The 267,808-nt window shown below is 31.9% G+C and overlaps 21 protein-coding genes, 2 long non-coding RNA genes and 4 pseudogenes across 45 annotated transcripts; 16 read left to right on the top strand and 11 right to left on the bottom strand.

The window, feature by feature from the left end:
• Nucleotides 1–14,227: 14,227 nt before the first annotated feature.
• LOC130967587 (uncharacterized) lies at nt 14,228–15,404 on the bottom strand. Of its 2 annotated transcripts, none has more exons than XR_009081390.1 (2): nt 15,161–15,404; nt 14,228–14,509 (listed from the first exon to the last, which is right to left on the bottom strand). It is a non-coding gene; the product is annotated as an uncharacterized LOC130967587 (long non-coding RNA). The 2 variants fall into 2 exon arrangements; XR_009081391.1 differs by lacking the exon at nt 15,161–15,404 and adding an exon at nt 14,917–15,154.
• Nucleotides 15,405–27,850: 12,446 nt separating this feature from the next.
• On the top strand, nt 27,851–36,745 carry LOC130968431 (uncharacterized). Of its 6 annotated transcripts, none has more exons than XM_057893698.1 (19): nt 27,851–28,032; nt 28,549–28,590; nt 28,716–28,817; nt 29,809–29,856; nt 30,009–30,101; nt 30,570–30,681; nt 31,300–31,345; nt 31,448–31,519; nt 31,651–31,713; nt 31,819–31,973; nt 32,099–32,163; nt 32,898–33,048; nt 33,165–33,270; nt 34,407–34,542; nt 35,064–35,128; nt 35,241–35,405; nt 35,621–35,693; nt 35,780–35,840; nt 36,140–36,745. In XM_057893698.1, the coding sequence occupies exons 1-18, from the start codon at nt 28,029–28,031 to the stop codon at nt 35,815–35,817; spliced, it is 1,536 nt and encodes a 511-aa protein (XP_057749681.1). In that variant the 5' UTR covers nt 27,851–28,028; the 3' UTR covers nt 35,818–35,840; nt 36,140–36,745. The 6 variants fall into 6 exon arrangements, with proteins under 6 accessions (XP_057749681.1, XP_057749683.1, XP_057749680.1 ...); XM_057893697.1 differs by having other exon boundaries at nt 27,869–28,032; nt 28,713–28,817; nt 36,341–36,745; XM_057893695.1 differs by having other exon boundaries at nt 27,869–28,032; nt 28,713–28,817.
• A 913-nt stretch (nt 36,746–37,658) lies between these two features.
• LOC130967510 (uncharacterized) lies at nt 37,659–39,810 on the top strand. Its single transcript, XM_057892399.1, has 4 exons — nt 37,659–38,001; nt 38,183–38,365; nt 38,486–38,545; nt 39,367–39,810. The coding sequence occupies exons 1-4, from the start codon at nt 37,720–37,722 to the stop codon at nt 39,652–39,654; spliced, it is 813 nt and encodes a 270-aa protein (XP_057748382.1). The 5' UTR covers nt 37,659–37,719; the 3' UTR covers nt 39,655–39,810.
• Nucleotides 39,811–41,231: 1,421 nt separating this feature from the next.
• On the bottom strand, nt 41,232–43,581 carry LOC130970162 (20 kDa chaperonin, chloroplastic-like). The gene is made up of 6 exons (XM_057896156.1): nt 43,353–43,581; nt 43,073–43,247; nt 42,335–42,514; nt 42,056–42,211; nt 41,796–41,873; nt 41,232–41,543 (listed from the first exon to the last, which is right to left on the bottom strand). The coding sequence occupies exons 2-6, from the start codon at nt 43,241–43,243 to the stop codon at nt 41,370–41,372; spliced, it is 759 nt and encodes a 252-aa protein (XP_057752139.1). The 5' UTR covers nt 43,244–43,247; nt 43,353–43,581; the 3' UTR covers nt 41,232–41,369.
• A 333-nt stretch (nt 43,582–43,914) lies between these two features.
• LOC130970563 (protein PLASTID MOVEMENT IMPAIRED 1) lies at nt 43,915–46,779 on the bottom strand. Its single transcript, XM_057896680.1, has one exon. It carries the CDS (start codon nt 46,665–46,667, stop codon nt 44,157–44,159), a length of 2,511 nt encoding a protein of 836 aa, XP_057752663.1. The 5' UTR covers nt 46,668–46,779; the 3' UTR covers nt 43,915–44,156.
• An 18,717-nt stretch (nt 46,780–65,496) lies between these two features.
• Nucleotides 65,497–66,678, top strand: LOC130967210 (uncharacterized; annotated as a pseudogene).
• Nucleotides 66,679–67,329: 651 nt separating this feature from the next.
• Nucleotides 67,330–70,450, top strand: LOC130968207 (cyclin-dependent kinase D-1-like). 5 transcript variants are annotated; one of them, XR_009081555.1, is made up of 7 exons: nt 67,330–67,643; nt 68,136–68,434; nt 68,507–68,615; nt 68,826–68,951; nt 69,194–69,429; nt 69,513–70,072; nt 70,221–70,409. XR_009081555.1 is itself a non-coding variant. In XM_057893375.1 (7 exons), exons 1-7 carry the CDS (start codon nt 67,539–67,541, stop codon nt 70,238–70,240), a joined length of 1,134 nt encoding a protein of 377 aa, XP_057749358.1. In that variant the 5' UTR covers nt 67,330–67,538; the 3' UTR covers nt 70,241–70,450. The 5 variants fall into 5 exon arrangements, 3 of the variants coding, with proteins under 3 accessions (XP_057749358.1, XP_057749357.1, XP_057749359.1); XR_009081556.1 differs by having other exon boundaries at nt 69,513–69,978; nt 70,221–70,408; XM_057893375.1 differs by having other exon boundaries at nt 69,513–69,751; nt 70,221–70,450.
• A 210-nt stretch (nt 70,451–70,660) lies between these two features.
• On the bottom strand, nt 70,661–74,364 carry LOC130968206 (protein DETOXIFICATION 16-like). Of its 2 annotated transcripts, none has more exons than XM_057893372.1 (8): nt 73,929–74,364; nt 73,145–73,689; nt 72,986–73,072; nt 72,837–72,893; nt 72,521–72,759; nt 72,290–72,408; nt 72,116–72,202; nt 70,661–70,898 (listed from the first exon to the last, which is right to left on the bottom strand). In XM_057893372.1, the coding sequence occupies exons 1-8, from the start codon at nt 74,223–74,225 to the stop codon at nt 70,848–70,850; spliced, it is 1,482 nt and encodes a 493-aa protein (XP_057749355.1). In that variant the 5' UTR covers nt 74,226–74,364; the 3' UTR covers nt 70,661–70,847. The 2 variants fall into 2 exon arrangements, with proteins under 2 accessions (XP_057749355.1, XP_057749356.1); XM_057893373.1 differs by having other exon boundaries at nt 73,430–73,689.
• A 1,419-nt stretch (nt 74,365–75,783) lies between these two features.
• Nucleotides 75,784–78,374, bottom strand: LOC130967451 (protein DETOXIFICATION 16-like). The gene is made up of 7 exons (XM_057892308.1): nt 78,177–78,374; nt 76,991–77,535; nt 76,812–76,898; nt 76,673–76,729; nt 76,227–76,584; nt 76,051–76,137; nt 75,784–75,945 (listed from the first exon to the last, which is right to left on the bottom strand). Exons 1-7 carry the CDS (start codon nt 78,372–78,374, stop codon nt 75,880–75,882), a joined length of 1,398 nt encoding a protein of 465 aa, XP_057748291.1. The 3' UTR covers nt 75,784–75,879.
• Nucleotides 78,375–96,449: 18,075 nt separating this feature from the next.
• On the bottom strand, nt 96,450–110,045 carry LOC130969904 (protein DETOXIFICATION 16-like). 7 transcript variants are annotated; one of them, XM_057895818.1, is made up of 16 exons: nt 109,774–110,045; nt 109,240–109,387; nt 108,882–108,968; nt 108,692–108,792; nt 108,271–108,376; nt 107,731–107,807; nt 107,270–107,340; nt 106,844–106,911; nt 104,918–105,026; nt 98,701–99,065; nt 97,917–98,461; nt 97,736–97,822; nt 97,574–97,630; nt 97,108–97,465; nt 96,946–97,032; nt 96,450–96,842 (listed from the first exon to the last, which is right to left on the bottom strand). In XM_057895818.1, exons 10-16 carry the CDS (start codon nt 99,028–99,030, stop codon nt 96,789–96,791), a joined length of 1,518 nt encoding a protein of 505 aa, XP_057751801.1. In that variant the 5' UTR covers nt 99,031–99,065; nt 104,918–105,026; nt 106,844–106,911; nt 107,270–107,340; nt 107,731–107,807; nt 108,271–108,376; nt 108,692–108,792; nt 108,882–108,968; nt 109,240–109,387; nt 109,774–110,045; the 3' UTR covers nt 96,450–96,788. The 7 variants fall into 7 exon arrangements, with proteins under 7 accessions (XP_057751801.1, XP_057751802.1, XP_057751798.1 ...); XM_057895819.1 differs by having other exon boundaries at nt 108,889–108,968; XM_057895815.1 differs by having other exon boundaries at nt 108,692–108,968.
• A 3,688-nt stretch (nt 110,046–113,733) lies between these two features.
• On the top strand, nt 113,734–115,862 carry LOC130969337 (alpha-1,3-arabinosyltransferase XAT3-like). The gene is made up of 3 exons (XM_057895011.1): nt 113,734–114,149; nt 114,248–114,328; nt 114,445–115,862. The coding sequence occupies exons 1-3, from the start codon at nt 114,008–114,010 to the stop codon at nt 115,635–115,637; spliced, it is 1,416 nt and encodes a 471-aa protein (XP_057750994.1). The 5' UTR covers nt 113,734–114,007; the 3' UTR covers nt 115,638–115,862.
• A 3,325-nt stretch (nt 115,863–119,187) lies between these two features.
• Nucleotides 119,188–120,608, top strand: LOC130967209 (alpha-1,3-arabinosyltransferase XAT3-like; annotated as a pseudogene).
• An 8,385-nt stretch (nt 120,609–128,993) lies between these two features.
• LOC130968644 (DExH-box ATP-dependent RNA helicase DExH3) lies at nt 128,994–137,886 on the bottom strand. 2 transcript variants are annotated; one of them, XM_057894032.1, is made up of 19 exons: nt 137,443–137,886; nt 136,939–137,093; nt 136,775–136,862; nt 136,353–136,598; nt 135,723–135,818; nt 134,993–135,181; nt 134,736–134,895; nt 134,527–134,657; nt 134,141–134,314; nt 133,784–134,056; nt 133,118–133,312; nt 132,500–132,703; nt 132,265–132,334; nt 131,943–132,091; nt 131,274–131,582; nt 130,766–130,825; nt 130,470–130,622; nt 130,256–130,366; nt 128,994–130,091 (listed from the first exon to the last, which is right to left on the bottom strand). In XM_057894032.1, exons 1-19 carry the CDS (start codon nt 137,800–137,802, stop codon nt 129,615–129,617), a joined length of 3,600 nt encoding a protein of 1,199 aa, XP_057750015.1. In that variant the 5' UTR covers nt 137,803–137,886; the 3' UTR covers nt 128,994–129,614. The 2 variants fall into 2 exon arrangements, with proteins under 2 accessions (XP_057750015.1, XP_057750016.1); XM_057894033.1 differs by lacking the exons at nt 130,470–130,622; nt 130,766–130,825.
• A 4,656-nt stretch (nt 137,887–142,542) lies between these two features.
• Nucleotides 142,543–143,928, top strand: LOC130967208 (uncharacterized). Its single transcript, XM_057892024.1, has one exon. It carries the CDS (start codon nt 142,543–142,545, stop codon nt 143,926–143,928), a length of 1,386 nt encoding a protein of 461 aa, XP_057748007.1.
• A 2,861-nt stretch (nt 143,929–146,789) lies between these two features.
• Nucleotides 146,790–148,809, top strand: LOC130969218 (T-complex protein 1 subunit delta). The gene has a single exon (XM_057894859.1). It carries the CDS (start codon nt 146,926–146,928, stop codon nt 148,528–148,530), a length of 1,605 nt encoding a protein of 534 aa, XP_057750842.1. The 5' UTR covers nt 146,790–146,925; the 3' UTR covers nt 148,531–148,809.
• A 1,035-nt stretch (nt 148,810–149,844) lies between these two features.
• LOC130970392 (WAT1-related protein At3g18200-like) lies at nt 149,845–151,393 on the bottom strand. The gene is made up of 6 exons (XM_057896468.1): nt 151,206–151,393; nt 151,049–151,111; nt 150,843–150,959; nt 150,590–150,777; nt 150,288–150,352; nt 149,845–150,157 (listed from the first exon to the last, which is right to left on the bottom strand). Exons 1-6 carry the CDS (start codon nt 151,391–151,393, stop codon nt 150,032–150,034), a joined length of 747 nt encoding a protein of 248 aa, XP_057752451.1. The 3' UTR covers nt 149,845–150,031.
• Nucleotides 151,394–156,786: 5,393 nt separating this feature from the next.
• Nucleotides 156,787–159,965, top strand: LOC130968399 (peroxiredoxin-2E, chloroplastic-like). 4 transcript variants are annotated; one of them, XM_057893649.1, is made up of 5 exons: nt 156,794–157,604; nt 158,282–158,411; nt 158,941–159,065; nt 159,588–159,627; nt 159,748–159,961. In XM_057893649.1, exons 1-4 carry the CDS (start codon nt 156,959–156,961, stop codon nt 159,617–159,619), a joined length of 933 nt encoding a protein of 310 aa, XP_057749632.1. In that variant the 5' UTR covers nt 156,794–156,958; the 3' UTR covers nt 159,620–159,627; nt 159,748–159,961. The 4 variants fall into 4 exon arrangements, with proteins under 4 accessions (XP_057749630.1, XP_057749632.1, XP_057749633.1 ...); XM_057893647.1 differs by having other exon boundaries at nt 156,787–157,604; nt 159,475–159,965; XM_057893650.1 differs by lacking the exons at nt 158,282–158,411; nt 159,588–159,627; nt 159,748–159,961 and having other exon boundaries at nt 156,808–157,604.
• On the top strand, nt 159,672–167,305 carry LOC130967207 (protein DETOXIFICATION 44, chloroplastic-like; the record flags this gene model as incomplete). The annotated part of the gene is made up of 10 exons (XM_057892023.1): nt 159,672–159,890; nt 160,805–160,940; nt 161,452–161,548; nt 161,654–161,754; nt 162,416–162,579; nt 162,912–162,983; nt 163,104–163,220; nt 166,184–166,276; nt 166,406–166,527; nt 166,849–167,305. Coding segments are annotated over 10 exons (1,182 nt in total), but the record flags the coding sequence as incomplete, so codon positions are not given.
• Nucleotides 167,306–171,388: 4,083 nt separating this feature from the next.
• LOC130970667 (uncharacterized) lies at nt 171,389–173,406 on the bottom strand (annotated as a pseudogene).
• Nucleotides 173,407–180,087: 6,681 nt separating this feature from the next.
• Nucleotides 180,088–184,052, top strand: LOC130967694 (2-oxoglutarate and iron-dependent oxygenase domain-containing protein CP2-like). 2 transcript variants are annotated; one of them, XM_057892670.1, is made up of 9 exons: nt 180,088–180,526; nt 181,226–181,273; nt 181,606–181,782; nt 181,903–182,053; nt 182,200–182,274; nt 182,515–182,639; nt 182,793–182,911; nt 183,151–183,262; nt 183,576–184,052. In XM_057892670.1, the coding sequence occupies exons 1-9, from the start codon at nt 180,221–180,223 to the stop codon at nt 183,609–183,611; spliced, it is 1,149 nt and encodes a 382-aa protein (XP_057748653.1). In that variant the 5' UTR covers nt 180,088–180,220; the 3' UTR covers nt 183,612–184,052. The 2 variants fall into 2 exon arrangements, with proteins under 2 accessions (XP_057748653.1, XP_057748652.1); XM_057892669.1 differs by having other exon boundaries at nt 180,091–180,526; nt 182,188–182,274.
• A 5,724-nt stretch (nt 184,053–189,776) lies between these two features.
• On the top strand, nt 189,777–191,619 carry LOC130967954 (uncharacterized). The gene is made up of 3 exons (XM_057893014.1): nt 189,777–190,784; nt 190,867–191,052; nt 191,140–191,619. Exons 1-3 carry the CDS (start codon nt 190,362–190,364, stop codon nt 191,422–191,424), a joined length of 894 nt encoding a protein of 297 aa, XP_057748997.1. The 5' UTR covers nt 189,777–190,361; the 3' UTR covers nt 191,425–191,619.
• A 17,237-nt stretch (nt 191,620–208,856) lies between these two features.
• Nucleotides 208,857–214,110, top strand: LOC130968642 (nuclear poly(A) polymerase 1-like). Its single transcript, XM_057894029.1, has 13 exons — nt 208,857–208,964; nt 209,090–209,763; nt 209,854–209,931; nt 210,116–210,223; nt 210,515–210,577; nt 210,670–210,831; nt 211,038–211,151; nt 211,244–211,306; nt 211,389–211,718; nt 212,361–212,525; nt 212,667–213,614; nt 213,717–213,787; nt 213,880–214,110. Exons 2-13 carry the CDS (start codon nt 209,641–209,643, stop codon nt 213,923–213,925), a joined length of 2,271 nt encoding a protein of 756 aa, XP_057750012.1. The 5' UTR covers nt 208,857–208,964; nt 209,090–209,640; the 3' UTR covers nt 213,926–214,110.
• A 1,789-nt stretch (nt 214,111–215,899) lies between these two features.
• LOC130965250 (uncharacterized) lies at nt 215,900–217,512 on the top strand (annotated as a pseudogene).
• Nucleotides 217,513–219,028: 1,516 nt separating this feature from the next.
• LOC130970761 (uncharacterized) lies at nt 219,029–219,819 on the top strand. The gene is made up of 2 exons (XM_057896939.1): nt 219,029–219,190; nt 219,266–219,819. Exons 1-2 carry the CDS (start codon nt 219,029–219,031, stop codon nt 219,806–219,808), a joined length of 705 nt encoding a protein of 234 aa, XP_057752922.1. The 3' UTR covers nt 219,809–219,819.
• A 6,851-nt stretch (nt 219,820–226,670) lies between these two features.
• Nucleotides 226,671–231,618, bottom strand: LOC130967206 (uncharacterized). The gene is made up of 3 exons (XM_057892022.1): nt 231,117–231,618; nt 229,509–230,726; nt 226,671–228,343 (listed from the first exon to the last, which is right to left on the bottom strand). Exons 1-3 carry the CDS (start codon nt 231,616–231,618, stop codon nt 226,671–226,673), a joined length of 3,393 nt encoding a protein of 1,130 aa, XP_057748005.1.
• Nucleotides 231,619–240,421: 8,803 nt separating this feature from the next.
• LOC130970226 (uncharacterized) lies at nt 240,422–249,844 on the top strand. Its single transcript, XR_009082029.1, has 10 exons — nt 240,422–240,585; nt 244,922–245,457; nt 245,864–247,106; nt 247,632–247,711; nt 247,824–247,910; nt 248,073–248,161; nt 248,574–248,633; nt 248,847–248,931; nt 249,186–249,272; nt 249,682–249,844. It is a non-coding gene; the product is annotated as an uncharacterized LOC130970226 (long non-coding RNA).
• Nucleotides 241,891–244,756, bottom strand: LOC130970225 (replication protein A 70 kDa DNA-binding subunit B-like). The gene is made up of 11 exons (XM_057896238.1): nt 244,510–244,756; nt 244,119–244,389; nt 243,940–244,039; nt 243,666–243,790; nt 243,495–243,579; nt 243,258–243,393; nt 242,873–243,036; nt 242,665–242,779; nt 242,384–242,581; nt 242,199–242,285; nt 241,891–242,120 (listed from the first exon to the last, which is right to left on the bottom strand). Exons 1-11 carry the CDS (start codon nt 244,657–244,659, stop codon nt 241,935–241,937), a joined length of 1,617 nt encoding a protein of 538 aa, XP_057752221.1. The 5' UTR covers nt 244,660–244,756; the 3' UTR covers nt 241,891–241,934.
• Nucleotides 249,845–267,808: the final 17,964 nt, after the last annotated feature.

The raw sequence follows: 267,808 nt of genomic DNA, 5'->3' as shown, positions 1-267,808 counted from the left end.
AGTGTGTAAAAGCTATGTAATATGAGTATAAATTATTACTGATTAAGTACGGAACAAAAATTATAATACTTATTGGCCATGTAGCATTATTTTTAATAAAAATCTTTATAATAAGTTCTATTAATAATATTTATCTTTTCACTCTTTGAATTCACTAAAGCTGGTATCTGTAAATCTTAAATTCATAATGTCATACCTAGGATAATTTATTTAAATAAACTAGTTGAAAATCAATAATACCAGATTATATTAAAAATGGAAGCATCATAATTCTGTCCTCTCAATATTTATATTTTTTTATCCTTAAATAATGTTAATTATTTTACTATGGATAATTATTGATTTTTTTTGTAATTTTATTCTTATTCGAATTTAAATGTACTTAAAAAGAAAATAATGTGATTAAGAATAAAATTTTAAAAAATATATATTTAGGATTAGAGTAACAAGATTAAGTGTAATTTATTTAGATGCAATTAAAAAAATAATCGAATAATTATATACTATAAAAATAGATATTATTGCAAAGTCAAATTAAAATTTATTTTAAAGTTAAAAATAAAATATAATTAAATTAAATATTAGAAAATTTTAGTATATTCAAAGCAACAAATTATAATATATACTTTATTTTATATATATCATGCACTTTATTTTTTATATTCGGCATCTGCACCCTAAACCCTAAACCCCAATGCAGCCTCTTTTAAAAATATGAAAGTTTCAACATCATTACTTAATTGATCGTCAGAGTCACTATAATTTAATATTTATGTTGCTCAAAAAATGACCAAAAATACTAAAATTATTAATCCCAATAAATTCTCTTTTAATAATAATAATAATAATAATAATAATAATAATAATAATAATAATAATAATAATAATAATAATGTTTAATAGTTATTTTTATTAAAATAATATTTTGTTATAAAATTTAAACACTTTATAAATGTATTTTCTCATATAATCTATACTACAAATACATTAATAGCAAGAATTTATATAAATGTCCCATAATTTTGTTCTTTTTTTTCCTTAAATTATCGTTATTTATTAATAATTCAAGAAATTTTGTTGACCCACCATTATAATGGATTTTTAGTTTTGGGTATTATTCACTCAAAAATGATTAATAAGACTTTTTTTGTTTTACATAAGAAGCCCATATAATGTACACAGAATTTTGGTCATGACATTTTCTTTTTTGTCATATAATAATTACTAGCATTTATAATAATCAATCCCACTAAAAATCTGCATACTCCTTTCCATATATCATCTATTTATAGGACAGTCAAATCTTGGCCATTTTTAGTCATTATAACCCTTGGTCACCAGAGAACTACCTATATATATATATATATATAACAATTATTTTAATTAAAAATATATAGAATAAACTACCATTTCTACTCATGAAAATTGAAAATACTGACATATCTATCCATAAAAAAAAATAAAATTACCATTTGTACCCATAAAATATGAGTTTCGCAGAATAAAATTATCCAAATACTAAAAAATCACCTAAAATTTTCAAATTACATTTATCCTCGTCATTTTCAACTTTTTATTGAACTCAGAACAGAGTATTATCATCTAATGCCCTTGCAGCAAATCAATTGCCAAACTCAAACAGGTCATGTGGAAAATTGAACAAATTGATGAGCAATTCTCACATGAGCCAAGGTTTGAGTTCGAGGGCACAACCACCTCATTTCCTGTATCACTACTACCACTATACCTCCATCATCATCCTCTTCACATAAAGCAACAACAACGGTAGAAGCAAAGAAGACAATGACAAATCCACATAAGAAACAAATGCTATGGAATTGAGAAAGGAGAAATTTATAGTTGCAGTATGGTTTCAAAAAACGGAGGAGACATCGCAATTTCTAAGATGGCACTCCCGTAATAGTCATTGTCACCTCTCAACTTTTTTTTTGTCACTTTCGTGGCCCAACTCAGCCACACCCTTCACCGGTGTGAGTTCCCTGTTTTTATTTTCTTCTCCTTCTCATAACTCAATCAATGCAGAATCCACAAATGATAATTGCATGTTTTTGTTTTCTTTTCTTTTTCATAACTCAATCAATACAGAATCTGCAATCCATGACTGCAATTTCATAACTGTAATTTTATGATTTTGTTCTTTTCTTCATTCAATGATGTCTCTTTTATGCGTTTGTGTTTATCTTCTCGTTTTAGGTTGCATGTTAATTCTAAAGAAAACCCTTTTTCTAGAATTTCTATTTTAGATTAGTTTTGAAATATGAGATATGGTAAGAGATGATTGCCAGCGGTGCTGGATGGAGAATTCAGCTTGGAGTTGAGGATTCGAAGAAGCAGAAGAGAGAGAAGCAAAACAGAAAGAGAGAATTCGAAGAAGCAGAAGAGAGAGAAGCAAAACAGAGAGAAAGAGAAAGGAGCTGACAGAATTGACGCACTCTGGCGACTACGACGATGAGCTCAAAAAATGGGAGAGAGAGAGAGAGAGAGAGAGAGAGAGAGAGAGAGAGAGAGATTAGTGGTAGTGATGGTGGTAAGGTGATGAACAGATGAGATGAGAATGATGTAATGATTAATGGAGAAGGGAAAAAGATTATGCAAATGGAGATTTTTAATTTTGATATGGAAGGATTGATAGAGTATAGCAGCGATATATGGATTTATGGTGTTTCACCGAGCTGTGGGGGCTGTGTAGAAGTAATCGGACGGACCGATTAGGAGAACAAAAATTGGATGGACCGATTTCACAAATCGGATGGTGCACAAATCGGTGGGTCTAATTTGCGTACCCCGTCCGCGTGTCACGCATGCATATGGCTTCCTTGGTTGGCTTCGTGACACTATATCCAAAACACGATTATTTCTCCCCTCCCAGCAGATATCTCTTTCACTCTCATCTCTTTCTTCATGCTCTCAACCCCACCACTTTTCTCATTATTCACCATTGTTGGACCACAACAAACCTCCAAAAAAATTGAAAGAAAATGTCAAGAAGACCAAAAGTAAAAAAAGTAAATCAATTAGAGTTTTATATTGTTAATTATCTTGGGCATCCAAATTATGTAAGTTTTTATTTTTTAATAATTTGATTTAATAATAATAATAGTGATAATCTTAGATTTTATTAGCAATATTTATTATAATGGCACTAAGTAGAGATTAATCATGTATGTGTGTATGATTTTATTGTTAGGTGGTTAAAAATAAAAATTAAAATAGAAATTAATCATGTATGTATGTATGTATGTATGATATGGTAAGGTAAGTTCTACTGTTGATTTTGTTTTTTTTATGATTATTGGTTAAAATAAAATGAAAGAATGAATGAATGTGAATAAATGAAAGAAGGAGAGTATGAGATCCGTACATATTAGATTAGATAATGATATTATTGTTGTTGTTATTAGTATTAGTAATTGAGTTTAATAAATTACTATGATTAATAATAAAAAATTTAATAAATTATTTATGATTATTAATAATTGAATTTTAATTCAGTAGAATTTAGACGATAAATTGATAAGAACTAAGCTTAGATTGAAAAACTAGTATGCTGTTTTATGAATAATAATAATAATAATAATAATAATAATAATAATAATAATAATAATAATAATAATAACATGCTGTCTTATGAATAATAATAATAATAATAATAATAATAATAATAATAATAATAATAATAATAATAATAATAATAATAGAGGTTGAAAGAAAATAAATATTTGTTCTACGAATAAATAATTTATTAGCTGTGAAATTATTCCAGTTAGTTAGTTAAGGTTAATTAATTTTTGAAATGCATTTATGCTGGTAATTAGTTATTATAATGACATGTAAGGATAATTGTGTTTTGTTAATATAGTTATATTATACTGGTACTTATAACGAAAATGTGATATTGTAGGATTTACGGATGTTGATGTGTGATCACTTAAAACCGCCGGATCCATACAACCAAATTGTTGAGTCACACTTATGCGAGACTAGATTTTATTATGTTTCTCATATTGGAGTTATCCAATGTCAATCAACAATGGTTAATGCTCTGATTGAGAGATGGTGGCCTGAGACTCACACATTTCATTTTTCGATTGGTAAGTGTGCCGTGACCTTGGAGGATGTGGCAATAATTCTCGATCTGTTGAAAAATGGTCTTCCAATTACAGGACCGACCATGAGTAGTATTGAGGTATTGGAGGCCGAGTGCTTGCACCAGTTTGGGGTTGCACTGAGGAAGACGAACTGTAGAGGAAGCTTTATGAAATTAACGTGGTTTAGGGGTTTGAAAGATCGTATAGTGTTGAATGATGATGTTCCCATTCAGATGTATGTAAAGTGTCACATAATGTTGTTATTCGGGATAATTTTGTTTGGAGATAAGTCGGGTGCTGCGGTGCATTGAAAATTTCTGCCTTTGCTCCGTAACTTCGGTGAGATCATACAGTTTAGTTGGGGTTCAACATGCCTGGCACACTTGTATAGATCACTGTGTAGGGCAACTCGTGTCGACTACAAGGAGATGGACGGTCTGCTGACACTATTGCTTACTTGGGCTTTGACAAACCCCATTTTGATGGTTTATCTTGTATTGATTTTAGGGGATTTTATAACCTTTTACCCTCATTTATCCATTGAAATAGCATGGTTTTGTATATTCTCCTTTAATTGTGCTTAAGAGTGAAAACATGCTTTTTAGGTCTTAAAATAGCTAAATGTAATTTACCTTGATTCCATTAGATGCCTTGATATGTTTGTTAAGTGATTTCAGATTTAGGAGGCAAAGATTGGATCAAGGGAATGAAGAAAAAGCATGTAAAGTTGGAGAACTCATGAAGAAATGATGGAACCAAAAAGCTGTCAAGCCTGACCTCTTCGCACTTAATTGACCATAACTTGAGCTACAGAGGTCCAAATGATGCGGTTTCAGTTGGGTTGGAAAGCTAACATCCGGGGCTTCGAAATGATATAAATTTTGCCATATGTTGCTTCGCATTCAGGGGCGCGTATGCGCACTTTGCGCGCGTGCGCCGATTCTGTCCGTGGCCCACTTTAATGAAATCGTCCCCAGCGGTTTTAGGAGCCTTGTGGGCCCAATCCAACTCATTTCTGATGCTATTTAAGTCAAGTATTGAAGGGGAATCAATATACTTTAGATACTTTAGATACTTTAGATACTTTTGATCATTAGCTTAGTTTTAGGAGTTAGAGTTAGTTTTAGAGAGAGAAGCTCTCACTTCTCTCTAGGATTAGGAATTAGGGTTAGATTAGGATCTCATAGTTCTAGGTTTAATTCAAGTCTCCTTCTACTCCTACCTTCAAGTGGTGATTGCTACACTTTGGTTCTTCTTTCTATCCCTATCCTCTTGTTGTAATTTCTCTTATTTTGTTTCTAGGTTTTGTAATTGAGATACTCTTGTTATTTTGTTTTCTTTTAATAATGCAATTTGAGGTAATTCATGTGATTGTGATGTTGTTGATTGTTGTTTTGTTAATTCTTTGTAATTGTTAGTTGTTGATTCCTTTTATTCTTACAAATAAAAATGCTTTCTCTCATTACCCTCCAAGTGTTTGATGAAATGCTTGAGAGGATGTTAGAGTAGGATTTTATGTTCTTGGCTTGAGAAGGTAACTTAGGATTTCTTGAGTCACTAGTGTCCAATTGATTGCTAGTTGATAGCCATTAACTCTAGCCTTCATTAATCCAATTAGTGGAAAGCTAGGACTTATGGACTAGGATTGATATAACTCACTTGACTTTCCTTTGTTAATTGATTTAAGGATGACTAAGTGGGATTAATCCTTGCAACTACCATACTTGTGGCTAGTGATAATGATGAAGACCCTTGACAACCAAATCTTGCCAAGACCATTTTGTTAATAAAGTTTTCTTACCATTTACTATTCATGTTTCTCATCTAAAACCCCAAAATCAACAAGTCCGTAACCAATAACAAGAACACTACCCTGCAAGTCCTTTGAGAGACGACCCGAGATTTAAATACTTCGGTTATTAATTTTAGGGGTTTGTACTTAGTGACAACCAAATTTTTGTATGAAAGGATTTGTGTTGGTTTAGAAGCTATACTTGCAACGAGATTTCATTTGTGAAATTCTAAACCGTCAAAAATCTAATCGTCAGGCTTGGATCCGGCTACCATTTCTAGTGTCGATTCCCGGCAATTCCCGAGTATTTCCGATTGCAAACAGGTAATTTTGATTAAAGTATGCATTGAAAGAAACAATCAACTATGAAAACTAGTCTATTCAATCGTACTTACAATAAATTCAAACTTCATTGTATTCAAACTTACCAATGTTGATGATAAGCTTCTGCAAGTATGGTGCTTTGAACTTCCTCAAGAAGTTTGACTCAATATGCTGGATACAAAACATATGGAAAGCTCTAGGAGGAGATCAAGCCCCATTACTCCGATCAATAGCTGACCTAATAGAATCGTGTCTATCAGAGATAAGTCCCACACAATCACATGTCACCACATGTTGACGCAAGTTACTTAGAAAAAAGTACCATGCATCAGAAGTCTCTCCCTCCACTATGACAAATGCAATAGGCACGATGTTGTTATTACCATATTGTGAGACTGCAATCAATAAACAACCCTTATATTTTCCATACAAATGAGTCCCGTCCACCTGTACCACTGGCTTGCAGTGTCTGAAGGCCCTTATACAAGGGTAATAACTCCAGAAAACTCTATGTAGTGCACGTATATCAGGAACCAAATCATCCCCCTGGTACGTAGGCATTTTTTTCAAAGTGAACCACGGCTGATGGCTCCTTGTGACACATGGCCTCAAACCATATGGGCAACGCTTCATACGATGCTTCCTAACCTCCGAAAATTGATTCCACCGCCTTCTGCTTTGCTAACCAAACCTTGCGATAACTGATGGTGTAGTTAAACTTTGACTGAACTTCAGCAATGACTGATTTCACCTTTATAGACGGGTCAACCTCTACCAACGGCTCAATTGCTTCTGCAACTATCTTGGAATCCAGTTTCAAATGGTCTTGAAAAATAGTAGACCTGGTACAAGTGTGACTACCATTGTACCTCCTTATCTCCCAACAGTACTTCTTCTGCATTTTAGTAACTCTAATCAGTCAATCACAACCACCGCCATATTGTGTACATTTAGCATAGAATGTCGTCGGTTCCGACTCATATACCCGATAGTTTACACCTCTCCGGATGGTATAATCTTTCATTGCCTTGATTACTGCCTCCCTTGAATTGCATTCCATCCCCACCGTGAACTCACCATCTGCCACCGTGAACTCACCATCCGCCACAATAGGAAGCGTTGCATATATCATAAGTAATAAATCCTTTATTATGTACTCAATAATAAATTATTTATTACAACTCAATTAATAAACACACTTTAATGATCATATTAATCTTTTTTTTTCGCTATTCTATCTACGTAAAGAACAACTAAATATAATTCATAATAAAGAACCATTAACTAATAAAATAATCAAATGCTATGGTCACAAATGACTATCCACATATCACATATATTACTCATCTGACTTATTGATTTGCTACTTTAGAGTATCACAAATCTATCTTTCTTTACGCACCTGCATTCATATATTGGAGAAACTCCGGTGCGTGCATAGCCTCCAAATCCAACGACCGCATGAAAGAATGCTCCTGAAACGGATGCGAGTTTGCTAGTGTCTTAGCAACTTCCGCCACATCTGCGTTCATGGCGCCGTCAGCTTCAACTTCGTCTTCACTTGGACCAATGATCTCATAGTTACTTTCAAATTCATCATCGCTTTCACTATTATAATCTTCCAATTCAATGTTATGGCCCGCTTCAGATTGCTTGAACTCAATATACAATTCGATGTACGATATTCGGTGGCGATTTTCCATATATATAGAAAACATTTCATGCATACTCACTTCATTCGTCACGTATTTAGTCTGAAATTGAACGAACCCACCAAACACGGATAAAGGATACATGTACAAAATACACGATACTCTCCTAGATCTTTGAGAATCTATCTTCTCACAAATCACACCTTTCAATTCCTCAAATGACAATGTGAACGGAATAACAACATCTAATAGATTTTCACACACAAATTGAACTCCCTCATATGTTTGCGATAAAATCTACCCGTAACAACAAATCTTCAATACAACTCTATCATTCATAACACTATACGTAGTTGACTATTCTCAATCTAACTAAAATTTAGTCTGCAAGAATGAAGGAGAAGAATAAGAGAAGAGGAGGAAGAACATGAGCTGAGACCGGCGATGAAGAAATGGAGTAAATAGCGTTTTTGTGATATTTTTTCGTGTTTTGTATGCACTTTCTCAAATCGGAGATATTTTTCCTGTTTTGTATGCACTTACGCAAATCGGATGGACCGACCGCATCATATCATTTCGAATTTTTTGCGCATCACAAATCATTGGGTCCGATTGGTGCACTCCCGGATTAAAAAAAAAAATTGGCCACCAGAAATTGGTGGGACCGATTAGTACACTCTTCGATTAAAAAAATGGACAACCAGAAATAGGTGGATCCGATTTCCTGCAAACGAATCTTCATAACCCAACATAACTCACAATGCTAAATCATATAAAAAAAATCAGCCAATGTAAATTGTAACGACCCAATTCCCAATAAGTCATGATCATACCAGAAATCAAGTGTCACCAACTTGTTCACATGAAACCTTTACTATGTATTATTAAGCCTGTAATCGGGTTAGCGTACTATCGAGTTTTGGATAAACTTTTATAAGAAAACTTGCAAGGACAACTAATTAAACATACACAAGCATAAGCATACAGGTACTGTCGTACATATATATATATATATATATATATATATATATATATATATATATATATATATATATATATATATCCTAAGTTAGCATACAACCCTTCAGAAATACTACTATGTACAACCCAACACTCCGGGCCCTGGTCCATATAGAAAACCCCTTAAACTGGCACCCGAACTAGCCTAGTCCACTATGTACACCCTACTCTCTCAGTGAGTCTGACCAAAAGTGAGAGATTAACACAAAGGCTAGGCTAACACACAAAAAAAACTATCAAAAGGCACAACCGCAGCTCCCAGGACTCAGCTGTCATCATCAGAGGAGATCACAACCACATCAGAACACTCCTCAGGATCCTCGTCCTCGTAATCGGAAATCTCTATAATCTCGGGAGGGGCACTGGCACTCGTGCTACTGGTCTGACCAGCACTATCCGGTCCACTAATAGAGGCAGAGAGCGGCTCCTCAAAAGATGGCTCGGATGAAGATACTGAGATCTGCTCCACGGGGATGTCCTCCTCCGGTACAGGCTCTGGAAAATGCTCCTCCATGGGCTCAGGCCTGATCCGCAGGCTGATCGGGATGCTGGTGAGGCACCGGCCCATCATGAAACGGGTGAAATGGAGCATCCGGGTGGAGCCACTGCAGTGGGAACTCATAAGGCATGTCGTGGTTAAACTGTGGAGTGTCAATCGGGTGATGGAAAGGATGATCACGCAGAATGTACATACGAGTCCTAATCTCCGCAGCTACTACATAAAACATATGCTGTACAATATCCTTGTATATATAGGGAGGGTCCATCTCGTAAAATATAACTCCGGTCTCCATCTGAAGGGGAGGAAGAGAATGGGTAAGAACTGGGGGGTTCTTAGTAGGGTCGAGGGTGGTTAGTTTAGTCAGGATTAACACAGTTCAAGTAATTCACAACGAAATATCTAGTCACCACAATTCAGAATAACATTAAAAAATGTATAAACACGAAAAGACAATCACAAACAATTTCACAATGTCAAGTAAAATGCAAATGCGCAACAAGAATGATGCATGTCTATTCCTAACGCAGGCCATGAGCTCATGTGTCGGTTGCCTACCCGCTCCCGACATTACCCGGGCACGAGTCCCAGATATGGTTTTTCAGATGCATCAGTGTGCTTATAAGTTGTACGGCTAGGTCGCATACAGTGTGACTTTCCAAATCAATAAGCGTACATCTGAAAAACAGTTCTCAGGGTGTGGGCGTCTCCACTTTACATTTGGCACTAAGGCCCAAACAATATCACATCTGCTTTCCTGTGGCAGTAATTTTTGAATAAAAACTCAAAATAACATTTTCCTTTCAAAACTTAGTTTATAATAATAAACATAACCTCAGTCTTTTTATAAAAATATAATGACATCCTTTAAAATAAAATTTCCAAACTAATATCTTGTCCTTCAATGAGACCGAAAACCTCTTTTATTTTTATCAAAATATTAACTTAAAAATTTATTCATTCTCGAGCTGACTAAACACAACTTCATCAAAATATCAATATATCAACAAAATTCAATATGAAATGCAATCAAATTTCAATAACACTCAATCCAAACATCAATTTACTTTCAAATATCATTTAGTCGGTGAAAATTTATCAAAACCCTATCTTCGTACGTAATCGAAATACTCGAAACTCTAGAAAAACTTTCTGACCATGCTGCTGAAGGAAAAAACGTCTGGAATCCTCCGTGCCTCCTAGAACTCCAGTTGGCCAAGCTCAAGGGGTAGGGGAGCTACGTCACCGTCGATTTTTACCGGACAAAAGTAACGCCAACACGTAGAGAAGGAATATACGAACACTTTTACCGGATTAGATTTTTTTATTGGAGTTGCGGATCGCAAGTAATCGAAGTTGGAAACTCACGGATCCATGGTTTCATTCTCTTCTCTATCTCACGGTGTTTCTCTCTCTTTTTTTTTCTTTCGTTCATTCGGTGATATGAAAGAGATGAATGTGATTAAAGACTAAGGGTATTGAATGAGAATTTTGTGATACTAAAACTCATTAGGTGTCAAAGTGTTATATATATACAAGCCACGTTTCCTTTCTTTTTGTTTCTTAATTGACTTGTTCATGATTTAAAAGAAAGAATGGATTAGTGCTGAAGCATTTATTAAGAAAAAGGTTAGGTGTCATGAAAAAGGACATACCTCATTGGTTTTATATATATATATATATATATATAAGAAAGAAGTAACTAATAATAATAATAATAATAATAATAATAATAATAATAATAATAAATTAACTTAATTTTTGCCTATCAAAATAGTTTTTAATAAATAATTTAAACTAATAAAATAAGTTATATTTAAATTAAACTTTAATAATCATAAAATTTTATTTAATTATCTTTGTTAAAAAAATAGATTTCTTAAAAACAAAATCTCAATATAATATGATAACTTATGAATAACTAATTACTTAATTTTTAAAAAAATTCGAGATGTTATATAAATGATGATAAGAGTAATTTAAAAGTTTTAAATATTTTTTAATATTTGAATAATTTTAATATACAAAATCCATGTTTTATAAATATAAATAATAATTTATTTTATGGATAGATATCTCAATATTTTTAATATTTGTACATAAAAATAACAAACTACTCAAAATATAAACATATATAATTATATAATAACTAGGGCAAAAAACACATTTAAGTCAAAGGGAGCAAAATTTAACACGAATAAGCCAAAACGAAAACTGCTTCATGAATCCATCAATGCACGCTTATATGTAGTTCGAACCAGCTAAATTCGAATTCCATTTCTACATAATTCGAACCAAGTAGGTTCGAATTATACACAAACACACGCACACACTAATTCGAACCAATTAGGTTCGAATTATACACAACACACACGCACACACTAATTCGAACCAGCTTGGTTCGAATTATACACTTAATAATTTCTATGCTGGTAAAAAATAATAATTTATTAAAAAAATTTATTAAAAAAATTAATAAATTAAAAAATAAATATATATATATATATATATTATTTCATACATTAAAAAAAGCTAACAAAATATTTAATTACGAGAATTCTTTAAAATATTTGTAATCTATCAATTCGAATTCCATATAATACTATTTTGTCCATTTTTAATAGCTCATGAATATTTTTTAATAAATTTATTTAAATTATACTACAAAAAATATTTTATCATATGCAAACAATTAAAAAAATGGCTTAAAAAATATTAGGAGTACTATAAAAATTTGTAATGTTCTAATAACTTAGGTAAATACATGCATGTACTCAAATTTTAAATAAAATACTCTACATAGTCAATAATAATTTAGAAATAAAAGAAAATATTTTATTCTATACAAAATAATTAAAAAATATATTTTATTCTAATACAAAAATTTTTTAAAAAATAGCTTAACAGATGTTATGAGTACTATAAAAATTTGTAATATTCTAGTGATTTAGGTAAATACATGATAAAAATATTTTTTCTTTAAGATCTAAATTATTATTGACTATGTAGAGTATTTTTTTAATGTCCTAAGTCATTAGAATATTACAAATTTTTACTAATTTGTAATATACAGTGATTCGAATTACCATATAATTTAGGAGTACTATAAAAATTTGTAATATATGATTGACTTAAATATTTTATTTAATATTTATATTTATTTTAAACTAAATTAAATAAAATAATCTAACTCAATCTTATACCCTTTTAACTTCTAAAATCTAAAGCCATTCATTTAGAAACTTAATTTAGTGTATATTTCCTAATCTCTTACTTTCATTCAGGGGCGGAGTTTAATTTAGTGTATATCTCCTAAAAAATAAAAACACAATTAAATTGTCTAAAACAATTAATACAACAATATTCTTTTTAATAACTATAGATATTTTATTTAATATTTATATTTATTTTAAACTAAATTAAATAAAATAATCTAACTCAATCTTATACCCTTTTAACTTCTAAAATTTAAAGCCATTCATTTAAAAACTTAATTTAGTGTATGTTTCCTAATCTCTTACTTTTATTTAGGGGCGGAGCTTAATTTAGTGTATATCTCGAGGCAAATTTAGTTTAGACAAGAGAGGTTATAGTTCTCCCAAATTTTTATTAAAAAATTAGTAATACTTCTTTAAAAATAAAAAATAGTTTAATTGATTCAAATATTTTATTATAATTTAAAATACTAAAATTTAACTTTCATCTCTTACTTCTATTGTACAATAATTTTTATTTTTAAACATTCAAAACAAAATCTCTTATTTTTATTGCACAATAATTTTTATTTTTAAACATTCAAAACAAAATTTGGACTGAATGTATTCATATTTTATAACTCTCTATTCAAGTATAAAAAATTAAATACTTTTTATTCATGTAATTTAATCTTATTTTATATCTTACTGTTTATTTAATTTAATTTTTTATATAATAAAAAATATTAAAATATTTAATAAATATTAATATTATTGTATTTGTATACATTTATAAAAAATTCAATAAATATTATAAATTTTAATATTTATTCTTCTAATTTTTTTTATATATTTTACCGAATATATATTCAAATTTTTATATAAAATAATAATAAAAAATTAAATAATTAATACATTTTTTAAGAGAAAGACTAATATTAAAAAAAACATATAATTTTTACAATATTAATAATATTAACACTCATAGATAGTTCTTCTACTTTAATAAATCATAAAAAAAAATAAAATAGAACTTTTAAAAATTTAAAGAGTTACATATAATAAATTTGACCTTGAGATCTTAAAAAACAGCTTTAAATTTGACAATATTATCCAAATCAAAGAAATAAAATTAGATAAACTTATCTTAAATAGAGTCTATATCAAAAACATTTAACAATTATCTTTTATCTGCCCTACCAAAAATTTTGTTTCCAGTTTCACCACTTCTTTCATCCAAACTCACTCTCACCCTCACCCTCAAGAGTTCAGTTCCTTGGTTCAATATCGGTAGGTTAGAATGACAAAAAAAGACCAACTACAATTTATCTTAGTTCCGATTCATTAATTATTATGTTAAATAAAATAAATTAAAATTATTTTTGACTAATTTTTTTTGGATAATGCTAGGTAAACAAAAAAAAAAAGCCAAAATTTACTTTATTTAGCATTCATTAATTATCGTAACAATTAATGAATACTAAATAAGACATGTTATGACTATTTTTTGTTAATTTTCTTTGGTTACCAAAGATTTCTATTTTTTATTGGTAAACAATTTCGATGCAAATATGCAATATTAAACCTAATATCATTACATCAATATGCCGCCCTAAATCGGCAACAACAATACCAAATTTATCAAGTTATCACTTTATCGGACAACCAGATAAAAGCATACATTATAAACTCGGCATATATGAATAAAACAAATGTTGTTTAAAGGCGAACAACTAGTTAATAACTGCAACTAAAAGATAAAATGAATTTGGAGCAACACTGTACTGATAAGTGATATGTGATCCGGATCTACAAGCCAAACTAATTAATGTTGATTGAGAGATAGTGGAGATCGCATAACGCGTTATATAGAGTTGCGGCACCTAGCTCGGTTGCACCACTGCAGCCAGATGGGGTTCCTGTACCACACAAAAATGAGATGGAGGTAACATAAAAACTAAATCTAACAAATTGAAGAGTACAAGTTAATTAGAAAGAGGATGCTATGTAGAGCTCCCTTCAATCCAAATAAGGATCTGAGGAAAGGTAATGAAGCTCCTAGGATATGGAATCCGCAGAACTACCACTGCATAATGGGGTATATATGGGTAGTACTGTGGGATCCATAGCTTAGCAGCTCAATCCACCCACCAAGACCCTCTGTTGGACTTCAAGGAGCTCCACTCATCACCATCTTCCACATCCAAACCCTACTAAAACCAAACAAAACAAAGCCCTTACTTAGCTTGTTACAAATAAATAAAGAACAAACTAGCTTGCAGCAAGAGTTTCAAAAGCAAGAACAAGGGCACTTCAAAAGTTAAACCTTGACTATCATAATTAAAACTGTGATTAGAATATAAGGAGGAGCCATATATATTAGCTTATAGATCTAGTAGCACTCATGCATCTCATCTCATCCTAGCTCAAGTATATATTCGAAACCGATCCTACTGTAAATAGAAAGTAAGAACTACTCCGAGAGTCCGATCCGATCCAACTCAACTCAAGTGCTCCAAGGGGCACCTAGAAAACCCTATCTTTTTACGAGTAGTGAGGCATATACCAACCTTGTTGATATGGTTATATAGAGAAGTTGGAAAGGAACCCGTGCAAATTTCACCACCAAGACCCATGACTTTTTATGCCCTTCAAGCCCAACAAACAGCCATATGACATATATTTTCATATTTAATTTTATAAATAAATTAAATATATATATTTAAAAAAAAAAGAAATGTTCTGCTGGTTGGGTGGCGTGCGCGAATGGTGAATGGTGATGGATGACAGAAAAGGAGGTGGTGGGCCATTAGGATAGGGTGGAGCGGGGTAGGCAGGGCAAGGCTAGGTGTTAGTTGTGGTTGGCACATGTACATGTTCTTCTTCTTGGGAATTGCCTTCGGATTCCCTCTCTTATCCCTTTAACCTGCATCACGTGCCCTTCTCCTAACCCTAGCTACCATTACCAATACTTACTATCATTTATTTATTTCTCAAATTTTTTTAACCACGGAAAAAATAAAGTATAATTTTTTATCTTTAATTTTATAAATAAAATTAAAAAATTTAAAAAGATATAAAAAAATTAAATATTATATTTTACTTTTTTAATTATTAAAAATATTGAGAGAATTTATTTTTACTAATTACTACGCTATGCTTTATCATACATTTCCTAAACAAAATCTGTGAGTTAGCTGATACTCTATATTTTCAAATTTCACAAATCTTTATAAATAACAAAAAATAATTAAAATATAAATATATATTATGTTAAACTATTGAATAATTTTTAATTATTATATTTAAATTAAAATATTTTTACAGGACTTTTCACAAATTATCTTTTATTAGACAAAAGGGACGTCTTGACGGTGACCTATGAACGCAGAGCCGTGGAGCCCACACCACCGATGCTGGAGCTTGATGACTTTTTTTTTTTCATCGTAATTTTTTTTTCTCTCTCTTCTGTTTTTCTAGTTTACCTTCTTATCTCTCGTGTTGATCTCAGACGAAGGAAGGAAAGCGCTAGATTTCCGCCACGTAATTGGGGAGACACAGATATCGTAGGAGGCCCACCTGCACAGTTGAGTTGATTTGCTTACTGTTTGGGTGTAGCAAAAATCTAAAGCTAGATCTCAACCCGTACAAGAGATGATATTCTTACCCGCTATCGGAATTTGTACGTGAAAAAATTATTAAAGCACAAAGTGATAAATTAATGGGTAATTTACGTTGATAAATTGATTGGATGCTAAAATTATCTAGATGTTCTGAATTAAAAATTAGTTATATATTTATTCTAAATAAATTTGTAAAAATTGAATCAAGTAAATTTTATTTAAGTATTTATATGTAATTTGGTTTATTATATATAGAATATACATAATAAATTAAATTATTTTATTTTATTTTATTGTATACAAGACACATACATAGTATATGTATGAGTAAAACTAAAAATTTATTATAATAAAAATTATTTTAATACATACATAAAATTTTTTAATGTATTTATTAAAATACAATTTTTATTATGACAAATATTTTTATATTTTTATTTTAATAAATACATAATAAATATCTTAAAGACCACAAATTTTTATATAAAACAAAAAATAAATTTTATTTTTCTTATTTTTGATATTAAAAATATATAATTTTTTAATAAATATACAAAAATAAACTATCATTAAAATAAAGAAAATTATATGGTACAGATCTAAATCTGTACAGATTTAAAGATTTGACTATGTGGCAAAATCTAAACCACACATCCTAAAGTTACACTTTTCATTCAAAAACGTAACTTTTCACAAAGAAAAGCGTCACCTAATGGAAAAAAGTAAATTAGAAGATTTAAGAGAAGAAATAATTAAGTTATCAAAATTAATAGATCTAAAAGTAAAACCACCATTGAAATTATGAATATTGAAGAAAAATTAGAAGAAGTTACAATGCTTTTTAAACAATTAAAAATGGCTCAAGAAAATAATATTATGGAACAGGGTTTTCAAATAGAAGAAGAGTTAGTTAATTCTGAAAATATAGAAAATGAAGAACACATTCTAGATTATTCAAGTGACGAAGAACCAGCAATTCCAATACAAGTAAAAAATGAAGCTAGAACGTCTAAGGATAATCAATCTCAATTTAAATGGGAAACATGTTTTGATAATTATGCTTTTAAAAAGGGGTTTATAAATAAAGATTCAAGATATACAAAAATACCATCAAAATACGTTCCTAAAATCCAGGAAATGGAAGGAGAAAGAATGCTCGATTTAGACTGCAAAAAGAACGAAAAAGAAATTTTCGAAAACTGGTTAAATTCCTTCTTATTAGAAGCCTTTACTAATCCAAAACTTAGTGAATTGTCTAGAAGAGACATTTGGAATTACATAGGGTTTCATACTAAAGAAACTATAAGAGATTATATGACATCAATAGAAAACCAAATAATAGAAGAATTAGAAACAAAAACAACAGCTTATGATAAGATATATATAATGATGATTCTATATAAAGAATTTTTTGGAAAAAATATTATAGATCATAGACAAGAAGTCTATAATAAAGAATATCAAGAAGCAAAAAACCATTTAGCTAATATTCAGATATATGATTTATGTAATGTGGAATCTTATATATGTGAATATAGAATACATTATTACAAATTAAAAGAAGAAGATAAAAATCATTATCTTAGTATGTACATAACAAAACTTCCATATCCTGCTAATGAATTTATAATGGGAAGATTTATAAGAGAAATAAATAGAGGAACAATTGAAAATAATTTTGGTGGAGCAACCTCTGCAATAAGAGAGGAAATAAAAGAACGTTGTATGCAAGAAGAAACTCAAAAAAGATTTGCAAATATAATTAGAATTTGCTGTCAGGATAATGAAGAGATACCTCAAAAATATGATCTTAATAAAAATTTTCAAAGAAAAAGAAAATATCAATTTAGAAAAAGAAAATACTATCCAAACTGGAGAAAAAAGAGATATTTTAGAAAAGAAAATAACAATAAAAACAAAAGACAAAGAAATAGCTATTGCCCGAATAAAAAAGAAAATTGTAAATGTTGGTATTGTCAAGAAGAAGGACACTACGCAAATGAATGCCCGAAAAAGAAGGATAAAAAGGATCTTACTAAACAAATAGAAATTGCTAAGTCTTGTTTCATGGAACCATTAGAAGAATCTGATGATAACTTAGACTATATTTTTGAATATGTCTCGGAAACAGACTCAGAGACTGAGTAATAATGCTACATTTATTACTATAAAAATAACAGAAAAGTTTATAAATGCTTTCATAGATTCTGGGGCAACACAATGCTTTGCTAGTTCAAATATAAAACTTGATTGGAAAAAATTAAAGAAACCATTAAGTGTTAGAATAGCTGACAAATCAATACATAAAATTGACCAAAAAGCAGAGATGGTTGAAAATTTTATTCAAAATTATAGGTTCATTGTTCCATCTATATATATGTTAGATTCTGGAATGGATTTTATCATAGGAAATAACTTTTTAAAGCTATATCATCCATTCATTCAAGAATTAACATATATAGTTTTAAAAGCCCCACACGATTCTTCAGTAAATCAAAAATCAAAACGTATAAAAATACCAACTACTACTATAGACAAGATTCTAAAATTTAAAATATTTTCTATCTTAGAGACATGTTATTTAAATTTATACTTTCAGATAAATATTCCGAAAAATAATCTTGAAATAAAGATAGAAGAACTTTTGGATAAAATTTGTGCTGAAAATCCTTTAGATGTTAAAAATACAAATAATGAATTAATAAGCATTAAATTAAAAGATCCTACGAAAGAGATAAATGTTCCAAATAGAATTCCTTATTCCGCAAGAGATAGAGAAGAGTTCTCATTAGAATGTAGAGATCTTTTGGAAAAAAGAATTATAAGATTAAGTAAAAGTCCTCATGCGGCTCCAGCCTTTTATGTCGAAAACAATAATGAAATTAAAAGGGAAAAACGAAGAATGGTTATTAACTATAAGAAGATGAACGAAGCAACCATTGGTGATGCTCATAAACTTCCAAGAAAAGATTCTATTTTAGAAAAAATCAAATGAGCAACTTGGTTTTCATCTCTTGATGCAAAATCAGGATATTGGCAACTTCGTTTAGACGAAGAAACAAAGAAATTAACTGCTTTTACTTGCCCAACAAAAGAATCAACAAGTGTGTTGCTCTATGAATGGAATGTATTACCATTCGGACTAAAACAAGCCCCAGGTATTTATCAAAGATTTATGGAAAAAAATCTAAAAGAATTAAATGAATTTGTTTTAGTGTACATTGATGATATACTAATTTTTACAAAACAGGATAAAGAAGATCATCTTCAAAAATTATTAATAGTTTTAGAAAGATGTAAAGAAAAAGGATTAGTTCTTAGCAAAAAGAAAGCAAGAATAGCAAAACAAGAAATAGAGTTTCTTGGATTAATTCTATCTACTCAAGGTAAGCTAAAACTTCAACCAAATGTTCTAAAAAAGGTAAATTTATTTCCTAATAAAATAGAAGATAGAAAACAATTACAAAGATTTTTAGGGTGTATAAATTATATTTCCGATCAAGGATTTTTAAAGAATATAACAGAACACACTAAAAGTTTATTTCCAAAGATAAGTACTAAAAAAGAATGGAAATGGGATAAAAACGATAGTATGCAAATTCAAAGAATTAAAGAACTTTGTGGAAAACTTCCAGAACTTTATATTCCAGAAGAAAATGACTACTTAATAGTAGAAACAGATACTTCAGACATAACCTGGTCAAGAAAATGACTACTTAATAGTAGAAACAGATGCTTCAGACATAACCTGGTCAGGATGTCTAAAAGCTAAGAAAGCTATAAAAAGTTTGGAACAAGAAAAAGAATCACTAGATTCTAAATATTCCCCAAAGGAATTACTTTGCAGGTATATTTCAGGGACTTTTACTCCAACAGAACAGAGATATACCACTCATGAAAAGGAAACTCTAGCAGCAATAAAATCTCTTAAGAAATGGAAAATTGATTTACTACCCAGAGAATTTACATTAAGGACAGATTCAAGTTACCTAACAGGTTTCATACGATATAATTTAAAAGTTGATTATAATCATGGACGATTGGTAAGATGGCAATTATTTTTGTTACAATATCCAATAAAAATTGAATATATCAAGGGTGACAAAAATGTTATTGCAGATACATTAACAAGAGAATGGAGTTCGTCTACAACGCATTAGATCAAGAAATTCAGAAATACGAAAAAGAACTTGAAAAATGCAAGCATTGTCAGCAAATAAGGACACAGATCCAATCCCTAAAGAAGGCCATCGAAGCAATGAAATCAACACAACAACCAAAATCATCAGAGTTCAGCCAGCTAAGCGTGGTAGACAAATCAGGTGAAGAAAAAATTCCAGAAAATAAAACAATTGCTGAAATTATCAAAAAATCTTCCCAAGATAAAAAATATTATGTAATTTATAATGGCCCCATGAAAGGAGTATATGATGCCTGGGAAAAAGCAGCACCATTTACACATCAATCAAGGATAATTCATAAAGGAGGATTTTTAACACTGGAAGAAGCAAAGGAATCTTTCAGGGAATATGAAGCTCTTCATCCAGAGCAAACCCTAAAAAGAGCAGATAAAGCTCCAATTCAAACCCAGAGAATAGGAATAATAAGAAACATTCCTACAAGGGCTGAAATCAAGGAAAAGAAAAGGGTCTGTAGATCAAATCTCAGAGAAACCCTTAACATAGTCCTGAATTGGACTGAAGAAAAAAGGGCAATCTTGGGATATTATCCTATTGCCAAAGAGCAGCTAACAAAACTGGTTATATTTCCAGATGCTTCCCCATCTGACACCTATCAGTTTTTCCAGTATGGATTAATTGATACAATTTTAATTTTTAATGATCTGAAAATTATTAGTGAGTTTCCTGCAGGATTCATTGATGCAGTAAAGAGATTTAAAAATATGATTGACAACGTAAATCCAAGGGATATATCCCTAAAATTTACGAATAGTCAACCTATTTTTAATGAAGAAGAAGAATGCTTGGTTCCAGCACATAAAGTAATCTTCATGTCCGGCTTCCCAGGAAAATTTCAACCAATTGATCAAGTTCAAGATTTAACAATCTACAATCATGAAGGAAGACTAGCCAGCACACTAGCAAGGGTCTTCGAAAGAACTCAAAAGATAACAAGGGAATCTCACACAAAAATCAATTATAAAAGCATAAATACTTTGCTTGTGTCCAGTAAAAGGAATGAAATTGAAGAAAGAGAGATGAGACTCTTAGTGGAATTTGAATCAGCATTCTACAACTTATCTGGACTCTTAGAAAAGCTCCCCGAAGGGATAAAGAGGAATCTCTGCTATCTGATAAAAGACAGAGAAGACCACAAGTGCCAGCTATGTGTCTCAGAGTTATCTGAAGAAAGCAATAATAAAACGGAATCAACCCACATGATAAAGGAAGAAGACAATGCATCTGAAGGTCACATGATGAAAGAGGAGGACAGCACATCTGAAGCATCTCTCAACATTATTGCATAGTGACGTAAGCGCTTAGGTCATAGAGCACCAACAATGTAGCTGGTGCAAGATAATAAACAATGACGTAAGCAATGACGTCATAAGAAGGGTAAGGATGGGAATTGTCCATCAGACCCAACCATTATAAATAGGTTGCTTAGGCAATTGTAAAGGGCATCAAACCATAGAAAGCAGGAGGCTAAGAGTACTCATATGCTAGGAGAGCAAGGAGGAAGCTGCCGAGGCGATTCTATAGTTTGAAGAAGAATTCCCTTAGGAAAAACCAATTCTAAACTCCCCTCTGGAGTTAGTATCTACAATCTCCCCTCTGGAGATAAAAACATCTTATGTAAAATATACTAAATAAAGGAAGTTTTTCTCCAGAAAGGTACGCCTTTATCCTAATTTCTTAGTTATGAATTATTTAGAAAGCTTAGAATTAACAGAAGAATCTGATTATTATAGATTAACTGCTTTATTAGATAATGAAAGACAGGCTGTTCTAAAAACAGAATTAAATCTCAAATCAAATGAAAATTTCAATAAACAAAATCTTTTAAAAGAAGTTTTTAATAGAAAAAATATAATATACTATGGAAAAATTCAACTTGAAGCCCCTATAAAGATAAAATCCGCCAATGGATAACTTGAAATAGCTTTGATAAATGATGAAGAATTGAGTAAACAGATTGAGAAAATTAAGGATCAACAAAAAAGATCTAAAATTGGATGGATTCATATTAGTACTATACAAGTCTTAATCAAATCTACATATATGAAAGGAATTAATTCACCAATAAGCTTAGCAATCTGTGATAAAAGAATTACTGATGACCCAATAGATCAAATAATTGGAATTGTTCATGGAAACTTGGCAAACGTAAATGTTAAATTCAATGCCCATCTTGGATATGCTATACCTTTATCAACTGAAAACCTTGGAAGATCTATAAGTTTGGCTTATAAATTTCATAGAAAGAATCTAATGGAACAAGACGATGAACCTTTTTCAATTACATATGCAATAAATTATGCTTTAACAAATAGCCATCATAGTATAATATTTAAAAACAGAGAAAGAATTTATGTTGATGAATTATTTCAGAAAATTGTAAAAACAGAAATACCAAAATATAAAGCTATTGAAAACTAAGTTCTATTATTAAAAGAACCATCAGAAAAATTAGTTTCATCAAATTTTCAAATAAGAGAATCTAAAATTAATAGCCCTTTAAGTTTATCCAAGTTAAAGATTAAAGAAGAAAATTCTGAAATAAAAGAATTAACAAAAAAGGTCGAAAAATTAAATGAAACCCTAAACATTAAATTATGACAATAAATAAAGAAAAAATATATGTAACTTATCAAGACAAGAAACAAGAGCTCTTTGAAAGAGAAAATCGGTTGAATTATTTACAGTTTTCTGAAATAAATCAAAGAGCATTTGAAGCTCTAAAAATAATTTATGACAAGTTAAAAAGAGAAGTCGAAGAACTAGAAAAATTAATAGAATCTCTAGAAAATAGTGATGAATTCAATGATAGAATTTGCAGAAATTTTAAGATAAATAATGAAGCATACAAAGATTGAAAGACCAGAAAATAAAATAAATAGGAAAAGGGCGAAAAAATTAAAAAGTAAAATAAAGGAGTTAAATAATCTTCAGTTTGAAATTAATGACCTTATAATAAAAAAGATAGAAATAAGAATAAATATAAACAAGTTGGAGCTAAACTTAAAAAATTTATAAATGCCTGGAAAACCATATTATGACTTAAAAGAATTAAAGCTGTTGAAAGAAAAAATGGAGAATGAAGTTGAAAAATTAAAAAGATATTTAGAAACAACAGAAAGTGTAAAAGAGGTTTTTGAAGATTTGAAAAATTATATTAAAGAAAAAGACAAACAGATAAAAGATTTTATATACAATAATCCATGCAAAAAAGAATATTATAAACTAAAACAAGATTGAAAAACTATAAAAATGAAATCAGAATTAGTAATAGTAGAAATTGTCAATACTTTTTATGAAATTGTAAACTATAAAGTACCACAAACCAAATCTATACAAATTATAAACTTATTCGAAGCAAAATATGAAGAATTAATAGAAATTTTGAAAATAGAAATTTTGAAAAAGAAATTACATCTAAAAATTAGTATCAGAGCCAAGTTAACGATTAAAGGTAACACTTTCTCTTTAAGCAACACTTTTAATGACACGCTTTTTCAGCCACAAAATGATAAAAATCTGTACAGACACATCTGTACACTAGATGACCCCTTAAAATAAATATGATGTTGATGATTTATGTCTATAAAATAAATGAAGTTAAACAATTTCATGCATACCTTTTTCGTCCTTTAATTTGTTTCTCTTTTTTATTATTATTTTTTAAAAAGCAAGAAAAAAGAATATACATATTTAATTTTCTTGATGATTTTAATTTGGTTTACTTTGTTTACATTTTATTTCACTCTTCTCTTTTCTTGATTTAATCTCAGTGATGATTTCTCCATTTTTTTTAAAAGTACTCTGTCTCAATATTTAAAAGTCTACCAACATTCATTTAAAATAGGTACCATGAAATTATTGGCTTTATTTATTGTACAGATACAAATTATCAACATCAAATTTATTTTAATGGAAATTTATTTTTGTATATTTATTAAAATATTATATGTATTATTTTTGTTCGTATATTTTTTATTTTTATCATTAAAAATAAAAAATATGAATTTTAGTTTTTATTATATTTATTATGTACTTATTAAAATAAAAGTATAAAAATGTTTATTAAAATTTTTTAATATATTTTTTATTTTTAATATATTTATTATGCACAAATAATGTATGAATTAAAATAAATTTTGTATTATAATAAATTTTTTTAATTCATATCTATTTAGTATTTGTGTGTTCCGTCATAATAAATCAAATCAATTTATTAGGCATAGGTATACCTAATAAATCGAAACTTGTTGATTTCATATTCGATTTACTATGTATATGTTCTGTCTAATAAATCCAATAAATACTTAAATTGAGTTTATTTAATTTGATTTATATAAATCTATTTAAAATAAGTGTGTACTCAATTTTTATTGAAGATATTTACATAATTTTAATTTTCAATCAATTTATTAACTTATTAACTTAAATTACCCATAAGTTTAAATTGATTTTAAAATAAAGTTTGTCATTTTTTAAAGTTTAATTATTATGTTGTCTTTATAATTTTATTAAATTTTCAATCAGTTTTTATACGTTTTTTCTTTTCAATTGAGTTCTTATATTGTTTTTAGTTTTATAATTAATATATTTTTATATAAAAAATATTAAAATTAACAAAATATATTTTTTTAAAAATACGTGATTAAAGATTTAGTTAAGTTCTTTATTATTATTCAATTAACTTTAATATTTTTTATATTAAGATGGACCTAATATATAATTTAAAGTAGTATAAAAGTTAATAAAAAAGAAAAAAAATATAAAGATCTAATTAAAAATTGAATAAAATTATAAAAATTAATAAAATAACTAAATATTTGTTTAAAAAATAAATTATCATTTGTATTTAAGAATATTTTAATTTTAATGAATTACTTTTTTTTAAATTAAAAATAAAACTCAAATCTAAAATCTTTAAATGAAGAAAGAAGATTTGAACTATACCTCGTTAACAACTTTAACAAATTACTTACGAAAAAATAAAATTGAACTTATATAAATAAGTTTAATTCGATAGAACTACTCAAATAAAACTCTATTGATTCTGAATTTTTGTCCTAACCTATTTTAACCTCAGATATCCAACCACAATTTTAATCTCACCCTTCTTTCTTCTAATTTCTAACCACTTACCACCACGACCAATATCTTCTCACCTAAAGACATAGCCTAAAAAATTTTTTGTTCAATACACCGTTGAGAAGCCTTGGCCGGGCACAAAGACAACAGACAACAGTGATTTCTACAGAGAGACAATAATCTAAAGATAAAAATTAAAATATTAAAGGAGAAAGTAGCTGGTGCTAAAAAAGGAATTATTATTTTTTTTAGGTCGATAAATTGACAACTTCTAATCCTAAGTATTACACACATTCATATACACAAGATGTCTCTTTTTTTGGTTAATTTTTTTTTAGATGAGACTCAAATCCGAGACATCTTAATAAGAAAGAGGGACATATGCCATCTGAATTAAAAATTTGTTTAAAAAGTTTTAAAAGTAATTTTTTTGAACTTTTGACTTATGAAAATAGTAATATTAATGTATTGCGTAATTTTCAAAATCAAATTGCAACTTTCTAAGAAGCTATTTAGGAGTTTATAAAGAAGTAAATAAAAAAAACTTCTCTCATAATACTATTATTTTTTATCGCATTTCTATAAAACAAATATTTTTAGAATTAAAAATTTAAATACAAAATAACTTATTTATAAGCTATTTTTAATATAATAATTTATTAATTAAACTATTTTTTAAAAAAATTTAATTAAACTATTTATTCATTCGCAAGAAGGAATTATTAAAGGGGCAAGATTCACTGCTGGACCATCTAATTTGGATAGGCCCAATCATATTCACACTAAATAAGATAACAAAACAAATCAGCAAGCCCAATAGGAACTATTCAATTTCCAGGAGGCAAATAAAATGGGCTTACCAAAAATCCTTCCAAGTGGATCACAAGCAACACCAGCCATTATCTTAGGTGGCCAAAATTCACAATTGAATCCACAGGAAAATATTGAAGTGTGTGTTTGGTCTGTGTATTTATTTTCAGTGTTTTATGTTTTCTAAATTTTATAAAAAAAAGGTGAAAATACTAAAAATTCAAAAAAAAAAAAATAGACAATAAAAATACAAACTACATGCATCCTGAATAAGCTGAATTTTTCAAAAATCATCACCAAACGTAGCATTTGATTCATGTCCGTATATATGAACCAGACATACAATAATACATGTACATTATTTGTTTTGAGGTGCAAATCCAAGAGGGACACGACTTACACATAATTCGTAATTACTCACAAAGAATATGAATTTTTTTATATTTAGATAAAAAAATTTAGGACAAAAATTTACCAATTTATGTATTTAGTTGTATTTTTTTGGGTATCAAAATTCAAACACGAAAACAAAATTTACAATATTTTTTATGGCAATACCAGCCAAAATATATACAAATTTAAATTCTCATTTTGATTGGTAATACCAATAAAAATGAAAAAAAATACGAATTCATTGATGATGTCAACAAAAATAATAACTTATAGTAGTGAGAGACTTAAATCTTATCTTCTTCGTTTTATTGTTTTTTTTTTAATATTTGTTCCTCAATGTTCTTATGCATCAACATTTTTTTTGGAAAATAGACTTCTAAGTTTGATTATTTTTCTTCTTTGACAATTTTTGGAGGGATAAAATTTTTGAATTTGTCAAAAATAGAAACTCTCAAAGAGTAATAGTACAAAAATAAAAATAAAAATAAAAAGTGAGATAATCCATTGAAGAATAGGAAATATGGAAACAAACACATCACATTGAAGAAGATCATGAGAGTTGTCTAGGGTCAAACTCCATGGATATATGTATGTGTAGTTATGTTCATCTTAAATTTATGCTTCTATTTTTTTTTGGGTGACTAATTTGTGCTTCTATTTGAGGCTGATTTTTTTTTGTTATGAAAGAGGTGAAGATGTTGTGTCAGGTTATGGATGATGGAGGTGCTACATCAATGTGTGGGATAGCTTTTTGTTTAGATTTGGTGTTAAGAAATCAGATCCTCCGAATTCATTGCTTTTAAGTTTTTAGAAGCAAATCGAAAGATCCGTTTTGCATGAAGAGAGGATCTGAAATTCACACAAAGTACATAATCAAAATCTTTTTTGACGATTTGCATAAAATCGGATGGTCCGTTTTTTCTGTTAATTTGCTTTTTGAATTAAGTTCAAAAAGTCGCTGGTCCGAGTGGTGCTTGACACTACACCAATATTAAGTATCACTCTTCTCCATGTCCAAATCCAGCACTAATTTTATCTCCATAATCAAATTAAAAAGCGTTTATTTGAAAACGCCATAGCCATTTTAACATTTTTCAAAAAGAAAAAAATAATGTGAAAAGAAAGAGATTACAATAGAATTATTATAAGAAAAGAAAAGAAAGAGAGTTAGAGTAGATTCCCCCACTAAGCAAGTAACAAGTCACACAAGAGGGGAAATAGAATAGAAGAGACTTCCAGTAACACAAGCCTCCCACGCATTTTGCTTCCTTGTTCCGTGTGCTCTCCGAAACCCTCGTTCCGCTGCAGAATCTTACTCTGCTCTTTTCACTATGGGTAAGTACCAATCCCTTCCCTTCTTTCCGATTAACCGCGCACCGTTCTTCTTAATCTGTTTTAGATCTGCATGCTCTCAGCTTCCGATAGCTATTATCGTTAATTCAAACGATCGCCAACGAATCGATATGCTTTTACTTCGATTGCTTTTGCTTGCGATGTTCCAATTTGCAAGTTCCTATTCTGCCTATGTACTGCTATCATCTTAACTTGTCTGCTTCGCACAGATATCATGTTTACAGCGTTGTGTTACTTTGTTTCGCAGCTAGTTTTATAGTCTGGTTGTGGCAATAGTTGAATTAATGTAAGCTGAGTTGCATGTTATGGCGGCGATCTTTATTTGGATAGATAGTCGCTTAGGTTATAATTTATATTATTTTAATTCCATTCAAAAAAATAAAATAAAAGAGAGTTTAATTTTCGAAGGATTATTGCTTTTCCTGCATCGCATAAAAAACTCTACTCTGGGGTTTTAAGAAACTTAGGAAATTTGTGTCTGTTCTGTTTCAATCGTAGATATCGAGGAAGACATCCGTTCTTTGCAGCTTGACTCAGCAGGTAACCCAAAGGCCTGTTGATTTCTGTGTGTGTGTGTGTGTTCTTTTTTTTTTTTTTTTTGGGTCTTTTTCTACTTCTTTTTATTTTTTTGATCTTTCTATGCATTCTTGACTGTGTTATAGCAGAAGACAATAATGGGGTGGTAATTCCAGATGATGTAAAGCCAGAAGAAGTTGATAAATCTGAAAAGATTGAAGAAATTGAGAAATCTAATGAGATGGATGAAGGTTGGTAGTAACTAGTAAGGAAATGGTTGATTCGGTGTTTCCCTGTGCCTTCTTTTTTGTTTTATCTTTTTGGAGAAAATAAATCTCGTTAATGTCAAAACTCTATCATCATTGAACTTAAAGCTTCGTTGCTTTGCTGTCCTTTCTTAGTTTTCGTTTTGCATTTTTGTTTCCTTTTTTATTTTTTTGTTCTTTTTCTGTTTGGCTTTCATTTGCACACTATACTTTCAACTATCATACCGGTTAAAATTGTTTTTTTTTTTTTAATGAGATCTTTTCCTAACATGCATGTATTAATGCTCCATATAATAGCACCTTTTGGTTCCCAGTCAACACAGTTGATTGTCAACTTTATTTGTTCAGAAAATTGTTTTAGTCAGAAAGCTATCATCAACAGCTATAACAATGCCCTAAAAGACATTATAAAAAATGTGAGAACACGAGTTTCAGTTTTCGTTCCCCTTATGCGAGTCTTTTTTTTTTAGAATCTGATGTTACTACTTAGTATTTTGTAGGTTATAAATGCTCATTTGGTCTTGAGTGAATTATGATAGAAAATGCAAATGGAGTGCACAGATTGTCCACAGTTAGGTTTCGTCAACAAGACGTGTTGTGCTTATTGTTCTGTTAGAACCAGAGGAGCCTGCTTGCCCATTATTGTTGTTGAGAAGTATATGTTTGTAGAATGTAAAAACAGATTGCATCCAATTTCACTTGTCCTCCCTTTAAGTTTAATTACTTGCATGCCATCACTTGTCATTCAATAATAATGAATAATTTTGTATCTTCTTGATGTAATGTTGTACTCGTTTATTGGGACTTTGAGAAATGAACGATACATCACCTATGTTTCTTTTTGGTTGTTTTATTGTGGTTGCTGCTATGTCACCACATTAGTGTTATATTTGATAGTATAAATTAATGATGAAGAGCATTATATGAGGAATTTTACTTTGGTTGTACCTTGCCCCCTTTATTCCTTTGGTTTCAGATCCAAAGCAGGAGGTTCAGGCACAGCCTACCCAGGCTGAGCCAACAGGTAATTGGGAAATGAATTTACTTTTCAAGTATGTGATTATGTTTTATATTGATCTTTTGAAGTAAGACTGCTCATTGCCAATGAAGATATCAATATCCATCTCATTGCCAATGAATATATAAACATCCATTTTCTATGGCTTTGATTTGTAGTGAGAAATAGAGAAATTCATCCTGTACAAGATCAAGAAGATGAGCTTGACAACCGAAAAAGGCACTTGAATGTTGTATTCATTGGCCATGTTGGTAAGCTGATGAGTTCCTCACTGTTCCTTTATCAATATATAAGTTACTGGGTTTACTTTGAGCCTTCTTTGTTCAGATTTGATTGGCATTCTGTTTTTGGGTGAATTGTTGTTCATCTGCATTAGATTAAATGACTGTTCAACTGCTTGTAGTTTTTAAAGATCATTGAAGTTTAGATGTTCATCCTACTAATCGATTAATGAAGGAATTATGCTCGCTGCTTCTTTTTCACTGGCTTATAAAGTCTAGAAGAATGCCCATGGGACTTGGGTGGCCTTATTCATTATTCAGGATGAACACAGGGTTCATTGGCTTTTGTATTATTATGGGGTTCAAGATGGCCTTTTTACATCAGCATTCCATGTTTATACAGAATATTTAAATGAATTTTTTTCACTACTGTTATTATTGTTATTTTAAAATTACTGCTGTTCTAGCTGTAATTTGTTCTTGTATTTCTTCTTCCAGATGCTGGTAAGTCAACAACCGGAGGCCAGATACTTTTCCTCAGTGGTCAGGTTGATGAAAGGACTATACAGAAATATGAGAAAGAAGCTAAAGATAAAAGTCGAGAAAGCTGGTTAGCCCATTTACTTTGTTTTGTTAATTGAAGGTGACCTGTGTCCCCTTGTTGCTCTACTGCTTTAACACGACAACATAATATAGGTGCAAATAAGTATCAAACAAGTTCATAAATGGGTATGCAGTCCTGTAGTATGCGCAAAGTCATGGGAATAGAACATTCACTTAAGCTCCACCAATTATGTCCATTTGGCTTTGTAACTTAGACTTGTTGTGTAATGTGCTGTTTGAGATTTACACTGTTAGTGTGATTATTTTATTTTCCCTTTTGAATGCTTTATCTCTTTGCAACTGCAAAACTGTAAATATTATTTAAACCTCTCGCTCTGCCTCTTTATCTCTATCTTTCAATGACAAATGTGGCATGCTGATTTGTGTATTTTCTCAAGTCTGTTTTTTGTTGTACACTTGTTAGTTGTTCTGTTACATGAGATTCTTTTACTTTTCAAAATTCAGCATGTGAACCTTCCCAATTATTTTGTTTTTAGTGTTTCTAACTATCTGTCTTTAGTTGAATCATGGAACCTTAAAGCCATATAATTGTAAGGGTTTTTTGGGTGTTCATGTTGTGTCTTTAATCTATATCGAAGTTAATAATTTGGAACTTGTTTGGTAGGTATATGGCTTATATAATGGACACAAATGAGGAGGAGAGAGTGAAGGTATGGATAATTTTATAATTTATTTGTATTTTCCCCTTTCATATTTTTGGTTAGCTTAGAACTCATAATCAGGGTAAAGTTGTAAGTTTGTAATAATTGCAGGGAAAAACAGTTGAAGTTGGAAGAGCTCATTTTGAGACAGAGTCAACACGATTTACAATTTTGGATGCACCTGTGAGTATCTATATTGCTGGAAAATTATCCTCAGATCTATTTTCCATGTGCTTATATCTTTATAATTATATGATCATTTAAAAAAACTGGTTTTGTTGGAAGATATATCTTAAGTTCCATTATTATTGCAGGGTCATAAAAGCTATGTTCCTAACATGATTAGTGGTGCATCTCAAGCCGATGTTGGAGTGTTGGTTAGTTGATCTATAATGCCATGCTTTGTTTCTTGATCTTCTATCAGATGCTTCTTGACGGGTATATATTTATATGTGCCTTTCTGTGACTCTCTCAATAATCAGGTAATTTCTGCTCGAAAGGGAGAATTTGAAACTGGATATGAGAGAGGTGGACAAACTCGTGAACATGTCCAGCTTGCAAAAACATTGGGTGTGACTAAGCTGCTTGTTGTTGTAAATAAAATGGATGATCCAACTGTGAATTGGGCAAAAGAAAGGTGCTCTCTCTCTCTCTCTCTCTCTCTCTCTCTCTCTCTCTCTCTCTCTCGTGCGCGCTTTATGCCTTGATTTTCACCTTTCTATCTGATATTAATGAGATTCCTTGTTGCTGGTGTGCTTCTAGGTATGATGAGATTGAGTCAAAGATGATTCCATTTTTGAGACAATCAGGATACAATGTGAAGAAAGGTATTTGCCTTTGATTTGTCTGAGGAATATTTGCTTGTCATTCTAATTAATTAATATGTTTTTAGTTTTTGGGTTGTGGATGTATTTGTGTGGGCCAGAGTGGCCATGTGAGTGGACTATTTTGCTTCAACATAGAGAACATTATTAATTTTGAAGCATGATGGGAGTGACATTCCAGTTATCATATTTCAACCAAAAAAAGGGCAAGAGAAACACTAGCCAGCACTAGCAGTAAAGTAAGCCTAGTCCCACATAGTGGGTTGGTTTTTTATTACATAGATCAAATGAATATTATGGGTCATCTCCATGTTTATACCATTTTTTAATTTGTAATCTCTTTATAATTTCCCCTATAGTTTGTCTCCTACCACATTATCTTCATTTAATTCACTCCTAACTGGAGCCTCCAAATGTCTTATCAACACATGTTTGTCACATTTCTTGAAAATTTCTTATTCTCAATTTGAGTGGTGAATGTTATTTGTCCTGTTCAATGCTGATGAAGCTTGGGACACTAAGGAGGCTGAAATGCTGGTAGTTTCTTTGGCAAAGTGCTTTATAGGTTTGGAATCTCGGGCATGTTCTTAAGGTTGTGTGTAGTTCATAGAATGTTTTTTCATTCCTGGATCTGGATTGTATAATTGGGCATGTTCTTAAGTGCTTGAATGCATTTCATTCCTGATCAATCATGGTATTTTTGAAGTTATTTACTAACTATTATATCATCTTTCCAGATGTCATGTTTTTGCCAATATCTGGTCTGATTGGCACCAACTTGCAAACAAGAGTGGATAAAAGCATTTGCTCATGGTGGGATGGCCCTTGCTTATTTGAAGCGCTTGATGCTGTTGAAGTTCCTCTACGAGATCCCAATGGTCCTTTCAGGTAATATGTTTCTGAGAACATTTTTTATCTATTCCCCCTTCTAAATCCCTTTGTAGGTTCCTAATTTTATTTTAAATTTTCAGCTTTAGTAAAATTTTTACTTTTGAATTGTGTAGGATGCCTATACTTGATAAATTCAAAGACATGGGAACTGTCGTTATGGGGAAAGTGGAATTTGGCAGTGTCCGTGAGGGAGATTCCTTGTTGGTCATGCCAAATAAGGTGATTTAAATATATTATGCTGTGTTTGGTTGCTGTCTCAATTTAATAGATACAGACATAAATACACAAGAGTACATTGACATTTTATATTTTGTTTGGTAAGTTAGACAGAACAGAGCACACAATTTATAATTATAGTAAAATGTCAATTTTATCCTCATTATTTCAACAACACCACTATTTTTACATTTCTCAGTTTTCTTTTAGAATTATAAAAAATCACCAACATCTTCAAATCTAAAAGCAACAAAACCCAAATCCAAACTAAATTTAATATGTAAAATTAACAAAAAAAAAAAAGTTGAATTTCATCCCAAATGAAAAATAGTAGGAAGGCAAAGGAAACAAGAAATCACAGTTTACCGTCACACTCACCAATCTCAATGCATCAATTTCTATTTCACTCTAGAACCATCAATTTTTATTTTTACATAAATCCAAATCAAATTCAATCTCATCTCAAATGATAAAAATAAAAAATTCAAACAAATGTAAAGTGAATCAAGCGACGGAGACGACATTGGAGGGGAAAGGAAGGATGAGATGCAAACGACACAAGAAGAGACAATGAAGACGCAGAGAGGGGAGGAGAGGCAGAACCATAGATCTGTGGTCGTTCTGTGGCGCTAAATCAGTAGTTGTTCCCAATCGTTGCCAAGATCTTGAAAAGGAGCGAGAAGAAAAGTTGTACAAACCTTGGAGAAGACGAACAGCCAGAGATTGGAAGGCGGTGGCCGTCGAAGCTTGAAGATGAAGAAAGACTGGAGAGGACATTAGGTAGAAAATGAAAGGGGTATGGTTGGGATTATCAAAAGACCGAGTGAAAAGATTATACAAAAGTTCAGTGTCTCAAGTTTTATTTGATTCTCATCGTTTTTGAAGACACGAAATACATGTCATTTATGGGTAGAGTTGTGTGTAGCCGTGTCTTTCATAATTTTGTGTCTCACCAAACAAACACCATACGCATAGCACTGTGTCTATGTCTTGATAGGACATGTTCACTAACACAAACGCCACCTTAGGGTGTTGTGAGCTTTATCTTTCTGTCGTTTTCTTTTAATCTCTTTATTTTAATATATATATTTTAGTTTTTTGCCGAAAGCGAAATGTGATATTGGTGCAATAATTTGCAGGATCAAGTTAAAGTTGTTGCTGTATTCATTGATGAAAATCGGGTTAGGCGTGCAGGACCTGGTGAAAATTTACGGATTAGGTTATCGGGTGTTGAAGAGGAGGATATATTATCTGGGTTTGTCCTGTCTAGTGTTGGTAAGGATTCCCCCATTGCCCGACACCAAAAATTGCTGAAGTATTTTGCTGGACTTCGAAAGTTGTGCTGTTCTTATTATCTAGTGGGAGAATTTTACATGAAGAAAAGGCGGGTTTAAAAAACTATAGCTACATGAACTGTTTTAGAGCAATGTGGAAAACAAGTTTTTTGTGACTTGAATGATCCCTTATTTCATAGGTTACCGTAAGACGATCGATGTCACAATTAATGTACTATTGCTTTGCTTTTTCAGTTTGAATCATGTGAACCATAGAATACTGATTCATGAAATATTCTTTGGTTGTGCTGGGTTTTAGAAATTATGTGAATTTAGGATAATGGTTGAAGAATTGTGATAGAACAACCTTTCTCAACTGCGTGTGTGCCATTTCTAGACAATTACTGTGGGGTCCAATTTTTTTCTCCCCAATTAATGTTGTAGTGTCTTCATGTGGCTAGTTGGTTACACATTTTCTGTATGATGTTCTTATGTTGTTTTGCGTTTTTGTTCCTGTTGCAGCAAATCCAGTGCCAACTGTTACTGAGTTTGTTGCTCAGCTGCAAATCCTTGAATTGCTGGACAATGTATGTATGGTCTCTCCCTCTGCATTTGCTTGTTAAATTGTTTTAATTTTTTTTTTATTTATCCCTTCATATTAATTAGTCAGGGACATTAAAATCTATCTAAAATCTGTAGGCTATTTTTACTGCTGGGTACAAGGCTGTATTGCATATACACTCTGTTGTTGAAGAATGTGAAATTGTTGAGCTGTTACAGCAAATAGATCCAAAGACAAAGAAACCAATGAAAAAGAAAGTGCTATTTGTGAAGAATGGTGCTGTTGTTGTGTGCCGTGTTCAGGTGCATTTTGTTGTTTTAAATACTTGGAAGTAATTTCTTTTTATTTTATGTTGTCCTTCTATGTTAGGCTTCCAGAGATATGAAAGGTTATGCTTCAGCATGGTTTCATAGAATTCCTGTCTCAAATCCAAGAGGAAACCAATTGCTGATGCTTGTTTGAAATTTTTTTTCCAAATATTAATGCATTTCAGTTTTTTCGGAAAATGTTCTTGCAGGTTAGTAACACGATATGTGTTGAGAAGTTTTCTGATTTTCCGCAACTAGGGAGATTCACTCTTCGCAGTGAAGGTAAGAATTAAGTAATGGTGTTTGTTTCTTCTTGGAAGTGTGATGATACTATATGCAGAAGCCTTATGGTTTATGCTGTGCTGCAGGAAAAACTGTTGCGGTTGGGAAAGTCACTGGTGTGTGAGTTTCTACCAATTTTGTCTAGAGGTAAAGAATAGTCAATTCCGTAAATGCTTCTTGCTTTTGATGATTGCAGGCCTTGCATATATGTGACTTGATTTTCATGAACTTTTGCATTTACTTTAGCTTAACTGGAATGGATAGGACCTTTGCACACTGTTCATTCTTTACAAAAATGGTCATGTGTGTGGAAATTTGACTGGGAAACTGGTTTTCGGAACTGAAATATAAAATATTTGGCATTATGCAATCTAAGATGTGTATGATTATTGACAGAGAAAATGATTAAATTTGTGGCACTATGTTTCAATGTCAAATGTGTACAGAACTACAGATCATCTTGGAGTTCTACGGTGTGTTTATGTGCTAAAGAATGTTTTCACGAGACCAACAAATCAATTTTGCAACTGCGTCACTCACTTGCATGTGGACTGCAGAAAAGATTCAGTTGTCATTTGTTTATAGTCTGTTACTTTTCAGAAAACCTGCTGAGATACTTGTGTTCTAAGAGCGGTTTATGTGAACAGGATGGGATTCTTGCACAGATAAGTAGATTTGCAGCGTTGAGGCATTGTCGACATCATGAGTTACAAATATATTTATTTAAAATACTTACTTTTCCTTCCACCAGAGGCAGATATTTATAGACACGCTGCTACCATGTACTTGTAAGTTGTATGAGGCCTAGAAAGGCCTTGCTTGGCTGGTTCAGTATCTTTCCGGTGGTTTTGGATCAATCCACCTTAGTTCGCAGCAGCAGAATCTTATGATTCTCATATTTTGTCATAATTAAACAAATCTCCAACCCACAGTTGACCAGTATATTTATTTTTATGTTGATATGTGATTTTACTCTATGGTCAATGGTGTATTCTCTTGTGAAATTTTTATGATGAATTTTCAAGTGGGTTACCACCGTCTATAGTGGTTAATTGAGTCTTCTTGATCGCATCTGTGAAGTGATAATATTTTTTAGCTGCCAAAATTGTTCGAGGGGATTGCTCATAATTCTCATTATAAGTATGTGGCGTGGTTGAGGATATATTTTGTCCCGATAAAGTAAGACTTGTCAATTGGTCAACAAATAAATAGTTACTATAACGTTTCGATATTTTAATTTTTAAATATGGTTAATAGCCATAATAAAAGATGGCTCTGCACTTTTGCGTAAGGGCAGATCACGGATGTTGGGGCTCTACTGGTTGTCTTGTTAAAATCTGTTTTAATTTCGTCAACCGAAAAAGTGTTGATTTAACCTCCGCATTTTGGGTTGATTCAGTTAAAATGTTATATTATATCACTCTGTGTTTCTTTTATTATATTCTATCATCACTTCACCAGTATAGTATCCGTGTTTAAAAAATTTCAGTAAACTTAATTGGTGTATCTAATCCTGTTAAGCTTTCAATACGGTATCTAATCCTGTCACACATGTATATAATCAATGCTCTGAATTGGGTTTTGAGAAGCAAATATTTGGAAATTAATGAGACATAAATATTAAATGTGTTTTTAGTCAAATTGACTCAATTTGGACTACATAGTTTTGGATGAGTTTGATGTGTGAAATTACACATTAAATTTCAAACCAAGATAACCTCATTTGTAAGTACGGTTTTGACTCCCTAAATTCTTATTGCGAGTACAGTTACAAGTTGAAGAAACTGAAAAGGCAAATACAAATTACAAAGTGACACTTAGCCGAGGAAATGTGGTATTACTATTAGAGGCTGTGTTTCTTTCTTTCTTTTTTGTGTCACGAATTTCCGCGGCTAACAATTATAATTATTAATTAATAATGATAATAAATATTTGAGGACCACATAAGAAGAGAAATAGAATAATGCATCTGCTTGACTGCTTGAGCCCGAAAACAATATCAAAATATTTTTATTTTTCTATTTTAATGGCCATGATGAGCTTGCAAACAGCACCATCTCATGTGTTATGGATTAAATCCTTCCCAAGATGGTGTCCATTGATAAGATCCCATGAAGCATCAAAGCTCTCAGCACAATCTAAAAACAAGAATGCCACTCCTCACAGACTCGGAGGAACGAACTATCAGTATCACCACCCTGTTAAATTTCGCAGAGAAAGAACGAGAACCAGAGCGACCCTTGATGACACTGAAAGAGAACAACTTTCTTCAACCCCACTTCTTGTTGAGGATGACAAACCCAGCAAGGTATACTTTTTCCTCTGCCTTCTTTTCAGCTCGGTTTGATTCTTTTAGAATAGTCAAGATGATGAATTTTGAATCCTTAGGGTAGCTTTTCAGGCAATGATTCTTGCCCTGCTTCGAGTTTCCTTGGTGTTTTGATTTGAATTTTGATATGCTTTCTTTATTTATTTTCATGTCTGCTTAGGAAGTAGAGGAAAGTGTAAAAGTGCTAAAAGATGCAGCTAAGACGAGAAAGGTAGCAGCAGAGAAGATTCTGTCTGCACTTTCTGTCATTGAGAAAGCGAAAATTGATCCTTCTGGCTTTCTTGAAACCCTGGGTGGCAATGAATCCCCTGGGAGGACATGGATGCTAATTTTCACCGCTGAGGTGAACATATTTCTATCACTTTTTTGTTTGCTCGTTCTTCTTTGGCTATAATTCTGTTTCTCCCTTTGCATGCTTGTACTTGGCAATTTATACTTACCATACTTTTGTGCGGCGTTTTAGAAACAATTGAAGGGGGGTCGATATTTTCCTCTCACAGCTATTCAGAGGTTTGATGCTGCTGTAAGTCTCACTTTGTATTATCTATCTATTTTTCACCTGATGCTAGCGCCACATTTTTGTCTATGAGAACCTTTCAATATTCTTTGTTATTTTGTGTTACTTATTGATAAAGCAAGAAACATCAGAAGAATGTTATTGATAACTGATAAGTGCATCTTTGGGCATGAGGGATAAGCTGTTTCTCTGTACATTGATTGTCAGTTCATATTGCAGTTAGTTTTTCATTGCCTTTGATAATACTGGTTTGTATCCAATATCAAACATGTTGTATTTTCTGTATAAGCTTTTAGAAGAATAATTGAGTCAAGCATTGCAGTATTGCACCATCTGGAGGGGAAGGGATATATGGTCCACTTCGGGTGAAGACGATCTTTAATTGTATCCTCCATCCTAGTTGGGGAGCTACTTCAACTTAAATGATAAAGTAAGATAGATTAGTCAGTTTTTTAAGGGCAAGAGAGAACTGTTAAATAAAACTTGACTATGAATGTTGTGTCAAAGCAGTTAGTAATAGCTCATATGTAGGGAGTGAGGACACATTATATCAAGTATCCATTTCATTCACATAAGACCCTTCTGCAGTTCTGCATCTTAGTTAACAGTTTTTTCTGGAGTGTCTATTTCACTCGCATCTGTTATTGATTCGCTTTATCCCTTCTCATTCAAGCAAACTCGTATTACAATTATTACTGTTGTTACTTGTTATTCTAATTTTTTGTAGTTGTATATTTCAATCATCAACTTTTGTCTACAATATCTTCAGAGAAAGCTCAGCAGGTTTTGTGATTGTTTGTTTCTAAACTAGTATTGTGAAATGTTAGGCAAAGAGGATTGAAAATGGTGTATACCTTGGACCGATTGGACAATTAACATTCGAAGGACGGCTTTCATGGAAAAAGAGAATACTGGCTTTCATTTTTGAGAACCTTAGAATAAAAGTTGGACCCTTAGGACCTTTACAGATCAACCTAGGGAAAAAGGAAGACAGGGAACCAAGTACTAAGGATCCTTTCTTCATCTGGTTTTATATTGATGACGAAATAGCTGTTGCCCGTGGCCGAGGTGGAGGAACTGCATTTTGGTGTCGCTGTAAACGCGTGGACACTTGAATCTTCCAAGATTCTTCTCTTCCGTGTAGATAAATTTAAGGTTCAGTGAAACTTATTTATACTTATGCTGTATATATACTTGTTCACATAAAACTCATGATACATAAATTGCCACTTGTGTAAGAAAACACAGTTTTTATTGGTTGACTTGTTTAATTCGCTTGCTTTTTTTTTCCTTATTTTTTTCAGGCAACATGTATATATATACCCTGCCCTTAACAACACCTTTCTCATTGTGTTAATGCAATTATTGTAACTTCATAATTCATGCAAACATTAAAATATTATATCAATAATAAAAGCATAGATAAAATAATCTCGTGTAAGTAACTTCTCAACATTCGTATTGCCACAACCACGTATGTATACAAAAGGTTTTTGTTAAAAAGGGATGCTTTTGCACTTATGTCTGATCCAACCAAAGTAATAACAAACATGAACTGAGAAAGAAGCAGAAAAGAAAAGAAAAGAAAATGTAATATATCCCTCTATCCATGAAATATCTGACACGGCATAGACATATACACAGTGCTGTTCATATTTAAATCTGCACAAACGAATCATTATCACTTTAGAAGCTTGATATCTGGATTTCTCATGGTTTTAAGCCACATGTCAGCCACAATTCGGGAGGAAATAGTCCATAACAGGTCTTTCCCCTTTTGCAATGCTTGCTTCCCTTTCTTTGCTGCCTTTCCAAAGCCTTATGAGACCAACCATTGCATTGCAGTTAGCCTCTGTCTCTCATTGTCCCAGGAATTCCTTTTTGTTCCACTCCTCACCTTGAAGCTTCCCACATACATGCTACTTAATTTGAACTTCTCCTCCTCCTCTTCCTTCTCCGCATGTGTTGCATGAACAACTACTAACATAGGCCCTCCAACTGCTTCATAGCATCTCAGTGGATCCCTCAATTGGACAACCAGCATCAGTGTGGCCTTTTCTGCTTCCCTCTTAGAACTTGCATTATCTTTGATCCAATCCTCAAGTGAAGAAGCAGAAGCCTAACATCTTTTCATGCTAATAAGTACCACATTAATGGTTCTTATTACGTGGTGAAAGGTACTTGAAGCCTTGTCCAAAAGCAATAGTTTTATCCTCTTGCCCAGCTAGACCTGGAAATTGGGGCCGAAGAAGTGGCCAGCTGCAATGGTGACAGCCATCATCATGCAGAGTTAAGATTGAAAATCACTTTGCCTTCGATAGAAAGCAGATCACCTTAGTAAGGTGCAGTACTGGATCCAAACGAGAGCACAGGAGAGGAGGGGAAGGTGGGGGTAGAGGGCAAAGAAAATATATTGCCATAAGGAATGTTGAAATTGGTGTAATTCAAATTAAACTATTAAATTAGCATAGTGCATGATGAACCATACCTATAGTGTGCATAACGTTGATGAAGGCTAAAATTTTCAGGCCCGAAATTAAATGAACACCTTGTAATTTCTCGAATCTAGAAATTATACTGTTCTCTATTTAATCTACCATTGATTACAATGGTTTTAAAATACCCTAAAAGATTCCCTACATGCTTTTAGAACATTGAGGTGAGGTGGAAATTACAGACAACTGGAAAGCAATTGACAGTACCAGAAGTTTGTAGATTTTCTATGATAATTGCAATGAGCTATGTTTCAATTGTCATCGTAGATAAAATAATAATCCATTTTCCTCAAGAACACAAAATTTTTCAAGTTACAAAACAGAACAATTTGTTACTAGGAAAGGACAGCCATGATATCTGAGACCCTCAATGCAATGTAGTCCGAACCATCTTTTCCCTTGAAGTCGTTCCCAGCATATTTGGAGTACAAGACTGTGTTCCCAGGATTAACAGACAACGGTTTCCTGTTACCTTCCTCATCAAGAGGCCCTGGGCCCACCGCAATCACCTAACAACATTCAACACATTACAACAGATTTTGTTCAGTCAAAATTATTGTTTACTGCACTAAATAAGGGGCCAATGAAAAAAGTATCTGTTTGCTTTTTGTTTTTTGTAGTGTCATCTATATTCAAGATTTTCTTAATAGATTATACTTATTTTCAGGGTACCAAACAGGCCTCAAAGCAATCTTATTCATTAGAGTTATTGGGTAAAGTGTACTACCTTTACAAAGAAGAGAGTAATAAAAAAAACTTACTGTTCCGATCGAAGGTTTCTCCTTGGTTGCTTCGGTAAGCAACAAACCACCTGCAGTTTTGTCCTCTGCTTGTGCAACCTGCAGTCAGAAATGAACCAATAGAAAGGTTTAGATATTGTTATAACTATCAGGTGCCTTACAAGGCTACACTTTTGGATAATAAATGTCAATCCAAAGTATAAACCATAAGAATTGAAGAAATACAAATATATGATTGTCAAATGATCAAATCCTGCTCTCTAACTAAGATAGGATCAAACCTGTATTAAGACTCTATCATTCAACGGTTTAAGATCCTTGATCTCTTCGGTCTCGAGGATACCAACAATGTCATCGTCCTTCAGTATAAGATGCTTTGCCCCATTGAACTCCACCTCCGTCCCAGCATACTTCGAATACACAACTTGTGCACCAGTCTGTACAAAGAAAAGCATCAAATAAGTTAAGATTGGCAAGAATATCACACTGCCATGAAAAAGAATAGAAAAGAAAAAGATAAATAACTAAAAAGCTAATTGATTCTAAGAGATCAGCTATACCTGCACACTAATTTCTATTTTGCTCTTCCCAAATGATTTCCCCTCTCCAACAGCAACAACTTCACCACCCTGTGGCTTTGTTTGAGCAGTTGAAGGAAGTAGAATTCCTCCGTCCGTCTTCTCTTCTGCTTCCTTAATTTTAACCAGTACTCTGTCGCCAAGAGGCCTAATAGCAGTGTACTGCAAGAGAAACACTCACTCAGGGACATTACAGGAATGGATTACAAAACCCATACATTGAGTACTCCAAAATTTTGTAATAAAAATCTCCAGGCTTACATATCAATAATTATCCAACAATCATGTAGTAATTTGGTAGAATAATCCAATTTCAATTGACAACAGCGGAAAAGAAAAAAGAAATTAAGTGAAAAAAAAAACTACAAACTTTAATCCTGACCAGAATACCTAAAATAAAAAAATGCTGGTCCCTGAAGCTGTTTTGATTCAGGACTGTTTGCATTCTTCAACAGCTTTGTACTATACTTATGTATTTTAAGCAAATAAATTGTGCTCGCACTGCATATTCTAAGTCAAACCCTGAAAAACAAGTGTTTAATTCCATCTTCTAATCTTCTAAAATGCTAGTGACAATATCAAACTTCTACAATATTCCCAACATATACAGTAATTAAACAAAAACTATTGCACAATTAAAGTACTGTTTTAACCGAATTACAACAAATTTCTCTATCCTAATAATAATTATAAACAGAAACTTTGAAGTAAAAAATGAACCTTTGGAGCAACAACAGTGGCGGCTTTCACAACCAAACCCCGGAAGGACCTTTGAGTGAGGGTTCCAATTCTGACGACGGAGGGGAACTGAACTGCCGAAGGTCGAAGCCCTTCGAACGACGACACGTTCCTCGAGGAAATTGAGGATGCTGTTAGCTGAGCTGTCGCCATTGCACTGCAGAGCAAAACAGATTTGATAAGAAATTGATGAGGTTATTATTATTATTATTATTATTATTATTATTATTATTATTATTATTATTATCCAATTCACAATTACCTTCGTGGAAGAAGGAAGAGTGAGTGCGAGAGAGTGCGAAGGCAGTGAATGAAAAAATGATAAAAACCCTAAGACGATTAGGATTAGGAGAGAGAGAGGTTGGTTGGGTTTTATCTGATATAAAAGATGCTTCTAGATTGAACCAGCATATGTGCTCTATGTCCCGCTCGAGACTGGATAGCGCGTAGTAGTGTGTTTTTTTTTTTTTGGGTCCTGGGCCTACAGCCAATAAAAGGAACCCGGTTTGGAAAATCCGCCCCGTTTCCACAACACAAGCTGGATCCCTGTAACTAACGGAAGAAGATGAAACGGATCAAGAGCATGGTGACCTCCAAGGCTCCAATGCATGGTTCAGTGAAACTTATTTATACTTATTCTGTATATATACTTGTTTAATTCGCTTGCTTTTTTTTCTTTTCAATTTTTTCAGGCAACATGTTTATATACCCTGCCCTTAACAACACATTTCTCATCGTGTTAATGCAATTATTGTAACTTCATAATTCGTGCAAACATTAAAATATTATATCAATAATTAAAGCATAGATAAAATAATCTCATGTAAGTAACTTCTCAACATTCTGTATTGCGACAATCACGTATGTATACAAAAGGTTTTTGTAAAAAAGGTATGATTTTGCACTTATGTCTGATCCAACCAAAGTAATAACAAACATGAACTGAGAAAGAAGCAGAAAAGAAAAGAAAATGTAATATATCCCTCTATCAATGAAATATCTGACATGGCATTGACATATACACAGTGCTTATGCTCATACTTAAATCTGCACAAACGAATCATCATCACTTTAGAAGCTTGATATCAGGATTTCTCATGGTTTTAAGCCACATGTCAGCCACAATTCGGGAGGAAATAGTCCATAACAGGTCTTGCCCCTTTTGCAATGCTTGCTTCCCTTTCTTTGCTGCCTTTCCAAAGCCACATGAGACCAACCATTGCATTGCAGTTAGCCTCTGTCTCTCACTGTCCCATGAATTCTTTTTTGTGCCACTCCTCACCTTGAAGCCTCCCACATGCATGCTACTTAATTTGAACTTCTTCTCCTCCTCCTCTTCCTTCTTCTCTGCGGGCGTTGCATGAACAACCACTAACATAGGCCCTCCAACTGCTTCATAGCGTCTCAGCGGATCCCTCAATTGGACAACCAACATCAGTGTGGCCTTTTCTGCTTCACTCTCAGAACTTGCATTATCTTTGATCCAATCCTCAAGTGAAGAAGCAGAAGCCAAAATCTCTTTCCCACTCTCAATGTCCCCTTTCTTTGAGCTGAGTGCAGAAACTTCGAACGGAGCTTCTTCCTCAGCCATTTCTGCTTGAATTTTCAATGCTTCCACTGCCATTGATTCAATCTTCTGCATTGCAAAAGCCAGAAGCTTCTCTGCACTGACCGGATCTTCATCCACATTCCAAATGCCACTCGAAATCCGTTCTTTTCTTCCTGAACTCAAAGCATTTGCCATACTTTTCACGGAAGAAACTATGCGAGCGGCACTTGAACTGGCTCCTTCCTTGCTCCTGCCATGTATGATGGCAGAAGCAATGCCTTCAAAAGCCACCTGTTCTGCAGTTTTGCCCCTAAGTTCATCTATGGGCATCAATGACAAAATTTGAGAGCTGAGTTCATCAAGACCAATACCAGCCAGTTTTTGAAACAACTCAAAGCCAGTCACGCTTTGATGTGATTCCAACACAAAAGGCTTTGACATCTGCATTGCTAGCTTTGGGGTATCTTTCCTCTCCACAGCCATATCTAATGGATTCATGGAAGCTAAGTAGCCTCCATCTCTAGTTTGAACTACACAGCCCAAACCCTTTCCAAGGTCAGGCAGATACACCTTGGATTCAGCATCTGCAGAAGAAGATTCCTTCTGTCCTTCAAGTTGTAATGGTGGAATTTCAGGTTGATTGAATGAGTATCCTTTAAAGTCTTGATCCTCAAGCAGCTGAAGAAACTCCCTCGTCACAGTTTCTTCGTCTGCATCTAGCCTTTGCGATTGTATCTCGTCCTCTAATTTCATATACTTATCATCTTCTCCCATCATCGACTCAAGAGCTTTTATCTGCTGGGCAATTGAATCAAGCTCACTCAATCTATTGAGATGCAGATGATCATGGACTATTTCCTTGACAACTTCACCTGGAGGAGTTGTTTTGACTGGTAAAGGTTTCTCAGATTCCCCTCCATCTTCTTCCTTCTCTTGAACTTCAACACCTTTGTCAACAACCTCGAAATCAGGAAGATCGAAATCCTCCACCTTTTCAGGTTTCGGGTTTGGGTCATCAAGATTCAAATCATCCATTCCTTGAATATCTGCCGGCCTTCGTGCATCATTTTTGCTTGTCATTCTGGGACTAGGCATGCTGAAGGACGTCTTGGATTGTTTGCGAGCAAAAGATGAGAAATTTCTCAACTTGCTGGAGCTGGAGCTGGTCTTGGAATTTGAATTTGAATTTGGATTCTCGGGTTGATTATATATATCGAGTCCACCATCCTTCTGCATGATCTGGAATCCCAGTTTGAGAACAAGTTCTCCTCCCTTTGCCTTCCCAGACAAGCTGAAGCTTGTGTCCCATTGGCGAACTCGTGTTCCTTCATGGCTTTTCTCAATGGATTCTTTGATGAGCTCGCTCAGATCCACCGAGCTTCTTCCAAAATCAAGCTCTTTAGCATCAACTGCGAAAAGGTATATCAAAAAGGGGCGTGGCTCAAACTTAACCTGCTTTGCAGCTCCACCAGCTTGGGTGGCATAAACATGGCACCTGATGAAAAGAGTCTCTTCGAAATCTGCAGCTCCTTGTGTAACACGTGATGGCATGGTCTTAACAGCACCATCCTTTGTCTCTTTCTTTCTAACACACACAGAGAGCCTAAGGCCATTCATGGAAGAAGGAAGGCCTTGTGCTGCAACCACTTCAACGGAGAATAAACAGCTTAGTTTCTGCATTCCAATATGAGACAGAGCCCGGATAGGCTTCCAGCTCCAAATCCCTTTCTTGTCACCGTCACGGGATGACTCATCCAGCTTTCTGGTTTCTCCCGGTGACTGAGTAGTTGGTGGTGCCTTGGCATCCTCAAGCTTCGGCCTTGATCGCCATGGGGACAAGGACAGGCGGCGTGATCGAGGTTTTGCATTGACTTTGACATCTTCTTGGGCAGATGGAACAGAAGGAGATGAAGTTCGTGGCAGGACAAGGGAAGCTGTTCTTCGAGTTGTGTGTGATTTGTAGAGGGAGTCACTGAGGGCCTCTAGTTCTTCAAGGAAAGCATTGGCAGAAGAGGAATCAGCAGCCATCGAATGCAAGGAATGAATGCTGCTGGTTTGGAGAAAGAGGAAGATAAGAGGATGAATGTGGGATGTTGGTGGTGCTCTGTGAACCAAGAAAATGGATGTGTGGAGGATAGAAGATGAATGGTGGCATTGCTGGGTAAGACAACTCTGAAAACGGATATTGGATTAGACAAACTGGTCCCACAGAATTTAATGTTAGCCTAACCTTTCTTGTTTGATAGCCACTGAAATTTCCATTTTTGTTTTTACCAATAATTGGTCGCAAGTCAGGATGTCTGTTCTGTTAAAGCCATAATCATTGATGGTGTTTGTGTGCATCTTTTCATCAAAGCTACCCAGTAAGGCTGTGGACAGTCTTCATTTTATGTTTCTGCCAACTAAACATTCAGTGGAAAAGGAAATTATATTTTACTTTCTCACGATTCGGGACTTTTGTTTGGAGTCTTGAAGTCTTTTTTTTATTACGTTTGACAAATTTTAATAATAAAAATAAAAATATTTAAAAAATTAAAAAATATATTTTATAAAAAATTATAATTTATACCTTTTTAAAAAAGTTATTTTATTAAAAATATATTTACATAATAAATAAACAACAAATATTTTTATATTATTATATCTAAATATAATTAATAGATAAAAAAATTACTAAACTTATTTTTAAAAAATCCATCCAAACAAATCCTCAAACTATGCAACTATATCCTGAATATTAAAGTTCTGATACTTATTATTCTATTAAAAAACACTATAAAGTGAAATAGATTTATGAAAGACAAAAATATATCTAGAGTTTTACAATTTAAATAAATAAATAATTTATTTGATTTGTGTTTTTATTTTTATTTTTTTAAATTATGAAAATAAAAAATGTAAAAATAATGAAAATTGATTTTTTTTTTTTAATTTTAAAACACAAATCAAAGACACGAAATTGAGGAAAGAAAAACTAATAGTCTAATTTAAAGAGAACTAAATTCAAATTTCGAAGATTTATAAATCAGAAAATTAGATTTATGAAAGTTCACAAATCAAAAAATTAGTTTTGTATTTTAAAAAATTAAAGTTTACATATTAAAATGTCAGATTTATTTAGTTCACAGATCTAAGGTCAATTTTGTATTTTAAAAATTGTTTAAAAGTTAAAATTTACAAATCGAACCGTCTCCAACTCTCGGCTAATTTTTTTTGTTATGGAAGTAAAAGTGGTGATATATTTTAACATGGTAATTTTTGGTGTTTTTTAAAATTATGGAAGTACATAAATTCCTGGCACCGATTTCTGTACTTAAAAATTTTTAATTTTTTTTTAACACAAATTCTTGGGACCGATTTGTGTACCCTACACAAATCTCTGGCACCGATTTCTGCTTCTCTAGTTAAACGATCTCACATCTTTATCTTTATCTTTATAGTAATACAAATGGGGAGCTCATTTGCTGACGTGGCGTTCATACGTTGAGTCTGGGAGTTTATTTGCTTACGTGTCGTCACTAGAAATTTTTAGATTTATATTTTTAAATTATAAATTATTATTTGCTCGGGTTGTTATTTTCAAATTTTAAGTTTGGGTTGTTTTACTTAGGTTGTTATTTTTTAAATTTTAAATTATCTTTATAGTAATACAAATGGGGAGCTCATTTGCTGACGTGGCGTTCATACGTTGAGTCTGGGAGTTTATTTGCTTACGTGTCGTCACTAGAAATTTTTAGATTTATATTTTTAAATTATAAATTATTATTTGCTCGGGTTGTTATTTTCAAATTTTAAGTTTGGGTTGTTTTACTTAGGTTGTTATTTTTTAAATTTTAAATTATTTTATTTGTTTGAATTATTTTACTTAAGTTGTTATTTTTTAAATTTTAAATTATTTTATTTAAGTTGTTATTTTTTAAATTTTATTTAGATTTTATTTAGATTATTCTTTTTTATATTTTAACACTATTTTTTAAAAATCTGTTAATTCTTTTTAGCATAATTTTTTAAAATTTTGTTGATTTTTTTTTAAATTGCAGCTACATAAATTCTTTTAAAGAAATTTAGAGTTTTAAAAAATTTTACGTTAATTATTCTTCGGTTGTTACATACTAATATTACAATAAATAAATATTTACGTTAGTTTAGAATTTTTAAATTATTATTTATTTAAGTTGTTATTTTAAATTTTAAATTTGGGTTGTTTTACTTAGTTTGTTGTTTTTTAAATTTTAAATTAAAGTCAACCAAATTTTAAAAAATTTAGTTATGATGCAACTATAAAAGGATAAGTTATGAGAGATGTAAAACACCACAATTTAAAGTACATCAATTCCTTTTTTTACATATATCCAAAATCTCCCTACTTATTCCAATAGCTGATATTCACAAAATTGCTGACATCAATCCTACAATCGACAATTTGTGTGTACGTATACGAGTGATATGGTTATGGACACTATCAAGTTACGGAAATTCTCCATTGCCATGCTCAATTGAGATGGTTTGACTCGATGAAGACGCGAGTTTTCTACTAATATCCTTTTATCCATGACTCCAAGGTTATTTATTTATTTATTTAAATTAAAGTCTATGTACATTGGATTAGATATTAAATAAGTTTATATTTAACTTTTTCTTATGTTGTTTTCTTTTTTAAGCAGGTATCGAATAAAGCTTAGTGTCATTGATGATTCTGACTGTGCATGTTATGTAGTCTTTGACAAGGAGGCAAAACAACTTTTGGAAGAGAGCTTTATAGAGATACTTGATCCACTCCTATTGGTAAGATCTAACTAATATTTATTTCTAAAAGTATTAGTGAAGATATTTTTATTGGTACTTTTTATATTATTTGTTATTAATATATTATGTAATATCCTGTAGAAAGGAGATCTATCAGATACACCTACACTTTTACTCAACCTAATTGATAAGATTTTTCTCTTCATCGTTGAAGTTCAAATATATGATATTTCATATTTTTCACCTTCTTATAAAGTTAAGAAGATGACTAATAATGTGGATCTCATAAATAAATTCAAAGAGGCTCACCCTATTCAAATTGTGAGTATATATAAGTGTACTTCTATTAAAAATTAATTTATTTTTTGCTTTCTTGGTCATTAGTAGTATCTAATTTATAAATAATAATTAATTATAATTTTAGGATGTTGACTACACCGGTGGTTTGTTTCCAATTTCAAAGACATCCTCAATCATTGAAGGGGAGAAAGTAGAAGGTACTAAGGTATTTGTTCAAAAAATATTTTTTTTTGTTTGTTCTCTCAAAATTAGATCTTAATTTTATTCAAAAAATATTAGTGAGATAAAACCAAAGGTTAGAAAGTAGTCTTTAATTTAACGTGATTTTTTGTACAGAATTTGTTGCTTGAATTCTCCATTGAAGTTGCGGCCAATGATGAATCTGAATTGTTGGAAAGTGTTATTACACCAACTAAGTGACTATCTTCGGAGTCGAAAGATTCGAAGGTTGAAGGAGATACCTCAACTTACAAGAAGATCAAGATTGAGAAAGAAACTTGAGAATTTTGATGCACATGTTTTGGAATCTCTTTTAGAGTCTATCTAATAGAATAATGCCAAGCATATGTTTGTTTTGGTAGAAACATTATCTTTTCTTGAGTTGTTATTTTTTTTGTTCTTTTCGATTTTTATGTTTGGAATTTAGAATTTTTTTAAATATAAATTGAAGTTATTTGGTTATTACTTGTGGTTTTATTTTTAATTTGATTCTCACCGTTGATATTCTGATAATTTTTAATTTAATATTTAAAAACATAAAGTTATAAATTTCTTCTTTGAATTATTATTGATACAATTAAGTTATTAATTTTTAATGTGTACTTATTTAAAAAAATCTAATTATAATTTTTAATTAAAGTATTATGTTTATAATTTTAAATTTAAATTCAAATATACTTTTTTTGAATTTTTACGTAAGCAATTGGGTTTGAGAATATTTTTTAAAAAGTTATATAATTTATAAGTTACTATGCTAATTACAAAGGATTCTAATAAAATAAATAGAATTATCAGTCTTATTAAGATGTGAAATTATTTATACAATTTAAAAAAAATGTAATACTGTTTAAATTTTAGAAAAAGTATAATAAAGTTAAATACTGTTTATGATGAAACTAAAAAAATTATTTTTAAATTAACAAATTTCTATATTCCTAATAGAGAACGGACGTTTGATTAGAAAATTTTATTTAAAAATTTAAAATTTATACTAGCTAATTAAAAAATTCTATTTTAAAAATTTTAAATTTGAATTTCTAATACTAATTTCTAATTAAGTAAGTTTTTAACCATTTCAATTTTTAAATTTAAATTTTTTTACTTGCCACATTTATAAATTTTTATTATTATCTTTTTAGATTGTCTCTCCACAGTAGAAATACTTTCATCTTTTTTTCTCTTTTTAAGTATTTTTTTTAAATTTACGTAATTTATAAGGTTATTAATTTTTAGATTGTATTTAATTTTATTTATTTTTATCGATAAATAATAGGATTGATACTATTTATGACGAAACTAATAAAAATTATTTTTAAATTAACAAATTTCTATATTCTTAATGAATAACAAACGTTTAATTAAAAAAGTTTATTTAAAAAATTTAAATTTGCACTAGCTAATTAGAAAATTTTATTTAAAATTTGAAATTTAAAACTCTAATACTAATTCCTAATTAAGTGGCTTCTTAACCGTTTTGATTTTTAAATTTAAATTTTTTTATTTGTCACATTTATAATTTTTTTCTATTTACTTCGTTTACATTGTTATTTTTTAGATTATAACAATAGAGGTACTTTTTTTTCTCTCTTTTTACTTATAAGTTGTTCATTTTCAATCTCTTTAACTATAAGTTAAATTTATTGATCGTAGATTAAACTTATATTTATTTGAAAAAAGATACTTTTGTAAAAAAATATATATTATTTTCTGTAAAATATGTTTACGTAACTAAATAAATGAGAATAAAAAAAATTAAACCCGCCATTGAAAATAAAATCTGTGCAATTTTACATAGACATAAGAAGACACTAATTTCATATTCTATTTGGTAAGTTAGACATGAGAAAAAATTGTAAACAAATTAGTGTCTCAAGTTAAAAATTAGTGTTTCAGCATTTTAGAGAGACACAAAATACATATTTTTAATGGGTGTTTGTGTATGACTATGTCTTTCATCATTTTTTGTCTCAGTAAACAAACACCATACATGTACTACGCTATCATATGTGTACTACTTTATTTTTTTAATAATATAAAAAATTTGATAATAAAAATGTATTATGTATAATGTATATATATTTTTAATTGGTTAAAAAATTTATTTATTTGATATTTTTAGGTATATTGAAAGATGTAAGAAGTCCAAAGAGAAGTAAGATTATATTGAAGAGAAAATTGATATTAAAAAACAAAGAAAATACAAAGCAAAGCACAATTCAAGGAAGATTTCATATAAAAAAATAAATTAATTATTTCATCATTTTTGTTTTTAGGTTAGAATAATATATTTTTTTATTTGGTATCTTTATCTTTATCTTTATATCTTTATAGTAATACAAATGGGGAGCTCATTTGCTGACGTGGCGTTCATACGTTGAGTCTGGGAATTTATTTGCTTACGTGTCGTCACTAGAAATTTTTAGATTTATATTTTTAAATTATAAATTATTATTTGCTTGGGTTGTTATTTTCAAATTTTAAGTTTGGGTTGTTTTACTTAGGTTGTTATTTTTTAAATTTTAAATTATTTTATTTAAGTTGTTATTTTTTAAATTTTATTTAGATTTTATTTAGATTGTTCTTTTTTATATTTTAACACTATTTTTTAAAAATCTATTAATTCTTTTTAGCATAATTTTTTAAAATTTTGTTGATTTTTTTTTAAATTGCAGCTACATAAATTCTTTTAAAGAAATTTAGAGTTTTAAAAAATTTTACGTTAATTATTCTTCGGTTGTTACATACTAATATTACAATAAATAAATATTTACGTTAGTTTAGAATTTTTAAATTATTATTTATTTAAATTGTTATTTTAAATTTTAAATTTGGGTTGTTTTACTTAGTTTGTTATTTTTTAAATTTTAAATTAAAGTCAACCAAATTTTAAAAAATTTAGTTATGATGCAACTATAAAAGGATAAGTTATGAGAGATGTAAAACACCACAATTTAAAGTACATCAATTCCTTTTTTTACATATATCCAAAATCTCCCTACTTATTCCAATAGCTGATATTCACAAAATTGCTGACATCAATCCTACAATCGACAATTTGTGTGTACGTATACGAGTGATATGGTTATGGACACTATCAAGTTACGGAAATTCTCCATTGCCATGCTCAATTGAGATGGTTTGACTCGATGAAGACGCGAGTTTTCTACTAATATCCTTTTATCCATGACTCCAAGGTTATTTATTTATTTATTTAAATTAAAGTCTATGTACATTGGATTAGATATTAAATAAGTTTATATTTAACTTTTTCTTATGTTGTTTTCTTTTTTAAGCAGGTATCGAATAAAACTTAGTGTCATTGATGATTCTGACTGTGCATGTTATGTAGTCTTTGACAAGGAGGCAAAACAACTTTTGGAAGAGAGCTTTATAGAGATACTTGATCCACTCCTATTGGTAAGATCTAACCAATATTTATTTCTAAAAGCATTAGTGAAGATATTTTTATTGGTACTTTTTATATTATTTATTATTAATATATTATGTAATATCCTGTAGAAAGGAGATCTATCAGATACACCTACACTTTACTCAACCTAATTGATAAGATTTTTCCCTTCATCGTTGAAGTTCAAATATATGATATTTCATATTTTTCACCTTCTTATAAAGTTAAGAAGATGACTAATAATGTGGATCTCATAAATAAATTCAAAGAGGCTCACCCTATTCAAATTGTGAGTATATATAAGTGTACTTCTATTAAAAATTAATTTATTTTTTGCTTTCTTGGTCATTAGTAGTATCTAATTTATAAATAATAATTAATTATAATTTTAGGATGTTGACTACACCGGTGGTTTGTTTCCAATTTCAAAGACATCCTCAATCATTGAAGGGGAGAAAGTAGAAGGTACTAAGGTATTTGTTCAAAAAATATTTTTTTTGTTTGTTCTCTCAAAATTAGATCTTAATTTTATTCAAAAAATATTAGTGAGATAAAACCAAAGGTTAGAAAGTAGTCTTTAATTTAACGTGATTTTTTGTACAGAATTTGTTGCTTGAATTCTCCATTGAAGTTGCGGCCAATGATGAATCTGAATTGTTGGAAAGTGTTATTACACCAACTAAGTGACTATCTTCGGAGTCGAAAGATTCGAAGGTTGAAGGAGATACCTCAACTTACAAGAAGATCAAGATTGAGAAAGAAACTTGAGAATTTGGATGCACATGTTTTGGAATCTCTTTTAGAGTCTATCTAATAGAATAATGCCAAGCATATGTTTGTTTTGGTAGAAACATTATCTTTTCTTGAGTTGTTATTTTTTTTTGTTCTTTTCGATTTTTATGTTTGGAATTTAGAATTTTTTTAAATATAAATTGAAGTTATTTGGTTATTACTTGTGGTTTTATTTTTAATTTGATTCTCACCGTTGATATTCTGATAATTTTTAATTTAATATTTAAAAACATAAAGTTATAAATTTCTTCTTTGAATTATTATTGATACAATTAAGTTATTAATTTTTAATGTGTACTTATTTAAAAAAATCTAATTATAATTTTTAATTAAAGTATTATGTTTATAATTTTAAATTTAAATTCAAATATACTTTTTTTGAATTTTTACGTAAGCAATTGGGTTTGAGAATATTTTTTAAAAAGTTATATAATTTATAAGTTACTATGCTAATTACAAAGGATTCTAATAAAATAAATAGAATTATCAGTCTTATTAAGATGTGAAATTATTTATACAATTTAAAAAAAATGCAATACTGTTTAAATTTTAGAAAAAGTATAATAAAGTTAATACTGTTTATGATGAAACTAAAAAAATTATTTTTAAATTAACAAATTTCTATATTCCTAATAGAGAACAGACGTTTGATTAGAAAATTTTATTTAAAAATTTAAAATTTATACTAGCTAATTAAAAAATTCTATTTTAAAAATTTTAAATTTGAATTTCTAATACTAATTTCTAATTAAGTAAGTTTTTAACCATTTCAATTTTTAAATTTAAATTTTTTTACTTGCCACATTTATAAATTTTTATTATTATCTTTTTAGATTGTCTCTCCACAGTAGAAATACTTTCATCTTTTTTTCTCTTTTTAAGTATTTTTTTTAAATTTACGTAATTTATAAGGTTATTAATTTTTAGATTGTATTTAATTTTATTTATTTTTATCGATAAATAATAGGATTGATACTATTTATGACGAAACTAATAAAAATTATTTTTAAATTAACAAATTTCTATATTCTTAATGAATAACAAACGTTTAATTAAAAAAGTTTATTTAAAAAATTTAAATTTGCACTAGCTAATTAGAAAATTTTATTTAAAATTTGAAATTTAAAACTCTAATACTAATTCCTAATTAAGTGGCTTCTTAACCGTTTTGATTTTTAGATTTAAATTTTTTATTTGTCACATTTATAATTTTTTTCTATTTACTTCGTTTACATTGTTATTTTTTAGATTATAACAATAGAGGTACTTTTTTTTCTCTCTTTTTACTTATAAGTTGTTCATTTTCAATCTCTTTAACTATAAGTTAAATTTATTGATCGTAGATTAAACTTATATTTATTTGAAAAAAGATACTTTTGTAAAAAAATATATATTATTTTCTGTAAAATATGTTTACGTAACTAAATAAATGAGAATAAAAAAAATTAAACCCGCCATTGAAAATAAAATCTGTGCAATTTTACATAGACATAAGAAGACACTAATTTCATATTCTATTTGGTAAGTTAGACATGAGAAAAAATTGTAAACAAATTAGTGTCTCAAGTTAAAAATTAGTGTTTCAGCATTTTAGAGAGACACAAAATACATATTTTTAATGGGTGTTTGTGTATGACTATGTCTTTCATCATTTTTTGTCTCAGTAAACAAACACCATACATGTACTACGCTATCATATGTGTACTACTTTATTTTTTTAATAATATAAAAAATTTGATAATAAAAATGTATTATGTATAATGTATATATATTTTTAATTGGTTAAAAAATTTATTTATTTGATATTTTTAGGTATATATTGAAAGATGTAAGAAGTCCAAAGAGAAGTAAGATTATATTGAAGAGAAAATTGATATTAAAAAACAAAGAAAATACAAAGCAAAGCACAATTCAAGGAAGATTTCATATAAAAAAATAAATTAATTATTTCATCATTTTTGTTTTTAGGTTAGAATAATATATTTTTTTATTTGGTATCTTTATCTTTATCTTTATATCTTTATAGTAATACAAATGGGGAGCTCATTTTCTGACGTGGCGTTCATACGTTGAGTCTGGGAGTTTATTTGCTTACGTGTCGTCACTAGAAATTTTTAGATTTATATTTTTAAATTATAAATTATTATTTGCTTGGGTTGTTATTTTCAAATTTTAAGTTTGGGTTGTTTTACTTAGGTTGTTATTTTTTAAATTTTAAATTATTTTATTTAAGTTGTTATTTTTTAAATTTTATTTAGATTGTTCTTTTTTATATTTTAACACTATTTTTTAAAAATCTATTAATTCTTTTTAGCATAATTTTTTAAAATTTTGTTGATTTTTTTTTAAATTGCAGCTACATAAATTCTTTTAAAGAAATTTAGAGTTTTAAAAAATTTTACGTTAATTATTCTTCGGTTGTTACATACTAATATTACAATAAATAAATATTTACGTTAGTTTAGAATTTTTAAATTATTATTTATTTAAGTTGTTATTTTAAATTTTAAATTTGGGTTGTTTTACTTAGTTTGTTATTTTTTAAATTTTAAATTAAAGTCAACCAAATTTTAAAAAATTTAGTTATGATGCAACTATAAAAGGATAAGTTATGAGAGATGTAAAACACCACAATTTAAAGTACATCAATTCCTTTTTTTACATATATCCAAAATCTCCCTACTTATTCCAATAGCTGATATTCACAAAATTGCTGACATCAATCCTACAATCGACAATTTGTGTGTACGTATACGAGTGATATGGTTATGGACACTATCAAGTTACGGAAATTCTCCATTGCCATGCTCAATTGAGATGGTTTGACTCGATGAAGACGCGAGTTTTCTACTAATATCCTTTTATCCATGACTCCAAGGTTATTTATTTATTTATTTAAATTAAAGTCTATGTACATTGGATTAGATATTAAATAAGTTTATATTTAACTTTTTCTTATGTTATTTTCTTTTTTAAGCAGGTATCGAATAAAGCTTAGTGTCATTAATGATTCTGACTGTGCATGTTATGTAGTCTTTGACAAGGAGGCAAAACAACTTTTGGAAGAGAGCTTTATAGAGATACTTGATCCACTCCTATTGGTAAGATCTAACCAATATTTATTTCTAAAAGCATTAGTGAAGATATTTTTATTGGTACTTTTTATATTATTTATTATTAATATATTATGTAATATCCTGTAGAAAGGAGATCTATCAGATACACCTACACTTTACTCAACCTAATTGATAAGATTTTTCCCTTCATCGTTGAAGTTCAAATATGATATTTCATATTTTTCACCTTCTTATAAAGTTAAGAAGATGACTAATAATGTGGATCTCATAAATAAATTCAAAGAGGCTCACCCTATTCAAATTGTGAGTATATATAAGTGTACTTCTATTAAAAATTAATTTATTTTTGCTTTCTTGGTCATTAGTAGTATCTAATTTATAAATAATAATTAATTATAATTTTAGGATGTTGACTACACCGGTGGTTTGTTTCCAATTTCAAAGACATCCTCAATCATTGAAGGGGAGAAAGTAGAAGGTACTAAGGTATTTGTTCAAAAAATATTTTTTTTTGTTTGTTCTCTCAAAATTAGATCTTAATTTTATTCAAAAAATATTAGTGAGATAAAACCAAAGGTTAGAAAGTAGTCTTTAATTTAACGTGATTTTTTGTACAGAATTTGTTGCTTGAATTCTCCATTGAAGTTGCGGCCAATGATGAATCTGAATTGTTGGAAAGTGTTATTACACCAACTAAGTGACTATCTTCGGAGTCGAAAGATTCGAAGGTTGAAGGAGATACCTCAACTTACAAGAAGATCAAGATTGAGAAAGAAACTTGAGAATTTGGATGCACATGTTTTGGAATCTCTTTTAGAGTCTATCTAATAGAATAATGCCAAGCATATGTTTGTTTTGGTAGAAACATTATCTTTTCTTGAGTTGTTATTTTTTTTTTGTTCTTTTCGATTTTTATGTTTGGAATTTAGAATTTTTTTAAATATAAATTGAAGTTATTTGGTTATTACTTGTGGTTTTATTTTTAATTTGATTCTCACCGTTGATATTCTGATAATTTTTAATTTAATATTTAAAAACATAAAATTATAAATTTCTTCTTTGAATTATTATTGATACAATTAAGTTATTAATTTTTAATGTGTACTTATTTAAAAAAATCTAATTATAATTTTTAATTAAAGTATTATGTTTATAATTTTAAATTTAAATTCAAATATACTTTTTTTGAATTTTTACGTAAGCAATTGGGTTTGAGAATATTTTTTAAAAAGTTATATAATTTATAAGTTACTATGCTAATTACAAAGGATTCTAATAAAATAAATAGAATTATCAGTCTTATTAAGATGTGAAATTATTTATACAATTTAAAAAAAATGTAATACTGTTTAAATTTTAGAAAAAGTATAATAAAGTTAATACTGTTTATGATGAAACTAAAAAAATTATTTTTAAATTAACAAATTTCTATATTCCTAATAGAGAACGGACGTTTGATTAGAAAATTTTATTTAAAAATTTAAAATTTATACTAGCTAATTAAAAAATTCTATTTTAAAAATTTTAAATTTGAATTTCTAATACTAATTTCTAATTAAGTAAGTTTTTAACCATTTCAATTTTTAAATTTAAATTTTTTTACTTGCCACATTTATAAATTTTTATTATTATCTTTTTAGATTGTCTCTCCACAGTAGAAATACTTTCATCTTTTTTTCTCTTTTTAAGTATTTTTTTTAAATTTACGTAATTTATAAGGTTATTAATTTTTAGATTGTATTTAATTTTATTTATTTTTATCGATAAATAATAGGATTGATACTATTTATGACGAAACTAATAAAAATTATTTTTAAATTAACAAATTTCTATATTCTTAATGAATAACAAACGTTTAATTAAAAAAGTTTATTTAAAAAATTTAAATTTGCACTAGCTAATTAGAAAATTTTATTTAAAATTTGAAATTTAAAACTCTAATACTAATTCCTAATTGAGTGGCTTCTTAACCGTTTTGATTTTTAAATTTAAATTTTTTTATTTGTCACATTTATAATTTTTTTCTATTTACTTCGTTTACATTGTTATTTTTTAGATTATAACAATAGAGGTACTTTTTTTCTCTCTTTTTACTTATAAGTTGTTCATTTTCAATCTCTTTAACTATAAGTTAAATTTATTGATCGTAGATTAAACTTATATTTATTTGAAAAAAGATACTTTTATAAAAAAATATATATTATTTTCTGTAAAATATGTTTACGTAACTAAATAAATGAGAATAAAAAAATTAAACCCGCCATTGAAAATAAAATCTGTGCAATTTTACATAGACATAAGAAGACACTAATTTCATATTCTATTTGGTAAGTTAGACATGAGAAAAAATTGTAAACAAATTAGTGTCTCAAGTTAAAAATTAGTGTTTCAGCATTTTAGAGAGACACAAAATACATATTTTTAATGGGTGTTTGTGTATGACTATGTCTTTCATCATTTTTTGTCTCAGTAAACAAACACCATACATGTACTACGCTATCATATGTGTACTACTTTATTTTTTTAATAATATAAAAAATTTGATAATAAAAATGTATTATGTATAATGTATATATTTTTAATTGGTTAAAAAATTTATTTATTTGATATTTTTAGGTATATATTGAAAGATGTAAGAAGTCCAAAGAGAAGTAAGATTATATTGAAGAGAAAATTGATATTAAAAAACAAAGAAAATACAAAGCAAAGCACAATTCAAGGAAGATTTCATATAAAAAAATAAATTAATTATTTCATCATTTTTGTTTTTAGGTTAGAATAATATATTTTTTTATTTGGTATCTTTATCTTTATCTTTATATCTTTATAGTAATACAAATGGGGAGCTCATTTGCTGACGTGGCGTTCATACGTTGAGTCTGGGAGTTTATTTGCTTACGTGTCGTCACTAGAAATTTTTAGATTTATATTTTTAAATTATAAATTATTATTTGCTTGGGTTGTTATTTTCAAATTTTAAGTTTGGGTTGTTTTACTTAGGTTGTTATTTTTTAAATTTTAAATTATTTTATTTGTTTGGATTATTTTACTTAGGTTGTTATTTTTTAAATTTTAAATTATTTTATTTAAGTTGTTATTTTTTAAATTTTATTTAGATTTTATTTAGATTGTTCTTTTTTATATTTTAACACTATTTTTTAAAAATCTATTAATTCTTTTTAGCATAATTTTTTAAAATTTTGTTGATTTTTTTAAATTGCAGCTACATAAATTCTTTTAAAGAAATTTAGAGTTTTAAAAAAATTTACGTTAATTATTCTTCGGTTGTTACATACTAATATTACAATAAATAAATATTTACGTCAGTTTAGAATTTTTAAATTATTATTTATTTAAGTTGTTATTTTTAAATTTTAAATTTGGGTTGTTTTACTTAGTTTGTTATTTTTTAAATTTTAAATTAAAGTCAACCAAATTTTAAAAAATTTAGTTATGATGCAACTATAAAAGGATAAGTTATGAGAGATGTAAAACACCACAATTTAAAGTACATCAATTCCTTTTTTTACATATATCCAAAATCTCCCTACTTATTCCAATGGCTGATATTCACAAAATTGCTGACATCAATCCTACAATCGACAATTTGTGTGTACGTATACGAGTGATATGGTTATGGACACTATCAAGTTACGGAAATTCTCCATTGCCATGCTCAATTGAGATGGTTTGACTCGATGAAGACGCGAGTTTTCTACTAATATCCTTTTATCCATGACTCCAAGGTTATTTATTTATTTATTTAAATTAAAGTCTATGTACATTGGATTAGATATTAAATAAGTTTATATTTAACTTTTTCTTATGTTGTTTTCTTTTTTAAGCAGATATCGAATAAAGTTTAGTGTCATTGATGATTCTGACTGTGCATGTTATGTAGTCTTTGACAAGGAGGCAAAACAAATTTTGGAAGAGAGCTGTGTAGAGATACTTGATCCACTCCTATTGGTAAGATCTAACCAATATTTATTTCTAAAAGCATTAGTGAAGATATTTTTATTGGTACTTTTTATATTATTTATTATTAATATATTATGTAATATCCTGCAGAAAGGAGATCTATCAGATACACCTACACTTTTATTCAACCTAATTGATAAGATTTTTCCCTTCATCGTTGAAGTTCAAATATATGATATTTCATATTTTTCACCTTCTTATAAAGTTAAGAGGATGACTAATAATGTGGATCTCATAAATAAATTCAAAGAGGCTCACCCTATTCAAATTGTGAGTATATATAAGTGTACTTCTATTAAAAATTAATTTATTTTTTGCTTTCTTGGTTATTAGTAGTATCTAATTTATAAATAATAATTAATTATAATTTTAGGATGTTGACTACACCGGTGGTTTGTTTCCAATTTCAAATACATCCTCAATCATTGAAGGGGAGAAAGTAGAAGGTACTAAGGTATTTGTTCAAAAAATATTTTTTTTTTGTTCTCTCAAAATTAGATCTTAATTTTATTCAAAAAATATTAGTGAGATAAAATCAAAGGTTAGAAAGTAGTCTTTAATTTAACGTGATTTTTTGTACAGAATTTGTTGCTTGAATTCTCCATTGAAGTTGCGGCCAATGATGAATCTGAATTGTTGGAAAGTGTTATTACACCAACTAAGTGACTATCTTCGGAGTCGAAAGATTCGAAGGTTGAAGGAGATACCCCAACTTACAAGAAGATCAAGATTGAGAAAGAAACTTGAAAATTTGGATGCACATGTTTTGGAATCTCTTTTAGAGTCTATCTAATAGAATAATGCCAAGCATATGTTTGTTTTGGTAGAAACATTATCTTTTCTTGAGTTGTTATTTTTTTTTGTTCTTTTCGATTTTTATGTTTGGAATTTAGAATTTTTTTAAATATAAATTGAAGTTATTTGGTTATTACTTGTGGTTTTATTTTTAATTTGATTCTCACCGTTGATATTCTGATAATTTTTAATTTAATATTTAATTTCATAAAGTTATAAATTTCTTCTTTGAATTATTATTGATACAATTAAGTTAGTTATTAATTTTTAATGTGTACTTATTTAAAAAAATCTAATTATAATTTTTAATTAAAGTATTATGTTTATAATTTTAAATTTAAATTTAAATATACTTTTTTTGAATTTTTACGTAAGCAATTGGGTTTAAAGTTACTATGCTAATTACAAAGGATTCTAATAAAATAAATAGAATTATCAGTCTTATTAAGATGTGAAATTATTTATACAATTTAAAAAAAATGTAATACTGTTTAAATTTTAGAAAAAGTATAATAAAGTTAATACTGTTTATGATGAAACTAAAAAAATTATTTTTAAATTAACAAATTTCTATATTCCTAATGGAGAACGGACGTTTGATTAGAAAATTTTATTTAAAAATTAAAAATTTATACTAGCTAATTAGAAAATTCTATTTTAAAAATTTTAAATTTGAATTTCTAATACTAATTTCTAATTAAGTAAGTTTTTAACCATTTTAATTTTTTAATTTAAATTTTTTTACTTTCCACATTTATAAATTTTTATTATTATCTTTTTAGATTTTCTCTCCACAGTAGAAATACTTTCATCTTTTTTCTCTTTTTAAGTATTTTTTCTAAATTTACGTAATTTATAAGGTTATTAATTTTTAGATTGTATTTAATTTTATTTATTTTTATCGATAAATAATAGGATTGATACTATTTATGACGAAACTAATAAAAATTATTTTTAAATTAACAAATTTCTTTATTCTTAATGAATAACAAACGTTTAATTAAAAAAGTTTATTTAAAAATTTTAAATTTGCACTAACTAATTAGAAAATTCTATTTAAAATTTGAAATTTAAAACTCTAATACTAATTCCTAATTAAGTGGCTTCTTAACCGTTTTGATTTTTAAATTAAAATTTTTTTATTTGTCACATTTATAATTTTTTTCTATTTACTTCGTTTACATTGTTATTTTTTAGATTATAACAATAGAGGTACTTTTTTTTCTCTCTTTTTACTTATAAGTTGTTCATTTTCAATCTCTTTAACTATAAGTTAAATTTATTGATCTTAGATTAAACTTATATTTATTTGAAAAAATATACTTTTGTAAAAAAATATATATTATTTTCTGTAAAATATGTTTACGTAACTAAATAAATGAGAATAAAAAAAATTAAAGCAGCCATTGAAAATAAAATATGTACAATTTTACATAGACATAAGAAGACACTAATTTCATATTCTATTTGGTAAGTTAGACATGAGAAAAAATTGTAAACAAATTAGTGTCTCAAGTTAAAAATTAGTGTTTCAGCATTTTAGAGAGACACAAAATACATATTTTTAATGGGTGTTTGTGTATGACTATGTCTTTCATCATTTTTTGTCTCAGTAAACAAACACCATACATGTACTACGCTATCATATGTGTACTACTTTATTTTTTTAATAATATAAAAAATTTGATAATAAAAATGTATTATGTATAATGTATATATATTTTTAATTGGTTAAAAAATTTATTTATTTGATATTTTTAGGTATATATTGAAAGATGTAAGAAGTCCAAAGAGAAGTAAGATTATATTGAAGAGAAAATTGATATTAAAAAACAAAGAAAATACAAAGCAAAGCACAATTCAAGGTAAATTTCATATAAAAAAATAAATTAATTATTTCATCATTTTTGTTTTTAGGTTAGAATAATATATTTTTTTATTTGGTATTTTTAAGTATGTCAATTCTATATATTTAGTTTTTATTTGGTATACAAAATAACTAACATGTCATGAGTATTTTGACCGAATGAAAACTCATAAAATACAATATTTTCTATATATTATTTAGCTATTGACAAGTAATAAATTATTAATTTACATTGTCTTCGTAATATGTTACTAAATTTGTTTATGAAAAAATTACAGGAAATTCGAGTGATAGTTCTAATAGTGTATATTTTCAATCGGTGTTGTCGAACATTACAAATAGCATTAATACAGATTTATTTTTGGATGATTTTTTTTGAAACTTACTTATGGGAATGTACATGCACTTTATGTATTTTGATTTTCCTACTATTTATTCAATTATAAACTTTAACAGAAAATATGTTCAAAACTAATATCTCGAGTTATCTTATTAGGTAATAACCCAACACCACATTGATCAAGGTCTCCAACTACTAATCTACACTCTGTAGATGAAAAAAAAAACGATGTTCCAATATTAGTGATATTAGTAATTCGGGTATCACACATGAAGCATATGATAGTTCATGTTATCAGACAAGTCAACAACAACTTCAACAAACATCAAATAATATCTACCGATTACTATGTTAATATGTTTTTATTACTTAAAGACCAAACATTTAACTTTTTAATTGGTCTATTAAAAACAATCATTGGTATATGCTAAATAATTATTATAGATTCATTGGAGTACACAAATGGAATTAGATTGCAAAGGGATGTAAGAGTGAATAGGAAGACTATGCTACTTCAAAAGAGACATGGTAAGATAAGCATGATAGATTGTAATTATCACAAAGCTAAAATTTTACTTCTTTTATCTTTAATACTAGCTTCATAATATATATTCATAATTCAGCTGATTCAAACATTTAACATATATTCATTTTTTTTAATAATATAAAGTACTTGATGTATTATCTCTAATGATTACAGGAGCAATTACATTTAATTCAAATTTAGATACTAAAGAATTAGAAGAAGTGTGCATATCTGAAAAAAAAGATACCTAATACAAAGAGAAACATTTTTGAAGGAATTGACTACAAATCTTTCAAAAAATTTTAAAGAAGTTGAGGATATTACTGAAAATACGACTATTTTAGATGATTCTATGCAAATTTAATACCCAACCATATTCGATGTTGCTAAGAATACAAGTAATTTAAGAAGTAGCAATATCAGCACTTTATTATTTACTATTGTTATGCTTTTTATAAACAAAAAATTATCGTTTAATGTTCAAGTTTTAAAATTTAAACTAAGATATGGTTATATATTATAATTTTTGTATTTGAACATTGATTGATTGTAAAACTTAAATCTTGAGGTTGGCACGACAAAATTGTATTATATGATCTCATCTTTTTAATCCATAAATTGCATTCTTCGGTAATCTTTTATGAATATTAATTTTATACTTAACATGGTGAAAAAAAGGTATATTTTTATATAAAGTATTTGTTGCAGATATAACTAAAACAATTTATTATCTTGGTGATTATTAGATGTGATAGATATTGGTGACCTAGAATTTTTTGTCGGCATTGCGACGCCATGATGTGGTATGAGGAGAGATCAGAGAAGTCCAAAACAGGATCCAATTTTGAGTTCTCAATATGTTGTATGCGAGGGAAGGTACAACTGCCGTTTTAAAGCACTTGATCGGACGCTCAAGAATCTTATGTCAGTTACCGATCAACATAAGACACATCAACCATTTGGTGGTAAGATTGTTGTTATAGGAGGTGATTTCAGACAGATACTTCCGGTGATTTCGAAAGGAAGTAGACACGATATATTAGCATCCGCTATTAACTCATCCCATCTGTGGTCATTTTGTAAGGTTTTGAAACTGCATACGAATATGAGGCTTCTAATGTCTTCTTCGAATCAAGATGAAGGTGAAATGAAGATATTTGCTAATTGGATACTTGATGTTGGAAATGGAAATATTGGCTCTGTTGTTCGTGATGAATCAGAAGTTGAAATTCCAGATGATCTATTGATTACAACTACTGATGATCCTCTCTCTCATTTGGTAGACTTTGCATATCTAAATTTGTTGCAAAACATGTCAGATTACAGGTATTTTTAGAGTAGAGCAATTCTTGCACCCACACTTAAGAGTGTCGAGAAGGTAAACAATTTTGTCTTGACAATCTTTCCAGGGATGGAAAAGGAGTATTTGAGCTCTGACACAACATGTCAAGCTGATGAAAATGAAGATGTAAAACAAGAGTGGTTCACACCAGAGTTTCTAAATGACATCAAATGTTCGGGACCACTCAATCACAAGTTGACTTTGAAGTCAGGAGTTGCTATAATGCTAATGCGAAACATAGACCAGACTTCAGGTTTATGCAACGGGACAAGATTAATAGTTAACAAACTTGGCAGCAACGTAATTGGAGCGATGGTAGTGACTGATAGAAATATTGGAGATAAAGTGTACATTCCAAGAATGAACTTGATCCCTTCAGATTCAGGATTGCCATTTAAGTTCCAACGGAGACAATTTTCATTAACAGTATGCTTTGCAATGACCATTAACATGAGTCAGGGTCAATCATTATCACATGTATGGCTTTATTTGCCAAAATCAGTGTTCACCCATAGACAACTTTATGTTGCTTTGTCAAGAGTTAAGAGTCGTAGTGGCCTCAAGATTTTAATTCTAAAGGAAGACGGCAATCCAAAGTCATCAACAACAAATGTCGTGTTCAAAGAGGTTTTTAATAATATTTAGGTAAGAATAATATTATTTTCATTTAAATAGCATGTTATGATTTACACTTTTGTACAAATCTTTACTATAGATATAACTAATTTATCTATAACTCTTTTTTCAAATTTGAAATGAAATGTGTAACAAGGAGCACAACATCCAATGATTTTCTAATGAAGTTAGTAAGATACTAGGTTGTCGGTAAATTTTTATTAGCTTTTTGATATAAAATTTAGGATAAAATTAACATGCTATTATTACAGTTATATATGTTTTTATTTTTTTATCTCCCTCCTTATGGTTCAAGAATATTATAAACTTCGAACTCTTCTATTCATATTTTACTTTGAATAAAGATAAAATAACATATTTAACACGTTTATTATATAACGATGATGATAGTGTTATACTAAATTTAAAAAATATATGATTATAAAATATTATTTTTAATTTAACTTATCAAATTTAAATATAAGTCCGTGCATCGCACGGGTTTAACATTAGTTTAAGAAAAACACCACTACTACTCCAATATTAAAAATAAAAAATTCCCAACTCTCCATATAAAAAAAATCACCAAAATTCACACATGGTTAAAAAACACTATTATAAATGTAATATCAAAATTAAAAAGCAAAAAATTAAAGTACAAAAAAGTATAGATTCGACGATTATTATTGATGGCATTATTTGTGGGAGAACCTTGGAACATTCGCATGCTGCCGTTTTAGATTTCAGGCATTGCCCATTTTGCCGTTTTCAGTGCTTCAGCCGTTCAGCGATTCAACGATTTTCATTTCTGATAAAGCCCTAATTTGCTGTCTAGATGACCCACTTGCAAATTCTCAATTTTTGAACTGAAATTAGCATTAGCAACAAAAATGACAGACCCGGATCCCTCCAAAAAGGTCGCCGATAGGTATCTGAAGCGTGAAATCCTTGGTGAAGGTACCTACGGAGTTGTATACAAAGCCATTGATACTCACGTAATTTCCCTCTACTGTCTTCTGCTATCTGATTCAGCTTTTGGACAAGCTTATTGGGATTTTTCAGTGAAAAGAACGATTTATTGTATGTTCGGTTTTCTGGGTTGTGAAATTTGTTTTTTTTTGTTTTTTTTAGTGCAAAGAAATTCACTGAAATCAGAGGAAAATACATATTTGTATAGGTATATTTAATTTGGAAAGTAATCATGCATTTATTTGCTTTGGGTTCCTGAATTTGATTCTAGGAGGTTATTTCTCAACAATTTGATTAGGATGCTTTACCAAATCATCGTTCCTTCCTTCAATACAAATGATTATTTAGAAAGGGTCATGTACGGTGTGGATCATTGAGTTTGAGAAAGTGATCCATAAGCTTTCTAAGTAGTTTCAGCATGGGTTTTGTAAACTTTGTATGCGTTTATTCAATGATAAAACTGGCAGTATTGTCACCACATTGTGTTTCTTATCAAAATGAATCCATTGCATTGACAGACCGGACAAACCGTTGCGATTAAGAAAATTCGACTTGGCAAGCAGAAAGAAGGGGTCAACTTTACAGCACTCAGAGAAATTAAACTTCTTAAAGAGCTCAAAGATCCCAACATTATTGAGTTAATCGATGCATTCCCGCATAAAGGGAATTTACATCTTGTATTCGAATTCATGGAGACGGACCTTGAAGCCGTCATACGAGATCGAAATATTTTTCTTTCTCCAGCTGATACAAAATCCTACCTCCAAATGACGCTAAAGGGTCTTGCTTTTTGCCACAAGAAATGGGTTTTGCATAGGTATGGTATTCTGAGGTTTTGATTGGTACAGAGTAGTTATGCTGAGCTCAAACTCTGCTTATACATTTTCAGGGATATGAAGCCAAATAATTTGTTGATAGGATCTCATGGACAGCTGAAACTTGCAGATTTTGGTTTGGCACGGATATTTGGAAGTCCGGATAGAAGGTTCACACATCAGGTATGCTTACCTATGCATACTGGTATCTGGATTATTGTGCATGCATGTCAATATGACAGGAATTGATTTTCACTAATAATATCGGTTTTGATGCTAGAAACTTGCTAGAAACTAGTTTCACTTGCATCCTATATATTCGGTGCTTTGCACTTTATGTTAGTGGATCAACATTCCATACACTCAATACTTTTGTGTATTATACATGAGTAGGTGTTTGCTCGGTGGTACAGAGCACCTGAGCTATTATTTGGTGCGAAGCAATATGGTTCAGGGGTAGATGTTTGGGCTGCAGCTTGTATTTTTGCTGAACTTCTTCTCCGCCGACCCTTTTTGCAGGTGAACAAAAAAAAAACTATCATGGTAACTAGGTAATATGGTCTATTCTTTGTGGTTAATGGTTGTTTGTCCTAAAGTACATGAGGCTTAATGTTTTAGAGTTGATAATTTATTGGCTATAATTGATATATGTAGGCATAATTAATGTTGATTTAGGCTTCCATCTTATTCTCATTAGTGTGGTAATAATTAACATTCTGTTTTCTGGTTTTTCTCATTAGTTTATTTTCATAAGTTATCAGGGTTCAAGTGATATCGATCAGTTAGGCAAGATTTTTGCAGCATTTGGCACTCCGACACCTGCTCAGTGGCCTGATATGGTATATCTTCCAGATTACGTTGAATATCAATGTGTTCCTGCCCCCCCTTTGCGTACTTTGTTTCCAACAGCAAGTGACGATGCTTTAGATCTATTGTCAAAGATGTTTACATATGATCCAAAAGCTAGAATTTCAGTGCAGCAGGCACTAGAGCACAGGTATGTGCCTTCCTTCACTTTCCCTTTAAGACATCAGCAATGTTCTTTTCTCCCTAATTTATCCTTCTTTTTTTTGTATTTAGATACTTTTCTTCTGCACCTCTGCCCACAGATCCAGAGAAGCTCCCTAGGCCAGCCCCCAAGAAGGAATCTAGGGCTTCTGATTTTGATTTGCAGCAGGGTCCTACTGTGTTATCACCTCCAAGAAAGTCTAGGAGAGTGATGCCTGGGCGTGATGGGTTCGAAGGAAATTCTTTTCAAGGAGTGAAGGATGATGATGGAAATTTCGGTGATTTCAGACAGACAGTTGGTGATAATACAGGCAAGAACCAACCAGTTCCAATGTCAGTAGATTTTTCTATCTTTGCATTAAAATCTCCAGATAGACCTACAATTAACAGGTAAAAACAATATTGATCACCGAATCAATCCACAGTGGAGACAAACATTACACAATATTCATGGATGATATTCATGCTTGATGTTTCGGCTTGCTCATGTACCCCAAACCTTTCGCTAAATACAATATCGGTGGAAGAGAATATCCAGGTTACAAAAGCATATTATGACATACCACGATGAAATATTGTTCTAGTGAATTGCTATCTGCAATAATGAGACCAATGTGTTGATATGATAAATGGTAATATGCTTTTGTTAGCATGATATGTTTGTAGTATCCTATTAAATAATATTGAAACTTCGAAGGAATGAGTCAGATGTTTGATTGAATTTATTTTCTAGTTATAAATGCTTTAATTTAATTTGATTTCGTTGTTTTTGTGCTGCAGTGCTGACAGATTACATTTAAAAAGAAAATTAGATCTAGAATTTCAACAACCAGAATGAATGAATATTCAGTATTCAATAGGCGTGCCATTAGCCCAAGTATAATAAGACAAGAGGGGCAGAATAGAATGCTTTTGATGAAATGCAGCGGAGTAGACTTCATGGCTTATTTGTAGAACTTTAAAGGAAGAAGAATTGAATATTATTTGTAATTCAGTGACCCAAAAGTAACTGCTATAGCCTATACGGAGGAAGAAAGTAGAAAATAAGAATTATAATAACAACCGCATGTTTTCTCCTCTCCTTTCAATTCTCTTATTCATGCTTTCCGAGAATTAGTATACTCGAGAGTCCGTGAAAGCTCTTCACCGCCTTTAATTCAGTGCTGACATGTCAAGTATGATGCTTAAGTTTGCAATTTTGGTTCTCAATCCATATTCATCAGGTCCTATGAAGACAAGTATTTGAGAGGCAAACTTTATCATATACATTAATTATATACCTATGTCATCAATCCCTCCTACTGCATTTTCTTTTTCAAGCTATTTACTAACAAAAAATGTTCTAAGTTCGAACAAGAATTTCTTGCAAAGCTGGCTTTATTCTTGAATTGCATGATCAAATTTGTCTCAAGACAATATGCTGTCATACACACAGACACTGTCGTTAGCTTTCTTTGCCTGAAAATGAAACACCATTCCAGAAATGTTTAATCCTAAAGACCCACATCTTAAATGTTTTTTTTTTGAGTACATAGTTTTTTGGCACCGAAAGATTTAGATTTTAACAAAATGAACTCCAAAAAATAGTAACGACAAAATGACCTCTAAAACATATATTTCACCGGACAAAATGACCCGAACATTTAGTCAATAGTTAATTTGCTCAATCAACCGTTAATTATTTATAAAATTAATAAAATTACTGATAGACTTCTATTTTCTTGTGAAATTTCAAATATATCCTTACATTTTCTTTCTCCCTTCTCAACTAATTTCTCCAGCCCCTCACTCCTACCATTCCCACACTTCATCAGTATGACTAGTTCCCATTGTTTTTGTTGTCACCCCTTCCCACCCACTAGCATCTCCCCCTGTCCCTCATTGACCACCACAAACCCCTAGTACTCGTCCACTGCCGCCACCCACTTATCACCATGGCCATCAACAATTTACTCTATTGTCACCCCACCTCCACCGTCACCTTTACCTCATCCTTATCAACAATAACAACAACTCACAAAGCAACCACCATCGTAAACCGAAACCCATAGTGCATCCAGGAGTAAAAAATTTTAGGTTTGAGTTAGAAGTCTGAGATTTTTTATCTTTGCAAATAAATTTCATATTTTTTGTTATGCATCTTTTTAATTAGTGTTTTACAAAAAAATACAACTCTTCCTACAAGTAATATATTGTGACTGGGATTAGTTATGGTTCAATTGGGTGTTTCTATTGTAAAAGAGATTATGAACTTGGGAAAAGAAGCTGCTAAATATATTAGTGGAACTTGGTTCAATTTTGTGATGATTTGACGATGATGGCAGTTGGGTTGATGGCAATGGGATGAGTTGAGGCATGGAATGGAAATGGGGATGAGAAAGGGTGATAACAATAGTGTGACACGAAAATGGAAATGGAGTTGGATAAGGTGCTGACAGTGAAGAGAGAGAATATTTTATAAATTAGTAATTTTATAAATAATTAAAGGTTGACCGAGTAAATTAACTATTGACCAAATGTTTAGATCATTTTATCAAGTGAAATATACCTTCTAGGGATCATTTTGTTGTTAACACTTTTTGGGATTCATTTTGTCAAAATCAGGATTTTTCGGGTGCCAAAATGGTTATTTACACTTTTTCTCTTAATGAAAACATATCAAGGGAAACGTTCACCTCTTCCTCCCAATCAGTGGGTATTGTAATGATAAGAAGACATGACACTTGAACAATGAGTGCACATATGATCCCCAGCCAAAGCCCCTACATACAATCACATTTTGTTTTTCTTGAAATCTAAATCATTATTAAGCTGTGAATAATAGTGAAGAGTATTGTTGTTTGTTTTACCTTGCCACCCATGTGAAATACAAAAGCGAATAAGATAGCTGCTGGTATCCCAATTAAATAGTATGATCCTAGATTGATCAGAGCACCCATCTTTTGCCAACCACATCCTCTAGCCGTACCTAAACGAAGATTATTACGCCAAACAATATCATATAAAAAATGTTCATACACAGACACCTTGTTGTAGAAGCATTCTTTCTGGATGGGAAGTAAAAACTAAAAAATAAAAACCTGAAAGAACACATTGAAGTGAATCCAGGAAAATGGATGTTGCCAGAATAGGCAACATGGTTGCTACATATGTGACCACTTCTTCTTCATTACTATATGCATAGCCCCAGATATTGCGTATCAAAATCATCATTGCCCCAACAAAGATGCCTTCAACCATGGCCATTGCAAAGACGAAATACACAGCTAAACGTGCAGCCCTTGGATGACCTGCTCCTAGTTCATTCGAGACACGAGTGCTGCAAACATTAACAAGCATGAAGCATATTACTCTAACTACATCGAAGTTTGAGAGTTGAAAAAGAGTTGCTCTCACCTCACTGCTCCGCTGAGTCCAAATGGGATTGTCCAAACAGTTGTTGAAGTGTTCAAACTGATTAATTAAACAAAAAAACCGGTTGCAAAACATAAATACATATGCATGAAAATATGTTGAAAGAAAATGTCAACATGACACTAACTAACCAGATAGAAAGCACCGATGTTTCTAACTTGGGATTTGGGAGTAGGCCAGAAAGGAGAACCATCATTTCAAAGGACCATGATTCCAGGCTGTTGAGAACAAAAATAAGAGGTGTTAGAAATTGCTGGTAAGAAAGTAGTAAGAGAACATGACACAATTACCAAACCATAACGGCTGAAGGAATGGCAAGCCTCATAAAAGAAGGGATGTTATGGAATGCTTCTCTTGAAAAGCCAGTCCATGTTTTCAAACACGAAGGTGAGAACTTGACATAGAGCATCAGGATGAAGACATTCAACCAGTATGATATAGCATTTGCTATGGCAGCTCCTTTGTTCCCCAGCCCGGATTTGAATACCATAATCCAACATATAAGAATATGCAGCAAAGTGGTAACTCCAGAGCTGAACAGCATTGGAAACACAAGACTTTGGGTTTGCAAGAACCTGTTGAGGCACTGCAGGAGACCATAGGCGAAAAGACTCGGAATCATAAACTTTGCATATTGTCCAGCTTCTGAAGATATTTGAGGATCTTGGCCAAGAGCAGTTAGAATGGATGCTGTGTTTGCCCAAATAATTGAAAGGGGTATGCAAAGAATCATGAGAATGAGAATGGCTCTCTGCATATGTATGCCTACCATACGATGCTGCTTTGCTCCATATGACTGCCCACATAAGGTGTCCAAGGCACTTGCCATTCCGGTCTATTTGTGAAGTGATAAATCTCAGTGAAACCAAAGAAAAAAAAAAAAAAAAGTTGAAAACTCACGTGTAGTTATCTTGGTATATGAAGAGAAAATCGTTAGATAACAATTTAGTCAAACATATGAAATCATATAATAATTCTTAATTATCAACTTTAGATAAAAATAACTACAAGTGAGTTTTTTTTTAAATGAATAATAATAACTAAGGAAAACACAATGCAAGTTACCTAACCTACCAATAAGCTGAAACCGGTGACAGAGGCAAAAGAAGTAGCCATTGAAGCACCGGAAAGAGGGAGTTGACCGAGATGACCTACGAACATAACAGATATGACTTGCAGGCCATAATTGAGCAGAGAGACGGTTACTAAAGGACCTGCCAGCCATAACTGCTTTCTTGCCTCTTCAAAGATTTCTCTTCTTTCTATTGCCTTGTGCTTCTTTAGTTCAATATCATCAACCTTGAGCCTACTTTCCACTGTGATCTTTTCCAAGAGAGGCTCCAGAGATCCCTTTCCACCTTCTCTATCCATTGTTTACCCGATAGAGAGCAGATCCAATCACACATTCGCGTAAGGCATAACCATGACTGAACACTACAAGACAATAAAGATGCCAATCCCACGATATTTTATAGCAAACGACTTTCTTCATTGTCATCTTGTTACATCTTTAGATATTTTATTTTATGATTTCATCTACACTCTGATCAACTCTTTATCCTTAAATAATTATCCAACAGGTATCTCTTTTATGTAGGCATAGGATACTTGTCAACTTGTGCAATTGTGCCACTCTAACTAAGGATCTATATGTAAATGCTTGTTACTGTTGATTTATATGTAAACGCAGTTAAATACTAGTACAGTTTTCTTTCTTGGTAATGAATTTTCGTTGTTGTTTAAATTTCTTACTTTTATTTCGCTTAAAAGTAAGTCCTGTTTTCCTCCTAACATAAATAATTCAATTTTTCTTTTATAATTAAATATTTGATTAAACTATTCCGCCTTCCGCGTTCTGCCATTTAGTATTCATTAATTTCATTTCAAATACTAACGCTCTAAACTGACATAACACTTCAAATGCTACATGTGGAAATGTTTTTAGGTAGATATGACCATGAAAATTTTACAATTGTTTTCGTATGAAAATGTTTCTTTTAATCAAAAGTTAATGAGTTGTATGGTTTGATTTTGATGTATTACAAAAGTATTTTTTTTAAGTGTGACTAAATAAACAAAATACACTTTTAATACAAAAATTTTCGTAAAAAGATGTTTTTAGCATCTTCATTTAAATAGGTGCCATGTTGTTATAACTAAATTCAACCAAGGTGCAATATAAAAAAAAGCAAACATCTATCACATGATTCTATGTTTTTACGCAAAAAAATTTATTATATAGCACAGAAATTGTTATAGAACACCAAAATTTTTACATTTAACATAAATTTTTTTTATATAACATATAAATTTATGGATATAGTACAAAAATTCGGTTGTATTAAGCATTAATTTTTTTATATTGTATATTAAAATTTTTTGTATTGTGTATCAAATTTTTTGTAATCAATATTGTTCTTGAACATATATAAAAAAAGACGAAAAAGAAAAAGATAGACAACAATAAAAGATGATGAGGAAAAAGAAAAAAGAGGAGTAAAAATAGAAGAAGAAGAAGAAAGCGGTGGTGGCAAGGACAACAACGAAGACGATAATAAAAGAAGAAACCTAAAAGAAGATAACAAAAGAGAAGGAAAAAAAAGAGAAAGAAGAAGAAAAAACAATAACTACATGTACGTATAGTCGTATATAAAAAAAAAAACAATTTTAATACACCAATTTAATTAAATATTCAATTGTGAAAGAAAAATATCAAATTTACTACACGATCTAAAAGTTCATAATATTACCTTCATAACAAAATGTCAGTAACTCATTTAACATATAACAAAGTTTGTTATTTTAGTGATATATTTATTGAATTGATATATCTATTTATGTATTTTTCGTTTTGGATACAAAATCAAATTTAACAAGATATTTATTATTATATGTTAGTTTTTTTAATATAAAACTCAAAAGGATCCTTTATTACGATAATAATGATAATTTTTTTAAACATTCTTTGAGGGGAACATGCTCTGCTCCATGATATGAGTCAGCAATGCATGTATGTATTACTGTATTAGACTTCACATTCTGTCTTTGGCGACATGGTTGACTCCTTAACTCTGCTTTCCGCTATCCTTGCCTATTATTAGTATCATTATATATTAGACACATGATAATGTTCAAAAGGGAGAACGAGAATGATGAGCATATTCATGTAAGAAATCCAAGCTAATTGATGTCCTACCTGTTGGTCCCAACTGGTTCGAATGGTGATGAAAGCGTAAAATGTTACTTGCACAACGAATGCAGCTATGATCCCCAACCACAGCCCCTGTTAGTCACAACTCACAACTCACAAACTAAGCTAAGCAAAAGAAATAACAGCATCATGATTGAAAGATATTAGTACAAGTATATTACCTTGGCTTTCATATGCGCAACAAATCCTAACAGGACAGAGCAAGGAACGCCCACAAGATAGAATGAGCCAAGATTCACATATGCACCTATTCGCTGCCACCCACATCCGGAAGCAATACCTGAAAGTGCACTTTGTATTCCGTCTAGAAAGCACGAAACTGCCAGAATTGGCGTCGTCGCCGACACATCTCTGATTACTTGTTTGTCATTACTGTAAATACGGCTCCACATGTTCCTCAGCACAATCATGATTGAAGCTAACAAGATCCCTTCAATGAACACCATGCATAACACCACGCCAACTGCTACACGTGCTGCCTCTGGATTTCCACCTCCTAGTTCATTCGACACCCGTGTGCTGCATCAATCATTAATGGCTATGCTTTAAAATTCAAGTTCCAAGTCAAGCAGAGTTTCTTACTTTCTTTATTGAGTATCGTAAGTACCTTACAGCAGCACTGAATCCAAATGGGATCATCCAAGCTAAAGTAAATGTATTAAGGCTGAAAAGGCATATCAAGAACGTTCTTAGGGAGTATCAATGAAATTTATACGATAAGGTGTAGTCCAGTCCCAGATGCTAACCATATTGAAAGAACTGAAGTTTCTAATGCTGGGTTCGGAAGAAGACCAGACAAGATAACTACGAGTTCGAATGTCCAAACTTTCAGGCTGCTCAAAACAAAACCAGCTGTATCATAGGCTTGGTGAGGATGATCATATCAGCGAAAAACATTAGGACAGTTGAGAAAACTATCGCTTACCAGAGCATAAGAGCCGAAGGAACAGCAAGTTTAAGGAAGGAGAAGACTCCATTTAGGGACTTTTTGGAAAAGCCAGTCCAAGATTGTTTGCAAGAAGAAGAGTATTTGATATAGAAGGAGATGAAGAGAAGATTCAGATAATAACATATGGAAATAGATATGGATGCCCCCCTGCTCCCCAGGGGAGTTTTGAATACAAGAAGCCAGCAGAGAAGGATGTGGAGCAGCGCCGCAAGTGCAGAGGTTATGACCATTGGGAAGACAATGCTCTGGGTTTGCAAGAACCTGAGAATGGACTGAAGAAGGCCATGCGCGAAGAGGCTTGGGATCAAGCAGCGGGCATACTTGCCAGCTTGGTTGGCTATGGCTTTGTCTTGGCGCATCGCAATTAGAATAGGCTCCGTGTTGGCCCAGATGATGGCGACGAAAACACTGACGACTGAGACAACAAGCATTGATCTCTGCAAGTGTATGCCAAGCATCTGGTACTGCCCTGCCCCATTCGATTGTCCGCAAAATGTGTCCAGTGCACCGGTTAATCCTGTCTGCTCAAACACACGCACACATTATTTATTTATTTAATAAGAAATGTTAAAAAATCATCACAATTTATTATTTTTTATTATTAGTTAATTATATATTAATATTTAAAAATATATAATAAAATATATTATTAAACTAAAAAATTTAGACTAAAAAAATTAAATTAATAACTAAAGGATATTGTTAGAGAGCCAATGACCTACACGCACAATGTATACAATAGACTAAATTTTTGGTCTATGAATAAAATAAACATCACACATACTATCCAGAATAACCATGTGGATACCAGCAATAATAAACATCTCATGTCATAAAATCACTCATCCCAAAAATTTAAGCTAATTTTGGAGTTCATCGAGGATCAAACTATTGACCTTTCAAATCTAGAACTCTAATATCATGTCTTAAACCCACTCATCCCAAAAGTGTAACCTGACAGGACAACATAACACTAATGATCATATCTCTAATAATTCTTAAACCTCCAGGCCATTAGTTCTCTATACTTTTTCATAACTAAATAATACCAAAAAATAATAAATTTTGATACTCCTAATTTTTCTCATCTCTTATTTAATACATGGAGACTCGAGTTATTGAAAATAAAAACAAAATTATCTACGCTATTGTTACCAGTTACCAGTAAGGTGAATCCTGTAACGGCGGCAAAGGAGGTCGCCATGGAAGCTCCGGAAAGAGGGAGAGTACCGAGATGACCAACAAACATGATGGAGATGGTCTGGAGACTGTATTGCAGGAAAGCCACTGAGCAGAGAGGCACTGCCAGCCATAGCTGTCTCTTCAGCTCTTCAACAACGGCCTCTCTTGGGATTTTCATGCCTTCAGATGAAGATGGCTGGCAATTATAAACAAAGAACGAGACGTTATGATGAAGTATTCCGATTTCATTCCTATTTGGAATGCAATGCAAATGCAGTGTCTGTGTTAGGGAATTCGGTTTAGAAGAATTTTGAGTGCCGTTATTTCGTTGGAGTCATAAAGGCGCATGTATGTTTAATACAAAGAGCATAATCGGTTGGGGGGGCGAATTACGGAGTGAAAGCCGATGATAAATATGTTTATTAAAATAATATTCTAGTTACTTTTGCAGTTCATATGCTAGTTAGGCGGTTGGTTAATATAAAATTCTAAAATAATATTTTAGATACTTTCAATACAAATAAAATTTGTAGATAAATAAATTACAAAAATATTAAAATAAATTTATCACGAATCATAGTAGACACAATCTTCAATAATTTATTATCGTTTTATTTATAAGTAGAATAATTTCCACAAAAATCTTCCAAAATTATATGTGAATCATAAAAGTTACTATACACAACAATATTCTTAAAATACTTACGCACGACTTTGTTCTTCTTCTTAATAAAATTGCAAGCAAGGCTTGCCAAGTCGTTGAAGGCTTGGTGCCTTAGTTCAAAGAAAGAAAGAAAAAGCACAAGAGAGATTATGGAACAGAATTTGCTTGTGTATGTATGTGTGTGTTTTGTGTTTGTTAGGTGTTATGTATATATATAATGAGATTTTTATACAAAAATGTGAGAATGTATTTATAAGAGTTTAATTTTGATGCATTGATAATATAAAATAGGTTTAATTATTTTGTTGGATCCTATAGTTTCGCAAAATTTTTAATTAGGTCTCTATATTTTTTTCTTTTTAATTGAGTTATTGCACCAAATTTTTTTTAATTGGATCTTTACATTTTTTTTTATTTGGGTCCTTGCACCAATTTTTTTTAGTTGAGTCCCAATAAAATTAAACCAATTAATGCTAAGAGGAATCTAATTGAAAAAAAAATATTGATGCAGAGGCTCAATTAAAAAGAAAAAAAGTATAGGGACCTTGGACCTAATTGAAAATTTTGCAAAACTATAAAGACCAATAAAGTAATTAAACCTATAAAATATTTTATACAGTTATGCAATTACATCTGTTTTTTTATAACTATTTATGCTATCAATGTGAAAAATAGTTATTTTTAGTGATGTGATGTTAGGTAATTAAATACACGTATAAAATTATTTTACATTGCATTAAAATTAAATACATATTTATAATCATTAAGTTGGTTTTAATGATTAAAATTAAATATACTTAATAAACGATTTATAGACAAAGATTTAGCTAATAAATGCTTTAAGAACACATGATAAATTTACTATTAGTGAAAAATTTTAAATATTTTCATTTAATAAATATTAAATGAATACATTAAAAACTTAAATTTTTATATTTTTAATAAAAAAATTTTAATTTTATAATCTTAACATGTGACCTAAGAATATAAGATAGATAAATGCTATAGATAATATATTTATAGTCATTAAATTCATATGACAATGTATTTAAATTCATTGTATTTATAACTATTGTCTTTAATTTTTATTAAAATATATTTAATAAATCAATTAAAATAATTAAATTTTATATAACTGTAAAAAAATAAAATAATTAAAAAAATCATATACAAACAATACATTTAAAAAAATGAAATTATATAATTAAAAATGTTGCATTTCAATATAGATTATAACGTTATTTTTGAGATAATTGATATAAGAATCAAACACACTTTATAACTAGAAAAATAAAATAATTAGACAATGAATTGTGAAATATTATGAAAACGATTATCTAGTGACAAATTATTCAACTTTGTTATTTAGTAGTAATAGTAATTAATAAATTTGAGGAAAAAAGCCTTTAATTTGTGCCACTAAAATTAAAAGAGGGTTTACTTGATCATGCCCTCTACTATTATTCATACATCTTATTAGCTTTTCTACCAAATAAATTAAAAGCGTCGTGGTTTAATGATTTTGTTGGTGAAAATTAAAAGAGAGATAAAAAGAGTTTTATAGTGGAAATTAAAAAGCATTTCTTAGTAGTTTTTTTAAATTTATTTATTTATTAAGTATATTTTAATAAAAATCGAAGATAATGGCTATAAATGCAATAACTTTAAATGAATTGTCATATGAATTTAATAACTATAATACATTATTTATATATTATTTATTAGGTATATTTAATTTTAATTATTGAATCAATCCAATAAATTCTCATATTCTCTTGTAAAAATTTTATTCTTATATGATGCATTCTTTATATAAATATCTATGGATAAATTACTAAAAATATATTCGAACAATATTGTTACTAACAAAAATGCATTCAATTTTTATTATTAACAAAAATATCCTCGAATTAAAATATGACAAAAATGCTTAAATTTTTTTTTTTTAAGTGGCGAACGATTTTTATATTTGACAAACCGCTTATGCATTTGATCTAAAATTTTATAGGAATATTTAGATAACTATTTAAAAAATGATAAAAATTTGCTCTCTATATTTTTTATTTTTTATTTTTAAAAGTATTATTAGTTATTGACAAAAAAATATATACTTAGCAAAAAATTACTAAATTCTAAGAATAAAAATATCTTATTTTTCTAATCATATTTGTAAAAATCGCATCAAAATTCAATTTCTAAATTATTTTTTGAAAATACATATTTAATGTTGGACATTTTTTATAACGTTTTAAAATTATTTGAAGGCATTTTTATGCATAGCAAAATTCAAATGCATTTTTGTCAACGACAAAATTATTCGAGTGTATTTTTTATGGTTTACCCAAATATCTAATAAGTTTATCTTTCTTTAATAAAGCCTAACCAACCATCATTAATGTTCATTCAATTATCATTATTATCACCAACCATGATTAATGTTTTTCAACGTTCATATTGCTTAGTTGAATTTTATTATTTTTTTAATAATACTATACGTTTAAATTTTTTTATTAATTAAGATCAATTAAATTATTTTAACATAACAAAAATTAGTTATAGTTAATATTATTTTAAATTTTATTATTTAATTTAATTAAACTTAATTCATAAAAAAACTTTAATATATAACGTTACTCTTAATTTTTTTTTAGTCCAATTAGCAAAATAGAAACCCAGTGCCAAAACAAGTCTAATTCATATGTGCATGTGAAAGCTCATTAGCCTATTTGAATTTTATTTTTCCAAAATATCACATTCCATATTATGAAGGGTTAAGAATTAGTGACAGAAAAAGGCTTAAGAATTCATAGTTTTTATTAATGTGCGACTAAATTTGAAATACAATAATTTTTCACATGTTTTAAGTTTAGAGAAATCGAGAAGAACAAAGAGAGGTTGAAAAATAATTTGCATTTTTTAAATATTCAAAAAGATTTGAACTTTAACTTAAGTCGAGTGGATGATAATTTTATAAAAGTGTGATAGAATAAATTATTTGATTCTTATACTTTTAGGATAACATTTAGAGCACATCTACAAAATACTTTTTTACTATTCTTGGCAGTTTATACGTTAACGGCCATGCACCATATCTTGTTAATATGAGAGCTCTAAAATTAATGTCTAAATTTATAAGAGACGGCCTTATTTCTACTCTTAATTAATTTTGTGCTTATCTATTAAAGATATATTGCAGTAATATTTACACTTTCATATTTTGGGACGAGAAAATATTCAGTTTAGTCTCTGAAATTATATTCGAATTTTAATTTAGTTCTTGAAGTTTCAATTATCTTTATTTAGTCTCTAAATTTTTTAATTGACTCTGTGACACGAAAACCACCGTAAAAGTTAATATGATTAAAATTTAAAAAATTTAGGAACTAAATAAAGATAATTAAAATTTTAAAGACTAAATTGATACTCGAATATAACTTCAAGGACCAAACTAAGTATTTTTTTTTTTTGGGATTATAGACATAACCAATAATCTCATATGAATGGTGAAAAATAATAAAATTCCACAATTGCACTACTATTGTCATATACCATGGGGAGAAACTCATCATCAAATATAAATGTGGAAATTAAAAAAAACGACAATATCCTTAAAACTTGTATGACTTTGTTGACTACATTGAACCATCTTCATGAAATATTTAAACAGAGTAGTTAAATATCAATTATACAGTTTTACTCAATGAAAATTAATTCCATCCCCTTGACATTTCACTTACTAATGTCCTAGCAAATGGCTTCGTAAAAGGATTAACCAAGTTCTTTTCTAATCTCATAAAATTCATGGTTATCACATAATTTTCAATTAGTTATATCACAAATTGTGTCGTACTCTTATACGTCGACTTTTACCATTATAAATTTTATTCTTTAATCTAGCAATAGCAGCCTCTCTATCACAATGTATAATCATAGATGTTTTTGTTTTATTCTATAGCGACATATCCACTAATAAATCTCCTAACCTCGACTTCAATCATTGCCAATGACTTCTCTAAGTTATAAATTCTAATTCCATAGTTAATTTAGCAATACATATCTACTTGGTAGATTTCAAAAAACTTCTCCTCCTAACAGAAACAAAAAATCACTTATAAATTTTATTTCATTAAAATTAAAATCGAAATTCATTTTGCACCATTATATCTTTCCAAAAGAGACGGATAACCAAAATACACCAAATCATAATTTATAGTTCTTTTCAATCATCTTTATTAGGATTCTGAGTATATCTACTCATTCTATTTACAACATATGTAATATTAAGTCTACTATAATTATCAAATACATCAAGTTACCAATTATACGAGCATATTCAATTTGAGAAACACTATCGCCTTAAGCTTAAACAAATGTAAATTTAAATTATATGGTGTAGATACAAATTTGCATTATGATAACCAAATTTCTTAAACTTATTTTTAACACAATGAAATTGAGATAATATAAAACTATCATTTTTTCATATTATTTAATTTAAAAAATAAAATACGCAACACCCATATCCTTAATATATAATTGGGAAGATAGAAACCTTTTAATTTCATTTATTTTATCTAAGCATATTTCAAAATAGTAGCATGTCATCAATATATATACAAACAATAATACCAACACCATTATTAAACTTGCTATGTATGTATTTATCAGATTCATTAGTCACATGTCCATTAAAAGGAATAGTTTGGTCAAACTTATCATGTCATTGTTTTGGAGCTTGCTTTAAAGCGTAAAGAAATTTGAACAAGTTAACATCTTCTTTATTTTTTATCATACAATCTTTAAGTTGATCTATATAATTTTTTTATTGAGATCTTCATTTAAAAATGCACACTATAAAAAAAATGTTAAATACCGTTGAATTTATTGTCAGATTCATTGAATAAATACGACAATAATCAATTTATCGTCGAAAAATATCAACTGGTATAAATTTTGCCAGTAAATATTTACCGTCGAATTTTTTTACGAAATATAGCAAAAAACGAAAATGGATCCTGATATTCTGACGGTAACATTTGGTGCCACTTCTTTCATTTTTTCCAAATGTTATTTGAAATTTTTTTAAAAAAATAATGTTACCGTCGGAATAGTATTTTTTTTAATTTAAATTATCTTTTTCCGTCTATTTCTAGTGTACCCAGATAAGTAACAATTAAAATAGTGCTCAAATCTAATGTGAAGTACGAAAATTTTAAATTACAAATACCGAATAATGGTAATTGAAATATCTGAAACAATGTTAACTATATTACATTCACAGAACTATATTTATATTCACTGAAACATATATTATAAATACGCAAACTTTCTTAAATAATACATATCACAAAATCATGTTTACGTTAACCCTAATCAGATTCATCATCTTCTTCCTCTGATTCACCATCCTCCTCTTCCGATGTAATTTCTGATTATCATCGAACTCGTCTTCCTCTTCTTCGTCGCCATCGACCCCGTCTTCTTCTTGAAGATTGTCATCGTCTAGTGGAAGTGCGTCAGCGTCTAGTCCAAGGTCAATAATGTCATCATCCATAACAACAGATCGAAAGGAGATCGGCTCACCAGTATCAAGCACTGTTTCGAAAGAGTTGGGTCATCAATCTGGTAAGGTTCCTAACCCTCTATCGTATCATCAGACTCAATGTGGCCTCTTGACTTAGTCTTAACCACAACCACCCAATCAAACTTTCATGAACCTAGATAAGACAAATAGTATACTTGTCGTATATTTTGAGGTAGAATAAAAGGATCGTAGTGCTTGTATTTCCTGGTTACATTTACTTCAGTGATATCATAGTCCTTGTGCTTTCATATTCTTTGTCGCAAACTTGGATCATCCCATTCACATTTAAACATGCACACATTGTATGTAGTGCGACAGAAACACTGTAGTTCAATTATGTTGTGAAACACACCAAACCAATCAGAATAGACCTTGCTTGAATATCCACGAACCCAAACTGTTATCTATTTTCTTTCCAATCGACCATTATAAAGTATGAAAACGATATGTTAACATTGTAAATCGAGTAGCTAGTTGCCTTATTCAATGGGCCCTAACTAAGTGTAACTAGTTATGAATCTGTTATGTCAGTTAGCTGCACGCTGACGTATTCTCGGAACCAACTCGAAAAAATATTCAATGATGTTTCTGAATTTTCCTCTCAGAAACACCTGTATGATAGAATAAGATAATGAAGTTTTAATTAGATTACAAATCTAGTATATTACTGATTGCAATATTTACGAAGACTTAAAAAAATCACATGAGGTAAGGTAAGACTTGGTCACAGTTAAACAACATATGCAGATGTGCAGTGTCGATCTCCTTCTGCTCTAACCAGTACTCGCTGTCCGCACCCATTGTAGCTTTTTTCGACAAAAAGATTGGGTATGTTGTTTCACTTGACGATGATTCTCTCCTCTCATTGTTTCTTGCAACCCTTGTTCTACGTGACACACCATGAGACTCAAAATAGAAGGAACAAAATGTGAAAGTTTTCTTAGCCAAAAATTCTTCACAGGTGTTGCCCTCAATCTAAGATCTGTTCTTCACGGTGCGCTTAAATAAACTAATCATCCTCTCAAATGGGTACATCCATCGAAATTGGACCAGCCCACGTAGCATTGCTTCGTACGATAGGTGGATTGCTAAATGTTCCATGACATTAAAAAAGGATGGAAGAAATATCTTCTCTAGTTTACAAAGTATAATAGAAATGTTCATGTCCATCAAGTCATTCATGCTCAGTTTCGTAGCACATAAACTCTCTAAATAACTCACTTATTTCTGTTAGGGGTTTCCAGATGTTGGTTGAAAGTTTTCTGAATGAGATCGGAAGCAAAGGCTCCATGAATACATGACAATCATGACTCTTCAATCCAGCAAGCCTACCTTGTGACATGTTTGCACACCTGTCCAAGTTAGAGGCGTAACCATCAAGAAACCTTAATCCTCTAATCCACTTACAAATATTTTGCCCCTGCTCCTTCGTTAGAGAGAATACCGTCTTTGGCTTAACCCACTGCCCGTTATCAAGTCTCTTTAAGTTCAAATTTAGCCACCTGCAAATGTCCATAAAGTCTAACTTAACCTTATCGTTGTTCTTTATTCGCTCATCGTCCATTACTGTACGCATGATATTATCAAACACGTTTTTTTTAATGTGTATCACATCAAGATAATGTCGAACCAAGTTATCTTTTCAATAAGGCAACTCCTAAAATATACTCTGTTTAGTCTAATTATGCTCCCTGTCATATCCTGGATGTCTCATACCTGCCCCGTTATCGACGATCTTTAGGATTCTTCTGACACGTTGCCAAACTTGCCTACCACCCAACCTCCCTGGTACCTCATCGAGTCATCGACCATATTCAACCTTATTCTTTTTGAACGAGTCCTTATTGCACTGAAAATGAGGATCCATGTCGAGGAATATTCGATGGCAATCAAACCACGAATCCTTACCTCCATTCGTCAACCAAAATGCCTTTGTATCCTCTATACAAACAGGACATGCCATTATGCCCTACGTGGACTAACCTGACAACATGTCGTATGCAGAAAAGTCGTTAATGGTCCAAATTAACACAACCCACAGTTGAAAATTTGTCTTCATTGAAATATCATACGTTTATACATCATGGATCCACAAACCACAACTCTTGTAACTCGTCCACCAACAGCTGCAAGAAGACATCTATTTTGGCTTTTGGATTGCTGAGACTAGGTATGATGCAAGTTAGGAATATTTACAGGTCCGTCATGTACATTTCAGGACTCAGGTTATAAGGTGTCACGACTACGGGGCAAAAAGAATACGCATTACCGATGGAATTGGATGCAAACCCGTGAGAGCACAAAGCTATTCTAACATTCCTGGGCTTGCTTGCAAATGTAAGATAGATCCAGTCAAAGTGCTTCCAAGCTAATCCGTGTAACGGATGCGTTATGATCCCATCATCTCTCTTGTTGCTATTATATCAAGTCATGTGAGGGACGACACTCATCGAGGCATACAATCGCTTCAACCTCGAGATTAAGGACAAGTAGTGTATCCATTCCACAAAAATTCTCTTTAATCAACGTTTACCAATCTATTCTCTAACCTCGGTGATCTACAAAATCTGCATTCATTAAAGCCTGTATCTGTCTTGTAGTATAACATACAATCATTCAAACAACAATCAATTTTCACTGTCTTTAGACCCAATTTAAAAACTAGCTTCTTTGCTTTGTAGTGGTTTCTGGAGATGCCAGATGATCCTACAAGTACCAGTTTGCTGCAAAGGGTGGCCCATTTATCAAAAGACTCTTGGGTATGATTTGACTTTGACTTAATACTCATCATTCTAACAAACGCAGATAACTCCGAATGAACGGCTCCATCATATAAAGGTTTCGTAGTAGCTTCTAACAGGTGATAAAACCTCTTCGCTTTTGGGTTAGGCTCTTCTTCAGGCTCTTCCAATTTATTAACACCTATTGCATCATACACCATCTCGTTGTATCTCTCTTGGTTAGCCTCCCAAGTTATTTCATCCATGTTTAGGTCTTTCACCACCCAAACCCTCATTGATTGACAACTGGAACTATTCAAATTAAAGGCAAACCAGTTAATTTCCTGCTCGTCCACTTCTCCGTGTTCCGTTCATGTCTAATACCCATCCTTGAACCCGTTACGGTAGAGGTGAAGTGTTATGTCTGCAGGTCCTAAACACTTAGTCAGCCGACACTTTTGACACAGACACCTAAAGAAAAACACTTTTGATATGACTTGGAATCATATCAAAAAGCACTCCCTAAAATTCAACGAACAACAGCAATTATTTAAGTTTTTAGAAAATTCGACAGAGTACCCCCTATAATTAGAAGCTCCCGCCGCATACAATTATCATTTTCTAACAAACCAAACACATTTTAAACACTTTAAATGATAATTCAGCATAGCAGAACTTAAAGGTTGTAGAAGACTTAGAGAAGGGGGGTTGAATCTATGGCATTCTTTTACTTTAATGAAATAACCCTTTAATAACAATCTTTCATTCTGAATCTGTTTGAAGTCAGCAGCAAAAAAATTATGAGACAATTTCCTTTTGTCTCATGAATATCAGAAAACAAAATAGAGAAGGGGAGAGAGAAGCTGACACCATTATGTATCCTAGTTCAGTTGCCTTGTGCAATGCAACCTACATTCAATCTCGACCACAACAGTGGTAGAATTTTCACTATAGTTAAAGTATTATATACACCAATTTCACAGGATTGACACAATCCTTTCCCTCTCAAGTTCTAACCTAACTTGACTTGGCTATGCTAATACCTAACTTTTCACTCTTAGTGCTAACCCAACTAAGAAAGGGGTACCTCACAGGTACAAAATACAAGACAATGTAAACAACCTAAAGAAATCTAAAATCACTCTAAGCTTTTCTCTCAAGTGTATCACTCAACCTTTTATCACTCTTTGGCTTTTTCAAAAGTTTTCTCATTCAGCTTTTTACCACTAAATAAATTACAGAAAGATATACATTGAAAATAAAATTATAATCTGTAAAACATGAAGGAGATTGATGCTTCAAGAGCCTCTGATGCTATGTGTTGAACCGGGTTGAGCAAACACTAATCAAGTTCTTCATCTTGGTGGAATGCTTCTTTCTCTAGATAGCACTGTCCAAGACGTTGAACCCTCTTAGGAAGCTCTCAATGAAAACCTAACTCTAGTTCTTTTCCCCTTGCCTTCAAAAGGATGAAAATTTCCTTTTGTATCTCCTTCCATGTTGCTGAAATGCTCTCTTCCAAATCAACTCCTCGAGCTGTGTGCTATCAACTTAGCCTTTCACTTTCTTCCATTAATTCCCAAATTGGAAATTTTGAAACAGATCCCTTTTTCTTGACCGAATGCCTCAAAATAGCAACAAAAAATATTTTCAATGGTAAACCCAGATTTGAACCCTTGAGCTACTACTTTGTCCTCAAGAAATAATCTTTGCCTTTGATTCACAATAGTGTTCATCAGAAATCCCTTTCTCCATTTATCTCAAATTGGAATGGCGGAGAGTTGGAGAAGGAGAGAAGAAAGTAAGATGCATGCAAAAGGAAATGAATCACCTTTAGCTTCTGACTTGGCTTGATATGGTTTGATGTAGGAGATTAGACCTCAACCTTTTTTGTTTAACCCTTCTATTTCTTTCTTCTTTGGTGAATGACTTAGGAACGAAGCTCTTTCTCTCTTCTCTGAGTCTGACTGAAATGAAAAAGTGAATGTTGCTTTGGAGGCAAGCACTTAGAGAGATCAGCTTGAGAGAAACACCTTGGGCTTGGATTTTATTCACTTTTCATTCAGCACATGTGATTTCTTTGTCATTTTTTATTTGGGCTTTGTTTGTAAATGTTGCACACTATGAGTGCTTCTGATTTTGTTACCTTTATTTGGGCTGCTGCAACATTAAATTTTGGCCTGCATCACTTTAAACAAAATCATCAAAACTAATTGGATAGTTAGTCCAATAAAATTAATGTTTGTCATCATCAATTATGTTAGTTAATTTCTTAACTCAACAGAACTTCTGCTTAATTCAGCGATATCCATTAAATAAATACAACAGTTTTCACACAGGAAACAACTGCAGGCATAAATAATTAACATACAGGCATGCAATAAAATATCAAATCCTAACAATTTAGAGCGCAACCCCTTATAACTCTATAATTTTTCAGCAAACAAGGGTTTTGAGAAGGCACCACTACGCGACCTTCTCCCACTTCCGTCCTAAAACTCTATCTTAGGAAAAGTAATACCAACATAAAATTTAAACAATTTATTATATTCAGAGATAGAAAAACTAACTTAGAATATTACGACACAGACAACAAAAGAAGGAAACTCCAATTGAGCTCAGATAAAATAGGACCGTCCTAATAAAAAAGATTACTTATTAAATTTACAAGCTAAGACTAATTCTTAATTCAACCAAACTAATAGGAGACATCACAAATTTAATTTTTACTTACATTAAAGTAACACAACAACTCCTAATAACATACTTCATTAAGCAAATTTAATCACTGATTTAACAATAACTCTAATAAAATGTTAAACTCACAAGAAAAAATAATTTAAAAGAATAGGTAAAACTCATTACTCTAGTTAATTAAAACCTAATTCTTAATTCAACCAAACTAACAAGAGGCATCACAAATTTAATTTTTATTTACATTAAAGTAACACAACAACTCTAATTAACATACTTCATTAAGCAAATTTAACCACTGATTTAACAACTCTAACAAAATGTTAAACTCACAAAATAATATGAAAAACATAATAACCATACCAACAAATCAATCTGATGATAGTGGTAGCAGTCTTTCTTTAATATCATGGTGAGAGAGGCAGCAGTAACGGCGACATAAACAGCAACCGCGACAGAAGATGCTATGGGGACAGCAGTAACAGCAGCAGCAGATTCCACGAGCACGTGTAGCGGTGGTGACAGCAGGTGCTTCAGGCGCGGTGGTGAGGTCGGTGGCAAGCTCTGGCGGCGGCCACGGTGACTATTGTCGTCGGAGGAGTGAGAGAGAGAGAGAGAGAGAGAGAGAGAGAGAGAACGGCACCAGACATGTTAAAGGAAGGGCTTCGCATTTGAATTTAGTCCCAATTTTACCATCAGATTTACCGTCGGGTTAATCCGACGACAACAACGTCTTTGAGTACTCAAAATGCAATGTTTCCCTCCAAATATTACTATCGATGTTACTGTCAAAAATCATGTTCCGATGGTAATATTTTAGAGTTACAAATTTATTATCTAATCCGATGGTAAATTTGATGAAAATCTTGCCGCTAACGTTCGACAATACTCAACGTTTTTTTTATAGTAATAAATTTTACATTTATTTGATGCACAACAAATTTAAATATAGATGCAATGACAAAAAATTCTAATAGATATAATTCTAACAACCAAAACACATGTATCAAAATAATCTACATTCTTTTGTTATTTGTACCTTTTACTACTAATTAATCTAGCTTTATATTTATTAATACTATTTTCTAATTTTAATTTTTTTTTGAAAATTTATTTGCATTTAATAAGTTTTATATTAGAAGGTAAATAAACCAATTCTCAAGCATATTAGACATAACAGATTCAATTTTATTATTTACAGTTTCTTTCTAAAAAGAGCATAAAAAAAAGACATAACATTATTATTATTTATATAACAAATAATCATTAAAAATAAAATAAATAATATAATCATCATCAAAGTTTTTTTTCTTAGTTCTCTTAATTTTTTTTATCTCATTATTTTATTCATCAACAATATTATTAGATAAAGTATGTGAATTAAAAACACTTTTATTCTTAGACTTATTAAGATATACATTTTTTCTTAAAAAAAAGATACATTACAAAAATAGTGACTAGCTTTATCATGAAATTAGGTTCAATTTGAGTAAATAACTTAATTAAGTATTTTTTGAAAAAAAAAAGTTTAAGTAATAAATATTTATATTAAAAATAGTTTATAAATAATTATTTTGTGATTTGTTTTTTAGTTATAAAAGTGCTTATTTAAAAAAAAGTAATAAAAAAATGTTATTACAAAAGAAGTCATTATTTTAACTTCTCCATATGCACTTAAATAATTTTTAAAAAGTTACAATTTGATTTTGAAAATATTCACTAAACATTAATACTATAACTTTTCATAAGTTAAAAGTCAAAAGAAAGTCACTTATAAAAAGCCATATTAATAGTGTTTGGTATAATTTTTTAGATATATTTTTAATTTTTCGAAAAGTTGTTTAAAAATTTTTGAAAAAGTTAAAAAATTTGACTTCTCTCATTCTCAAAAACTATTTTATCACTTTTATTTATATAATTTTAAAATAATTATTTTTATAATAATTTTTTAAATATAAAATAATTTATTTATAAATTATTTTTAATATAAATTTTTATATATTTTAAACTATTTTTTTAAAAGAACTTAATTAAATTATTTATTTAAACTAGTCCTAAATATTAGAGAGAGAAATAGAGTTTGGTTTGACCTTTTTAAATTTTTTTAAAGATTGGTCTAAAACTAGAACAAGAAGATGATGGGACCCTGAAAATGTGAATTTTTTTTATTTATGGTGTCTCTTAATTCGTTGTGAATTAGAGCTCTGTTTAAAAGGCTCTAGACAGTGATGATAGCAACTGGAGGTGAATGAAAACAAAACAAACCCCCTCCCATCTCTCTCTGCAGGAGTACAAATCAGACAAGAGAGAGAGATTTTTGGTCAAGTGTAAAAAATGAAAAGGGTGAGGACTGAGGACTATTTTGTCTTTTTGAGAATATGAGAGGATTTAATTTGATGGTTAGAGATTTAACTTTAATGGTAGGTATTTTTAATTTGAGGATAGAATATTCTATAAATTTTAATATTTTATACTAAAAATTAATTATAAAATTTAAAATGATATAAAAATTTAATTAAAAATTTTAAAATATAATAATTTAATTATAAATTTAGTAAAATAATAAAAATTTAAAAAATAATTAAATATTATAATAATAAATTTATTATTAGTGTAATAAATTTATTTATTTTTAATATTTTGTTATTAGTCATGAAAAAATATAAAATTTTAAATTAAATATTTTTTAACAAGTTAAAATATTATATATTATGTTAAAAATATCAAAAGTAAATAAAATTATTACAATAATTAATAATAAATATATACTAAATCATTAAAATTATTATTATTTGAATAAATAAAATACTTACGATTAATATATTTATATAAATAAAATTATCATTAAAAAATATTTTGATCAAATAAACAAAAATATAATTATTTTAATCTCGCATAAGAAAGAATATGCATTTTATAATAAATTAAAAAAAATATTATTAAATATCTTGTAAAAAAATAAGAGCGTCATTTTAAAAAAAAAATATGAAAGCAAACATGATATTATAATAAAAGGTAAAATATTAAAATAGTTTCTTATGTTTGAGTGTAATTTTATTTTGGTCTTTAAAGTGTTTTATTTGAATCTAAAAAAATTTTATTTAGATTTAATATAATTCTGTGAGATCAAAATTAAATAATTAACAAAATATCTTATATAATAATAGTATAATAACAAAATCAATAATATAGAGCACAATTATAAATTTTTTAGAGATACAAAAACAACCTAGATAATCTTAAGGGGCAAATGCCCTTCTCCCCTTTCCTGGACTATATTCACATAGCCAAATTTAGGCTGATAGATTTTTTATTTTAATAAATAAATTAATTATAATAATTACTGAAATAAATAATTTAAAAATATTTATCAAAATAAATATTTTTTTCTTCTCTCGTTTATACTGTAAATGAAATAATTTTGTATGTATCTCGTTTAATGGGTAAATAAGATAAAATAGGTGGACATAAAATATGTATATCTCGTTTACACTGTAAACAATGTAAATATCTCACATGTATTTTTTATTTAAAAAAAGTTTTGAAAATAATAAAAAATGTTAATATTATCAATAATTCAAACTTTTAGTATGCAATTAGTACATAAAAAGATTGATAGAAAAGATTAAAATGGATATGTTAGTTTGATCAATTAGTACTCAAAAAAATTGATGGGATAATGAGAAGAGAATTAAAATGGTTATTTTTCAGGTTATCTCGTCCACGTGAGAGACCGGTTTCAATTATCTTCACACTCATAGTAGCTAAAATCTCGATTTAACTCTTAAAATCTTCCGATATTACGATTTTAAATGAGTTTATCGATTTTATGAAATTTGTACTAAGTCTGACGATTTTACGATTTAAATCTTGTTAAGATTTTACATTTTACGTTTTTTATTTACTTTTTCGATTTCACGTAAAATCTCGATTTTCTCTACCTGATCACACTCTCCCCATCAATCTCTCCCGTCACAAATGGTTATTTTTATTTTTCAAATTTGAATCAATCCAATTAAATCATAATTTAAACTAAAATTTGTTATGCACTCTTTTTTGAGGAGTACTAAGAGTAGCATTTTTGTTAAATTTTGGCCAGTATTTAACCGTAAAAAAGAAATTGAATGATTCTACTCCATTAGATACAATTTCGCACCATTAAAAACATCATTAATGGATGATTGATGACTAAAAATCACAAAATCTGCTGGCTCCTTAGACTTTTTCCTCTTTTTTAATCCTAAATCAAGCATATCCATTTTAAAATTTTTTAAATTAAATTATGATCCGATTGGATTGATTTAAATTTGAAAAATAAAAATAACCGTTTGCCAATTGTTAGGAGAGATTGATTGGATAGTGTAGAGAGAATTGAAACGGTCTCACGTTATCTCCCACTATTCATGTGAGAGATAACGTTTCAATTCTTTTTTCACTTTTCCCATCAATCTCTCTTAATAATTGACAAACAGTTATTTTATTTTTAAATTTAAATTAATCCAATTGGATCACAATTTAAACTAAAATTTTTTATATATTCTTTTTTAGTATTAATTGATCAAACATATCCATTTTAAAAAAATTTAAATTAAATTATGATCCAGTTGGATTAATTTAAATTTAAAAAATAAAAATAACCTTTTACCAATTGCTAGGAGAGATTGATAGGATAGTGAAAAGAGAATTGAAACAGTTATCTCTCAATAACGTAAGGAGATAACCGTTTCAATTCTCTTCCCACTATCCATCAACCTTTTTTGAGTAATAATTGATTAAACATATTCATTTTAATCTTTTTTATTAACTTTTTTATGTACTAATTGCATGTTAAAAATTTAAATTATTGATAATATTAATATTTTTTATTATTTTCAATTTTTTTTAAAAATATATGTATCTAATTTACTGATCGTAAGCAACATATAAATTGTAAACGAGATACATACAAAATTATCTCGTTTACACAGTTAACGAAATAAAAATATTTTTAAATTATTTATTTCAATAATTATTATAATTAATTTATTTATTAAAATAAAATATCCCCATAAGGATACCCGTAAAATCTTACAGCACGCTTTGCAAAATGACACTGGAAACATATTAGTATTACTATACTAGTGTCTTATTGGTCAAGAACAACAAATAGCCAAGGCATGAGTCAACAAATCATTTCCCACATTGGAGTTAGAAGACCATGAACATCCACTCTATCGTAATATCTCATTTTGGGTGCTATCTTCTTTAATTTTTATTAGCTATTTATCTTTTGCTTTCCTTGAGACACATCCCCATGTGTAGCCCAAAACTTCATATATTATGGTACTGAAGCACGTGTCATTCAATTACTGCCTACTTGTGTGCATTCTTTAACCTATGTTTGATTTTCATCGTATTAAAGTTTAAATTAATATGACAATTTTATGTTTTCACCTGTGAAGAGTTGGTTAGTAATTCTCAACGTCTTTGACCAAGGGATGTTTTCTAAAGCATCTCTAATGGTTGATTTCAGTTTAGTTTTATTTTAGATTTTATGTAATGTCACATTAATATTTATGAGATTATATAGTGATTTAAAATTAAATGTGAGAATTATCACTATAATATTTGATTTTAATTTAGTTTAAAATTTGATACAACATGACAAATTTAATTGGTCTTCCAAAATAAAACCGTAGTTGTACATTAAGGTCGTTGTATAATACATTAATACTGTACACCAGGAGAATAAAAATTAAAGCGGTTGGTGTACAGCATATTTAATTTTGAGCTCAGACCAAAATAATATATGACAAATTAACATAGTAATTGAGCTTCCTCTTTGACCAAAACCGAAGGAAGTGCTTATTCCAATAAGGTTCACAAGGAATTTGTTAAGATGTCTTTGTATTAGACTGTTAGCGCATTAGTATCTTCTATATAAACAGTGGTTGGAATTTGATATTGCAACACATTACTTTTGCTTCTGAAAGTTTGATCTTCAGTTGCTTTCAGAAATAACCAATTCATTAAAGTTTTCAATGATGCTTTGTGATTCAACTATTATAATTCGGTCAAATTTAAAATATATTTCTGACAAAAATGGTCGTTTTAATGCTATAAAAATATAAATATTTTTTTAGATTATTTCAGTGACTATCTTTTGAAAGTATTCACATAAGTTTTTTCATAATACCAAAATATATCTCATCTTCGTACAGCAAAAATAAAAGTATAATTCTTTCAAAAACCAAAATATACACAAGACAAGATTATTATGCAGGAACAGTTTGATTTTTTTATTTTTTCAAAATTAATCAGTGCGCTGAGTTATTAATTTATTATATATATTATGACTCGACAATGAATACTTAATTAATGGTTTAAAAAGATTATACTATTACTGGCAATTCAGATTAGGCCGGCATCACGTTTCTATGTGGCGGGGGCTATTATTTAGATACATAATGTATATCAAGCTGTAGTGTTTGGTGGTCAAAGCTAAGATACATGATGTATTTGTGAATCTGTTTAGATACATAATGTATATCAAGCTGTAATATGCTACATGAATAAAGTTATTCATGGAAGCTTGTTATTTATTTTGGGGCACATAATCAGACTTCGAGTACAAGATTCGGTCAACAATACACATTACACAGAGCACATTATGGATCGTTCTTTAATTTTGTATTATGTTGAGATTTTCGATCGAATAAATATGAAAAGTTTAACAAAATTAAGAATTCCTATCGTAGAACATTTTAACAATGATGAAAACAAAAATGGAATACAATCATACAGACCTTTAAATGCTAATGAGACATCACTTATATTTGCTTTATGTTTAATTGCTAAAAAACACATAGTATCAGTATAGTAAAACTTCATTTCACTGTTGTAAGCTATCCTTGGTGTATACATTAATTTAGAATATGACATGAGGTAGGTTCAAGAGACGTCTGGTGTTATTGAATCATTGACTCTTTTAGTAGCTTCCTCTGCCTGAACAAAGAAACAAATTAAATGATATGAGTAACAAACCGCAAAACATAAAGTCATAAAATATGAAGAAAGACAAAATAGAAAGTATGTAAGAGGTTGACACCTCTCGCTCCCAATCAGTACGTGCAGTTATGATGACCAGACCAAGTGCTTGAAGAATAAGGGCAACTATGATTCCAAGCCACAGTCCCTACACAATGCCCTACATACATAATTAAGCCATTCTAAGAATAATAACAATAGACTTTATGTTAGTATTTAATACCTTTGCTCCAGTATGCAAAACAAAAGCTAACACAATAGCGGACGGAACCCCAACTAAATAATAAGACCCTAAATTAATAAAGGCACCAATTTTCTGCCAACCGCATCCTCTAACAATGCCTGAAAGAACACACTGGAGTCCGTCCAAGAAAATGGATGCTGCGAGGATTGGCAGCATGAGTGCCACGTGTCGAACCACTTGTACGTCGTTACTATAAACGTAGCCCCAAATATTGCGTATACTTATCATGACGGTTGCAACCAGGGTACCCTCAATAATGGCCATTACTAACACTACACGAACTGCTAAGCGTGCAGCCCAAGGATTACCAGCTCCAAGTTCATTAGATACACGAGTGCTGCAACATAAACAAACAATCATGCAATTGCAATAGTTTAATTGATCTCAACGTTTTGTTGTCAAAGAATTTTAAATGTTCATAAACACACAGTAGTACTCAAGTTACCTTATAGCTCCACTTAATCCAAAAGGGACCATCCAAAGAGTTGATTCTGTATTCAAACTGAATTGGCCAACATTATTAGATCGGTGCAAATAATAATATCCAAAATAACAAAAAAGTGCTGGTGGCTTAAGAATTGTGAACTACATCAAATTTGAAACTAACCAAATAGAAAGCACTGATGTTTGCAACTTTGGATTTGGAAGACGACCGGACAGGAGAACCATCAATTCAAATGACCACAGTTCTAAGCTGTTATAGAACAAGGAGGAACCAAACAAAAACATTAGTTGAGGATCTCCAACATTGTAATGCTGAGGAAAGCAATAGTTGAGTGGAGACTTACCAAACCATAACAGCAGAAGGAATGGCAAGTCTCAAGAAAGAACGGATGCCATGGAATGCCTCCGTTGAAAAGCCAGTCCAAGTTTGTGAACATGAAGGAGAAAACTTGATATAGAGAGCGAGTATCAATACATTCACCCAATAAGCTACACAATTTGATATGGCAGCTCCTCTGCTCCCTAATCCAGATTTGAACACCAACACCCAACACAAAACAACATGTAGTACAGTAGTTGCCCCAGAACTGAACATCATCGGAATTACAATGTTCTGTGTCTGTAAAAATCTAGTCTGACACTGAAGAAGACCAAAGGCGAAAAGACATGGAATAATTAACTGAGCAAATCTTCCCGCTTCTGCAGAGATTTCATGATCTTGGCCAAATAAAATCAAAATGGATTTTGTGTTTGCCCAAATAATAGAAACGGGTACGCATACGATCATAAGAACAAGCATGGCTCTTTGTGCGTGTACGCCTAACATGCGATGCTGCCCTGCTCCATATGATTGGCCACAAAATGTATCTAAGGCACTTGCCATTCCCATCTGTTATAATATAAATCAACAAGGAATTCAAACTAAGGTCATAGTAATAGGTTCATAATAGGTTCATCAGTTCAGATTCAATAGAAACAGTTGGCAATGATAAACAAAAATTATTCTCAAAAAGTTCTAATGAATTATTTTTATTCTTTAACAAATTGAAATAATAAACGAAATGAAGAGGAGAAAATTCCTATTGGTGAAAAGGGTACGAAGAGATAAAGGAAAAGCAAACTGATCACCATTAAGGCAATGCCAGTGACAGAAGAAAAGGATGTGGCCATGGAAACGCCGGAAAGAGCCAACTCGCCGAGATGACCCACAAACATTATAGATATAAGCTGGATTGCAAAATTGAGAAGAGACACTAATATCAAAGGCCCTGCCAGCCATAGTTGCTTCTTCACTTCTTTTACCACCAAACTTGTCTTGGTTTGCGGTACTTGTACTGCTGTTGTATCATTGTCATTATCATTATCATAATCATCAGGTTTGACTTGTTCATCATTTGACCCGGATATCTGAATAGCGTGAGGCTCCACAGAAACATTATTCTCATCTTCTTTCTCCATGTCTAATTTATTTTCTTTTACATAGAGTCTTCGAGCTGAGAAGCTTGCAACAAAGAATAGGTTAGTATATATTTATATATAAAAGAGAGTAGAAGTAGGAGGGTATATATTGAATTATGTTTCTGGTATCAGTATCTGAACACTTCTTTTGCCGCATTCCCAGCTTCCCTCCTGCTAACCTCTCTCATTCACATTGCTGGTAAGTCCTTATTTTTATAACTAATATCAATAGAAAAAGTATAATTCAATATAAAACTCCACATCATGTTAGTTGAGACTTGCGACCCAATTTTTTCTCACAAGTTTAGGTTGTGTTTGTTTTTTGAAATTGAAATTGATTATTATATTTGATGAAATAAAAAAATTTAGTTTATAAATATAAAATTTTAATTTTTTTATTTATCTTAAACTAAACATAATAAAAAAAAAACATAATATTAAGACATAATTTAATCTAATATATTTTACATTAAATATAATACAAAAATTTAATTCAATTTTCATCTCTTAATTTCTATTTTTTAATTTCAAACATAGTTTATTTTCTTATTTCCTTTCTTTCACGTTGTACTCTACTAAATCTCACATAAATAATTATTAGTACTTGATATCAGTATATGATTTTTTTTTTATGATTTTATGATTTCAAATTTTTTAACACCTTAAATTCCAGATAATGGCAAGTACTACCCACTACCAAGGGTCTAAATTTAAATGACAATGAATTGACTTTTGTAAGCCACAAAATTTTATTATTGTGAATTGTTGGTAATATTAAGTGATAATGATAATAATATAACTAAAGACAAACATATTGTGATTAATACTTTTTTTTATATTCATCTTATAGTTGTGTCAGCCAATTCTTTATTATGAGTAATAAACATTTTATTTTATGTTTTTTTTAAGTTAATATTTTAAAATATGGAGTATCTTTATTTAGTTTGATATATTCATCATGTACTTTAGTGTTTTGTTAATTTCGCAACTTCCTTAGATAGAGTAGTTTTGTATTGTTCAATATTTTTTTAGTAAATAATTTATAAATAAGTGTTTTTTAGTTAATATTTTGAAATTACGAATTTAATATTGTTTATTTAGTATGTTTTTATGTTAATATCCCAAGCTTAATAATATGATGTAAAAAAATAGGTTAAAATAAAAAAAATGGTATAAACTATTGTAATTGGTTAGTTTTTTTAAATGCGTGTATGAAATTGTGGCGGTTTAAAACCATCACATTTTTTTAAAACGCACATAAATTTGCGGCGATTGTATAACAGTCACAATTATTTTTTAAAAGTCCGCTTATAACCGCTGCAAAATTATCAACCTGATTACCGGCGGTTGTGCTAGCGATTTGTAAAAACTGTCGTAAAATCAAATGGCTACGTCCTAAACTGCAATGGAACTACTGGTATGTCGTTTTGTGGCGGTTTAATTCCCCACAAAACTACCACTATTTAACCGTTCCCTTGTAGTTAGGATTGGAATGAGCCGAGCTAGCCAAGCTTAAGTTCCGCTCACGAAAATTAAGTTTGGCTCACGGTTCGACTCATTAACAATCGAGCTTATATTGTAAGTTCAAACTCGACTCAACGAAAGCTCACAAGTTGGTTCGAGCTCATGAGCTGACTCAAATAATAGAAACATAATCTATAATTCTATATTAATAAATTATAATTTATATATATTAGAAAAATATTAAAAAAGATAAATTTTATATATTGTCTATCTATCAATTATAAATTTTTTCTTTATATCCTACATCAAAATTATATATAAAAAATTACTATAAAATTTTAAATAATTAAAAATATTAATATATGTAAAATTATATATTACTATTTTATATTTATATATATATATATATTAAATTATTAATACGAATATCTTATATGCATTTAATCTATATTTTTAATATTATATATATAATCGAGCCAGCTCACGAGCCAATGAGGTGAGTTTATCCAAGTTCAAACTCGACTCATTTAATTTATGAACTTAATTTCAGGCTCAAGCTCAGCTCACGAGTTTAACTTATCAAGCTATTAACGAGTCGAGCTCGAACTGACTTATGAGCTAGCTTGACTCACTTCCAATCCTACTTGTAGTGTATCTACTACAATTAAGTAGGGTGTGAGCCTAAAATGCTCAAGTTTTACACCGGTCACATTTTAGTGATTTAGTAATTAAGATGTAAAATTTGAATAAGTAATTTTTTTTACACCTTTCAACGATTAGTAGGATGAATGCAACAAAGTATTAAATTGTTATATCCTACAATAATTTATTATGAGTCGAGTTTAATCTTAGTTTATATCTATCTAACTTGACTTATTTACCGGCCTACTTATATTATATATCAAAAATAAATATACAATAACAATGAGTTAATATTCAAAATCGTCCTTGAAAGGTACTTCGATCTCCATTTTTGTCCCCGAAAGATAATCAATGTGGATATTAGTCCTTTCATCATCTTCTACACTGAGATGGCTAACACTCGCTGACATGGCCTGTTAACTGCCAACGTGTCACTCGCTTAGTATACTCTATTGTTGCTGATAAGTTAAATTTATTAGATCAATTCAAATCGGTCCCTAAGTCCATGAACCCTAATCCCAAATCCAAAGGAATCGAACCACATCCATAGAAGATTCTATGTTCCCAGGTTGTCCTTGCTGCCGCCTGCGCATTGACGTTCGTTTGCATCGTAGCCATCACCCAACGTAGAACAAAGTCTATTATCAACGCCGCTCCTCGCCGTAGATTCTATCGCTCCCGCTTCTGGTCCTGTCTCGTTTCACCACCACACAGGCAATCCACTCAGTTGTGGTAGTGCTTCCTTTTTCCTCCTCGACGCTACTGCTTCATCCCATTACATCATCTCCGAATCGATATTCTTTCATGTCTCTGTTGCTCAAGCTATTCCCTCAATGCAGATTTATCTCCAAATTCATGGACTCCATGATGCTACTCCTATTTGTTTTCAGTAATGCGTGGAAAATGCTTGAGGCTAGAGCTTCCAAAATCGATACTGCTATGGTGTCTCTTCGCCCCTTGCACAGACGGAAAGCAGGTTCCTTTCTAGAGCTTTGAGTCAAAATCACCTTATTAGAAGATCAATTTCTCTTCTGTTTTATCCTGGAGCTTTCCTCTCGATGGCTTCCGGTAATATTGTCTTTAACTTTCATAACAAACTGTCCAGATGAGAGATTCACTAAAGCCCATGTTGCGGAAGCTTTTGAGTTGCTTCAATGGCCTGAGGAGAGGATTCAATATAGCTATAATTTGAATTAATTACTCCAAGAGCAGCAATGAAAGTGAGAGGAAGAGGGGAGATGAAAGTGAGAGAAGAGGGACCAGAGCACCAAGGCAACCAATGATTGAATTTGGAATTAAAGTTCATGGACTTAAGGACTAATTTGAATTGATCTAATAAACTTATCTTATCAGCAGCAAGAAGGTACACTAAACGAGTGCCACGCTGATAGTTAACAGGCCATATCAACGAATATTAGCTACCTTAACGCAGGAGATGACAGAAGGACTAACGTTGGTTATCTTTTCGATGACAAAAATAGAAATCGAAGTATCTTTTAGGAATGATTTTGATTATTAACTCCAATAACAATATATGCTTAATATATTATAGTTAAAATTTTATTATCTCCTGATCATATTATTTTAGTTAATTATTACATGCTACTTGAAAAACTTAATTAAGATTTAAATCTAATTATAAAATTATTAAACTATTATTATTATTTATTTTTTATTAACAACAGAACAAATATAAAAATTATAAAGTAATTACTTTAGAATGAAAAACACCAATTATGGGTATTTAATAATTAATTATTTATTGAATATATCATGTAATTTTGTAGAGGGTAAAAATATAAAATACTTAATATATATTATATTCAAAAGTGAATATAATAATTTTAGTGAATACAAACTGTTTTCTATAAGGCAACAAATACTATATATGGATCAAAATAAATTTTATATTTGTTTAATAGTGCAAATTTGCATACTAGTTAAATGAAATTTTAAAATATTTTAATCAGCAAGCAACATATTTTAACAAAAAATATATATATAACAATATTAGAATCCAAGAACCACACCCCCCATGATAACTACATGCATTTCTAGTTTCATAATAGGACAAATTTTACTCTCCAATATACTTTACACAGCTTAACTAACTCCGTTAGTATTTGGAACGTGGAAGTTGCCTCCCATCTTCCCTTAATCCTTTATCATGCAACATGCATGATATGCCAGCCATAACATAATCCTCTTTATAAGCTTCTCATCTATGGCCAAGAACAATGCATGTATATTCGAACTCGTTAAAGCTGATGACAATGATAAAAGAGAAGCAGATATGTCCGGCAGGACCTTTGATAGTAGTGGCTATTCTCAATGTCGCAATTGAACTTATCTCTATAATGTTTGTGGCCATGTCAGCGAATTAACTTTCCAGGTTTTCATGGCCACTTCTTTTTCTTTTGTGACTGGCTTAATGGTCAGTTCCCTTTTCATCTCTTAACACCCTTTTTACAGTTTTTCCAATTGGATTTTTCTCTTCTTCTTTTGATTTATAATTTGAATTTGTTAAAGAATATCAAATAAATATAATTTCTCTATGGTTTAGAAACTAGAAGCGATTACTAATTCATTGCCAACTATTTCTATTGAATGGACTAACCTTGTGTTCAACTTGCTTTCATATATAACAGATGGGAATGGCAAGTGCCTTGGACACCTTTTGTAGCCAGTCATATGGAGCAGGACAGCGTCACATGTTAGGCATACAAGCTCAAAGAGCCATGCTTGTTCTTATCATTTTATGCTACAGCGTCACATGTTAGGCATACAAGCTCAAAGCATAAAATGATAAGAACAAGCATGGCTCTTTGAGCTTGTATGCCTAACATGTGACGCTGTCCTGCTCCATATGACTGGCTACAAAAGGTGTCCAAGGCACTTGCCATTCCCATCTGTTATTATATAAAAGCAATAAGGAGTCGAACATAAGGTTAGTCCATTCAATAGAAACAGTTGGCAATGAATTAGTAATCGCTTTCCAAGGCATGGAGGGGTGTAACCGAGTCTGATTGATATTGATCGGATGCTTCTCGGATTATATTTATTTAATATTCTTTAACAAATTCAAATTATAAACGAAAAGAAAAGAAGAGGAGAAAAATCCGATTAGTGAAACCGTAAAAAGATTGTTAAGAGATAAATGTAAAGAGAACTGACCACTAAACCAATGCTAGTGACAGAAGAAAAGGAAGCTGTCATGGAAATGCCGGAGAGAGCCAATACACTGACATGGCCGCAAACATTGTGGAGATAAGTTCAATGACGAAATTAAGAAGATTCACCGTAATTGAAGGTCCTGCCAGACACATTTGCTTTCTCACTTCTTTTTTTTTTAATCACTAAACTTAACTTATTTTGCCCGGTTGTGAGACTTAACAGAGACACAGGTATTATTCTCTTATTCTCCCTCCATAGACGTATCTGCATCATATATTATTAAATTAAACTTCCTAATTGTAACTATAGTTTTGATAAAATGGCCTATTTACATATTCCTATTTGTGCAAAACGGAAGGCAAGACTAGCTAGCTTTAATTCTCTTACAAGAAACTGGTATAACTTGGAAAACAACAATGATAAAGCCATGAAGAGATTCTATTAGTTCCTACTAAACAAAACAATTAGATCAAAACTAAGGGTGAATTTTCAATATTAAGAAATCAACTGTCTCTTGAATCTCCAATTCAATTATGCAGTAATCCAAAGAGTTGACTTACTATACAATGAACTAAGTGCAGAAATAGGAGGAAAGATGAAGAGGTACCAGAGGGCAGAAAAGAAAAAAGTTAGTTTTCTTGTTCCTGCGAGTGTAAGCACACGATGACGCTGCGGAAATCTTTTGCTGGTTCAGATGGCCATTTTCCTTCTCAGTTCTGATAAAGAACATTGACAATTGAGAAAGTTGTGAGTGAAGAGTGAACATTAAGAATTGAGAAAGATGATCAACACAGAGCCACAAAACACACAACAGCACACTAGAACCCACAGCAACAGCAACACAGCCAGAAAATTAATAGCAGCACAAAATTAATACTACCAACAGCATTCAGCAACAAAAATTATCATTCAGTAACAAACAGCATTTGATTTTATTTCCATTTCTAGCATTCAGCGACAAACATTACAAGACAGCAACAAGTAATCCCTAATCACACTAAACCTGAAATCAATAAAGCTAAACAAAAATTTCAATAATGATTTGATTTCCATTTTCAGCAGCAGCAAGAAAATATCAACAAAAATTTCAGGAATTAAAAAAGAGCAGCAGCACAAAATCAATTATTTTATTTTCATTAATCAATTCACAATTTCACATTCAAAAATCAGCACACAGAGCATAAAAGGAAGAGAAGAATCGAAGAGCATAAAATTTCATTTAACTAATATGCAAATTTGCACTATTAAACAAATATAAAATTTATTTTGATCCATATATAGTATTTGTTGCCTTATAGAAAACATGTTTTTATTCACTAAAATTAATATTCACTTTTGAACATAATATATACTAAGTATTTTATATTTTTACTCTCTACAAGATTACATGATATATTTAATGATAATTAATTATTAAATACTCATATATTGGTGTTTTTCACTCTAAAGTAATTACTTAATAGGTTTTTTTATATTTATTCTGTTGTTAATAAAAAATAAATAATAATAGTTTAACAATTTTATAATTAGATTTAAATCTTAATTAAGTTTCTCAAGTAGCATGTAATAATTAACTAAAATAATATGATGAGGAGATAATAAAATTTTAACTATAATATATTAAGCATATATTGTTATTGTATATTTATTTTTGGTATATAATATAAGTAGGCCGGTAAATAAGTCAAATTAGATAGATATAAACTAAGATCAAACTCGACTCATAATAAATTATTATAGGGTATAACAATTTAATGCTTTGTTACATTTACCCTATTAATCATTGAAGGGTGTAAAAAAAATTACTTATTCGAATTTTACATCTTAATTACTAAATCACTAAAATGTGACCAGTGTAAAAATTGAGTATTTTAGGCTCACACCCTACTTAATTGTAGTAGATACACCACAAGAGAACCGGTAAATAGTGGTGGTTTTTTGGGGAATTAAACCGCCGCAAAACGACATTCATGTAGCTTCATTGCAGTTTAGGGCATGGCCATTTGATTTTGCGGCGGTTTTTACGAACCGCTAGCACAACCGCTGCTAATCAGGTTGATGATTTTGCTTTTAGTAAGCAGATTTTTAAAAAATAATTGCGAGTTACACAACTGTCACAAATTTATGTGCTTTTTAAAAAAAATACGACGGTTCTGAACCGCCGCAATTTCATACACAAGCTTAAAAAAAACTAACCAACTACAATAGTTTATATCATTTTTTCTTTACTATATCCTATTTTCTTTACATCATATTAAACTTGAGATATTAACATAAAAAAACACTAAATAAAAAATATTAAACTCGTAGATAATTCTAAAATATTAACTAAAAAACACTTATTTGTAAATTATTTACTAAAAAAATATTGAACAATACAAAACTATTCTATTTAAAGAGGTTGTGAAGTCAACAAAGCACTTACTTAAAGTACTAAAGTACGTGAAAATAAATATATCAAACTAAACAAAAATACTCCACATTTTAAAATATTAACTTAAAAAAGACATAAAATAAAATGTTCATTACTCACTCACTGTTGCAGCATGAACTTGAATCTTGAATCAAAGCCAAGAAGTAGATTTTCACTCAAGATAGGCTCTATTGCAAAATAAAATGGTAAAACAAAAGGGAAAAAATAAAATCAAAATCAACTACTATTCTTCTCTCCTCACATGAAATCTAATTAAAACATAAGGAATCATAGCATATAGTTCAACTTTTAAGAATCAAGTATAATTATTAACATTGAACTTGGTGTGTATAGAAAAATCCTTTATGCTTATAATCTCTTCATATATTTGGAAAATTTTCGGTATAGTCACAATTCAACTTTTCCCTATAACTGAAGTAGAAAAAAAAACATTACTAAGTTTTTGAATTTGAAAAATAATGCACTACTCTAAGACCGCAGACAGAAAATGAGAAGGACTTATGAGAGGTCTAGTGTTATACTAACTTGAGAGACCACTTCAAATGATGTATCTCATCTTCAATGCGATCACGCTAGCTCCTCAGGAATTGAAGTTCCTGTACAAGACTATATATGTAAAATTCTTCCTGAATGTGTATTGGCTTGTTAATTGTCAATCAACAAGGGGGATAAGAATTCAAAAGTATGCCTTATTAAAAGCATCAAATACCTATTAAAGAGTATTCTTAAAAATGATAGACAACCAGAACTATAATACCAAACCAAAAAATTTGATATGATTGTTGATTCTTAGGTAGGCGTAGCATTCCTACCACTTTATTCTATTGAATGATAACAATTGACTTTACTTGACCTCTGTTAAAATTCTAGCAGTGTAGCATAACTCAAAACCTTTATGGACTAATTTATCCTGGCCATTTGTTCAAAATTTTCAAAATAACAAAAATAAAATTAAAAAATATATATATAATAAAATCTAAATGTACCTTGCGGGTATCTCTTGACTCCCACAGAAGTTGAACCTCCTTCTCAAGCTTTGGTATTACAAGCATGGTCCTCCAGCCTGCTCGTTGAGCACATAGCATCACAATAAGATATAAGTTACTTCGAGAATCCGCGAATACAAATAAATTTTTAAAGAAGGAATTCTACATAAGCAAGCAGCGAGTTGATTCATTTATTGAAAAATTTCATCAATTTTAGTCTCAGATTTTTATGTATCTGTACTATTCCTCTGATCATAGCTAGAAGAGATGCCATAAAAGACTAGTTAATAGAACTGAATGCAAAAGTATATTTAATATAATAGCTGGAAGGAATCTGGAATCATATGATATACCAAGAACCTTTTGCTGCGTAGTATAGCTCCGTAAATGTGATCCCCAACATACAGAACTTACATTGTAAAAGCATTCAAATTTTCACAAGAAATTTCGGTATAACAGCAACCCACAATTACTAGAGTTCTTAAATCAACCCACAAGACCATTGAAGAAATCAATAATATAATCTGCTGTACTGCTAACCTGAGACATAGGAGAGCCATTATCTGTATTGAGAAGCATTTCAGTCTCAGGAACAACCCCAAATAGGTTGGCGTGATTTTTCTCATGAAAAAATCCTGGCTTTGCACTGCATGAATTGAAGAGTTGATTGGGTTAACAAGGAAAAAGTCATGTTATATTCTCATAAAAATATCTTTTAAGTTTTAACTTATATGTTTCTTTTAAATTATCTAGTTCGTAAAATGTGTGATACATGATATCTCATCAAAGGAAAACAAATTGCAAGTACAATGCACAAAATAATGCAGGGACGTAACAAAGCTTGCATGTTGTGGAAATGAAAATTCTATAATTTGATAATATAGGAAAAAAATTCACAATATCCAGAATGATGTGGCCAAACAAACATAAACAAATACAGATCCTTGGAAAAGAACATGACCTGCCAGTGATAACAACATCGAAGTATTGAAGCCAGACAAAACTTTTACTTCCATCTACCTCATTGGATAATTCATGACAATGTTTGTGTAGTCCCACAAACTGCAAATGCCATATTAATGTTCCATCCGTCAATAATAACCACAAGATGGTTTGACTAGTCATTAATACACCTTCTTCTTAAGACTTACATAGTACCTATTTGTCACTAAAAATGTTGCAAGTTATTTTTCAGATTCACATAATAGTCAGCAGCTGCAACCTTGTCAGCAAGTTTCCTTAACAACAACAAAAACTAAATAAGGCATATAACACTATCTTTTTCACTCTTTTTCCTTTTCGTAAGAGTGCTTTATATATGCATTTCAAGCACTCGAGTAGAGCCACACATTGGAATCCATACCAAAATCACCATCCCAAATAAGCTGGTAGAGAAAGAAAATAGGCAAACCATTCTTGCTACTTAGTAGTCCATCCCAAATATAATACTCCTGGCTGTATAAATGTATTCAAGATAGTATATTAAATCTATCTACTATAGAAACAAACCTGTAATAGATAATCTTTATGTTGTTCTGCATGTTCTCGGCAATACAAATCAGTAACTCATTCAATCCATTGCCTTATTTCTTCTCCTGCGAACCTGAGTCAGAGCGTACAGCCATAATATCCCTACCTTGTATAAGCGGTTCCGTTGCTGGAAAATCAAATCGAATAGAAGAAGCTGGCGATTTTATTGTAACAAAATCAAGCATATAACAATATCCATATGTGTGCTTCAAAATACTTAATATCCATATGCATGGGTCAAAATACTCAAAGCTTTTTAAATACTAATTTGTTAAGTATCAGTAACAATTAGATTGGAAATGAACAAGAAATTCAACGGCTAACATGTTATGTCGAGTAAATTAAGAATGTGTTTCAACTTTCAACTAATAAACTATAGCAAACTAACAGTAAACCATGTGCAACAAGAACCAACTAACATTACAAAACTGGAATTTGTTAGAATAATTTGTTTTATTCTTTCATTACTATGAGCTGAAGAAGAGATGAAATTTCTGCAGAAACAACAAATACCTGAGATATGTCCAACCTAATCTTTAATTTCCCATCAAATTCTAGTGCGACATACTTTATAAGCCATGAGTCATTCAACTGTCCTATTTAATGTGACATGATAATACTTGTCCATATTCCATTGGGTGCTGAAGCATTTCGGCAAATTCGGATTTCGGAATGCAATCTTTCTGTATGAAAGAACTCGCCTTTAGTAATCTTAAGGGACAAGGGTGAGTGTCTGGGTGAGGAGACGAGGACGTAAAAGAAGAAAAAATGGAAGCCCAATATGTATGGATCAATAGATCTCAGTATTGTGTAGAGAATGTAAGGCCCTTTACGTTTAAGAAGCTTCTAGTACACCAATAATCTAGCGTTAGAGATTTTGGAATTAATTTCAAAATATTCTTGAAAAATGAGAAACTTAGATTTTCTTTTGCTATTGGGCTATTAAATTATTTTTTATTATATACAATTATTAAAATAAATATTAAATTTTATTGAACATTTATAAATTAAAAAAATACAAAATATTTTTATTGGTCATAACATATTCTTTTCTAGGACAATTTGCATATAAAAAATAAATGAAAGATAGTGTTACGCAAATACAACATTTCAGAACCAGATGCAATTGCATCATTCCTAATTATATGTAAACCGTAACACCCGCTAGATCCTGTCACAGTTTACGTTCAAAGCGTGCAAGCACATAGACTGCTACACTCTGTAGTAGTTTATGAAGAGTTACGCAGTAAGGGTATTCAGCGAGACCCTGTCGCGGGTTATGAAGGACCTGGTACTTTGGAACAAATTCATGAATACTAGTATAATAGTAACAACCCATGATGCAAAATGCATGAAGTCATACAAATATAATAGTCATAAGGTATTAACACTAACACAAAATAAATAAGTCATAAGTCATATAAATATAGCGGTCGAAAGCAATACAAAGGTCGCTACTGCTGGTCACCATCATCATGATGATCGTCCCCAAATGGACCAAGTAGGTGCAAGCCTGTGCCACATCGAGTCAGACGCCTAACTCTGGTCGCTCGCTGATTTCTGGGTAGAGCATCCTGTGGACCCACTTCAAATGCAAATGATGACGTCCCCTCATGCCAAACCAAGTGTCGTATGGGCTGCCTACGCGCTCATTAAGGTCGATCGGCAGCTGGTTGTCAGGAATCTGAGAATGGCAATATCGTCCAGTCTCGCCACAAATGGCAACCACCAAAGGTGGATTCGATTCCCACTCTTGTCCATGAACAACTGTGTCAACAGAAGCATCGTAATATATGCACGTGCATATATGCGCACAGTCTCCTCAGAAGCATTGGCCGATAACACCTTGAACCTCTCATGGAACCATGTGAAGTGGACCGTGGACTGCTTCACCTTATCCGGTGGTGGAAGCTCACCGAATAACTTCTGGAATTACTCCCACGCCGGCCTGACCCCTCGATATGCAAGTGGAAGTCAGTCAGGCACCCAAAAACAGGCTGTCCATCCACGGGCAGCCCCAGCTGATATGCCACGTCCTGGAGCGTGATAGTGCACTCTTCGAACGGGCATAGAAAGTGTGGATCTTAGGCCGCCACCTCTCAATAAATGCGCTGACCAGAGACTCATCCAATCAGAATCAATGCGCGTTCAGCCTAGCCAGGTGGTACAACTCAACCATCTCCAAATAAGGTATGATCCTATCATGTAACAGCATATTCTGTTGCTTGCGAACACTATAAATACACCGAGTTGACTGCATATTGTGACAGAAATAAAGAAAACCTGATTAATTTAAGTCCTCACAATATTTAGTCAAAATGTAAATCTTAAATTTCTATTAGTAAGCCCTGTACCTCCAAAAATTTAAGCTCCAAATTTTCAAAAGTTGATAACTATTGCAAAAACTAACATCAAGCCATAAATCCTACATTTCAAATTTCAATCTTAGTTTTTAAATATCTAACTTCAAATTCTCTACATTTAAATTTAAATTTTAAATTTTAATTTTCAAACCCAAAACAAACTAAGGTTCTATTTTCCTAATTAATAAATAACTTTCTTAAGATTAAATAAAATATACGGATAGTCACAAAAAAATATACGGATATTATCTAATAGAAAGAGAATAAAAAGACTTACCTCTTCATTGATGATTCCGGCTACGTGAGTAACGCTGTTGAGTCGGTACAAGCACCTTTCATCTTTCATGGTTCCGCTTAATGATACGGCTCTAATAAACTCACCCTAAACCTAATCTTTTCTCTCTAACTCCTTTGTACTTTCTCTCTCTATCTCACTTTCAAACCTCATGAAATAAAATCTGCTACAGCCTCACGCGGTTTTTATAGTGATCCATATTCTTCATAATTCGCGACAGAGTCTCGCGGAATACTCTCACTGCGTACCTCTTCATAAACCGCTACAGGGTGTAGCGGTTTATGTGCTTGCACACTTTGAACGTAAACCACGACAGGATCTAACGGTTTACATGTAAATTGAATCCGCGTTAGAGTGTCACGGTTTACATATAGTTAAGAATGTTACAATTGCGTCTGATTTTCTAAAATGTTATATTTGAGTAACTTCATCTTCCATTTATAAATTGTCCTTCTTTCTATTTATCATAATTATTTGATTTATTAATATTTTTAAAAACATACTTAAAAATATAATACAAAATAATTAATAAATTATTAAAATACAAAAATAATTAAAAAAATATTAATAAAAAATTATTTATTATTAAAAAATAGAACTTTATATAACTATTTTATTTATAACTTAGTCAACCAATTAGACCAATCATATAAGAGATGATGCAGTGACTTTGAAATAGCTTTAAATTTAGGTTTAGGGAGAACTAATATGTTTTTTCCATCCGGCGATCCCTGTCCTAACAAAAATTGATTAAAAGAAAACATAGTAATTCGAACCAATTTACGTTTAAAACCACGAGTGGAATTAAAACGAAAAAACTCAGAAACATTGTTGATCGGACATTCGCACTGTGAGGGCACATTGTAGTTATATATATATTATGTATGCTCCTACTCCCACAATTTACTACCTAACGCTGACTTATAATCTATAACTATAAAGATCAAAATTGGCATGCGATGTAACAAAATATAAAGGTCAATGATTTGTTAGTTGAGTGTTTTGTGTTTGGATTATTCGATACCTTGCTTCTAAATATGTTGAGTTCCTATACGTGCATCCCTCCGTGTGTCTCAACCTGCTAAGGGCTAGGGTGGTTGCACTCCGAGATAATCAAATCCAAATTAACAATTCTACCTAACTTGGAAAATAAAAAAATACTAATTAATTATTTTGTGAGGCACACGCATTCCTCTACAAGAAATCAAACATATGGTACCATTGGAAAGCCCCTACTACTTCTGCTTCATCATGCACCCCACCTTACTGTACAAAAACAATTAGAAAAATACTAAGCTTGTTAACATGTCTTACTCTCTGCTACCAAACGCCTTGTTTCATTTGAATGTATTCTCTTGCTACAATTAACGTTAATTTATTAATTAAAACCAGCTTCAATTCAATTCCTGCCGACAATCTAATTTAACTTTTGTAAACTCTTCTTATATATGATGCCACGTTCATCTATTAGGTTATATTCAATATACTATTCTAATTATAAATTGGTCCATCCGTCCATGCTACACTTTAATCATTTTGTGTGTGTCCTTGGTTTTTTGTTTCTTACGTTAACTGAAGTGCCTTTCTTCATGCAGAGGTTGATTCTATAAGTAAAAATAACTTTGTGACACCAACTATGGAAGTGTAGTGCTAGCTAGTAGTGGTACTAACTCGGGGTGATTGCAATAATTGATGATATGAAAAAATCAAAAAATTTTAAAGAAGCTGTAGTTGGTTAATATTTTTCAAAGTGGGCCCTGCAGGCAGTTCAAGCTGGTTGATACATGAAAAAAGAAATAGAAATAAAGAATACAAGCTAACTAATAGTAATGATTGTAAGGGATTCCATGTCTAAACAGTCAACCAAATAATCATATTCATTCCTAGGGAATGCTATATTAGTATATAGAGGATCCTCCTGGTTCAAGAAAGTATGTGGAGGCCAACATACTAGTTGTGAATGGTGATCCACTAAGCTTAAATGGCTTCTATTTGTTAATGTGAGACAGCATTTTAGTTAGTCTCCTCAGTGCTCAGAGCTGCATAAGATTGATTGGTATTATCTGATCATATCCATCCAAATTCCAAAATGATGTACAATTCAATATTTGCCAAAAGCTTTAGCCGTTATGAGCAGAAAAAATTGGGATATGGAGCATTTGTGGGATGCTTAATAATAGTTTTGAGTCTTTGCACAGTCTTTAAGCCTTACATAGGTTCTATTCATGATTGTGAGTCCTCAACTCTTAGCTCTTAATAAACATACATGCATGGTGGATTACTCATGTTCATTTCTTAGTTCTTACTTCTTGTTTCTGTTTCTCTACAGTGAAGCTGAAGCTCTATGTCAGCATTGACACCAAAATGCTGATGCTGAATGAAACTAACAGCTTTCCACAAATAGCCAGAGGTAAGACATTGATTCAGGTCCATTTATAATTTGATTGTGATGAGGCAAATGATTTTGAAAACTTGAATAATGGTGACGAGGCCAATAATTTTGACAGAAACTTCTTCAATTTACAGTTGAAGAGACAGAAACAAAGAAAATGGAGCAAGGATGCTTTTCAGAAGAAAGGACAAATTTTTGCCAAGTACAGGGAGATATCAGAGTCCATGGAAAATCCTCCTCTGTTTACATTGTGACACCTGAAACAACAATCTTGCCAGAAAACTCCTCGTGGACCATAAGGCCTTATGCGCGAAAGGACGATGCAGAAGCAATGAGGCGTGTAAGAGAATGGTCAATAAAGGCAGTGAAAGATGGCATGAAATTCCCACAGTGCACACAACATCACAGCATTCCAGCTGTGATATTCTCTACTTCAGGCTATATTGGCAACCACTTCCATGAATTCACAGACATCATCATCCCACTGTTTCTGACTTCTAGACAATTCAATGGACAAGTTAAATTTGTCGTGTCCGAAATGCGTCCTTGGTGGATTTCTAAGTACCAAGCAATTCTCAGTAAGCTGTCCAATTATGAGGTCTTGAACATTGACAAAGATGACAAAGTTCACTGCTTCCCAGGTGTGAATGTTGGTCTCAAAAGGTATCCGAAAGAACTAAGCATTGACCCTCAAAAGTACTCCTATTCCATCAAAGACTTCAGGAGTTTTCTGAGAGACTCTTATTCACTGAAGAGAGTTAATGCAATCAAATTGAGAGAGGAGGGTGAAGATGAGAATAATAAGAATAAGAAGCAGCAGCCAAGGCTTTTGATTCTTTCAAGAAGAAGAACAAGATCATTCACTAACACAGCTGAAATAGCAAATATGGCTAGAAGGATGGGATTCGAGGCGATTGTAATGGAAGCTGGTGGAAGCATGTCAAACTTTGCAAATGTGGTGAATTCTTGTGATGTGCTGTTGGGAGTTCATGGAGCTGGCCTCACTAACATTGTTTTCCTTCCTGAGAATGCAGTTTTGATACAAGTAGTTCCTCATGGTGGTTTCGAATGGCTTGCCAAATATGACTTTGAATTGCCCTCAAAGAATATGGGACTAAAGTACTTGGATTACAAGATAAGTGTAGAAGAAAGCACTCTTATTCAGCAATATCCACTAGATCACATGATCATAAAGCACCCCCCATCCATTGGGAAACTTGGATGGGAAAGATTCAAGTCTGTGTATTTGGAACAACAGAATGTGATGCTAGACCTCAATAGGTTTAGGCCTACATTGCAGAAAGCCCTTGAGCTATTGCACCAGTAATATAAGTACCTGTTCACGGATGAGTCTTTTTTGTTGTTGTTATATTTATCCATTGTTTTTCAAGTAGTGTACAGAATAAATGATGAACAAAGAAGTCATCATGTGGCACAAAACATTTGTACTTGAGGGAAAACAATGTTCAGTGGAGTCGAGATTACATCTTGCAATAACAAACAATTTATCGTGTGCCTTGTGAAATTAAATTGAAGTTGGTTCAGATGTTTACTGTCGGAATGATGTATAATAGCGGCAAATGATAATAAGTTTAGAGTTATTTAACTGAACTAATTGGATGTTTTTGCTTGGTTCATCCCATGATGTATTTTTCTCTGGAGGCACCATGGTGCGTATTGCTTGGAAGGAGTCTTTGTCCCTTCTATGAACCTACTGCATATTCTTATTCCACTTGTCCTCATTGTCTCCTTTCGCTTTTGGTGGCCTAAAATATAAGTATAGTCGAACTTAAAATACAACCCAATTTGGTGTCTCAAACTTACCAAAGAGTGTAACTGTGAGGAAAGCAACAGTTAATAGAAACTTATCAAACCATCACAGAAGAAAGAATAGCAAGTTTCAAAAAAGAAGAATGTTATGAAATGCCTCGAATGAAAATACAGTTCAAGTTTATGAACATCTAGTAGAAACTTTATGTATAACGCAAGTATCAACACATTCACCCAATACAATATACAATTTGATAAGGTAGCTCGTACTCCGGAAGCCATGTTTTAACACTAACGCCCAAAACAAAGCAGCATGCAGTGCAGTAGCTACTCTAGAGATGAGCATCGTTGGAACTCCAATGTTCTGTGTCTGTAGAAATCTAGTGAGAACACTAGAAGCAAAAAGGTATGGAATGACTGAACATATCTTCCTGCTTCAGTGGAGATTTTGTGATCTTGGCCAAATAAAATCAAAATGGATTTTGTGTTTGCCCAAACAATAGAGATGGGTACGCAAAGGATGGTAAGAACAAGCATGGCTCGTGTATGCCTAACATGTGATGCTGTCCTGCTCCATATGATTGGCCACACAAGGTATCCAACGCACTTGCAATTCCCATTTGTCATTATATGAAACCAACAAGGAGTTGAACACAAAGTTAGTTGATTCAAAAGGTACAGTTGGCAATGAAGTAATTGCTTCTAGTTTCCATGCCATGGAAGGGTGTAACCAGCTCTGATTGGTGTTGAAATATTTTTTAACAAATTCTTCATCAAATTCAAATTATAAACGAAAAGAAGAGGAGAAAAATTCTATTGATGAAACCGTGAAAAGAGTGTTAAGAGATGAATGTAAAAGGAACTAAACCGATGCCAGTGACAGAAGTAAAGGAAGTGGCGATGGAAACGCTGGAGAGAGTCAACACCCTTATGTGACCAACGAACATTATTGAAATAAGTTCATTGGTGAAATTAAGGGTTTAGGGAAATTCACCATAATTAAAGGTTCTGCGAAATATATTTGCTTTTTCACTTCTTTAATCACTGACCCTAACTTATTTTGACGGGGTTATTATTCTAGTATTGTCCCTCTATGGACTAATTTATATGTTTTTACACAAGTTGTGGAGTAAAAAAATTGATGAGAAGTTTATGAGAAATTTATAAGGAAGAACAAGACAGTCTCAAATGATAGAATTTATGAAGAGTTCTGCGTTGCAACACAATAGGTTAGGTTTGTATTTATATATAGGATAGAAGTTAAAAAATATGTATCATGTAACAGTTAAATCATGCAAGTTAGGGTTAAAAAAACAGGGTAGAAGTAGAAGGATAGGTATAATGTATATTGGATAGAAAGTTTTAGAACATTAGTATTTCGTTAATAATTAATATATATTTTTATAATTGAGATCAAGCCTAATTGGATCCACAGCATCCTCCTTCTTATTCAGTGACTGTTGAGAAAAGAAAGGTAATCACCCATTCCTTACTCATCAACAAAAGAGTCACCAGCACCATCACTCTCACATTAGGTGAAAGTGAAAATTTAGATTTTGACACAGACCACCATAGATACTGTCACAAGATACTGAAAAACTTTGACTTTGGGTTAATGGGTTGTTTGACATCCCAGAAAGTAGGTTGTTACCAGCATTGAAGCCTGAAAAGGGGTTGTTGCTGCTGTTGTTGTTTGGGGTGGTAGCAGGAAAAGTAGTGGTGTGTCTTGGTGGTAAATGGTTGTTGAGAATGGTGTGAGAAGGTGAAGCAGGTGAAGAAGAAGAGAGTCCCAAGTGGGTTTTGATTTAGAAAACAAGGTTATGAAAGACATAGTCGGGGGTTGAAGCCAAGCGAACAATGTCAGGTTCTTAAAGGTTGAAGAGAATGTGGCCAACGATGTTTAAGGCATTCTCAGGTCAAGCTTGTCGATTCTGGCCACCACAACATTCGTGGCTTCAAAACTACCCATAATTGCAGAGGCAGGCGGAGCTTTGTGAAGAGTGAAGACAATTGGCCCATGACCCCAAAGATTTTGTAAAAAATTAGTAGTTTTTGTCTAAAAAAATAAATTAGTTCATTTAGTTTAATTGATGTTTTTTTTTATCTTATTTATTTGTGTTTAATATTCACCTTTACTATTTACTTATTTTTGGGTGTTGAAATCTTTTACCATTTATTTATTTTTGTATGTTGAAATTAAAATGAAAAAGTCTATCTCTTATCTTCTTATACATTTTTATTTCATGTATTATTTTAATTTTAGACCAATAGTAACATAGTTAGCAGAAATACCAATTGTTAATAAAAAATTATTATTTTATTTTTAAATCAACATTGTTACTTAAATGTTATTGAAGTATTAGTATTGTTTACATTAATAAATTTAAATATTTTATTTGTTAAAAAGTTAAAATTTTATTTTGTTACAATATATTTTATTTGATTGTAATAAAAATAATAATAAAATAAATAATATTGAGATTTTTCAGAAATAGATAATTAGATATGATCAAAAATAAAATTAATTGTTTAAAATGTTAAAAATTAACTTATAAATTATAATTAATTTTGTATAATTTAAAAAAAAAACCTGCTTTTTAAAAAAATACATATATAATTTTTAGATTAAAACAATAATTCTTATGTGAAAAATTAACTTTTTCATACAAAACTTAGTTATTTTTTAAAATTAAATTTTATTTTTAAAATCAATTTATTAATTTTATAATTAGTTAATAGTTAATTTTATTATCTAAAATTAGTTTAGTTTATTAGCCTAAACTAAATTTTTGTTAATCAAAATTAAATTTAATTTTTTAGTTAACTTTATTTACATGCAATTTTACATATTAATAACAAATTTTAAAAATAATTATATTTATAAATTTTATTTTAATATAAATATTATTGTATAATTTTTTTGTTTAAATTTTTTGGCCCTCCAAAAATTTCATTCAAGCTCCGCCAACAAACAGAAAAAAAAAAGAATATCTTTTCGTTTTGGGTTTTGTTGTTGAAGAGAGAAAATAAAAAGAAAGAAGAGATGGTAGAAGAAGCGGTGGTGAGTGGTGAGTGTGAGTGGCCGGTATATCATGCATGTTACACACATGAATGAAGAGATGGTAGAAGAAGCAGTGGTGAGTGGTGACTGGGGAGTGTGAGTGGCCGGTATATCATGTTACACACATGAATAAAGGGAAGGTGGGAAGCAACTTTACCGCATGGTTATCAAACCTGGATCGGTCTATCCGGTCCGATCGAAAAATTGGTAAACCGAACCCTAAATCGGTCCGGGTTACTCTGCTAATCATTCTTGCTATTGAACCGTAGAAAATCCTCCTCTGTTTACATTGTGAGACCTGAAACAACAATCTTGCCATAAAACTCCTCATGGACCATAAAGCCTTATGCACGAAAGGACGATGCAGAAGCAACGAGGCGTGTAAGAGAATGGTCAATAAAGGCAGTGAAAGATGGCATGAAATTCCCACAGTGCACACAACATCACTACATTCCAGCTGTGATATTCTCTACTTCAGGCTATATTGGCAACCACTTCCATGAATTCATAGACATCATCATCCCACTGTTTCTGACTTCTAGACAATTCAATGGACAAGTTAAATTTGTCGTGTCCGAAATGCGTCCTTGGTGGATTTCTAAGCTCCAAGCAATTCTCAGTAAGCTGTCCAATTATGAGGTCTTGAACATTGGCAAAGATAACCAATTTCACTGCTTCCCAGGTGTGAATGTTGGTCTCAAAAGGTATCCGAAAGAACTAAGCATTGACCCTCAAAAGTACTCTTATTCCATGAAAGACTTTAGGAGTCTTCTGAGAGACTCTTATTCACTGAAGAGAGTTGATGCAATCAAATTGAGAGAGGAGGGTGAAGATGAGAATAATAAGAATAAGAAGCAGCAGCCAAGGCTTTTGATTCTTTCAAGAAGAAGAACAAGATCATTCACTAACACAGCTGAAATAGCAAAGATGGCTAGAAGCATGGGATTCGAGGCGATCGTAATGGAAGCTGGTGGAAGCATGTCAAGCTTTGCAAATGTGGTGAATTCTTGTGATGTGATATTGGGAGTTCATGGAGCTGGCCTCACTAACATTGTTTTCCTTCCTGAGAATGCAGTTTTGATACAAGTAGTTTCTCATGGTGGTTTTGAATGGCTTGCCAAATATGACTTTGAATTGCCCTCAAAGGATATGGGACTAAAGTACTTGGATTACAAGATAAGTGTGGAAGAAAGCACTCTTATTCAGCAATATCCACGAGATCACATGATCATGAAGCACCCCCCATCCATTGGGAAACGTGGATGGGAAAGATTCAAGTCTGTGTATTTGAAACAACAGAATGTGATGCTAGATCTCAATAGGTTTAGGCCTAAATTGCAGAAAGCCCTTGAACTATTGCAGTGGATGAGTCTTTTTTTGTTATATTTATCCATTGTTTTTCAAGTAGTGTACAGAATAAATGATGAACAAAGAAGTCATCACGTGGCACAAAATATTTGTACTTGAGGGAGAAACAATGCTCAGTGGAGTCCAGATTACATCTTGGAATAACAAACGATTTACCATGTGCCTTGTGAAATTAAATTGAAGTTGGTTCAGATGTTTACTGTGGGAACTTTTTGTATCTTTATGATGTATAATAACGGCAAATGATAATAAGTGTAGAGTTATTTAACTGAACCAATTGCATGGTTTTAGTTGGTTCGTCCATTATGTATTTATCGATCTCGAGAGCCACCATGTTGTGTATTGCTTGGAAGGAGTCTTTGACCCTTCTATGGATGCTTGTTCTTATTCCACTTGTCTTCATTGTCTCCTTTATTGTTAGCTTTTGGACTTTTGATCGCCTAAAATATAGCCTATAGTCGAACTTAAAATATAAATTTGGTCTTTGAAATTCCCAACTCCTATTAAATAGTTTCAACTTTAAAATATGATTGAGTTAGTCACTGAATTTGTGAAATTGTGAATCTCTTACATCTCTAATTCAACTGTCATCTGTAACAGTAAAGTGACATAATTTAAACTTCAATACAATTAAATAGTTGTACCAAATTAATTAATTGAATTTATGTTAGTCTTTCTGTCAAATACCAGTATAAAATCAATTAACTAAAATGGGTTTAATTAATCAATTTAGAATACATATTTGATCATGCTGAAATTTTAGTCATATCACTTTATTGTTGAAACTATCACACAAACATTTTAACGCTACATGTCTATGTTAGCGACAGTTGAATCAAGGATGAAGGAGATTCATAATTTATAAATTCAGGAGCCAATTTTTTATTTTCAAAAGTCATAGACTCCTTTAATGACCAAAGTAAGCATTACTTCATTTATACTTCTTAAATTTTATATTTTATTCTTGAATAGTAAATTATTTACACATTCATTTTGTGCACCACAAGGATAGCAACACTAGTTTTGAACTAAAATATGGACATAATGACGTAATTATTTTAACATTAATGCTCATACAATATAATATACGATTAAAAATTCATATTAGTTCAACGTAATGTTAGTCTGTTACATTGGAGAACGACATGTAAGTTCTGCGATTATACTAAGCTTTGGTTTAAGCAACTATAGACTAATTGCCTATTAATCTATTTTTCTTTATTTACGGAATGGTTTAAAAATAACTAACGTATAATAATACTCTCTGAGATTATCTTTTTCTTCATTTGTTCTTCATCCAAAAGTAAACAGCAATGCCACCTCATTATATTAATAATATGGTATAAGAATTGCATTTTCCCTTTACATTTCTCAGTTCACTACTTCATATTTCAATATAAAGACGAAAGGAATTATAAGTAAAAAATTGTTTGTAGGTGTACCAAGTCCCGTAGTATATATACTACATTTCATTCAAATGGACGATCGGCTAACTTGATTAATGTAAACCTGTTTCCTAAGCAGCTACAATATACTTTAAAGAATAGTGGACAGATATGCCTTCCAACTTCCACATCAAAAACAATGAATTGGAAGAATGCATGATCAGCATAGATTAGTGTCCTTAGTCTGAACGGCAGCTGCTCAGCCTCCCAATCTAGAGCTGTTTTCCGTTTTGCTTTGAAACTCGGTGGATTCTGGATGGAATCACCCCTTACAAGAACAAGGACTCCCAGATCTTAAAAAAGGGCACAAGGCTCAGATTTATAATTAGATTCTAGTTCCCTCACTATTAGTAGCTCCATACACTTACCGTTGAAATTGTGACTGGAAAGACGAAACCAGTGCCTTGAAAATGAACATGTTCTTCCTCGGTAAAAAACCATGTAAAAATGATCTATCCAGGATAGAGATCTATTAATCTTTATCTTGTTGATGGCTATGCTATAGGAAGTTTAGCACCGTCTTTTTTAATAATAATTTTAAAAATTTTTAAAAATTAATTAGGGTACTCATAATTAACCATAGATTACAAGTATATTTATTTTATTGGATTAAATTAAATTAAATTAAATCGTTAATTTAAATTATTTGAAAAAAATTAACATGGTAAAAGAAGTAATTAGATAACTTGTTATTTTTAAAATATAAGATGCTTACTAGCCATACAATATCTTTGTTAGAATTCGTTCATTACTTGCCATTTATTATTTGAATTCATTTTAAAAATAATATAAATTAATTAGACAATACTCATAATTAATCATACAAATACAAATATATTTATTTTATTAAATTAAATTAAATTAAATTATTAATTTAAATTATATTCATCTAAAACATTTTACAGCGGATAAAAGAAGTTTTGCACATAACATGGTTAGTTTTTTTAATTTTTAAAATTTAAATTATTATTTTTTTAAATTAAATATTTAATTATGAGTATAATAATACAAATATCTAATATTTTAGTTAAATTACTACAATAATACACGTATTTCGGATGCATGTAAATGATAAATTGTTTACTTCTTATATATTTAAAAAAATATTTTATTTATTTAATTTAAATATAAAAACCTGCATAATTTCCTCTCTTAAATTACTACATTAGTATTTAAAATCTGAAAATTACTTAAACAACCATTCCTTTATTTATGTAACACACGTAGGCTGGGTTTGGTAAAGCTTTTTCAGGAGGTGCTTGTGCTTTTAAAAAGCACAAGCACGTCATTTTGTGTTTGGTAAATTAAAAAGCTCAAGTGCTTGTGCTTGCGGCTTTTAAAAGTTAGGGGTACTTTTGAAAGCATCTAGGAGGGAGCTTTTCAAAACTGGCTTATGCTTACCAAATTTTTTTCATTTTCCCGCACATATTTCCGCTATTATATTGCCATTAAAATCTTTATATATTTCTAACTTCTCTTCCTAACCTTCATAAAATCTAACACAATCTTCATATATTTTTTATTTTTCAACCTAATCTTCACAAATTTCAACACAAATACATCTCTATCACATATTAGGTATGAACTTCTATCTATTTATATTATTTTTTTTGCGTTAATTTTGTATTTTTTCAGTAGATCTATTATCTTTGTTTGTTTTTTTCTGTTCTTTGAAACGGGAAGAGGTTGATGAAAACCAATCATAAAATTTTTTTTGCATGAGCATTAGTCCAAATTATAATAACAACATGTATATACATATGTAAATATAGATATATAATCATAAGAGTAGTTTATTTGAGATATGTGTCCCATTTTTTATGATCTGTAAAGGTGAGCCAATATACATAGGTGGGTAATGGACGTACCCAGTACTAACATTGGATTACATACAAATTTTATGATACTTATATAAAATTTTAAAGTTAAAAAATAGAAGAATTTATTTATTATATTTATGTTTATTATGAATTTTTTATTTTAACATTATTTTATTTTAAAATATTATATAAAATTTTAAAGAATTTGAAAAAAAAAAAATTATTTTTTTGTTATAAACATGTTTATTATAATTTTTTCAACTTTTAAAAGCTGTTTTACCAAACACAATTATGGTGCTTGTACTTATTAAAAGTCATTTTTAATTTGATTTTACCAAACGTAAGTACTGCAGCTTTTAAAAAGCTGTCTTTTAAAAGACAGCTTTCATAAGCTACTTTTAAAAAGCAAAAGCTTTACCAAACTAAGCCATAATATACTACTTTTCTTTTATCCGTATAATATATAAGAGGATAAATTTCAAATGTACTAAGTATATTAGTCTTCTAATTATTTTAACTATTAATTTCAATTACAAAAATATATAATATATATTAATTAAAATTAACTGTTAAAATTAATAAAATACTAATGTTCTGAACTTTCTATACACTATACATTATACCTACCCTCCTACTTCTATTTTATTTTTTGACCCGTAACTTACATGATTTAACTGCACGTCTTTATTCATGTATGTTACATGATACATATTTTTCTACTTCTATTCTATATAAAAATATAAACCTGACCTATTGTATTGCAACACAGAACTCTTCAAATATAAGTTCTATCATTTGAAACTGGCTTGTTCTTCTTTATAAATTTCTCATAAACTTCTCATAAACTTCTTAACTCCACAACTTGTGTAAAAACATATAAATTAGTTCATGGAGGGAGAATACGATGATAATAATAATACAGTATCTTTATTGAAGTTGGTGTATTCGATCAAAATAAATTAAGGTCAGTGATGAAAGAAATAAAAAAGCAAATATATTTGGCAGGACTTTTAATTATGGTGAATTTTTTTAATTTTGTTATTGAATTTATTGCAATAATGTTCGTTAGTCATGTAAGCTCGTTAGTCATGTAAGCGTGTTGATTCTCTCCGGCCATTTTTCATGGCCACTTCCTTAATAAAGAATGTAAAAAGAACTCACCACTAAACCAATGCTTAAAGGAAATGGTCATGGAAACGTTAGAGAGAATCAACACGCTTACGTGATCAATAAATATTATTGAAATAAATTCAATGACAAAATTAAAATTTTTTTACCATAATTAAAAGTCTTTCCAAATATATTTGCTTTTTCACTTCTTTAATCATTGAACTTAACTTATTTTGACTGGATACACCAGATTCAACAAAGATACTATATTATTATTGTTATTATTTTCGTATTCTCTCTCCATGGACTAAATTATATGTTTTTACACAAGTTGTGGAGTCAAGAACTTTATATGAGAAGTTTATAAAGAAGAAGAAGCCAGTTTCAAATGATAGAATTTATGAAGAGTTCTGGATTGTAACACAATAGATTAGGTTTATATTTATATATAGAATAAAAGTAGAAAAATATGTATCATGTAACATATGAATACAGATGTTCTGTTAAATCATGCAAGTTAGGGGTGAAAAAAATAGAGTAGAAGTAGGAGGGTAAGTACAATGTATATTGTATAGAAAGTTTTTAGAACATTAGAGTTTCGTTAATTTTAATCGTTGATTTTAATTAATATGTATTATATATATTTTTGTAATTGAGGTCAAGAGTTAAAATAATTAAAACACCAATATATTTAATAAATTTAAAATTCATCCTCTTATATATTATATGAATAAAAGAAAAGTAGTATATTATGTATGTTACATAAATAAAGGGATGGTGGTCTAAGTAATTTTCAGATTTTAAATATTAATTTAGTAATTTAAGAGAAGAAATTATGCAGGTTTTTATATTTAAATTAAATAAATAAAATATGTTTTAAAATATGTAAGATGTAGACAATTTATTATTTTAAAAATACTTTATCCAAGATACATATATTATTGTATCGATTTAACTATAATATTAGGTATTTGTATTATTGTACTCATAATTAAACATTCGATTTGAAAAAAATAATGATTTAAAGTTTTTAAATTAAAAAAGCTAACCATAATATGTGCAAAACTTCTGCGGTATAATGTTTTAGACAATATTACGATGATGGTTTGATTTTAAGTTTTTCATTCTATCCATTTTTTTAAATAATTTAAACTTTTAAAATTATAAAATTTTTAATTTAAAATTTAGATGAATATAATTTAAATTAATAATTTAATTTAATCTAATAAAATAAATATATTTATATTCGTATGATTAATTATGAGTACTGTTTAATTAATTTTTAAATTATTTTTAAAATGAATTCAAATAATAGATGCCTAGATGGTAAGTAATAAGTAATAACCGAATTCTAATAAAGATATTATATGACTAGTAAGCATTTTATATTTAAAAAAAACAAGTTATTTAATTATTGCTTTTACTATATTAATTTTTTTTCAAATAATTTAAATTAATGATTTAATTTAATCTAATAAAATAAATGTACTTATAATCGTATGGTTAATTATGAGTATCCTAATTAATTTTTAAAATTTTTTAAAATTATTATTAAGAAAGACTGTGCTAAACTTCCTATAGCATAGCCCATCAACAAGATAAAGATTAATAGATTATAGAAAGTTTCTTAAATTTTAAAACTATAATTACAATGATTTTTAGTTTTTTTTCTATTTTTAAATTTTAATATTTTATATGATCAAAAGTTAACATATTAAAATTTGTAGTCATTACCATTTTTTAAAAGATATTCATATATCACAAAAAATATATAAAAATATTACAATAATATTATTATTTTCTAAATATGTGATAAATACCCTAACATTACTACTCTATACCTTAAATATTAGTTTTCTATCTAATGTTAGCTCAAATAACAATAAAAAATTGTATTATTGCAATGCCTAAAATTTATTTTTTACAAATTACTTCTTTTTTTATTGTTAGAAAGACGCTCAGACATCACATAATCTGACATGAACAAATGTAAAAAAAATAAAAATAAATAAAATAAAATAAAATAGTATCTTTATATCTTATATAAAAATAAACAAAATACAATACAAAACAAATTATTAAAAAATCATAGGAAGTATAAACATCCTTTAAATGCAAAAGCTCAAAGTGAAAACTTTTGGATATGATTCATTGCAATGAATTGAAGAGAAGAATATTCTTAATCATCAAATTTAAAATAGAGATGTATATTAAATTGTATATCTTATGGATAATTGTGTTGATATTTATTCTTTACATCAAGCATTTTTGAAAATATTCAACACATTCACTCAATAAAATACTCAATATTATCATCAAATTTAAAATAAAGTAGTTGTGCCATATCAAATGGTGTATCTTACTGGGTGAATGTGTTGATACTTGCTCATTACATCAAGTTTTTTCCTTAATGAGATCAAGTTTATGAATATGAAGAAGAAAATTTGATGCAGAGAATAAGTATCAAAGGTCCTATCATTATGGTTACCTTTAAATATATATGCATCATAACCTTTAGGGATCATTCCTTAGTAGCATGGAAAAGTTAATGTATTTGTGCATTGGGGTTGGTGCAGCACCAGCAGACATGAGCTGAGAAGCAGTCATTAAATCTTTGATGTTGTGCAGCCTTCAAACTCATAAGAGCCTCATGCTCTTCCATAGTTGGAGAATCAACAGTGGCAGCGTTGTCCACAGCATCATGATGATGAACAAAGTTGCCGTTGGTTCCATTTTTTCAGAACCCTCTTGCAAAGTAAAGACATGGCTTGTACCCAATTCACACTTCTTCATCAGGCATCCTAAAGAACGCGTCACTAGCAGAGTAACTCCTCCTATGGAAGAAATGGCCATGGCCATTGTTTTTGACAGCACCCATGACCCAAATCAAGTCTAATTGGATCCACAGCATCCTCATTATTATTCAGTGACTGTTGAGAAAAGAAAGGTAATCACCCATTTCTTGCTCATCAACAAAAGAGTCACGAGAACCATCACTCCTCACACGGTGAAGGTGGAATAAAGGGAAGGTGGGAAGCAACTTTCACGCAAGGTTATCAAAACCGGATCGGTCTGGCCGGTTCGACTGAAAAATTGGTAAACCGAACCCTAAATCGGTCCGGGTTACTCTGCTCATCATTCTTGCAATTGAACCGCAGAAAATCCTCCTCTGTTTACATTGTGAGACCTGAAACAACAATCTTGCCAAAAAACTCCTCATGGCATGGACCATAAGGCCTTCTGCGCGAAAGGACGATGCAGAAGCAACGAGGCGTGTAAGAGAATGGTCAATAAAGGCAGTGAAAGATGGCATGAAATTCCCACAGTGCAGACGTGTAAGGGAACTTTTTGTATCTTTATGATGTATAATAACGTTAAATGATAATTAAGTTTAGAGTTATTTAACTGAACCAATTGCATGCTTGTGGTTGGTTCGTCCCATTATGGATTTATCTCCAGAGGCACCATGTTGTGTATTGCTCGGAAGGAGTTTCTGTCCCTCCTATGAATGCATGTTCTTATTCCACTTGTCCTCATTGTCTCCTTTACTATTCGCTTTTGGACTTTTTGGTCGCCTAAAATATGGCGTATAGTCGAACTTAAAATATAATCCAATTTAGTCTTTGAAATTCTCAACTCCCATTAAAATAGTTTCAACTTTAAAAATGATTGAATTAGTCACTAAATTTGTAAAATTGTGAATCTCCTGCCTCTCGAATTCCTCTGTCATCTGTAACAGTAAAGTGACATGGCTTAAACTTTAATACAATTAAATAGTTGTCCCAAATTAATTAATTGAACTTATGTTAGTCTCTCTGTCAAATACCAGTATAAAATCAATTAACTAAAATGGGCTTAATTAAAATGTGGACATAATGACGTAATTATTTTAACATTAGTGCTCATACAATATAATATTCGATTAAAAATTCATATTAGTTCAACGTAATGTTAGTCTGTTACATTGGAGAACGACATGTAAGTTCTGCGATTATACTAAGCTTTAGACTAATTGCCTATTAATCTATTTTCTTTATTTAGGAAATGGTTTAAAAATAACTAATGTATGATAATACTCTCTGAGATTATCTTTTTCTTTATTTGTTCTTCAAGTAAACACCAATGCCACCTCATATTAATAATATGGTATAAGAATTGCATTTTCCCTTTACATTTCTCACTTCACTGCTACATCTTTCAATATAAAGACGAAAGAACTTATAAGTAAAAGTTGTTTGTAGGTGTACCAAGTCCCTTAGTATATATACTACATTTCATTCAAATGGATGATCGGCTAACTTGATTAATGTAAACCTATTTCCTAAGCAGCTACAATATACTTTAAAGAATAGTGGACAGATATGCCTTCCAACTTCCACATCAAAAACAATGAATTGGAAGAATGCATGATCAGCATAGATTAGTGTCCTTAGTCTGAACAGTAGCTGCTCAGCCTCCCAATCTAAAGCTGTTTTCCATTTTGCATTGAAACTTTCTGGATGGAATCACCCTTTACAAGGACAAGGACTCCCATATCTTAAAAAAGAGCATAAGGGCTCAGATTTGTAACATTTAGATTCTAGTTCCCTCACCATTAGTAGCTCCATACACTTACTGTTGAAATTGTGACTGGAAAGATGAAACCAGTGCCTTGAAAATGAACATGTTCTTCCTTGGTGAAAAACCATGTAAAAATGATCTATCCAGGATAGAGATCTTGTAGATTTGAGTCAGCTCCATTTAGCACGTTTTGATGAAGTTTTCTTATCTTTCTTGTTGCTCTTTTTCAAAAGCACAGACATATGGCTGGCAACATCACGTGAAGAATGCATATCACCCTTCAGCCATAGAAGAGCCTCGGCAGCAGCAGATTTTTCTGCTTGTTTCTTGTTGCTGCAAGGCTGGCCAACAAAATCCAAGCCATTAAAAATGACAGTGGAACGGAATTGGTTGTTCTTCAGTTGCCTTGTTTTGTAAGTTGGTACTTCATGTCCAGCTCTGTTAAGTAATGACTGAAGCTGGTTTTTAAAATTCTCAGCCTCTACTCCAGCACTACTTTTGGAGTTTGTTGCCTCTTTTACTTTGGGTGCAGGTGTGGCCCGACGACCAAATACGAATCTGCCATCACAGTGGTCCTCAGATATCACCAATCTAACAGCTGAAAGAAGCTCGTCATGCGATTGTGTATCGAACATGGGATCCAGAAGCTGGCAAAACATGCAAAGCATAAAGTAAATTATAAGTATGTCATGGACTTGGAGATTCTGAAAATTGAATGAAGAATAAGTCTTTACACAAATGAATAATGGCTAGAAGAATTTGAGAAGTGCAGGAATATAATAAAAACTATGATCAATTGGATTGAACATACTTTTTTCTGTATCAGTTCCTCCAGCTCCCCCTTCAACCGCAAGTAAGTGTTAGCTAATTCAGGTTTCATGAAAAATTCCAAATAACCTCCCAACATTTTTAGGTGACCATCCTGTCAAAAGAATCATATGCTCACCAAAAATTGCACCACAATAAATAGTCAAAAGGAAACAACTGATCTGTGAAAAGTGTTGAGGAAATAAGCCATAACTTACCAATCCACCTCTGGATATATTCCCACCAAATAAGAGCAGCACTGAATCAGATATACCAGTCGAATCCCTAAGGAATACAGCATTCACTTTCACCTTTTCATTAAACACCAACCATGGGTATGGAATCTTGGGTACACTACCATTTACAGAGTTCTAGACAGCACAGAACCAAGAGATAAAAGAAACCCAAAATTAAACTATTAGAACTTGGGTGGATTACTTTAATCCAATAAAAAAACTGGGTTACAAGAAAATGAGAATTGGTAAAACAACATATATTTGAATGAGAAACTTACACCATACAGAAGAACCTGGCCATCCTCCATTGTTTTCAGTGCTATTGACTTATCTTTGTTCTGCAAAACACAATTTGCATGACTTCACGTCAACAACATTTACAAAATAAAATGACAACTAAAATATAAATAAGATAGTATTATTCCACATCACAAGTTTTTGAATTGATGGAATCAACTCCCCGTGCTATTGTCTGTTGTTTATATGTCCTTGAAACAATAGCCCATATCAACAGGAAAACTGAGTACAAACTCAGGGGAGCACAATTGTAAGGAAGTCCATACGCCTCCTACTTGTGTATGTGTGTGTCACTCAGGCATGTTTGTTTAATGAAAATACCATTAGTAGAATTAGAAAATGGATTCTGCAGATGTAGTAGCAGTACAATACACACACTGATGCATATGGATGTACCAAAGTAAACACTGACACACATGGAAAGAGAGGGGGAAAAAAGAAGAGTGAAAATTGGAAACTGAAGTAGAATTAGCATAAACAAAAGATTACCACAACAGATGATACTCCAGGAAACAAACCCGCACAGATGACAGCTCGGACAAGATGCTCCTCCTGACTCCATCTACTGTAGGTCTCAGAATTGTGATCAACCAACCCAATATCTTTAAGCAAGTAAAAAAATTGCTTTCGAAGAGAGTCAATGGCCCTAAGTGTTTGAGAAGAAAGAAAATTTCGCCAACAGTACTCGTAGCCAGCTTGCTGAGCTTCAGCCTCTTTCCAACCCTCATAAGCTCGGACAAGTGCAAGATGATCACTATAGTCACGAGCAGAAAACTGGGCCTTAGCAGACTCTGCAAGCTGTATGAAACATGCATATAAAACAATTAAATACAAAGTTAAGCCTTTTCTGCCTCACACATAGCATATTGATTATTTTAATCCTGCTTGATAAATTAGTGATAATATTTGTGCGCTAAAAAGGAATCAATAGAAGCCATTTTTTCTCAACATTAATATGCTCTACCAGAGAGCATGCTTGATACTTGATAGGCCCAACATACTTAATCAGGTGATATTGTTAAACTTTAGTTCCAATATTAATATTCCAAAAAACAAGTGATGTCATCACATGATAACATAAAAAATGATAAAATCCACTATTTTTCTAGCAAGATTTACATCCAATGTCAAGGGAAAACGATAGTCATGGTGACTTACATCCTTCTTGTCAGCTGGCATCACAAAAGGATCCCTTACACTAAGACCAGCAACAACAGTCATTATGGGATCCAAACAGTTGAAGATAGCGCCCAGAATGAGCATTTTGCCGAGTTTGGGCTCCACAGGAAGCATTGACAACTTGCGCCCTGGAAAGTAACAAATCATTATGACAATATCAGCAGTTGTTCTCTCTTATATAGCTAAATGTAATATTGAAAAAGAAGAGCTTGGATAAACCCATGACAGGAGAAACTTTGTTGGAAGAATAAATGGGAAGGGAAGTTGAGAGCAAGAAACAATAAAGTACTAGTTCTTCTACCTAGAACTGTCAAATTTTCATTGTCATCCAAGGCCCCAATTATCTTCAGATACTCAACAGCATTTTGAACCTGCAGAATCAAATTAATTGACAATACAATTAATTAAATAAAATAAAACTTATATAAGTTGAACATGTGTTAAAATTTAGTGTATACAAGTCACTGGTAGCGGACTTAATTAACAACCGTCGTATTTCAGCACAAGTTCCAAAAATATGCACAATGAATTTTTACCGATAGCGCCTCTGGTGGCTGGAGAGCTCTAGCTAAGAATTCAGATATGCTTCCAAGTTGTAAACTTTTGATTTGCAAACATAAGGACTGCAAAGGTGTTCTCAAAAGTTCGGGCAATTGATAATCAGCAAAAGCATCATAAACACATCTGGGATATAGATGGTAGCATTCACCAGGTTGAACACGACCAGCTCTTCCTCTTCTCTAAAGAAAAGAAATTGAAACCTTTTAAGCAACAAAAATAAGTAAATCCATATACTTCATGACAAGAAGTAATTTGGAAAGTATCAAACATTGTGAATCTATATACATCTGTATGTTAGCTAAACTATACAAGAATGTCTGTGCATGTGACAGCAACAATTCCATCTGTTCCAGTTGACACATTATTTACAATCTAAAATTATTCGATTTTTGTTGTAAAGAAAATACAGCTGATCCTGATCCCATTACCTGATGAAAAACCAAAATTTCAGGAAAAAATTACGGATCAACGGTTTTTCTAACATTGTTCTCAATTTTTCTAGGTCTTCCTTAACCAGTTTAATTTGACAATGTTCAACCTCAAAGGGGTAAATAATCAATATCCACAAAATTAAATAAACAATAAAAAAATACCTGCCGGGCAGCAGCTTTTGATATCCAAGATGGAAGTAAACAAGGAGTGTTGTTTAGTGCATCATATGATGTCTCTTTAGCTTTACCACAATCAACCACAAAGACAACATCATTGATGGTAATACTAGTCTCAGCCATATTAGTTGCCAGAACAATTTTCCTCACCCCACCTTCAGGGTTTTCAAATATCAACCTCTGCAGAAGAAAAGAAAAAACAGGAAAGCAAACAAAATTTATAAGAAAATACATTGCGATGCGTAAATATGACTAGAAATATAAGGTGAGAAACAGATGTTATTCAGTTAATCGCTTCAATATGACAAGAAATCCAACACTCCCCCATCTTCCGCAGCAAAATAAATGCAAGCGTAACAAAGTAAGTCCCTTAGATACGCAATTGCAGCAGTAAATGGATGAGATTAAATTCATGCTCTACAAGACTCTTGATTCCAAGTTGCATTTTAAAATATCTCCCTTCTACAATCTAATAATCTGAAAAAAATGTTCCCCGAAGCCAGTAAAAAACAACCCATTTTTAATACCTTTACCCTCAATAAGCTTAAGAGGGAAACTATATAGCACTTTGATATCTTGAATTAAATCGCAAACTAGACTGTGGCAACTGTTTTTGCTGGCTTCTTTCCAGCCTATTACTATGAACATTACCTGCTCAGTGCTGGCCATGGATCCATGACATGCAAGAAGCAAGACACGGCTGGGATCTCCTAACAAAGGATGAGTTTGGAGCTTATCCTTCAAGGAGTTTATGTCATCCCACCCAGTCATAAAAACCAAAACAGCACCTGGCCTTTCATTCTTGACAATGTGAGAAAGCACATGTTCAATAAGGTTAAAACCAAGTGAGTCAGGGCACCAGCAGGACAATGACTCCCGAGTGCGTAGACTATATCCATGGAAGTCTGCAACTTCTAGCGCATCCTATACAAACTCATAGAGAAATGAACAGAATTAGACCCAAAAAGAATAGCTATAAAAGCAACAATGTTACAGCAAGTTACGCACCTCAACAGCAGAAGCAATTTGGCTCTTTCTTTTCCGGAAAGCTAGAGCCTGTTTCTGCATTTTCCATGTTTTTTCTTGACCATAATCATCAATTTGATTATAAGGATTCAACCGATATCCAGTCATTTCCAGAATATCCTCCAGAAAACGTGCTCGGACTGGATATGTAAAACCCTATAATTTCACAGGCCATAAGATCAAACAGAGAAGGGTATTTTTAAAGACAACTATAAGCAAAATGAGAAATCTATGCATGACACTTTGTGAAATATTTAACAAGCAACTACTACTGAGACCTGACTGAAAAAAGAGCTGTCTTTATTTTACAAAAGAAATTTTTTTAGAGAAAGTGAATATGGTATAAGCTGTTTGTGTCTGGAGCTTACAGGAATGTGCATAGTTGGAGCACCATCAAAGTAGGAAGAGAAAAGCTCAGCATTTAAGGTTGCACTCATCAAAATTAATCTCAAATCAGGACGGCGAGGAAGAAGCTCCTTCAGGACAATCAAAAGAAAATCTGACAAAAGTGAAAACCAGTGGTAAGTAAACTTGTATTGCAATCAACAACACTGGAATACATGTTATATATGACTACCTTCATTCATTCCACGTTCATGAATTTCATCAACAACAACATGAGTTACACCATTTAAAGTCCTATCCACTAGTAGTCTCCTCAATAATACACCTGTGGTACAAAAAAGAAGACGAGTATCCCTTCCTTTCATACCCTCCAACCGAACTTTGTAGCCAACCTTCAGAAGGACAAATTAGATAATATAAGTTAATAAGTAGTCATAAGTATAACAGATACTTCAAGAACCAGAAAGCCCAAAAGATTGACAAACTAACAGATTCTCCCAATTTCTCCCCACGTTCTGCTGCAACTCTTTCAGAAACAGACATAGCAGATATTCTTCTAGGCTGAGTACAAATTATGTTACATCCAGCACCACGTCCAGCTTCAATCTCAGATTCTAGTATGTACTGGGGAAGTTGTGTGGTCTTACCACAACCAGTTTCACCTGAGACAACAATGACCTGCAAATTTTCATTAATGACACGAATTAATATAAACTATCATTCAATAAAAGCATATCAGGATTCATAGTCTCAGCAATAAATGGTCCTACATAAGAAAAAAATTTGCAACTTATGTCACGAATTCTGAATTATAGCTTGCTAAGAAATTATAACATGTGCCAATTTAATAACTAACCTCTATAACATTAAAAAAAAAAAAAAAACATGATTCAGAGTATTTTATTGTGGTAAATTTTGCTGATCAGATTGAATATCATCCATTCATGATCTGATTGATAGCACCTTATACAACTAAATTAGTCTCTATTATGTATGTTGTCCAGAAATGTATGTTCCAGTGTCTATGCTCTCCAAACGTGTCACAGTCATACAATCGATCACGGATAGCTGCATTGTTACAACTCATTACTCACTTCACATCCCTTAACTAAATTTGTAACTGTGGTTCCAGTGCTAACAAAGCATGAATCTCAGAAAGAATTGTAATATGACAGTGACAGCATTACATAACACATGGGACACATTTTTCCCTTTTCACCTGATTATTTGAAATGACTTTCAAAAATGCATCTTTCTCTTTGAATGCAGGAAGACTTCTACGAAATTCGAGCATCCTTTGCCCTTCAGGAGACCCCTACGGATAAACCAGCATCTGTTATAAATTTCTAATAGCTAAAATTGTACAAGGGGACATTTATACACACAAATTTTCACAGATAGAGAAGATCAACAAACATCTCAAATCATAAGTCATCAAGCTCAGAAACCAGATAACATGAATCAAAACTCACAAACATCTAGAATATTCAATTATTGCTCATTACACTCCAGTCAAAAGAACTACAATGAAACAAACAACTTTTTAAATTTGTTAATATAAGAACTATTACTCATTAAAAGTGTATTCAAACATAACAGATATAACTATTACAATAACGATCAGGGCTAGACCAATAAGGTCGTTAATTGTACTTAGATTTCATAAAGTTGCACTCACAATACGAATGAGACTTGAATTGAACCAGCAATAAAAATGCTTTTATTGCCGAAACCCAAAAACCACAAATTAAGTACTGGTAGATATTCAAAAAAGAACACGCAACACTCTTTAAATGCCAACTAAGAATATAATGGCAAATAAGATGCAATTTAGATAGGGTTAATAAACCTGCCAATCTTCTTGCTTATTACGCAGTTCCAAACTTCTTCGCTGAAGGATTTTCTCCTTGACAACAGAATTATGGATCCTAGGCACTGGCTTCTCATAAATCCCATCATTGGTGTGAATACTTCCAGCATCACTTGATCTATGCAAAGAATCATCAAAAGAACCTAGCCTTTTGGTAGGCTTTTGTGAAAGATGGGCACGGAGATGAGTATCTACTTCTCTATGAATACCAAAGGGTAAGATTACCTGCAAGGGCACAGAAAAATCAGTCAATCAGAGCATGAACATGCAAGGGGATAAAGAATTTACCAACCACCACAATTTTTAAAGTGTTAAAACAATTAATAAGGCTGGTGTTTGTTAATAACTCTTAGTGCAGAAATAAAAGGAAAAGAACAGAAAACATCAATGCAATGTGATACCTCTCTTTGTGGACGCTTATCATCCAAATCAGGGCGGTAATTTGGCAGAGGTGCTTTACTAAAGACAACAACTCTTGCATATTGTCGGCTGCCCAGGGTAATTTTGTTCAGAATTTAACAAACAGAATTGAGAAAACCTATAAATAATGATAACATTAAGGTACCTGTATAGATCCATTCTGGTAGCTAAAGCTGAAAGTTGCTCATAATCACGCCGGTCCTTTTTCTCCCTGGACACAACTTCTTGCTCCTCGTTATTGCGGAGAAGCATGGTCAGCTTCCATCTCCACTCATCAATGTTTTCAAGAGTCGACTCTCCCTAACAACCAGCAAGCAACTTCCTTTGTCAGGCAAAACAATATATCCATAAATTAAAAATTACCCCTTGCAAAGTATCAGATTATCCAAATTGAAGTCCACCAGCAAAGCAAATAGATGCACTCTCTCTCTCTGTAAGCATAAAATAAGCTTTTCCATCACTTTGAGAATTACGGAAAATCTTTGTATTCAACCGAGGAATTTCAAGACTCAAGTACAGAGAATACACACGGCTGCAACAAATTCAATTCACCTGAATTTTTTCTAAAATAAAATATCACAACTCTTAATAAGTGGCTTTCATGTATCGCAATGAAAAACAGATAGTCGCCTTGTGAATGGAAACAAACCATTTGTTGCTGAGCCGGAGAGCGTGGAGAGGCAAGTTCCACGTCGGATTCATCATCACTGGAGAAGTCTTGGTAGGCAAAACGGCCGTAATTGGAGTTGCGTTGACGCCAAAACGGCAGAGCAACGGTCCTCTGCTTGAAGCGCTGCCTGTCGTTCCATTCCAGCTCAACCGCCCCGGTTGGCGCCGCGGAGCATGGGTGGAGACGAAGATGAGAGGCTATGGTGGGGCGGAGGTGAAAGGCCCTGAGGCCAATTAAGTGGGAGGTGGCGGAAGGAAGAGAGGGCCTGAGAGGCCTGAGAGGCCTGAGGGACATGGCGGTTGTGGTTGTGAGTCTGAATCTGAAGTAGCTCTGTAACATGGTTGCAGAGACAGTTGAAGTGAGCTCCGCTGTAACGCCCCCAACTCGCTTCAGGACTTTTTGGGGGTTTTAGCTTCGCCCTTCATCCCTACTGCCTTCCGGGATATTTACACATTATTTTTAATATATATTTTAAGAGGTAATGTCTTAAATGCTTCTCAAATTTCTAATTCGTTCCAATTAAGTTTTTTACTTTTTAAAATCACTAAATATACTCCTCATTTTATAAGATGTAAGTCTCTGTTAGTTCAAATGTTATAAGTCATTTTAAAATTATTAACGTGTACAGTTAAATGTCAATTTTAACAGTTTATTACAAATTGATATAGACAAACAATGAATTTTATTCAAATTAGTATCTCAAATCTGATTAAAATATTTAAATTAATCAGTACATAATTATAAAATTCTAACTCTCAAATTTTTATCTTTAACATATTTTTCTTTTTTCTCATTTTCATCATTTATTCTTCCTTCTTCTCATTTTTTTATCATGCATCTCTTCTTTCACTCACTCATTTTTTTTATTTCAATTGTTTTCTCACTTTTTTATTTCCATTGTTTTCTCTCTTTTTCTCATTTGGTTGTTGGTGAGGATCTATGATGGCTTCAATAGCCTCGAAGCACCGAAGTTCTCAATGGCTTCATTTTTTCTATTTCAATTGTTTTCTCTTTTTCCTAATTCCTACTATTGTTGTTCAGAGGGAGCTTCAGGATTTGTTTTGGAAAATCGAATTTCTTACCTTAAATTTTATTCTTGATTTTATACACAAGAGTGTTGACTTTCAGAGTGATAATACAACAACTACACAAATTAGCAACCATTTTAATATGGTGAAATATATGGTAAAGATGTTGTTTTAAAGATGTGCTATGTGGTAAAATTTGAACCACACATTCTAAAACCACACTTTTAACTTAAAACCGTAGCCCTTTACAAAGAAAAGCGTCACCTAATGGAAAAAACTAGTAAATTAGAAGATTTAAGAGAAGAAATAATTAATCTATCAAAATTAATAGATCAAAAACTAATGATCTTAACTAATGTCAATAGTAATGACACTGAATTTTTAAAATCAATACAAAACGAGTTTTCCCAAAATCTTAATTTTACTTTAAGTTTTATTGAAGGTATTCAAAAACCAGAAAAAACTTATATTTCACACGGAGTTTCTAAAAAATGTTATCATGGAGATAATTATCCCCATCTTCATCATACTTTTAATCCACAATTAAATTCGATAATAGATATGCTTGAAGAAATATTAGTCTCTCTAAAGTTTCAGAAAAATAAAGAAAAAGAAGAGCCTAATATAATAAATAAAATTGAACAAATTCTTGATAAACATTTCCAAAAAGAAATTCCTAAGAAAGAAGAAATCCAAAATAAAATCGATACAACAAATCTAATGATTAGACCGCCTCTAAAATTATGAATATTGATGAAAAATTAGAAGAAGTTACAATGCTTTTTAAACAATTAAAAATGGCTCAAGAAGACAACTTTTTGGAACAAGGTTTTCAGATTAAAGAAGAACCAGAAATCTCTGAAAGAGAAGAATATGTTTTAGACTATTCAAGTGATGATGAACCAGTACATCCAGTACAAGTAAAGGATGAAGCTGGAACATCTGGGAATAATAATCAAACCCAATTTAAATGGGAAACAGGTTTTGAAAATTATGCCTTTAAAAAAGGATTTATAAGCAAAAATTCGAAATATACTAAAATACCATCAAAATATAATCCTAAAATTCAAGATCTAGAAGGAGAAAAAATGCTTGATCTAGATTGCAAAAAGAACGAAAAAGAAATTTTCGAAGATTGGATGAACTCTTTTCTATTAGAAGCTTATACAAACCCAAAATTAAATGAATTATCTGAAATGGATATCTGGAATTTCATAGGTTTCCACACTAAAGGAACTATACGAAATTATATGTTATCAATAGATAATAAAATAATAGAAGAATTAGCTGCAAAAACAACAGCTTATGATAGAATAGCACACATAATGAAAGTTCTATACAAAGAATTTTTTGGAAAAAATGTTATAGATCATAGAAAAGAAATTTCTGAAAAAGAGTATTTAGAAGCAAAAAATCATTTGGCCAATATTCAAATATTCGATCTATGCTATATAGAATCCTATATTTGCGAATATAGAATATATTATTATAAATTAAAAGAAGAAGATAAAAATCATTATCTTAGCATGTATATCACAAAACTTTCATATCCTGCTAACGAAATCATCATGGGAAGATTTATAAGAGAAATAAATAATAAAACAATCGAAAATAATTTCAGTGGAGCAACATTTGCTATAAGAGAGGAAATAAAAGAACGCTGTATGCAAGAAGCTACTCAAAAAAGATTTAATAATATAATTAGAATTTGTTGTCAAGATAACGAAGAAATTCCTCAAAAATATGGTTCTAATAAAAATATTCGGAAATACCATCCTTATAAAAATATCCAAAGAAAAAGAAAATATCACTTTAGAAAAAGAAAATATTATCCAAATTGGAGAAAAAAGAGATATTTTAGGGAAAGAAGTATCAATAAAAAACCAAAGAATTATTGCCCAAATAAAAAAAAAAACTGTAAATGTTGGTATTGTCAAGAAGAAGGACATTATGCAAATGAATGTCCAAAAAAGAAGAATAAAAAAGACTTAACTAAACAAATGGAAATCGCAAAAACTTGTTTTATGGAACCTCTAGAAGAATCTGATGATGAACTAAAATATATTTTTGAATATGTCTCAGAAACAGACTCAGAGACAAACTCAGGAACTGAGTAATAGTGCTACGTTTATTACTGTAAAAATTACAGAAAAATTTATTAATGCCTTCATAGACACAGGGGCAACAAAATGTTTTGCAAGTTCAAATATAGGACTTAATTGGAAAAAGTTAGAAAATCCACTAAGAATTAGAATAGCCGATAAATCTATACACAAAATTAATTTTAAAGCAGAAATGATTGAAGTCTTCATTCAAAATTATAGATTCATCGTTCCATCTATATATAAATTAGAATCTGGAATAGATTTAATTATAGGAAATAATTTCCTAAAGCTGTATCACCCTTTTATCCAAGAATTAACATATATAGTTCTAAAAGCCCCATATGATTCCTCTCTAAATCAAAGGGCAAAATTAATAAAAATCCCAACCACTACTATAAGCGAAATTTTAAAATTCAAAATATTTTCAATTCTAGAAGAATGTTATTTGAACCTTTATTTCCAGATAAAAACTCCAAAAAATGACCTTGAAATTAAAATAGAAGAACTTTTAAATGAAGTTTGTGCTGAAAATCCTTTAGATATTAAAAATACAAACAAAGAATTAATAAGTATTAAGCTAAAAGTTCCTACAAGGGAAATAAATGTTCCAAATAGAATTCCCTACTCAGCTCGAGATAAGGAAGAATTTTCATCTGAATGTAAGGATCTTTTAGATAAAGGGATTATAAGACTAAGTAAAAGCCCTCATGCGGCTCCAGCCTTCTATGTTGAAAACAATAACGAAATTAAAAGAGGAAAACGAAGAATGGTTATTAATTATAAAAAAATGAATGAAGCAACCATAGGAGATGCTCATAAGCTCCCAAGAAAGGATTCCATTCTAGAAAAAATCAAAGGAGCAACTTGGTTTTCATCGCTCGATGCAAAATCAGGATATTGGCAACTTCGTTTAGACGAAGAAACAAAGAAATTAACTGCCTTTACTTGTCCAACAAAAGAATCAACAGGAGTATTACTCTACGAATGGAATGTCCTACCATTTGGACTAAAACAAGCTCCAGGTATTTATCAGAGATTTATGGAAGAAAATTTAAAAGATTTAAATGATTTTGTTCTAGTTTACATTGATGATATACTAATATTTACAAAACAAGATAAAGAAGATCATCTTCAAAAATTACTAATTGTCTTAGAAAGATGTAAGGAAAAAGGTTTAGTCCTTAGTAAAAAGAAAGCTAAGATAGCAAAACAAGAAATAGAATTTCTTGGATTAATTCTATCTACTGAAGGGAAGTTAAAACTTCAACCAAATGTATTAGAAAAAGTAGATTTATTTCCTGATAAAATGGAAGATAGAAAACAATTACAAAGATTTTTAGGATGCATAAATTATATTTCTGATCAAGGATTTTTAAAGAATATAACAGATTATACTAAAAACTTATTTTCAAAAATAAGTATAAAAAAGAATTGGAAATGGGAAGAAAAGGATAGCTTGCAGATTCAAAAAATTAAAGAACTTTGTAAAAATCTTCCAGAACTTTATATTCCGGAAGAAGATGACTATTTAATAGTAGAAACAGATGCTTCAGACAAGACCTGGTCAGGCTGTCTAAAAGCTAAAAAAGCTGAAAAAAGCTTGAACAAAGAAAAAGAATCACTAGATTCTAAACATTCCTCAAAGGAATTACTATGCAGATATATTTCTGGAACATTTACACCAACAGAACAGAGGTATACTACCCATGAAAAAGAAACTCTAGCAGCAATAAAAACTATTAAGAAATGGAGGATTGATCTACTTCCAAAGGAATTTACATTACGAACAGACTCAAGTTATTTAACAGGTTTTATTAGATATAATTTACAATCTGATTATAATCAGGGTCGTCTGGTAAGATGGCAAATGTTTTTATTACAATATCCGATAAAAATCGAGTACATTAAAGGAAATAAAATATTATTGCAGATACATTGACAAGAGAATGGAGTTCATTGTCAACACAATGAATCAAGAAATCCAGAAGCTTGAACAAGAGCTTGAAAGGTGCAATCATTGCCACCAGCTAAGAGCTAAAATTCATTCTATCAAGAAGGCCATGGAAGCCATGAAAGTTCCCCAGCAAGCAACATTACCTGCTCCAATACCAATGCTCGCAACACCATCAGAGTTCAGCCAGCTAAGCGTGGTGGACCAGCCACAAAACCCAAAACCAATTTTTTCTGAAAAAATCCCTGAAAATAAAACTCTGGCAGAAATAGTTAAAAAATCAACTCAGGATAAAAAATATTATGTCATATATAATGGCCCAATGAAAGGAGTTTACGATGATTGGGCTAAAGCAGCCCCATTCACCCATCAGCCCAAAACTATTCACAAAGGAGGATTCTTGACAATAGAAGAGGCAAAAGAATCCCTCAGAGAATATGAAGTGCTCCATCCAGAGCAAATTCTAAAAAGAGCAGAAAAAGCTCCAGTACAAATCCAAAGAACAGCCCAAACCCAAAGGACTGGACTAATGAAAAATATTCCCACAAGAGCCGAAATAAATGACAAGAAAAGGGTCTGTAGATCAAACTGTAGAGAAACCTTAAATCTGGTTCTAAATTGGACTCTAGACAAAAGAGCAATATTGGGATATTATCCCATTAACAAAGAACAGCTAACAAAGCTGGTAATCTTCCCAGAGGCTTCACCCTCTGATACATATCAGTTTTTCCAATACGGATTAATTGATACAATCCTAATTTTTGACAATTTAAATATCATTAAAGAATTTCCTGCAGGTTTTATAGATGCAGTGAAAAAATTCAAAAATATGATTGATGCAAGAGAACCAAGAGATATATCCCTAAAATTTACAAGTAGTCAGCCAATCTTCAATGAAGAAGGAGAATGTTTGATCCCAGCATTTCAAGTAATTTTCATGTCAGTCTTCCCAGGAGATTTTCAACCAATAGAACAAGTTCAAGATCTATCAATTTATAGCGACGAAGGAAGATTGGCCAGTACATTGGCAAGAGTCTTCGAGAGAGCCCAAAAAATAAACAAAGAATCCAGAACAAGAATAAACTACAAAAGCAGAAACACTCTAATTGTTTCTAGTAAGAAAAACCAAATTGAATCAAGAGAGATGAGACTTCTAGTGGATTTTGAATCAGCATTTTACAACTTTTCTGGATTACTGGAAAAACTTCCTGACGGGATAAGGAGGAATCTATGCCATTTACTAAAAGACAAAGAAGACCATAGGTGCCAGCTGTGCGCCTCAGAAATGTCTGAAGAAAGCAACAATGCTGAAGACCCCACCCACATGGGAAAAGAAGAGGATGAGACATCTGAGTCATCCATCAACATTATTGTTGAATGATGTAAGAGCTTTCGTCACAAGGCACCAATAATGTAGTTGGTGCGAATTATTGCTCAATGACGTAAGCAATGACGTCATAAGAAGGGTAAGGATGGGATTTGTCCATCAAACCCAACCATTATAAATAGAGTGCTAAGTTATTTGATAGAGCATCAGAAATCAGAAAGCAGGAAGCTTAGAGTACTCACAGGCCAGGAGGGCGAAGAGGAAGTAGCTGAGGCGATTCTGGAGTCTGATCCATTAGAAAAATAATTCTAAGATATTCCCCTCTGGAATTAATTTGTAAAATCTCCCCTCTGGAGAACAAAACACATATTGTAAAATAGCAATAAATAAAGAAGTTTATTCTCCAGAAAGGTACATCTTTATCCCAATCTTTTTAAGTTATGAATTATTTAGAAGATATAGAAATAACTGAAGAATCTGATTACTATAAGCTAACTGCTTTACTTGATAATGAAAAACAAGCTATTTTAAAAACGGAATTAGATCTTAAACCTAACGATAATTTTAATAAACAAAATCCTCTAAAAGAAATCTTTAATAGAAAAAATATAATATTATGGAAAAATTCAGATTGAAACTCCAATAAAAATACAATCCGCAAATGGAGAACTTGAAATAGCTCTGATAAATGAACAAGATGTAAATAAACAAATTGGAAAAATTAAAGATCAACAAAAAAGATCTAAAATTGGATGGATTCATATTAGTACCATTCAAGTTTTAGTTAAATCCACATACATGAAAGGAATTAATTCTCCAATAAGTCTGGCAATCTGTGATAAAAGAATCACTAATCCTAGAGATCAAATAATTGGAATAATCCATGGTAACTTGGCAAATGTAAATGTTAAATTCAATGCTCATATTGGATACGCTATTCCTCTATCAACCGAAAATCTCGGCAGATCCTTAAGTCTGGCTTATAAATTCCATAAGATAGATTTAATGGAACAAAATGATGAACCATTTTCTATCACATATGCAATTAATTATGCGCTGACAAATAGTCATCATAGTATAGACTTCAAAGATAAAGAAAGAATTTATGTTGATGAACTATTTCAAAAGTTTGTAAAAACAGAAATTCCAAGAAATAAGGCTATTGAAAGCCCAGTTTTGTTATTAAAACAACCGTCAAGAAATTCATTTTCATCATCTAGTTTTAGAATAAGAGAATCTAAAATTAACAGCCCTCTAAGTCTATCTCATTTAAAAATTGAAGAAAAAGATTCTGAAATAAAGGAATTAACAAAAAGAATTGAAAAGTTGAATGAAACTTTAAATAATAAATTATGACGATAAATAAAGAAGAAATATACGTGTCTTATCAAGATAAGAAACAAGAACTCTTTGAAAGAGAAAATCATTTGAAATATTTAAAGTTTTCTGAAATAAACCAAAGAGCTTTCAAAACTTTAGTATTATCTTATAACAATCTGAAAAAAGAAGTCGAAGAATTAGAAAAAATAATAGAATCTTTAGAAAATAACAATGAAGCTATGGCAGAAGATGCAGAAATTCTAATATGAAAGATTTTCAGAAAAGTCAAAAAAGATATTATGAAGTAAGATTACAAAATAGTAACATTTACACAAGAAATAGAGAAGAAGTGGAACAATTCTGTAAAAATTGTATAGAAAGCATATCAAGAGAAATAGAAAATTTGTTAAAAGAAATAGAAAATTTTAATAATGCAAATCCAACCCAAGAAAAATATTTCAAAAACCTGCATTGATAAAAATTGGTATCAGAGCCAAGTTAACGATTAAGGATAACACTTTTCTCTTTAAAGCAACACTTTTTAGTGACACGCTTTTTTGCCATAAAAGACAAAAATCTGTAAAGATGCATCTTTACAGTAGTAGGCACCTTTTAATATTATCAAAGTAAGTTTTTTACTGCCAACTTCTACATACAACTTTTAAATTTAGATGTATTTTTTTGTGGTTTATCATAATAATTTAGGATAAAATATTATTTTAATTTATAATATTCAGATCAAATTCTAAGTTAATTTTTAACGTTTCAAACATTTTATTTATATATCAAGAAGTTTTGAAATTTGATATGACAAAAATAAGTAATGTGAATATTATAACGCTATTAGTTAAATCATATAATTGTCTATGTATAAAAAAAAATATAACTAAATTTTTTATATAACAAATTTTTTTTAATTTTTTAAATCTTAACAATCAATAATCAATGCTCTAAAATTTAAAAAAAAATCTTTACATTAATGATATTTGATAAATCAATTTATTTATAAATTAAAATAAAATATTATTAACTATTCAATATACAAATTGTTCATGTTAAATTTAAAAAAAATTAAAAATTAATTACAATATAAATCAACTCAATTTAACTTTTTGTATTTGTAGTTTTGAAATTTAAAAAATTAGATTTGTGGAGGGTTATTATTTTTTTTAACTAATTGACTATTTTTATAGTTGGTTCTCTAACAGAGAACAGTAAATTTAATAATATGATAATATTAAAACCGTTTAAATTTTTTAAAATAAAAATATAATGTCCAAAATATTTTATGATTGAAATAAAATATTTTAAATATTAGAGTCCAAGATCAAATAATATTACACCCTAATCATTTGTTTAATATTAAACATTGAGTTGTCCGAATTTTTTTTATGAGGGTAATTTATCTTAAGTGTTATCAGTTTTTACAAAATTCAAAAAATAGATAGGAAAAAAAATGAAAGAAAAATTAATCAAAATCTTAAAACATTTATCCAGATTTTATATATACAATAATCAATATTCAATAATCATTAAAATGATGAAGTGAAACTGAAAGAGTCTAGAAAAAGTGAAAAACCGAATAAATCGCGGCTCCCAGAAGAGTGAAGACATAAACCCCGTTCAACAGAAGAAAAAAGAAGTCTGAATCCCAAATCTAGGGTTTTCACTTTTTCCCCATTTCATCCCTCTCACACTAGGGTTCCCACTCACTCGCTCGCTCACTCAACAATGGCGGCAGTCACAGCCCCTCAGCAGCACCGTTCCTCCAAGACGGAGTCCTACGTCGACAACAAGCGCAAGGAGGACATCCGACATGCTAACATTGTCGCTGCACGCGCCGTCGCCAATGCCGTCAGGACCTCCCTTGGCCCCAAAGGCATGGACAAGATGATCTCCACTTCCTCCGATGAGGTCATCATCACCAACGACGGCGCCACCATCCTGAACAAGATGCAGGTCCTCCAGCCCGCCGCGAAGATGCTTGTCGAGCTCTCCAAGTCACAGGACTCTGCCGCCGGAGACGGCACTACCACCGTCGTCGTCATCGCCGGCGCACTCCTTGAGCAGTGTCTAATCCTTCTCTCACACGGCATCCACCCCACGGTCATCTCAGATTCCCTCCACAAGGCCTCGCTGAAGGCCCTCGACGTTCTCTCCGCCATGGCCGTCCCCGTTGAGCTCTCTGACAAGGACTCCCTCGTCAAGTCTGCTAGCACTTCGCTAAACAGTAAGGTCGTCAGCCAGTACTCGACGCTCCTCGCCCCTCTCGCCGTCGACTCCGTGCTCTCCGTTGTAGACCCTGCCACCCCTGACATGGTCGATCTCCGCGACATCAAGATCGTCAAGAAGCTTGGCGGAACAGTCGACGATACTGAACTTGTGAGGGGTCTCGTTTTTGACAAGAAGGTCAGCCATGCTGCCGGTGGACCTACCCGCATGGAGAATGCCAAGATTGCTGTCATTCAGTTCCAGATTTCGCCCCCTAAGACCGACATTGAGCAGAGTATAGTGGTGAGTGATTATTCTCAGATGGATAGGATTCTGAAGGAAGAGAGGAGCTATATTTTGGGCATGATTAAGAAGATTAAGGCCACTGGCTGTAATGTGTTGTTAATTCAGAAGAGTATTCTGAGAGATGCTGTTACTGATTTGTCTTTGCATTACCTTGCTAAAGCTAAGATTTTGGTGATTAAGGATGTTGAGAGGGATGACATTGAGTTTATTACCAAAACTTTGAATTGCTTGCCCATTGCCAACATTGAGCACTTCCGTGCTGAAAAGTTGGGCCATGCTGACCTTGTGGAGGAGGTTTCGCTTGGGGATGGTAAGATTGTGAAGATTACTGGGATTAAGGATATGGGGAAGACCACTACCGTGCTTGTCCGCGGGTCCAACCAGCTGGTGCTGGATGAGGCGGACAGGAGTCTGCATGATGCCTTGTGTGTTGTTAGGTGTTTGGTTGCAAAGAGGTTTCTGATTGCTGGTGGCGGTGCTCCCGAGATTGAGCTTTCAAGGCAACTTGGTGCCTGGGCTAAGGTTTTGCATGGGATGGAGGGTTACTGTGTTAGAGCTTTTGCTGAGGCGCTCGAAGTCATTCCTTATACTTTGGCTGAGAATGCAGGTTTGAACCCCATTGCAATTGTGACTGAGCTGAGGAATCGGCACGCGCAGGGAGAGATCAATGCCGGAATCAATGTGAGGAAGGGTCAGATTACCAACATCTTGGAGGAGAATGTGGTGCAGCCACTGCTGGTAAGCACGAGTGCAATCACCTTGGCTACAGAGTGTGTGCGGATGATTCTGAAGATTGATGATATTGTAACTGTGAGGTAGATTTGAGTGAATAGTTACAGAAATTGAGCCGTCATCCTTTTTTTTAAATGATTAAAGAGTCATCATCTTACGCCTTTCTTTGTTTTAATTAAATTCCTAGTGTATGTGCTTGCTAGTGACTTTGGTTATGTAATTTCAACTTGCTTTTGCTTCTATATCTAAAATTTTGGATGCCCTTGTGAATTGTGGTGCTTTCTGGTGTCACCAACAATATTTTTACTTCTTGTTATCCATTTAGAGTCTATTAATATTAATTCATTTCTTCTGTTGATGTAGCAAGTCTCTAGGTGTGTTATGTCTAACCATTTTCACTTTCTTTAGTAATCAGAAAATACGATAGGGATGTGTATATATATATATAGGTGAAAACTCAGGTGCAGTCGACTTCACGTGAAGTTGATAACTGAGAATCGTTAGATGATTTGACTAAATTTTTATTTAACGGCTCTCGACTATTAACTTCACCTGAAGTCGACTGCACCTGAGTTTTCACCATATATATATATATATATATATATATATATATATATATATATATATATATATATATATCATTAGAATGGCTTCTTACAAGAGGGAAGGAGAACTATTTTCAGAATCTACTTCTGAGTAAACTCTTGTAAAACTGGGCTAGGGTCACCAGTGATATTTGGTGTTGCCTTTTTTACTGATGAGGGGGTTGTCCACCCCGTTGATTGCTGCAGTGGGAATAGCAGGTTGGTACTCATGCAGAAACTTTAGATCTCTGCTGCAGTGATGTCATCCACTTGGATATGACAAGACTTTATTGAAAAGCACCAGGAAGGTTTTTTCTCTTGTCAGCCCTTGGATTGAATAGTTTTAGCAGTTGTGTGAATTGTGGATTCGGTTGATGTATCACTGTGAGTGGTTGATTGGCTGCGGTGGTCATTGAGTGTGCTGACTGCCCCTTAGTTGCTGTTGTTCTCGGTTGGGTTTGAGTTCTGGACCCCTTGTTAATAGTTGCGTGGTAAGTTCTTTCTTTTTGCTGGCATGCTGTTTATAAAATTGTAAAAGGAACGGTAAACTTAACATTCATGTATAGAGAACTCATCTATTTAGACTCATCATTCATCTAAAGTGGGTTTTTAAATGTTCATAGTGAGTATGACCTTTCATACATAAATTCAGATGTACATTTCAGTGGGTAAAGCAAAAGCACATGGATTCTAACGGACAGTTTTATCTTGTCGTTTAAACTAACATTAGCCAGGCCTTTTGCCTCAGAGTCCTTGACTCGAATATCTAGTATATGATTTACTAGGTGAAAATAAGCATAAAGATACATTAATGAAAAATAGCTGATTCTTGCACAAGTTGCAATGCTGCAAAGAGCTGGACTACTTCAGTGGCTGTGTTGTGCTGATACTACACCAGAAACTAGATGCCATGGTATGCATGATTGCATGTATTTGTCAATGTCAATGGATCGAGATGTCAAGGTATGCCTTTAGGTGCTGCATCAGCATGTTTATTCTCTTCCTCATCGTTGAGCAAGGCTTCTGTTAGTAATGACTTTTTTGCATTGGTCGCATTTTTCTCTTTGCTCTTGCTCTTCCCCCATAGGACTAAGTAGAGGCCAACCATGATCAGTATTGCGCCGATAATCCTGTAAATGGAGAAAAAGGGCGCTTCGGGGGGTGGGGTCAAATTACGTAATTAAGAATGAAGCCAGGCGTTCACTAATTTGCAGTTTCATGCATGTAACTCATGATCAATAATGATTATGACAAAGATACCTGAAAAACCATCCAAGCAGCCCAAGATAAACAATGTCCAAGTAAGTATACGCAACCCCAACCAACTTGGGTTGGTCGAGTGGTTAGCTCACTCGTCCGCTTAAGCAAGTGTCGGGGGTTTAAATCCTGCCTTATCCGCTTAAGCAAGTGTCAGGGGGTTTGAATCCTGCCTTGCGCATGCAGCAACCTATTGGCCAGCGGCAGAACTTTAAATGGAGCTCAGATCCGCGACGGATTAGTCCTTGACCTGTTGAGTTGGGGGATACTGTAGGCAACCAAAAAAAAAAAGAAGTATATGCAACCCCATGTCCAATTCTGAACTTTGGTTGATGACTGATGTATGTAGCTATCTTCTTGCATCTGAGGTGTCTGCAGGTGGAGAAGAGGAGGGCCTTTGTATAGAGTGATCACAGTTGCACCTCCAACACTTGCAATGGTTCCTAGAATTTTTGCCAATCCATCTATTCTTGCAATGTTGACTTCCTCAAGTCTATAAAAAACAAAGATCAGATGACAAAAATGTTCAAACTCAGAAGGAGATGTGAAATGAAATACCCTAGAGCTGAGGCCATGACAAAAGTGATTGCAGGAACTGAGTTCTGCATTGCAGAAGCTAAAGTTGGAGAAGCATAATATAATCCCAACAAGTAAAACCCTTGGTTTGCAGTGATGCTAGCACAGCCAATGAAAAATAATGTTAGAAGAATAAAACGGAAACAAATAACTCGAAAATTGCCGGTTTTTTTTTTTTTATTGCTTACCTTAGCAATGCTAATAGGAAAAACTGAAACAGCAAAGAAAAAGTAAGAGGTGGTCTTTCGTTCCTGTTCATTGTTTCATGTTAAAATCTTGCCAACATAAAAAGTGACAGAGACTATAGGAAACTATAAAATATGTATGTTTAATCATGAAACTTACTTCTCTAAGAAACAAGCAAGTGGACTCAACAAAAGAAGGGCAATTATATTTCGATAAACAGGGTAAACAACTTTACTGACACCAATATTAAATGCAAGTCTAGAGACAATGTGGTATCCTGCAAAACAAAACTGAAGGGACATTAATGCCACAAGAAGCTTCACTTTTTTTGTCATAACACTTTCCATTCCTGTGTTCTTGTTCTAGCAACTTAGACTTGGGTATGGAGATAAAGGAAATACTTAAAGAGATGTGCTTATATAGAGAGGGAACAATCCGAAGGAACGTTCAAAATTGTTCATTTTTTTTATAAAGTGATTATCGGCAGCTACCGATATTATTACAAAGGCATATAAGCGTTTAACATATATGCTAAGTTATCTCTAGATTAGACTACAAAATCTTATTTATATACAATTTGTTGTGCTTGTTGACTTTTAAATGTAATATTTTAGGGAGACAAATTGAAGGTGGATCACGTTAGCCAGGTAGTTAGAGATTGGCCAACCTCTATGATTTGTATGGAAATGGATCCTCTCCAGTAGAAAAAATACTTGAGAAAATAAAATGTGATCTTTCATCTTTTAATTTTATAAGTGAAACCAAAATTAAATAGAAAAGAGAAAGTAATAAAAGATTAGATTAAATACTTGATAATATCCAATTTTTTTACCATTAGAGAGGATCCACTTCCGATTTGCATGACCATGTTCCCACCATCTCCTTTGTAATGATTTTAGTGACATTATTATTTGTATTGATTTTCTATCATCGTAGAGTAATTTCTTCAATTTTTACTATGAATTCAATTTAACGTAGGATTTGGCATGCAATTTAATAACAATAATACGAAATTGTTCTATTCTTAAAAGATAATATATTTTATTGGTTTTCAAAGAAAATCGATACAATAGTATTATTGTAGGAGCTTTCTAGGGTGGTGAAAATATATTTTGGTGCTTAAAGGATCAAGATAGATAATAAAATTAGTAATAATTTGGGAGTGGAAACTCATGTGTAATCGACTTCACGTGAAGTTGATACTTAAGAGCCTTAGATGATTTGACTGATTTGACTAAATTTTCATTTAACGGCTCTCAGATATTAACTTTACGTAAAGTCGACTTCACCTGAGTTTTCACCTAATTTGGGAGGTTCTTTTATAAATATAAGTTTTAAGCATATGAACTCATCTCGATCATCATTTGCAATGGCTGTCGAAAATTAAGATAAAACATAACAATAATAAAATATCACTACCAAATTCAACGTTCCCATACCATAAATCAAAGATTTCTTGAAAGGAATTGTTCAAAGATAACATTAAGATCAACCGCAAATTGCAAAAACAAAATAAAAAGATGAAAATTAAAATTGAATTGAGCATGCTCATAAATAAATTGGCACATTTGGAAATGGTCCATTGCTCAGCAAGCTTTTCCAGAGGCATTGCTTTCCTCCATGATCTCCAAACACCCCCCAAAAACCGTTCACGGAGTTAATATGTCGGTGCCTCGGCCTAGCTCCTCCGGCGCTGGTGCTATCGGCGCTTTTGCAATTTATACCCCTTTGTACAACATCAATCAAAGTCACTAGAATAAAATATTCTAGTCTGGTCTTTTAACATCTTGTTACTACTTTCCTCACGATAGACAACACCTAGTAGTATTTTAACATTTTAGTTGCATGTAAAATGAATATTCTAAATGAGTAATTGATGGTGACAATATATTGTTTGGGTGTTGTGCTAGCAAACAAGAGAAAACAAGATTTGTTAACTCAAACTACATAATCATTACTTAATATTGGATTTGATTTCGGGCAATGATCTTAACTCTTAGTTCTATAGTTCTTCAAAAGTTGACTAGAGGCCTATGGGTCTTCAAGATTCAAAACCCCTGAATTGCAATTTTTTATATTCGAATTTGTCATTTTATCTTGTATAATTTTGCATCGGGTTAAGTCATGTTTTAAATTTTAAGTAGATTCGACTGATCCGCAATTTATAGGGGTGTACATGGATCGGATAGGATCGGATATGGCCAAATATTTGATTCGATCTGCACAATTTCCATCGGATTGGATCGAATATGATATTCGCATCTTTTAGTATTGAATCCGATCCGATCCAATCCGCAAATATGCAGATCGGATCGGATATCGAATATATCCGCGTAATTAAACATTCTCTTTTTAATCATATTTCTATGTAAAAAATTCAATAAAAATATATCTTTCATACTTTTAAACTTATTTATTCCTAAAATATTTTTTATCAAATTTTTTCTAAAAACAAAAATAAAATAATACAATATATGAATAATAATTACTAACAAAAACATACAAACAAGTAAATATAATACCAAACATATATATATAATTATTATTGTGCGGATCTGCAGATCCGCAAATCAGATATGCGGTTGTAGAGCAGATATCCGCAATTCGATCCATGAACATTTCTAGTCCAATTTAATTAAATTATATACTTTACATTGAAATTGATAATAAAATATCATAATTAAATGCCTTTATATTAAGTCATTTTATATCATGTTTTTTTCTTTTTGCCTTTCAGTATCTCTTTTATGTTCTATGGCTAATCTAGTAGGAGTTTTTTTCCTAGAGTGAATTTCATGTAGTTCCTTTGGGTGTTCTTTCACCCCATTGTTTATATAAAAAAAAAAATACTCTAATAAAAATATCGGATAGCTAGTAAGCATTCTATATTTTACACGTATTTTTAAAGGTAATTTATCGAAATAAAATAAAGGAAAAAATGCTTATCTAATTACAACGATTGAGAATTGTTTATCTTCGTGTTTTATTATTATTCTATGTAATTCGTAAAATTCTTTCATATTTTAGCATTATACAAATAAATTGTGGTACCCTACCACAATTTATGAAAAGAGTACTATAAAGAGAAACCGTGGTACCTATCACGATTTATAAAGAAAAGATATGCATACTGTGGTATCTCTTTTACAGTTTATGAGTAATAAAAATTTGGGTAGTACTAGAAAACCAATGGTCTAAACGTATAATGTGTACAATGGACTAAATCTTTGGTCCATGAATAAAATGAACACCCATACTATCCAAAATAACCATCCGGATATCAGGGATAATAATTATCTCATGTTATAAAATCACTCATCCCAAAAATTTAAGTTGATTTTGGAGTTCACCAAGGATCAAACTCTAGTACCATGTCATGAATCCATTCATCCCAAAAGTGTAACCTAACAAGACAATGTAACACTAATGGTCATATCTCTAATATTTCCTAAACCTCCATTGTACACATTGTACGCTTAGACCATTGACTTCCTATACTTTTTCAAAAAATTTTATATATACACTGTGAAAATCATTGTGTTAAAGGAGAGCATTTTCACAATGGCAAGTGAGGATAAGAGTTTTATTGTTCTAGAAACTCAAAAAAGTAAGAAATATGGTGTGAAGTATCGTTCATTAACGAAAATATTAATTCGCAAAAAATCAAATTATTTTGATAAGTATCAATTTTTAAAAGTTATGGCTCACTAACCAAAAATTAATTCGCCAAAAATCAAATTTCAACAAACTTTGGTTCTCTAACGAAACAGTCAATTCCATACTTCTCATTTTTTATATAAATACGATAGATTAACAAAAAGAATAATTTAATACTAATCAAAATTTAACGTACAAATCACTACATAAATTACTTACGAATTGCACAAAGCACACGTAACATTCTACAAAATAAATCAACAAAAAAAATTAACTACTTACTAACAAAATTTTAACATATTGAAAATTAATCTTTTGATTGATGTTTTCAGACACGTGCGCAACGCCATTCAATCAGTACATGCGAACTTCGTTTTTCATGACTCCACCGCGCCAGAGTCTTAATGGCCCCAAATTCTCTCTCAACTACTCATCACCAAAATCTTTAACCCCCAACAATGAAATCCATCTATAGGTTTTGCGCATTATGTATATATACAGGTACTCATAAACCGTTGAAGACTACCACGATTTATACCCAAAATAATTTTTTCATAAACCATAGAAGAGTTACACGGTTTATGGCTACAGTGTTCACTTCATAATCCGTAAAAGTTTTTCCCGATTTATGTTTTTGATGCTTCTTTACCACGATTTAGTAATAAAATGTGAAAGGATTCAACGTTTTTTCTATTTATTTTATATAGATAAATTACTCTACTTTTAACATAATATAAGCAATAAAATCATGTGTTACATAAATAAAATTATGTTGTATTTAGTGCGTTTAAAATTCTTCCTATGAATAAAAATAAAAAAGTGGTATATTATGTGTTACATGAACAAAGGAAGGGTGGTTTAAGTAATTTTTAAATTTGAAATACTAATTTAGTAATTTTAATAGGTGAAATTACGCGAATTTTTTATATTAAATAAATAAAATATTTATTTACATATTACATATGTAAATATTTTAAAATTACGTACATATTTGTACTGATGCAAATAACATGTATATCAGATATGTATATTATCGTATTAATTTAACTAAATATTTTTCATATTATTTTATTTATATGGTTAATTAATTAATTAAATATTTGATTTAAAAAATAATTTAAATTTTTTAAATAAAAAAATTAACCATTTAAAAAGAATTAGTATAAAAATAATATACAATAATACGAATATAAGTATATTTATTTTATTAGATTAAATTAAATTATTAATCTAAATTATATTCATCTAAATTTTAAATTAAAAATTTTATAATTTTAAAAGTTTAAATTATTTAAAAAATATTATATGAAATAAAGAACTTAAAATCAAACCGATATAATACTGTCCAAAATATTATAGCACCGTATAAAAGAAGCTTTGCAGATATATTAGATAATTTTCAAAATTTTAAATGGTTAAATTTTTAATTTAAAAAAAATTAAATTATTATTATTTTTTTAAATTAAATATTTAATTAACCATATGAATACAATAATACGAGTATATAATATTTAATTAAATTGATACATTAATGTACATGTATCTCTAATAACATGTATATAGAATAGGAAAGTTTTTAAATGTCCTGTCGTACCAGTGTTTCTATAATTTTTAATCGATGATCTTAATTATATATATTATATATATTTTTTATAATTAAAATCAATGGTTAAAAATTAATAAAATACCGGTATCACGATACACTTCAAATTTTTTTTATAGGATACACATTAAGCAGTATCCTTTAGCCTCTGTACGAATATGTACGTATTCTTAAAATGATAAATTGTCTACCTATTACTTATTTTGTTTGATATTTTATTTATTTAATTTTAAATATAAAAAATGCGCATAATTTCATCCTTTAAAATTATTAAATTAGTATTTAAAATTTGGAATTTACTTAAACCACCATTCCTTTATTTATTTTAACATATAATGTACAATTTTTCTTTTATTCATATAATATACTATAGGAAGAATTCTAAATGTACTAAGTATCGTCAATTTAGTACAAACAACTACGAAATGAGACCCAAACCCGAAAAAAGACAGTAACAGTAACAATTCACAATTGCACACCACACCACGAAGTCACAAACTGAGCCAATCCCTACCACAACCATTCATTCACCCAACTCACTCTCCTAACGACTTTCCTACCTACCTTTTTCGCACTACACACACAAACACCTAACACTAACACATGACACTTCTCGTTTTCTTAGTGCCACGTAGCTCCTCCTCCTTCTTCAATGGCCGCATCTCTCACCTTCTCCAGACTCCTCGCCTCTCCCACCACCCCCCACTATCTCTCCTCCACCGCCCTCTTCCCACCCAAATCCCTCTCTTCTAAACTCCCCCTCTCCCCTTTTTCCCTCAAATTCAACCACTCCAAACCCTTCAAACCCTGCACCTTTCACACTCCCTCCTACGCCACCAAATCCACCACAATCTCTGCCACTATCGCCGTCGGCGACAAGCTCCCGGAAGCGACCTTCTCCTACTTAGACGACGCCGGCGAGGTTCAAACCACCACCATCTCCGACCTGACGAAAGGCAAAAAGGCCATCCTCTTCGCAGTCCCGGGAGCCTTCACACCAACCTGCTCGCAGAAGCACGTTCCAGGATTCGTGGAGAAGTCAGCGGAACTGAAGGCGAAAGGCGTGGACACAATCGCATGTATTTCGGTCAACGATGCATTCGTGATGAAGGCATGGAAGAAGGACCTGAAAGTCAACGACGAGGTTCTGTTACTTTCTGACGGTAACGGAACGTTCACGAAGGCCATTGGGTGCGAGTTGGATCTGAGCGATAAGCCCGTTGGGCTTGGTGTTAGGTCAAGGAGGTACGCACTCTTAGCGGAAGACGGTGTCGTTAAGGTCTTCAATTTGGAAGAAGGTGGTGCCTTCACTTTCAGTGGCGCTGATGATTTGCTCAAATTGCTTTGAATTTGTCTTCTTTTTCTGGAATTTTCGACATAACCGAGGGGTTCTGCTGTTTACGAGTTTTTTTTCTGTTCTTTTCATGATGTGAGTTCTTCCTGTTTCTTAGGATAAAGGCTAATAATATGAATTGAAACCCGCACCAGACAAATTTTTATCTTTCAACCCTAATACAGGGTGAAAACACAGGGAAATTTTGGGTTTTATCGTTATTTTTGTTTTGTTTCGCAATGTTTGGCTTGTAATTTTGAGTGCGTTTAATGAACAGTGTTACCCCAAATACGCTGTGGCGACTGCGGAGAAGCCGGAGATGGGTTTAGCCCATAGCGCTTTATGTGATAAAACGTTGATTATACCTGTACATGTTTTAGACAACAACATTAGGTGTGTTTGGCAAACGCCAGAGAAGAGAAAATGTTTTATCTTTATGGTTGGCAATTTTTTATTTCTCCAAAGGAAGAAGCGATTCCACCTCCGCCAGGAAGTAATACCACGCGAAGTTAAAATGTGTTGTTTCAGCGTTCATGTTCATGGTGATTGGTTACCGATAAAAAATTAGTTGAAATTTTTTTTTTTATTTTACCAACTCCACATTTCATTTTTTTTTCATTCCAATCCGAATCGCACCAAAAGCTTCTTTGAAAAACAACGGTGCCACCACCACCACCACCAATGATTCCGTTGAAACTAGCTCCCTTGAAGATGAATCTTCTCGCAATTCGTCTTCTTCGGATGATTCCTTTGCTTTTCTTCGTCGATTCGGGTAATGCTTCAATTGAGTTACTATCAGAGCTGGATTTTTTTCCTTTTCTTTTTTCTATTTTTTTTGGGCTTAGTTTATGCGTAATTGGGGCTTAAAAGTGTGTTTCTTGGGGGTTTCAGCTGAAATGTGTGGCTTTAACTTGATCATGATTGAGCTTTGTTTGAATTTAATTTGATGCAGAATTTGGGATTTGAGTTGAAGTTAGTTTCTTCGTTTTGAAAGAGATTTAAAATTAATGAAGCTATTGTTAGCTCAATCTTACATGTAAATGGAACTTTTGACATTAGTCTATGGCTTTATTCTTATGTTATTTATTTGTGATTTGGGATTTTGAAGTTTGTTTCTTCGATTTTAATTAAGATTGAACTTTGAGGATTTAATTTGATAAAGTTTCTGCCTTCTCTTTCTTTGAATCTGATTTAATGTGTGACTGAGAATTTTCAGTTAAAAAGTTTGTCTTTCTTTTCTATTTTTAGGTTATTTGCATGTAAATTGGAGTTTTGAAGTTTAATATACCTGCTTTGAACAGAGATAGGTGGCTTAAATTCGATGAACTGGGGAAGGAAATACTGTCCATTGCACTACCTGCAGCTTTGGCATTGGCAGCTGATCCACTTACCTCACTGATCGACACAGCGTTTGTCGGCCACATAGGTACTTATTATTACAGATGGTGAATTAGTTAGTTAGTTATTAGTAACTTTCTGTTAATAGTCACTTAAATCATTAACTCAAACATACTCTTGTATAAAGAAGGCTAATTTGATTAAATTAATTTTATTTATTGGTTTGCATTTTCTTGTTTTAAACTGGTCGAAAGTATGGAATTGTAATTTATATGCCTGCAGCTTATTTGGCTTAATTTTATTCTCACCCTGGAAGCCAACCATTCTGAATTGCTAGTTTGTTGTTTATTTAATAGATAGTTGTAATCTTGTAATTGTAGTTGGTGATGATGGTTACAAGTATTTGCTTGTCTTAGGTTCTGTTTGTTTGGACATACATTTGATTGATGATTGTTGTTGTAGTGAGAAATCCCCCTTAATTATATTTATATATGCAGGGCCTGCTGAATTGGCTGCAGTTGGGGTTTCAACTTTTGTGTTTAATTTGGTGTCAAAAATATTTAACATTCCTTTACTTAATATTACCACATCCTTTGTTGCCGAGGAACAGGCACTGATCAGCAAGGATTCCAGTCAAACTGATGAAAGTAGTAAGCTTTATAAGAAAGCTACACCTCTTTAATAGTCTGACTAGTTTTCCAGACATGGCCATAGGTTCCCTTATTTAGATGCCTCTACTGACGGTTTTGTTCCACGTTGGTATCATCTAGATTTTGGTGGCAAATACCAAAGCAAGAGGCGTATTCCTTCAGTATCAACTTCTTTAGCTGTTGCTGCTACTCTTGGAATTGCTGAAACTGTGCTTCTTTCCCTTGGTTCTGGCATCATTATGAACATCATGGGTATACCTGCTGTATGTCAACCTTGGCCGATTATTGATCAATAATTACCTTGTATATTTATTTTGTGTCGGCATGTTATTTTCTTCAGAGTCTACACTTGGTTGTCCAAGACAACACCACCCGGCCAACCATATGAATAGGAAAAAAAAGAGATGGAAGGGAAGGGGGGAGGGTGGAAGAATGGATGATCTTTTTTTTTCCATGTAATATAAATCAGTGAATGCTTTTTTACAACTTCTCTGTAGAACTATTGTGTAAAATCTCAAGTGGAAGCAATCTTACTTTAGGTTGAATCATGAAAGTTCAATTTGCTTCTCATAGGCTTGTTCTCTGTTACACAGTTGCAGATTCATTACTTTTTTTTTTCTTAATCTATTTTGAAAAGCAGTCATTGCATTTTTCTTTTAAGCCATTCTTTTTATTCTATATAGTGGTGCCTAACTTTTTTGATGAATTAACGTCAATATTGCACAATAATAAAAGGAACTGAATTTCATTTCCAAATCCATGTTCAATTCTAATAGACATGTGATAGTTCTTGTTACTAATTCTTATATTTAAAGGTGAGAACCTTATTATAACACCAATATCATTATGTACTAGTTACCTTTCAGTTAATTAATTATGTTGCCATCCACTTCAAGAAATATATTGACAATTAGTCAATCAATGTAAACTTACTTTTTCTTGCTTCAAATTCCCTGTCATCAGTCATTATATGCATAACAAGAGGTTTTTCTATGTCCCAGTATTTCTTTTCCCCTTTTAGTTGGTCTGAGCTTAATAGAAATAAACATTGCATATTTGGAAAACCATTTCACGGAACATTTCATTATCTATAATTGAACCTTACTTCTGTCTCCTTAGACTTGATAAAAATCTTATTAATATCATCTACTCCATAATCCATTTATTTTCTGTACAGGATTCCCCTATGCGTAGACCTGCTGAGAATTTTCTTATGCTAAGGGCCTTTGGCGCTCCAGCAATTGTGATTGCATTAGCTGCTCAAGGAACTTTTCGTGGATTTAAGGATACAAAGACGCCTCTATATGCTGTTGGCAAGTACTGCATCAGCATCCTATACCTTTATCTTTTCTCACTCAAATTTGATTGAAAATTAGAAATATTACCCCCCCCCCCCCCCCCCCCAAAAATCCTCCCCGCGTGTGATACTAGAATTCCGTCCTCTTCCCGTGGCATTTTCTGTGGTTTACTCCATCCTTTTTAACTCCATGGTTTCTTTTCTTTTCGTAAAGGCCCTGTTTTCCTCCTCTTTTTAACAGTCTGCACTCTTAGTAAAGGCTGTGTTTTCATATTATACTCAATCCAGAAAGAATGGAATCTTACAACACAGGCTAATAAATGAATGACAAAGAAAATAGCTTATATGGAATATCTGTTCTCATTTTCATTTCTTGACTCTTTACTGCATAGAAGAAGCACAAGCAGATTCTCAAATTATTTCTTCGAGTATATTTAGTTTTTGTAGACTTATGTCTGCACTTTAGTCTTGTTAATGTGAAAAATTTGTGGATGTATTGATGGAGATTGCTTCGCTTGAATTTTCAGGTGCTGGCAATGTTCTTAATGCGATATTGGATCCAATATTAATATTCTTTTTTGGTCTTGGCATTAGTGGTGCTGCAGCTACTACAGTGATCTCTGAGTACGTCAACAATGTGGTAAACTTAGTTTTATCTGTGCATTTTGCACATGCCCCTGAATTTATGTAATCTTCTGCATTTGACGCAGTTTTTCTTTTGCTCACCAGATACTTAATTGCTTTTATTCTTCTATGGAAATTGACCGGCAATGTGCTCCTAACGCCTTTTCACTTTGATGGGAGAAAAATTTTTAGCTATCTGAAATCTGGTACCTCTTTCTAAATTAAGTCGTAGTGTTGCTAAGTCTGTCCATATACAGAGGAAGCTTTTTGTTTCGGTAATGATAATAAAATTATCAGAGTGGATTGGAAAAATTGTTACTAGTTCTTTCTGTACAAATGCATTGAAAATTTCAAGATGAACTGCAAATTTGCATGATTTTAGCTTTATAACTAATCAGATTAACATGAGTTCAGGGATCAATAGTTTCAGTTTTTCTTGATTTCATGCTTTGAATGGATAGTGTATTCTATTTGTGGTTTTGTATTTATTGCTACTGTTGGATATAGATTTTACATGTAGCTTCAAGTTGAATTGCGCATTTTAGTAACTAGTGAACTGGAACGAGAATTTCGAGAAACTGGAAGGATTTGCTGATAGGATCAGATATGATTGAATGATTTGAAAATTACGATCCCATAGAGTTCATTTTTCAAGAATATTATGATCGCATTGTTCCTGAAAGGGGAATTTGATTGAATAGATCATTTTAACAGGGCTTTTGTGTCTGTTCACACATTATAATGTGTATTTTGTACTTTTAGTCACGAAATATGGTTTTTGTTTTTCTTAACTCTAACTGGATCGAAGACATAACCGAGCTAATTAGGCAGTTAGTTTTACTTTGACTGTTGCATTTTGTATTGTAGGTGGTCTTCTTATCGGCAGGACTGTGGCTGTGTTTCTAACTTTGACACTGTCAATCTCTATGGCAGCTAAGCAAGGCCCTATACCTATGGCTGGTCATCAAATTTGCATGCAAGTTTGGCTGCCGATATCTTTGCTCACTGATGCTCTGGCACTTGCTGGTCAGGTTAGATCTTGCATTCATAAATGACTATGAAGTAACAAAGTACCGCAGAGAACATGATCAAAACATATCTCTCGTTAGTTTATCATATTCAGTTTCCAAGACACAAATGAATCCAGTCGAATAAAGTTTTATTTTATAATTATGAACTGCATTTGTTTATTTTATGGACATTTGGGGGCTTTCCCTGACCAAGTAAACAATCAGGTTGGGTATGGTCAAATTTTAAGACTTTTTGCTCATAAGCCAAAGTCTTTTCAAAATTCTAAGTGGGGCTCAAAATGATGTCCTGTTATTGTGTAATATTGTAATGAGTAATGACATTTATTTTACAGACACTTCTTGCCAGCAGTTACTCGCAGGGAAATTACGAGCAAGCACGCCTCATTACATATAGAGTATTACAGGTGCTTGATTATTGCCTCCAGTAACTTACTAAGGTTCTTACTTTCTTAGTTGAACGATATAACTTGTACACAGATCCATCCAGAATTCGTTTCACCTACTCTTTTTTATGTGTCAAGCAGATTAGTTTAGGAACAGGAATTACTTTGTCCGTGATCATATTCTTTGGGTTTGGATCATTTTCAAGTTTATTTACCACAGACTTGGAAGTTCTGAGTGTTGCTCGGTCAGGCATATTAGTAAGAAATAACAATTCTTGTTGACTTGGATTGATTTAAAAGTCAAAGCAACGAGACTGCAGAAGTTGAAGTTTGTGTGTAAGTCAGGTCCTTAACACCAACTAAAAATTGAAATCCAGTTCAAGACATTAATTGGAGAGCATCTTTTTCTAGCGACATCATTTTCATGCAAAGCATAAGAATCGACTCTTTTTTGCTTCCCTTCTTTTCCTCCCAAATAATGGAGCATCACAAACAATTTATCTTTTCAAGGTTACTTAGTGATGATGAATGTATAATCTTATATCTTAGCTAGATTATCTTCAGGATTTTTTTTCTTTTTTCTTTTTGGGAGGTTAGACTTGACATTAACTACAACAACAACAACCACAACAAAGCCTTATCCCACTAAGTGGGGTCGGCTACATGAATCAAACGATGTCATTGTGCTCTGTCATGTGTCATGTCTACAGAGAGACCGTTTACATGTAGATCTCGTTGAACCACCTCATGGATGGTCTTCTTAGGTCTTTCTCTGCCTTTCTTCCCTTGTCCATCTTCCATCTCATCCACCCTCCTGACTGGGTGTTTTATCGGTCTTCTTCTCACATGTCCAAACCACCTAAGATGCGATTCAACCATCTTTTTTACAATGGGTGCTACTCCAACTCTCTCCCTTATATCTTCGTTCTTTATTTTATCACCACTCATCCATCTCAATATCTTCATCTCTGCCACACTCAGCTTATGTTCGTGCTCTCCTTTAGCCGCCCAACACTCCGTACCATAAAGCATAGCCGGTCTTATAGCGGTGCAATAGAATTTACCTTTAAGTTTTAAAGGCACTTTTTTGTCGCATATAAAACCAGATGCACTCTGCCATTTTGACGAACCTGCTTGGATCCTCTAATTTACATCCTGTTCAATCTCTCCATTATCTTGTATGATGCACCCAAGATACTTAAAACTTTTAACTTTTTGTATGATGTTTTCTCCAATTTTCACCTCTATATTAGAGTTTTCCCTTCTCAGACTGAACTTACATTTCATATATTCCATCTTGCTACGGCTTATACGCAGACCATACACTTCTAGAGCTTCTCTCCATAACTCCAACTTCTTATTTAGGTCTTCCCTTGACTCTCCTATAAGGACGATATCATCGGCAAAAAGCATGCACTATGGCACAGGCTCTTGGATGTGCTCTGTGAGTACTTCCAAAACTAATGTGAAAAGGTATGGACTTAAGGATGATCCCTGATGTAATCCTATACCAATAGAAAATTCCTCTGTCACACCACCTTGAGTCTTTACCCTAGTTGTGGCCCCATCGTACATGTCTTTAATTGCACGAATATATGCGATCCTTACTCTCCTATTTTCTAAAACCTTCCATAAGACCTCTCTTGATACTCTATCATACGCTTTTTCCAAATCAATAAACACCATATGTAGATCCATTTTATTACTACGATACCTCTCCATCATCCTTCTTAAAAGGTATATCACTTCAGTGGTAGATCTGCTTAGCATAAATCCAAATTGGTTCTCTGTTACTTGTGTCTCTTTTCTCAACCTCCGGTCTATCATCCTTTCCCATAATTTCATGGTATGACTCATAAGCTTGATTCCTCTATAGTTTCCGCAACTTTGTATATCCCCGTTATTCTTGTAGATAGGTACCAAGGTGCTCTTTCTCCACTCATCAGGCATCCTTTTTTACCTTAAAATCTCATTAAAAAGCTTGGTTAACCAGTTGATGTCTTTTTCTCCAAGGCCCTTCCAAACCTCAATCAGGATATTATCCGGTTCTACTGCCCTGTCATTTTTCATTTGCTTTAGAACCTCTTTTACCTTGAAGTCTCGAATCCTTCGATAGTAGTCAAAGTTTTGGTCTTCTTCTCTTGTGCATAACCGACCAAGGCTCGAAAGAGTCTTCTATCCCTCATTAAATAACTCGTAGAAGTAGCTCTTCTACCTTTCATTAATCTTCTACTCTTGAGCCAACATCTCTCCCTCCTTATCCTTTATGCACTTAACCTGATCCAAATCTCTCGTTCTTCTTTCACGGCTCTTTGCGATTCTATATATATCATTTTCTCCTTCTTTCGTGCCCAAAGACTGGTAGAGACCCTCATATGCTTTTGTTCTTGCTTCACTTACAGCCACTTTTGTCTCTTTCTTAGCCGCCTTATATTTTTCCCAGTTATCTGCATTGCGCCATAAAGACCATTCTTTAAAGCACTCCCTTTTTATCTTTATCTTTTCTTGTACACTTGCATTCCACCACCAGGACTCCTTGCCTCTTGATCCTATTCCTTTAGATTCACCAAAGCTTTCGTTTGCTATTCTTTTAATAACTTCTGTCATCTCTCTCCACATCTCTTCTGCGCTTCCATTTCTATCCCACTTTGCCTCTTCTTCTACCTGTCTTAGGAAGCTTCTTTGTTCCTCACCTTTCATCTGCCACTACCTCGTCCTTGGGTTCTTCGTATGATGCATTTTCCTCAACTTTTGCTCAACGCGAAAATCCATGACGAGCACTCTATGTTGTGTTGTCAAACTCTCTCCCGGGATAATTTTACAATTAATGCAAAATTTCTGGTCGACTCTCCTCAACAAGAAGAAGTCGATTTGAGAGCTTGTCATGCCACTCTTATAGGTTGTGAAGTGTTGAGCTCCACTTAAATAAGCAAATGGTTTACTGTTGGTTGGCTAATAACTGAAGGTTCATTTTGTTGTATGTTTATATATTTGTAACATCAGACTATCGCGACTCTAGTACTGATGAATCATACCTTGCATGACAAAAGCTTCTTGGACTGATTGAAATATAATATCTTATTTTTAGCCAGGCTAAGTTTCAGCGTGGCTATTAAATGTCTACTCAGCTATTATATTATGCATGATCCTCCTTTCTGACTGTGAATGCATGTACGTATCAGTAATGTTTGAAATATCTGAAATTTAATCATACTGTGTAGTTTGTGGCTGGAACTCAACCAGTGAATTTGGTATTTGTCATTGATGGGCTTTACTATGGGGTATCAGACTATGGTTATGCTGCGTACTCAACGGTAATTGTGCAACCTGATGATTAAAAATACTTAAAAAGTCTCATGACTAATTTTGCTTTAATCTTTTTCTCGTCGTTTGTTCCCTTCTTTATCCTTACATTTTGTTTCTTGGGTTTCGTTATTGGGTAGATGCTGGTTGGACTAGTTTCTTCAATGTTCTTGCTGGTAGCTGCTCCAGAACTTGGACTTCCTGGAGTCTGGGCAGGGTTGTTTCTCTTCATGATTATGCGTGTTCTCGCCGGAACATGGAGGTAGATATTTGGCATTGACACATCTAATTCATTATTATGGTGACAGTTGGGACACTTTTTGTTGGTTGTTATGACTCACTATACCTTCCATATTGGCAACCTTGCACCAAAAAGAATCCCAGTATGAAACTGGACATGCTTGTCAACCTGTGATATGGCATGCTGTTACATGTATGAAAATGTCTTGCAACTTTATTTTATAGTTAATCTTTTTCATAGTCCTACTCCTATAGCTAGAGCTATAAGCAGACTTGAGAAAACTTTAGAGGGAATTATGGAAAGTGATTTAAATCTACATAATTTAAACACATGTTTTGATAGGTTGAGCAGCAAAAATGGCCCGTGGAGTATGGTCTGGTATAAAGATGGCGGTGGAAACTGACCGACATTATTTTGAAGTCATCCAATAAAGGCAAACTTTTTGAATGGCCAGAGCATGATCAAGAGCTCTATGTTGTGAAAAATAGGCCTGATTTCCATACCCTTGCAATTGGATAGAATACATAACAGTGTAGGACTAGAGCAAGTTATTGGAATGTTGCAGTACTTGCTGCAAACCAGTTTTCCAAAATAAAAATGTTGCTGATACGGCTAGATAGAATTTATATAGTTTCCAAAGAAGTACACAGAGAGGGAGAGAACAAGTCATAGAAGAAATTTGTATTTATTAGGAGATTGTACGGTCTTTTGTTTAGCATTCGTTGGGAAAGGCAACATTGCATATTTGACAATTTGTGCATTCTTTTTCTTTTGATATGTGATTCTTCTAAATGGAATATAGTCCTTTGCATTGTTCAAGTCATTAATTTTCACATTACTAAACAATTCTGGAAATATAGAAGAAAGAAGTGATTTGCAATTTTACGTATTTTATGTTTGAGGTTGAAGTACATACATGTTCAAACTCTCAATTAATACGAGAGATCTCTAATTTTCACATAAAATGGCACCACAGCTCAACATTTATAGCTTAATGCATAGTTCTTACATAGTATATAATTATATATAGTGATTGAGATGTGAAAAAAGATAATGCAAACTAGGCCTTATTTGAATCATTATAGTGGGGCAAAAACAACATACTGCAATAACCCTACCGAATAAAAAAAACTAAAAGCACATCACGCATTAACCCTATCATTATGAAATACGGAAAACAAATATCAGGAACTAGAGGAACTAGACCCTCTACGCGAAAAGCACATCTCAAGTAACTTCTTCTCTTCCAATAGACCAAAATCATAGTCTGAACTCAAGAAATTATAATCATAACTTACTTTCATGTCTGCAAACTGTGTATTATTCAAATGTTAAGGCAAGTAACCACCTAGTGGACTCAAGAAACTATAATCATGACATATTTTCATGCCTGCAAACTGGGTTCAGGCAAGTTGCTCTTTCACCAACACAGTGATTCAATCCCATCTCCTTCACTGATTAGTTGTTGTTGTTGTTGTTGCTTATTGTACTCCTTCCACTTCTCCAAAGTACTCTCTGATGAAGCACTTCCTCCACTGCATCAACTTCAGTCAAACAAAATCAAAATTCCGTCAACTTCGTTTAACTCCTTAAAAGGGTTTGTTAATAAAGCACGGGAATTCATAAAAGATAGAAATTCATATACAGAAACATGTAAAAATTATAGAAAGAAAATTCTCCAACCACAACGAAACAACAATTAAAAAGAAGATGAAAAAAATAATGATGGAACAAAAAACACAGCTAAAATAATTCAACAAAGAGAATAAACTAGTTAAATGTAATGAAAACATTGCTACTAAAATATATAATTCAAAGTTTTTTTTTGTTGTTGAGGATGCGTGATATTCTCATGTAATAGTGTGTAAGGATTTTTGAGGGGTTTTGAGTATTTGTACTGGATGTAGTCGATTTGTATGGGATGATAAATACGTACTTAGAACTCAGTGTTGTATTCAGCAACGTCATGAGTAACTTGAAGACTAAAGAGTTTGTTTGATTTAGCCATTTGGTGGTGTAATCAGCAATGTTATTGGTGACTTCGAGATTAAGAATTTGTTTAGCTTAACAATTGAGTCAGAAAATGCAGGTTCAATTTTAAACTCTTCAATTTTTTTTGTTTATTTTTTCTATTTGGATGTATATGTGATATGTATAAATTCTCATTCACTTGAAATAGAATTATAATTTTCCTTCCATAGTTAAATTACATATAGTTATCTTTATATAAAATTGATAATTAAAAATTATAAGATAATTTAAAAATTTTAACTAAATTGATAATTTTTTAATTATTAATTTCACAATTGTACATCAATTTTCATCAATAATTTATTTTTTTTACTAATTTTATCGTTTAGTCTCATTTATAAAAAAAACATAAATAACAATCATTAGAATTCTCATATTTCTTTTTTTTTTTCTAAAAATAGGAGACTCGAACCCGCAACCTCTTAATTGAGTATAAGAAGACTATGCCATTTGAGTTATAACTCATTGGCTCATATTTGATTTTTTTTATGCCTATGTTAAGTAAAAAAAATTATTTAGATCATTTTATTAATTTTTTTTATTTTTCTTATTGATATTATGGTTGTTTTTTGTTAGAATTTTTTTAAATATTGTCTGATGGATATTGTTATTTTTTTTAATAAATTTTTTAATATTCAATAGTGATATAAATTTTTTTAATCTAGGAAGACCAAATTACATAAAAAAAAAAGAGCACCAGAAAAAATTCTAAAAAATTATGACAAAGAATTAATAAATACTAATACATAAATTTAAGTTCTCTATAAAAAAGTTATAGAAAAAAAAGTGTTAACAAATGATTTTAAGTAATATTAATTTATAACTTTTTTAATAATTTTTTGAGAAAATTTCACTCTTTTTTTTTATCAAAGATAGGAGATTCGAACCCACAACCTCTTAATATGGGGAGACTATGTCATTTGAACTATTACTCATTAGCAGAAAATTCCACCCTTCTCTCCTGAAAATGATATTTCATTTTCTGTATTTGTAAAATGTACATTCCCTTCTCATATAACTTTTTAAAAACCCCCTCTTTACTCCATTTTAAATTTTGTGTTAACTAATGTTAACTTTATCTATTTTTCAAGAAAAAATAATTTTTTTTACAAAAATATCCTTTAGCAAAAATTTTATTTTGTTGTTAATAAATTTTGCTTACCAAAATACCCTTTAATAAATTTTTTTACCAAAATATTTTTTAATAATTAAATTAATTTTTTCTAGGATACCTTTCAATAATTTTTTAATTATTAAATTATGATTTTATTAAAATTTTTGTTAACAATTATAGTTATATTTTACTATTAATTTTTTGATATCAATATATATTATTTTAACAAAAATTTTGGTAAAATTAGAATTTAATAATTAAAAAACTATTGAAGGGTATCTTAAAAAAATAATTTAATTATTAAATTTTTTTAAAAATTATTTTGATAAAAATATAATTTAATCAATAAAAATTAATTTATTAAAGGATATTTTGGTAAGCAAAATTTAACGACAAAAAATATAATTTTTGTTAAAGGGTATTTTTGTAAAAAATAATTTATTTTTTCTTGAAAAATAGATAAGATTAACATTAGTTAACACAAAATTTAAAATGGATTAAAGAGGAGGTTTTTTAAAAATGATAAGAAAGGAGAATGTATATTTTACAAATAGAAGATAAGAGAGTATCATTTTAGCATCTTTCAGGAGAGGAAAGTAGAATTTTCTCTAATTTTTTTTAATGTAAATATAATTTTAAATAATATAATTCAAATAATATTCATTTTATTATAATTTAGTTTAATATAAAATTATCAAACATAAATAATAGTAACACTAACTCAATCTTAATATAAATTAAGTTTGTAAAATTAATTGATACCAATTTTTATTTATAAATTTTAATCAAAATACACGCTAAAAAATATTCAAATTTGGTTCCACAACAAAAATCAAAATATAAATATAAAAATAAAGTAAATTTTTTATAAAATTTATCTTAATACATATTATTTTATACATTTTTTAAATTGAGATATTTTTATTATTATCCTTATATTTATATCTCGGATTTGGATCTTCTAAAGTTTGAATTTCACTTTAGAGAGTAAAGTGTGATCTTCTACCCTTGAATAGTTTCTCTTTCATATTTTATTCTTGGTCCCACCTATGAAATAAATGGTGAGAGATCACACTTTACTCTCCAAAGTAAAATTCAAACTTTAGAGGATTCAAATCCTTATATCTCAGCCTCAGAAGCAAATATATAGACCAGGTTTATATGTCATATGAGAGGTTCTTCTGGTTAACCCTTCAAAAGAAGGAAGGGACAAAGACCCAAAAGACATTGATAAAATTTGGATAAGGCCATTTATCTGACTAGTTTTGATAATCTATGAAAATGTTGCTGATACAGCTAGTTAGAATAAATATAGTTTCCTTTTGTATTTGTTTGTTTCATGCTCCACTTTTATGTGTCGAACTTCCTTTGTTTCAAAAAAAAGAATATATATAGTTTCCAAAGAAGTATACGGAGAGGGAACAAGTCAAAGAAAAAATTTATATTTAATAGGAAATTGCACAGTCTTTGTTTAGTATTCGTAGGGAAAGATAACCTTGCATATTTGTGACAATTTATGCATTCTTTTTCTTTAGATATATGATTCTTCTAAATGGAATATAATCCTTTGCATTGTTCAAGTCAGTAATTTTCATATTACTAAACAATTATGGAAATATAGAAGAAAGGTGTGGTTTGCAATTTTACGTGTTTTATGTTTGAGATTGAAGTACATACATGTTCAAACCCTCAATTAACACGAAAAATCTCTAATTTTTACATAAAATGGCACCACAGTTCAACATTTATAGCTTAATGCATCGTTCTTACACAGTATATAATTATATATAATAATTGAGATGTGAAAAAAGATAACTAACTAGCCTTATTTGAATAATTATAGTGGGGCAAAAACAACATACTGCAATAACCCCACCAAAATGAAAAAAAAATCCTATCATTATGAATTACGGAAAACAAATATGAGGAACTAGACCCTCTACGTGAAATGCACACATCAAGTAACTTCTTCTCTTCCAATAGACCAAAGTCATAGTCTGGATTCTAGAAACTATAATCATGACCTATTTCCATGTCGGCAAACGGTATATTGTTCAAGTATTCAGACAAGTAACCACCCAAATTTTGCAACTGTTGCGAAATATCAGAACACCTCCTACTCTACACAGTGCTACATCCGGACTCTGAATTTTTATGTTTTTTTCTCTTGCAATTTGAAATCTCTACTAGTATTATTGATATTCAAAGCCTCATTTTTTTGACACTTTTGCAATTGATCCAAAAGTACTACTCGTAACTAAATGATTTTTTGAATCTCCTATTATATTGGCTGCTTCATTCTTGCAATCACTAACATCATATTACTTATATGTGAATGGACCACTTTCTGACTGAACATTACTCACCTTGGAGCACTTGCTTGCAAAACTGCAGAATTTCTGCAAATACTTCCTCCATATCTTTTGTTGTAATAGCTACCTCAGATTTGAGATTGCTGAACTGCTCATACTTTGGATTACCGTTTGGTATCATAGGATTACTGTTTGGAATCATATTATGCAAGTATCCAAAGCAATGGTTTGTGCAGCTCAACTCATTACAGGATTTATAATTTTCCACTTCACTCTTTCCCATAATCTCCTGTTCAGCAGCATCACAAGAGTTATAATCAGCTCTTGTATTCATAGCCATACACATAGAATCCTCTAGCATGTAATTATTACACTCTTCAACTAAACCAGAGTTTTTCAAAACCTCCTCTAATTCTCTTTCTAGTCCTTCACTTCCTCCAGCAACTTCGTCCATTACATACTTAAAAGGTCCTTGAAGAATTCCTCCCTCACATTCCATCTCCAATAATTCATTTATCTCAGAAAACTTAGAATTGTTCTTCGAGACCCATATCAAGATTTCCCTCCAATCCGTCAACTTTTGCAACATCACCACCATTCAAAGTATCTATATAGGTTCCACTTGGTGATTTCTGATCAAATACTGGACTAGTAGATGATCCATTAGAATCTACTAATTCTATGATATGATGCTGAGGGAAGTTCAAACGAGCGTCAGGGCCATACATGGTCCTTGCTGCTTCATCATAAGCAAGAGCAGCTTCAAGTGCAGTAGAAAAGGTTCCAAGCCAAACCATGTTTGCTTCTTCACCAACATGCTTGCTATTGATAGGTTTGCGAATTTCCGCAACCCATTTGCCCCAAATCCTCTGCCTCACACCCCTGAACTTGCAATCATAATTCTGTGGTCCACCTTTGCCTTTCATACACCCTTTTTTTGATCCCTTTGCAGGAACTTTGTGAATTATTTCAACCCCATCTCCTTCACTGATTAGTTGTTGTTGCTGTTTACTGTACTCCTTCCACTTCTCAAGAGTACTCTCTACTGAATCACTTCCTCCACTGCGTCTCCTGCACGATCTCCTTTTTCTACATCAAACAAAATCAAAATTCTGTCAACTTTGTTCAACTCCTTAAAATGTTTTGTTAATAAAGCATGAGAATTTATAAAACATAGTAATTCATATATAGAAACATATAAGAATTATAGAAAGAAAATTCTCTTACCACAATGAAACATCAATTGAAAACTAGAAGACAAAAGAAATGATAGAACAAAAACCAGAGCTAAAATAATTCAACAAAGAGAAGAAACTAGTTAAATGTAATGAAAACATTAAAAAATCAGAAGAAACTACTCACCTAGGAATAGTTTCAGTCTTCATGTGCTTTGAAATTGCTACTGAAATATGTAGTTCAAGATTTTTTGGTGCTGAGGATGCGTGACATTCCAATATAATAGTGTGTAAGGATTTTTTAGGGATTTTGAGTATTTGTATTGTATATAGTCGGTTTGTACGGGATGATAGGCACGTACATAGAACTCAGTGCTGTAATCAGCAACATCATGAATAATTTCGAAACTAAAAAGTTTGTTTAATTTAGCAATTTAGTAGTCAGTGGTATAATCAACAACGTTACTTAGAGATTAAGAGTTTGTTTAATTTATCAATTGAGTCTGAAAATACAGGTTCAATTTTTAACGCTTCAAATTTTTGTTTTTTTATTTTTTTTATCTCTAAATGTATATGTGATTTTATGTATAAATTCTCATTCACTTGAAACAAAGAAAAATTAAAATTTTTGTTTCTGTTATTAAGTTAGTGCAGTTGTCTTTATATAAATTGATAATTAAAAATTATTAGATAATTTAAAAATTTTAGCTAAATTGATAATATTTTTAACTATTAACTTCATATGAAAACAATTAGACATTAATTTTTATCTTTAATTTTTTTTACTAACTTTATCTTTCAGTCTCATCTATAAAAAGAAACATATATAACAATTATTAGAATTTTTATATTTGATTTTTTTATGCCTATGCCAAGCAAAAATATTATTTTTTATTTATATCATTTTACTAATTTTTTTATTTTTTCTATTTATATTATGGTTGTTGTTATTTTTTTAAAAATTTTTTTAAATGTTGTATGATGTATATTATTTTTTTAATTTTTAATATTCATTATTGATATAAAATTTTTTAATCTAAGAAGACCAAATTTAAAAAAAATACCAAAAAATATTAAAAATTTTGACAAAAATATAATAAATACTAATACATAAATTTAAGTTCTTTTTAAAAAAGTTATAGCAAAAAAAAAGAGTTAACAAATGATTTTAAGTAATATAAATTTATATCTTTTTTAATCTAAATATAATTTTAAATAATATAATCTAAATAATATTTATTTTATTATAATTTAGTTTAATATAAAATTATCAAACATAAATAATAGTAATACTCACTCACTCATAATATAAATTAAGTTTGTAAAATCAACTGATATTAACTTTTATTTATAAATTTTAATCAAAATACACACTAAAAAATACTGAAATTTGGTTCCACAACAAAAATTAAAACATAAATATAAAAATAAAATAATTTTATATTTTTTTTTAAACTGGAATATTTTTATTATTATCTTTGTATTCATATATCTTAGTCTTAAAAGTAAAAATAGATCTAAGTTTATATAACATATAAAATATTATTTTAGTTAATACTTCAAAGTGTTGTAAAATAAAAGATATATAAAATAAAGATATATAAATAGAAGACTCTAGTATTAAAATAATTAGCTCAATAATAATTTATATATATATAATAATATTATATGTTGTAATATATATATATATATATATACAAAGATAGAAAGGAGTATAAAAGGTAAAGAGAGAGAGAATTGCATATATATATATATATATATATATATATATATATATATATATATATATATATATATATATAGAAAGAAGTATAAAAAGTAAAGAGAGATAGAATAGCATTTGTTTTTATTATTGCTATGTGTATAAAGGGAGAGAGAATAATATTCAGTTGTTGTTGTTGTTATGTGTATATTCCTTTTGCCCGTACAACTTTTTATAGGCATACAAAACTTGCTTTTTCAAACCTTATTAATGTTCTTCAACATAAAAATTTGTTCCTCTCGATATAGGAAAGTTGAATTGCTCATTAATGGACATCCATTCTTATCCATAGCATCCTCGTTACAACACAAAGTAGGAAAGAGATAAAGACTTAAAAGATACTCTCAAAATTTGGATAAGGCCATTTATATGACTAACTTTAATAATATATGACGTAGATTTTGATCATGTCACTTATCAGGTGGAGACACATGACAATAGTAAGTTGTATAACGTGAGAAATGGCAAGTACTTGTAGTGGTCACGTATGGGTCAAGAACAATAGTAGATTGCTAGGTTAAGGGTCTTTCTTTATTTTAAAGTAGTTCATTACTAAGTACTAGTAGTACTTCTTTAGTACTAGCTGCTCTTCTTGCATTGTATTGCATTGTAGCTACTCCTAAATTTTATTTGTTTTTCTGTCTATAAATTTCTTCTTAAACCATTTTTCATTTATAACCATAATAAAGTTAGTATTAGTTTTTAACCATATTAAATATATAAAAAATTCAATTATTAAACTAATTAAGTATATATAATATATATTAAAAATATGTAACATATATTAAAATTTTAAAAATAATATATAATAATTAATTTAATAATTAATTTTAATAAATATATAATATCAGTTATTGTCATTTCAATTATTTACTTAAAATGATTGAAAATTATTTTTAAATTTATAATTAAAATTTTAACATTAAGAATTTATAATTTAAAATGTATAACTAAAAAATGTTGTTTCGCGCACTATTACTATTGGATTATTTTTACCGTAATTCCGACGGTAATGTCAATTTTTTTTACACAATTAGTGCTTTATTCATAAATAGTGAAAAAAATTTATTTAAAATAATAATACAATGTTCAAATAAATTAAAAATCAAGTACATCAAATAAATACAACAAAACAATAAAACAAAAAACCAAAAATGTTGTTTCGGGCACTATTACCATCGGATTATTCTTACGGTAATTTCGACCGCAATGTCAATTTTTTTTACACAATTAGTGCTCTATTCATAAATAGTGAAAAAAATTTATTTAAAATAAATAATACAATGTTCAAATAATTAAAAGTCAAGTACATCAAATAAATACAACAAAATAATAAAACAAAAAACTAATAACTACAGATCCATGTAGTTGTCGTCGTCGGTCTCGTGGCCCTGAGTCGGTGCCGCAGAAAGCGATGATGTCTGTCTGCCACTAGAAGGACCGCTGCCACCAGCAAAGTCGATGCCAGCAGCGCACATCTGGGCCTGGTAAACCTCCATCCGAGCCTCCATACGTTGCATCCGCTCCAGCGACTCCCCCCACTCCAGCCTACGGTCATCCGTAGATGTCACACAGTTGAAGATATCCTGATACCTCTTCCGATAATCGTTAAACTAGAGCATGCTGTTGAAGGTTGCGTTGGAGCTCCTGCACCTGTAGCATCAAATCGACGCCTTCCTAGCTCGACTGGTGGTGGATCCTGATGACGACCTCAACATGGTCACGTGGATGTGTGGAGGCTGCTGGCAAAGAACGACCCCATCCTGTATACGCGGTTCTTGTACGGCGCTGAGGCGGTCTCGTGCCAAACTGCGTTGGGATTGACGAATGAAGCTGCAGAGCCATCGGTGGCATCCTCCCCATCTTGCTGAGATTGTTGAGTCGTGGCCTCTAGTCTCTGTGTGTAGGACTTATGTATAAGTAACGCAAGTTATTGTGATTAGTATGACAGATATACAGTTAATCTCTAATAGTTTTATAGCAGAAGATAACTAGATGTATGTTTACTCACATAATGGTACTAAGACCGCTGATCAGCAATTGTCTCTTTGATCTCCTTCAGTGTGTAGGTGTACTTGAATGTCTTCGCCAACGTCGCCTCGGAATTCAACGACTCCGACTACACATGTTGCATTGAAACAATATGATTAAGATGCCTAGTAATGATATACAAGAGAATATTACTAAGTTATTAACAAAATTAAAGTTACTTTATATACCAACCTAGCCTTGGTCTTCATGAAGGTCACTGTGCCGCTAGTATACTTGGACGACTTGGTTAAGGCCCTATTTGCTCTATTGGTGAGATACCGATGCCGAAACCCCTCATCGGTCTCCTAATGAACAAATATAGCCTTTTTTATGTCCAGTCTTAGCTAGGTCATCCGGTGGTCCCACCCTTGACGAACATCATCCAATATCTGATGGAGCCACCGATGCATTCTATGGTTGAATATCTTCCTGATGGTGAGGTCGTGTTCTGCGTCCCACCTAAAGTGCAGTTGCAACAAAGAAACTTTAAAATTAGTTAAGTAAGATAAAATATATAAACAAGTTTAAAAGATTTGAAACTTAAAAAAAATAATTACCGCCCATTTCTGAAATCATTGCTCCCTGGTCTCAGTGGGAATCTTCGTATAGCTGAACCAGGGATAGTCGTACATCAGCTTGATGACATTAGTCATCTCTTGATTACACGGGTTGTTGTTCGGCGCAAACTTAACAACTTACAAACATGGATAATCAACCTAAATCCACTAAATAGAAATCATAATCATTGAAACTTAAAACAATAACCAGGCAACCAAATCAACTAGACAGGAATCGATTTTCACTAAATTTCAGCCACTAAGTTAATCATAATCGTTGAAACTTAAAAACACTAACCAACCAAACCAACCTAAATCCACTAGACAGTAATAAATTTTCACTAAATTTCAACAACAAAATTAATTATAATCATTGAAACTTAAAAATACTTACCAGCCAACCAAATCAACTTAAATCCATTAAACAGAAATCAATTTTCACTAAATTTCAGCAATAAAGTTAATCATAATCATTGAAACTTAAAAACACTAACCAGCATTCAAACCTAAATCCGCTAAACTATAATAAATTTTTAGGCAGTTTCAGCGATAACCATAAACAGAAAATACATGAGATTCAATGTGATACTTACCTCATGTCGCCATTAGGCCAAATATTCAACCGTATGATGGGAGGTGGTGGAGAGGCATCAGCTGCTGCCTCACTTATGTGGCTAGACTCTAGGGCCGCAGTATCCATCGCTGGAGGCAGTGTCGATGTGGATGCGGGATGTTGAGCAATAGAAGGCAAGGTCGTCGCTGTAGACGGAGGCATGTAGTTGGGGTTATGGACCATGATGAACGGCTAATCCGTTAAATCTGCAATCTGTGCCGTCACCGTAGTGGTTGGAGTAGAGGGAGAGAATCCAGAAGTCCCGAAGGTACCAAAAGAAACCCTCCCTCTACCCCGACCATGGCTACGACCACGACCAGTAGCCTGATCCGCAGCACGTCTACCTGTAGACATGTCTGTAAATATCAAATTATCAAACAATCTCAGCAATAATTTCTTAGCAAAACAATCATCAGCATAGCAATTAACACAATTAGACAATTCTAAACGCTTCGACAATTCAAAACCTAATATATCGATTCTAACCTAACTTAATCAATCTAAATCCACTAAGATTAGAAAATTAAACTGAACTAGCTTTGGAACTGATTTAAAATTAAAATTGAAATTCTAATCAAACCTAAACTAAATTAAACTAAAGTTAAACAATTATCAAACAATCTCAGTAATAATTTCTCAGCAAAACAGTACTCAATGCAGAAAATAACAAAATTAGAGAATTCCAAACACTTCAACAATTCAAAACCTAATGTATTGAATTTAACCTAAATTAATCAACCTAAATCTACTAAGATTAGAAAACTAAACTAAACTAACTTTGAAACTGATTCAAAATTAAAATTGAAATTCAACTCAAACCTAAACTAAATTGAACTAAAATTAAAGGAATTGGAAAAGAGTTGCTTAAGAACCTGTACCGAAGAATAGAGCAAGAAATAAGAAAAGAGGTGGATGTTGCAGCCTTGGTCCCAAAGTTGCGGTGGCGGCAGATGGTGGTGACAACAAAGGAGAGAGAGAGAGAGAGAGAGAGAGAGAGAGAGAGAGAGAGAGAGAGAGAGAGAGAGAGAGAGAGAGAGAGAAGAAGAAGAAGAAGAAGAAGAAGAAGAAGAAGAAGAAGAAGAAGAAGAAGAAGAAGAAGAAGAAGAAGGAGGAGGCGTCGGCGTAAAGAGTTGACAGCGACAGAGAGAGGTGGCGACGGCGGTGGTCTCAGTGCCATGGTAGACGATGGTGATGGCAGCTGGAACGCGAGAGAGAAGAATGATGGTGATGGCGGTAAGGGTTCGAAAGAGGGGCAAGAGGTTCATGATTTGAATTTACGCCCCTTTTACTGTCAGAAATTTTTTACGGTAAAGCATTGTGGGTCACCAAAACGCATCGTTTCACTAAATTCAGTTACCGTCGGATTTTTTCGAAGATAAAGAATGCGCCAATCTAATTTATTTTCTCTCCAAATATTATAGGCAAATTTACCGTCGAAAAAGAATCTAACGGTAATTACTTAACCTTACGAATTTGACGTGGTTACCGCCAGTAAATCTGCCGCTAATCTGCAATACTAAATCCAGATACTCAGTGTTTTTCTTATAGTGTGGTGGTGGCGTAGTGGCGATGATAACGTTGAAAGAAGAGGAGGAAGAACGAGACTAAAGTTTAAATTTTAAAAACTTTTTTTAAAGACTAATTTAATTTAAAAAAAATTCAAGAATAAAATTAGATAACGAAGACTTTTTTTTTTTTAAGGAGGATTTTAAAGATTAACTCATGCATAAAATCAATACACAAGGCCATATTCAACCATAACTTTTTTTTTTTTAAATCACCTATATCATCATCTACTACTTGCAAAACTATCTAGTGATCTAGTCTCTTTTTTTGGTCTTGCTGTCTATTTTTTTTATAATCAAACTTCTTATAAACAGAAAAATTCAATAATGCCTTACTTAAAAAATAAGATGAACAGCATTCACAAATCACAATCACAATCACAAGTAAGAGTTGTCAAAAAAAATAAAAAATAAAAAATAAAAAGAAAAGAAAAACGAAAAAAGGTACAGGCATTTTCACCAAAAACCCTAATCTCCCCTAAAGTATTTCCTTCGGCACCATGAATGCTATGTTAAGAGAAAAACGCTGATTGTTGCAATGCAGGGTTCGAACCATGTCCCTCCGCAGCGAATCGACTGACCACTGGAGGGTGGCGTCCCCGGCATTGAGGGGCGCCGAAAACGCCGTCCCCGGGTGCGCATACGGTGGCGCGGTTTCGAGCCAGAGACTGAGGGTGAACCCGATCAGAGACCACGTATCGGAATCGTACGATGAATTGGAGTTGGATTTCAGCCCTTCGATTTTCAGCTCTCTGGAGAAGCACCTTCCGATGAACATGCTCAATGCACCTCGCGGGGACAAGCTCAAGTACCTCAGAACCATTCTCCTGGACTATCTTCCTCCTGCCGCTCGCATTAGGGTCTCTCTCTCTCTCTCTCTCTCTCTCTCTCTCTCTCGTTCATGGTCTAGTCGCGCTTGCTAGCATGTTTTGTGTTCTTGAATGTTTTTCATTTCGTTGTCCTTACCTGAAAGGCTTGTTTCCTGGTCATTCTTGCTTGTTTCTTGAAGCTTATTGCTGGAAAGGATTGTGTGTTTTAATATTGGTAGTGTTGTGGTAGGGTAAATTGCATACCTTGTGTCTCAAGAAATGTTGTTAATTAGCATAAGACAGGATAGACAACTGGTGATGCTTCTGCTTCAGGTTTAAGGGTTTAAATTGGGTGTCATTGTAAAATTAATTTACAACACCTGGATAGAATGAAAGCAGAGGATTTAGGGTTGTTCTGCATGATTTTTTTGGGGGAGAGGGGGGAGGGGGTTGTTGGTTCTCTATGCTTGTCAGTTTGTGAGAAATATTTGATATTGTACTGTAGCATTATGGAATGTGTTGCGATATATGGTGAGTTTCTGTTCTCCCCCCCCGGGAAAAAAGTCAACTTAAGAATGTGTGATTTTTAACTTGTGGCATTTGATGGTGTTTAACTGATGTACATAGGGCTTTTTTCTCTGTTTATCTTTTATAAAATGATTATGATTTCGAATTTACTATTATCAATGTTGTTTTTGCTTTTATTATTCTATCACTTGTTTTTATGATGGTTGTGATGTTATTTGGCAGGACCAAAAGTATAGAGAATACACACAGATGATACTATCAAATTATAAGGTATACAATATCTAAGCTGTTATGTACTTGCACCTTTTATATATATATATAATGGAAGTGCATTTTATGGATATCATAGATTCTATGATTTAGTTTTTCTCAGTCCCCTGCTAAATATTAAACGTGAGCTCAAATATTCAATTTTCTTGGGCATCTGTTTATCTATGTTTCAACCTAATTTATTCAGCTGCTAAAAGAAGCTATTTTCTAATTCAAAACAACAGATATGATTAAGATTTAGGTGTGCTGAAGTTTAATGATAAACTTCACATATCCTCTTTTGTGATTCATTTTAACTAGACTTACCGGTTTTTTTGTATCACAATTTTCAGCCACTCAATAAAGAGTTGTACGCTATGAATCCTACAGCATTCTTTGTCCCAGCATTCCTGAAAGCAATTAGTGATAATAATGAAGACAGCTTTAGAAGTATAGTTTCTGAGCCCTTCCCTGGCATTTTTACATTTGAAATGCTTCAGCCACACTTTTGTGAATTGCTGTTATCTGAGGTAATTTATAATTTTAACTAGCGGTATTCTGTTCCTTTAATTTAGACCTTGGAAGCAGAAGCATGTACTTGTATTTATTTATATCTTGTACATGTTGAAATTTATCTGTGGCCTCCCCAGGTTGAAAGCTTTGAGAGGTGGGCTTTCAAAACAAAATTTCAGATTATACGTCCCAATACAATGAATAAGTATGGTACTGTACTCGATGACTTTGGCCTTCAAACTATGCTTGCGAAGCTTAGAGAAAATTTCATTAGTCCTTTGTCTAAAGGTGAATAAAGTCTCAATGATTAAATTTAACACATGCTGATTTGACCAATTACATAATTTTTTACCAGAAGAGATTAAGATTTTAAATTTCATTCCTCATAGGACATGTTCATCAATTAATCCCTTTTTGTGCAGTGTTTTTTGCAGAACTTGGTGGATCAACCCTGGATGCTCATCATGGGTTTATTGTGGAATATGGCAAAGATAGAGATATTGACTTAGGTACAAGTTCTACTTGGGTAGAGTTTCTCTGCAGTTCACTTATATCATATGTTGCATTCGAGTTTGTCTTAAAACTAGTGTGTTACTCTTGTCTTGCATATGTTACAAACAACCATATCAGCATGCTATATAAGCTATTGGCATATAGATTTCTCAATAACGTAGGAAGTAGGATTCTTTTACTATTTAATATTTCCTGAACTTTCCTTTAATATCTAATGCATACTCTTACATTTGTAGGTTTCCATGTGGATGATGCAGACATAACCTTGAATGTTTGCCTGGGCAAGCAATTTTCTGGAGGGGAATTGTTTTTTCGGGGCATGCGATGTGATAAACATATAAATACAGAAAGTATTGCAGAGGTAAGTCACGGAGATGGAATAACATAAAGATTGGATGGTTGATTGTGATAATGTAAAAAATAAAATAAAATTGTTGTGATAAAATTTTTCTTTTTAGTAAACAGTTCTTTATCACTTAAATACTCTTTAATGGAGTTCAATATTTCAAAGCAGGAGATCTTTGATTATTCGCATGTCCCTGGACAAGCTGTCCTTCATCATGGTCGTCATCGCCATGGTGCTAGAGCCACTACATGGGGTCATCGGGTTAACCTAGTTCTTTGGTGCCGAAGGTATTTTCACTTGCACTCAATTCTACTTCTCTACATAATACAAATTATATCATTGTAATTTTTCTTGCATGGAAATTTCTATATCTCTGCAATTTTTGTGAGAATGCTACTATTATTTACTCAATACTCAAATATTAGATCTGATTGTAAGAATAATGTTCTTCATATATTTCAATAATCTAGACTGGTTTTTGTTGTTCTCCAAATTAAAGATTGAAAGTTGCATTATTTCTGTGCAGTTCTGCTTTTAGAGAGCTGCAAAGGTATAAATCAGATTTCTCTAGCTGGTGTAATGTGTGCACTCGTCAGAAGAAAGATCGGCAGCGCAAAACAATAGATATTACCAGCTTGGTAAATCTTTATACAATCATTCTTCATGTGCATGCATTACATTCTTAGTGTTCTTGACTTCTTGATTTCTCAGTACTCAGTAGTCAGTATAAATTAACCGATAGAACCCAATGGGCAATGCTGATGATTATGTGACCAAGCTGGTTGGATAAAGTTTGTTTGTTGACTTCTTGTATACCCTTATTACTCTGGCCTGTTTTATGTTGCTGTTTAATTAGAGGTGCTTCCCAATCTAGGTTTTTTCTTGTACTGCACGTTTAGAAATGCATTATGGTTGTTTTGCGGAACATAACCATATGAATTTGTCGTACAGGATTTGTTCAAATGGAAAGGCGAAGCAACTGCATGATCTGTTTGTTTAATGGATCAGGGGTTGGTTGTAAATCCATGCAGGAACAGGACTAATGTGAAGGGGACAATTTTTATAAATTAGCTAGAAATTTTTCCTGTAATAATGCTGCTGTCCATTCCCCTCTCTCTTTGTGGATATTCTGTTAGCTTTTTTCTTAGTTCATTTGTATCTTAGATTTGATTGAGAGGTTAGGTGCATGGTGTGCACAATGATTGTCGTCATCTTGCGATGCACTTTTGATTAACATGGTTAACCATTTTAGATTTTAGATAGCAATTCAATTTCTGATTATGTTGGAGGTTTATTGCGAATCTAGTTTAATATTAATCTGTATTCAATTTCTCAACTTAGGGTAATGTTAATTGACTGAACTCAAGCATGGCGTGTGTGAGCTCCACCGGCCGCACGCGAAGCATGTGATGTAGTAGTGGACCAATTTCGCACTTCTAATTTTTTGCTTTTTTGCATAATAAGTTATTAAAGTATTACTTTGTTTGATTTCTTAGAGGTTTTTTTTTTTGAACAAGAGAGCTCAACACAATACAGTGGAGCAGCATATAATCAAACTGAGGACATGAAAATAAAGGAAATAAAGCAAAGTAAATCAACTACCCCTGTTGTCATCTCCGGCATTGCCATCAACAACAACAAGGTTCCTGCTACTCCACTCTCTATAACTGGTCAAGGACCATTGATACACCTCTTCTGAATCACCTTCTTTGGAATTAAAAATACGTCTGTTCCTTTCAAGCCATATATTCCAAATGACCGCGAAGAAGCACCTTAACCACCAATTCCGCTCCTCATTACTGTTCACGCCACCTGTCCAACTCTCAAAATGTTCCTTGAGTGAGCCTGGAATAGACTACGCTCTCCCGATATCAGAAAGCCATCGACACCATACCTGCCAAGTAAACTCACACCCCAGGAACAGATGGTAAATATGTTCAACATCTCTTTTACAAAACACACATATATTGTCCCCATGCCTTAGAATTCCCAACCTATGTAGTCTCTCTTTAGTGTTTACTCTTCCTATCAGCACAAACCAAATAAATAACTCCACTCGTGGTGGCGCCAAACCTTTCCAAATGGTTCTGGTGAAGCTGAAACTTGTGATATCCTCTGGTAGAGTCTCTGATTGCACCACCTGCACAAAAGAGTTAGTTGAAAAAAATCCTTCCTTACCATACTTCCACACAAGTCTGTCTTGCTTATCACTTGCTAGTTTTGTAGGCCTTAAAACCTCGTGTAACCTGTTCAATAATTCCAACTCCCATTGATATAGGCCTCGCCTCCACTGGAAATTCCATTCCCACTCTAACCCATTCCAAATCCCGCAATCCCCTATGACAGATCCTTGCTGGTTTGAAATAGAGAAAAGTCTCGGAAACCTCAACCTGAGGGAACCGCCTTGTAGCCAAACATCTTCCCAGAAAAGAGTCCTCCTACCATCACCCACCTCCATAGACAACCCAGTAATCATCTTGTCCCTTACATTACTATCCTTGAGCTGCAACTGGCATATGTCCTTCCACGGACCCCCTTTAGTAGGCATTGGCTGACTTGATAACATCATATTGGGCTTCAGGTCGTAACAGGAGCAAACAACCTTCTTCCATAAAGGGCACTCCTCCTTTGAAAATCGCCACCACCACTTAAATAGTAGAGCGGAGTTCCTAATCACTGCATCTCCTACCCCCAAGCCTCCCTCCTTTTTAGGGGCCTGAACCACTTCCCACTTGACTAGTGCTATCCCATTCCTACCTTCCTCCTTACTCCATAAGAATCTTCTCTGTAATGATATCAACTTTTCTGCCACGGCCTTCGGCATCTTATATAGGCTCAGATAGTACACTGGCAAGCTATTCAACACAGACTTAATAAGGACTAGCTTACCCGCTTTATTTAGCACCTTAGCCTTCCACATACTGAGCTTTTTCTCAACCTTATCAATTATCGGCTTCCATGTCTTTACCAGCCTCGGGTTTGCTCCTAAAGGAATGCCAAGATAACGGACTGGGAGGTTCGCTTTTTTACATCCCAATAAGCTACACATGTTGTCAGTCCATAGCTGTTCACAATTGATTGGGATTAAGCTGGATTTATCAAAGTTGATTGATAACCCCGACATGATCTCAAAGCACCTTAAGAGTCTGGCATAGTTTCTAATGGTCTCCTCCTCCGGTGGGCAAAATAAAATAGTGTCGTCTGCGAACTGGAGATGTGATAACTCTATTTTTTCCTTCCCCACCAGCAGCGGCGAGATACGATTGTTTCTCACTGCCTCCCCTATCATCCTGTGTAAGACCTCAACTACCAGAACAAACAAGAACGGGGACAAAGGGTCACCTTGTCTCAAGCCTCTCTCCATCTTGAATGGTTTGGAAGGGGAGCCATTTATCAGAATTGCCATGGACGCTGAACCGATACACTCCCTAACCCACTCTCTCCATCTCCGCCCAAATCCCATCTTCTGCAGCACAATATCCACAAAATTCCACTTCACTCTATCATAAGCCTTCTGGAAGTCTAATTTAATAATTGCCGCCTTCTTCTTCCTCGCCTTCAACCAATGCACTGTTTCGCACGCAATCAGGGCCCCATCATGAATTTTCCGACCTTTCACAAATGCACTTTGAGTCTCCCCCACTAAGCCTGGCATCACTGATCTCATCCTTCTGACCATCACCTTTGAAATGACTTTGTAGACGCATCCAACCATGCTGATCGGCCTGAGGTCTTTGATCTCTTTGGCTCCAGTGAACTTCGGAGCCAGAGCCACCCAAGTAACATTGGAATCAGGCGGCAATCTTGAAGATCGAAAGAAATCCAGAACAGCTGTCGAGAACTCCGTGCCGATCTCATCCCAGCACTTTTTGATGAAGTTCATATTATACCCATCGCTACCTGGAGCCTTAGAGGATTCACAGTCCCAAACAGCCTCCCTAATCTCCACCAATGATGGTATGCACTCCAATGCACTTGATTCTTCTTCGTTAATCCGATTAACCAGACCGTCTCTAAACCCTATTACCGGGGATCTCTCCTGGTGATACAGCTCTCTGTAGAAGTCTCTGATGGCAATCTTGATCCTTCCTTGATTTCTTACCAACCTTCCATTAATCACCAAAGCATCGATCCTATTGTTCCTTCTTCTTGCCGAGGCCAAGGTATGAAAGTACCGAGTGTTTTTATCCATGTCCTTCACATGCCTAGAACGCGACATCTGTTTCCAGTGTATCTCTTTCCTCACATACCACTGCTTGCAACAACTAACTAGAGCCTTCCTTCTTGCCTCCATAGTACCATCATAGACACCATTTCCAACCATATCATCCACCTTCTTGATCTCCTCCTCAAAACGCTGAATTTTCTTTTCCAAGTCACCAAATTTCTCTTTATGCCATTTTCCCAAAGGTACCGTAAGAGCCTTCAATTTATCTGTGAACTGTCCCTCTCCAATATTCCGCCATTCCTCCCTGACCATTCTTAGGAATCCTTCATGTGTAAACCATGAGTCTAAAGTCCGGAACGGACGTGGGCCTCCTCTGAACTTAGTAGCTTCGACTATTATTGGGCAATGATCTGACAAGCCTCTTGGACCACCTTTTAAACGAATCTCTGGGAACTCCTCAGTCCATTCCACATTCAGTAGGACTCTGTCAATACGACTACAGGATCCACCTCTATACCATGTAAACTTACGATCATTCAGCGGTAAGTCCACTAACTGCATGTCTTGGATCCAACCCTTGAACTCTTCTGCAGACGCTGTTAATCTGTCCTGGTTTTTCCTTTCCTCAACCTGTATCACCTCATTGAAGTCACCCAAGTAGCATATCGGGACTTGACATAACCCTGCTATGTAGCTCAGTTCCTCCCAAACAACAAGTTTTTTAACTCTCATATGCGGACCATAAACCAAACAGAAAGCACAATGGAACTCATTTTTCAATAAAACTCCCTCAACACATAGCCACCTATTCCCTTTGTAACAGTTATTCATTCTAAAAAGCAACTCATCCCACATTAGTAACAGACCCCCAGACGTGCCTACCGATTCTACAAACTCCCAGCCCACCGCATCACTTCCCCAAATACGTACGACATCGAATTTATTCACAACTTGCAATTTTGTTTCAACCAAGCCTAACATATTTAATTTTTGCTTTTTTTTGAGCTCTTTTATCATACTCAATTTTCCAACCCCCCTCAGCCCCCTAACATTCCAAGAGCTAAAAATCATTTTAAAACATTTTTACACACCTGTTTAAACTTTTTCGGTCTGCTTCTTCGCACCTTCTCTTTCAGTTTTGCTATCCTTCTCTTCTCAGCTATCGCTTCATTCTGCTCTTGTAATATCCTCATTAAGTCGTCTTCTTCATCGTACTGCACCGCTCCAGATTCTACAGCTAAATCCCACGCCTTTCTATTCTCCGCCAACTGTTCTTCAGTCTTAGATATTTGTTGCCCTTCATTTGTTTCCACGATTCCAGTTGCACTACTGCCCTCATCTGCTATTGCAGGGTTCAGGCTTCTCTCTTCATCCACTGCATCAGCCCCCTCGGACATCACTCCAGCCTCCTCGGCGTTTCTGTCAGTCCCACCTGCGCTGGAAAGATCAACTCCTTTCATGTTCTGCCATGTAGCCACAGGACGTCTTGACATGTCTCTATGTGGGCCATGGAAGCCCTCATCACCATCTGTCCTCAGCCCGGCATCCCCCTCAATTCTCCCGATGGAACCGTGGTCAGCGTCCAGGTTGTCTCTGTCTCGTCGTGGAGCTACCACCCCGGACTGGCCATTATTCGGCGTCTCCATGGCCGTCAGGCTAAGAAGCACGGACACACCAAATTACTGCCGTGTCCACGTGTCGGACACGCGGTGGACACGTGTCCGACACACCTGAGCACGTGTCGCAAAAAAAAAATTTTTTTTTTACTCGGACACGCCATGACACGGCACTGGACACACGAGGACACGGCACTGGACACACGAGGACCCGGCATTGGACACGCCAGGACATGATTGGCATGTAAAAATTGCAGAAATTTAAAAAAAAAATTACCTTTAACCCAAAAAAATCTTGGACCCCATAAGCACAAGGAGTCTCTCACACATTTTAAATAACTCATGAAAAACCACCCTCATTTTTTACACGACCCTTCACCTTCAGAGCATAGCAAAAGTCACCCTCCTCCACGTGTTTTTTGGAAAGGATATATCATTAGAATTGATGCCCCATATTTTTTTGGAAAGGATATGGAAATAGGAAGTAGTGAAGTTCAAAAGATAGTTAAAGAATACTCCATGTGTTTTTTTTTTTTTTTTTTGAGGGGTTAGGAAGTGATTATAAGTTCAATTGTAAATTTTGACTTCATATTATATATATGATATATATTATGACTTTTGATTTTTTTTCTTAAAATTTAATATATATATGCCGTGTCCGTGTCCGGTAAAATTTTAATTTTGGTGTGTCTCCGTGTCCGTGTCCGTGTCGTGTCCCGTGTCCGTGTCCGTGTCTGTGCTTCTTAGCCGTCAGGTCATCAGCCACAGCTCTCTTCTTCACTGCAATACACCGCGGACCCAGATGGAGCACTACCCGGCCCGCTTCTGAAGACGCACGCTCCCCATCAGTCCGAGTTTGATCCTTAGCTGGGCTGCTTGTGCCAAAATCAGCTTGGTTTGGGCCTGCGGTAATGTAGCCCACGGTTAAATCCTCCAACCTGCTATACATCTTCTTGTTTTTGGCCCAAACCTCATCCCATGCTTGGGCTCCCTTTTTTGTACAATAACAGTCTTCCTTCAGCCCATTTTCATACCTCCAACTAACCGTTTGTTCTGAATCCGAATCATTTACCAAATCAGTAAATTCCTTTAACTTAGCGATTTTATCTGAACCAAAGGCTTCCGTTACTCTTGGAATTTGAAAATGAATTGAATTAGAGGTTACATACGCTATTAAATTACAAAGCAATATGAATGCGTCTTAAAATAAAATAGAATCATAAATAATGTATTAAATATGGGAATAAAAAATCAGACAAAGAATAAAAGGTTTCATGTTTTTATACTGATTTCTCGAGGCTGTTAGCCAAGTCTGATATATTTTTTCTTTTCTTAATCAGGGATGGATAGTACATGAAATGTGAAAATGACTTTCGCAGAAAAAGAACTGACGTGGAAATAACAGTAACAGTAGTCATATAAATTCCAGAAACCCATGTCAGCTGGATTGATGGGTTACGACAGATCCGAGAGGCACCGACATTCGCATCTCAATTAAAGATAATGAAGGTAGAAGTGTCTAAACACATTGGTTTAAAAGATGTGATTATAGTACAGTAGAAGAGAGTGAGGTGTTATGAAGAAGGCGGGCATGTGGTGGCGCTTTAAATTGATATTATCCCAATTTGCGATCCATTTTGAAGAAGATTGATTGATGGAGTGTGTAGCAGATTCGTGTTTGTTTTACTGTTGGGTAGTGACAACTGTAACGAAGCTAGCTGTCGGCTCATTACTTGTTCATCTTCCTCAACCGTTCCCATTTTCACTTTCAATTTCCACTCCGTGTCGTCTTGTGTAGTTGTGTCCCTTTATTTAACTTTACTGCCTGCACTATCTTTTCTTCCCTTTGAAGCTTAAAAAATCTTACTCTAAGCCACAATGATATATTTATAGTAGATATTGGAGCTTCAATTTGTGCAAACACTTGCTTAATAATTACCACGGGGGCCGGAAATGCATGCAAAAACAGATTCGGAAGTGACAAGCGTAGATGCGTCGTCATCTCCGAGGAGGGCAGTGTACTACGTTCAGAGTCCATCACACGATGGCGAGAAGACAACGACGTCGTTCCAATCGACGCCGGTGCTCAGCCCAATGGGATCCCCACCGCACTCCCAGTCGTCCATGGGCCGCCACTCTCGCCAGTCCTCGTCGAGCCGCTTCTCCGCTTCTCGCAAGCTCATCAACAAGAAGAAGGATCAGATCGACTCCATCATCGAAGAAGAAGGCCTTCTCCAATCCGAACATGACGCGCGTGTCCACACTCGCCGCTACTATTTTCTCGCTTTCCTCCTCTCCTTCTTCCTTCTCTTCACCCTCTTCTCTCTCATCCTCTGGGGTGCCAGCAGGCCCATGAAGCCCAACATCTTCGTCAAGGTTTCCTTTAATTTCATTTCATTTAATTTAATCTTCACTCCTCCACCATATCCCCCTTTAACTTGTTCTGTGTCTACGGCAGAGCATCAAGTTTGACCATCTGAGAGTTCAAGCTGGTTCTGATGCCACGGGTGTGAACACTGACATGATCACCATGAATTCTACCGTCAAATTCACTTACCGTAACACTGGCACATTCTTCGGGGTCCATGTGGCATCAACACCTTTAGATCTATCATATTCGGAAATCGTAATTGCTTCCGGCGATGTAAGAATACGACAGCAAGCTAAGCATAAATATACATTTTTTGTTTTCATTACTTGGTTAATTTGTTGGTTCTTAAATGAATAACAGATGAGGAAGTTCTACCAGTCAAGAAAGAGTCAAAGGGTGGTGAGCGTGGCAGTGATGGGGAACAAGATCCCCTTGTATGGAAGCGGCGCTAGCCTTAGCAGCTCAACGGGGATGCCAACGGTGCCGGTGCCATTGAAACTCAGCTTTGTGGTTAGATCCAAGGCCTACGTTCTTGGCAAATTGGTGAAGCCCAAATATTACAAGAGGATTGATTGTTCCATCACTTTGGATCCCAACAAGATCACTCTCCCTCTTTCCCTCAAGAAATCTTGCACATATCATTGACCTTCCCACTTTTTCAATTGTAGTTTGAGATCACCATCACCTTTGATTTTTTCTTTCGAAAAAGAATTCACTTTTATCCACCATTTTAAAGCTACGGAATAATAATGTAGTCAACTCTGAATTGTTCTAGTTTATTTTTCAGGTAATTATAGCCCAATAATATTCACTTTATTTATATTTCAGACCAAGATTATTCTTGATTGAACATGTCAGCTGTGTAGAATAAATTAAATAGATTATTATTCTTGATCGGTATAGAAATTTCAAGATTAATTTGCAAGCAAGGAATATTATCCACTTGAACAAATGACTCAGGTAGAGGTTGAGTTCGAGACTTGTTAATGTTTTTCCCTCTTTTTAAGTTATGAATCACGAAAGAATTAAAACAGTTTAAAATAGTTGATAAAAGTATAAAACTGTGGCTATTTTTTTTTTTTTTGTAATATTTGTTATTTTCTATAAAAATAATTGATAAAAAATAAGAAAAGATAAAATTTTAATTTTTAAATTATAAAAAATGATATAATTTATCAAATAATATATTAATATATTTATTTACATATATATATATTGGTATTATATTTATTTATATATTGTGTAGGTGGGTCTTCACTCTTCACATTGATATATTATGTAACACAACCCATCTTTTTTTTTGTTTTTTTGTGACAAAAAGGGGCTATGGCTCGGAGAAAAGAAACACTAAATAAATTATTGTAAGTATGGGATCTAAGGTTCAATTTAAATGTAATCTTTTTTAACTTTAATCTGCACTTTTTGATTCACATATTAGAATTAAAAAAGATTACATTTGAATTGGACCTCAGATCCTACGCTACCGCATGGAGTCGGCGAACCTCATCAGTGGCCAAATGTTGTGACTGTCTAAAATTTCAGAAAAATGATTGAATTTCAGTTTTTTGAAGGAAGCAAAACCAATCAATTTATGTCTCCCAATTTAAAGAATAGAACAGCAAAATATTTACTTACTTGAAGAAGATAGTCTCTTTCTCAAAAAGTGAATTCACGTACGTCTATCTGCAACGACAAAAGAAGGAAGTAATTTGAAGTTAATTATATGTGGTAGTAGTTAAATTATAAAAATAATATAATTTATCAATGTATTCATATGTTTATTTATAGGTCTATCTAGTGTACAGATGTGTTTTGGTACAGATTTACAAATTTTTGTTTTTTATTGATTTAAAAGTGTATCACTAAAAGTGTTGCTTAAAGAAAAAGTGTTACTCTTAATCGTTAACTTGGCTCTGATACCAATTTTTTAAATGTAATTTCTTTTTCAAAATTTCTATTAATTTTGCTTCGAATAAGTTTATAATTTGTATAGATTTGGTTGGTGGTACTTTATAATTTGCAATTTCATAGTCAAAAGTATTGACCATTTCTACTACTAATTCTGATTTCATTTTTATAGTTTTTCAATCTTGTTTTAGTTTATAATATTTTTTTTTGTATGGATTATTGTATATAAAATCTTTTACCTGTTTGTCTTTTTCTTTAATATAATTTTTCAAATCCTCAAAAAATTCTTTTATTTCTACACTTTCTCTTGTTTCTAAATATCTTTTTAATTTTTCAACTTCATTCTCCATTTTTTCTTTCAACAGCTTTAATTCTTTTAAGTCATAATATGATTTTACAGGCATTTAAAAATTTTTTAAAGTTTAGCTCCAACTTGTTTATATTTGTTCTTATTTCTATCCTTTTTATTATAAGGTCATTAATTTCGAACTGAAGGTTATTTAACTCCCTTTTATACTCCTTTATTTTACTTTTTAATTTTTTCGCCCTTTTTCTTTTTATTTTGTTTTCTGGTCTTTCAATCTTTGTATACTTCATTATTTATCTTAAAATTTCTGCAAATTCTATCATCGATTCATCACTATTTTCTAGAGATTCTATTGATTTTTCTAACTCTTCAACTTCTCCTTTCAATTTGTCATAGATTATTTTTAGAGCTTCAAATGCTCTTTGATTTATTTCAGAAAACTGTAAATAATTCAACCGATTTTCTCTTTCAAAGAGCTCTTGTTTCTTGTCTTGATATGTTACATATATTTTTTTCTTTATTTATTGTCATAACTTAGTGTTTAGGGTTTCATTTAATTTTTCGACCTTTTTTGTTAATTCTTTTATTTCAGAATTTTCTTCTTTAATCTTTAACTTAGATAAACTTAAAGGGCTATTAATTTTAGATTCTCTTATTTGAAAATTCGATGAAACTAATTTTCCTGATGGTTCTTTTAATAATAGAACTGGATTTTCAATAGCTTTATATTTTGGTATTTCTGTTTTTACAATTTTCTGAAATAATTCATCAACATAAATTCTTTCTCTGTTTTTAAATATTATACTATGATGGCTATTTGTTAAAGCATAATTTATTGCATATGTAATTGAAAATAGTTCATCATCTTGTTCCATTAGATTCTTTCTGTGAAATTTATAAGCTAAGCTTATAGATCTTCTAAGATTTTCAGTTGATAAAGGTATAGCGTATCCAAGATGGGCATTGAATTTAACATTTACGTTTGCCAAGTTTTCATGAACAATTCCAATTATTTGATCTATTGGGTCATCAGTAATTCTTTTATCGCAGATTGCTAAGCTTATTGGTGAATTAATTCCCTTCATATATGTAGATTTGATTAAGACTTGTATAGTACTAATATGGATCCATCCAATTTTAGATCTTTTTGTTGATCCTTAATTTTCTCAATCTGTTTACTCAATTCTTCATCATTTATCAAAGCTATTTCAAGTTCTCCATTGGCGGATTTTATCTTTATAGGGGCTTCAAGTTGAATTTTTCCATAGTATATTATATTTCTTCTATTAAAAACTTCTTTTAAAAGATTTTGTTTATTAAAATTTTCATTTGATTTGAGATTTAATTCTGTTTTTAGAACAGCCTGTTTTCATTATCTAATAAGGCAGATAATCTATAATAATCAGATTCTTCCGTTAATTCTAAACTTTCTAAATAATTCATGACTAAGAAATTAGGATAAAGGCGTACCTTTCTGGAAAAAAACTTCCTTTATTTAGAATATTTTACATAAGATGTTTTTATCTCCAGAGGGGAGATTGCAGATACTAACTCCAGAGGGGAGTTTATAATTGGTTTTTCCTAAGGGAATTCTTCTTCAAACTATAGAATCGCCTCGGCAGCTTCCTCCTTGCTCTCCTAGCATATGAGTACTCTTAGCCTCCTGCTTTCTAATGTCTGATGCCTTCTACAATTGCCTAAGCAACCTATTTATAATGGTTGGGTCTGATGGACAATTCCCATCCTTACCCTTCTTATGACGTCATTGCTTGCGTCATTGTTTATTATCTTGCACCAGCTACATTGTTGGTGCTCTATGACCTAAGCGCTTACGTCACTATGCAATAATGTTGAGAGATGCTTCAGATGTGCTGTCCTCCTCTTTCATTATGTGACCTTCAGATGTGTTGTCTTCTTCCTTTATCATGTGGGTTGATTCCGTTTCATTATTGCTTTCTTCAGATAACTCTGAGACACATAGCTGGCACTTGTGGTCTTCTTTGTCTTTTATCAAATAGCAGAGATTCCTCTTTATCCCTTCGGAGAGCTTTTCTAAGAGTCCAGATAAGTTGTAGAATGCTGATTCAAATTCCACTAAGAGTCTCATCTCTCTTTCTTCAATTTCATTCCTTTTACTGGACACAAGCAAAGTATTTCTGCTTTTATAATTGATTCTTGTGTGAGATTCCCTTGTTATCTTTTGAGTTCTTTCGAAGACCCTTGCTAATGTGCTGGCTAGTCTTCCTTCATGATTGTAGATTGTTAAATCTTGAACTTGATCAATTGGTTGAAAATTTCCTGGGAAGACGGACATGAAGATTACTTGATGTGCTGGAACCAAGCATTCTTCTTCTTCATTAAAAATAGGTTGACTATTCGTAAATTTTAGGGATATATCCCTCGGATTTACGTTGTCAATCATATTTTTAAATCTCTTTACTGCATCAACGAATCCTGCAGGAAACTCACTAATAATTTTCAAATCATTAAAAATTAAAATTGTATCAATTAATCCATACTGGAAAAACTGATAGGTGTCAGATGGGGAAGCATCTGGAAATATAACCAGCTTTGTTAGCTGTTCTTTGGCAATAGGATAATATCCCAAGATTGCCCTTTTTTCTTCAGTCCAATTCAGGACTATGTTGAGGGTTTCTCTGAGATTTGATCTACAGACCCTTTTCTTTTCCTTGATTTCATCCCTTGTAGGAATGTTTCTTATTATCCCTGTTCTCTGGGTTTGAATTGGAGCTTTATCTGCTCTTTTTAGGGTTTGCTCTGGATGAAGAGCTTCATATTCCCTGAAGGATTCTTTTGCTTCTTCCAGTGTTAAAAACCCTCCTTTATGAATTATCCTTGATTGATGTGTAAATGGTGCTGCTTTTTCCCAGGCATCATATACTCCTTTCATGGGGCCATTATAAATTACATAATATTTTTTATCTTGGGTGGATTTTTTGATAATTTCAGCAATTGTTTTATTTTCTGGAATTTTTTCTTCACCTGATTTGTCCACCACGCTTAGCTGGCTGAACTCTGATGGTTTTGGTTGTTGTATTGATTTCATTGCTTCGATAGCCTTTTTGAGGGATTGGATCTGTATCCTTATTTGCTGACAATGCTTGCATTTTTTGAGTTCTTGTTCGTATTTTTGAATTTCTTGATCTAATGCGTTGTAGACGAACTCCATTCTCTTGTTAATGTATCTGCAATAACATTTTTGTCACCCTTAATATATTCAATTTTTATTGGATATTGTAACAAAAATAATTGCCATCTTACCAATCGTCCATGATTATAATCAACTTTTAAGTTACATCGTATAAAACCTGTTAGGTAACTTGAATCTGTCCTTAATGTAAATTCTCTGGGTAGTAAATCAATTTTCCATTTCTTAAGAGATTTAATTGCTGCTAGAGTTTCCTTTTCATGAGTGGTATATCTCTGTTCTGTTGGAGTAAAAGTCCCTGAAATATACCTGCAAAGTAGTAATTCCTTTGGGGGATATTTAGAATCTAGTGATTCTTTTTCTTGTTCCAAACTTTTTATAGCTTTCTTAGCTTTTAGACATCCTGACCAGGTTATGTCTGAAGCATCTGTTTCTACTATTAAGTAGTCATTTTCTTCTGGAATATAAAGTTCTGGAAGTTTTTCACATAATTCTTTAATTCTTTGAATTTGTATACTATCTTTTTCATCCCATTTCCATTCTTTTTTAGTACTTATTTTTGGAAATAAGCTTTTAGTGTATTCTGTTATATTCTTTAAAAATCCTTGATCCGAAATATAATTTATACACCCTAAAAATCTTTGTAATTGTTTTCTATCTCCAATTCTGTTCGGAAATAAATTTACCTTTTCTAGAACATTTGGTTGAAGTTTTAGCTTTCCTTGAGTGGATAGAATTAATCCAAGAAACTCTATTTCTTGTTTTGCTATTCTTGCTTTCTTTTTGCTAAGAACTAATCCTTTCTGTTTACATCTTTCTAAAACTATTAATAATTTTTGAAGATGATCTTCTTTATCCTGTTTTGTAAAAATTAGTATATCATCAATGTATACTAAAACAAATTCATTTAACTCTTTTAAATTTTCTTCCATAAATCTTTGATAAATACCTGGGGCTTGCTTTAATCCGAATGGTAATACATTCCATTCATAAAGCAACACACTTGTTGATTCTTTTGTTGGGCAAGTAAAAGCGGTTAATTTCTTTGTTTCTTCGTCTAAACGAAGTTGCCAATATCCTGATTTTGCATCAAGAGATGAAAACCAAGTTGCTCCTTTGATTTTTTCTAAAATAGAATCTTTTCTTGGAAGTTTATGAGCATCACCAATAGTTGCTTCATTCATTTTCTTATAGTTTATTACCATTCTTCGTTTTCCCCTTTTAATTTCATTATTGTTTTCAACGTAAAAAGCTGGAGCCGCATGAGGACTTTTACTTAATCTTATAATTTCTTTTTCCAAAAGATCTTTACATTCTAATGAGAACTCTTCTCTATCTCTTGCGGAATAAGGAATTTTATTTGGAACATTTATCTCTTTTGTGGGATCTTTTAATTTAATGCTTACTAATTCGTTATTTGTATTTTTAATATCTAAAGGATTTTCAGCACAAATTTCATCAAAGAGTTCTTCTATCTTTATTTCAAGATTATTTTTTGGAATATTTATCTGAAAGTATAGATTTAAATAACATGTTTCTAATATAGAAAATATTTTAAATTTTAAGATCTTATCTATAGTAGTAGTTGGTATTTTTATACGTTTTGATTTTTGATTTATTGAAGAATCGTGTAGAGCTTTTAAAACTATATAGGTTAATTCTTGAATGAATGGATGATATAACTTTAAAAAGTTATTTCATATGATAAAATCCATTCCAGAATCTAACATATATATAGATGGAACAATGAATCTATAATTTTGAATAAAAATTTCAACCGTCTCTGCTTTTTGGTCAATTTTATGTATTGATTTGTCAGCTATTCTAACTCTTAACGGTTTCTTTAATTTTTTCCAATCAAGTTTTATATTTGAACTAGCAAAGCATTGTGTTGCCCCAGAATCTATGAAAGCATTTATAAACTTTTCTGTTATTTTTATAGTAATAAATGTAGCATTATTACTCAGTCTCTGAGTCTGTTTCCGAGACATATTCAAAAATATAGTCTAAGTTATCATCAGATTCTTCTAATGGTTCCATTAAACAAGACTTAGCAATTTCTATTTGTTTAGTAAGATCCTTTTTATCATTCTTTTTCGGGCATTCATTTGCGTAGTGTCTTTCTTCTTGGCAATACCAACATTTACAATTTTCTTTTTTATTCGGGCAATAGTTATTTCTTTGTCTTTTGTTTTTATTGTTATTTTCTTTTCTAAAATATCTCTTTTTTCTCCAGTTTGGATAGTATTTTCTTTTTCTAAATTGATATTTTCTTTTTCTTTGAAAATTTTTATTAAGACCATATTTTTGAGGTATCTCCTCGTTATCCTGACAGCAAATTCTGATTATATTTGCAAATCTTTTTTGAGTTGCTTCTTGCATACAACGTTCTTTTATTTCCTCTCTTATTGCAGAGGTTGCTCCACCAAAATTATTTTCAATTGTTCCTCTATTTATTTCTCTTATAAATCTTCCCATTATAAATTCATTAGCAGGATATGGAAGTTTTGTTATGTACATACTAAGATAATGATTTTTATCTTCTTCTTTTAATTTGTAATAATGTATTCTATATTCACATATATAAGACTCCACATTACATAAATCATATATCTGAATATTAGTTAAATGATTTTTTGCTTCTTGATATTCTTTATTATAGACTTCTTGTCTATGATCTATAATATTTTTTCCAAAAAATTCTTTATATAGAATCATCATTATATATAATATCTTATCATAAGCTGTTGTTTTTGTTTTTAATTCTTCTATTATTTGGTTTTCTATTGATGTCATATAATCTCTTATAGTTCCTTTAGTATGAAACCCTGTGTAATTCCAAATGTCCCTTCCAGACAATTCACTAAGTTTTGGATTAGTAAAGGCTTCTAGTAAGAAGGAATTCAACCAGTTTTCGAAAATTTCTTTTTCGTTCTTTTTGCAGTCTAAATCGAGCATTCTTTCTCCTTCCATTTCCTGGATTTTAGGAACGTATTTTGACGGTATTTTTGTATATTTTGAATCTTTATTTATAAACCCTTTTTTAAAAGCATAATTATCAAAACCTGTTTCCCATTTAAATTGAGATTGATTATCCTTAGATGTTCCAGCTTCATTTTTAACTTGTATTGGAATTGCTGGTTCTTCGTCACTTGAATAATCTAAGATATGTTCTTCATTTTTTATATTTTTAGAATTTACTAATTCTTCTTCTATTTGAAATTCCTGTTCCATAATATTATTTTCTTGAGCCATTTTTAATTGTTTAAAAAGCATTGTAACTTCTTCTAATTTTTCTTCAATATTCATAATTTTAGTGGTGGTTTTACTTTTAAATCTGTTATGTTGATTATATTTTGAAATTTCTCTTCCTTGGGATTCTCTTTTTCCTTATTTCTTTGAAATTTTATGGATGTTAATATTTCTTCAAGCATATCTACTATAGAATTTAATTGTGGGTTAAAAGTATGATATAGATGTGGGGAATCATTTTCATGGTAACATTTTTTAAAAATTCCGTGTGAAAAATAAGTTTTTTCAGGTTTTTGAAGTCCTTCAATAAAACTTATAGTAAAATAAAGATTTTGAAAAAAGTCATTTTGTATTGATTTTAAGAATTCGGTGTCGTTACAGTTAACATTAGTTAAAATCATTAATTTTTTATCTATTAATTTTGATAACTTAATTATTTCTTCTCTCAAATCTTCTAATTTACTTTTTTCTATTAGGTGACGCTTTTCTTTATGAAGAGTTACGGTTTTAAGTGAAAAATGTAATTTTAAAATATGTGGTTTAAATTTTATCACGTAATCATATCTTTAAATCTGTACAGATTTAGATCTGTACCATATAATTTCCTTTATTTATATATTATGTGGGTGAGTCTTCACTCTTCACATTCATTTATTATGTAACCCAACCCATCTTTAGTCTGGACCGGTGGACCCACATCAGCTCAAGTGCTGAATTGATGTCATCGTTGGCTTATTTTGTGGGGAAAAAAATCGGAGATAAAATCCATTTTAGTCCTTAAAATTTTTATTCGATTTTAATTTTGACTTCTAAATTTTAAATTATTTAATTAAGATTCTAAATATTAGATTGTGATTTACATTTATTTTTAGAATTATTTTTTTAACAAAAATTTGGTGAGACATGTTAAGTTATCAAGGTATGTATTTACGTGACACAGTTTATTAAAGTGGATGTATACCAATTGAAGATGTAACAAAAATTGATTTTACTCAATTTAACATTTTCAAAAATGTTAAAATTTCAATTTACAATCCTCTTTTTTCAAAAGTTCGAAATTTTGCTAGAGATACGATAAGTTCAGGAAGTCAAGCTTCAAGGAGTTTTATACGATTATGTTCTCGTGAGTCGTGACGCTTCCGTGAGAAATTTTAATAGTGGGAGATTGAGGAAGACTCTTAATTGATGTAATTGTGAAATGCGTTTAGTGTTTCGGTTGTCTAAGACGAATGCCAATGCTGAAAGACTCTTTTATGGGTGTCCAAATTATAATGTAAGTTTAATGTCTTTTTCAATGTGTTGCTATTGGTACTTTTGTTGATGGGTATGCTAACATTTTTTTTCTTTTTCTTGGTTGTTGAGAAAATGACAGAGTTTTGAGAGAATGTAACGTAATTTTTTTATGTGGGCAGATGATGATAGTTGGAAGATAAATTTAGCACAAAAAATTAATACAATGGAAGTTAAAATTAGGTATTTTTTTGTTTGAATAAAAAGTTATTCTTTTCAAGAAGAACTCAAAACATCTAAATGGGCCAAATTAGTTACATGTTCAGGAGCTTCTTCCAACCATATAACATTTGGTTGGGTCAGAGCTAATTTGGCCAAAGCATGAGCTACCCTATTTTCCTCCCTTTTTACATGAGAAATGTGAACAAATATAAATTTACCTAAAGCCTATTTACAATTTGACACTAAAATTTCAAAATAATTCCTGTGAGTGTCATTCCCTTTTAAAGCTCTAATAACATCAATGTTATCAAGCTCTAATAAAATTAGGTATTTGAAACTATGGATTAGTATTTTAAATTTGGTTATTTGTTTAGGTATGTCAATGTTGTGTATGGTGTAAGTATGATTAAAATTTGATTAATAGTGTGTAACTAATGGTGCATATATTTAGTATGAATAAAAGTATTGTAGAAAACAAATGGGTGATGCTAGGTAGCCAAAGAATAATTACAATATAGAAATATCACGTAAAAATTATTATTCTCTTGATAAGCAAGTGATATACACTTTCTTATCACTTATTCTCCTTATTACCTATCATTTTGCTGCATGTTTGGAGTCATTAATATTCTTTTCAAAATCAATTTCAGTTTCTCCCAAATCAAATTCCTAACATCTCTCAATCACATTATTATCTATTAAAATGTAATAATTATCTGCAAAAATTATGAAAGTTAAATTAAATTTTTTTTACAACTTCTACTATATAATTTATATTTTACATATAGACTATTAAAAAATAAAAAATAAAATATAAACAAAAATTAAAAACTAAATTTTTAAAAATAATTATTAACTTATCATATTAAAATCAATAAATAAGCATACATACGAATATTAAATAAAAATATTAAAATAATTAAAACCATGACCTATTAGTACACATATGAGATAATTTGAAAAATACAATAAGACGTATAGTTTAAAATTTGATAATATTAATTATAGACATCGTATATATGAAATTTTGAATATTATGAGTACAAAATTATGGATGTTATTAATATGAAAATATGGATGTTATGTGTATGAATTTATGGATGTTATGAGTAAATTTATCAATTGAATAAATTAATTTAAGAATTTGGTATTTTTTTAAATTCAATTATGATAAAATTTAAAAACATCTATATTAATTTTATAGTTACTTATGCAATAACTAGAAAATGATATGTGTATGGATGTAATATCTAATAAACATGAATTTAATTTTTAGATGTTAGTTGTATATAATTATGGATGTTATGTATATAAATGTATGAATATTATGCGTATGAACTTGGTTAGTACAATATAATTATAAATGCACATAAAAACACAAAAAAAAATTAAATCAGTTTATGACCATACCTCATCAAAGCTAGTGTAGTTTTCCATATTCTCGAAAATTGATTGATTGACAATAACCTCGTTGGGTGTGTCTATTTGTTGTTCAAATTCTTCAGCACTTTCTATCATAGGTACCATATTAAAGTCGAATTCAAATATCATACTATTTGTAATGATAGAGATGATTTCTTGTAAAATTTCTTGACCTATTCTAATTGTGTTTGCAATGGTATTAGAGTTGTGAATTTTGAATGAAAATAATTGAATTAACGGAAACAAAATCATATTAGGGTAACTTTCAGGTTTTGTATTTCTCCATTGAATGATGATAAACGACTTAACAAAAATAGAAAATTAATTACAATAAAAAAACGTAATGATAATAATAATAAAACAAAAAAAAACGTTTATGATAATAATCAATTACAATTATTGAATTTATGTGATATTATCGTAGCTCCATTAAGTGAAGAGCAGAGCAAGAATCAATTATAATGATAAATCATAACCGTTACTAATTATTATTATTAATCTTTATTATATTCTTAAATATAAAAATCAAATTATAAAAGAAAATATTAAGTATTGATTACAAGAATGCCTAATAGTAAGGAATATGATATTATAATTAATATCATTAATAATTGGAGTTGATAAGAATACGATAAGTGGAATGATAAGAGAGTGAGCTAAAAAATAAAACTATTATTAAATGATATAAATGAAGTATATTATGAAAAATTTTGGCTAATTATGGCTAAAACTTTTTTGTTACCCAAACTTTTTCCAAACAAATATGAAAAAGAAGCATGTTTTAGCTCTTTTGGTACATATGTAATGTTACAACAGTAAAGAAGTAAAGTTAAATATTAATTAAACATGCTAGTACCATTCATAAACTTTAAATCAAGTCTCTACATTTAGAATAAAAAAAAGGGCATGCATAGCCAATATCCAAAAATATTGTTTGTCATTAAATGAACAAAATAAACATAATAGAATATCAACAAAATACATCTAGAAAGTTATGAATAGTCAAGTATCAAGACACACATAACCATGTTTCAGTGACACAATATAAACATAATTAAAAAAGTAACTATTATAATTATAATAATTCATCACTGCTGAAGATCAATCACTTCTTCTTAGGAGAATTCAATCATCCTTAAAGATATTCCAGAACTTACTCCCTGCATTAGGTCAATACTTGCTGATTCTGAGACCGAAGAGGTTTTTTTTAGGTTGTAGTTTATTAGATCTCGTTGCAAGAATTACCTATAGTTGCATGAGTGGAATACGAATCCGTATCATTTTGAAACATAACTAAACAAAACAGATAATTAAAATCATAGTTATCAGAACCAAACCGGTAATCAACCCAGTCAAACTACTCGGACACTAAATTATTGGTTCAACCGGTGGATCACAAATTAAACCGGTTGATTCGGTTATAATTAAATAATTATATAAAATTTAATTTCTTTTTATAATAAATTTATTTATACAAAATTAAGTTCTTTTAATATTTCAACAATTTATTAATTAATTATATTAACCAAATATATGTTAAAAAAGAGTTAATATTAATAAATATTATATAATTAGCAATAACAAAAATATGATATGATTAATAAAAATATTTTTGTTTATCTTTTTAATATATATATATATATATATATATATATATATTTAACAATATTTATTTTTTTAATAATTATGTAAAATTAAAAAATAATAAATTTAAATGAGTAAATATAAAATAAAAAATTCAACTAAATTAAGTATAAAAATTAGGACAAATCACTAAATAAAATATTTGGGCTTTAAATTTACCAAAATAAAATTTTTGCATATTGCATACGAAAATACAATTTTTCATTAAATTATGTAAACCGCGAGAGGGTCCATGGATTCTAAATGAACATAAACTGCTACACCCTTCCAGCGATTTATGTTGAGATGCGAAATGGCCAGAAATCGCAGTATGGGTCTTGCAGTTTCTGTGTAAATAACAAATATGCATAAACCGCAGGGGTCCAGCGGATTATGCTTTAGTATAAATACGCGATAGGGGAGTCGCGGATTATTCAGTTTGAGCCACTTTCATATTCTTAGAGTGAGGAAGACATTTTGACTTTGTTGGGGTCGGGACCATGGCGGACGAACGCAGTCTTTATCAGCTCAACGGCGTTGCACACATTGCTGGCAGCATAAACGAAGAGGTAAGTTTGTTTTCTTTTAGTTATTGTATTTCATATAACATAAAATATAGTATTCGGGTAATTAGACAGATAATTTAGAATTGGCCAATTTATGTTTTCAAAGTTAAGATGTAAAATTTAAAGTTAGGATCAAATGTTTAAGTAGAATGATGATTCTCTTGTATTTGAAATATACGGTTCAAATTGTAAGACTTGTAGAATTGTTGATTAAGTATCGTATTTAAGAACTAAGATTTAAAATTTTAGGTTTTAAATATATAAGTTTAAATTCTAATATTATAATTTTGGTTGTTTAGAGTTTAAAATTTATTTAAAGATTAAATTTTGTAAATAGAACGAAATGGTTGTATTTTATATTATTAAACTTTAAAGTTATAAGTTTTGTAGTTTAGATTTTTAAATTTAAGATTTAAATTTTAAAATTATAAATTTAGTATTTGATTATTTTAAATTAAAGATTTGAGTCTTATATTTAAGTTTTATTAAATTTAATTTAAAATTATAAGTTTAGTATCTGTTCCGGTTATAATCTATGGGTGAAACTTGTTAGTAATGGAATTTCATTTGGTTTGGTTTTTTTCTCACATGCTACAGCCAAGTAGGTGTATTTATAGTGTCCGAAGGCAACAGAACATGCCTCTGCATGACAGGATCATACGCTATTTGGAGAGGGTTGGTTTGTACCACCTGGCAAGACTCAACAGGAGATGCTTCTGGTTGGATAAGCCCCTAGTCAGCGCATCATTGAGAGGTGGCATCCTGAGACGCACACCTTTCATATGTCATTCGAGAAGTGCACCATCACGCTGCAGGATGTTGCATACCAGCTAGGGATGCCCATGGATGGTTTAGCTGTATCCAGTGTCTTACAGATTTTGAGAAGCTGATGGATGACGGCAAACCCACTTAGAATTAGTTTCAGGAACTATTTGGCGTGTTTCCCCCGCGGAATAAGGTAAAGCAGTTTACAGTCCACTTCACCTAGTTCCATGAGAGATTCAGGGTGTTGCCGGAGTATGCTACTGAGGTAAGTTTGTCCCCAGAACTATCGACACCATCTTCCAACTTGCCATACAACTTATGTATTCTCACCTCCGGAAAACTACGCCAACAATAAAACAAAACCTGTATGTCTTCGTCCGACCCTATCACAAATGTTTCATACTGCATACCATGTGACACAACCGCAATCGGAATCTTGTAGAACACCTTCGTCATTCACTTGGACCCACACAACCCTGTCTTTTGCAATATGCTCGCTTTTAGCTCTGACAAATTATTTGTTGAACGGATAAAAATACTCATCGATTCTTTATCAGTTAACTTAACACCGTGCCTTTTGCTCTTTTCTTTTTTTTTTTTTAACAAGAGCAGTGGACTACAACCAAAAAACTCTCCTCACTATCCATTTGTGAAGGTGTGAAAATGACTCTCTACCATCACACCACTCCCTCTTAGTTGGTATATATAGGCAAATTTGGTGCAAGTATAAACCGTTGGACCCTTGCGCAGTTTATGTATATTTGCTATTTACATAAAAACCGCGATACCCCTACCGCAGTTTCTGGCCATTTTTCGTTTCAACATAAACTGCTAGAGGGGTGTAGCGGTTTGTGTTAATTTAGAATCCGTGGGACCCCACTCGCGGTTTATATAGTTTAGTACATTTCCGTATGCAATATGCAAAAGTTGTATTTCGGTAAATTTGAAGCCCAAATGTTTTATTTTGGTGATTTGCCCTAAAAATTACTCATTAGAATAAAAAGACAAAAGTGTAAGGAGATTTTAAATTTTGCATGACTAAAAGAGTTAATAAGATAAGGTTATTAATTAGGATATGTCTAATAAGTTATAATATATTTAGAAAAAGGTAACTATATTGTTAAAGAGCATCTTAGTCTGGTGGTTACTAGGTTCTTTTTACTCCAATAGTGCCAGGTTTGAACCCCAGCCCTAGCAGTACTGCCAACGAATTTTTTGAATTGAAATTGGTATTTGTGGGTTGACCAGTTCGGTCCGATCCACAGTTTTGGATCGGCTTTGACTGAATTTTTTGAGTTTGATTGGTTCGTTTACTTGTACGGTTTGAATGCTAGCTCGAATTGATTAAAAATCCGGTTCATTAAATTTCCAGTCGAACCGACCAGTCCGATCCAAGTTTGATAACTATGATTAAAATAAATCTTAAATCTACAAATATAAGGACAAATTGGATGGTTACTTGTTCTCCATCTTCTAATTGTGAAAAAGGGGCTGGAATAGCACAATCTCTGAAGGAACAATAGCATTTGTTAGGACCTCAGAGGTAGCAACATCAGTGGTTGGAGCAGGGTCACCCTCTCATTCTCCGTCTTGTGCAGACTCATCCTCTATAGTTTCATTTGCATTAGAAGCCCCTTTTTTCTTCTTAAAAATTATAGCTGATGCAGTAGCAAGGGCAGCTGCAACATCATTAGTTTTTTTTTGTAGGAGCAGCTCTCTTTGTGCGACATTTTTCTCACAATAAGTACAAGTAAACTTCTTATACTTTTTATTTAGTTTCGTTGCTCCAATCTTACTCTTCTTACTTCTTGAAGGTTCTTCATCTGTATCCTTCCGTCTTTTCTTCTTCAAAGGACTTGGCTTTCTCCGAATGTTAGGAACTTGAGGCCTACTATATTGACACTTCTCCCACATAGGCCTAAATATATGAATTTATAGTCAACCAAGTGTGACAATAGTCTTTAGAATTTTCATTCAGTCTAACTATTGCAGCACATGCGTGAACACATGGCATGCCTAAAATAGTTTACATCCAATCAGAATTTGTTCCAATCTAAAATGCATGCCTAACACAGTTATTTTAAGCTATGGCTTCACTCCTATTTTCACAGTTGAGTCAGGATTACTTTTTAGAAGAGTCTCTACATAGTCTCTAACGAGCATGTATTGTGCTACCACATCCCATAAATAATGTTTCTTGCATCACTTAATGCTCTTGTCAGAGAGAACTTATTCAAGTCAAGATCACACTTCCTCTTAAAGTAATAAGATGCTTCTCCATGCTTTAGGTTAGGATATTTTCTTATTTTTTTGACCAGTTTTGAGTCTATCCACTTCTTGTTTCTTGTTATATTCTTAGTCCTCCTAGCATATATGTGATCATTGTTGAATGTCTTTATCTGTCAATAAGTTTCTTCATAATCCATAGAAGCATATGTAACCTAACTACAATCTTATTTCTTGTACTCGCTCTATAACTCTCGTTCCTTCTAAAATTGATTTGCCTCTCCTTTTATATAGTAAATTTTCTTATTACCTCAATAAAATCATATTTTGTATTGAATTTCATCCTGACTTTTAATTTTAGCTCTCTAAATTTTATTTTCTTAATAAACATTGGAAATGTATCATCATCATCCACATCAAATTCTTCATCCAAATTAGATGGAGTCTTCATTTCCTCAAAAATGTTATAAATCATTTCCATCAGAATCATCTTAATAGATATCAAGAACATCATATGATGTCTGGACTTTATTGGCTTTTCGTACTAGCACTTAACACCCAAGTCAACTTCTTCATTAGAATTTTAAACTATCAACTCATTCTCATCCACAAGTCTTCAAGACATATCTTTAAATTTTTTTTAACTCCTTGATTCTTACTGCACCTCAAAATTAGAATTATCCTCACTTGAATTCTTAAAAGCTTCTGGTTCAGGCCTATAGAACTCAATTTCCACACTGTGGTACGAGTCATTACTGTCTTTGCTTAACAATATTACTGTAGGCACCTCACTAACAACTTTTTTTTTTTTGGGTAACTTGAAATTTAGGGAACAAAATTGAGATCAAGTAAAAATTTTATGGGCCAAAATGAGTTTTAATTCCAAAAATCTTGATTAAAAATAATTAAAATATATAATTATATTAATAATAATAATTATAATTTTATATGTGAATATTAAAAACATTAAATATATATAAATAATATTATTGAACGAAATATAACGTTTTATCGTCATATATCTAATTACGATGAATTACGTCGTGTCCAAAAAAATTATGGGACTTATTTATTTATGCAATTGATAAAAGTATTTTAAAAATAAAAATAAAAATAAAAAAAATATTTTATATAATTATTTAATTGTATTTTTTTTAAATGATTATACACAAAACAGATGCAAGCAAACAATTGTTATTAATAAGACAATAAATAATTAGATTTACGCATAAACTTTTTTATATTAAAATAAAATGTATAATATTATATGAATTTAATTTTGTATATGACGTATTACATTGTCGTGTTGCGGATGTTCTAATTTAATTTTGTGTAAAACGTATTATAAAATAGATATTTTATATTTTTTCTAACCAAATTCTTATTTACCCTAATTTATCATCTCTTTTTTTTTTTAATTCTGTGCTGCGGATGTTCGTCATTATTCCGAAGTGTTGCCCCAAACTGTAACTGTTATCGACGATGAAACACGAATGTACGAAGCTTTTACTCAAATTCTCTCTCTCTCTCTCTCTCTCTCTCTCTGTGCGTATGCTTCTTTCTTTCTACAATCTTTATCCATCCACTCTCTCTAACCATTTCCATCGTCGTTGTTCCCAGGTTTCTTCTTCGTTTATTTATGCGGTTGCAAGATTCGGGGGTTCGACAGCAGCTCCGCTCAACTGTTACCACCAAGGCGCCGCAGCTTCTCCGCTTCTGTTAATCTCTTTATGGCTTTTGTCCTTTCTTTCTGCTGATTTAGCTCTTTAGGGTTTTCAATTTGTACTCTTTTCTCTTTTTCCTTTTCTTTTTGTTGTTGGGGAAATCTTTGTTGTGGGTACTTTTTGTAATTGTTATATCCTTTGTCAAAGTTCATAGCTTTGAGTTATTTCTCCCCTCAATACTGTACAATCAACAATTATCATCTCATCTCATTCTTGCAGTCTTTTTCGTTTCCGTTTCTTTGATAATTTTTCTTAACTCATGTTGTGTTCTTTGATTTTATTGGGAGAATACTGTGTAATATCGTGGATTACTTTTAAACCTCACGTCTCTCCTGTTGTTGAAGAAAATAAAAAAGATAAATTATTGAAATAATAATTCAAAAAAAAAAAAGGGAAGAAAGAAAATAGAGGGGAAAAAGAAGAAAGAACCTTATCATCTATTCATTGATGGGGAGCCCAGGACTGAGCAATCGAAATAATGGACAGCAGCAACGATTAGGCATTACTGAGCCCATTTCATTGGGCGGACCAACTGAGTATGATGTGATCAAGACTCGGGAACTCGAAAAGGTTCTGTTTCAGGCTATTCTAAATCATTGCTAGTTAGTTCTTGAGGTTTTTCAAGTGTTAATTTACTGATTCGGGATTGTGGATGTTCAGTACTTGCAAGATGCTGGCTTGTACGAGAATCAGGAGGAGGCAGTTAGTAGGGAGGAAGTTCTTGGCAGGCTAGATCAGGTTGAATAAATCTTCTTGAATGAACATGTTTAAATTCTTGAGAAATATTCTTTAGTTGAGAGTAGCTGTTTGACTTAATCTTTTGATTGTATTGTTACATTTTCATTAAGTACTGTCTTTGAATTTTGGTGGTGTTCCTTATGAGGTTGCTGATCTTTTTTTTTTCTGTTTTGATACGAACTAGATTGTGAAGATTTGGGTCAAAACCATTAGCCGTGCAAAGGGACTCAATGACCAACTGGTGCAAGAAGCAAATGCCAAGATTTTCACCTTTGGCTCCTATCGATTAGGGGTATAACTCTGTTTCTGTTTTTATCTTCCATTTTTTGTTCTTATGCCTGTATTTTGTTCATCTTTAAATTGCAATTCAAGCTTGGACAGCCTTCTCGAGAAAGGATTGGAGAGGGTGAGTAAGGGTAGCACTGTCATATGTTATAAGCTTGACATAGAATTTACAAAATTTTGGACTGGAAAAAGTGATAATACTGATAAATACTATAATACATTTATTGTCATCTCTCTCTTTTTATTTCTCTCCTCTTTCAGATTGTGTATTTTACCAGGTCGCACCCAAATTTTGTAGGTCCATGGCCCTGGAGCTGATATAGACACGCTTTGTGTGGCACCTAGGCATGTATCCAGAGAAGTATGATAATTATTACCATTTCTTGTTGCAAATATATCATTTGCAGGTTTTATCTTTGATATGCTAAAATAGTTATTTGAATTGACCTTTAGGAAGATTTCTTTGGTGAACTACATAGGATGCTGTCTGAGATGCCAGAAGTAACAGAGTTGCACCCTGTGCCTGATGCTCATGTTCCAGTGATGGGGTTCAAGTTCAATGGTGTTTCTATTGATCTCCTTTATGCAAGATTGTCTTTGTGGGTTATTCCTGAGGTAAGTATTTTATGCAAGATTAAAGATTAAAGATTAATATGCCTAAGGTGTTCCATTTGATATGTATGAAATTGAATCATGCTGAGTGACAAACAGTTCTTGTCCACCTTGTGTTATGTTTGTCTGCATGTTGCTTGTATAGGCAAAGTTAATCATATTTAACCTTTTATTACTGCTTAGTAATGCTGGCTGATTTTGTGGGACAGGACTTGGATATATCACAGGAGTCAATATTACAAAATGCAGATGAACAAACTGTTCGTAGTCTTAATGGTTGTAGAGTGACTGATCAAATCCTGCGTTTGGTTCCAAATATTCAGGTAGTGGATATGAAATCCTAAACATGGTTGGAGATTTATGCATCAAGGTTTCCTGTCACATTAATCATTGTATGTCTGTTTTTGAGGTGCAGAATTTTCGCACAACATTGAGATGCATGAGGTTTTGGGCAAAGCGACGTGGTGTCTATTCAAATGTATAGCAAAGCTCCTTCTCTTCCTATCTCAATTATAATTATATTACTCTGATTTACCTAAAACATGATATGTTGTGGGCAGGTTTCTGGTTTTTTGGGTGGTATAAACTGGGCATTGCTGGTTGCTCGAATATGCCAGTTATTTCCAAATGCACTTCCAAATATGTTAGTGTCTAGGTTCTTTAGGGTGTATACTCAGTGGCGTTGGCCGAACCCTGTCCTGCTTTGTGCTATTGAAGAAGGATCTCTTGGACTCCAAGTTTGGGATCCTAGAAGATATCCCAAGGATAGATTCCATCTAATGCCGATAATTACTCCTGCTTATCCTTGCATGAACTCTAGCTACAATGTTTCATCAAGTACATTGCGTATTATGACAGAGGAGTTTCAGAGGGGAAATGAAATATGTGAGGTATGATGGATTGCTCCAGAAATATTGGCTTTTGGGAAAATTCAAGGAAATAGTCTTAGTCAAGCTATATGAAGTTTGAAAAATGAAACAAAATTTGGTTCAATTTTCTCTTTTTCTTTTTTCCCTTCCATTCAATGAGATTTAATTGTTAATGGTTTAGACACTAATATGTTTTAAGATAAAATATTGCGGCATTGTCTTATGCCAACTCCACCTAGTAGGACAAGGCTTGGTTGTTGTAGCTGGTTTTATGTTACAACAACAACAACAACAACAAAGCCTTGTCCTACTAAGTGGGGTCGGCTACATGAATCAAACGACGCCATTGTGCTCTGTCATGTATCATGTCTACAGAGAGACCATTTACATGTAGATCTCGTTTGACCATCTCATGGATGGTCTTCTTAAGTCTTCCTCTGCCTTTCGCCCTTTGTCCATCTTCCATCTCATCCACCCTCCTGACTGGATGTTCTTGTAGCTGGTTTTATGTTAAGCCAAAATAATTTTTTATCTGCAATGATCTCTTTTATGACTTTCTTATTATGGAACGAAGTTTCTTCTGGGGTGGTTTACTTATTAGTTAAGATTATATTTCGATGATATTTGAGTTGCATAATTCTGAGTTTCTGTCATTCTGCGCAGGCAATGGAGGCGAACAATGCCAATTGGGATGCTCTTTTTGAGCCTTATCCATTTTTTGAAGCTTATAAGAATTATCTGCAGATAGATGTTTCAGCAGAGAATGCTGATGATCTTAGAAAATGGAAGGGCTGGGTTGAGTCCCGCCTCCGCCACTTGACATTGAAGGTATAGCACTGTTACTGTATTTGTGATGTTATGACATCTAATTTACTTCTTTCTTACTTAGCTCTTATCTTCTACTATGAGAAAGGGGGTAGGAACACTTCCATTTTCATTATTTATTTGCTTTTACCTTTAAACATCCAGATTGAGCGGCACACATATGGCATGCTTCAGTGCCATCCACATCCTGGTGATTTTTCAGACAAATCTAAGCCTTTCCACTGTTCCTACTTCATGGGTCTGCAACGTAAGCAAGGAGTTCCCGTGAATGAAGGCGAACAATTTGATATAAGACATACCGTTGAAGAATTTAAGCATTCTGTCAACATGTATACTTTGTGGAAACCAGGAATGGCTATCCAGGTATCCCATGTGAAACGGCGTAGCATACCTAACTTTGTTTTTCCTGGTGGCGTTCGACCTTCCCGGCCAACTAAAGCGACTTGGGACAGTAAGCGAAGTTCAGAATTAAGGGATTCTGTACATGGTCAGACAGAGAAGTCTCAAGAAGGACAAGCAGTTGCCTTGAGAGAAGCCGATGAAAGGAAGAGAAAGCGAGCGGAGGACAGCATTGATAACTTAAGAACTTCCAAGTCTTTTGCATCTTTACCTCCCTCCAGCGGGGATGTTCATGATGACTCGAGAAATCCTGTTAGCATTGCTAGTTCTTGTTCTATGAAATGCGATGAATCAGAAGTCAACAGTGTGAATGAGAAGCCTGATTTGAAATCTTTAACGGGAAGTCCTTCCAGGCATGGCGAGACCAATGGATCAGCAAGAAGTATCCAACAAGTCAACCATATGCTTACTGGCATTAATACATGTAATTCTAAAGAAGCAGAAAATCTAGCCATTGAGAAGATCATATCTGGTCCATATGATACACATCAAGCCTTACCAGAAGAACCTGACGAGCTTGAAGATGATGTTGAGTACAGAAATCAATTTAAAAATTTAGGTGGGAACATAAACAAGAGCAACTTGGACTCTTCACATTCAGAGCTGGCAGTGGTAGGCGAACCAGTTATTACTGAGAAGGAAACCTCTTGTTCAAATCATTTACTCCCCAATGAGAGCTTGGAGGAGCTAGAGGTTACCCTCTTAATCTTGTTCAAACCATTTTATGGTGCAGTTCTTAAATAAGAAATTGAAGAGTTTCTGACTATTTGTTTTTGTTTTGTTTGTCCCTGAAAGCCTGCTGAGCTGACAGCTCCATTCATAAGTTCTACAGCTGCACCTCTGCCCCAGAGGAAGCCTCTTATCAGGTAAACTACTTTGAATGAGAGTGAGTTTATATGGGAATTGATAGTTTAATGTTGGTTGGCTAACCATTCATTTTCCATCTTGTTCTCTTCAGGTTGAACTTCACCTCTCTAGGAAAAGCTGCTGACAAAAGTTCCTAGATGCTGTAATAGATACACCACTTCAAATGTCTTGGAAATGCTCTTTTCCAATTCCTTCTTTCCTTCTGTAATCATAATGAAGTTTTGACGCCTACTTATAGAAGGGAGATACCAGCCCTCTAAAATTCAAGCTTTTTTTTTTATCTGCAATAAAATATAGTCCATAGTCCCATGTTTTGTCTCTATTTAATTGTGGGATTTATAACTAATTTATATATTATTTCTTTGGCATAGTTTTATACATTTTAAAATTGGATTTTGCTATCCTATGTCTTTAGGATATAAGTTAAGCATATAATAAAAAAATATTTTAATGCTATTTATTACAAAAATAAGTTTTTATACATTGTTAATACATAAAAGCAATAAATAACATTTAAATATTTTTTTAATGGTATATTTAATTTATGCCTTTAGGGTTTAGGATAGTAATTTAGCAAAACCCTTTAAAATTAAAAAAAATAAAAGAAATGTAAGTTGATAGTGAATTTATTATCGATAACTCGTATTTTGCAGTTTTTTTTAGTAGACACAAAATGGAGAACAATTATAGTTTAGTTGTCAAATATTTTATGAGTAATTTTTTATATTTAAGCAATTTTACATCTAAGTTAGTTGAGTTACGCATTTTTTTTTCCGTTTTTTTCATTGGTCGTCTTCTTCTTCATCATTTCAGATGTTACATCTTCTTCTTCTCTTTTTCTATTATTTTTCAATTTCGTTATCACCATTACCAGCAAACACCTCTTCCTCTTATTGGAATTTCGTCTCCTTTTTTATCCTTTTCTTCCCATCATCATCATCATCATCATAATTGTTATTGTCATTGTCTTCTTCTAATACGTATCGTCGTTATCATTATCATCAAATTCAAATTTATATAATGGACAATTTTCGGTTCATTTGATATTATACAATAGTTTCGTTTTGAGCTAATTTTCGGTTTATTCAAGACGCAGGTGTTTAGAATTCGAATTTATATAATTGACCATTTTCGGTTCATTTGGTATTATACAATGGTTTCATTTTGTTAATATTTTCGGTTCATTTGATCACCACAGAAAATCAGAATCAATAAAAATGTTAGCAAAATGTTGATGTATATTGTTGGTAATGATGATAACGACGATGGATGAGGAAGAAGAAAAGGAAAGAGAATATCAAAGAAATTCAAATTAAAAAGAATCAGGAGGAGGATGAGATGGATGTGGTGGTATGGTGGTGGTGATGATGACGATAATAAAAAAAAAAAAGATGAAAAAAAGTAGAAGGAGAAGAAGAACAAAGAGGAGGAGAAAGAAAAAGAAGAAGACAAAGCCGACAGGCGTAAACTAAATAACTTGGATGTAAAATTGGTTGGATATGTAGTGGAGCTCATATTTTATATGCATCAAAATTTATTAAAATTATTTTATTAATATAATTATACGAATCACAAAATTTTATTGGTTTTCTATGGAAGTGATATAGTAACTATAAAAAGATATCGATTTTATTCCATAAATCAATTCTAATATAAATTTTAATTCTAAATCAATTTATTTTTTAAAAATATTAAAAAATATATTTTAAAAATATTCCAAGATGCTAGAAGTTAAACACAAAACTAAGAAAAATGACAAAGTTATCATTCCTCTATTATCTGTAAATCAATCTAACTAGTATAGATTCTTTACTATAATCATTTTGTATTTACTTATAGCAATAAAAGCTAAAAAATCTAAGTATGTGGATGATGATCATTTAAAATTTAGAAATAATCCTGGGCGGGGAAGTTCACGTGGTGTAGAAGAGTCGAGACATGTGAGTTGTGGCAGAAAAGTTGGAAGGGCGGTGGGGTCATCACTCAACACAATCAATTAATAATCTTACACTTGACAGTGTAATTATTGTCGCTAAGCACTTGATTGAATCTTTCAGTCCTAAGATCATCTTAACAGCCTTATTGTGTGTGTCTGACATATCCGCATCCATATGGCTAATATTATACAAGTATTATTGCAACTTGTGAAAGTGACTTGCAAATATTCAACATAACATAAAGAGGACTTGGATGGACAATCATTCACAATAAGTGGGTGTGGGGATGGGGATGTGGATAGAGAAGGAGGAGCTTGAGTATGTGTGGTTCCGTTGGGTATGTTGGTGTTCGTGATGTACCATGTTTGGCTTCTCTACACTATTCTCCGCACTCCTCTCCGAACTGTCATTGGCCTCAACGCCCACTCTCGCCACCAGTGGGTTCTATGCATGATGAGTGTCTGTATTCCTTCTTCCTCCTCCTTTTTTAGTTATATCATTTGTTTCGTTTCGGATTTTAGAATCATTAGTTGTTTGTTTTGGAACACAAAGGGATAGAAACAGGTCAACGTATGTATGTCTATCTCAAAAGAGGAACGCATTCATTACTTGTTGGCTAGTGTAGTCATAGTATGTTTGATTGAATATAAACGAGTAAATAATCATTTAAGATTCTGATTTTGATAAAATGAATCTCAATCTTTGTTTTTGATAAAATAAACTCTAAAATAAACCTTAAGATTGTATTTGATATAAAGTGCGAGTCAGAGACAGCAATAAGAATGAAGTTCTAATTTAATTTGTACAAAGAATAAAGTTAGAAAAATTTCAATTCCTTTTGTTTTTAATTTTTAAAAATACTAAAAATAAAATTTTGGAGACAAAAACTGAAATTTTAATATCAATTTGTGAATCAACAAATATGATATTGAGTCTCAGTCTCAGCCTCAAAACAAAGGCTACTTAAATATGAGTTGTATTTGACATACAGGATCCGCTGAAGAATGGGGTTTTGGCAGTTCAAACCATACGCAACAACATAATGGCATCCACTCTTCTTGCCACAACAGCAATCACACTAAGTTCTCTGATTGGAATCTTTGCTACCAGCACTGGCGCTTCAGAGGGCATGCCTTTTATACCTTACACAGCCACTTCCATCAAACAAATCTGCATCACAATTTGCTTCCTTATTGCATTTCTATGCAATGTGCAATCCATAAGATACTATGCCCATGTCAGCTTCCTAATCACGGCGCCTACGGTCGGAGACCAAAGGGAGCATATGGAATACATTGGCAAGATCCTCAACCGGGGAAGCCATTCTTGGTCCCTCGGATTGCGGGCCTTTTACCTCTCATTTCCTCTCTTCCTATGGATTTATGGTCCCATACCTATGTTTGCTTGTTGTTGCTTCACCTCATTTAGTTTGTACTTCTTGGACACTACAGCTAAAGTTACAAGGGATCTTCACAGTAACTCATTCAGGAAAGAGACCCCATCAACTCATGATCATGATCATGATGATGATGCACACTCTGCACTCCATTCTCCTTATTATTCCTTACCCGGTAACAACAACTCGTCTCCAAATTTAGCTGCGGATCATCATGTATAACTATGTAACAGTTTTGACCCTATTATTATGTAATGTCAATGCTTGTGGAATGCCATTAACTTGGTGCATCATCATGCACCAGGATAGTAATGCATTGGATTTTGCAGAGTTGATCTCTGCCGTGACATCAATAATCATACAAGAGTTGATCACACATTAAGGATCATAATTCATGTGAGCATATGAAATGTTTGCGCAATCTTGGATTAATTGGGACCGCATGAGCTTTTATGCAAGATCTATTTCCGTTTGAAAGTCATTATTGAACAGATTTTTTAACATAAAACCTGACATATGGTTAATCTTTAGACACGTAGTGAGCACTGGCTAGTGGCAACAACAGCAAATCAGCATTGGATTCCTGGGGATACCAATGATGCTTAGACACTTCATTCTTGAATGAACATCGTTGTTGTTTCTTGATTTGGTGTAATCGTTCAATTCTTATATTTTTAGGGTTTTTTTTTTTTTTTTTAACAGGTTCAGTTCAGTGCACACATTTAAATTTCATTGTTAGAAAACTCAAATGACATTTATCATATAGAACAAGAAAATAAATAAATATTTCATATGATGAATTATTGCTGAGAATAATTACAAATTTTAATTAGTGAGAATTTTAACAAGTTGAAACAAAATTATCTAAATTTCTTCTTCTGTTTCAAGATTTACACACATGTGTTGCACTATTTTGAGATCTCCTTAATTCCTCTTGGAAAAATCTGAATATATATATATATATATTTTTTAAATTTGTAAATTTTCACGAAAAAAAAATTCACTCATTATATTTTCTTTATAGATTTGAGTGGATTTGCACCACCATGCCAGAATTTACACCACGAGAAGAGAGACATAAATTATAAGAGGGTTATTAAATTTGAAATTAGGACATAAAACAAAGACCAAAAAAGATAAACGAAGGATTGAGGGAGGAAAAAAGGAGAAAGAAAAGAGAAGTGAGGAGAAGAGTGAGAAGATAAATCGGCCGACTTAATTTGCATTCGGTCACTACGCACCCCAATGAGATGTCAGGTTGGGCCTCGTTAATCCGCAAAAAAATGTTGAATAGATTTTTGTTTTGCATTTTCAATAAAAATTCATCAACTTGATTTCAATTTCTCCCATGACCAGAATTGCTAAGACAATTGTTTGTTTAAACCTTTTTGGTATATATTTTGTCCAAAAATAAAAAATAAATGGATCAGCCCATATATAACTTGTGGGGTTAGCCACAAATAATCCGAACCTAAAAATCGAGACTGATGAATGCTTGAAAAATAAAATGGTCATATAATCTATAGATTTAGGCACATACACTGGCCTAAATGGGTCAAATTAGCCCCCTCAGTGTGTTGTGTGGGTGTCTGGTGCATGGATAATATTTAGAATTAAGAGCTCTCTAATTCACTTAACAAAAACAAAATACAAACCCTCTAACCAAAAAAAAAAAAAAAAAAGTACAACCCTGAGGCTTGATGGTTAAGGGGAATTTTATATTTTATTTCGTAAAGGTATTTACGTGTGAAAATTATAATGAAAAGAGGGAGGTGGAGAATGTGCAGGAACAGCTGAAAGAGCAAGACTTTAGGTAAAGTAAAGTGGGATCCATCAAAGAGTGACAGAAAAGTGCAATATATAGCAGTGATAGAAGCGGAGTAAGAGAAGATAGATGAAAGTGAGAGATGGAAATAGCAGAGCTGGATTATGTGTTGGTCCCAGTTGGGGTGCTGGTGCTTGGAATATATCACGCGTGGCTTCTCTACACCATAATCAGGCACCCTTCTCGCACCGTCATTGGCTTGAACGCTCAATCTCGTTATCAATGGGTTCTTTCTCTCATGGCTGTCAGTTTTACTCACTCCATAATCTGTTTAAGTTTAAATCTTTTAACAAACAATTAAATAAGAAAGTTGGTGCAGGATCCCCTGAAGAATGGAGTTCTGGCGGTTCAAACAATCCGCAACAACATCATGGCATCAACGCTTCTGGCAACAACAGCAATCACACTCAGTTCACTAATCGGCGTTTTCGCCAACACCGACTCCGAAACCGAATTGGTTTATGGTAACAAAAGTTCCCTTAACTCTGCTATCAAGAGGCTCTCCATATCGTTGTGCTTCCTTGTTGCATTCCTCTGTAACATGCAGTCTATCAGATACTACGCGCACGTGAGCTTCTTGATCACTTCACCTGCACTCAAAGGGAAGACGGATTTCATTGAGTATGTTGCCAAGACATTGAACCGTGGAAGTGTTTCTTGGTCCCTCGGACTCAGGGCTTTCTACCTGTCTATTCCTCTTGTCCTTTGGATCTATGGCCCCATTCCCATGTTTGCTTGTTCCTGCTTCACCTCTTTCGCCTTGTACTTCTTGGACACTACCACTCAGATCACCAGAGATCTTCACATTAAGTCCTTCAAACACACCGACATCGACATCCACCACATGCAACCTGCACCCTAACCCTACCTCCAACTTATTAATACTCTACACAAAATTTGTCAACGAAGATATATCAGCTACGAGAAATGTTAGAGGATTATCAAAATTGGTGAAAATTCAGCTGAAGTCGACTTCACGACGGTCAAATATCAACTTCACGTGAAGTCGACTGCACCTGAATATCATCAAAATTTATTATTTTAATTTTTCAGTTAATTATTAATATTTAAAAATATGTTATTAGATTATTAGATTAAAAAAATTATACTTAAAAAAATTAAATTAATAATTAAATAATAATAAAAAATAATAAATTCTAATAATTTTAAATATTTTTTGTAAGATACATCCAATTATATATACATTGGTGGTTGTAACTTTGTAGTCATTTCAACATAAAGCAAAAGCTTGGTTACCAATCAGATACCATGCACACATCTTTATCTTTAGTCTTGTTACAAGTAGTGCTCACCATATGCTTTTTGACTTTATGTAAAATGATATTTTGTGCTCCAAGTTTACAGCCTAAGAATAAGTGAAATGCTTATATATGGATGATGATGATGACAATATTAATATTGTGATCATGAGAAAGAAAGAAAGAAGAATATGGATATTCAAAACCTTGATATATATCGGTATAGGTGTGAATTGGGGGTATTTACATGTAATAATTTTGTGTACATCTTTTTTATACTTTCTACATTGGTATTAAAATAATTGATAAACAAAATGAGATAAAATAAAAATATGCAAAAACTTGTATAATATAGTGGTACAAATATCATTTTTCTAATTTTTTAACATGACCCAAGTTGGCCATCCACAAAGAAAAGATGCATGTGATAAGTGATAACTGCCAATAATGGGCCACAAATTAAAGCATTATGCACACCGACGAGCCAATCTCCAACCGAAACATACAAATTCTAGTCTAGTAGGTATTTCATTTCATACAAACATAGAAAGGGAAAAATGCTTCTCTCGCACTACTGTACTTTTATCACATCAATTTATCAGCCGTCCATCTTTGTGATTCTCTATCTCAAGTGGATTTGATATTTCTAGTATGAGGTTATCCAAATTTATTAGGAACTAATTTGTCTAAATTAAAAATCAAATTCGTTCAGTAATTAATAGAAGTTTAATTAATAATAAGTCAACAAATATTTTTAAATCGTACTCGATATTAATTAATGGTTATTAATTAGTGATTATTTAAATTTTATTTTTTTAAAAATATAAAATTAATTACTATTAATTATAATTATTTAAAATTTACTGATTAAAAATTATATACCTATACTTTTCTATTAAAAATTCATAAATATTACTACCAATTAGAAAGTTTACTCAATGTTTCTTTTCTAACTTGAGCAAGTATATATCCATGATTTCATCAAAATGTTTCCAAAGAATGATAGTGGGATAGTTCATTTAGCAAAAGAAGTTATAATAACAGATGAAAAACTAGGCATCATTAGTGACCATTTATAATGTTAAATTCATTTTAATTATAATTTAAGTTTTAGCTATGGTATAAAATAATTGGAATAATATAAAAATTAATTTTGTATACTAAAAATTAACCATTAAATTATCTATTTATATTATATATGTTGAAATAAAAAATACACTTTAAAAGTGAATTAAATATTATATATATTAATATATAAATACATAATACTAATTTAATAATTAATTTTTAATGTGTATATAATATTTATGAGAATTTTTTATATTTATATTAGTAACCAAAAAATACATTTAAAATGTTAATGTGAGAACTTTCCAAATTTAACGGTATAAAAACAAAAATGCTATATACTCATAAAAAATTTATTACTGTATATTTGTGTATAAATATGTATAGTTTAATTTATTTTTAATGTGTATTTTTTAGTTTACTATATATTTTATACTGATAACTGATTTTAGTAACTGCTTTTTAAGGGATGAATACAAATCAAATTAAATCGAATATGAACAAAATTTTGATCCGATATGCACTAAAATTTAGGGGTGTTCGTGGATCGGATCATATCCGCAGATCCGTAGTAAATATCCGCATCCGAAAATTCCGGATACGATCCAATCCGCAGACTGCTCGAATCGGATATGATCCGATCCGCACCCTTTTAGGATTAGATCGCGGATATCTACTTTGCATTCTGCAAATCAGATCCGCACAATAATAATTTTAAAAAATAAATATATATGTTTGGTATTATATTTACTTATTTGTATGTTTTAGTTAGTAATATATATGCGGATATATCCAATATCCGATATCCGATCCGATTCGCAATATTGTATTATTTTATTTTTGTTATTAAGAAAAAGTTTGATTAAAAATATTTTAGGAATAAAGAGGTTTAAAAGTGTAAAAAAACATTTTTATTCAAATGTGTACACTAAAAACCGCAATATCATATCCGAATTCAATGAAAATTGTGTGAATCGGATTGAATTTTTGGTCATGTCAATGAATTGGACAACCCAATTTTAGGTTACATATTCACACATCTACTCACACACACTAATCTAACTACTGCTAGGATTCGAACTTATGTGACTTTGGATTGGGGCAAATACTTTTGCCACTGAACCACATGCCTCAGCCACAAATACTAACTTAACTATTATATATATTTTTTATTCTTTATTTATTTATTATATGTGTGGATCCGTGAATTTGTGGATCTGATCTATGAATACATGCATAATATCTGTGATCCAATTTTTTTGAAATGCAGATCAAATTTTATCCTATCTAAGAATAGTACGAATCAGATTATATCTGTAATTTGCAAATGGAAAAGTATATGGAACTAAGAGATTACCAGTAAAAAATTAAACAAAATCACATTAATTTATATTAATAATTAATTTTAAATTTTTTTAATTTTAAATTTAAAAAATTTAAAATTAATTAAATAAACCTAATTAAAACCTATAAAATCCTTCCTCTTCTTTCTCACATTAATCTACCTACCTCCAACAATCACACACAAACCTTTCTCTATACTCTCTCCGTCTTCCCACCGTGACCCACTCCTCTTTTATCACCAACAATTCCAAGTAGAGCATCGGCCATTTGCGGATATGAGAGCTATACTGCAACAAAGATAGATATCGGTAATTTGGTTTGGTTTGGTTATGCACTGAAGATTTCAATGGAGAATGTCATCCATGGTAACACGTAAACGGTGGCTGCAGGTAAAAACGCGCCACTCATTTTGGTACCGTTTGATAGTCATTTTTTCTAGTAGAAAGTCAAATCTTTTGACTTTGACGAACCAGACTCTCTGATACTTAGCAGAAAAAACATCCACATATATACTTAATTGCCACTATAACATTTTTAAGCTATTGCAACATATGCTATAAACAACACTTAAAAAATGTTGTTTATAATAGTAAAAAACAACACTTAAAATTTATTGCAAAAAAATAAGACTATTACAACTCTTTATTAATAAGTATTCTCTTTGATCAATTTAAAGAACATATAAAAAACGTTGCTTTAGTGAATAAAAAAAACAACATTTATAATATTCATATATTACACTTTATAAGAGTTGCCTTTAAAGATATATAATAAACTTGTGATGGTAACCGTTGCTTAAATATTTTTCATCATACTAGTGGGGGCCCCGCGCTTCGCGCGGATGCTTTAAGCGATTGGCATTGTATTTGTACGTATTCCATAACACTTTATTAAATATATGATATATGAAGCATTACTTGTTTCATGTGGGTTCTCAACTACATTCATTCCTTCAACTTATTGATTTATTTATTAACATACAGTGATAACAAATATTTGGATAAATGTATATTCCCAAAAATTTAACTGGTCCTATCAGATTGTGCCCAAAAAGTCCAGTCTTATATTTCAAGTCTTTTCAATTTCCAAAATATCATAATTATATGTAACCAAAATGCCAATAAGATATAAAAAAAAATAAAACCAAAAAGAATAATTTAACAAAAATTATGAAGAGTTATTTTTTCACCTCCTGAAGCCAAATTTATTTTATAAAACTTAAAATTTAAAGTTGGTGATTTTTGAAGATGTATTTAAAATATAATAGTATTTTAATGTCCTATATGATGACAACTGGTCTAGTGTATGGTGGATGCCATCTCAAACTTTTCAAAAATCACCAATTCCTATGCATCATTTAACTAATAATAAATTTCCACCTACCGATTCAACCGTTATACTTGTTTGGAGTAATCAAACCTCTATCTCCAATGCTTTCTAATAGATAGCAGCCATTGAATCACTTCTTCTACTTCATGCTTTCTTTGAAATAGTGGCACGCTAGCGATGATACTCAAAAGCTGATCAGTGAGACTTCTGTGGTTGAGAGAAACATTATGTGGCCCAGTGCTCAGCTTATTCCTTTGTTTAGATTCGTAGTCACACACTCCAGATTGAGTATAATCCGCCAAGCTACCCCCAGATCAAATTGGATCCCGTTGCTAATCGATCGTTTTCCTCGATCCTAACTTGTTTGTGGAAATCTTGGTGTTATACACAATATCGATTTTCAATATACATTAGTCTTGTTGATCTGATCAGATCAGATAGGTGAGTGGATCGGAACCCAAGCATCTTAATTCGTATTGTTTATATGTTCTACATACATTAGCACATTCAAAGGCATCTTACTCGTTAAATTTTTTTCTGTAGCTAAAATTTTTTGTCATTACAAATCTAACTTTTGATAAGTGTTGCTTTTCATATATAAACCCTTTATAAATTTAGTTAAAGTGCTAAGTATGTTAAGTTCATGTATTTTAGGATAGAGATATTATTACACCATGTTTGGGAAGAGAACGCTGTCTTTGAATCATCCATCATTTGTGATTTATCTGGAGATGTCATTTACATGAGAATTCAGATTCAACAACTCACAGTACTCTGCTTTTTTATCCATTTTTGTTTTCATGTATTGTCTAAATTGAATCATTAGTAATAGCTAAGAAAATGTTCAAGCATCCTGTATTTTTTGTACAAAGCTATCAGTATCAAATGCATTTTAATTTGTTTTACGATTTAGATTGGGTGGTTTATGGGCTAGATCTTGGTGTTTAGGACTTTATGCGTGGACTATTTTTAAAATTATTTGTTTAGTAACCTGTAATTATTTTATCAGTTTGAATTGCAGGTCTAGTACTCCATTTGGCAACACAATAAGGAAGCTTGGTTTTTAAATTGGTGGCGAAGAAGGTTCCATTCTTCTCACTAAATGCCTTTTTATTGCTATTACGTCAATTTTATGGTTTTCTCTGATGTATTTTATTTGTATCTTATCTGTATCCTTTCTTCCAAAAACTTTGGTAACTTGAGATCTTTATAAAATTAATGTGGTATAATGATAACTTTATTGGCTGTCATCAAATTGTTAAATATGAAGGACTGTAGATTATTTCTTTGTTAATTGCTAAGCATTTTTCTCCATTTAGGTAATCTGCATTGCTCTCAATCTACTTTCTGAAAATTTTGTAAACGGTGTGGAAAGACTGTCGGTTGATAGGCATTTATCCAAATAATTTGCTATATTTTGCCTGACTTGCGTGTAAACTTGATAGAGAAAGATTACCATGATAGGTAAATTAAATAGTTTCTTACTGGCTAGCATTGGTATTCAATCTAGAGATTTGCTAAGCAAAAGGGAAAAAAATCTAATTTGGAATATCTAATTACTAAATTATTAAATTCACCGGCAATTATACTCTTGAAATTTCAATGTACTTTCTATGATGCCGGTCCTGTTATTTGCAAAATAAATCCAAAAGGATATTGCTTTTTATTTTCTGCTTAACTTTCTGGTTTTAACTTTAGGTGAACAAAAATAATGTGTCTTCAGTGCAAACGCAGGTTATGAAGCAGTCCCCGTGGTGTTAATTGCATGCGCTTCGGAAACCAAAATACAACCATACTCGGTGAGTACTACTCATAGAACCTATTATTGATAGGCTGTTAAGAAAAGACTCATCTGTATATGCCAATGAACTTAAATGTTTTCTTTAGCTCCTGGTTTGGTAGTTTTACAACATAATTTGTTGGTGCTGAGATTGAAAATAATGTTTGAAAATGTGATTTATCTGTGTTGTATATATAGACCTTTGACGTATTTTGGCTTGATAAGTGTCTCTTATCATGTATAAACCCTTCATAGAGCATTTACTGCACCATATTTGGGAAGAAAAGGTACATGTTAAGTCCTCTATAATTTGTGTTGAAAGCTTTCCAGAGTTAAGGATCTAAGTTGGAATGCATGGCTGAACAATTTTCATTCACCATTTTTTCGGTTATTAATCTCTAAGATGATTAATGTAAGCAATGCTAGTTTATTACGACCTCCATTGTATTATAAAATAAAACACACAATTTTAACTAAATTCATTAGTAAATAAAATTTTGTCACAGTTTAAGAGAATATAAGGGTCTTACTCACACATATATAAAAGATAGGAATCTTTTCATGTATTATAGTCTCATCAAATACTCCTGATGTGAAAGATCCTGTTTTTTCAAAACATAACTGAACTAAAGCCATTGTCCACGAATTCTGACTACCAATCAAACTGCCAATACATACCTATGTCAAAGAAAGATATAATTCCACAGTTATTACATCATTAACCAATATTCAGATTAATACCGAACTACATTTAAATAAATAGAAAAATTAAAGGCTACATATGAATTAAAGTCTCACTAAAATCAGTTGTCAGATACAAAATTACACTGTAACTAACCTTCATCAATGCATCATGCATCATGCATTCTTAGGCATCCAAACGTTGAGTCAAACCTATCATTGAATCTCTTTGTAAGAATTCGACCTCCTTAACTCATCGTACATTAACCAACATTTCTAAACACCTCCTTAAAAACTACGTTGTCTGTCTCTTGGTTATCTTCATTGTTGCAAATCAAAATCTTCAGACCTTTCCTATTTGTAACTCTTGACACTGCAACATATAGTTGGCCATGTGTGAACATTGACTTCTTTAGAATGAGACCCACATTTGATAATGATTGTCCTTGACTCTTGTTAATAGTCATAGCATATGATATCATTATAGGAAATTGTCTCCGCTGAAACTTAAATGGTATCCTATGGTCTGATGGACTAAGTGTCATTCTGGGGATATAAACTTTTTGGCCACAATTTGTTCCTGTTAAGCTCTGTGCTTCAATGATGTGTTGTCCCAACTTTGATATTACCAAACGTGTTCCATTACATAAGCCAGCAGAATGATCAATGTTCCTTAGTAGCATGATAGGTGTACCTACTTTCACCTTTAACTCATGATTAGGGACGCCCGAACATCTTATAGTGTTTAAGAATTCTGGAGTATGAATGGATGCCATGATGTCATTACTGCACTCTGCTTGACATGCAGTGTCAGAACTGTAGTAAGTATACGCCTCGGCAGGGTTGAGACTCATCATGTAATTATTAATCTCGTCAACAGCTTGTAGCGTGGGTGCTAATATTGCTCGTTGTTGTAGGTGGGGAACACAACTTGCACCCCCAAACAAATCAGGATATGTTGCTTCACAGATGGCTACTATAGGATCATCCCACACACTAATAAGAATATCATCTGGGATTTTAACTTTGTCAACTCCATCATTTGGTGTTCCACATTTTCCATCACCAATTGACAATATCCATTCACAAAATTGCTTTATCTCCTTTGATTCTTCAGATGTCTTGTCTGCTTGTAGTCGCATGTTCCTTGTGAGTGTAAGCAATTTGCAACTATCCCAAATGTATGATGAATTAAGTGTTGCATTAACAATATCTTGCCTGCTGCCTTTCGGTATGACGGGTAAAATCTGTCTAAAGTCTCCTCCAAAGACAACCGTCTTCCCGCCAAACAGTTGGTTCTCACTGTTTGTATTCTTGAACCTCAGTATGTCACGCATTGTTCTATCAAGTGCCTCAATACAGAGTCTGTTTACCATAGGAGCTTCATCCCATATAATAATCTTAGCCTTTGTTATCAACTCAGCCAAAGCACTACCCTGTTTGATGTTGCACGTGGAGAACTCATCCAAGTTTAGAGGGATAGCAAAACGGGAGTGTGCTGTCCTTCCACCTGGTAGTAATAACGATGCGATACCACTTGATGCAACTGTCAAAGCAATTTGTCCTTTGGACCTAACTGCAGAAGCAAGTGTCTTCCAAACAAAAGTCTTTCTAGTACCACCGTATCCATACACGAAAAAAACTCCACCTCTCCCACTGTTCACAGCTTCCATTATTGACTTGTACACTACCCTCTGTTCATCAGTTAACTGTTGTAAGTAAGCAGCATGTTCTCCTGCTAATTTGCGTCTGTTGTATCTAAGCTCATCACATATTAGAGGGTTCAAACCACTGCACATCAACTGCTGGAACGATGTATCAGTGTTTGGGTAAGGCATAGTGGGGTAATCTCGCAAACTCTTGTTGTATGACTTCAATATGCTCTCAACCTCTATCAAAGTTAAATCCTTCAGCTCCTGTTCTGTTAGTTGTAGCTCTGTTGGGGAAGTAAAGTATTTATATAAAATATTATGTAGATTAGTCTCAAATTAATTTATATAAAACAACAATGACAACACAGATTTAACATGTAGTTTGAAATATATACACATTTAAGAATGTTGTTTTGTTCTTTTTGTTGTCCTTTGATTTTAAAGAATACAATTTTACAAATTACTCATGGTATATGTATCATAAGGTTATGAATTTAGCACTTTGTAACTATCTCGACTACATGTTATATTAATAATTTAAATTGTTCTTAAAGTAGTTTTACTTTGCGCATGATAGTGATATCCTAACCCTGTAACAGTCATGACTGAAAGATTTTATAGAAGATTTGTTAATATTTACATGTTAACTATATTGCAGTAGTTTAAGTTATTCATCTATATATTTATGAATATTTCAAAGCTACTATTTTTCTTCAACAATATAATGATATATAAATTCTTTCTATTATTTTCAAAGGTGTTGCAATATCCGTCAAACAACAGCACGACACTTTCTTACTGAGTAATAAAATTGCCATAAACTGAAATGACTTGGAGTGGTATAAGCTTGCTCTACACAGAAATTTATACCGGACTACAACCTATAATAATCTTGTAAGTTTCTTACTAATTATCTCATAATCAATTTATTTAATTCTTTTGTTGATCTCTTATTGATTATCCATAGTTCATGCTTAAATATATTATCTATAAGCATAATATAGAATTTAGTACTTCAATATATGTAGTTAGCATTTAGATATATATTAAATAAGTGTGATATACAATTACCATACTTAAATTCTTTAATTGTTTTATGATATATAGAAACGGCCTATGTCTTTATTTCTAGTCTTGTTGTAGTTTAATAACCAAATAATTGTATCAATAGTTCATGCATAAAGTCTTAAACCCCAAGATATAGCCCATAAACAACCCAAACTAAAACCTTAAACAAATTAAAATGCATTGAAGAATTAAAATGCTTTGAACAATTGCAAAAAGCATCGTGTTATAATATTATGATATATAGGAACAAATTATGTACTTATTTCATAGTCATGTTGTAGCTTACTAATTATATAATTGTATGTATGGTCCACGCATAAATTCTCAATTAGACAATATAAAACGTCTGAAACAATTCTAATTTTTTGAGAATTAAAATACCTTGATTGTCAAGCATTCTTCGTTGCTTATGAAGTATGTCATCACCTTGCAATTTCCATGTATTTTCCCATACATTTTCTGGTCTCTCCATTGAGTTGGATGACAAAAGTATTACAAAAAGCTTCCTTAAGTACTCTCCTGAACCCCAGTGACTTGCTTCTTTGATTGCATCAATGTATTCTTTATCATCATCCAACAATCCCATTGCATAACATGCATCTCTAAATGATGAATAGACGACACCATCGATAGTTCTGATGTCTTCATAGCAAGTAGGACCCTTTACAAAATTTAGGAGTAGCCTTAGGTAATAAATTTCCCCTGATCCTGGTGGAACAAAGAAAATCCTTCCTATGACTGAATGTGATTTCCGCGGAAACCACTTCCTGGTATCTGGCTTCCAAACAAACTTTGATGGGAATTCCACGTATGTTAGGCAGCGTGCTTCTGGGTTAGTTTTGTTAGCTTCAAACCATCCTAAAAACATCGACTCCTTAACTGATGCTTTCCTAGCAACCTCGTCTAAACATTCGTTGTCTTTAAAAACCACCGGTTGTTCGTCGGGCAGGTGAAAACCCAACCTTATAACAGAAGGGTCTCTATAGTGCATGTTATACCCAAAGATTCTCCAAACTGCTTCACATGGTGATATGTATCGACAATCGTAATACATGCTAACTTCATCACAATCATCGCTTTTAGTGTCAGCTGTGGCACTCTTATAAAATGAGGCAGTTACACGATCATGACCTTTATTAACATACTTGAATAAATACTTGATTGATCTAGACTGATTGCACCATTCAACATTTATGTGAGCTCCATATTTTAATAATAGCGTCCTGTTGTGTGGAACCACATAACGACTGTCCAAATCAACACCAGATTTTTTTATTGTCCTTCCATCATCTCTGCGTCTATAAATTGGATATCCATCATCATCAACTGTTGTATTGTCCACAAATTTTTTAGGAAAATGACGAATACATTTGCCATTTTCCATGCATGGAGAGTCTCTCTTAGCACTCCCACATGGCCCATGCATCATGTGTTTTTCAACAGCTTCGTAATAGAGCGGGTCTCTCTGCTTGTCTGGAATCTCAGCAGTGATAATTCGATCTATGTCTTCTCCGGTGGGATATTTGTCATCACGGTGCAGGAATATGAGAATGTGTGCGTGAGGCAATCCACGCTTTTGAAATTCGATTGTGTATACAACTATCAAAATTGAATCACATAATTAGTTGCTAAAATTAAATTATTACAGCTACTCACTAAATATTTCATCATGAAAAACTGCACTTGAGTACTTATAGTTTCTATTGGTACTAAATTACCTATACAAACAATTTGCTTCCACACATGTAATTTCTCATTTTCTGATATTATAAATGATATTCTTATTGACCAAACATATTAGATAGTTGTTTTTCATGTATTTTTTTTCCAATGCAATTACATCTCTTTAAACAAACTAATAGTTATAATTTTGGATTGTCCTTTTTTAGTAATTACATATTCCACCGTTTAATCTTTTTAGCTAATACCTCAAAGTCTGGATATGTAACAAATCATACTGATAGAAGTTTGTAACATATTAAAATGTACCTGCAACCACTCTTCCAAATATCTTATTTGTCCTTATGTCCTTTATCAGATGATCTAATTTAAGCTTAAAAGCTCTGCACACCATGTCTGGACGATCCTCTGCATTTAATTCTCTATTTTTAAGAAAGTCTTCTAGTTCTGGCCATTTAGGATTACATGTAAATGTTAGGAAAAGATCTGGATACCCAACTACTCTACAAATTGCCATTGCATCTTGATAGTTCTGTATCATATATCTTGGTCCTCCGGTAAATGATGAAGGCAGTATAATCCGTTTCCCTACTGATGAGGGTGTTGTTTCTCCTGTCAAAACAGCTTCCTTAATACCCTTGTACATCTCACATCTAAATTTCTCTTGGTCGAGACGAATGTATGTTAGTCTAGACGACTCAATCATTGAGTAGGCATCTACCAAGAACTGTTGAAAAAGTCTCCTCGAGTACAATAATGGGGAAGCATCAGCCAATCTTTCTTGAATTCTATAAGCAAAAAAGTCCTTCATTGTCACTTCTTGCCGTCCTTTTTCACAGTTGCCCTTCTTCTTGTTTAGAGGTATGTCTTCTTTGTATCCATCTTCTCCATATGGAAACAATAAGGGATATTGCAACCCCAAGTATGATGGATTCAGTTGATTTATACGTTGTAACCTTCCAGTTTGGGTCTCCACAATAATATCCCTATCTGTACGGTTAATATCGAAGTCACCCACGATCAATGCTGCCACTTCATTTGTGGATGGCAAGTTATACCTCCTACCATCTTTTCCTCTTTTTCCCAAAAGCCTAAGCTTGACCTTTGAAGTGGGTTCTGCTGCTATTGACTGTTTCACATTACGGAATGCCTTTACCAATACATTGTGTTGGTCTAGCATCATCTTTAAGTCATTCACAACTTCTTCTTGAATTGTCTTGTTTTCTTCCGCACTAAACAGTAAAACACACTTGAAAAATTCAAAATTTTACCATAAAAGATAAATACGCTATCCATTATGTCTTTTACCGTTTCATGAAATACATGTTAAGATATATAAAAATTCATTACATACCCGATTACAGACATCCGATTTTGGATCTCATTTTCGGTGTCGATTACATATAGTTGAGCAAATTTTGCCATACATCCGTCTGGTGGAATCAAGCTCCCCATCAAGTGATAATTCTCACCACATAAGATAAATGTTGGTGGTCCTCTGGATGAACTTTTACCTCTATCAATTTTGGCACCCAAAGATGTGAATTGAAACATGCTATTGTATGTTCTAATATTCTCCCGAAAATGTTTGCTCCTGGCATCATTCCCATATAACAAATTGTATAGCACCTTAGGAGCTTCTTGTAGTTGAGGAATCTCCACTTGTCCACCTCTGCAGCATAGTGTGTACGTAGGTTCATTTGTATTGTAATGCTTTTCTTTCCTTTCGCCATACCAAAAAAGAGCATTGCAGTATTCACACTCATGCACTACATATCCCATGTTCCAATATTCTGTTATATTCAACCAAAATAATAGTTTTTAAAAAGTTTGTCGCGGTCGAGTAGGTAGAAACATATGTAAGTTTAACAATGATGTAAACATTTAAAAATTACTAATGTATCTTGTAATAATGATTTTGTACATACCAACATTGTCATTAGTAGACTGCGGCACATAATTTCTCATTTGTGGTCTTTTTCTCTCAACCATGTTTTTGGTTCCTGCGAAATCCCAAGAGAATTTTAATTGTCAAAAACACAAAAGTGTACCAAAAAATTGTAGATTGAATTTGTAAAAAAATTATAAAACTACCAATAGTTTTTGTTAGATTACGTAAACAGTCAGTTTTGTTAATTAATGAAAAAACTCCAACATTATTAGCAAATCTCCCACCTGTGGATTTCCATGGTATGTCACTGGTCAGTTGTGTATCCAAATTTAATGTGCCAGTAATATTTAGGAGTGAGAACAACTTGATGGTAGTTAGTTTGAGGAAATTGCATTATTAAAGTTGCATTTAATAAACCTTTTGTATATTAAAATCGTTTTCAAAAGGAGGGTCTTACCATGTAGAGATAGTACACCACCATCATGAGGTTGTAAAATAGAATGGTCATGTCTGTTGTCAATTGATTCATCCACTGATACTACAGAAGCAACTCCTAAATTTTCAAAAACATGAAGATAGTATAAATTAATCTACCACAACGCTCATGATTGTGCATGTATTCTTTTAATCACGTTTAATCACCTGAATGATTAAATCTGTGTTTGGAGTGCTTCTTTCTTGCCAACAATACTTGTCGTATTCTTCTATGAGCCTTTGCTTTTTCTATCCAGATATACACAATATTAAACTATGCTTTGTCTCTTCCAAATCTAAGTTATGCCATGTAGGTAGTGCACTTTATAAATGTGAGTTAGACTATGAATATTGTACGATGTGATTCAGTTTAGTTAACTACCTAATAAAATTACATATAAATTACATATAATAAAAAATTAGTTGAGAATAATCAATAATTATATTAAAAATCAAATTTTGTACTATTTTTCAAAATTAATTTCGTGTAGATTAATTTTAACATTTGTTATAAGAGCACATGTAATCTAAATCCAAAATTGATTATTAAAAAAACACATCAAAAAAGTATTACTATTCTTATTTACGTTTGTTGGGTCAACCCGAATTTTCTCCACCCATATAAAATTTGAAACCACCAATGATGCCTTAATTCATTATAATAATAATGATATAGGAATATTATTTATAATAAAAAGATTTACTTAATCTTAACATAAGTAGTTGCTCTAATATTAAGTAATTTTATCTTTTTATTAAAAATACTATTGCTATGTCATTATTTTATATTAATGCAAAATTATTATTTGAACATCAATTTTTACCATTGATAGTTTATATTAAAAATTTTTGTAAGAAATTGATTTTATTCATATCTAAATGTTCTTTAAATTATATTATTCAAAATAACTTATAAATAAAAATTATTGAAAAGGACATAAATTTAATAAATATTTTATATTATCTAATAATTTTATTTTAGATATTTAAATAAATTTGTAATATTTTATTTTTTAGTACTCTCAGTACTCTTTAGTACTCTAGTATTCTAATTTGAAATTTGTTTACATGAAATTTTGAGAAGAGACTTATTAACCTTTAGCTACTCTTTCTTTGACATAAGATGATGGAGCATTTGTTCCATCCATTTCTTCCTAACTTCACTTATTTATTAAGCTACATAAGTAAAGATTTATTTTTCTTTTAAAAATTTTCATAATTATGATTTTTTTTTTTGAAAATTTTCATAGACTGGTTTATTAAGCTTTGTCAATATATATAACACCACTTAAATTCTTTTAATTTTCTAACCTTCAAAGGGATTTTGTAAGGAGAAAATTATTATAATAACATATATTCTTGAAAAATAATTTAAGTGGTTTATAAAATATTATTTTATTTATTTAAGAAAAACTTTCACAAAATTTATAAAAGATCATATACTTATGTTTAATACGTGGGCCATACATTCTTTTAATTTATTCTCTCAATAGAATTATTATTCAATCCGTAGCATGAACTATATGAAAATGAACCTTCTTGTTATCATGAGTTGTTAGAAACTTAATAATTGCAGAGTCTAAATTTCTAACCTTTTGAGCAGTTGGTATGTGCAGACCAATCTAGATTGATATCTTCGATACTTTCACAACTTCTTGCTGGTGCATTCCAATATGAATTAATTGTCTGGAAACTTGCATTTAAATTAGTGGTGTGTGGTAGATTATTTTCTTTGTTAGCACCATCCAAATAGATTGGTTGCTGCAAAATACTGTTAATTGTCCCTGCAACACCAACATATATTAGTTTTGCAAATAAAGCCATGAGCTATTTACTTCCAGATTGTTAAATTGTGCTTACCTCTTGTTCGTGTAACATAGCTTCGTATTTCTATCTCTGTTCTGGCTAACGCCTCCCTAAAACCTTGGTCGGATGATGTACCGGAAACAGCTTTGCTACACTGTGCATTCATGTTTGTATTGTTCTCCAAACACACTGACCCTCCGTTCCCACTAACATATGCTGTTGTTGACATATTTATATATGTTAGCTTTGCCTGATTTATAAATAAAGATGAATGATAGTTTTACCTAAAGAGTTTAAGAAATCAGAACTGAATATCCACCCCCTACTCAATAATATTTCTCATTCAGTTTGTTTCCACACCCTGCTATGATGTAACTCTTCACCAAAATTCACAACAATAATGTGTTGAAGGATAAGTTCCTATTCATACCTGGTAGGTTTGAGTTTGTGTTAGGACTAATCTGCTGTAAAGGTGGCCTAAACAGTGGAATATTCTCAGAAGTTGGTTGTGATGTCCGCAACCTTTTTCTTTTTTGATCCATAATAATCTTTCTTTTACCTCTAGATGAAGAAGCATTTGTTCCATCCATTTCTTCCTATCTTCACTTGTTGTCTGTTTATCCAAGCATGCTTCACCCCTATCTATGTGTGTCTTACTATACTCTATTTTGAAGCCTCCATATAGTTTGTTTGCCCCTCTAATTAAATGATTTTGTCTAAACTTTACTGGTTGGTTTGTTTGTTTTGAATACAACACTTATCAATTTTTTGGTGGGCAAACATTATTAATTTTTATTTTCCTTTTGTGCAAGCTATGTCCATAGTTTGATGCCTCTTGATAATAACTGTTTAATAATAGTAACAGTAAAAATTAAATTTGCAAGTAGTTAAAGGTTTAATAAATTGATAGCTTTTTGTAGTGTGGATATCAATGCGCATAGTATTAGTTTCTCATAACCACAAAATTTTTAGCTTATGCTACTAAAACATATTCGTTAATGGAATTGAATAAATATTGGAAATATAGTAATCAAATTTCCTATTTCAGAAATTTCGAGGGTAAGAGACAGGGCTTTTGCTTCAGTAATTAAATTTCCTATTTTAGAAAATTTTTTAGTAAGAGGCATGAGTTTTGCTTTAGAAATCATCTTTACCTTTCAGAAATTTCATGAATGATATATTCTTCTGTAATATTTAAACACTAACAAAGATATCCTTTTACATATAGGATTGTAAATATCATCCATTTATGTTCCTTTTCTTTTTATTCAAAATATTGGGTTATACTTAATGTCTTAGAATGCCAATTGTCAATATAAGAATAATCCTACGCCGCCGGTTAATTTTTTCTTGATAAGGATAAAAAAACCTTAGTGTTACTAATGAGTAACAACATCCCATTCATAATTGGTGGTTAACAACAGTCATAACACGTAATGATTAAGTGATCCCTACTAAATCTTCAAAACAGAAGTCAAGTTGTTTACAATACTTACTCTAACTTGGCCTAACTTAGACTTAGGAAATGACCAACCACCAACAAAGGGAATAAACAGAAAACACTGATCAACATGAGACCTTCATGATAACTACACCTGAGACATTATAAAGATACTAAGCAAATAGAAACTTGACATCTTCTTTAACAACAATTGCTACCAATACCCCTAGACTCGATAAAGGCTTTCAACATGCATTATGGCGGATTTCACATATACATTCTCTTCCCAAACATGGTGAAGTATATGCTCTATCCTAGGATGCACAAACTTTAGTCTTGCTATTATTAGATCAGTCCTCTCAGTGTCGTTCGAACCACCACAACCGGTCCTCAATTCCATCACAGAGAATATGTCTTTTCCAACGAAGATTGTGGGATTGTATGGAATCGCTATGCCTGAGACCTTTATCATTCTCTCCCAGTCAAGTTTGTTTTGCCCATCTCTCTTAAGCTGCCAAACCACGATTTGTTTACTAAAACCAACATTATGGTAGGATGTGAATCCAACACCGCCATTAAACTGTGTTAGAGAATGGTAATCAGACTTGGCAGCGTCTGGAATGTCGCACTCGAAAAACATCTGCTGGAGCATATCAAAAGTGCATATTTGTGAAGGTTGAATAAAGCTTGGTCCATCCCAGCCAACCCAGTAAACCACTCCCTTGTCAACAACAGCTTTAGGGCCTAGTTTTTTAACGTCACTACTGAAGCTTCCCGAGTGTTTCCAGTTAGCATCAAAGGAGTTGTATAGTGCCCAGAACATGTTTTTTTTCTGAAAATTGTTTTTTGAACACATGTAGTACCCGATACTCAAAGGAATCATGTAAGAACCCGAATGCATAAAGAGACACTGCATAACATTGGTGTTTCCTTGCCACATCTATTGCAAATCTGGACTCCCTCGTTAGAGGGTTCCAAATAAAAAGGGAAGAATTGATGCCTCCCTGTGACAACCTTATGCAAAGGATGCCATGGTCAGAGCCTACAAATGTGTAGAATCCAAAGTTGTTGATGTCCACAGGAATGTTAAGTTGAATTTGATTCCCGCTATCTGCCTCAGCTCGCACAAACCATTGACAGAAATCATCCAAAGGGGGATATCCAACACCAACAATGACACTCCTATTTTTATGTTGGTTCTCCAAGAAATTCTGTTTTACAAACAATTGTGATGTGAGTTTGAAATTCCACATCTTACTGACTGTTTTGAGCCTTCCAACTGATTTGGGGTCAGCCTTGGCAAAAATCTTCCATAGGAGATCATCGCCAAGGTGTGGAAGATCAAATTTTCTGGGTGCTATGTCGCTCATTTTTGAAAGGCAATAGATAAAAGGTTGAGATAAGTTTTTCAAACAATAACAGGCTTATTTTTCTCTATTCTCATTGATAACTGTTACTGATTATTTATAACAATGGATTGTTAAATATAACCTTTACTTACAACTTACAATATATATGTTTATTGTATACTATTCAAATAACTAATTGACCGAAGAGACCTCTTTAGAATTGAGGATTTAAGGTGACTATTTTGGCTAGTTTTGTCTATTCAGGTGCATCATTAAAAAGATGTGAAAATAGTGAAGATATGAATCTTCTTAGTATTAAATGGAGAGAATAGATTAAAAGAAGGAAGTTACAAACCCACCAAATTAAGTGTAACATATTTAAGCCAAGATTGAGTACATTTTTCTTAAATGAACCAAATCATATTCTCTATAGTAAACTATAATTAATTTTAAATATATGTTGTAACTAAACTGATATACCTTTTCAGCTTGGAGGATACTATTTTTTATTAATTTGATAGAAATTATGAACATGAATATGCTTTTTAATTTTATTAATGTAGGTGTTATTTTATTATATGGAAATAAAACTAATTACTGTATTTTGTACTCATAATGTCATAATAAGTAAGTTAAAATAGAAATAGACATACCCAATTGACCATGTAACAATTACTATGTTTAAATATTCATGAATTGTTGTGAATATATGTGGCTATATATATCATGATATAAACTTAGTGCACTACCATACTGGCTATATATATCATGATATAAACTTAGTGCACTACCATACTGGTCACGTTGCTATAATTGTCCATAGTACTGGTGACTCTTAATTAGCTTACCAAGAGAGTTGGCCTAATATTCAATTGGATTTTTGTCTGTAGTGACTAAATATTTTAAGTAAATTTTGTAGTTTTATGTAAGATATCTAAAAAAGTTTAGACTTTTTAAACTTTTGATGAGACTATAATATATGAAAAGGTACCTAGTATGTATGTGTGAGTAATACACTCATTCAATTATAAACAATGATTCCCTTTTATTTACTAATGATTCTAATGATTCTAGGTTTATTTTATTAAAAAGTTTAAACTGTGGTCATAAGGAATGTTTTGTTTAGGTGAAAATTATGTGAAATCTTAAAGCATGGTTTTGCCATAATATACGATAAATTTAACATGTTCAATTTTTAGATTAATATATGATGCTAATATAGAATTGGTAATTAAATTTGTGTTCAGGAATAAGGGTTTATATATAGTTTTTCTTTATTCTATTTTTTACTATGTCAAGCTTTTTTACTTAATATTAATTTAAGTATAAGATATTTTAGTCAATCAACATATAAATGAATTGCTCCAAGCGTGGGTCAGTTGTCGTCATCCAACTTCTTCCGATTAGAATGAGATAAAACAAACCGTTGACCCAAAAAAAATTTTAAATTAATTTTTCTATGTTAGTATAAGATATTGATACAACAATAGTTTTTATGATTAAAAAAAATTACTTAATCTTAACGTGTAATGTATAACAAAAGTAACTTTTGAGTTTTTTTTAGATATTAACTAATCGTGTTGGAATGGATCCTATGAATAATCCTGTGGATATTAATATTCTCAATCTTGACTGTAAAATATTCATTTGTGCATTGGGTATTTCATGTAAACCAAAGCTTTGACTATTATTTTTCGTATTTTGTGTTGATTAGACAGAAATATATCTTCGATAAACTTCCATAAAAATTAACCGGTGGTTTGTATCTTTACTACTTATGTTTGCTTTAATAAGTAAATTTCTTAAAATAGACATTTCGTGAATGATTTATCCTTTTATAAGATGTGTGCCAAAGATCAACTAATAGGATTTTTAAAAGGGTTTAGCGGTGAACCCATATCTCAAAGTCATTCTATTTAAATATTTAATTTTGGCTCTATGTTAATAGATTTGTGTTTTTTTTTACTGACACCACATCTACTAACACGCAATATCCTAACACGTCTATCCTACCTAAAAAAATATCTTTTCTATTGATTTGATAGGTTCTTTGATTTTGGTTTAGTCAATTGGCAGGTAAATATGAAAAAAGATCGGTCTTTCCTTTTGCTAGGCTTGTGTAAACTATGGAGCTTACATATTTTCAACTCTGGTAAGGGTTTTAAATCTGCATTGGGCATTGGATTAGAATTCCTTCTTTTAAGATTATTTAGCTTCAAAGAATAAAGTCGCTGTACCTTTTCCATGAATAGCCTTTCTATAGGTGGAACGATTACACTAAAGGTGATATAATGCTTTTGCTTGCTGTACTTAAGAATTATCATATAAATCATATAGCAACTTCCTATCTGATACACTATAAAGCTTACCATTAAGAAGGATTTTTTAATATTTGCTCATAAAATCAGCCCTATGAGATACGTAAACAGATTTCTTAAAACAGACCTTTCCTAAATGATTTAACTTTCTATAAGATATGCCCCAGAGATCAGCTGACCCAATTTTCAAAATGGTTTTGTGGTGAACCCATATCTCAAGGTCACTCTATATACAAATTAAATTTTGACTCTATATTAATAGTTTTGTTTTTTTTACTGACAGCACATTCATCAATAATCTAAATTTGTCAGTGCAATAATCTATTTGCCTATGAAAGGTAAAGATGTAAATGTTATATAAAAAGATTTATATAAGTAATGAGCTTTGATAGATTGCTTGATTTTGGTTTAGTCAATTGGCAGGTAAATATGAAAAAAGATCAGTCTGTCCTTTTGCTAGGCTTATGTAAAATATGGAGCTTACATCTTTTCAACTCTGGTAAGGGTTTTAAATCTGCATTGGGCATTGAATTAGAATTCCTTCTTTTAAGATTATTTGGCTTCAAAGAAGTAAGTTGCTATACCCTTTCCATGAATAGCTTTTCCATAGTTGGAACGATTACACTAAAAGGTGATATAATGCTTTTGCTTGCTATAGATAAGAATTATCATATAAATCATATAGCAACTTCCTATCTGACACACTATAAAGCTTACCATTAAGAAGGATCTTCTTAATAGTTGCTCCATAAAATCAGCCCTATGACATACGTAAATAGATTTTCTAAAACATACCTTTCCTAAATGATTTACCTTTCTATAAGATATGCCCCAGAGATTAGCTGATAGGATTTTCAAAATGGTTTCGTGGTGAACCCATATCTCAAGGTCACTCTATATACATATTCAATCTTGACTCTATATTAATAGATTTGTGTTTTTTTTACTGACACCACATTCATCAATAAGCTGACTTTGTCAGTGCATTAATCTATTTGCCTATGAAAGGTAAAGAAGTAAATTTTATATAAAAAGATTTATATAAGTAATGAGATTTTAATCTTGCCTGGTTATACTTTACAAAACTTTTATTTCGATTCTTGTATATGCATTGGGAAATGGGTTTTAATTTATATATTGGGTTCGTTTGGATTCAAAGACCAAGCTGTTTATTCACTGTTATCCAAATTACTTAACCATTTTTGTTTTGAATCTGAACATTTTTTTAGTCTTGAGTAAAAAATTGACTCTCACAACTAAGTATCCTAGTCCCTCTTTATTGGTTAACACCCCTTTTAAGACAGAGCATATTATTGAAAAAACTCATATGAATCCTTTTGCTTGAAGCGATATATTGAGTTTTACTAACACATTGAATTAGGTTTGTAATCCATAGTTGTTTTATTTTAATCAAGTTCGTTTCTCTAAAATATAACCTCTAGTATTAGTAAGACACTGAATATTGTTTGTATTTTGAATGATTTACGTTATAATTGATTTTTTCACTATGTAAGACAACATCTAATTTACCATTGAAATCTATTAACATGGTTATAATCAGGTTACACGTGTGATATGTGAATTAGACCATAATATGTGTCGACTACCATATATCATAACTTTAAATTCCATTGGTATCAAAATAACATCACAAACAATGGAGAAACTCATAATTATAAGAGTACATGCTTTCTCCAATAACAAAGCAACCAATGGAGAAACTCATAGTTATAAGAGTACATGCTTTTTCCAATAACAAAGCATACTGAAGCCTTACTCAGGAATAAAACAAAAGACCACTAAAATAGCATAAATATTAAGCCAATGCTTAAACACTAATTTAAAAACTCAATTTTCTCCATCTATCATTATAGATTTTTGCTTCTTGGCATTCTTTCGGCTAAACTTGTTTGTTGAGAGTTGTCCCTCATCTTCATTTTGGATTGCACTGCTAGAGCCAGATCTGAAGCCATTTGTAACTCTTTTAGCAGGGGTTTTACACTTGAGACTGGTTATGGAATCTTCTCTAACATCCTACAAAGAAGACCACATCATAATCAACCTAATTTTTTAGATTAACAATAACAATTTACTATTGATTGAACTACTTACCATAGTATACTGAGCATCAGGGTCAGTGTCAGTATTAAGATCAGTAATGTTTCCAAACATATCAAGTGAGTTACTGCACCCATTCTCCTGTGAATAATGTTGACACAATTCTATGTAAGTGTTATAGGTACAGTTGATGTGGCATTAGCTAAAATTCTGAATGTACATGTAAACTCTTTTAATACCGTCATATTCATTGATGAATTTCCATCGAAATTCTTGGGTAGGTTTTTGTCAACAACTTCTTCATCGTCACATATCTTCATCACAGTGAACACTTGATCATAGCCACTGATATTAGCAGCTTTCACATTTATCTTAAATAAAAGTCTCCTATCCATCATGTTGTCTAGGGTAGGGGGGTATTCATCCTCACGCCCACCCTAAAAAATAAGATGTTGGCATCATGAAGAAAAGCCTTAATAGATCTTAGCATGTAAAAAAGAACTTTCATTATAATACTTACATCTTCCTCCAAAACTTTTTCAGCTTGTTTCCCACATAATTGGCTTGTTTCTCTATCCCATAGCAAGAGGGAAATGCTGCCTGTTCCATCAAAGACCATGACCTCCACCTTGTATCTATATATCAGCATGGAAAACATACATAATTAGGATGCTTTATAACAAACCGAAGTAGCTACTAACACTGGTTCAAATTTTCATTACGACAACCTTATAGATGCAATTCCATGCGTGTGGCCGCATTTGTCACATTCGTATCTATTACCAACTGGTGTTTCAACTTTCTTAGGACATCTTCTGCAGGCCTTGTAATACCAATCATTATTGCTGCAATTTATGGCCACAATAGTTCCAGCAACCCAAATAGGACCCTCCTGCCATCCAAACTAATATTAGATATAATTTGTTGTATACAAAGTAATCAAATCATCCATAATTTGTTTCCTTTTGAAAATGATTGAACATAAACAGACAATAAAAAGTATTTAAATTACCTAATCTATTAATAATAAAAGACACTATATATTTATGCAATATTCGATCTATAATATAACAGTGAAGCTATTATATCCTAACGAAAAAATCCTTAATTTACCTCTTTGGAACTCAGGGCCTCTTCAATGGTTTTAACTAATGCAGACCCATTAGTAATCTCTTCCACACCAGACCAGCCACTCTGGGATGACATTTGACTTATTCTTGAAGCATTGGATGGTGCCCCCTTTAGCAACCTACACCATATAAATTTCAGTGATTTTTACAGAATGTTTAGACATTGGCTTAATCAAATTTTACCCCAAAACAGGAAAAAGGTGAAATGAAACCATCTAACCTGTCCCTAAATCCAACAACATCCTTCAACTCTGCATTGATGTGGAGTTTGGAGATCTCAAAATGACTCTGGACCGAAGTTTGTCCTATATGCCGTTGATAAAATTAGAAATAATCACAAATACCGGATGGAATCATTTTATTAAAGTATGATATGATTATGAGTACATACCATTCCACCTAATTGCCTTAAAATATTGTATAACTACAATAAGTGGCTCCAGCCTTCCAACTTCCAGATGTGGTAGTATCTCATCGACCATTTCACCAAATAAAGTGCAGTTAATCCTATTTTTTCTATATTTTAAAATAACACATACAGAAGGATGCCATGAGTACCATACAAAAAATGCAGGTAAGCAATTCAGGTAAGCAATGCAGGTAAGTATATGAATGTGAGTTGTGTTATATGATTTACATGTTTTTTCTCTTATAAGAAAACTTACTCCAGATCTTGCAACACCACAACCAACCGTTTGGTCTCCTTCCCTTTGCTGGTGACCAACTCTCTGGGATCATGCTTTCCAACTACCTCACCAATCATGTCTAAGGGAAAAAAAAATATATCTCACTTATACTTGGTTTCTATAATGATGATTATAAACTCACTGTGGAAAAAACTCACCAAATAGCTCTGAGTTTTCGATCTTCTCGGCCGTAAGCAATTCCGGTATAGTCTTGAACACAAATGCGTCAAGAGGAAAAGTAGGATTCATAACGTGATTGACCTCCGTCCTGTGTGAAAAAGTCAGTATCCAGCGATATGGAGTGGGTTTTTTTATGGTTTTGTTGTCCACCACTATAAAGTTCGTCATAATATACATCTGAAACACCTGAAATACACCACTCCATTTCTTAACTATAGACTTGGGTATTGAAGCATGGCCCCTTCCACCCTGCATTTTTCAGTAGAACACACCAACAAATATATTTTATTAGAGACATCTATACTTGTGTTTTATAATGATTTAAGTGCAACATATTAGTAATAGCAATTTTGTTTGGAATATAGTTACCTTACTATCTTGTAGGATCATTTCAATGCTTCCAACCTCCTTCTCGTTGAACTTACTCGGATGTTCCCAAATTCTGATTACATATACTTTAAAGTTCCAACAAAGTTTTCTCGCATTAATATCAGAAATATAGTCGTAATTTTCACCCATTTTGTAATGAATATTCAGTATGTGATATAGTAAAGACAACCAATGATAAAAAAATGTGGCTGAGAAATCAGGTCTCAAATTTTTTGAGAGCTTCGGATTGAAGTTTTCAATCTAATGTGTAAAATAAGAGGCATTACAAAAAGAAGTGTCTTATATACTATTGGCTTATATTATATAATACATAGTATTGATGATGTAGTTCGTATATATATAATAATAATATTATTGTAACTGAAGTTTTTTGTTATTATATTTTGAGCAGCTTCCACGTTATGAGTTGAGCATACACACGTGTTGAGCATGGAGCTATAACACTTGTCGATTATCAAGACATGTACTGGTTACTTTTTATATATTAATAGATATTAATAGATTTTAATTCCCTCCAAATATTTTAATAGAATTTACTTTCCCTCCTAAACCAAAAACGAGAAAGGAAACACGAGCAATAATTAATTCATCACCTTCCTTACTAACATGTCAAGTACACTTAGAAACACAACTCAATTCATACCATTTTAGAATCAAAATCCTAACCGCAACCCTAGCTCAATTTCCCCAATTTCATGATATTGACTCGGGTTCTGCGTTCCTCTCTCTCGCCGTCGTGGTGTTCTTCACTGCTTTGCTCACATCGTGTTATGCTTGCATCGCATTCTGCTCTGCTCGTGTCATGTGCTTCTTCTCGCATCGTGTTCTGCTCTGCTCCGCCATGTTCGATCTTCAGCTCGTGTCATTCTGAAACACTCACTTTGCTCCGCCGTGGTGTTGTTCACATCTTCCTCTCAAATTTCTCAGGTATGACAAAAATTTCTCTCAAATTTTACTTACTAGTGGTTAATTTGGTTGAATTGTTGAAATAACAAAACTACTCCAACCACTTTGAATTTTGATTGATGTGAGATTTACTCTTTTCTCTTCGCATTCCTTGTCACTGCTCGCGATTTACTCTTCTCTATTCGATTTCCTTGTCATTGCCTGTGTTCCTCATTGCTGGCGTCGCTGTTGGCGTCTCTGTCGTGTTCATTGCCTACTGCTTAATTAATTATGGTCTTGTAAAATCGCTACAATGTTTCATTGTTATGATATATTTATCTGTTGCTACTTTAATCACTGAATGATGGCAATTTTAGGGATTGGAATTTAATTATTGTTGGTGAAATCTCAATTTGGGAATTTAACAGTGGATTCATTGTTATTGTAGATGTTGGAGTTGGCTGGAAATTCCTTCAGTTCAATTGAGTTAGCGCTAAGTTTTTCGCCATGCTTCCAATTACGTTCACTTCTTTTTTCTGCTTCTCTCTTTGCAAATTAGGTTTGCTTTCATAGCTACAATATTTGGGGAATTATTGGAAGCTTTGTCTTGGCTACAGCTACCTCAAGTGCTTAAACATTTGATGGTTTTTTAGTGCAATAGCTATTTCAATGGTTTTATCTTGTAAAGTTGTAAACAATGGTTTGGTTGCTTGATGGATTTTGTGTGCAATAGCTATTTCAATGAAAAATTTGTTTTACTACTTTAACTTATAAAAAATAATTTAACTTAACCTGAAGGCTACTCAATGTGATCATTGATCAGTTTGAAATTTACATATATGCTGTTGTTTAGTATTTTGTAATCTATATATTATTTTATTAGCTGAGTAGTTGTAGGGTCAAGTCTTGTTTTGTTTCCTTTTTTAGCTAAATTGTGTCTCCCATTTAAATATAAGGTATTGGTACAAATTAGAATGTTCCGTGCCTGCATTTGTTTTTTGCTCTTCCTGAGATTGCACATGCATAGATAGATACTCCTTTAATTTAAGCCATTAGTAATTGTAATTATTTAATTTAAAACATTAATTGGTGGGCATGTGATTCATCTACTACTAAATAATATGTATGGACAGATTGGGGCGAGAAGTAAGCCATGTATGTTAATGGAAATTAACCTAAAAATGGTTCATAAAGCTAAGCTACACATTGCACATGTGCCTCCACAACTTTGATGAACTATACACAATACAGACATGCATTGCATAACTTTGTATTTATGTTCGTTATATATCATATGTGTGTTTGTGCCTTATTGATTTAGTTTAAGGGGGGAAGTCCATTTGAATTAAGTGTAATTAAAAAACCTGGGTACCTCATCATTGCATTGTAATCTTCCCATTTAGTTAGAGGTCAGTATTTGTTTAGATATAAAAGCACATGCATTTCTATGTTTAAATTTTCATATAGAAATCAGTGTTTTTGTCTTCGCTAGTTGCTACTTAGTAATAAATTTCATTGTTTTTCATGGTATCTCCAAGTACTAGTCATTTCAATTAATTAGATGTCCTCTTGACATTAGAATTTTACTGCATGCAGATCTATAATTTGGACAGCACAGACTTTGCAATTCTCTTGCAGTTTCATTTAAGCTCTATGATTTGGACAGCACAGGCTTTATAGAATGCCAAGAGGTAGCTATTCTTTTTATTTGATGCTTCAGGATGTAAGTAACTTATTTTTTTATGGAGGAAGAGATGGATAGATTCAGCAAAGTTCAGGAGAGTTTCTTGCCAAGTTCTTCAACTCTCAGTATACTTGAATTCATATTAGTGATCAAAACATAAATGTGGAGCCAATTGAATTGTTGCAATTGTGAAAAATGTGATACTTTAGTGATTTTTTATTTGAATTTTGGCAGATTGTTGATATTAGCAAAACCCTATCGTTGTTCATAGAGCTTCAAACCTTAGGTGACAGCTTCTGTGATTTGGTTTAATGGAGGTTCCAATTTATAGGAATACCAATGATTTAGAATTGGAAATGATGGGAACTTACAAGGAGTAGGCCTCTTCATAATTTTTTAAATTTATTAGGAATATGCCCCATTACTTAATTGCTGCTAGTGGCTTTACTAAATTATATTATTTAAGTAAAATCACCAAAATTAATTAATTCATTCATTAATTATAAGATAATTTTGATGATAATTGTGATAGGTGCTATTAGATTGATTCTTTGGACACTTTGGCTCTACTCGGTGACCATGACCGCTTTGCCACTTCCGTTGAATGGATTGGTAAAAATATTCGCTTTGATATTGGGAGTGAATGGCTAAGCAGCTGAATTTTAAGTTTCTGTACTCAATTTGGAGTTAAGGATGAATTTAATTACCTTTTGGTCTGTAACAGAACAAAACTGTTTCTTTGTTTGAGACGACAATCAGAGTTCTTGGAAGATTGCTTTCGGCTCATCTTATAGCCAATGATTACGCTACGGTATCTATTATATACATTATTATATACCTGCATTTTTGTATTTTGATAATAGTCTAGTGATTCTAACATTTGAGCACAGGTGAAAATGAAGTTATCCATTAATCATTATGTTTCAATTGGACATAGTTGAAAAACTGTTGATTCAAATATGTTGGTTTACAGGGATGTGATGATTGGTGCCATTCCAAGCTATGAGGAGCCGTATATTCAAGTTCCAAGGGTCTTAAGTATGGACTAAAAACTTTGTAAAGGTACTTGATTTGATACAAGGAAACAAGACTATGGTTTTGTACTCTGCATTTTTTGGTTCTTTTTATTGGAAAATGATCTAGCTCTTAATCTATATGACATTCATTTTTGTCATCATGAGTTTGTGTCCTGTCATTTGTCTCATTCTTATAAAACAATCATCTGTGTCCTTCATTCACAGCTGGTGATCACCACTTTAGTTCTCAGAAGGCAAGAGTTATAGCAATTAATGCTAAAACTACCCAAGACACTAAACTATGTTTTTTTTGGAGCATTTGATTGTTTTCGATAAGTTGAAGGTTTTGTTTTCAATTTTCTAATCTCCAAAAAGAAAGAAACATTCTAGATATGTCCTATGTGCCAATATATACTACTGACTATGAATATGAATAGTTGATACTACGTCCAATGCAGTAATCCATGTCTCGGCTCAGGGAATCTTAATAGGGACCTTAGCAAACCATTTATTGATAAGTGAGTATTTGATACAGCCCGTATATATATATTTTTATATGTTATGTATTATTGTGAATAGTTTAGAATTATTTTTCTATTTAATTATGTTTTTGAGGTACTGAATTATATTTGAAATTTTATTGATTAGTTCAATTTAATTTATTTATACGCATGAGTGTCAATTTGTCATGCTTTTGATTGTTTCTTAATATTCTTCAAATTTATGTGCAGTTCATTGAAGGTGGAGCAGAGGCTGAAATAAACTCATAGTGAAGTTGACTCGGTGAAAGACCTGAATGAATCAATCCTTCTTCAGGTATATAAAAAGGACAATTTTGACATAATAGATGGTGAAAAGTAGATATGTGTGAATTTCTCAGTATGCTAACTATATTTTAGAAATTAAATTTAAATAATGAATACATCTAATATTTAGTACAGAAACAGTCGAGCAGCTTGCCTGTGTTTTTTCTGCTCATCTGAGTTGTTCATTTCTGTGTTTTTCAATGTTGATATAAGATTGTTGCTTTATTCGTACAAAGTGACACCATGCTTTGGTTAAATAACCAGGATGAAGAACATGAAAACAAAGGAAAATATGAGAGCTGTGAAGCTGCTAAAAGCGATGCATCTGAAAGGGAAGATGCAACTGACGAGGTAATGGTTAGCTTCTGATTCTTTTTTCTTCTGCAAAAAAACCTTGAATATACCGAGTTATTATGAAGTTTGAATTTGTAATATATCTCTTTGTTAGTTAGCTCCATATTTATATAGAAGTTAGTTTAGTCAGTGGCAAAAATAGAAGATTGAGATCTCTCTTTGCACATAGCAGAATCTTGAAGCTTCTTTTCTATTTTCTATTCTCTCTTCACACATCAACTCTGTTTTAATTTAGTAATTTATGTATTTGGTATTTAGTGATTTTGTGTCTTGCATGAATGAAATCTGAGGCAAGCTATTTATTACTTTTATATCTATGTATTTAATATCATAAAAAAATTCTATTATTATAATTTTTTAGTTTTAATAATAAGTTACTTATTTTTTTGTTGTGTATTATTTGCAGATTTAGCATATGGGACAAGTCAAGCGTGGATATAAAATATGCAAGTAGATTGACATCTTTTTTACAAATATTAATTACTATTTTGTTATGTATTGTTAAATAAGAATTTTATTATTTTGTCGAGAATTATTGATGAACACGTATTTGAAATACTAATTGAACCTTTTAATATTTATTTTAATTTTTACTTTATTATTAGTTATTTTGTCTCTTTTATAAATTTTTTCTGTTGTGTACAAATTTATTTATTAATTAAAATAATTACATATGTATGAACAAAAAATTTGTTGTAAATTTTATTTTTTTGTATTTTTATTACAAAAGTAACTTTTATTTTTGCTCAAAAGACAACTCTTCTATTAGTTGCATATTTTGAATATTAGACAACACTTATATGGTTGCATATCCAAAAGAAAAAGCAACACTTGTATAGATTGCATATCCCAAAAAAAAAAGGCAACACTTGTAAAGATTGCATATTCAAAACTAACAGGCAACACTTCAAAGGATTGCAAATTCAAACTTATAAGCAACGCGTAAAAGGGTTGTATTTTATTGCAAATAAGCAATACTTTTTAGTAGTGGCCAAAATATAAGAGAAAATACAACACTGCAAAGTGTTGTCTCAAACACACATTTGAAGTGTTGTTGTTTTTCAACCAAAGGCAACACTTACCAAGTGTTGTCCTCAAAAGCAACGCTTTTGAAGCAAAAAAGTGTTGCCTTGATCTAAGGCAACGGCCGCATATGCAACGCCGCCCAAAAACGCTGCCTTAGGTCCAAAAGTGTTGTTATAGATAAAAAGCAACCTTTTATCAGCTTTTAGACAACACTTTTTAAATGTTGTCTCAACTTAAAAATGTTGTAGTGTGCGTCACGAGAAGAAAGGAATTAACTAAAGTTATCAAGTAATTAAAGAAAAGAAAAAGTTTAGAGGACCATCACTTTTTTAACAATCTGGTCATCAATCTTTAGCCATTAAAAAAAATGAATGCTCTTATTATTAGATATAATATCACTCTATTAAAAATATTATTAATGGCCAATTGATGGTTATATTTATACTGTGCGTCACATAAACCCCCAATCAATAAAGTAAATATCATAGTGAAATATGTTGAGGATGCAATATACATGATATATGTGCATGTAATTTCACTGGGGTTGAACCATGCATGTTGCTTCCGTTTCTTTTCTTGCTTACGTACTCTTGTATCTATTATACCATTTCAGGTCAAATTGCATCCGTATAAAAAGTAACATTCGATAGTAAGTACTAGTTAGGTGTTACATTTCAGGACAAGAATTATATTGCATGGGAATCTAAGGATTTCAAGCTAGAAGAGAATCATATATTCCTAATAATTACATCTACATACAAGAAAGTAGGGCTATCAGATATGAATCATTCAATCAGAGGGCAGACCGCACAAATGAACACGTTTCGCCTTCAAATTATGATTGGAATACTTGCACAGCAGTGCGATGCTCATCAAGTCATCATGCTAAACATACACGCATTATATTGCTTTGTTGATGATGGAATGTCTCCTCAAGAATCCCCACCACAGTATGCATGTCATGGATGGATCATGGATGACCCATAAATTTTCTTTAATTTCTTCAAATTAAATTTAGAATTAGATAGCTAGCTGCTTCTGCAATAATCCCTTAATATAATAAAGTGAAACTTTTGGCAGCAGTAACTTTTAATGTTTTTTTATCATTATTGGTCAATACAAATATTAAATTGTCTTTAACGAATAAATTTTATTAATTTATGTGTATAAATTTTAAAAAATTTAAATACAAAATATATTAATTTATATATTTAAATATTTTAATTAATAAATACAAATTATATATTTTTTATGTATAAATATCTAAAAATATAAATATAAATTATTATTGTTCGAGTGTTGACTAAAAATAATAATATTTATTAATTATATAATATTGTTTTATAATAAATCACGTTATTATTGCTGCTACAAATTAAATCCTGTTTGCATGCACGTGTGGTCCGATCCTCCTTCCACTAAACCGTGTGGTTTGCTAAAAAGTCAAGATAAATATCATATTTTGTGATCATCATATATATACTGCATATTCATCCTCATAACAAATTAAAAAGGAATGAAGCCAGAAATGTTTCCATATATAATTTAGAGATTAAGTATTTGATGTATCATATTTGGGAAAAATACCTATGATATAGCCCCCCAATAATAATAATAATAGAGGAATGCTAAACCGCAGTTAAAATTTATTACTTTTAGTTATTAATTAGTTATTAATATTTAAAAATATAAATTAAAATATATTATTAAATTATTAAATTAAAAAAATTAAATTAGTAGTTAAAAGTAATGATTAAAAATAGTTAATTCTAATAGTATTTTATTATTTTTCATAATATTATTGTAAAATCTTGTAAATGATATATATAAAATATATATTAAAATTTAAGTACACATTAAAATTAAATTAAATCACACATGTATTTATAAATACATTGATAATTAATTTTGATGTACGAATAATATTTTAATAGTATATATATATATAAAAGTAAAGAATCAACATCACCTTTCTATATAAGTGTTATGCCACATTCATCAGTAAAGAGATCCGTAGCAGCTAGCCAGTCGTCTCCATCGTCGTCTAACTGCAACATACTAATTATTAATTAGGTTACGGCGTTAATGCGCAAGGATAAAGATTATTGTTGTAACTAGTAGCTACTTCAATATAATTCATTCAGATGAGGAAAATAAAAGAGCTGGGAGGAAGAGAGATGGAAAAATGAAAGGTTGGTTGAGGGCGCGGAAGTAAAGAGGAGAACGAAGGTGATGACAGAAGAATAGAGAGCACAAAAGAGTGAGATGCAGAATTTATGCATATCATAGTCTGTGCTCTCTATCTTCTGTCAAAACCCCTCTGCCATTCTTCCCCTTCAATTCTTCCTTTCCCTTCCCCTCCCTCGGTTTCATCGGTTCTATGTATGTTAGGTTAGGTTTCTCAATTCTTAGTTCTTATAATGAAACCCCTATTTATAAAGTAGGACGACATGGAACAATAATATTCAAAAGAAGCAAAGAATAATATGATATGGCTGGGTTCACTTATTCCATGCCGTCACTTTAGTTCTTTCGGTACATCTTCAACTCTATCCACCTATCTTATTTTCTGCATAAAAATATTTAAAAAAACTAAAATAATCTAAAATTATTTTATTTTATATTTTTAAGTATTTATTTTATTTTATATTATTTAATTATTATTAAAATAATTCGATAATATTAAATATATATTACATACATAAAATTATATATATAAATCTTACATTAAATCAAATACTATTACGCACGTTAGTTTTTTTCTCTAGCATTTTCGTTTCCGCATTACGCATTTCAGGTAACAATAACACTTCAATTTTCACACATTCACACAATACTACGGGATAGGATAACAATGTGATAGATTGACATATAAATATAGTTATATAGGTGATAAAGCTAGCAAGATTGTATTGAAAAATTAAAAATTTTAAGAGTATTAATTGTATAAGAAATATATCAAAGTTATCTAAAATTCACATTTTAATATTAAATAAATAAATGAAGTCAAATTTTAATAATAAATTTAAAAAATCAAAGATGCGTGACATTTTGAAATTTTTGTCTAATAACACAATTTTGACAACTCTATTAATTTTGGTAACGTGGTTGCAACGACAGTTAGTTTTTATTTTTTAAGTAGGGGTGATATGGCCAAATTTTTTATTCGATCCGTATTAAAATTATCGGATTGGATTGAATCTAATATTCGTAATTTTTAAATTTGGATTCGGAAACACAAAAATATTTTTAAAGATTTATTTTTATTAAAAAATATCAATAAAATTTATTTTTCTATTTTTTTAAATATGTCTGCTTTTAAAATAATATTAAACATATTTTTCTTAAATAATAAACTAAGATAATACAACATATATGATAATTATTAGTTGAAATAAAATATAAAAAAAATATTTATTTATTTATTTATTCCTTTATTTTTGCGGATACACGGATATACGGATACCTACACAAACTCAGCAATCCGATCTGATTAGTGTATAGATCATAACATTGCGTATCGAATTCATATCCACAATTTTTGAATCGAATTCGAATAAACACTGCAGATATGCGAATCAGAGCCGATTCATAAACATCTTTATTTTTAAATGTATTATTCTTATTCTTTATTTCTAATAAATATATATTATTATTTATATTTTAGTATAGTCTATATTTAAAGTGTAGTAGTATCTTTTAAATTTAAAATTGTCAAATTATAAGTTACCCAAGCAATACATGTAATTATATATATATATATATATATATATATATATATATATATATATATATATATATATATATATATATATATATATATATATATATATATATATATGCTTTTTGGTGCTCGCTTACATACCATTTTTATACAATGATAATATTATAACGCATACAAAATTGACTCAATTCTCTTTCTTCTTCTTCTTTTCTTTTTTTTTTAAGTATGATAACAATATATCAAATTAAAATTCATATAATTACCAGTAGATAAATATCAAATTTCTTTGTAATACTTCAAACCAAACTAATTTACTACAAAGTTGATGTTTTGTATGTTTAGTTATTTATAATTGTATTCCCAATGTTTTTATTAGCATATATTTAGGAGTGAAAATAGGTTAGACAATATATCAAGTGTCTATAATCTAATTTGTATTTAGTTTGGTCTAGTCTATTATAAAAGTTTTGGTTTAAATCTATTAATTAGTCTTCAGATTTGGTGTTAAAATATAAATAAATTTTTTATTATTAATATAATTATTAAATATTTTAAATTTATTATATTTTATTATAAATATTTTTATATATTTTAAATATTTTAAAAATTTAAATATTCTTATAAACATTAAATTTAACATATTATAGTTAAATATTTTTTATAAATATTATTTTTAAATTTTTATTTTTATAAAAAAAAATATCAGATTTTGTTATAGATTTTAAATCAGATCAAATTCAATAACAAGTCAAATTTAATATTTTAAAAAATATATATATAATAATATGCACATCAAATTTAAGCCAATTAACTACATAAAAAATTTGAATTGTTAAAACTAAAGTTTGATTTGTTATGATCTATTTCCGTCTCTATATACATCATCTTGTGAGCTAATAACTACCCCGATTTTTTTTGGTGACTTAATAACTACTCCGATTAAAATGACAACAAAGTCTATATATAATTTGTTTAATAGCCATCAACTTAATTTTTTTAATTTAATAATATATTTTTAAAATTAGTAACTAACTAACAACTAAAACAATATATAAATTCGGGCCTGCTATACATACAAGTTTACAAGCTTACAAGTTGGCCCAACCCAAATAGAATTCACGCGCATACAGAGAGATAACATGGTGCGTCAAAATCACGCGCTCAATACTCAAACGGTTACGTATGGCAGACTCTTCCACTTCTTCCACTTCTTCCACTTCTCAAGGCGCTTTGAAAACAAGGAAACCCTCCCATTTTCGAGCGAAAATCAAAGTTCAAAATATACAAATCGTTGTTCGAAACCTCCATCAAAACACCATCAAACTCTCCGTGAAGAATCTGAAGAGAAAACAAAGCAACAATACTCAATGTAAGTCCATTAAGATTCCTGTATATTTTACTTTTCTTCTACGTCGTTCTTCTAGGGTTTACTATTATTCTTGCTTCTTTGTTACACTGTTCTAAGTTCTACGTCGTTCTTCTAAGTTCTACGTCGTTCTACGTTGTTGTTCTAAGTTCTCCTGCTATTGTTGTTGATTTTTGGGAGTTTATTCCGTAGATTGGGGTGTATACTGCTTAACCTTGTAATGTGGCTTGATATTGAAGCATGGTTGAATGATATCTGACTAATATCTATATGCATGCATCTGAATAATATCTATGGGTGTATCTCACTGTTATCAATGGGTGTATCTTGCTGATATTTTTGGGTGTATCTGACTCATATATATGGGTGTATCTTACTGTTATCAATGGGTGTATCTTATTATTATTAATGGGTGTATCTGACTCATATATATGTGTGTATCTTACTGATATCTTTGGGTGTATTGTTCGTTTCAGAGAAAATGGAAGCAAGAAACCAAACAAAAGACCTTAAGTGTGCCACACATCTCCTGAGTGATAAGTTCAGAAACATGACTGAGGAGAAGAAGGCGATTGTGAGGGATCTCGGATTTGGTGGCTTGATGCACATCCCACCACTAAGGGTGGATCACCAACTCTTAAGGGAGCTGGCAAACAACTTCAAACTTGGGGAGAACAAACTGAAGACAGGATATGGTTCTTTCCAAATAACCCAAAAAAAATAGGTCATGCGCTTGGCATCAATGCAACAGGTAACTAGTTTAAAATTATAGGTGTATATTAAGTTGTTGCTTGGGTGAATTTAAGTTGATGCTTGGGTGTATCTGAACTGACTTGGATACTTTGTTGTCTTCCTTTTTGTAGGAGATCTATTTCCTGAGAAAGTTGAGTATAAGAAACTTTCTGATGATGACAAAATAATTTATAGAAGATTCCAGGGTAAGACCCTCAAAAGTCTTACCGATGAAATGATGGAAATCGGCGTTGGCAACGAAGAGGAACGCCTGATGTTCAAGAGGATATTCATCCTCTACATACAGATGGCGTTCCTTTTGCCAACGACGATAAACAAAATATCGCCCGTGCACCTGGCCCCAATTTTTAAGATGGACGGCATATCGGAAAGAAACTGGGGGGCATGTTTTGACCTTCATGGTAAAGGGCATCACAGACTACCAGGAGAAGAATAAGAAGGCAATTAATGGCTGCCTCTTCGCCCTGATGATAATCTACTTTCATCTTTCAAAAAACAAAGGCAAGAACAGGGCTGAAAGACCACCAAAGCCCTGGATTGCCAACTGGACTAAGGAGCAGTTAGTGGAAAGAATGACTGCAGAAAGAGAGGAAATTTTGGTAAGTAAACATAATAAGTTGGTGTATTTTATTTACCTGAATACTGCTAACTAAAATATCTCATGTTTTAGGGGATTGTGAAGATGGCAGAGACAAGAGAAAAAAAAAGAAAAAAAAGAAAAAAAAAACAAGAAATAAAAAAAACAAAAAAAGGAAGGCGAGTCCAACATCGTCTTCGGAGACAGAAACTACTGACAGTGACACTTCTACCTCTGAGTCTGAGGCTCAAGAAGACTCAGAGGATTCAGGAAGAAAACACCCCAGCAAAAAGGGGAAAAATTAAGTACCATACTTGGGTGTAATTTCTTTTTCGAGTTGGGTGTATTTTGTTTGATCACGTTGGGTGTATGTAGTTTATTAAGCAGGGTGTGTTTCGTTTGCTGCGTTGGGTATATATTGTATATTCAATTGGGTGTATCTCGTGAATTCATTTGGGTGTATTATTAGTATGTTCTAAATCATGATTGTTTGCCTTCCAGAATGGACTCCAGAAAAAGAAAGCAGAGGCAAGAGGAGTCAGATTCTGATTCAGAATCTGAATCTGAACCAAGTGATGAGTAATGTCCTGAAATTATTACTCCTTTCTTTTGGCTTCATTATAAAGATTTCGTGTATTAACTGAAGTGTCTATTATTAACTTATAGGAGCGAAGAATCATCACCTGCGGAGAAGGAGAAGAAAAAGAAAAAAACAAAAACAACACCAAAAAAGTAAGCAATTCTTTGGATAATATTCTGTGATAAAATTAATTTTTTATTTCTGATTGGTACTCTTTTTTTTCCATCCAGAACACAACAAAAAAAGAAAAAAGTTGTTGTGGAGGATTCACCTCCTGAAGAAGATCAATACTTTGACGGGTACAGTACCTCGTAAGCTATATTACGGTCTATCATCGTAATTATTTTTGTTAACATCTTATTTTATGAATGTAGTGAGAGATATGAAATATCAAGTGACGAACTCGATGAATGGCTAAGGGAAAACGTTGATAAATCTGCTGCAAAGAGGTATGTCTTGCTGGGCTGTGTATTTGAGATTTTGGTATCTTTTGTTTGCTAATAATTGTATCTTGTTTCGCAGGGAGAACCAAGCTGACCTGCGATCGACAGAAGGTCGCTATGTGTCCTCTGAAACGTAAGAAGCTTTATTATTTAATAAAATCTTGTTATCATGATTTGGATGTATTTTGTGAAACAATTTGGGTGTATTTTGTGGATCAAGTTGGGTGTATGTTGTTTACTAAGTTGGGATATTTCATTTGTTTTGTTGGGTGTATATTGTCCATTCGGTTGGTTGTATCTTGTGCATTCATTTGGGTGTATTTTATACCTGTATCTTATTTTTTCTGAATAACATGAAATCTGTTTAGACTACCGGCTGTGAACTTGGGAAGTGATGATCCTTCCTCTCAAGGACGCACAGAACAGAGTAGTGTAAACCAGCCGTCACAGAGCATGTAATTTCTCTTTCAAATAACCGTTACTTTTGTTCTTCTATTACCTTCTACTTCTAATTCTGTATATATTTTTTTAGAAAAAAAAGCCCTTTATTATTTTATTCAAGAAAAAAAAGGCAGCAAAAAAAGCAAAAACTGCAAGCATGTAAGTTCTCAAAAAATAAAGCCTATCTTTTTTTTGAATTGTTCGGGTGTATTTTTTGACCTTCTTTGGGTGTATTTTAGGTTGAGTCCGACTGATTCGAATATGATGGTTGTGAGGGAACAAACACCGTCGGAAGCACTTGCAATGTGAGTTTTCCCAAGAATATTTCAACCTTATAACCTTATTATTTTCAAATACGTTATTAACCTTTCATTTTTCTTCTTGTTAGAGTCCCGATCCAGGTTTTTGTGCTGGCATCCCAAACAACCACTGAGACAGATTTTGAACCAACCCCTATGCTACGGATTGAAGGGACTAGAGAAACGTAAGAAATAGTATTGGGTGTATATTTGTTTAGGGTTTGGGTGTATATTGTTCCTGATCAATTCTTTTTTACGCCATGATTAATTTTGTGTAACTGTGCAGCACTCCTGAATCCCCCAAACAAATTCAAGAAACCACACCCACGCTTCCCCTAGCTCCAACTAAAATGTAAGTTCATCAGACTAAAATCAATCTTTGCTTATCATCCGTATATTCTTATTCTTACTCTTATTCTTATACATCATGACGCAGTCATCCAGCCGCAGAAGACGCTGCTGCCCTGTTGATGATGGCACGGACAGCAACCTATGTTCCTAAAACAGATCCAGGAATGCCATCATTCAGCCTTGGATTGACTGATTCAAGCCAGGAGGGGGCGTCAACGCAGGAGACAGAAAGGGAAAAATCTCCAGAAACTGCAAGTATGCTAGAACAATTAGACAATTTGGTCCAAAAATTAGCAAGCAATGCGACGAAGGGAAAAAACAAAAGTCCACAAATTCAGAGGGAGACTGGGGGAGAAAGTTCTGCAAAGTTTGAAACTCCTGGGGGAATAAATCAAATTCCAGATGATATGAAACAAAAGTGCTACATCTGGGGGACGATACTGAAGGAAGACGCAGATGGCAATACTAACGAGTATGAGGAGATGTGCACTCTGATTGGCCAAGGAGAATACATTTTGATGAGAATGCACCTTGCATCCCTCCAGGCAAAAAGTGATATAGAATCTCAGGTAATATTAGACTAACATTAATGTTTTTACACCAAAGTCAACTGCAATGTTTATTAATGTAAAATTGATTTCGGCATATATTTCTAGATTGTATCTGCCATATTCCTCATCCTAAACCAGAAAAATGAAAAGAGGTTTCAGGAACAAATATACTGTCTTCCCCCCCCCCCCCCCGATATTGTGGTAAGTGTTACTTCTACGAACTTTGGGTATATTTTCTGTATTGATTTGGGTGTATTTTTTAGGTTCGATTGGGTGTAAGTTGTGTATTTTCAGTATTTCATTTATTGTTTCGCAATTCTTGCAGAGCATGGCACTTTCGGATCACCCAAAGGGGAATTCATATCACCGAAAACGAAAAAGGAATTCAGGGTGGAAGCCTACCCGAGTTTCATTCCCTTCATAGATAGAAAAAAATTAACTTCACATCCATATGTAAGTTTTCGTTTGCTAAATTTGTTAGTACGCTTATTTACTTATATGCCAAATAAAATAACACACTGTTGAAATGTGGCAATCCTTCAGATTTTTGCTCCTGTTTTCCACTCGGGGCATTGGTGGTTATGGCTGATAAATACAACAAAGCGGAAATGTCAAATACTTGACCCGCTACACAAAAAAGCTCCAAGCGATGAGAGAAAGGACATTAATAAATTCACTGTAAGTTGCCTCTGTCTTCTTTACTTTAATAGATAGGTCTATTTCGTTAGTTATGTTAGGTGTATATTGTCCATTCAGTTGGGTGTATCTTGTCCATTCATTCGGGTGTATTTTCTGATTTATTTTGGTATTTAAGGGATATGTATTTTCAAGATTGATAACATATGCCGGCGGAGAACCTCTGCAGAAAGGGGAGAACGAGAAGAAAATTAAAGCATCATATGTTAAAATATCAGGCCAAAAAACAATGTATAAATTTGTGACTCTGAATATTAAACTTTCCTAAATGAGATTTGTAATTTATTTTCTTCGTTTTCAGCTATGACTGCGCTATCTACGTTATGAAGTGGCTTGAGTTAATTGAGCCGGAAAACATCAAAAAGGGAAAGTATGAATGGGATAATTGGCCACAGGTAACTGTCTTTAGAACTATATAACTCTGTATTACTTTACTGAATTAATATTGCTGTTTAAACAGAATATACTTTTTAATTGTAGGAGGAGGTGGACCACTATAGAGTGGAGTATGCTTCCCGGATACTATTCAGTGAGATGAATAAACAGAGAGATCGGGCAATTAGAGAGAGTAGTGCTATAAGGCTGTCGAAGCCATCCTCTGTATTATTGAGTCCGTTTTGTCAGATTAATTATGCTGATATAGAAACTGCTGGGTAGTATGTAAATTGAACAAATGATGTAAATATTTGCCATTTATCAACAACTTCTATTCCATGTATATTTTTTCCCATAGTTAAACTATCTGTGCTGGTAAACTGTCTGTGATGTATTCAAAAACTGTATTACAGGTGGTAAATATGAAGCAAAAAATCAAGGCATATATAAACGCAAATTATAAAATGTTACACCCAACGCAAGTCTAATAATACACCCAAGATTGCATAAAATATACACCCAACTGTCTGTGCTGTATTCAAAATGTATGAATTACATGTACTAAAATATGAAGAAAAATATCAAATGAAATATACACCCATAACCTGCGAATTTTTACAGCTTTTGTTCTATATGTATCTATATATGTGTCTATATGTAAATTGTGAATTAACAAAAATACACCCAAAAGAAACAGTGCTTTTACACCCATATTCTATAAAACTATACACCCAAAGAGTTATTCCCTGCTGCTGGTACCCTGAGCTGATAATTCATAACGTGTCCTTGATATTGGCTGGAATTTGAATGCGCCGCTGATGCAGCATCAAACACGTTTATCTGAATATAACACTCACACATTAGCTAAACTATTAACGAGAAAAATAAACTCAATCGCCACAAATTTAAAGAACATTTCCTTGTACCTCGCTTAAAACTTTCGTCTTCTTCTTCTTTGTGGCATTTGCAATCTGTTTCTCCAGCTTTGAACCTAGCCTGTTTTTTGGACGTCCTCTTGTTCGAATCCTTGGCGGGCTTTGAAGCTCGTTAACGGATTCCAAGTTGGCGTCTTCGTGGGATAAAGAAGATCTCCCCTTCCTTTTGGCTTTTAATGTTTCCATCTCGGCCATGACGTTATCGTACGCACGGTGCAGAATTGCAGTCAGCTCCTCCGATTCGGAGGCAAATTCGCAAATATTTTGCGAACGAAAAACCAATTGGTCGAACCTCTTGCTTCTTGGCTCCATTAGTGGCTCGTCGTGGCTGCTCTTGATGTGTGTGTGTCGCCTCTTTACCTTCTTGCTCCATCGTTCCAGTATATATCTAGGGGACACTTGGCTTACTTGTTCGAAGCTTAACACGCTTAGTGCGTGACGGCACAGTATCCCTCTCGACTCGAATAATAAGCATTGACATTTTACCTCGGCTGCAATTGAGTCGTAGGTAACCGCGAACTTGTTGAATATTGAGCTGGAAACTTGTTCTCCGACTTCGTATATTGAATAGCCTAGAGCGGAATTCTTTAATCTGGTGATGCAATTCGCCTTTCCTCTGAATTGTGCTTGGACTTCCCTAAATTTTGCATGAGTGTACGCATCTTGAAACTGAGCTTCAATGGAGGATTTGGTTGCACACGGTATGACCGTATGAAAATTTGCAGCATCTGATTCTCTCTCTGCTTGCTCCCTGCTTCCGAGGTAATTATCGTATTGTTTGACGAACTGAATAAGCGAGCTGTTCCGAGTGATGTACTTGTTAAAAAATGAATGCATGCTCTCGCTCCTTTGTGTGCTTCTCATCCCTGCCCAGAAGTGGTGATCCAGATAGATAGGAACCCATATGTGACGGTCTTCGTACAGATCTGCATAATACACCCAAACACAGACTGTAAAATACACCCGAGAGAACATACAATTTACACCTCTGATGCAGATTTTAAAAACACATTACCTGAAAGCCACTTGTTGTCCGCAAGACCAAAATTCAGCAGAAAATCGTTCCAATTCCTATCGAATGAGTCTTTCCTATGAGAGTTCCAAACAACATGGCTCATTTCTTGTCCGATATCGGCATGTCCCTTGTACCCGTTTAATTTGCTTGGAATCTTCTTCATGATGTGCCAAATACACCAGCAGTGAACTGTTGTTGGCATACAAGCCTCTAAAGCCCTTTTCATTGATGCGCACTGATCGGTGAGAAACCCTTTCGGAGCGTTTCCTCCCATGCAACGAAGCCAGCATTGAAATAACCATTTGAATGATTCAATTTCTTCGTTCTTCATCAAAGAGCATCCGAGAAGTGTTGACTGACCGTGGTGATTCACCCCGACAAAAGAACCACAGACCAAATTATACCTGAAACAAATTACCGTGGTCTAGAATGCAAAATCATTAGGTACACCCCAACAAATGCTTCGAATACACCCAATGAAACAACCAATATACACCTCTGCTGTGGATTCGTAAAAATAAATTAATTTAGCATCATAAACAGGGACATTTTGTTACCTGTTTGTATTGTAGGTGGTGTCGAATGAAATGACGTCACCGAAATACTCAAAGGCGGCTCTGCTTCTTGCATTGGTCCAAAAAGCCAGCTTAATCGATTGATCCTCCTCGAGTTCGAGCTCAAAAAAGAAATTCGGAATCTTCTCTTTCATTCTTAAGAAATATTTCCTGAATTCCTTTGCATCTTCTTGTTCGGAAACATTTCGCACTTCCCTGGTAATGTAATTCCTCACGTCCTTTTCGATAAAATTTAACTCGCGGTGACCCCCGGCAGCCGCAACAAATGATTAGTAGGTTTTGTTTGGTCTAATACCGGCCTCCTCGTTATTCTCTATCGTATGACGAATGGACATGCTTAATTCCCTGTGCTGTTTGAGCATCTCTGCTTTGCTTGGACAGCAGGGGTGTGAATGATCCAGCACAACCTTTGAAATGATCCAAGCACCGACATCCTTCAATGTGTGTATATAAATTCTTGCAGGACAGTTTAAATCGGCTGTCGGATTGGTCTTCTCGGTCGGAGATATTTTAGATTTCAATTTTCCCTCTCTGCTACATGTAATCAGTTGATTCTTAATCTCGTTTCCCTTCCTATTTGTGCACCGAACTCTTGTAGAGAAACCTGCAGCCTTGGCGTAGTTCCTGTAAAATTTTCCAGCATCTTCAAGGGTGGTAAAGGTCATTCCGACCTTCGAAACAAGCTCGTCATCAACAACCGAGAGAGGCTGCACAATACACCGTGTCAGAACTGTGAATACACCCATAGATATGATTCAAATACACCCAATCATGTCTAATATGATACACCCGAACCGCAACAACTCAACTACAGAATGACCTTTAAAGCCATAAACTGTAATACACAGGCTGCAGAATACACCATGTCAAAAACTATAAACACACCCAATCATGTCTGATATAATACACCTGAACAACAACAACTCAATTAAAATAACAAAAAACCAGTAAAATATAGATACACCTACACTTCTAGTTAAAATACACCCAAAGAAGAATTGATCTACACCCGAGCGTCTGCTATAAATTCCAGGTAATTAATCACAACTAATACATTGAATCGACAGATTCATGTTAACGTGTTACTTTCACAGTCAATGTTCAGCAATTTTTCAACTACACAATGCTATACAAATTACTGAAAGAAAATTCATACTAATCCTATGTAAATCAAACCTCAGGAACTTCGTTAGATTCAAATTCATAATCCACTTCGCCTGAATTCAGCTGACAATCTGAGGTTGAATGATCAATTATCTTCAAAACGAGTTCAAACTTTGATTTCAGAAAACAACAAATCAAAATAGAAAACGAAGCTCGAGTTGCAGAGAGAGAAAAAGGTAACATAAACGAAGAACATACCAGTGAGAAAAGGAGAGGAAAAGAACGATGGAGAAGAAGGAGGGAAGACGCGCGAGAAGAAGAACAACAAAATCTCAAAATAACGAAAACGAAGAAGGAAACAAATATTTTAAATTTGGTAGTTAGATATACGCGGGATGTTATATAGCGCGTGTAATCAACGTACGTGGAGCAGCGCGTATTTTGATTTTATTGTTTAATGAACTTGTAAAGCATACAAACCCTAATAGCTTGTATGCAGAGCTTTTCCGATATAAATTTTAATAACGTGTAGCATTCCTCCTAAAAATAACCCATTATATATTCACACGTAAAAGACCAGATGCAGGCAGCAGGTAGACACGAACTGATTTTGTAATATATATATATAAGTAAAAATTCATGTGAAGTCGACTTTACATAAAGTTAATATTTGAGAGTCGTTAGATAAAAATTTAATTAAATCAATTAAATTATATAACAACTAATATATCAATTTTACATGAAATTAATTGTACTTGAATTTTCACGGTATATATAACATTTGAATCTGTAATTGATAATTGATAATTCCTACCTCTGCTACTTGTATCAGGAAATGTAGTACTACTAACTGATGAGATGAGAATATGAGATGCATGCTACACAATACATACATACGTAGAGTTGTTGACCCTGTTATAATGATGTGATTAATTCTTTATCACTTTAATTTACTGCTATCCATCAACTACCAACGACGAGAAGCAGTATACAATTCAGGTAGTACTCTTGTTATTATCCTATTTGACGTTGTTGAACACCTGTCAGCACCCCATACCTGTTTTCCACATTTGTATAATAGGCCCATCTCATCATCTACACATACAGATGCTCCCATCCCCCAATACAATGTCGACAACGTAGCTATGCATGGCTTTTAAGTTTTGATTTGATTGGTTCTGGTTATGATAATGGTATCTTTGAAAAAGAATATAATCCATCAAAATGGGTAGCGTTTAGACCACGATAGACGATGACGACCTGATCTTCAACACATGGATTTACATATATCCGAATATAGTAATATTAAGAAAACAAAAATAAAATAAAAAAACTAAAAATTTATTTTATTTAATATTTATTAATTATCGTAATTATTAATAAATATTAAATAAAGATAAATTTTTATTATTTTTAACTAATTTATTTTAATTATTAAATATTTCCGATACGAATATAGATCATCACAGTGCATGTGCATATCAATTAAAGTCAGAGTATTATTCCATAATCTTAATGATGATGAGATTGGAGTGTATCAAAAAAAATTCCATGAGTGATAAATGATAAATGATTGATATAATATTTAAAAAGTGGTATGAAACTTATTAAAAAAAAATTAAAAATTATTATTTATTTTTAAAAATATAAAATAAATAATTTTTAAATTTAAAATTTATCATAAAAAAATAAATTAAATAAAAATTAGACACTAAATTATAAATATAATAAAATTCACCAAAATTATATAAGGGAATTAGTTCCATTTTGGTGCCTGGGTGGGGTCACCCCACTCGCTAAATCCGACAACCCAATATAGTGTGATGGCAAATCACTCAATTCATATCTTGAATGCAACTATGTAAGGGTTTTCCAGTATATGCCACAATTACCGCTTAGCTATAGCTACCTTGCCAAAAGAATATGGTTCTATAAATTATGTTATGTTCAAAACAACATGCACTCAAGAATCATTGAATCAAACCTCTTTGTAGTAACACACTTTTGCGGCTGATGCTATTATGCTTTGCTGTATGATCGCATATAGCAGCACTGTAATCGGTAACATTACTCGATTACGTACATTATTAGCTTGATTCTTCTGTTATATATGGAAACAGTAGCGAAGCTTAAAAATTATATAACAGTTGTTCATGTACTTGTCCACTATTTAGCCAAATTCAAAATAATTAAAAGTTCAGTTTATAGAGTAAGAATCTAGATTATATACGGTGAAATCTATTCAACTTATCTGACTTCATAAAGATTGGCCTTCAACTTATGACCTCATAAAAAGATCAGTCTACGCGATGCTAATTTGACTTGATTTATTCAAATAAGATAAATTTTAATTAACTATTGTAATTTTTTTTATTCATCTAGAAAAGAAATCTTAACAACTTTTTTAACAAAAAGGAGTAACTATTGAGTTAAGAAATTAACTGATATAATTAATGAAGACAAACATTAAATTATTGGATTAATTATCCAATTAATTTTGATTATTTTGGTTGAGTGATGTAGGTCAAAAATCAATATATAGCTGCAGCCCATTATAGAACAAAATGAACCTGCTGGTGGGTTGACAATGCAAAGGAAGCCCAAAGGAAACAAAGCAAAGAAATAAAAAAGGACTAATTGAATCTAAGTCAACCCAAACCCGATTTGATATCACTCAAGGCTGATCCCTCCATTTTGCTTCCACTAAAACAATGTTCACTTTTTTCTCTTCGGTCAGAACTCAGAGAAAGAGAAAGAAAGCTTAGTTCTTAAACTATTCACCAAAGAAGAAAGAAAAAGAAAGATTAAGCTTGAAAGGTAGAGGCCTAATCACCCACATCCAACCAAATCAAGTCAAGGCAGAAGCTAAAGGCAACTTATTTCTTCTTGGATGCATTGTGCTTTTTTCTCCTCTTCCCCAACTCTCTGTCAGCCTAAATTGGGATACACGAAAAAGATAATCTCTGTTCAACACTGCTGTGAATCTATGGTCAAAAGTATGTCTTGGGGACCAAGTAGCGTTTCAATGGTTCAGATCTGGGTTTACAATTGAAAACATTTTCTTCCTTGCTGTCATGAGGCTTTCGGTCAAGAAAGAAGGTCAGAACCATAGTTCCTAATTTGAGAAAAAATAGAAGAAAGTGAAAAAGTGAGTTGGTGAAGCACACAGCTAAAGGGTGACCTAGGAGAGAGCAACTTAGAAAAATGCTAGGAGATACAAAAGAAGATTTTTCATCATTCAGAAGCAGAGGAGAGATAACCAGTGTTTTGAGGTTTATGTTCTGAGAAGAGTTCTCTGAAGAAGTTCATCAACTTGGACAGCGCTTCCTAGTCAAAGGAGCATTCCGCCAGAATGAGGAACTATATCAGAGACAAGCAAAGAGGCTGTTAAAGTATTAATCTCCTTCATGTTTTACAGATTGTAATTTACTTTTCAATGTTTATCTTTCTGTAATTTCTTGAGGTAAAAGGCTGAATGAGAGTATCATTGAAAGAGCCTAATAGTGGAAAGAGGCAGAGAGATACACTTGAGTGAAAAGCCTAAAGTGATTTCAGATTTTTTTAGGTTGATTTTGTGTCTTGTATCTTATACCAGTGACGTATCCCTTTCTTAGTTGGGTTAGCACTAAGAGTGAAGAGTTAGGTATTAGCATAACCAAGTCAAGTTAGGTTAGAACTTGAGAGTGAAAGGATTGTGTCAATCCTGTGGAATTGGTGTATGT

This window comes from Arachis stenosperma, chromosome 3 (assembly GCF_014773155.1).
Source record: "Arachis stenosperma cultivar V10309 chromosome 3, arast.V10309.gnm1.PFL2, whole genome shotgun sequence".
Lineage (NCBI taxonomy): Eukaryota > Viridiplantae > Streptophyta > Magnoliopsida > Fabales > Fabaceae > Arachis > Arachis stenosperma.
This window is presented reverse-complemented; position numbering and strand designations above follow the sequence as displayed.

Coding starts and splice junctions, on each gene's coding strand:
- LOC130968431 (XM_057893697.1), top strand. Junction 31,520..31,650: donor TTACAATTTTGGATGCACCT/GTGAGTATCTAT, acceptor TTATTATTGCAG/GGTCATAAAAGCTATGTTCC. Junction 35,406..35,620: donor TTGTTGTGTGCCGTGTTCAG/GTGCATTTTGTT, acceptor ATGTTCTTGCAG/GTTAGTAACACGATATGTGT.
- LOC130967510 (XM_057892399.1), top strand. CDS start 37,720: ATGGCCATGATGAGCTTGCAAACAGCACCATCTCATGTGTTATGGATT. Junction 38,002..38,182: donor AGGATGACAAACCCAGCAAG/GTATACTTTTTC, acceptor ATGTCTGCTTAG/GAAGTAGAGGAAAGTGTAAA. Junction 38,546..39,366: donor TTCAGAGGTTTGATGCTGCT/GTAAGTCTCACT, acceptor GTGAAATGTTAG/GCAAAGAGGATTGAAAATGG.
- LOC130970162 (XM_057896156.1), bottom strand. CDS start 43,243: ATGGCGACAGCTCAGCTAACAGCATCCTCAATTTCCTCGAGGAACGTG. Junction 41,874..42,055: donor ATGATAGAGTCTTAATACAG/GTTTGATCCTAT, acceptor TTCTGACTGCAG/GTTGCACAAGCAGAGGACAA. Junction 41,544..41,795: donor AGAAACCTTCGATCGGAACA/GTAAGTTTTTTT, acceptor GAATGTTGTTAG/GTGATTGCGGTGGGCCCAGG.
- LOC130970563 (XM_057896680.1), bottom strand. CDS start 46,667: ATGGCTGCTGATTCCTCTTCTGCCAATGCTTTCCTTGAAGAACTAGAG.
- LOC130968207 (XM_057893374.1), top strand. CDS start 67,539: ATGACAGACCCGGATCCCTCCAAAAAGGTCGCCGATAGGTATCTGAAG. Junction 67,644..68,135: donor ACAAAGCCATTGATACTCAC/GTAATTTCCCTC, acceptor TTGCATTGACAG/ACCGGACAAACCGTTGCGAT. Junction 68,435..68,506: donor AAGAAATGGGTTTTGCATAG/GTATGGTATTCT, acceptor ATACATTTTCAG/GGATATGAAGCCAAATAATT.
- LOC130968206 (XM_057893372.1), bottom strand. CDS start 74,225: ATGGATAGAGAAGGTGGAAAGGGATCTCTGGAGCCTCTCTTGGAAAAG. Junction 72,409..72,520: donor ACTTCAATGTGTTCTTTCAG/GTTTTTATTTTT, acceptor ATCTTCGTTTAG/GTACGGCTAGAGGATGTGGT. Junction 70,899..72,115: donor CCACTGATTGGGAGGAAGAG/GTGAACGTTTCC, acceptor TTTCATTTTCAG/GCAAAGAAAGCTAACGACAG.
- LOC130967451 (XM_057892308.1), bottom strand. CDS start 78,374: ATGAAAATCCCAAGAGAGGCCGTTGTTGAAGAGCTGAAGAGACAGCTA. Junction 77,536..78,176: donor TTACAGGATTCACCTTACTG/GTAACTGGTAAC, acceptor GTGTTTGAGCAG/ACAGGATTAACCGGTGCACT. Junction 76,138..76,226: donor TTGCGCATATGAAAGCCAAG/GTAATATACTTG, acceptor TGTGACTAACAG/GGGCTGTGGTTGGGGATCAT.
- LOC130969904 (XM_057895815.1), bottom strand. CDS start 99,030: ATGGAGAAAGAAGATGAGAATAATGTTTCTGTGGAGCCTCACGCTATT. Junction 97,033..97,107: donor TTTTGCATACTGGAGCAAAG/GTATTAAATACT, acceptor GGCATTGTGTAG/GGACTGTGGCTTGGAATCAT. Junction 96,843..96,945: donor GTACTGATTGGGAGCGAGAG/GTGTCAACCTCT, acceptor TTCTTTGTTCAG/GCAGAGGAAGCTACTAAAAG.
- LOC130969337 (XM_057895011.1), top strand. CDS start 114,008: ATGATGTACAATTCAATATTTGCCAAAAGCTTTAGCCGTTATGAGCAG. Junction 114,150..114,247: donor CATAGGTTCTATTCATGATT/GTGAGTCCTCAA, acceptor GTTTCTCTACAG/TGAAGCTGAAGCTCTATGTC. Junction 114,329..114,444: donor CTTTCCACAAATAGCCAGAG/GTAAGACATTGA, acceptor TTCAATTTACAG/TTGAAGAGACAGAAACAAAG.
- LOC130968644 (XM_057894032.1), bottom strand. CDS start 137,802: ATGTTACAGAGCTACTTCAGATTCAGACTCACAACCACAACCGCCATG. Junction 134,315..134,526: donor CTCCAACTATGCACATTCCT/GTAAGCTCCAGA, acceptor GTGAAATTATAG/GGTTTTACATATCCAGTCCG. Junction 132,335..132,499: donor AGCCACCAGAGGCGCTATCG/GTAAAAATTCAT, acceptor TTGATTCTGCAG/GTTCAAAATGCTGTTGAGTA.
- LOC130967208 (XM_057892024.1), top strand. CDS start 142,543: ATGGAGTTCATTGTCAACACAATGAATCAAGAAATCCAGAAGCTTGAA.
- LOC130969218 (XM_057894859.1), top strand. CDS start 146,926: ATGGCGGCAGTCACAGCCCCTCAGCAGCACCGTTCCTCCAAGACGGAG.
- LOC130970392 (XM_057896468.1), bottom strand. CDS start 151,393: ATGGAAAGTGTTATGACAAAAAAAGTGAAGCTTCTTGTGGCATTAATG. Junction 150,353..150,589: donor AGTTCAGAATTGGACATGGG/GTTGCATATACT, acceptor GACCAACCCAAG/TTGGTTGGGGTTGCGTATAC. Junction 150,158..150,287: donor CTGCTTGGATGGTTTTTCAG/GTATCTTTGTCA, acceptor CTCCATTTACAG/GATTATCGGCGCAATACTGA.
- LOC130968399 (XM_057893647.1), top strand. CDS start 156,959: ATGGCCGCATCTCTCACCTTCTCCAGACTCCTCGCCTCTCCCACCACC. Junction 158,412..158,940: donor GCTTTTCTTCGTCGATTCGG/GTAATGCTTCAA, acceptor TGCTTTGAACAG/AGATAGGTGGCTTAAATTCG. Junction 159,066..159,474: donor AGCGTTTGTCGGCCACATAG/GTACTTATTATT, acceptor TTATATATGCAG/GGCCTGCTGAATTGGCTGCA.
- LOC130967694 (XM_057892669.1), top strand. CDS start 180,221: ATGTCCCTCCGCAGCGAATCGACTGACCACTGGAGGGTGGCGTCCCCG. Junction 182,275..182,514: donor AGATAGAGATATTGACTTAG/GTACAAGTTCTA, acceptor TTACATTTGTAG/GTTTCCATGTGGATGATGCA. Junction 182,640..182,792: donor ATACAGAAAGTATTGCAGAG/GTAAGTCACGGA, acceptor ATTTCAAAGCAG/GAGATCTTTGATTATTCGCA.
- LOC130967954 (XM_057893014.1), top strand. CDS start 190,362: ATGCATGCAAAAACAGATTCGGAAGTGACAAGCGTAGATGCGTCGTCA. Junction 190,785..190,866: donor AGCCCAACATCTTCGTCAAG/GTTTCCTTTAAT, acceptor TGTCTACGGCAG/AGCATCAAGTTTGACCATCT. Junction 191,053..191,139: donor TCGTAATTGCTTCCGGCGAT/GTAAGAATACGA, acceptor AATGAATAACAG/ATGAGGAAGTTCTACCAGTC.
- LOC130968642 (XM_057894029.1), top strand. CDS start 209,641: ATGGGGAGCCCAGGACTGAGCAATCGAAATAATGGACAGCAGCAACGA. Junction 210,578..210,669: donor CTAGGCATGTATCCAGAGAA/GTATGATAATTA, acceptor ATTGACCTTTAG/GAAGATTTCTTTGGTGAACT. Junction 210,832..211,037: donor CTTTGTGGGTTATTCCTGAG/GTAAGTATTTTA, acceptor TTTGTGGGACAG/GACTTGGATATATCACAGGA.
- LOC130970761 (XM_057896939.1), top strand. CDS start 219,029: ATGGAAATAGCAGAGCTGGATTATGTGTTGGTCCCAGTTGGGGTGCTG. Junction 219,191..219,265: donor GGGTTCTTTCTCTCATGGCT/GTCAGTTTTACT, acceptor AAGTTGGTGCAG/GATCCCCTGAAGAATGGAGT.
- LOC130967206 (XM_057892022.1), bottom strand. CDS start 231,618: ATGAAGGACTTTTTTGCTTATAGAATTCAAGAAAGATTGGCTGATGCT. Junction 230,727..231,116: donor ATTTGGAAGAGTGGTTGCAG/GTACATTTTAAT, acceptor CAATTTTGATAG/TTGTATACACAATCGAATTT. Junction 228,344..229,508: donor AAGAATGCTTGACAATCAAG/GTATTTTAATTC, acceptor CTTCCCCAACAG/AGCTACAACTAACAGAACAG.
- LOC130970225 (XM_057896238.1), bottom strand. CDS start 244,659: ATGGGTGAAAATTACGACTATATTTCTGATATTAATGCGAGAAAACTT. Junction 243,037..243,257: donor AGGCCCTGAGTTCCAAAGAG/GTAAATTAAGGA, acceptor TTTGGATGGCAG/GAGGGTCCTATTTGGGTTGC. Junction 242,121..242,198: donor CTGATGCTCAGTATACTATG/GTAAGTAGTTCA, acceptor TCTTCTTTGTAG/GATGTTAGAGAAGATTCCAT.